Source organism: Grus americana, chromosome 7, assembly GCF_028858705.1.
Source record: "Grus americana isolate bGruAme1 chromosome 7, bGruAme1.mat, whole genome shotgun sequence".
NCBI classification, from domain to species: domain Eukaryota; kingdom Metazoa; phylum Chordata; class Aves; order Gruiformes; family Gruidae; genus Grus; species Grus americana.
In genome coordinates, this window is record NC_072858.1 from 27,289,936 (window position 1) to 27,578,293 (window position 288,358).

General features: G+C 38.8%; 1 long non-coding RNA gene across 1 annotated transcript; it reads left to right on the forward strand.

Annotated features, from left to right (window-relative positions):
* The first annotated feature begins 275 nt into the window (after positions 1 to 275).
* LOC129208738 (uncharacterized) lies at positions 276 to 175,101 on the forward strand. The gene is made up of 3 exons (XR_008577880.1): positions 276 to 401; positions 44,572 to 44,709; positions 174,981 to 175,101. It is a non-coding gene; the product is annotated as an uncharacterized LOC129208738 (long non-coding RNA).
* The last annotated feature ends 113,257 nt before the right edge of the window (positions 175,102 to 288,358 follow it).

The following is a 288,358-nucleotide window of genomic DNA, read 5'->3' on the forward strand; positions in this document are numbered from 1 at the left end:
TATAATTAATGCTGAAGTTCTCCAAGCTAGGCATATACTACTATTTTGATGAGAGTTATTCTGCTTGTAATACTTACGCTGAAGTTGTTTGCTTCTCTGCAGAAAGTTCATGGAAGAACTTTTTAGAAATGTCGAGTATGATTTTTCAAATGTGACAGTCACAATCGTTATACTTCTTTTTAAACCTCCAGTGGTACTGCAGAAGAGGAACAGAACTGTGGAAATGGCACAATGACCATTGAGTGCATTGAGTTTAGGCCCACTGACTCCTGGTCGCTTTGGCTAACAGGGCAGAAGCAATGCAACCACCTTACTCACAATAAAATGGCTGCAGATGATGGAACATTGTATTGTGAAAAGCAGCAAATACAAAAATAATTCTTGAAATAACTCAGCAGAAGGTATGACTTTTCTCTGTACGTTCTCTTCTATGGCCAGTTTTGCTTTCCTGAACACAGTATGGTATACTGTTAATGTTGTTGCTAATTGCCAGTCTGAGCAGGACCTCTTGTTGCAAAATGGGACAAAAGAAATAAAAACAAAGGCAAAGAATGTTTTCTTTAAAGATCATGTAATCAGTTGTAGCACAGGATCTCATCTGAGTCCTTCAGGAGGCTGTCATAAAGGTGGTAGCATTTCTGGAAATGCTAGAATCCCTTTTATGTTTACTTTTCCCTCTTTTTCTTTTTGACTGCTATTCTTTCAAATACATTTTCTGTTAGTTGACATTTCTCCTCTGCATGATTTCAGTTCTTGGTAGTTTACTGTGTGATCTCATAGCTACAGCTGAATAAGCTTTAAAAATGTTACCTTGCCTTTAACTTCTGATTATATCTTTCAAAAGTTCCATTAAGTTCCAATTTAGAAGAAGAAAAACATACGGGGGAGGAGGAATAAGCAAAAGTCTGTATAAAAACACTGCTGGAAGTTCCAGAAGGCAGCCGAGCAAGCTCCTAATTTGAATTGCTAGCATGTAATGTACGTTTTCTGCAGAAAACATAAATAATCAGTTATTGTGCATAGGATTCTGTGAGTTGTAGAAAAGATGGTATTCTACCGTGCATTGCAAGCTGTGGAGCATGCAAAGTCCTCCTGGACTGGGAGATGGAGGAACTATGCTTGGTGGCTCTGAACCTGCTGAGGAGGAGGCAGTGTAACCTGTTAGACTGTCAGTTACTTCTCCTGGATAACAGCTGGCTCCCAAGTCCTTACCTTCAATGCCAGTAGGTATTAATTATATTTAATAGGACCAATAATGCTGCTTTTTCTCCCTAAAATGTTGATAAATGCATTGCCTTAAAACATTGTCCATGAAGCATTCTGCCGTTGTTGTTTGCAGTGCTAGTGAATATTAAGCAGAACACCAATGATTGAATTCAGGCAGGCTGAATTAAAAACAACAATGTTTTGAAGAGTTATTTTTGACCTGTGTAATTGCACTGATTGAATTTGCCACATGGCCCCAAAACAGTTGTACCTTTAGGAATAGGAGTCAGTGACCAAAGTGACAGGGTGACTTGGGAAGCAGGAGAGTTTCTTAAGCTGGATTAATATACTGTGAAACTTTACAGCCTCATTGCTTGTAAAAGTAGCTCCTGTTCATCTGCTTCGTCATACTGATGCTGGTAGTGGAAATTACTGTTTCCAGGATTGGACTTTGGGTTGCGTATTTTTGGTTTTTTTAATGTCAAGTGCTACTGCTCTTACAGACCCTCATCAGGAAAAGTCCTGACAGTCGGTTCTAATAAAACATTTCTGGTTTAACTTGACACATTTGATGTCAGGAAGATTAAGTATGAAATGGCCTGAGAATTAAGAGAGGTTTTCCTGCTTCTCACTGTTTTTTCCCTCTGAGGCCGTGGTGGGAAGCTACCTATTTTCATTCACATCTCTTGATCACAAGGGAAATTACCAATGGCAGAGGTAGTTCAGAGATTTTGAAAATGTGAGTGACAAATCTAGCTAAGACAAGAGTTTATCATTTTTTGTCTTACTCTTAATACTATTCTGTGCTTCAAAAATAGTAAGTTATGGTACTGTTAATGCTCAGTGCCTCACAGAAGCAGGCTTTGCCTTGCGTCTTCACAAATTTTTACAGAGGCACAAAACACACCTAAGCCTTCAGTGCAGCTCTTGACAAAAGAGCAACCATGTATCTCTGTTTTCAATGTATTTTAAAATTATATAACAAAACCATGGAGAAGACAAAAGCACAAATCTTTATGGTAAAGGATAAGACATGGAAATGGGAACTGGGAGACAGAAATAGTTTCTGACTGTGCCATGGATCTCTTGTGTAATCCTGGGCAAATCACCTGGCTCTCTACATAGAGCAGAGATTTAAATTTATGGGTAAATAGTTTTCTAAATCTAGTAAACAATCCCTTTATGCCTCTGTTTGCGTTACTCTGAAGTGGAAATACCGGTATTCGTTTTGCTGATCAGATAGTTGGAATACTGTTGTGATAGGCTGTATGGAAGTCTCTACATGCACTCCTAAAAATGAAGAGTACTCCTGGAAATGCAGAAGAATTGCAAAATCAGTGTGGCTATCCACCTTAAGTTTTATGCCAACTCCTTTCTTCCCTTTCTTCCCCCTCCCCCCCCCCTGCCTGCTTTCAGGGGCTCACTGCTGCAATGAATGGAGCTTTCTAGGGAATGCAGCTGTTCAGTCCTGGAATTAATATGTAAATGTTCTTCTCTTATTGAAGCAGGGGAGGAAGATGGAACATAGCTGTATTTTTCTCTAATCAACATACTCTCTTTTTCATCTGGAACTACAACAAAGCTGACTGTCAACCACACAAATAATAGAATATTTATTTTTGTAGAAATAAACACATCCAGAAGCATACTTTTCTTGAAAGCTTTTACTGACCAACCCAAACAATATTTTAGTTCAATGAAAATATATATATTTAGAACTATTCACACACAAATCTATCATGCTTTTTCAGTAAAACAAATAGAACGAACTGAGTACGTTGACAGAATGCTAACTTCAGCTGCAGAAGTATAGTACAGAACTGCAAATTTAACCACCACTGGCTTTTTGCAAAATGCAAATTCATATATCGGGACCATTCCTATTGTAAAAGTCTAGTTTTGCCTTCAGATTCACTGGTAGGGGTCTTCCAGAATCGGCTCAAGTCTGATTTGTTTGCCTGATTCTCCAGAGGACAAAGTGAGTAAAAATGCTACCCAATAGGAATAATGAGATTTTTTACAGTTTGCTCAGCACAAATGTATTTCGACAAACAAAGTGTGAGATGGTAGAAAATCAGACCTGCTGTCTTTAATTCGCCCATATAAATAGAAAACAATTCAGGGCTCTAGATATCAAAGGTCACTAAATGAGCTACGCAGAGAGCATCAGTGATTCCCTACAGAGTTTTAGTAGAGCAGAGGAAATGGTACAAGTTGTTGTTCTGAAGATTGCTTTTGATATGGAATAATATGCACTTAGATTGAAAAATATATATTCTGAAACTAGTGTGTGACAGGCTTTGTATGCCTTTTTACTGATACTTATTTTAGTTTCTTCCCTTTTAGCCTAGCAGACACATCTTTACATTCATCTGTGATTTCTTTGGACACTTTGAAGCACCAGTAAAATACAACTTGAGCAAAGAACACAGGACAGGGTTAAAGCTAAAAGCAATATCCTAAAGTCAAAACCAAGAACTTGAAGTCAATTAAACAAGCTATTGGAAAACAATGTTAAGGATTGAGGCTGGAATTGCAGGGTGGGCTGACCTAAGTCAACTTAATCGATAGCTTGGCCGCTGAGTTGAGAATAAACAGAACTACTTGTATGTGAAGAAGAAAAATGTGACAATGGAACTTCAACTTTTAACATATGTCTAAGCTATGTAACCTTTGCATTGAAATAGTATGTTAACAGTGCAAACTGGCCAAGTCCTAAATGGCTGAACACATCAGCGAATGTGATCTATAAGCTGTATTTTGAACTTTTTGTAAAATTGAAGGACAAAAGTACTCCTATAATAGTCAAGACAGCCTTCAATTGAAGGAATAAACACACCCAATATATCAATCAGCATGCTGTATATGGCATGAGTCAAATTACATGAGATGTAGCAGACAAATTTTATTAGACTTAAAATTCCTGTCTGATTATGTCCTTCTAGAGGTCTTTTACTAAAAACTTTAGATAGTGGTAACACATTAAGTGATTCCTTCTTTCTCCTTGTAGAAGTGTTGTACAAAGAAATGTGTGAGGGAAAATGAAGACAGATGAAACAAAAAAAATTGAAGATTCTTGTAAGGTAGTAGGATACTAAGATAAAATTCAAAGGAACTTCTTGAACTGCATTCCCTGTATCATCAAGATCATAATATTCCCACTTCAGTTTTTCTCCCTAATTTTAATAAAGTCAAGGAAGTTTTGATTCATTTTTGTGAAGTATAAGTCACCCTTACAAGATGTGGCACTTGTGGCTATTGCTGTCAGGTTTATGGGATATTCAGTTACCTTTAGGTTGTTGTTAAATATGTGCTGAGAAGTTAATCTACAGTTTGATGGCAGATTAATTATATTCCTCTGTAAATCCATGGGATTCTGGCCTATTTACACTTCCTGCAAAGTACTGTCTGCAGTTTGATACTGATCACTGGAATGGAGTAAAAACACAAAAAGTGGATGATATCGTTATCTCTCATAGTGCAGAGGGCTCTTTTTAAAAAAAAACAAAACAAAACAACCCCAAACCCTAGCTGTTTAACTTGTGTGACTGGCTCAAAGTAGACTTTTCTTGACAAGCAGACCCAACCATGAGTGTGAAATCTGTCCACACATTCAGTGGTTAGAGTTCTTTTTCTAGGCGCAAAATCAAACCACTTTACAAAACCTGTTATCTGCAAAACCTTTAGCCAATCAAGATCTTTCTCCAAAGAGTTCCCACCAGGTAGTCTCAGATGCAATCTCTAATTTGTCTTCTAAAATTATAAAACTGCTCCTTTTTAAATTGGATGGCTTTTATATATTTAATCAGACTGGATGTCTCTAACTTACATGAAAATTGGTGACAGTGAGGGTGATGATAAGGCTTCACCAGTTAAATCTTTCATGATACAAGCATGCCACTTGTAATACTATTTAATGTTTTAGATGAAGGGCAGTGAAATCCTTGGGAGAAATCTCTCTCCGGGTCTCATCTCACTCCCCTGCCTGTTCGCAGTCAGCCAGCTCTCTGTGCACATAGCAGCAGTAGTCAGCACTCAAACTGCATTCCCTCACATGTTAGCTCCCAGGGAGTTGAGCCCCCTGTGAATCCAAAACAAGGAACAGTGATCATCTTATTTTTGTGGGAAGAAAGGGGATGTGCATGAAGTCCTGGGGGAGAAAGAGGAGCACTAGCAGACAGGAGGACAAGAGGTGTCCAGCCCTTTCCCCTTCTCTGCCCTTGCTGGAGTGAAGATCTTGTGCATGTTATGCAGGATAGGGCTGTGCCAGGCCAGATTGTTTAGGGGGATACCAAGCCAGACTAGTGTTGGGAGTGCTGTGCTGCTGTCTAAAAGCATTGGCATTGCTGGGTACTGGTATGTTTAGAAACACAGAACTGCTGCGGAGTTTCTGGGTGCCTGTGTGTTTAATATTCTGTAAGCTTCTGCTTTTATGGTGGTTCAAGGTGTTTAGTCATCTTTTGAAGAAGGCAGCACTGGGATAAATCCTGCACTTCGCTTTACCTAATTTCTATTAACCTAAATGAAAATTACGTCTTTGAACATGATGGTGAAATGTGCTCAGAATGTGGATTTTTTTTCTATAGCACGCTGAGCATTCTTGCTCTACACTTTCCTTGTTTCCTCTCCTTCCAATCCATTGCTTTTAAAATATTTTACTATTATATGTGAAGTGCAAACCAGCTAGTATTAGAATTGTAGTTGAACTTTGAAACTATACAATTTTAGTTGGCATGACGTTTAACCAACATATCCTGTATTCAATTCATGGTTGAAGTCTTTCAGAAGGGCAGAAACACTGGATATGGTGTGTTTGAGACAGATTGTCTTTCCTGGAGACAGGAATCATCTTCCATACTGGTTACTTCTACAACTTCAAATCCTTCACATGTCAGTGATGGGTTGTTAGTACCCACTTGGAATATCTGGAACAGATGGTAGTAAATAAGTGCCAAATTAATTTTTCACCAAAACCTCGTATTGAATTTAGAATCTTCAGGAATCTCAACAGGGAATGCAATTTGTCTTTGAGAAGTTCTGCTTGCTTAACAAGCTGTCAGCCTCTTTGTTTTCTGGGTTCACTCTGAATAAATAGCAGAATATCAAAATACCATCAGATTCTCATCTTCACCACAGCTCCCTTACCTCTAGCTTTTGTGTTATCTTTGATGTGACCATAGAAATCCTATATTTATTCACAAATGAGGAGGTTCAGACAAGCATCTGAACTTATGGATTCCTGAAACTCTGAATAAATCTTCATCACTGAAAAGAACTGTCACAATCTTCTCATCAGGTAGCTGTAGTTCCTGCCACTGTGCATTTTTTTTTTCCTTACATCTTTCATTGTAATACCTCGCTGCCTCATACATTGAGGTGAATTTGTCTTGTCAACATCTGTGTCATACAGTGAGGGTTTCTCATCTGTATTTGATAGGTATAGAACTGGAGGGACAGTTTGTCTTGATGTTTTGCAGTCCAAAGTTTTCAAGAGCAAAACTATGTACTTGTAACTCAAAGCCAGAAATTTGATTATTAGAAGTCTATAAAGCATATCACTGTGGGCTCCAGAAGTGACAACCTAATATTGATGGACTTCTTCATCTGAATTTTGCTTAGTACTATTTTCTGGATGAATCCAAGTTTGTCATGTCCACTGGGAAAGGGAGGAGCATTTGTTGGTCCCTGATAGAAACATGATACCATGATGTTTTTCAGCTGTGCAAGGTGTTTCATGGTGGGTATGAACTCACAGTACCAGCTGCTCATTGTACTGAACATCCTTTCCCAAGTCCTGTTTGCAGAATCTGTCTTTTGTTGTTTGTCCTGCTGACTGCTAATAGTGGTTTGTACAGGTTTTATGCAGAAATGTTCTGGGACAGCTTTTTGTATACACATATACATATGTGTGTGTGTAAATATCAATATCTGTAAATCTACACATATATATATGCTTGCATATGTTGATTAATGATGGCCGAATGATACATTGCTCGGGATTTGTTCCTTTGCCTATTTTATTCTTAGAGAAGTGAGATCCCTGTGAAATGAGCTTGTCCTGAGAAACTTCTCTGTGAATAGAAGTCAAATAACTTGTCAGGATGTACGTACAGAAAGCAGCACCTACTTACTGTAACATTTATATATGCTGAACAACAAAAAGAACCTTTGAGTTCTCTGCAAAACTTGTATTTAAAAGATAAATATTCAGCCCTGTTCTCTACAGTACAAGAACTATATAGACAAAACAATAATTAGTCTGTCGGGAAACTATTCTGGCTCAGTTACAGTTGTTATGCAAGTGTAACTGTGTAGTAAGTCAGTGGAATGCAGCAGAAGCAATTACATTGGAAATGGTGCTGTGCAGAAAGAAGTTAATGTTGATATGAATGCTAAATTAGGTCCAAACAAAGAATGTTCAAACTTGTCTTCAAGAACCTCTTGAGCTCTGATCCTCTGGGAAATGAAATGATCTTTCATGGCAGAAACTCAGACATAGCAGCACTCAGAATGCCAGCAGAAAGCAGTGGAAATTGCACTGATGAGGTGCTGTCACTCCTCTGCTCTAGACCCACAGAGACTCTGTAAAGAAAACTAGGCATAGAGCTTCTTGGGCAGTCTTGCTGCTGAATCTGCTCTATCCTTCCCCCCTCTGGAGTTCCCACCTATAATAAACCAGGTGGGACGGCTTTCAATTCTGTAAGCATAGCCAACCAAGTCAGCTTGTGGTTAAATTATTTATGCCAAGAACTGCATGTGAGGTTGCATGAGCAATGTGTTCTCTTCAATAAAACCTGGACTTGGGGATGGGAGAGGGAAAGAACCTTGACTAGTTGAATGGGATTTTTTTTTTTTGAGCGTGATCTGTTATAAATTGAGTCTGAGTGGGGGTAAAGGGGGAGGGGAAGTGAAAAATAAAGCAGATTTAAAAGGGTGTTGGAAAGCCTGTTTTACATATTGTTTGCCAAACCCAGGGCTGCTGGGAGGATGAAGCGGCATTGACTGAAATGCTTACATTGTCCACATAGAAGGAATTTTAAGGATTTTGTAGAGACTTTGGAATTTACATATGAAATGATGCATTATTACTTCTGTCAAGAATTTTTTTTTTTTTAAATCAAAGGCTGGTTTTACTTTTTGCTGAGTGATATGTGGATTTATTTACTATGTCATCCCTTTCCTTGATACACTGTTAAGGAATTTACAGAACTGTGCTTAAACAAAATTTAATAAAAAAATAATATAAACCCCACATCAAAGATCTTGTTAATTGAGAGCTAAGGTTGTTTAATGTGTTTCCTATCAAAGTAGTCAATAATGAGTTAAAACAAACCACCAGAGCTGCTAGCCTGTTAATTTTATTTGAAATATTTTGTCACGCTGGGTAGGACTTGATGCTGTACCTGCACAGAGGAAGATTCCTTTTTATCCTAGACTACCCAGGTGATCAGAGCTGACACTGAAAAAGAGAGGACGAGAGCAGTTAATATGGACCTCTAGGAAGACTTGCTTCTCTTTCATCCTCAGTGTCAATGGCTAATATGATTGAGTTACTTATTCCTTTGACAAACTTATATTCATACTAATGAATATAAGATACGCCCTTAAATATCTCCATCTTGGTCACACTCACATGCATAACTTTAAAGACTTCAAGTAAATAATGCTGTTTTATTAACTGTCTTTTTCACTTCGAATGTCAATATAGCACTTTACCATTGCCAACGGGAAATGTGAGTTCAGAGTTAAGGTTGTATGTTTGTGGGACGTTTGGGTAGGAAGGAGTGCAACCTTCCTCTGTCTGGAGACAAAAACCACTCTAGTTCTCCTTTTTAGACCCCCGGTTGTTAGTTGCAGAAATCCCTCCAAGGGATATAGTAATGGCCCATTATTTTTTTGCAGCACTATAGCCAGCCACCTTGTAGAATCACTTCTTGGGGAAAGAAAGATTTTCTCAGTTTAAATCAACAGGTTCAGAAATCATGTAGAAACTCGTCTTCAACTGAAGTAGTTGTGTGGCTTAAGCATATTATGCACTTTCAGTGGAAACCTAGAAAACATAATTTTTCAGACAGTTTTTTCCTGTCCCTGTCAAAGATATGACTCAATTAAAGATGTTTCTTGAGAGCACACTGTACAGCTGTGGGCAAGTGGAATTAGAGGCTTTTGAGCAGTCTGAAATAAGTTATTTTAGTATAGATTCAGGGCGGACAGCATGCCTGCCTTTTGCTTCTCTAGCCATGCAAATCACAGCGTGAGAAATAGCTTCCATGCTTCTTTCATAATGTGACTTTGTTGCACCTGAAATTACATTGCAGAAATACTATTGTGAACTCTGGTTTCCCAGTGGAAAGCTTAGGTCAGGCAAAGTAGCCTGGAGGGATACATTTGCCTGATTATATTTGATGTATTCTATGTATCTTTCCTTGCTTCTAGCCTTCTACTACATTTATTTCACAAGCTTTAAGTCAGTAATCAACTTCAGCACCCACCTATTAGAGTGATTATTATTTTACAATATATAACGTCGTACATTTGGACCTCGCTGTTCCCTTTATGTAAACATAAGATGGGAAATGATTAAATTTGTACCTTGAGATAAACTGCACCATATGTATGTGGAAAGACAGCTTTAGACTTGTGTTGCTTTGACAAATTAATGCCTGTTACAAAAGAAAAAAATCCTGTCATTGAAGCCACAAAATGTACAATTATGAAACATCAGAGGCAGCCAATTCTTTCATTTTATTCTCTCTAATGAAAGGAACTGTATACTGGAAAAAATCCGTTTGGAAAAAAAGGCAAAACAACAGTTTGGAAAAAAAGAATCCCAAATAGTCTCTTGGGTATTTTAAAAAAGTTTGAAGGTATTTTCGATTGAAAATAAAATGAAAAAATCAGAATTGTCACAGACTAAAAACACATCAGTGAGCCAAAAATAGTCTCTCAAGAAAATCTTAAGACATTTGATGAAAATTATGTTTTGCTGATGTTTGCTGTTATTGTTGAAGCCCGGTTTCCAAAGTATTTGCTTTTTTACCTTTCTCTCGCCTTGCCTGCCTCGCAGTACCTCCATCCCGCATACTGTCTGCAGAGAGCCACCTTCATCACTGCTCTCAAGCCCTCCCAGTTCTCTGCTGGCTGGGTGTCAGCCATCCATGTCTGTAGATCAAAGGGAACGCAGATAATTGTAGAACTCACATGTAGTTGTTCCATTAGTGACAACAATTATTAGGCTGTCTCTTCTATGTCTAAGTTGTCAATTTCCATGGTACTTACAGGAACTTCTCTATGAGATCTCACCTGTTTTAAATCAGATATGGTGGAAACTTGCTAGTGGATTCAAAAGTTATTAAGCTGGAGTGATGGACTTACTGGAGTGTTGTGACCTACTCTGATTAGTCCCTTTTCCATAGAACATCATCTTAAGATTAAGCAAGCAAAATATCTTGTTATTTTCTAGTTTAGAAAAATATGACTATGAATACACTCCACATTTAAAACAGATACATTTCCATATTGTAAAATTTTAGTCTTGTTGAAATATTTCATAATCTAAAGCTCCTTGTTCAATGAAAAACTATAAACCAAAGATCTGGAGGGACAAATATTTTGCAGTAAAATGAGGTATTTGTCATGTGCTTCTCAAATTTAATTAAAATTTAACATTTCTCCATTTAACTATGGAGAAATAGCTTTTGTGGGGCTTTTTTGGTAAGATGAGCAAAATAATCTAATCAAGTTATACATTGAGCACTTTCTATTTTGCCAGCTTTTGAAAATTCACTCTCTATTTTGTGTTAAACTAAATTAAATTTTATTTAAAAGCTCATTGAATCAATAAGCAGATTTTAGCATAAAACAGTTCTCTTGCATTATCCACTGGCCCGTACTGTCCCTTTACTTATTTAAAGGGGGGAAGAAATATCAAATTAGAGAAGAAAAACTTGTGATCTGTTTCACTCATAAGTTGTCTTAACATGGTCTGAAAGAAAAATCTGCAACTTGATTAATGAGGTATGCATTTTAAGTGAGGTGATAGAAAGTAATGCACTGGGAACCAGCTTAAAGAATTCAAAACTTATCACACAGATGTTCAAAGATTATTAGAAGCCTGAAAATGCAAATAAGCATCAGCTAAATTTTTTTTAAGTGCCTAAGTCAGATGCCTAACTCTCACTAATTTCAGTGGGATTTAGCTGTCTAACCTGCCTAAGTGATTTTGAAAAATAACACAAGCTGCCTGTCTGCATCACTAGGTGCCTAAACACTTTTGGAAAATTTGTCCCTGAACGTTCTTAATAAAGAAAAATGACACATCAAAATGCAAGGGTATAGTCTGAAAGTAGGATCAGAACAATGTTTCAAAAAAATCTAACCTCATCGTACAAGGGCTCATGACAGATGACTCTGTTGTTTGCAAAGTTTGTTTTAAGCCACAGTACATGGAAGAATTTTCTGCAAATTCTATTCCAATGCCCCAGATGAATTTTATATCTGTCCTATTATGCTTATTAGGCAAGGTCTTAGCAAAGATAGTAGTCCACCAAATACAACCTGAGTACCATCCCGGGTATTCACACCATTAACACATGATATTCCTTTTGCTGTACGTTGCATCCAGTACTGAAGATGAAACACTTCAATGATCGTAGCAATATTCTTTAATGAAGTGCCTTATTGAAGAAAATATGTTGCATGTTAACTATCCATGTATTGCAAAATAGTGCCTATTGAAGTTTAATTAGTGTAAGTAGCATATCCAGTGGTTCATGTAATTAATTGCAGATTGCATATTAAAAAATCAATGTTTTTGTTGGTGGTATGTGCAAACCTACCATGAATATGTAAGCATCCAGTCGTCGCCTGGCTAGATACAGGAGCGCTAGCAAAGTGGAGTGCCGGTTAATATGTCGAACATCCATTCCTTTTCTAAGTTCTGTACAGGAAATGATATATAAACATGTACAAGTCAAGTGGGAATACAAATGAAATAAAATTCAGTTGCTGAAAGAAGTAAGTCGGGGGGGGGGGGGAACATATCTATGTCATTTCCTTGCCATACCCTTTTCCCAAAAATAGTGTCCAGCACAAAGAAAAGCATAAGGACTTGTAAAGATTATTTCTTTAGAAAATGTATTTTTCTTCACGGTAGATTCAGATTTTATTTTTTGCATGCTTTTGATTTACCATTTTAGGTAATTCAGTCATTTGTGTGTTTTTGCTTGTTTATTGTATAATATTTGAAAAAATGATATTTAATATTGTCTAGTGGGACCTTAGCTCAGAAATGCAAAAAGAGAGGCTAGTCAAGGATTTGGTTAGTTCAAATTTCTGCTTTGTCTCATAACTGCTATTGTGCAGGTTTGGGCAAGCTATACTGCCTTGCACTTCAATTTCCATCTGTAAAGTGGGGATAACACACTGCTTTGTCTCACAGGAATATGGTTGTGAATAAACACATTACAGTTTATATTGCAGTCAAATTCTTTACTTTGGAGATACTGTTAAGATAAGTATCTTATGGATTTGAGTGTAAAACACACTTTGCTCATAATTGAATGCCATTTTTTTATATATCCATATGCACAGCAAGATAGTTTCGGTGCAGCAGAAAGTAGGATAAGCTAAAAATTAATATCCACTTGGGTGTACAGCAGAGTTTCTGACAATTTCCTGCTGTTGATTTTGCATGATGCAATAATGTACTTTGGTGAGACCTTTATAATGCAGATGGTGCGGCTGTGTTCTGTGGAGATGGCACTGATTTACTGCTATGTTCTACAAAGTACGGGAAGTCTTTCATTGTTAGGGTGAATTGACAGCTCCGAACAGGAATAACAAGATTCTAGACTGTCCATCCTTCTAGCTGACTGAATTTCTTTGAAGCTGAAAACCACAGAGAGCCTGAGGTGTAAATAGTCCAAGCCCGTGTTTCTGTTGCATGGCTACTACCAACTCATCAATTTTTTGCTCCTGACAGGTGGCAATTCTTTGTCAGGTAGTTCTGAATGTCAAGGGGTTCAGTATGTAGGTCTGAAAACAGATGGTTCTTTAATCATGATCACAAGAATGTTTAAAGTATGATTTTACCCATTCATTTTGTTCTGTGAGTAGCCAGTTAAAAGCTGTAGATGCTATGTATGGTCTGTAGGTAACCAAGGCACATGAGAAGGCCCTTCACTGTCTGTAAAATGTCAGAAATGCAGCTCGACCTTGACATGCTTGTTGGCACTTTTAAAAAAAGGGTCAGGATAATAGAAAGAAACTAGTTTTTAATTTTGCCAAAAAACTATGAGAACTTTGAATTCTTCCCTTTTTTTCTTCTCCCCTTGCACATTGCCTTTTCCTTCATATTCATGTCAACACACCTGCGTGCATGGCTGACAGTATCCTCCTCCTGCCCCGGGCAGCCTCCCTTTGAGCAGGGACTGCTAGTCACATCAGACACTGCCTGAATGAGTAGCCGTTGTGTGAGGTGCACAAATGCGAGGAAGGACGAGACCACCAAACTAATTTTAACTTGTGACCTAAGCAAGGGTTTGAGCCCAAGTCTTTTGAGATGAAAGGCTATTGCCCTTATTTTTCATCTGAAAAGCCATTTGGACTGCATATAGACAGTTCCCCTTGGGAGATGGTGTCAGATTGATGTACTGCAGCATGAAATGGGAGTGTAAATGTATGTGATGTTCATGGACTAGTGAATAGAGCTAGTTTACTATGAAATGAATTACTAGCAAAATAAACGGGCTACCTCTAAGCTCTCCATCTACTGCTTTCTTACTTGACAATGATGTTAGCGCAGCTCCAAATGAGTGTTGATTCTGACGTGTTCTTAGCAACACTGACATATGAGGGAAAGTTTAAATGCTGAAAACTTATTCTTATTTTTATTATAAATACATTAGAAGAAAGTAGCTTAAAAGAATTAAAAGAATGGAAATTGCTTATTGCTTCATTGTCACAGTGCTAAGGATTCAGTTATTCAGGGGCCCCTTGTCTAATATGGATATGTTTGAAATTATCTAGCCTTTGTATTTAATAGCCAGGGAGACTTAATGAGTCTGTTCCAGCCTTCAGTGAGAGTGCAAACAAACAGCCTGTTATATTGCACTAAATATTTGTAAGACAAAGCAGACTTTGAGACTTTTTTTACTTCATGTTACTTCACAAATGTAAGTAAGAACTTTCAAAGGAACTGGAAAAGTTGAGTACCTACCATTTTCAAATATCTAGGCCACTCAGGAGTGATCAGCAGATGAACCGCACTACTTTGCTGTACAAAGACTACATTTGATGCTTTGTGGTGGAAGACTTGGCAATGCAGTTGAAAGAGATACTGTTCACCTGGCTTATGATCTGAAATGAGTGTACTATAGGTAGTTTGGAGGGCACTGGGGCACTAAAATAAGTAATAATTCTTAGAACCTCCCTAGATTTAGGGAATAATGAGAAATAAGATGATCCTGAAGATCCTTTTAAATTCTTCACATTATCTGAGAGCTAATAGTCAGCTTGGGAGGGAAAAAAAAGTGCCTTGTAAATTCATAATGTTTTAAGACCTCTTACTGTTTTGGAGTTATGGTAGCTCTTACTGTACTCAATATATAATGGTGGTGCCTAAGAATGAAGACAGTTAAGCATGATAAACTTAAAAGCAGTAGCTTTAAAATTAAATTGCTGGGGTCAAGTCAGTAGTCTGTCTATAAGTACAACTTTTTCAATACTTCAGACATTTTTCAGTTGTTCTGAGATAGGAGGGGAAATGCATTTTTAAAATAGCATTAGGTAGTGTTAGTAAATTTGGGATTATTTCCTGTTTCTCTTCCTTTATTGAAATGTAGGTGGTTTTGCCTACTGTAGATCTCAAATGAGTGGATTGTTGTGGGAGGGGTAACAGAAAGAACAGAACATGTTAAGGAGTCCAAACCCAATATTATGCCATTAAAGACTAGTGGCTTTTTATTTCTTATTGATGTTATGGGTAAATGTTTTGTTCACCACTGGGGATCTAAAGTGTTCTGCTCTCTAAGACACTGAAACTTCAAGTTCTGAGACTTAAAAGTCACACAGAAAACTAGACTGAAAGATGTCCGTTGCCTGAGGCAGTGAGAAAAGTCCAGAGAAGATGAGGAACTGGTTGCTTGGCAGGTTGAGTTTTTAAAATAATAATGAAAAGGTATGATCTTATCGAAGTGGGTTACAATAATTTTTCTCTTCTATGTAAAAGTAGATTGAGGTATGGAAAGGTGACATTCCTTGCCCATAAGTTCCTAACAGTTGTATGAAGGGTCAGAAATAGAAACTGGTTGTTATGAAGGTGTCTTGCTTACAGTGTTAGAATGTGATTACGTTTTCAGGAGGAAAAAGTTTTTAGAGATTTCAGAAGATCTTTGATATAAAATCTTGCCTTTCAAATATTCAAGTTTTTATTGATTTCTTAATAGTAAATCTTCATAGTATATATTTTTTTCTTCTGATTAGTTTAAAGAGCTTACATATTTCATAGAAGACAAAGAGAACCAGTAAGTTCTATGCTGAACAGTACCCTATCAACAGTGACTGGTGGGACTGGAAAGCGGAAATATCCTGCATTTTCCCATTCTGGCTTTCTAATCAGAAGCTATACTAGAGCAATGTACTTGACAGAGATGGCAAAGGGTGAAAATGATGGTGAAAATGAAAGGCTTATAAATCCTAGAATCATCCCACATGCTTTTCTTTTCATTCTTGCTTCACCTATTTTGTTTATACTTAACAATACTCTCCTTAAAATTACCTTGCTTCTGTTCCTTCACTCAGAACTCTGAATCATAACAAATAGCTGCTGAATAACAGTTATTAATTTCCATTATTTTATGCTTTTGGATTCTTATAACACCATTGCTCAACTTCAACATGTAGAAGAAAACATTTTGTGTTTCAAGTTGGTATGTGTTCTGTAGAACAGCTTGTACAGCTGTTCTTCTCTAGCAGAATTCTTCTGGAAAGGTGGTGATGCTGTCATACACTCCTTTATCTCTTTTTAGGCTGATTGCAGTGAATATAGCCATCAATGTGACCAAAATCCATGTCTGTTCGGGAGTGAATTTTTAATTCTGATGAATTGGAGGTCTGTTCTCTTCCAATTTTATTTTCTTATTTAATGTACTAGAAGAAAAGGCATATTATTTCAGGACCCATGAGACTGTAATTTTGGAGGGCTGGGGAGTGGTTGGACCAATACTTTGTGATGTGGCTGTGATCAAAATTGTTGATGATAAATTTGATTTTTTGATGTGAATGCAGCACATTCTCTTGGCATGTATTCCTTGTTGACCTAATTTGGGGTGGGGGGGAGGGAGAAAGGCTGGAAAAGCTGCTCTGTTCAATTATTTTTAATCCTGTTTATTGATCTGGTTTCTTAATTTGTTGTTTGTTTTGATAATTTGGCAATCATTTTCTTTACTGGTTAAATTCAAATGTGTTTGTAATGACTGAGTGAAATGTTTAGAGCAGAGTGTGAGATTAGTGCTTTCCCCCCCCCCCCAGAGAGAGAGGTTTTAGGAGACACTACATAGGGGTCTTCTAACTCCTATATTTATTAAGAGCACTTTCAAAAATTAGAACTGAACCATAATATATGTATTTAATCTTTGCCTTGTCTCTTTTTTCCATGCATTTTTTTGTTTGTTCAAGGTTTAATTTTGAGATATTTGACCTAGCAATAATCATGTAAAAATGTGATAGAAAATTCCACGTTCAGTAGCTGCTTCTTCAAGTCAGAATATGTTATGCCAGTCTAAATCGAGAGAAGCAGCCAACCAGAAAGCTCAGTGAAAACATAACCAGTTTCTCTTCTACTGCCAGCTTCAGCAGTCAGATCAGCTTGGCAGAAAAAGCAAGCTGAGCCAGGTGCGAACCTATTGAAGTAATAGATGAGATGAAACCTTTTTCTCATATGGTCATATACACATTACTGTTTGGCATGATCTGACCCTGTGATAGAGAGCTCCCTGTGGCTCTGAAAAGTACCACTTCCAGCAACTAGCAGATTTTGGTATCTATTCTAGTTCATCTGTCCATCAACAAAGTTTGGCAGCAGAGCTATTCTGTGCCAGACCAAGTGTTGCTTGGGTTCTGCAGTGACTCTGAGAGGGGACTAATCTGTGACCACCAACCTCCTTTCAGTTAATAAAATAAAATCAAACTGGCTCCTTATTGTTTTAGTGGTCAAAAGAATAAGTGGTTAACACTGTAAGTAACTCAGCTCTGCAATTTTATGAGGTGTGCGAACAAATGTGAATTACAGCCATGGCCTTTTAAAGAACAAGCCCCAGAGCAGTCTTGACCAGTGTGGTACAGACATTATATTACATATGACCAGAGTACTTCTGGGGATTTCTTCTTGCTCTGCTTTCAGTTATTTTCAGTGCAACATCTGCACAAAACGTCGTCTTAACCTTGAGCTGATTTACCTTCTGAGGGTTCAGGGATCTAGGAAAGTTGTGGGTAGCATTTTTTTCCTAATATGCATTGTTCATTATTCAGTGCTGATGCCATAGAACTGAAATTTTCTATCTGTGTGTCGATTCATCAGGGTTACTGACAGAAGTCAGGTTAGGAGATACACAGACTAACCTGTCACGGTTTCTTGGTTTTCGGCCAGCCACCTTGCCAGCTAGCTGCCTACTAGCTGATGTGCAACCTGACAGGCTTCCTGGCTTTCCAGAGGTCTGTCCTGTAGGTTGCTGGGCAGCTAGGCTCCCCAGCTGCCTGCTTGATTGCTTGCCAGGCTTCCCAAGCTGAGTCTCTGCAGGTGCAAATCCTGCTATTCCATCAAGAAAATAATTTGGTTTTATAAGCAAGGTACTGTACTCCCAGGCAATTAGTAAGGCACTGAGTTTGGCAACAGGGAGTGGAAATCTGACAATATGGGGAGATTCCTAGGGGTCTGTGGTCTAAGTAATTCCTGATAGAAAACCACTTTGGATGACTTGAAAACTGTGTTCTTAGGATAAAAGGGAAACTCTTAGAATATAGAAAAGATTTCCCATTTGGTGAAACAGTTATATGGAAAAGTTCCACTTCAGCTTTGTCTTTAAGTAGAAAATTTAACTTTGCGACTTTGCTTCAATGATTTTTAAAGATACTTTAAGGAGTTTTGGATGTCTTTATGTCGGTATTCTAGAGAGTTCTCAGCTATGCAGATCTAAGTTTACAACAGAGGTCCATTCCAAGCCCAGTCATATTTCACAGGTTTCTGTATTGGAAAGTCAAAACTACACAGTGCATAGGAACCATTAGAAACAAATGTTATATGTTTTCGTTCTTTCCCACCTGCCAAGATGTTTCCTTGATGGCTGCAGCCAGGAAAACCATTACAGATGAAGATTAGATTAAAATAAATTGATTTAAAGTCTACAGGATGCTGCCTTTGGGGAGATTTCTCTCTATAAAAAAGATTTATATATATTTTTATGTATGGGTGTGTATTATACATACACAGGACATACAGTGCAACAGGATGCAGATAGAGATAAATCAAATAGGTCTGGAACTATGTAGGGAGGTCTGGATTTAGAAGGGCGGCTGTAAGAAGGCCTGCACACCTGCAGTGTGTGTAGCTGTTTTATTATTTGTGATGGGCCTGTGTTTTTGTTTTTAATGTGCTTCAGTCTAGTCTTCCTTAATGCATTAGAAATTTGGAAAATGCAGGGAAATGAGCTTGTGTGTTATGGAGGTTAGTATCTGAACACACATGTGCCAGATTCAAGCACGTTACATACATGTACATCTGCAAGACCAGCTTAAGGGGTACAATTTCTGTACTGTTAGAGCAGAATTGTGGATGTACACATAGAAGACAATTCTGGCAAGTTCTTCTTTGTATAATTACTCTTCCTGATAGATACTGTAAATTGTTGTCGAAGAGATTTCAGTCTCTATCTCATAGAAGACCCTGTATCAAACACATTTTACTTGGTGAACTTCCTTGAAACTCATGGCTTTCCTGCATGGATCTTGCCATGTAGTTAGAAGCCTCTTTAAAAAGGTCTCTAATTCAGAGGGCCAGCCCAGGATTTTATGGGTGTCTCCAGTCTCTTGGATTTTCATTTGGGAGCTTGAGACTCTGGTTGCATGTTCTTTGATGCTAGACCTACTCACTGCTGAATTAGTCACGGGAACAAATCTGAGTTCAGCCAGGCAAGTCAGAAGGATTGCATTTCTTTCGAATTAGCCAAAATGTTGGCTAGATGCTGTGTCCAAGTTGAGGGATGAGCTGACAATACAAAGATTCAAAACCTTGAAAACGTGTTGGAACCAGCAGAACAAGTTTGTGTAAGATCAGTGATTAATTCATGTGTTGGATCAACACTTAAGTCCCCTTTACCACCTTACGGAATTGGCTTCAGTTAGTAATCCTTTACAGACATTTTATTGAAGCTAACATGTAGAACTGGTCATATTGATGGACTGCCAAAGTAAGACCTTTCAATGCTGAAGGGTTATGTATTACAGATAATAGTTAATTAAGTGTACTTATTTTGTGCCATAAGCCTCTGAATTTTGTCAGACCACTTGAAACCGTATCCACTGCAATAAACATTTCATCTGTAAACACATATCAGCAAATGAAGAGTCTGAAAGACAGAATAAGAAAGGCAAGTGATAAATACAGAGGTAACATGAATACAAGGCAAATCTCTTGATACTGTTAAAAGGGAGGCAAGAATCAGTACGAAGCTATGAGCTGTTGTTAAAATCTTTAACCAGCTCCTGCCTCTGCTGCCATTTCCAGAATCACAGCTTCTGCCACTAACTTCTTTGTTGTCTATCTTTTAAAACTGTAAAGACACCCTGTGGTAACAGAGGAGGGACACAGAGCAGTTCCTAATTTTCTCTGACTTTTTTAAAGATCTTTTTGCCACGTAGTATATCCAACTCACACCTACCTTGTCTGATAACGTCTGTGAAGAAAAAGAAAATGGAATAGTGATCTCAGTTTTTTTCCTTCCGTTTTCTAAACCATTATGGGAGACAGTAATATGGAAACAGAACCCATGGCATTTTTGTAAATATTTCTGCATATACAGAGGCACCTGCTCTCTCTCTGTGCACTACTTTGTTTTGTCTAATGGACACAGAGCACAAAAAGGCCTCTTTTTTGCCATGACATTAGCATTGTTTTTTCTCTGTGTAAGTGGATGTGCTGTAATGCTTCTTTATAAACTGATTTGCAGTGGCAGTTGAAAAGTATTCTTTAATTAGTATATTTTATTATCAAGTATATATATGTGATATTGGTAAAATTAGGTTATTTTAATAATCTACAGATCAAAATACACAAAAGCACAGATTTTGTTTTAATTCCTCCATTAATATGCAGGCTTCCTGTTGAACTGATCATCTCAGTTCAGTCTGCATTTTCATCCAGTATTCAGATCTTTGCTGACGTGATCTACTGACATGGGCAGCATTCTCCTGGCTGAGACTGTGAACTCACTTCATGTGGGGCACCAAAAAGAAACCGGATAGCACTAGCTTTTTCACAGCTCAGAAGAAACACATTTGAACTGGTGACTTATAGATGAAAGGGTTTATGACTCCATATCCATGTCTGGATCGTGCATCTCCTTCCTAATGCAATTTTTGGTTTATTGATTCGGGTTGAGAAAACACCCTATAATAGTGGCCTCCTGCTTGGCTTCACGACTTTTTTTCTAAATGAAATAGTAGTACATCAGCAGTCGCTTTGCATACCTGGGTAGGGCTGGGACAAACATTCAAATTGTATGCATCTTTGTTCAGTTTAGAGCATTGCTGATCTTAGATCTCTGCCTGCATAAAGCAGGTCGAGACACCTGTAACTGACTGACCTCTAATTATCCTGTACATAAAGAACACTTAGAGGCTAGTTGAGCTGCATCTAATAAGTTGTTTTCAGCCTTTCACTGCAGGGTTAGTACAGGAAAGCCATTTCCTGGATTACAGTGCCTACAAGCAGCTTGTACCAGACAGCCAGACTTCATTTATATTCTATGGACCTTTAAATGCTATCATTTAGAAAAAATGAGAGGCTTTATTCTGTTTTAGACAAACCTTTGAGCTTTCTTGCTTAAATCATTCCTTTTTTTTTTCTATTCAGCTACAAAACCAATATTGCTGAAATGAAGCATGGTTTGCCCTGTCCTAAATAACCAGATGACTGTTAGCCATCGATTCTTCTCATGTGAAATCAGTCAGGTTTAGCATTTAAAAAAAAAAGAAAAGTTTTAGTTTGATTATTTTTAAACTACATGTTGAAGCTTCTTTTCTCTATGCATTTTCTATTCATGTGAAAATATTATTTACTTTGCATTAGGCATATCATAAACATGAGGATACTATTCTGACTATGGAGTTTCTAGAAGGTTTTTGTTTGGGGTTTTTTGTTGGTTGGGTTTTTTGGGTTTGTTTGTTTTTCCCCACAAAACTCAGTCTCCATAAACCCATAAATCATAAAGGAACCTTCTAGAAGTTTTGAGGGGCACTTTGGATATGCATACTCACTTTGGGCATTAAGACTCTGTCAAAGTCCACAGCTGAGCAGAGATAAACTCAAACTCTATAATAAATTAAATTCAGAACAGTATCATTTAGTCCAAACCCTGTAAATTCTCCGCAAGTAAGTTTGTCCCCTTGTAATAAAGGTTTGCTTTTTTGTGTGTTTCTGCTGCAATTTCCTTTTTTTCCCTCCTTGTTATTTTTTTTTTAAACAACCTTGTTAAGGAGCTACAATGTATAAGACAATCTATACATGTGGGATGTTTTGTCACTCTGTATTATATTCTAATCTCATTTAGATGGCAAAACCCCACTTTTCTTTTTCGTCTGAGGAAATATCTCCCATGGATGACTTTCACAAAATAACTATGAAGATACGCTGTATGTATCTGGAACATTTCCTAAATTTGCCTTTGGGGAGATTAACTTATATTTGGATTGGTGACTTTTCTCTAATCTCTTGCCAGAATTAAGTTTCAAAATATGCTGTTTTTTCTTTTACTAACAGATTTATTTAAAAGATGGCATCTTCCTATAGAAGTATGCTGTTCCACATATTTAATTTCTTTGGTTCTGCTGTGTTAAGTGGCACAACTATGCTTTTAATGTTTTTTGCCTCTGCTACTATACTATGGGAGTCTATGTACTACAGTTATATACCAAGAACATGATATTTAACTAAACTCCAATTAGGAACTGCTAGGCACTATCTATCTGTCAAAATGGGGTACATTATGCATATCACAGCATTATTTAAAGATGTTGCACAGAATTTCTTTACCCTGTCTATGGTAAGACAGAAATTTCCTGACATTCTCTGCAGCCAGCAACAACATGAGTGGTAATGAAGAACAGCTGCTGAAATAGCTGTGTTTTGAGGCCCTAATTTGATATTGCAGGACCTTTTATTACCAGCAATGATGTGAGAGCAGGACATATATGAGACAAAGTACCTGCTTAGTTTGTAGATCCCTGGTTGCATTGGTGGCATAGTTACTGAGTGACTAGAGGAGTTTTTGTACACCAGGCATATTGATCTGGAATAGAGCAGGTGAGATTTACACAGTCATTTTCAAAGAAGCAGAATTGCACTATGAAGACTGTTACAACTTCGGTGTCATAGAGCAAACTTCATCCTTTAAAGATCTGTCATCATTTTACTCTGAGAGGCCAAATGCTGATGCCAATTATTGCTAGACATCCTGTAGGTTTGGATTGGTGTAACTCAGGGTGGCACTTGGCCCGCAGACTGCCTGGAGAAGGGGCAATTGCTATGTCCATCCTTAACATGGAAGTGAAAATTACTTTAATAGCATACTTGAGAAATGTACAGAAGAGTCAGATATGCCCATTAACAGATTGTCCTGTAGACTTTTTGTAGTGTTGTGTGTTCCTGTGTTCACTTATTCATTTTTAAATCATTTGCACTATAGTGATATCTTTCCTGGGTTGCTAGCTCTGACCATAAAGGCTTACGTCAATTTTGGCTGAAGCATGTTAACATCTGTTCCTTTTATTTGGATGTATTAAAGACAAAAAGGAGAACAATTAAAAAAAAAAACAACCCCAAACAACAACACAAACCCCCCCTTTTTTAAAAAAAAAAAAAAAAGATTGCTGTTCAGAGATCCGCTTTTGAGAACAATTTCACTTTGTAAGGAAGCTATATTTATGAGTTTTGAATATTTCTCTGGTTGTATAAGATTTTTGTTTGTGTTTCTGTACAAAAAACAAACTCAAGGACTTTATTCTGGAGGAGGATACAGGGAGATTAAATTAATTCCTTGCAATGTCTACTGCTATTTGGTCAAAAAGGTTAACTTTTACTTGCATAGTTTTGGTGAGAGTGTAGGTCCTGCAGCAGGAATATCTCTCCTTTGCTCATTCTCTAATACCAATTATGAATAAATCCCATGTGAAAAAACGATAAAATGTGTGGGATTTCTTTTTTTCAGTATAAAGTTTTGGGATTTTTTTAGTAATGAGGAAGTGCTGTCATGTAGGAAAACTTTGAGAGCTTATAATCAAACACCTGGCAAGCTAATTTTTTTTTTCCTTTTGGGCTCTTGAGTTTGAATAGCTCACTTTAAAGTTTGCTAATGTTACTTTAGAACATATTTGATACAGCTTCACTGGGCTGCAGGCTGCCTCCAGGAGCTCAGGAGTTTCAGTCAGAAATACTGCTGTGCAGTTCTGAAGTCCTTAGGATAAGAGCTATGGTCCCTAGAGAGGAAATAGAAAGTGCAGTGCTTTTCATGTATCAGATGCTATATACATTTTTTTTTTTTTTTTTTTTTTTTTTTAGTATTTGCAACATTAGCAGCAGCACAGTGAAGCCTTTTTAGAAATGCATGTTGGTCTATGGTTCCAGAGCTGTCTGTCAACTGCTACCCTTTAACTCATTCTTCTGTACAGATAGGCATGAATGGTTACTGTTGCTGAAAGCGAGATAGGCAGTACCACACAGAAGAGAATGCTCTAAGAAGCAATAGAGAAATGCTGGCCTCCCCATTTCACTTTCTCCTGAAGAGCTTGAGATAGTAGGTATGCAATCCAGTCACTATGACTGGTATTAAACTTGCAGCTGCATGTTGTTTTCATTGGCTGAAAGAGGCCACCACTGAGGGTCATGATCTCAGTTCTAAAGAATTGTTTTGCTTTGGAGGCTAGGTAGGCCTCCAGGAACCGCAGAGTAGTTCAACAGGTGACCTGAGACTTGACTAGAGAGTTTAACTGAAAAAACTGTTGTTTTGAGCAAAGCCTGTCTATTACAGTTTGTATGTGCACAAACCTGTAGAGATCTGTCTGTTCTACAGAGCTCTAGTACTCCCAGTACACATTTAGGATGTCAGGAATACTTTTTTTGCTATAAAGTTACGGTAGATTGTATTTACCTCTTTTCGTGGCTACCTCACACATTCTTTGGGTTGGAAAAGTGTATTGACTCAGGAAAAAACAGAGTATCAAAGTAATACATTGACCCATTTACAAGGAGGAAGTGAATGGGAAAGACGATCAGCCTCACATCGGGACCTGAAAAGTAGATCTGTCTTTAAAGTAACTTCTCAATGGTAAAAAACATTGAATGGCAGCTGAATTCTCTCCCAGTATAGTTCTAGAGAAATTTATTTTGTTGTGCTTGAACACAACTAAGTTTGTGCTCTCATGCTAGTGAAGTTTGACAGGATGTTGTTAGCACTAACTCTGCAATTTACTTGTTGATATGTAGAACTTCTAGCACTTAATTATCTCTTGCTCACATTGTGATTATGCGTATATCAGTTTATTCTGGGTTGGCTTATTCAGGTCATCAGAGTGATACTGGAAGTGAAACTGTAAGTCCACACACTTGAAAGACCTTGTCTTAGCTGCACCAGTAACACTGCTGGCAGATGTCCTGTTGCACAGGGTGGGACAGTGTATGTCCAGTTGGCAAAGCATGTCTACTTATATTTAATCACAAGTGTCCTTTGACATGTTATGAGCTTGGATCACGTGCACAGTAGTCCTGTTAAAGTCCTAAAACTGGACATTAGTTGCATCTTCTACATATACTTTTATTCAGTAAGAGGTAAAGAGGTAAGGTAGGAGTGAGAAGATACGTTATTGTGGGACCATTTAAAAGAAAATTGTTTTGTTTTGTGTAACAGGAAGTCTTACAAGACTTTTTCAGAAACAAAGCAAATATTCCCTCTCTTAAAGCACTATCTATTCCCCCCCCCCCCAAGTCTATTGAGTTTAGTGCAAAGGCTAGAACATGCTGCCTGGGAAATTTTCCAGCTTTATCTGCAAAATAAAGGCTTTTACAATTAGCTGCTCACAAACCAGTAACTTATGCTATTTACAGTCTGGTCAGAAGCACAACGGTTCAGCAAAGATTAGAGACTGATGACATATCTGAAATGTCTGCTTGCAGATTCTCCTGCAAGTCATCAGAAAGGTTTATTAGGGCAATTAGAGATCCCATGTGACTTATTCTTTTCCTGTGTTTTTCATTATCAAAATTCTAGCAATATAGGTTGTACCTTCCTAGGTGAAAATTGGTAAGGTTTTAATGTTGAAGTGTTTGTGCTAGATTACTAAAGCATGTACTTTCAAAGCAGCTTCAATATCTCAATATTATGGACACCTTCTGTTACATGTGTCTTTGTTTCCTTTCATTATTCTGTAACTGAAGATGCAGACCAGACCAGAATTTGGGCCCCACACACAGGTCAGATATGTGGTATGTTCACTGGGAAGTTCTGCCCAAGACCTAACTACAGGTAAATAGTAGGGGAGAAAGAATATTCCTCCCAAGCCAAACAGCACCTGGGGATTCACCCTGCACCACATTCCATACCCTGCAGGCTGTACGTGTGGTGGTGCATAGAGAAGTCCTGGACCCATTAATTGATGGTGTTTCCCCTGGTGTCCTGTATCCTTTCAGTATTGTGGGTTTAAGCTGGTAACATTCCCCAGTCCCCAGCAGCACTTGTCTTCCTCCCTTGGTGGCCTTTGAAGCTTGGAGAAATAAAACTTTTGCCATAAAAGACTTGAATTGTCTCTCAAGTAGCCAGAACAGGGCACTCAACAGCACACTCAATGCACTAAAAGTAATTTGAAAAAAATTTGAGTCTCCTTATTTTTTCTATTTGAGGCAAAATTAAAGTAGTAATATTGAAGATCACTGTGTTATTTTGATTGTTGTATGCCTTCAGTTGGGTTGTAAGCTTCTCCGTGCAGTGATTGTGCTTTAAAATACAATTGCAAAGACCTGTCTAAGCTCACTTTATAGTATGCTCAAATTAAACACTACTTAGTGGTGCAAAAGGTGCTTCCAGAGCTCGTGCAAGGAGAACCAAATAGTTGTGATAGTTGTGCATGACTTAGTTTTCCAGTCTGCATTGATTTTAACAGGAGCTGGCTAGGACCTGCTTGCAGGTAAAAATTGACTATGAATAATTAAGGAAACAAAATGTTGGGTTTGATTATGGCATCTTGAATAAAGTTTTAGAAGGATTTCTAAGCATCCTTTTGTGCCAGTGTGCAGTAAAATAAAATCACAGATGAGTGACAAAACCTTCTCTGCTGGTGTTTATTAGGACAATGTACCAATAAAGCTTCTGGCTTAGGAATTCCCCATACTACTGAATTCCAGAAACAAAGAAACCTGGTTTATGCATTCTGGCTTTTAAGCATTTTCTTCAAGTTTGTTGTTGACAACTGTTAGAACACTATCTCTAACATGACTATCTCTGAGGTGGGTGGTCTGATACACTATGCAACTGCTTACCAAAGATTATAACATCAAAATCTAAAAAGATAAAAATCAAATAGATCATGTTATTTGATTTAGAATATTTCTAGAAAGCCAGGTCAAACTGTTTTACAACAGGACTAATGGAGATCTCCAAAAGAGAATGTTCTCAAAAACACATATAGCATATTTGGAGAAATACATCTGCAAGGTATGAAACAAATTGATGGAGTTTGCTTTGGTTTATCCAATTTTCTTTTTCAGAAGCCTTGCTTCTTAGCTGTTGCATGAGACCCATGCTGAGCTTTGTAGGCAGAAAGCCTCTTTCTGCAGTTCACAGGAAAATGGTCTGTTTGCACACGGAGGGATAAAGGATTGGAAAAGAGCAGGGGTTTTGATGGAATAGGGTCTGAATTAGATCAGATGATCTTATAAAATCTGAGACAAAGAGGTGAAAAAATGGAGATTTAAGAATAATATGTATAGATTTGCCTGTTCTATTTGTTCTCTGTAAGTTGGGATTTTTAGCAGTGTTTTTTGTTATTTTTGTGACAGAAATTGATTCAATTCAAATAGGTTTTGCATCTGCAGAACAGAGGGTTTCCCAACGTATTCCTGGATAATGGTAGCTTACATGATGTTAATTGTGGAGCACTGAAAGCTCAAAGTATGTAGCCTTTGAATTCACACTTTCAAAAAGCATCCAAACTGATGTGAATTTGCCTTTGCTCTTTCCTTTGAACACTTGTTATTTGGTTTTAATAAGTCCCTGAAAACAGAACAAGAAATAAAACATTAAAAAGCCAGAAGGGTGTAGGTTCTTACAAATTCCTGTTTATGCATGTGTGAGGTAGGGCGGGAATGTTTGGTAGATCTTGTTTCTTGCAGAGAAACAGATTCCTATTGTACCTTTTCCCTTTGTCTGGATGAATATGATATTTTAGTGATATTTTTATTCTGTTACACATTTAACAATGTATGTTTGCTGTTTTAGCAATTCTACCTGGTTTAGGGGAATATACATTCATTCTCTGTGCTCTCTCATACTGTGTTCAGCCTCCCTATTCATGCATCCAGGAAAAAAAATGAATCAAGGTTTGGGGTTTTTTATTTTCTTTTAAAATGGAGATTTTCAAGTGAAGCAGACGAGTTATTCAATTGAACTATAAGAGCAACATCCCATGCCAAAGCCCTGCGATGTGTTTTTCAGGTGACAGGTTATGACAGGAGAACCCTGTAAATCTCTGCAGCTCTGAGGGAGAAGCTTGTGTATTCACAGAATCACAGAATGGTTGAGGCTGGAAGGGACCTCTGGAGGTTGTCTGTTCCACTTTGCCCCTCCCCCCCCCCAAGCAAGGCCACCTAAGACCAGGCCCATGTCCAGATGGCTTTTGAATATGTCCAAGGGTGTAGACTCCATAGCCTCTCAGAGTGACCTGTGCCAGTGCTTGGTCACCCTCATAGTAAAAAAGTATTTCCTCAGGTTCAGAGGGAACCTCCTGTGTTTCAGTTTGTGCCCATTGCTTCGTGGCCTGTCACTGGGCACCACTGAACAGAGCCTGGCTCTGTCTTCTTTGCATCCTCCCTTCAGACATTTATATACCTCTGTGAGATCCCCCTGAGCCTCCTCTTCTCCAGGCTGAACAATCCTGGCGCGCTCAGCCTTTCCTCAGATGTGAGGTGCTCCGGTGCCTTAGTCATCTTCATGGCACCCTCCTCTCTCCAGAAGGTCTGTGTCTCTGTTGTACAGGCAAGCCCAGCACTGGGCATAGCGTTCCAGGTGTCCAGCGTCGCCAGTGCCTCACCTCCTGCCACGTGCTGACAATGTTCTGCCTGGTGCAGTCTGGGGTACTGTTAGCCTTCCTTGCAGCAAGGGCACAATGCCAGCTCATGTTCAACTTGGTATCTGCCAGGACCCCTAGGTCTTTTTCTGCAAGTCTGCTTTCTGGCTGGGTGGCCCCCAGCACGGACTGGTGCCTGGGGTTGCTCCTGCTCATGTGCAGGACTTTACAAATGCACTTGCTGAACTTCATGAGGTTCCTGTCAGCCCATTTCTCCAGCCTCTCCAGGTCCCCCTGGATTGCAGCACCGCCCCTTGGCGTTATCAGCCACTCCAGATATTAGCCATGCCAGGTACAGTTTTGTATCATTTGCAAACTTGCTGAGGGTACGCTCTGCTCCATCATCCAGATTGCTAATGGAGATGTTGAACAAAATTAGAGCCAGTATTGAACCCTGGGGTACACTGCTAGTTATGGGCCTCCACCTGGACTTTGTGCCACTGATTACCACCTTCTGGGCCCAGTTGTTCAGCCAGTATTCAATTCACCTTGCTGTCTGTACTAGATTTTTAAAAAGACTATGGTATACTTGTGTTAAAGCATTTCAGCTGGAATATTTTCTTAAAAAAAAAAAAATTCCGTTCCTGAATAATCCATATGCAACTGTCTCCAGCAAAATCTTGATTTGACAAAATGTTTCTACTTCTGACTGGAAAAATCAAAGCAAGTATTATGCTCAGGCTTGGAATTTTCTTCAGATTTAAAGTATGAGGTGAACTCTGTGTTCTGGTTATTGTGACCTACTCCTTGAGTTAAAATCAGTGTCATAATTCATTTACCTGGAAGTATTATCAGTTCATGGAGAAAGCATGCACTGATTTGGTGTGTTCCCTACATGTTCCTCACTTCTTTTCAGAAAATAAATTTTTTTACTAGAGATGATGAAGAGGAAAAAATGGAAAAAACCCCACCCAAACCAACCCATCTCCAGGAACTCAAAGCACCTCTACATCTTGTTTCCCACATTTTCCACTCTCTGTGTTCACTCTACCTTCAAACCTGAAGGCAGGGAAATAAGCCCCATGGTATGCAGAGAAATATGTTGTAGAGAGTCAATTCCTTTCAGGGGAATGGTCAGATGTGCTGGTGGGAACTAACAGAGAAAGTCGAGTCTGATAGTACTTTGCCATCCATCACATCCTTGATCAAGTTGTTCCGCTTCTCTGAGCACATAAGGTCTGGATAACAAAGCTATAGGACATGACGCTTTCTGTGTCTTAGTTCAGTATTCATATGCTACTTGTTTATAATGAATCATTGCTGACTTGACAGAAGTCAATGCTATCTGTTCGGTTACATGTGCATTTCTACCAGTTGCACAGATGTCATTCACTCACAGTAGCCTAATTTGCATTCTCAGAGCACAGTCCAGGGACTAAATGAATGTGTGAGACTGAAATCCTCCCTTTCTGCTAGAAATTGTTATTCCAAGCCAAGGTTAGACCTACAGCTGAGACACAAAAGATAGATCTCTCTGGTACTAATGCGGTGAAGAGATGTCTAATTATAGGGCTGTTGGTGCAGATCATATTCTCATTCTTAAATTAATTCAAATCAACTGTATTTCTTTGATGCAGATAATTATCAGAAATTCCCTCTGCATTACCTTGTACATCACTTTTTGTGGTAAGTCATAGAAAGAAGCTGGCAGGCAAGATTCAGTGGAAAACCTCAGAGTCTGCCAAAATATGGGTTTGGTGATGTTAATGTGTAGAGTTTTCTGGCATGAAAAAATGAAGTGAAAATTTATTGTGATGAGCAATGAGGAGAAAATGGTAATTGTATCTATTTGTCATCACAGTATGTTGGGAATGAATCTTATAAATCTGTATCCACTGACCTGAGAACATGTGAGTGTTGGTTGAACCTCAGGAGGGTTTGCCAAAATCTCAGCTGGTATATATTCGTACTGTTCCCTTCAAGCCAATGAAGTTGCATTTATTTACATCAGTCAACCATCTGGTCTTGTGTTTTAGGAACTGAATTTGATTTTTCAAGGATCTGGAATTCGATCTCTGTGTTACTTCTGATTTTATATTGAAGGAATTGAAATAATCCTTTGTTCTCGCTTAACGATACCCTCTCAGTTTTCTCACTCATGCCCTCCTTTCCCTTCTCATTCCAGTGGCTACTTTTTTGGTATGCAAGGTTGGTTTCTGCTCCCTGTAGTTCTGATAGGAGGCTGGTGGTCAGGGATGCTCCACACAAAATTACTATGCAAATAGGCACGCAGTATGCCATTAGACGTGATGGAGCATCATCCTCTAGGGATTCAGTAGCAACCTGGCAGTCAGCATTATACCATCTCACTGTCTTATTCCTCTGTCTTGTCTTTCTGACACTTGGCTTGTTTAGAAGTTGGTGAATGTCGTTGAACGTTATCTGTTCCTGGTGTAGCCAGCTGCATTTGTGAGAGAATAGCTATTCCTCTTGCACTGTGTAATCTAAAGCTGCATGTGGATGTGCAGAGTGCATCCTGGCTCACTCTAAAGATGGAAAAAAAAACAACCACCAAAGAATGCCAAACAGTTGTCTGTTTTGTTCAGTTATATTTAGAGGTTTATGAAAGTGGCAACTACCTCCAAGCTAATAAAATTGATTTATGTATGTATGTACCTGTGTACTTATTTCTTTCTTTAATTTGCAAAGATACAAAATTTCATGGTTCTAGATCTTGTTTCTTATAGAAGTATCCCAGAATTCCTTAGAAGCTTGATAAATTGAGCAACAGAGAAAGGTGACAGAAATTACGTTCTTAAGAGTTTGGGCAAGAAACTTTTATGTAATTCTACAAAAGAATAGTGATAATTTTGAATTTTTTCCTTTTCCACTGACATGAAATTAAGACCTTTGGAAGTTTCTCAAGGTAAAACTTGAGAAAAACAGCTCCAAGGCACTGAGGAGTAAGTACATTTCTATTAAAAATAGGATATCTGGAAAACCTAGGTTCATTTCCTTCCTTTCCTTTGTTTGTTTAAGCAAGCTGTCTCCCACATTGCCAATGAGTGCTCCACTATCTGTCAGAGGTATCGCTCTCCCATGAGAAATTCCATGCTGAACACTAGAAGCCAACTTGACAGTCTTTGCAATAGAAAAATTGCTGATCAATTCTCATTACTACTGATCCAGCTTAATTTAGTTGAATATTGTATGGAACTGAAGACTGCTTGAGACCTTTGATTTCCAGACCAACTTGGTTGCCTTTGAGTTGAATGTGAATAGACAACTCAAATTCTCCAGTAAAAACATAGAAGAATTATTCCTCTTTCCATATTAAATCTTCAGCTGCTTGAACCAAGAAATGCCCAGAGGAACAGAAATACTAACAGAATTTTCCCAAGTTGTGGAGAAGTTTAATTGGCTTTGGTTTAAAATCAGAGAATAGGTTCTGAGTTAGTTTTGAGTTTCTCCAAATACACATGCTTAACCTAAATATACGTTAAATGTTTTCAAAGACTGTTTTATTTGATCCTTCTAATTTCTGAATTGTGTCTTTAAATGCACATACCCTTATTATATGCTATTAATTCTAAATTGTTCTGTTTTCTGCTAGATGTTCTGTTTTTAAAACATTTGTTCACCTGCTTTTCATGACTAAGTATGATCTCAGATTACCTATTTTCTTTCTTTGCCTACGTGCTGGTATTTAGAGATGCAATAGTTGGTTGCTTGCTGCTACTTTCATTTTAAATCCAAATTCTGACTGAAAATGATTTTATTTATAATGCAGCAGCGGGGACACCTGCTCTTGACATGTGAGAACATTCTGGTGACATAACCAGCTACCAATAATAGAAACAGCACTCTGGGCCTTCATTATAAGCCATGTGATGCTTCCACCACACTGCCAAGTCAAACATCATAATTCTACCCACTGAGAAATAACTGTTCCCCAGAGAGGGAGCAAGTGAGAGAGAGTGAAAGCTTCGCGTTGGTTTTGAGTACTGAATGACTTCTGAATATCCCTATGTAATATACTTGGCTTTGATGTCGGGTGTTTCTTCTCTATTGATGTTCAGATGCAAGACTAATAGGAAGAGTTTTAGTGTATTCTTCTTCTTTGGTTAAACCAGAGTGGTTTATATCTTGAAAGTTTTAGAGTTGTAAAAATTAAGGGAAAGCATTTACAACAGAAACAGTTTCAGCCTGCTAGTTATTGAAATCCATTGGGCATTGCTTTATTTTTATCTACAATTTAAACCCTATAGTAGTGAGATTGATACAGAGAGACCACCATTGCAATTAATATCCCTGTAAAGGCTTCTGTGCCAAATTGACCCTTGCAGGGCCCTTAGTCATTTCACAATCTGTGCTGAGATATCAGGTGTGCAGAGTATTACATTTCCAACAGAGACAATGCTTTGCTGTCCTGAAATCTGTACTGAGACACCTTAATGTACTGGTTTGTTATCTCTTGCTAACCGGATGCCGTCAATATCTGTGTCACCTCTGTACTTCTATACCCTGTTTGGAGATAGTCCATGATAAAGCTATGAGGCAGATGTTTGGGGTTTTTTTTCTTTTTTGCTTTGGTGTTATTTTTATATCCATTAAGACCTATCTGATTTCTGAAGGTCTTCATTAAGATCAAACATACAGTTTTTCTCCTTGAATAGCAACAGTGAAAGTAATCTTCTTCCAAGCTGCCATCATGGCTTGTCACAAAATTGGTTGTGTCTGAGTTATATTTGGGTTACAAGATGCATAAATCACAATAGAATTTGCCCTGCCGTCTTGTGTATGAGCTCTCGGGCAGATCTGTTTTCTTCATAAAAACATCAGAGTTGCTATGTCGCTTTCTGCAAGAATGATTTTCTCACCCAGATGTTATGGTTTCACAACTAACTGCATTTCCAGTTTTTTGGAAAGTATACAACATCCTGAACGCTCTTGATTTACATACCAGGTGGAAGATATGGAAAATTTCTGCACTACACAGCAGGGGAGAAAGAGAGAAAGGGGCTTACAAATGCATAAAGATGGAAAGAGACTGAGAAGAAGATTCTTTGAAAAGATCCCCTAGTTCTTTTTCTCTCTTCTGCTATTTGTAAATTTGCTAATTTTAAGTAATTTGTTATTCAGAATCACTCAGAAATGTTCCAAGTGAGTAAAAGCCTCTGGACTATACATAAATGATGTTCTTCCTATGTCTTTGCTATTTGTTGTCACTATCACTATATGTTACCATGGCAATATTTTTGTGATGACTGGTTAAGTATGGCTAACAAAGAGGAGGGAGAATATGATCAATTTACTATGCTTTTGACACAGCTTGGTGAACTTAAAAATATCTTGGGGATTTTTTTTCCCCTCTGAAAAGAAGAAATGCGACAGATTTATGTAAGTTTTAGTGTTGTGAAGTAGTCAACTGCTGGCACCAAAACCAAGTTAACTTTCATCAAGGAATGAATACCGGTGTGAGCCTCAAACACGTGGCCTTTGCCATCACTCAAATCAGATGTTCATACAGACATAAATATATGCAGGACAAGTAAACAATGAATCCAAAACAAGTTTCCGACTCACTGATTGTTTTTATATGGTCTTGCCACCTTTCATCTAACTGTAAACATTGCCATTCTCTAAAGTATGCCTTCACTGAGACAAATCGCATAACTCTGAGAAATATTGGAAAGCAGTTAAAAAACGTTTGAGGTTCTCATACCTCTTTTTTTTTTTTTTTTTTTTTTTTTTTTTTTTTTTTTTTTTTTAGCAAAGAAAACTGTCAGAAGGTTTTTAATCTTTCTGGTCTATATCTGCCAGTGGATTTCAGCTGGTACCTTTCTGTTTTCTCTCCATCATCTCCTGCTGTATGTGAGGGTTTATTCTGTGCTTAGCAATTCACCTTTTTTTCAATCTGGTATCTTTCTAAACCCAGTAACAGTAGGAAGCAAAGCTAACTTGTTCTCAAAGATAGAGTTCAATTCTACCTGTCGTTGCTACTCGCATATCATAGAGATACCTGTCATGGGACCCCACTCTGCCAACCTACCACAGGAAGCTCTAGGAAATCCAAACAAAATGTAACAATAGTGTTCCACAGAGAGACACAGCATCCTTGTGCTGTGCATCATTCCTATAGAGGAATCGTATAGAGTTTAAATGATCAGTGCTATATGATCCCAAATGATTGGCAATTTAATACTTCACATAAATGACTTCTAAGAAGAGGGTGTCACTTAGTGAAAGACTTTCAGAAACTGAAAGATTCAAAACCATTTATTAATCCTCCTTTTCTTAATGATGACTTCTTCTGGGGGAAAAAAAAAAGATTTTCCACTTAGCTTCAGATGCTTTCAATGTCAAACATAGTGCTAATTCTGAAAACAGTAATTACTTTAAGGATATTTCATCTGATTTTAAGAGGGCCAGAGCACATGTGCTTCTGATTGAAATTAATGGTAACTGTGAATGCTCAGAACGATCCATGTTAGGAAATAACTAGATTTGTTGGCGTCTAAATGCTATATGTGACATTCTGTTGGCATTGGTATCAATGGGATTTTTGCTTTTGAGTGAAATGGGATCAGGACCGTTTTCCCAAAGCTGGTAAACACAGTTTCAGCAACCTGCATACACGGTGTCTGAATTTGATCTCAAAGGGAAAGGATGGATGATTAATTTGCTCTTCCTGTTAGCAAAACTTAAAAAAAAAAAAAATAAAAAAATGCAGTGCTACACATTGTAGCCTATTGATGCTAATATTCAGCTTTTAAGTGCTTTCAGAACTAGTAGTGTAGCTATAGTAGCAAGTAAAATTTTAGACAAAATCCCTTGAACCGTGACAATGAAATTACTGTAGCAGATTTCTGTTGGAAAGCATTTAGCAACTGCAGCACGGTGTTCTTTTTGTACTCTAATCTAGACCTCTTTCTTGTTCCTTTCTCGACAGATTTTCTTTCCTGGGTAAGCTTTTTGAACGGGACTAGAATATTACTGGTGTTCAAGCTAGATCTCAATGACGTTTGCATATTAAATCAGAACTGGATATACTAACTTCAAAGGAGTTTTTCAATATCAGAGCTAGCATGTCCACTGGTATTGAGAAAAAGTAAAAGTTGCATTTTGGTTAGCGATTCTACCTGCCTAACCAGTTTTTTACTTCTGTATCATTTGTATGAAAAATAACAGGTGTATAAAACATCTGCTTAAAGAAAATTATATGAAATGTGGCTGGCTGAAATAAGTAGGTGTAAATAAGATGAACTTTTAATTACAGCCAATGCCTCACATGGAGACGCCAGTAGTTTCTCTTAATGGACAGGAAAAATCACCTCATCAGAACTTAGCTGCTACAATAGTTTCTAGAAGGATCCAACACAAGATATTTTGGGATCTCTTTGTTACAAGGAAATGGAATGTTGAAGGATGGCAGCTACCCTGGTAAAATATGCAAGAAGCATGCAAAAACATGTGAAGGTCCAAACAGAAGTCATTAGAAAGTAGGAGCGTAGCAAGGGAAGAAAGAGACATTGTTGAGATACAGGTCAAAGAGCTCTGAGGAGAAACGATCTTTGTGAATTAAAACTTCAGCATGATACAGGGATCCTGTTCCTGAATGTTTGCTTTAATATCTCAGAATTACATTACCACCCCATTGTATTATTAGTTCGTTATTGCTAGCTTTTTGTAAGTAGGTAGGTCTTTATGTTAAAATATTCCATGGCACAGAACTGTCGTATTTTTGCTAATAGTGTCATTGAGTGGTAGCTTCTTTTTTGTTCCATTATTATAATGTCACAAAAAGTTCTTTGGTAATATTAAATAGCGTGTCACCAAATTTTTGCATTCTTTGGTATTTTTCTGTTACCTTTTCATTTCATTAAGACTTAACTCTGTCTCACTATGAAACAGAGAGAACTTCGTCAATTTTCTGTAAGAATGTGTGTGTTTTTTGTAAATTATCTGTTCTGATTTGAAAATGGCAGTAGCTTTCAAAGTGAAAATTCATGCCAAACAGATGTAAATGAAGACCATTTACCATTTTGCTAGTGTAATGAAAGAAACTGTAATGTCAATAGTTTGTTATGAAAACTATCTGAATTAAGATTGAGTTGGAATATGCAAGTAGTTTTTAGAGCTGTATGTCTTGAATGATTTCCTTGTAATCAGAGTTAACGTGCTAGTGGAGGATGTCCTGGGCATAGAAGTGTATTCCAGTTATTTAATGCCAGAACAACCCCTCTCAGGACCACTTGTCTAGTTTCTCATGCATAGAGCTGTACCAAAAAGCGAGGGGCAGACCAGGTTTTTCCTAACAGCTGAGCAAGCTTCAACTGCTGGAACAGGCCTTTAAAGCCAGGAACAAGCTACCCTGATAATGCTGCCCTTAAGATGGGGTCTGCTCAGCAACTGGAGAGGTCAAGGTGGGAAACAAGGTTTGAAGCTCCTTTCCTAGTCTTCTGAAGATCCTAGCTTACCTTAAGTAGAGAAATTAGCATGTAGCACATTACAGACAGCAATGATCCCTTTCTACTTGCTACTTATGTTCAGAAGCTGCACTTAACTAGATCTGTGGAGTCTTTCAATTTGTAATAAATAAGTTCAGCTCCCAATTACCCAGCACACTGTTTGTTTTTATTTAACTACATCATTTTTCATTGTGCTACAGGGTATGTTTTGCAAATTATGTCACTTCTAGTTACTCTCTTGAGTCTGACTGATGTTAGAGCACTGACCTGAGATGGAAAGTCAAATACTAAAAAGCAAAATAACATTTGGTTCATCACTGCAAAACTCAGAAAAGATATCTGCAACTGTTCCATTAGTCCTGAGCCCAGAGGGTTTCAGGGAGATGTGGGATTATGCTGAATGTTAGGCAGAACTGCAGAAAGCTTAATGAGTAGTTTTCCTATTTGGTTGTTTTTGTCACAGATCTGCTAGAATTCTTTCAAAAACTTAAATCTTTACTTTGTAAGGGCCTAATGTGATTAAGTATCTCACAGGAATATAAAGAAATCTTGACTTCTCCTTCCCCCCCCCCCTTCCTTTCCTTGGAGGCATGTGTTTTGCAGATTGTAGGGAAGATGAAATACCTGACTAGCTATAGCAAAGCGTGCACCTAGAAATGCATAAGGGCTGCAAATGTGCTTGTTGCTTCACTGGTGATGCAAGAGGAGAGATGTGTCTTGCTGCTCTTACCCCATTCTTTAATACAAAAGAGCAAGACACTGTGGAGCTTAAATTTTATACCTAGGTTGTAATAAGTTGAAAAATATCCTGGCCAAAAGCTACACTGTCACTAGAATTAGTAGGACAACTGTAAGCAGACTTCAGCCGCTGCAGAGATCAGAAAGGAAATTTTGCTTACTGTGTAAAATAGTCGGAAGTGTTTGAAGTATGATGAGGTGTTTGGGCACTGCAGGAGACAAGCTTCTGGACTTGATGGACAAAAGAAAGGACAGTGTGACAGCTGTTGTATGTGTACAGTGTAATGGGCTCCTGTATAAGAAGAAGAATCCATTTGTTTACTGGATAACACGATAGATTATAAATTCCATGAATCTCTGACTTCTTAAAGAAGCAGCTATAGGGGAAGCAGCTAAGTAATAAGGGTCCCCACCAATCAGTCAGAAGTTTTCAGAACAGAAGTTCAATGAGAATCACCACATGTGAATAAAAATCACTCACAAAGAGAGATGGGTCTTTTCACTGAACAGTATTGTCAAATCATTGTGTAATAGGAACAACGTAAAGCTGACGATGCCATAAGGCATGGCATAAATGCATAAGCTACCATTGCAGAGACCGGAGATGAAAAAGCTGTATGTTTTTAATTTGGAGGGTAAGGGCTATGTGGTTTACAAGGGGAAGGGGAGATCAAAGAAGAATATGTCAAATGGCCCCAGAAGGACTTTTAAGTTGTAGCAGGGACTGGAGTAATTTGTGAGATGCTTTTAATTTCCTGTGCTACTAGTAGAAGAGAGTTTTTGGATTTTGCTTGCCAGAATTGTTGGAGAAGTAGCTAATAGTTATTTTGTGAAAAAAGATGCTGGATAAGTGGCTAATTTTTAGAGGATTTCTTTGAGTTGATACATGAAACTATTCTGGTTGACTTTTGTGAAGATGTATTTCGAATGTATGTGCAAAGTGCTTCAGGATTCTTTGAGATGAAAGACTATCTATGTAAATGCAAGATATTAATTGATGCATTTAATTTCTGAGAGTATGTATGAATCCTGACAAATTAGTTAGTCACAGTTTGCCATGTAACCGCTTCTTTCAGATTTTCCCCATGGACTTGAGTGCAGCAGTCGGATTTTATATTTTCATTTTTTTTTTTGAAGGGTAGATAAAAATGAAATCTGTTTTCATCTTCATTGACTTTCTAAACCTATATTTAGTAATTTTTTTAAAAAGTATACATATATAAAAAGAATTTGAAGCTATCATAATCTATATAATGACTATACTTGGTATAAACCATTAAAACTATTTGTCTTTGAAAGTAGTAATAAGTAGCATCGATATTCTGCCAAAGTTTTCCTGGAATTAGTTTGCTGAAGTGTTAAAGTAGCTATTGATAGCGACACTGTCTTCCGTGTGTGTGTGAGTATTGTAGTTTTCTAGCTTTATTTTCAGATAGTTTATAATTAGTTCATTGAAAATTTAAAACCCAGGTGGGAGAACAGAAAAAGCAATAAATTCCCCTTCCCCTTTTCCAGTCTGCATTTAGAAGCTAGATGCTAATTGCATTTGTACTGAAAACTAGTTTATTAATGTTTCAGTTTTCTTATGAACCAGACGTATTTAAGACAACTTTAACAAATAAAATTTCAAAATGTGTTTTGTTTATTTTAAGCAGATTCCAATTTCCATGCTAATATAATTGATACATATCAACTTTTAAAAAAATCATTATAATTGTTTTCTAACATAATAAAACTAAACATTAGAAATGAAGTAAACATAGTCACATATAACCACTAAGTTAAATATATATGTATGCATTCAGTACAGCAGAAGGAAATACCAAATTGTATCACCCCAAAAGAGTTAACCTTTCTTTAGACAAATTACTAAACCGTACAAATAAAAATCAAATTAAATTGTTTATTTAGATCAAAGCTTTTGCTATTAATTTAATTACAGTTAAAACCCAGTGATTTATGTTGCTTCAATTTCAGTCACTGCTGTAAATATAAGTCAAGAGCTGGTTTCGTTTCACAAAGGAAAATTGTCGACATTATGTATCTGATATTAAAGGAAATCACTGAAACTTGTCATATTTCAATATAAACTATTCTGATAGAACAGCAGATACAGAATTATTGGCATGAATTTACTACCTTTAAAAAAACGTGTTTTGAAAGCAGGATCATTAAGAAATCATCTGCATTCTTGGAAATTTACAGCTCTTAGTGTTTATGTAAATACCGTGCAGGAAAAACAGTCAGCTCTCTAGGCCTACCATGAAGAATGCACAACCTATTGCTCTGAAGAGAATAGCTGCTAGGAGAATCAATGCAAATGTAGTTTCTTTTTTCAGTAGAAAGCTCCTGAACAGGGTTCAGCCTAAGTTCAAAGATTTTGCTGTGTGGAAATACAATATGGTTACACTATGCTACACTTCGAGGTTATAGATTCATCACCTTAGGCGGAAGATGCATAACCACTTGGCTGACAGGCATATGAACGTGTTGGCTTGACTCCCTTTATCTGGCTTTTATGATTTTTGTACTTCCTTGTTCAGGGCTGAGCCTGAGCACTCTTAGTTATGGCATCTCCACCTTTTTATTTCAGTTTTATGTCTTTTCTGGAAGCAGGTAAGGAATGGAATCCATTTAAAGAGAATTGGTTGTTTAGATATATATTAAAATGCACCTAGATTAGAATACAAGACCTTTAATTTTTCTGATCCAAACAAATTCTCTTGGACGCAGTAAGACCTTCTTTTTCTCACAATATAATCCACAGCTATTTCCAGTGAAGGTAATGGAGCTAGACCAGCATGAAACTGATGCCAAATTTTAACCAGCAATATCAGATGCACAGATGGATATATAATAAGAGATCCTGACTTGAACCATCGATAAGCTAGCCTTATATTTTAGTTTGCTTTTCTATAGGAAGAAGGTTTGCATATCCATGCTGCCTGTGTCCGGCTGCTTGTGATCCCCTGTTAATTTTTAGTGGCCTTGTCTGCTTTCAAACCCTATCTGAAAGATGAGTGAGGATCTCCAAGATAAATACTGTGCTAGAAGTCCTGAAATGTGGGAGCCAGAGTAAGGAGAGAGAGACCCTAAAAGTGCTTCAAAGGAAGGAAAGGCTGCAGGGTGGGCTCAGAAAAGCTATGGAAGGGAGTAATCTTGTAAAATACCCCAGGAACAGATGCGGAAGCCACAGCTTATACCTCTGCAAGTGTGCAAGTCCATCAACATAATGCTGTGTGCACTACAACATGTTTCATTAGCTTAAATGCTCAAAAAGCCATTCCTCTGGCAACTAAAATGTTCAGGAAGGTGATGTGGTTCCATGAGCAGGGTTTGGAAATTCCTGCTCAGAGGGGATCTTTGCATCATCTTTCTAAGATACTATTTTTCTGTATGCATCAGTCATTGAAGGGGTCATAAAAAATGGTTTGAAAATATGAGCAGGAGGGAAAATTCACTCTGGAAAAACGCTGCACATTTCTGGAACCTGATCTGTAATTTTAATGTTTGATATGATGTTGGATGAAGGGACAACATACTTTTCTGGCCAATATATTTGTATGATTATTGATGAGGTAACAGTACCTGATCTGATTCCCATTACAAGCAAGAAATATAAAGTAAATATGATACTGTGAGGTTCTAAGGGAATCTGGGTGAAGAGATATCTACTCTAATGTTGGAAATATTACTAGCCAGATAAAAAACCCTCCCTAGAGGTAAAATTAAATAAATCAGCTTTTTAAAAATAAATATTTTGTAAATTGTTATTATGGATAAAAGGGAAGAACTTAATCACAGTCACAGGACTGAAATGAAAACAATAACTGAGTTAGGCAGGGCTGAAAAGGGTCATTAGAGCTAAATGCTGCCCTGTTATCACTTGTTTCAATGGAGGTGGGTTTCATATAAACTTCGTGAAGAATTTTCTGACAAGAGTAGTTGCTGTTTAAACATTTAGATATAAAAGCATGCTCTCATAATTTTGGTGAATAAGAGACACAAAAGTATCATATAAGGAAGTTGAAATTATGCTTTAATTTCTTGATTTTTCAATCCAAATATTATTTTTGTTAGAAGCTGATAGCAGGCACAAGTAAGGAAGAAGTAGGCTTGTTTATAAACAAGGCGTATTTTGAAACCTATGGATCCTGACAGATTCCAATTAGTGAAGTAATAGAAGTATAAATGGAAGGAAGTGGCATAGTACATGTTATCATTACATACCAGTCAAATGAAGGGAACGTTTATGCAACAAAACCAACAACAATAATTACTAATAATTGTCTTACATTTTAGAGCAGGCCTAATGGATTGTAGCACTTTAACTTCAGTGAGTTGGGCATGGCATAAAATTGAGGCTTCATCCAAATGAAGTTATTAAAAGATACCTGTAGACTGTTTAGAGGAGGCAGGGGAGACCCTGGATTTATGCATTTTGACAAGTTTGTGCTTTGGATAGTTGTGTCAAGATGTGACTGAAACATTAAAAACTCCGTCTGGAGCTGCGGTAATCGTGGTATTCGATGTCGTATTCTATGCTTGTACTAGAAGTAGTTAATTAATTTGAAAATGTAATTGTATGTATGTTTGTAAAATCAAAATTACATTTTAGTCGGAGCAAAATTACGGCATTTTTATTCAGATTTCTATAGTTACTGGTGCATCTGTTTTCAGTTGTTTGATGAGAAATGCTAAATGTATCTTTCTGTGTTTATTTGCTCTGGACTTGGTTTCAGGTTTTTTAGTAGAAGAGTAAATCGAAACTTTCATAAATCAGGTTATCCAAGTCTGGTTGTGTATCAGGGATCTACAAGGTGTATGCTTTTTTGATAATAATAATAATAATAAACCTTACTATTCATCTGTGACTGTATTGTTGTATTCTGTATGTCATGCACATGGAGCAGCTGAAAAAAATCTCAAAACAAAATTTATGTTTGTTCCAAAGCCACTTTTAAACTTATAGTTTTTTCATTGTTGGAATGTTTAAAAATTAACTGTTAGATATTTATCTGAAAATTAAAGTTGCTGTAAATCTGGATTTCTGAAACATACTCCAGTTTTCCAAGTCCCATGAAGAACTGGAATTTGTAACCTCTCTGATAAACTTGTCGTTATTGTTGAGATCCTTGAAGTTTATTGTTTCAAATCAAGCTGATGACTGGTGAAAACAGTATTTTATGGCCAGAAAAGTTCCCCTTTTCATTCTCTTTAAGTCGTCTCTTAATTATTACATACTTCAGTAGATGCTTAGCCTGACTAGAAATGACCCTTTTACCCAAAATAAATACGAATATTTACCTAGAGGCTCAGCATTTTGCTTGACTGAAAACAACATATTCGTGTAATGTCAGTTCTGGCAAGGAAGCCAGATCAGACATTCCCATCTCTCTCTGCCCCCAGACATTCATTTCGGTGCTGCAGTTCATTGCCTTTTCAATTGCACTGGTACAACAGCTTTTGAGAATAAGCTGCAAACTAGTCAGCTACAAGGTTCCTGGTTTTAGAAAAACAACTAAGCAAAAAATGCAACCCTCTACAAAAATAGAGAGAGTCTGACCTGAAATAAAGATCATTTCAATCCTGCAATGCAACCATACAAACAGCAGTGTTGGCAGAACAGAGGCGGCAGTGACCAGTGATGCAGGGCTTATTAGCTGCAATTGGTAAGATCACAAAGGGCATTTTTCTGAACTTTTGGGGGGGTTTCTCCTCCAAGTTTGTTGCATTGTCAAAATCTGAGACTTTCTAGGTTGACTAGGAAGGGAATTTAAACTTTATTTATGTAAACACAGTGAAGAAGTAGATGTTAAATAAACATGGCGATAAGGACAATGGAAGCAGCTGAAGGCAGCTCCTGGTAGAGAACTAAAGGAAATGAATGGAATTTGAGTACTCCTGGATGAAGTGAAACCTGTACTAAGGGGTGCTTATATAAGTCTAGGACATAAAAAAACCATTTTTCTAAATTGTCTTTCCAAACTGGGACTGATTTTTATTCACCTGAATGTTTAAAACTTCAAAACTATAATGTTTGTTAGGACAAGACCCTAGACTTTTAAAACTGCAAACCTATAGTGTTTGTTAGGACAAAAAAACTGGCATTCTAAAATCATTATGCCAAACATGAGCCTAAAGCCATGTGATAGTAGGTGAGATACAATGCCATCAGAAAAAAAAATAGGGAAAGTATTAGTTAAACAGTAATTAAACCTGGAATTATGTATTTTATTAAATTCACTTTACAGACATCCTTGAGAAAATCCAGGGAGCATTCCTCGATGGTTAACAAAACTGAAATGCAAGGGGTTTTCGTTATTGTTAGTGTGCTTCCTCTCATCTGAATTTGTAGCATTGCTGGTATTTAAAAGTGGGTGCACCTTTATTTTACATGACTCTTCATTACATGTTCATTGCAATTCTGACTAAAATGAATCTAGTTGGCGCAGAAGGGTTTGTTAAATCTGAGTTTCTAGCTCTGGTAGAAGGCAGAGCTCAACTCAGTGAAGGTTAACGTATAGAAGATTTATTTATGAACTCTGTAAACAAAGAATGACTAGATCACTTTTGGTGATTTCTACATAACTTTTTTTGTTTTACTCAGGTGCTGGTACAAAGTCAGCTGAGGCCAATGTAAGAGCAATATGATGGGAGGCACAGAATGGATACCTCACATTGTGATGGTATGGGATGTCATGGGTTCCACTTCTGGCTTAGCTGCACCCGTCCTTTGTGATCTCAAGTAAGTCACTTACCTTCTCCGTGTCTTAGTAGCAGTTACAATTCTCCCTATCTCACAGGACAGTCCTAAGTCAATAGGAAGGTGATGAGAATATGATTTCATACACAGAATTGTCTCTGATAATGACTTAGTAGTGTAGTGTGATTTGCTGACCATGTTGTAATTAATTGTAAAGATGCTGTATTTCACTGTTTTGGGGGTTATTGCCCGTACTGTTTTCCTCAAGTGCCTCTTTCTCTCAGGGATACTTTTAAGAATAGAAAAAGTATTCATTTGGCCACAGCAACCTTGTCTTTGCCATGAAAATAGGGTTCAAGTAGTTCCCAGCTCAGACAGCTGATCTGCTCCCATTCTTGAGAAGCCAAGCTATGTGTGGCACCAGATGTTGCTGGGCAGGGAAGTATCCCTGTGCCCTCACTCATGCCTGCCTTTCCCCTTGCAGTTGCAGTGTTGACCTACCCGTTCCTCCATTTCACTCCTCCTCTGCATGAGACCCAGCTCTGGTCTATCTGCTCCCTCACCCTGCTTATCCAGCAGCCCAGAGCATGTGGAGAGAAAGGGTTACTGCAGTGGGGAAGGTAGGGAAGGGACTTCTTGAACAATAGTAGGAGTCATCAGTTAAAGAGGAAAGTCTTGAGGGCTGGTTCCTGCAGGTGGTGGGGAGTTCTCCAGAACCCAGTGTTTTGGTCAAACTTCACTGAACCTTATTTGTAGTATCCAAAGGCTGTCATCCAACTATGACAACTATTCGATAACCAGAATTGTTTTTTTCCCTAAATGTAGGTTACAACCTCATCAGCAGAGACTTTCTCTGTCCAACTTAATTTGCAATTTGACGCTTACTTTAAAGTTGCGTCCAAACAATTTCATTTCTTTACTAACAGTTAACTAACAGAAAAATAGTGTACAATTAATTCTTATGGAGATGACAGAGAAAAGTTCATTGTTGTGAGTTTTTAAATTCTGGTTACAGATTTCTACTTAGAAGAGAGCTTTTGATGTTTTATTATTACTGTTGTTTTATTCATCTCTATCTTATCTAAATGGCCAGTTAAAAAGCATCCTGGCTATTGTAGTTCATGGCCAAAAGCTGTTATCATTTAACAGCTGCTTTTGTTGGTTTTATAGCCATATGCCACTTAAAGCTTATTTGATCTCCTTAAATGACCTTATCGTGCACTCTTATGCAATACTATTTTAAAGAGATTTAGGTGCCTACAGCTGGAAACAGGCTCGAACTGGGATTTTCAGAACCGTCTAACAGTCTGACTTGCACCAAAATCAGTGGCTGTCAGGCTGCTGGTAAATCCCTCTAGATTCCTTTCTATCCTTTTAGAAAGTTCGGTGACCTTGGGCAGAATCCACAGAGCCCTCATGTTATCCCAGTGAAAGCAAGAACTCCCGCGGGGCTGCCTGTGGTATGATACTGGTGAAGTGAGAATGCCTGGAAAGTTGAAATTCGTAGCTTGATCGAGAGATCAGGTAGAATAGAAAAGTATTCAAATAGCCACCAAATCTCAGAAAAATAGTGGATGTGAAGGTTGTTAGCTATGTTTCTTTTTTGTTTTATTTGCTTACTTGGTCTACCTCAGCTCAGGCCTTAATAATGATGTCATCCTCTGAATAGTTCTCAAGACTAGATATGGTGTGTCCTGGTATAGTTTGTGCCGTGGCAAGCAGGAAGGCTCACAACAGTCTGCTGTGAAACTTAAAAGCTGTATAGGAATGTTACTTATGGTGTGTATTTCCCATACCTGTCACCTTTCTTTTCTTGGAATGTTAAAATGGGGCTATTTCAAACAGAAAACTTGTACACTTAAAGATGCTTTGAGTACAGTGGCAATTAAGGCGTTAATTTAAAGCAAGGAGGCAAGGATGGAGCAGGGAGACAGTAGTTCATGGCTGAAAGGCTGATCACAAGTTAAACTAGCAAGCTCTATAAAAGTACTTCTCTGCTAGTTAAAAGTGAGTCTCTTGTGCAGCAGAATGAAACACCTTGTAACTGAAAAGCAAGCCTGTTACGTAGCTTGAGTTAAAAATGTCTCTGTTTATGTTGTAACGACCTGTGTTCCTTTTGTTTATAGCCTCAAAGCTCTAAACTTGAGGATCAGAGTCATAGGGGAAAACTCTCTTGCTGACAGACTTTTGCTGCTTTGGGGCTGCTTTAAGCTACTTTGGCAAACTGTGGCTTAGTCATGATGTTTTGCTTTGCTGCAGCTTCACACAGCAAGTTATTCCTTTCCCAGCCTTATGCTTCTCACTTTTTTTAACTTTTTTTTTTTTTTTTGGACACTTATTTCACTTTCAAGGTCACTGTTACAGTATTTCACTAATGAAAAATAGCTTTCTCCTATCCTTATGGCACTAATTTGTGGTTTTGCTTTGCACTTCAGGCAAATTTGAAAAGCATAAGACACAAAGGTCCGGATTCAAAAATGGATTCACATACATCAGTTCCACCTGAGCCTGCAGTTCAGGAGTCTAGGACCAAGAGTGATTTGCATACAAACTATGCCTCATTGCCTGTTAATCCATAGGCACCTAGTTTTCTTGCCTGCAAAAGTGCTTTAGTGCAATGCTGTGCAGAACCCCAAGTCTATATGAAGTAATAATAGAGAAACTTGCAGATATTCAAGTATGAGCCCAGAAGCAATCTGCCCGCATTAATGCGGTCCTGAAATGAGCTAGCGCACAGCCATTTGTTCAAAGCTATGGGTTTAGCTGTCATGTCTTTGTTGAATAGAAAGAGATTAGGAGTGGCAAGGAAGGACTGGAATGCAAGTGAAAGATGCCTGGTAGCTAAGAATTGTTTCCTAATGCCTCCTGTTTCTCCACTTTCACTTAAACGAGCTAGTGTCCAAGGCTAGTATACACTTATATATTTGGCTGGGCTCCTCGTGCTGTGCAGAGAGTCCATCAGCAGGATGCCTCCTACGGCAGTTCACTTCTGCTTGCACAGGTATTGACCCTTGGCAACTCTCTCTGAAACAAGGGAGTTCTCCTGAATCCTCGCATAATTATGAAGTAAGAGCCGAGCTTTGCGTCATCTCTAAGTAACATTCAAATACCAGAGGACAAAACTGCTAAGAAGTAGGCATCTATCCTACTACTGTAGTTAGATAGTTGATTGCCTACTAACCATTACTTGACTTCAACAACAGAGACTCTGCACGAGTTTTCTAGGAGATTTAATGGCAGAGAGAGATCAAAACAGTAATACTGAGTTATAGTTAATCAGAGCAATTCATTGAAACAGCAGACAAAAATCTGGTTTTCATGTTCTTAAACTCTTTATGAACAATTAGCAGGAAACAATGCAGAAAAGCTCTTCTTGAGCATGAGGAAATCTTGACGTTTTCAAGTCAAGCTTCTTTTATTAACTAAGGTTACAAATGAGTTAAACACAAGTCTTTTAAACTAGTATGAGTTGATTTTTTCTGTAGCATTGTCATCATCATCTTTCAAAAGCTCACAGAAACAAATTTCCAACTCCATAATATGAGTTTCCTTGAAGTGTATTGTAATGGTCACTGAAAACACAGATGTCAATCAGTGATATATAGATGTTGAGAAGATTACAAATAAACCCCTACAACAATTAATCCACAAATTTGTGTGCTATCTTTAGCAAATTATAGAGATTTTTCAGCCTGAAATCTAAGCCTTCTCAAGGTATAAGGTACTTGTGATCCATGAAAAGAAAGAACTGAGAAAAATAAGTCCATAGTCATAGGCTCATATCTTGTACAGAGCATCCAAAATGGTCTCAACTCTTCCTGACTTTGATGGCTGAACAAACACAAGAGCAATTGGAGCCATTTGGCTGATATGATTTAAATGCTGTCCTAAAGCATCCAACTTTGCTATTTCGAAAGAAAGATGAGTGAGTTAAGGAGGAAGATGAACAAAAAAATGTAGGAAGAGAAAATATTTAGCATCTGGTTAAAATAGAAATAATGAACTGAAGCTGTGTTTAAAAACTATTCTTCCAAAGGGAAGGAGGAGTGGACAGTATCTTTTGCATAGGTATAGCTGGACTTATGATCAACTGAGTAAAGAAATAGGTTTGATGCATTAAAAGATGTCATGCAGTTTGCCTAGTCTATCAAGAATAAGTGAGAAGGAGGAGAGTATAAAGCTTTAATGAAGATGGTTTTATGTCAGTTACAACAATCTCTATGTGCCAAGAGTGTGCTGGTCTTTTTTGCCTATTTAGATGTTGGGGCTTTTTTAATGTTTCATTGAAGTAAACCATCTGGACGTTTGGGTGCTATTCAGCCTGCAGAGATTTTTGCACATGTACTGTATTATAGCTGGTATTAATTTTCAGGAGGGAAATTTATAGGCTTTGTATGGGATGCTTATAAACCTGTACCACATCTGCAGGTGTGGCCGTTGTATCTATTAGCTCAATTCTGTTTTCAAGTTTCTCTGGGGATAGGTGATCCACAAACTGCAATAACATATAACGTTGTATTGAAAGTAATGGTTTCTATAATGTAGTGATTCCCATTTTCAAGTCCCCAAGCTCCGATTCCTCTGCAACCAAAATCTTTCACAGGGATAAGCATCAGTTCATTGACAAACTTAAGAATGTGCTTAATTTTAAACATGTGACTAGTTCCCCAGATATGTCATAAAAAGGGTACCAATAGTAGAACTTTACATTTCATACAGTATTTAGCAAATACAGGCAAATGATACAGGTGTACTGAAAGTCAGAGGTTTTTTTTCCAAAGCATCGTTTCTAGTTCGTGGTGTAATTAAAAGCAGTAGTGTAAGAATGAAAGCACGTACACAATGGGAACAGGATTAGACTTAGTTTATAGCTTTTATAAGGAAAGAAGAGTCACAAGGGCATTTTAAAGGACTGTCTCACTATATTGTAAATTACTATGTTTCATCACTTGATTATCACAGGTATATGTAAAGATAGCTAATGCAGTAGCTGGAAAAATACTTGTGGCAGCAAAAAAAAGACAGATTCACTAAAATATCTGCATTTACACTCTAACTGCATCCAATGCCATGGGTTATAAATGCTCTAGAATTAAGTAATTTACAAGCCATAATTGTTAAATTAGAGGCTGAGCTGAAATTTTCTGTCTACATCAAACTCTGCAATACAACAATGAAAAAAGGTTGGCAAAATCAAATGTCTGCTCAAAAATATCAAGGTATAATAGATTACCTAACTTCAGATTATTTGAATAAAAGTCCTAAAATATACAACCATCGGTTATCCTAACCGTGTTGAACTAAATAGTTACCTCTTGTGATGCTGTTTCTGCCACTGGGAGAAATTTTCAGATGACTGGCCAGTTGTTTATTTGGTAGAAAATTTGCATTCAGTAGAACACCACTGACTTGGTTCTGAAGTTCTGTTTCCCCTTCTGTTTGTACACTTAGCTCCTGGTTGCTAGTACTGTCTTTTTTTTTAAGCTCTTAGCTCGGTCATGAAAAGAAAATAATCTGTTAGCAGTCCCACAGAGAACTGTGTTTTCTACCAAAGTAAAAGTGAAATAAGGATACAAACTTGAAAAGTTCCTTTCCTGTGTTCTTATCTACCATTGTGAGCAGGGAATTAGTACAACACATTTCTAAGAGAAGCTAAAATTGTTTCTAGCTTATGTCACAAATATTTTTTTATCAGATCTGAATATAACCAGCAAATACATTCCACTGAATCCTACATGTCTCAGACCTTTGAACTTTATACCAAATAGGATATGACTATAAAAAATTCATTGCATAATTTTGACTCCTACGTTTTATAGCTGAGATTTGCAGAGATGATGGCACTTTGTTCTGGGAGAGGAAAGCCAATATATGTCTAAAAGACTATGAGATATATACACATGAAAACTAGTAATATATAGATATTCCTGTTGAGAACGATTCTGAACATGAGAAGTTTTCATGAATTCCTTAAGGGTTGGTCAACTTAGTTTATTTGTAGTCAAACACTGGAATAGATCACACTACCAGGACATCTGCTGAATAAACTGAGCCATCTGCTTAAAAGCTGATGGCACAATATAGAACACAATGTTTATAATCTCTACAGTTTCAGCACAACTAGTTTCTCATTTCTAGAAAAATGTAATTAGAGCAAGTGTGTTGTCATTGCAAAGCTGAGTTTCCACCCTTTTGCAGTCTCAGCACTCCTAATGGAGAAGGAAGCAGAGTCCATGTTGCCTCTAACACCTGGCCTGCAGGTCCAAGATCTAAGCAGATGATGGAAAAGAAATATGGCTGGGAAGAACGGTGGTCCTCTCTCGCTGGCACATAGTCCTGCAACAGCCTAAGCTGTGCTGCGTGGAATTTTGAGGAAAAAAATGAACTAAAGCTCACATGCAGTATTACACTTGACTAGGTGTTAATTTTTCCTCTTTCTTCAGCAAACAGTCATGAAGGAGGAATAAATAAATACTGATCTGTTAAGTCCACTATCAGAAAATCGGTCTATGCTAAACTGGCTTTCCCCTGATTAAAGTAACTTCACATTCAAAGGGCATTTATATGATATCAGGTGAAGATGCGTTTCAAGTTCCTGATACTAACCATTGCAGTCTGGACCAGATCATGTTCAACAGCAAAGTGAAGGATGGGTTATTAACGCGTTTCACCTTTTTTAAACTTTTTTTCTGTTTGAAACTGTGATCTATCCATGATGTTCAGGGAAAAATGCATTTATGTCTCAAACTGATTTAGTATGTGGACCCAATTTTAATGTGATGCCAAAACCATTCCACATGAAAAGTGAATCTACATTTATTTTATGCTTACAATAATGGGCTAAGGTTGGAGAGATCTAAGGGGTTTCACTGAGAACAAGTCATCCAAATATTGTCATAATTCAGATGATATGTTTTAAGCATTGTGTGTGGACTGTTGAGTAATGCCTGCCCTTACTGCCTTTGATGGGAATCAATGTTCTTCAGCCCTATCATAAAAAGCCCTTTTCCACCTTCAACCTGTTACTGTACTACTTTTGCGAAAATACAAATTGGCTTGGATTCTGTGCTGTTCCTGAATCGTGTTTGTCCAACGTGGATCATGTGTATCTGCCTGGGTGGTACCCTATAAATTTTGGTCCTGCTTTTCTATTTTTTTACACCTACAGTGTATGCTAGATGGATCCCAGGCTGGTTCTGTAGTAAAACATATAAAAGTCTCCCTTGAGAATGATATCACGGATAGGTGTTGCCAAAGTGTAGATTACTCTTCCAGAGCCTCTCCAGCATATCCTGGCCTTGCCATCAGGGAGAGCATTGTTGGAAATGGTAGATCTCTAGATAGCTAGGGAATTCCTCATGTTTAGGCAATTCCTCTCTGCAACTGTAAGGCACATGACCCAACAGATTCTTGATAGTTGTTTTCAGTTAATTCAGTGGGCAAAATTACTTAAGTAGATAGAGACTTGGGTATCAGCCTTCATAGATGACATTTTGTTAGGGCAACGTGGACAATAGGTAAACTATAACCCATCATTGTGTTAATACTTTTGAACCATGCGTAACATTATTTCAAAACTCTCTTTAATACAATTTCAGTCTACTTTATATCTCTCTAATTAATTTTGATCAGCAGGCTGTATGAGAGGTCATTCCAAAGAATTTAGTATGACTTAGAAGAGAGAGATTTTAATAGGCACAAAATTTAAGCTCTGTGATAAGATCACACATTCTTCTACTATTAATGTAGTTGTTCTCAGATTTTTTTTTTTTGTTAATTAAGAGGGTTTTTTCTTCAAAACAAATTATGTAGTATCCTTTCCAAACCTTCCTGTGTAAGAGGTCTGGTTTTTATACTTTTATATATGTTACCTTATATATCTGCAAATTTCCTTTTCTGTGCATACAATCACTTAAATTAAATAACAGATACCTTTCTACTCAAATTATAAAATCAGTTCAATATTTAAGCATTTACCCATCTTAAAGGTGTAAATAATCCTACTGAATGCAAGAACACTGAGAAAATGCCAATTGTGCTTTTGTGATTTCAACAGAAATTACATTTTAAAATTAGGCTGGAATAATTTGTAATTATGGTTGTGAACATCATGTTTTCCTCACTTCAGAAAATGACAATGTCATCTCAAATTCTTGTATTGTTGGTATTTTTCGCATTATTGTTTTGCACTGAAACAGTGATCATTATCTTTCTTAAATGCAGAGGGAACATCTTTCTGGAGAGTTCTATTTTCTTTCTGTCCACTTGCAAACCATTTTGTGTGCTTAGGACCATTTTTTTTTTTGACCTTGCACAGTACTGATGTTCCAGACTTCAGAATTCCAAAGTTCCGTGAGGGAACACTGGCTTTTAAATAAGTGCCAGTGTGGGTGAGGCTAAAGTATGTCTAATATGGAGCTCAATCCTCAACTGCTAGCCAAGCAGCTGGCATTTAGGCTGACATTGATCAAAAGACACTACTCTTGATTTTGTGAAGTCTGCCAAGATGAAAATATTTCTTTCAATCTGGCTCTGTCATTAAGGCGGTTCTCCACATATTTTAATGCTAGGGTTAAGCCAGATCTCTTTCATGTTACATTCAAGCATGTTTTAGCCGGAGAAAACAGGCTCTCTAAAGCCATCAGAATAATGGGGTGATTTTAAAATCTCCCCTGGGTTTAATAAAAGGTGGTAGTTTTGGTGAAATTTCTCTGATAGGCCTTTCTGTTAATGCTTATCTAGTTAATGCATCTTCCAAATGTTCCGACCAGAGTGTTTGTGATATTAAGAAGACTTTGTCATGTAGCTCCACATATGTTTTTTCTGCACCTTTTTTATTATGAGTTGGGGTTAGAATTTCACAGCTATGTTGAAGGGTATTTTGTATTCTCTATGCATCTAGCTATAGTCATATTGAATTCCCCAGGGGAATGGGGAAGAATAGACTTTTAAAAGACAAGCTTGTTGAAATAAATGCAGTGCTTACTGCCCAATGCCAGCTGAGTTATCATGGGACAACTGCTTCTTATCCTCTTTAATATGGTGTCTCATGAACAACATGGGTTTTGAATGCCTGATGGTCGACGCAATATAGAACAAATTACCATCAAAGGAAACGATGTATCAAAGTGCTCCAGATTTAGATGAAATATGTATTTTCAATTGATTTGCATCTTTGGGAAGCAGAGAAAATATTTTCTGGTGGTGTAACTAAGCATAGCTCAATTGATTTTTTTTTTTTTTTTTTTTGGTGGCAATTTAAAGATTGCAGACATCTGAGGGCCTGGCGTTCTAGTCAAAGGCTAACTACTAAAGCAGACTTACTTCAGTTTAGCTGCAAATTGGAATTTGGCTTGTTGCTTCCAATTTCTAGTTCATCTGGGAAAAGAGGAGGAACATTTTTTATTTTTACTTATTTTTTAAATGTGGCCTGGTATTTAAGCTCCTGTGTGAAACTTTGATTGGCAGAATTAAAAAGAAAAAAAAAAAAAAAGCAGAGGAAAAGGTAGGTAAATCTAGTGAAAGATTTAGGTCGGTATCTGAGTGGACAGTTCTACAGGCTCTTTCATATTAATTTACCTATTTAAAATGCAGTGTAATACTTCTATTGATATATGTGACTATTCTTTAAAAAACAATAAAATAAATAAAATGGTGGCTTTTCCTTCCAAGATGTTTCCAGTGGTGACCCTTAAACGAGACGCCTGACTTAATACACATATTGTTAGTTTGGTTTTATTCAGAAAGCTTTGTGAGTAGAGTTGCAGGAACTACTGTACATTGCTGGTCACAGAGTAATACAGTAGGGCCTGAATGTCCAGAGACTAGGAAACAAATGGCCTTTACTCCTGTCTTAATATACAATACACTCTACAGTTATGCATAGCTAGCCAGTGTGTGGTTGGCCACCTAGCCAGTTCATGTTTCTGGCATACTAATACACAGTCCTTGGTATCCACAGCACATGTTTTTTGTTCTTGTCCTGCCTAGAATTTTCTGGCTTGCAAGTAACTCTTCGAGCTGGGTAGCAGGTACGTAGTGTTCAAACCATGCTTGGTCCTGCTTGCTTACAGTTCGTTTTCATTCCTCTGACAAAATCTGCAATTTCTAGGCCAATATAGGACCCTGACAGCATTTTCATAACTTCCCAGTTCTCACTTATGCTTGTTTACAGTCAAGTAGGGGTAAGCCAAGAATCAGAATCAGTTGGTGTGTTGGATGTTTCATATGACTGTGTTCTGCTATATTGGCTCAGTTAGGGGTTTGGAAACACTTTCAGAGTATTGATTACATTTCAGTAAAGAGTGTGGCAAACAGACCTACCTTCTCATTTGCAATTACAGAAACTGTTACTCTCCCCATTTTTTGAGTACAAAATGAGCTTAAGCAACTATTTCAAGAGAAAAGGAGCACATGTTAGAAAAGCATTTGAAAAGTAGTGTGTGTATATATATATTTATGTGTATGCGCATAAGCTCCCTGTCAACAGGAGTTACAGTAGCGGTTCCAACAAGTAATGATGTTTTAACCAAAACCATTTTTTTTTTTCAAGGTTTATTACCTATATTTGACTTTTGATGATGCTTTCTGTGGCAGGTCAGCCCTAGGATTCACTAACAATGTATGTTGTGCTAGAGCTCTATAGCTAGTAAGTAAAAATTCTTATTTTCTTACTGCGGTGATTTGCTTTATGTTTGCCACAGCTTAAAGAGACATAGTATTCAGAAATATAGTTAAAGCCTTTATGCAGGTGACAATTCTTACAAAAGGACTACAAACAGTTCTGTTGGTAGACCTACACCCAGGTATAGCCTTTTGCAACAGAGCTGGGAAGGTCTGGCTTTTTAATTAAACTCTTAGAAGTTTTGAAGAGCTCTCCAATTTCCACCTGTTTCAACTTGTCAGCAGATGACAAGTTCATTTCCGAGTTGCTTACTCTCTCGGCATCCACAGACGTCACAGCAATCAGCCATCCCTGTAATTCTGTTCGGTATCCTTCTGATTCATCCTCTACACTGGATGCTGCCATCTATGCAGTGGTGTAGTTAGAGGCTACGTAACAAACAGCTCCACTGACTTCACTTTGTGCTACCTGTGGATGAAGACTTAGAAAATATATCAGAGCTATGCATTTGGCCATCTTGGGGTAGCTTCAGTGACTTTATGAAGAAAGTCAGAATTATTTGTGGGTGCATGCAGAAAAAAAACCCCTTTCATGTCCTCTGTAGTTTATAGTTAAGCGAAGGGAATCTGTCACCATATGGATATCTTTTTTTCTCATGTCAAGCTTTGGGCATCTTAGCACAAACTGAGATTCTCTGATGAAATGTGTGACTGTTCAATGTGTGATCGTTCAGTTTGTTCTTGCAAACATCCACAGCAATAAAATGTCCTCCATAGTGAATATTTACATAGTGGTGCTTTCCCTTAAGAAAAAAACCCCAAGACATGGGATCATCAATCTGAAATTGCTTTTCTTAAAAATAGAGAAAAATTGGAAGAAAAACTGGGGAGACCAGCACCCATAATAATTGGACTGTGTATTAAAGATGAACTTAGGTTTTGCAATAGAAGTGTTGCTATTTCACTGTGTTCTGTAAGTGGCTCTTCCAAAGAGCTGGCTTACAACTGCGTCTGTTCCCCCATCTCCTGTTGTCAAAATGATAACATGAAATACAGCTGAATGACCTGATTTCTTAGGACAAGCTGACCTGTTTCATTGTTCAATCTTTAGCCATAAGCTTCAAGTGCCAGTCCTCTGGGGATCTTTTTGGAAATATGTAGAAACCATATTCTCTAGATGCAGTCAATGTAAGGAGAAGAAACATCACTGATTTCCAGTGTTATTAATTTAGTCCTAAAGAATAAAAGGATTCTGAGCCTTGTAGTGTTCTTTGCTGTATTCAGCATGAGAGGAAATCTTTACAGTTATGAAAAAAATTAAACTGGGACAGATCTTCTGCTGACATAGATTGCCTACTATCTTATCATTTTGGCTCTGCAATACTTAAACTAAAAAAATAACGGGGGGGGGGGGGGGAAGCCAAAACATCTTAGTATGGCATGAGCTGGTAGCTCAAAGTGAAGATAATTTCATTTTAAAAAGCCTATGACTAAAAAAAAAAAAAAAAAAAAAAATTATCAGTAAAGTCAGTACATGTCATTAACTTGATGGGAGACTAGGCAATGACCTTTCAAAAGATGAACTTTATACAGGGAAATTTTGGATTTTGTCGATTTTGTCCTTCATTCTAGGGCACTGAAAAGACACCAGAGAAATAATCATGAAAATTTAAATGTTTTCTTGTATTGAATACCCTAAGATTTTTTGTAATTTTGTCCATCTTTCAGTAGTCTAGGTTCTACTGTATCCTGTACTGTATCCGGTTGTACTGTTCCTTTTCCTGTCATCTTTGGTATGCTAATCATGTCTGGAGTTATTACAGATAAACACGCTTGAAAATACTTCCACCATATCATGAAACATCTTTCTAATCAGTGTGAACCCTGTTTGCTGTAACAGTAAATACTGTATTACCTGTTAGCTGCTTGGGATAATTGCACAGATATACAACCAAAACAATCAGGTTTAAATATATAAGATCATGATAACTTTATTTTCAAAATCTTGGCCAAGACTGAAAAAATCTTAAGTGCTGCTACTGTGGCCCCTTGTTTCTGTACTTATATAGAAAACATTCAGGAGCTCTTCAAACAAAAATATGAAAATTTTGAATGTGAGTAGCTGAAAATGTTTTGCTAAAGCTGATTTTAGGCTAAAAGGTGGCTTTCTAAAAACAAATGCCTTTTAAGAGCCAAATATTAGTATCAAACCTTGATTCATGGTTATGTTTTCTACCAAGAATACATTGATTATAATATTCAGCAAGGGCTTTGCATAACAGTGATATGGGAAGCATAACTAACATTTCAAAACAGCAAATGATATTTTGGTTTCATGTGCTTGCTTTATTCAGATTCTTGTTAAATCTGTTGCCTTGTGGAACTCTGCTTACTCCTTCTACAAGATGTCTCTGATTTTATCATCTCAGATTTTTGTTTAAATGAATTTAGATTTTGCTGTCAGATGAAAATGGTGACAATATTGTACTGTACAATCCAATTAAATCATTGCTGTAAGTCAGAAATGCACATAAAAATATTTTGTTTCACTATAGATTCACAATAAGCTACGAAGTTGAACGTCAAGCAAATCCCTTTAATCAATTACCTTTATTAATGTTTGAATCTTTGCTAATGTTAGTATTCGCAGTCTGTTTTGTGCACTTAGATTCACAGGATGCAAAACCATTCCTCACACAAACAGATAGGTTAACTCATTTGGAAGGAGAAAATTCTTTCAACTTTTTGGTCTTGAAAACTGCAGTATGTCCCATCCAAAGCAAATACAAAATATCAGAACTAAGCATATTGTTTAAATTTCTTTGATGGCATAATCATATCACTTCTGCAGTCTGTTTGCTTTAGTCTGTGTTTTGGATCTGGGCCCAGGTGCTAACTCATGCCTTCTGAACACTGCTATGTAGAGAGTACACTGACAGTTACTGCTGCCTCCTTATTCGATAATATTTTTATGATAACTATGTTTGCATGGATTCACTTCCTTAGCAGAGTGAATGCTTTCGCTAGTAGAACAGCAAAACCTCAAAACAACACAGGACTGATTTTCAGTGTCTCTAAATCGAAATTTTAGAAAATTAGGTAATTTTATTCTACATAAAGCAGGGGCAACACTAATAGAATGTTGATTGTTGATACTTTTTTGCCAAAATATTTTGTATTGCTCAGTAAGTTCTAATTCTGGACTTTTGCTGTTCCTGTTGAGGTCAATACGTGCTAGTCGCTTCTGAGTGTGAAAGAGATTGACATTTTTTCCACAGTGAGGTCATAGTCAGCATCACTCTAAGCTGAAAAATAACCCGTGGGCTTGTTCAACTTTCTACTAAGTTATTTGAGTCAAAATTTGAACCATCCTCTGGTATTTATGGTACTTAGCTGTCCTCGTAGTTGTGCTGACTACCTGCTAGCAGTGCAGTAATTGCAATGTAACAAGTCACCAAATTAGAAGTCTGCAGATCATGTTCTTTCACGTCCAGAGAATGATCGAGTGTCACCCTCTGCAGTATTTCAAAAGACTAATTCCCCTCTTACATGTATGTTTTACATGTTTTCCAGTTGGCTGAACAGTGTAAGAGCTTGCACTGGATGCGAATTCATAACTTGGAATGTTGCATCTGTCCAATTAGTTAGTGCCTCGTTGATTTTTTTAATTTTTTTTTTAGTGAAAATTTAAGAAAGCATGGGAAATGTGGGGCACAGGTAATGTATTATCTGGCCAGCAGACCCTAAATCTTTCCTGGATTGGGTGAAGCTATAAAAGTAAAAAACAACTAATGGCACCAATTTCATAGCTTTCAGCGTAATACCTACCTGCTACTAGCACTATTTTCATTCCTCTAAGGCAACTTTAAATATTGATATAATAATGATTTCTGTCCTCCATAGAAAAACAAGAAATGAGCTCAGGGTGGGTTGCCAGTCCAGGAATGGAGAGGAGTGCAGAACATGAAGCAGTGGGAGGGAGGCAGGGGGTAGAGAGATGCAAGATTTCAGTGCAGCTCCTGACCTCTCACTGAACTCAGCCGGCACAAACTACTCACATACTTCCATGTTAAAGCTCTGCCATGTTAGGCATAGCTGAAAGCGAGTGGTAGATGTGTAGGAAAAACAGAAGTCATATTTGTGACAGAGCAGATTGCTAATGCCTTTCTCAATCAGTTCTGAATTTGTTGTGCAGCATATTGGTATCAATATAATATTTTGGAGAAGAGGCGAATTGCAGATCCTGACCCCATAAGGTTTTTGCAAAGTTAAGAATGCTAGCCCCTGTGGAAAAGCTTTACTAAATATGATTTAAAAAAAGAAAAAAAAAAAAAGTGTTCTCAGGAAAGCAGGTATCCTACTTTCAGCATGACTGTTTTGTGGTGTGTATGCAAATATCAAATCTTACTATCTCTCAGAATTAAGATGGTATAATTCACAATATCTAGAGGCTTTCTTTGTTCCCCAGAACACGCTCTCAAAATCTGGAAGTCTTTAATCTGCTATATAGCTAAATCCCTAGATTTTTAATTTTCTATTTGTTTTTAATGCTTGTTTACATCTCTTGAAGTGTATCTTCTTTTGAAGGAACTCTGGATCCACCTATGCATTCCCAAGGTGTTAACCCAGGGCTTTTTTTACTACTACCATACTACTAAATTCAGCAAGTGACTGGGTTTCCTGGCTAGGAGTTATGTCAATCAACTTTAAATGTGCATTACAAATTAGTAAATGAATGCAAATTCATTCACCGTCAGATGATGTTTCTTGTCAGATTAACTTGTGCACCTCCCCAATTTCAGTGATGCATGATAGTTGCATCACACTTTATTCCTTGATTTTGTTATTAGCACTTCTCAGGGTTCTGTAACATGTGTAAGATATCAGTCCCTTGATACCTGAGTTCTGTACCTTGGTAAGCAATGAAGGAAATTTTTAATTCAGTGCATTTTCAAAAACATAACGATGTAAGCACTGAACTGACTACTTCTGTTTTGAAACAGTACTTGACCACAAAAGAGATGGCTCTAATCCTGCTGGGAATGTAACCATATGCTCAGCTTTACACTTCCAAGCAGAAAGTACTTCACCAGACTAAAGGTCACAAGTACTTCATCCATTTAGGCTCATACAGAAAAACTTTCAGCACACACCAAATTTTAATGAAGTTTTATGAAATTCTTAATGAAATCACAATGACAGAAAAAATAATGGCACGACTGTATAATACTATTTTCAAAATGAATTTAGTATAGATTGTTTTGTCTCTTCTTATATACTTCTTTAACTTGCTTCTGAGTGCCATGTTTTATCTTTCCCTTTATCTTTTACTTAGACAAATATTTCATATAAGCGGTAAATTTGTAATCTGTTTTATCATACTTCTAATATATAAGGAAAATGTAATGGAACTGAGATCCACTTTGAGTTGCCTGCTACCGGATGAACCAATTAGGTATTACATCCTTTAAGTAGATGTGAATGTATAGGTCATTCAATATTAATCATCTGTGTTTTAAAGGCAACTTGTAAAATTTTAAAGCAGCCCACTTATCTTGAATTATAAAGTTACTCTTTTCTATGTACTTGCTTGACCTTAGCATATCATGTGATTTCATTTTCTCTTACATAATTGTACATGAAGTTACTAATTACTGAATTGTTATATGAGATTTTGTCGTTTTAAAATTTTCATGTCCTCTGTCCCTTTTCTATGCTGAGGTGGGAGTGAGAGCAAAGATGTGAGGGTGGTAACAGCATTAACCAAGGTGGTAAGTCATTGTATCTGTTAGGGATGGTCACAACTTCACACACTCAAACCATCGATACATGGTGCACTATGTCAAAGAGCCACAAGAATTTTAAAATTTGATGGATGTTTTTGGAGGTTTTGTGTAGCAATTATGACAGGTTTACAACTCAGTACTGAATGCATCTGAATAAATGAATTCTTTGTATAGAAAGGCTTTATTTGGTTTCTTAATGAATGAAGTAGCCATCAGAAAATTTGTACTAATAACGTAGGTCTAAATTGTATCAAACTACCATAGTATTGTGAGGCATTTTCAGCAGAACAATCAGGCTTATATTCTGTGTCACTGTTTTGTATTTAGTATTATGAAAGTATCCTCATAACTCAGATTTGAACTTTTCCTCTTTGCTGGTGTGATGCTTCCCACTATGTCCTCGTTCTCCTCTTAGCCCTTGGTTGTTACTCCTCTACCCCCAGTTTTTCCTGCTGGTTTTTGTTCATTTTTCTCTAATTGTCTCCTCTTATTCTAGCCCATGGCCTTCTCACTCTCCACCAACACAAGCATGGGACTCGGGCATTTGGTCACGTGGAGGGAAAGAGATTGCAAACTGCGTGTTATGGCACCCCGCAAACCGCTGCCTATCAGTCAGCGCTGCCTGCCCCGGCTCGAGCTGCTGATCAGGTAGACTTTCAGTTCAAACTACCAACTTGCAGTGCAACTGGCCAATTCTGGCTGGCTGCAAGCCAGATGTTGCAGGTGTTTTAGACTTCCTGTTTCATGACAATGCGTTCAGGAACTTTGGGCAGTCCCCTAGCAGGAAATGTTTGCAGAAGATTCATTTTCAGCTCAGATTTGAATATCCCTCATAAGGTATCCATTGTCTACAACCCGTGTGAAGTCAGTGAAAATTGTAATTGCATCACAAGAATCCGTATGTGAATTATAATCTGAACACAGAGCTCCTGGGCTTCTGCTTCTGTGCTTCCTTCTCCTGCCTTCCTACTAAAAGGATTTTCTGGTGATATTTTAGCAATTCCTAGGCTGGTCATTTCAAGGAAACATAAGAGTAAAGAGGAAAGAATCATTTGCAGAATTAAGATCCTTTTTAACCCCCTAGAAAAATTTTCACAGAATTTTAGCTCTAAACATAAAAGAACAATTTATTTTGGGCAGATAATGCTTCCACATAAGGAAGCAAGATAGATTTCTAAGAAATGAAAGCCATGTTTTTTACTCATTTCTAACATTTTCTTCATCCTTTTTCTCTTGATGAGCTGACTGCAGCATGTTGTATACATTTGCAGACTATGTTCAACTTGTCAAACACTTCATTATCAAATGGTTATTTCTCAGTAAAAAACAACGCAGCTCTCGTTGTTGTTCCAGAAGAAATAAACATGCCAGAATACTTAAGCACTATTAGAGTAAAAAGAATGGTCTGAACGTGTTTTTACAGATTGATTTTGACCGCATCAGTGAATACTAAGGCCCGCACAATACATTTCCTTCGTACCACTTAGCTTTGAACAAATATAACAACTCTTCTGATAGAAGTGGCTAAAGGGCTAAACCGTCACTGCAAGTCACATCACAATGATCTAGATGTAGTTCACAATACCAAATTGCAGCATTTGGCTTTAGAGCCCAGTTATGCGTAGTTGGTGGATTTGGATTTTTTTTTTCTTCTTTTTCCTCCACTTAACAGTGATTCAAACACAAGAGGTGAATATCCAGAATTTCCTTTTCAGAGGTTGATATTAACATACTGTGTTTCTATCCCTGTGTTAACCTGTTCTATACCCAGGCTATAAATATTTAGGAACTTGACATTTAAATATGAGTCCATTTGTATTTCTTTACAGAAATGTGTGTTTCAGCTGTTTTCATAGGGAATACCTGTCCCCCTATTTGGATGGCCTTTGCAACAATAAAGTTGAAAATGACATTAAAGGAAGTATATCATTATCTTGCCGTGTTGAATTTGCTTCAGCGGTGCACAGAACCACTGCAAAATTACCTTTAGTGTATCTCTGCAGTACTCCCTCACTGGCTGGGAGATAAGAAAAATTTTGCTCTATTGTGGTTAAATCCTCATGATTGTTACTGTTATTTTAACCTGGATTGTTTCACTACAGGCAGCTGTATAAGTACAACCACTGTAGCTGGCTTATTTCATGGAGAAGTATAGAAGAGCAAGTATGAGGGGAAAATGAGGTGGCTGCATCTCTGAGAAAACTTATTGTAGAACTACAGCCTCAGTTTTCCTAATGTCCTGGTTTTCAGCTGGGATAGATTTAATTTTCACAAGAAGCTGAGAGGGGACACAGCTGACCCAAACTAGCCGAAGGAGTATTTCAAAGGGCTATTCCATACCATATGATGTCATGCTCAGTATATAAAGGGGGGAGGTGGCCAGGGAGGAGCTGCTGCTTGGGAATTGAGGTTATTATTTCATTTTTGAATAGCAGAATCCATTTCACTGGCACAGGAACCAGTGGAATCAGGTATGAGGTAGCAAGCAGCCACCTAAGAATATGGTGAGCTCTTTGGTGCAAGGACTGTGTTATTGTTACTGGATTTATTCATCCCCCAATGAGACTGAGTTTTGATCCAAAACTGCTGCCCCGTGAATTTTCTCTGTGCTGGGAAGGAGGACCACACAAACTTGCTGTCTTGAACTTAAATAACTGTGTTGAAGGCAAGTTTGAAGCTGTGAGTTGAGCCTTTTTGATTTTACACTCTGTAAGGTCCTGAGCTGCCATTAGCAGACAGCGCTGCCTGGAGCCACTGTACCCAAAGACAGGTCTGGCCCAATATGCTTGGGGAAGGGGGGAGTGGGAAAGATTTGAATTCTCCAATGGGAAAACATTTTGTTGGAAAAATTCTCATTTTATTGTCATCCACTCCAAGGTTCCTAAACACAGAATATAAAAGGTGCTAGGAACAATAGTTTTTTCTGTGACATGTTAACCTGGATTTTACTGAGCCTGTTATTTGCAGAGAACATTTGTGGATCCAGGTTTGGATTTTAAATTCACCTTTCCCCAAAATTGAAGTCTGACATCTTAGTTCAGGCCTGTCACTGTTGAAAAGTTAGATCCTGCTTTGGGCTCAAAGGCCATTTCTGATATTTGGAAATACAAAGGCGGGTAATAGCTTGATAGAGTAGGAAATAGTCTTATTAAGCACTGTCTTGTTCTAGCAAACCATACTCCAGTTGATCTAACGTTAGGCCAGCTGTTAATAATTTTACAAGCAGAGCGTGAAATAGCAGCTTGATACCTGACTAAAGGGGAGCTACGACATTGCACGAGATCTTTTAAATATACTACCCTTAGTGAGCAGATATTAATGCTATTTCAAGGAGTGTCAGTGAAGAGTCTTTGATATTGTGATTGGGATACTTGCTATTACATCTGTAGTGACAGCTCCAATTGACAGGATTAAAAAGGCAAAATTAAAAAAGGAATTATTTCATGCCCTCAAGTGCAGATAAGAACAGTTACATCTCTGCTATGTGTCTTGGCTTGACAGTGGATTTTTTTTCTTATGGCTTTTCATACCCTGCACAATTCTTAAATTCTCTGTGTCATTTCACTTAGTCTCCTCTTTTATATTCTCTTCTTTCCTGCCACATCGTTTTATTCTCCTTACTGTCCCCCCCAAAAAACCTCCATTTTTTCTAAATGTCTCTTTTTTGTGACTTTTATATATTTTATAGTCTGGAATTATTTTTGTCCTCATTTCTTTCTGCAGTGGCTTTTCTAATTCTTGCCCCATATCTTAAGGTGTTCATCTATGAGATTATAGTGAGAGATGGTGACAAAAATCCCATTCCCAACTCCTCCTCCAAAAAAAAAAAACCCCAAAAAACCCACAGAAAAATCCTGATATGTTTGAACATATGGAGAGACTTATCACAGACTAGAAAAATGTTCATTCCTTTCAATGTAAGTTTTTTTTTAAATGGTACATGTTGTACCTAACCTGGATGCTTTTTAGCACCTTAATGTGAGAATTTTTGAAATAAGATTAAAATATGAGATTAAGAATGAGAAACACCTATTTATAGGAAATAAAACCAGCAAACAATGATATATGGCACTTTCAGTCTAGTATTTTGGACTGCTGTGTAAATGACACTTTCATTTACACCATTTAACAAATAGGTAATCTGAGGTGCAGTAAGGTTGAGTTTTCCAAAGCTGCTCAACAGACTAATGGTATAGTCTGCATCTTCTGAATCCAAATGTCCTAAGGAAGTGTGCTAGCAATCCCTCCCACGCACACAGAAATTACTATGACAAGTGAAAATAGTTGGGATTTATAAGGGTGATGACTACAGGTAGATCACATTTTTCAAGGAAGGTTGTTTAAAATTTGCAGACACGTTTTGATTTTGGGTCTCTAAACAAAAGACAAAGCGGGTATGTAATGTCAGTAGAACCGTGTATTCATGTAGTCAGGATGCGCGTTGACGGAAACTAAGCAAAGAAGGCTGAGGTAACGAGGGGAGGCTGGAGGAAGGGGCTTCAGAAATCCCAAACAGAATAACCTGTGACTGAGAGAGTATAAATTTTTGCTTATTTGTACCACTTAAGGAGCAGATCAAGTTGTTAACTCATAGTAAAGCAAGGGCTCAGACAGTGGGTTTGGTAGGGAGGTACCACTTCAGCTTTTGGCCTTGCTGTCACTGTTCCTGCCACTCACGTCAAGACTGTTGTGGTCCTTCATTGGGCAAGACAAAAACCCCAGCAGAAGACGTTACGGCAAGTTGAACTTTGTGATCTTGAGTCTGCTTCAGGTACTAATAGGTATCAAGGTACTGATACCGCTAATTTTAAAATGATGATTGTAAAATTTAAAAATGCTTCCTAGGTGATGGACCTTACAGGTATCTGGCTGTTTAGCTTGTTTTCTGCGGGCTGATCATTTTAATGGTGCTGATATTTGATTTAATTTAATTGCAGTTGTTGGGTAATTAATTTTTCTGGGATGCTTAGTGGATCCCTGAAGAGACATCTTTATATTTTATATCCAAATAGATTATTTTCTATTCCTTATTATTTATATTTATAATGAAATCAGTTAACATGCATAATTTTTGCTTTTCTATACTGTTTTAAAATAAAAATTACAAGAAACTTGAAAATCACTGCATGACTTCATAGCCTGTAATATGTAATTACCTTTGCAGCTGTTTTTGACTGCATTTTTGTAAAACTTGCAGATTGAAATTGCTGCTGTCTCGGGCAATGACATTAATGATTTTATTCAGATGAGTCAAAACTTTACCAGTGTTTCATGTCATTTAATAAGCATTATGGTGCATATTTTAAAATACTAAACTCTCCTATATTTTTGGCACACAAGCATCAGGTTAAAATGATTCACATGAAAAAATTGTGGAAAAAAAATACATCTGGGAAGCATAACATAATTTGTGGAATATTCCCCTAACAGTAAAAATCTGGTGTAGTAAGAAGCATTCAAATTTTTTACTATTTTTTGCTTAGTTAAGGTAGGAATTCTCTCAGATTACATTAGAAAACAAAGTTGATTTCTGCCTGATCTGTAGATGGAGTAACAGATTTTTTTTTTTCCTGAGTACAGCATCATTTAACCTTACCATGATTGCTTTCAATTGCTATTGGAAGCTTGACCAACAGGTCAGGTCCTATAATATCCCACTTCTGTATTCATAAATAAAGAAAAAGGTAAAATATGTAAAAAGAAGACATCTTTTGTATCATGTGACCTGAAGTGAGATATGAAACTAGTCACAAAATAATTATATCTTGACATAACAGAGTGTAGAATGTTCTGTTTAAAGTTTGACACATTTTCTAACCAAATATGGGTTTATATGGAAGATAATACTTTGCCTAAGACAAAATTATGGGCAGGAAAATGTAACTTAAGATCAAATTTTCATTTAAAAAGTTGAAGAAATTTTCCAAACTATTTCAAAGCTTTAAAATACTTGAAAGCACAGTTAAATATATCTTCAAATTAATCAAATAAGCATTTCAACTGATCCAAACTTAACTTTTTTTTCAAATGTAGTATATTGTGGGGAAAAAAAAATCAGAGTTTTAGGATAGGATTTTTGTTTTGATAGTACTAAATTTTCTTCCCAAATATAGTAAGTAGTATTCTATAAACAGTTTTTCACGGTATATTTTATAAATATAAATTAAGCTTTAAAACATTTCTTGAGGCAGGAAATTCTATGTAATAGATTTTAAATGCCACTGAAAATTCAAGCCATTTGCTCATGGTCAAAGATGATGGTCATGGAACTCTGTGTGAGGAGCATTGGCTTTCTCAGCTCTTGTTCCAGTGTTCAAATCAGCACTGTAAAGGCCAAGAGATGCAAAACAAGAGGAAAATGTATTTCCTCAAAGAAACCATACAATGTCCTGGTGAATTTAGGAGGGCTACCTGTGTGTGAGGAAGTCTGCCTGCACTGAGTTGTGCAAAGCAATGGTTTGGAATTGATGGTGTGTCTTTGCAGCATGTCCTCATCTGTCCACGTGCAATCCACATGGAATCCGGACATCTCTTTGTAGCCTTAGGCTACTGGGGTAGAATTGAGAGAGACCAACTGCCCTTTGCCATCTAATTGCAGTCTCCTACTCGAATACATTTCTGTATTAGTGTGAAGGAACTTGCACTGTTTCAGCTCTTCTGCAACTGCAGAATGATTTCTAGTCCTCAGGGCTGTGGTTCCAGCTCCTTGTGGCAGTTAAGATTTAGCAGGAAATGTGAAACAGTAGAGCTGTCCCTGGGAACCCTTGTGAGCTGAACTAACTGTGTACATACATATTGACTGAATGAAATTAGCTGGATGACAATAGAGAGGATGGGTTGCAAAAAGCTTGAGCTAACAACGTGGACTGCGAGGAAACATGCTAATTTGTTTACAGTAGGTTTACTATGATATATTGGTCTCCACTAGGTTTCAACTTCTTTTCTCTCTTGAAATTTTTCCAAATGCAATTTGAATAGACTTTTCTCTTAATCCTATTTTATTTTATTAAATTATTTTCTCTTCCAATTCCTGGTTTGGTTTGGGGAGGGTTTTGGAGGGATTTTTTTTAGATACCGTATTCTTTGTTATCCTTACTTTGGGAAAATGTTTACGCGTTGCAGACTTGCTCATTTGCAAGCATTAGCTCTGCTGCATGTCTGTGTTTTACTTTATGCATTATTAAAGATTTCAGTTCAAGAGCCTGTGTAATTGGCTTATTTATGCCAAGTCTTCTCTGATTTCTTTAGTTTTATTCATACTCCTTACTTGTTCCCAAACATACCTATTCTCTTCTACGTAAATATCCCCCATTTCAGAAGTAAAGAATACCACTTCTGGGTACAGCAATGTATTTATTAAGTCTATGGGAATTTGGTACATTCTTTAATATGTAAGTAAGACTTTAATCTCCTTTTTTTTCTGTATGGTATGCAGCTTACTCTTCTTGGCTGGAATTCTGGTAATACCTTAGGAATGATGGAGCAGATAAGCCTATTTGTCACCTATTAGTGTATGCATATGAGCAGGACTATGCCTATAAATTAGATAGATGCAAGCACAAATACCAAGTTTGACATGACAAAAGAGTTGGAAGGCTGCATGAATAACAATTACTGTTACTAATGTTTATGTAGGACAGCATTTCCAGGAGTTGAAGGAATGACATTCAGATGACCAAATGATGGTCAAGTAAGAAACTTGAAGTGGCCCTGCCTATAACTTTCCCTTGTGTGAGCATGCCGGATAGACCAAATGGCTTTTAAATTCAAAAAGCCCAGATTTTATTGTATTATGAAAGGGGATACTTAACACTAGGAAAACCTTGAAATGGCTAGGTGAGAGAGAATACAGGGTTCATAAACCAATCTCATCCTGCCTACCGCATGCGTATATGTATCCTTACTTCTAGGCTTGGTTTCAATTGCCTTACGCTATATCCATGTTAACAGATACTGTAGGGCAATAGGAGTGTTTTTGTAGAGCAAATTATCTGGTACTGAGGCAGTGATGTTCACCCATACGTATTTCAGGGAGTTATTTTGGTCTAGCTCTGGTCCAGTCCTATGGACTGAATGCCCATTAGCTCTCAGGGCACATTAGAGGTGCTCTTGGACAATATTTTCCAGTTTAATTTCATCTAAAGGGAATCCAATGTGCATGTTCCAAAACACCTTCATGACGCAAATCAAAGCATGGTAAGCGTGGAAAATCAGGAAATCTGCTTTAAAAATACATTTCTGAGCTATTAATAGGCTCCTGTAGATACATCATGCTTACTTTCTGAATTGCAACAGACTGTTCAATCCCCCCTGAAAATTACTGTTCTCTAATGCATTACTGTCTGCTCCCTGGGACTCCCAGCAAACTCTCTACTTCCACATGTGAGCATCAGGACCCCCTGCTCCTTGTAATGATTCTCTTGTTCTCTTCTCCTGCCATGTCTCACCGGCTGTTTTAGCTTTCCCAGCTTCAGTAGGCTCCGTTCCTTTCCAGGGAGAGGACTGTCTCCTCTCCAGTTTTTCACTTGACCCAATTACTCTTTCTAAAGGACATATATAGTTTGAGAATAAACAAATAAATCAAGTATTGTCTGTGGTAATCTTACAGTATAAAGTTTGATCTGAAGACACAGACTATCTAGCTGTATGGAAATAATTTGGCAAGCAATGTTGTAAATAGCATTAGAATTAGTGTAAGTGCAGCAGAGGCAGGAGGGCCAGTGGTAACTCTCTGAATTTCAAGTTTGTGATGTTGGGCAACAAATCTTAATGAAAGAATTATAAAGACTCCTCTCAGATGTTTATCACTTTTTTTCCTGTTGATAAATTGTCTGTCAACTGGATGTGTTTCAACAAATTTGTTGATTGCAATTACTCAGCAAATGTTTGTTGTTAATATGTTTCAGGCAGTGAATTGCTGACAAACTGTTTTCTGTCAGTGGTCCTTTGAGTATTCCTTGTTTATATGTGCAATTTGAATTGTTTTGACTGCATACACAGGTGACATTTTTTCCCCTGATTGAATATAGTTATTCACAGGGCCAGGTTTCCACATTGACTCATTCAAGCTTTGTTTTCTGTGAAAATGTTGTTAACTTCATTTATGATAGTCATTCTCTCTAAACTGGAGAAACTTGGCTGAAGATCTCAGAGAAGTGAATTCAAAAGCAAACATATTCAAATGCAGCTTAGTCCCTATAGGGGACTCATTTGCTCAGCTCTTCAGTTACGTGAACAAGTAATTCCTATGAAATTTGTGTTGTGTTTTTCTTTTAAGAGGTTGGTATGTTGTATTGCGTTTTTCTTAACCAAAGGGTGTTTACATTACTGTTGATGTATTGTAGAGTTTAATAATTGACTTTTCTGATTTGGACTCTCCAACTTTGATCAGAATAAGACTTTTCATCTGCTTAAAATAGGAATGTAGAAATCATGCTCCAAATACTGAAGTCAGAATGGGTCAAATGCCCACACTATAAATGGCTGTTTAAGTATTCACTGTGTGGATGTACATATTTTATATCAAGTTTATACTTTTTTTTTTTGGCAAATCCTTGAGTTCTCAAGGACTCATAGGTAATGAATTCACAAATGCTTTAAATTCATTGAACTGAGCTGCTTTTTGGAAAATAATTTTAGTTAAAAGCAAGCAAACAGGCTTTCTGATTATTGTAATAAGTAAGCAATTTTTTCTTCTATAGTTCACTTAAAGCAGTTCAGTTTTGGCAAAACCAGGCTTTCAAAGATTATGAATCCTGTGTACCAAAATTTGTGCATGTTTTTTAGATCATCATCATCATCATACAACTCTTAACTTTAAGTATATTTTTTATTTGATTTTACTATTTTGAGCCCTCAAGTTTGAATACTCATTCGACGTTCTTGATGTTTTTCCTTGCAAAGAGAGATAGAAGTGTGCTCATATTTCAGTGGAAAATGAGTTCCCATGTAACTGCTTAGTATCAGATGTTGGGAGCTGCTGGAGCTGAAAACCCTGTGTACCACTTGTGAGGTCCACTTCAAACACATCTCGGAGAGAGCAGGCTCAAAACTTTATACGGGAAACTTTTCACAGCAAGCTCTTTTCACGCTTTTATCAGGGCTTCAATTGATAAATATCTAAAAGCATTCTGTGTTCTTTCCAGTTTCTTCTTTCCTCACTGGATAAATCAACAGTTCTTTCCATCCCATAATTAATAATTAAATGGAACTATAACATTTCCCATTTCCTCAGTTTCCCAGATGTATCTTCTATTTATTTCTGTTTGCAAGTCGTCAAGGACTAACATACTTCACCCAAAATAATGAACCCTGGAAAGCCTCTGGCCTGAATAGAAAATAAGAGGAACTCGGACATAGAGCTAGTGTCAGCCTTAAAGAAAAAGACTTTAGTGGGGTTTTTTCCTGTTGATTTTTTTTTTAACCAAAGTTAATTTTCGTAGTGCTTTATGTTCATTTTTATTTCTTGAAAAATACCATGTGTATTCTTATGCATCATGTCAGTAAATAGCCATATCAACTCATTTATGAAAGACCTGTAATCCTAAATTTAAAAACATATTACTGGAATCTCCCAGCTTTTTGGCTGGCAGATAAACATATTATGTAAACAAAATGCTTTATTGAGTGATATCTTATATTTGGAGAGAATATTAGAAATCAATAGCAATGCAGACTGAAAATTAAGTAATGTAGTTAAGCACCTCTGAAAGATGCCATTTTTAAAAGTTGATTAGAAGTAAATATGCCAATTGCTATGGAGCCTATGTTTGAAATAAAGATGATTATTCAGTTTATGTCTGTGAGAAAGAGACTCTTCAGAGCCATAAGGTATGTTGTGCATGGCTTGTCAAAAGGGAAAAAAGAGTGGACCATTATTGACACAGAAGCTGCAATGAGATGCTGCAGCGAGATACTGCATGCAAACTCTAAGAGAAACAAGTTTAGAAGAGGTGAAGAGGCTCAAGATGCCCGCTATTCAAATCAACTGCGCTAAAGATGAATAAGGAAACACTATGAAGATGTAAAGTGGATGACCAGATAGGATTATTTGGTTCTGCTGAGAGTAAGCTACTTAACCTACTAACTCACAGCAACATTTACAATATTGAACCAGCAGCAAAATTTGACACAGAAAACAATTCCTAACTAGCAAGGATTTGGTATAAAACTAACAGGTCATGGGTGAGGGTTGGTTGTTTTGGTGTTTTGGTTTTTGTTGGTGGTTTTTTTTTTTTTGGGGGGGGGGGGTGTTTGTTTTAAAGGCTTTATTCTCCAAAATTTACCCCCACAACAACCTTTCTTATGCCAGGAGTCCTTCTGAAGTAAGTGGACTTACTTATGATTAGAAATAACATTCAGTGTAGGAAGAAGAATTAATCTGATCTGCCAAGTACTGCTAATAGTTAAAATAAACTCTTTCTCTGACAGTGGTTTCAGATAGCCAGATGTTTATTATTATTAGGATCACCATCTTGCTTAGAGAACCGAACACTCCTTTTCCTTTGGCCTCTCTGCCAGAGGTTTACTTTCAGGGAGTGCATGCCCTCCCTCATTCTTCCCTGCTGGAAGAACGGGGATGTCCGATTAAGCCCTACTGTGATTTACGAATGTGAAATAGGCAAGGGAAGAGATTCTTGCTCTTTTGCAGCCCCTGTTTACAGTTATGCCAATGAACAAGAGAGATAAAATGTCAATATGCCCTTAAGGAAATTTGTTCTGATTTCCATTGTATAATGATTAGTTTAATTCTCTGCATGAGTCTAAATACACTGGAGTTAAATGAAAAGACTGATCCTGGAAATATGCTGAGACACTAATATTACCACAATCATAATAATTTTCCCCTCTTCTTTTTCTAATTTGCCTAGAACTTTACCAGGGCTTTGAAAGACAGAAAATTCTCAACTCTACCTTTTAAGAAAAGTGTCCTGTCTGCATTGAACTTCATAATATTTTTAAGATTCTGAAGTGAGCAAGCTTTTAATTGTACCTTACTTACTCAGATCAAGGTCTTGATGCAAATCAGTACCATAAATATGGAAGGTTTGCCTCACACTCTCAAATTCAGAGCTAATCCAGTACTAAAATGAGTATCTTTACCTCTGTGTGAATTTCCATTGAGTCATGCATTCATTTCTGTAGTTGTTTTCTGTCCATGTCATACCACTGGCACGATAAAATACCTATTTTGAGTCAATCCCTTCATCTGAAATAAACTGATGTACTACTTTATTTTTCCTATGCTTAAAAAATCTGAATACTTACAATCTATGGGTGGCAATAAAACCTTTGAGAAGCATCTCTAATAAAAGAACAGTAGCCTGTGAAATGCGCTGCTGTGGTGTGCAGTAAGTATAGTGGTTCACCTTGAGCACTTCTTTTATTGAATACTTTGGGGCAAGGACATCTGATTGTGTGTAAAAGCTTCTCATGTATGGTATGGACACCTTGTGTGCTCCTTCCTTCATGCCCTTTTCCTCCTCCTCTTTTTATTCAAGGATGCAGCTGCCAGACACAGAGCCGTGCTCCTGTACAGTCTTCCCAGGAGGCCTTGTGAAATCAAGTTGCTCGCTGTGTGCCAGCATGGCTTTTGTTCCTTCGAAGACAGAGCTAGGAGCCTGCTTCCACTGCCAAGAATGCAGCAGACTATGCTGGGGGGGGGGGGGGGGGGGGGGGGGGGAGGGGAAGAAAAGAAGAAAATTCCCTATATTTTATTCACTGCACTGTTTCATCTTTTTAAGTAGCTGGCATCTGCAGCTGGTTGTGGCAGGGAAAACCTGCAAACATCACACTTGATGTTAATAAATGTGTTTGCCATTAAGTGGCTGTTGTAATGCTTTGCTTGTTTGCCTTTCTCTGTGCACTTTCATCCTTCACTGTAACACTACTGCTGCCTTGTAATTTGTCTCAGACGTGTACGTTGCTGGTTGCAGGTATACAAACCTCTTAGATCAAGTAACTGCTCAGACACTTGATAAAAGGATCCGTTTAGGGTCTTTCCTATTCTGTCTGCCAAATTCAAGCACAGCCTTGATGCATGGAATACAAGCTGCCTTGTAGTCATAGACCACATTTCACTTCTCTTTGACTCCCGACTGAATGGTACAAACCATTAAGGAGTTTATGTGAGATCTTTAGTGCAGCCGCTGATTTTACCAGAGTCTAACGATGTCTCCTGTGACAGCTTTCTATCTCTCCAGAACAGCTGGAGCAGCTATTCCTAGAATCCTCTGAGTGAAGTCCATATTTCAAATAACTGAAAGAGGATCATATAACAGCACTCTCGGTGGGATGGCAGCCATTATCTTCTTCGGAGCATGCCTGCTGTAGAGAGAGAAGGCATCTCAAAGCAACACATCTGCAGTTCTTTCAGCTGTTGGGGAGATGTTTTCGTATATACAGAAGGGACAGCTCTCCTCCCCTCTCAAAACTACCCTCTCTTCTTTCTCCTCTGTGCAAACTGTGACAACTTGATAAAGTGAGGCTTGTCTTAGAGACCGACTAATGAAAGTGCTTTGGACCCGATGTGTACATAGAAGAGGATGCAGGCTGCTCTCTGATGCGCTGCTTAAGCAGACTCTTTTCAGCAGAGCATACAAATGTATGCTTAACTCTCAGGGACTGTAGCAGGACTTCAGCATATATTTGATAAGATTAAGTGCTGTACTGAACTGGGATGACTTGAGTGTGCAGGAGCCTGAATACAATGATATGTATGAGACAAGGGGAGGGGGAAGTCCTGCTCGCCTTCTCTCCATTACATCTGGGCAAAGGTTGTACGCCATCAACTAACAAAGGGAGAGATGGGAAGATGTGGGTCCGTTAAAAAAAGTCTTTCATACGGGCTCACAAATTTGGCCCTGCATGTAGCAGAAGGTATCATAGCATGCAAGCATAAGTGGAAGTAATGTTCTTTCTCATAAAAGTGTCCTGCTTTCATTTAATAAAGCAGAAGACAATAAGTTATGGCAGTTCCTTCGGTTGCCATCAGTAACGGTAAGCTTAGTGTTTTGTAACTGTACTCCAGCTTACAGCAGCATGGTTATAGGAAATAAGAGCAGTTTGGTTGCAAAGCAACATAACCAAGGTAACTGAAATTAAATTCCCTGTTTTGGAAACTGAACACTTTCTAGCATTCCAGCCTGTGAACTGTCTAACTTCCAGTGTTATGATAACCTCACTATTCTGGGCTGTATGCTGACCCAGTATGCTATTCTAGGGTGAAAGATGTGCTGTTTGCAAAGGAATAAGCAGGTTTGCATTACCCCATGTGCATTGTGCTCTGGTAGTCTTCAGCTGAAGTCACGTGCTTTTTTGCTAGGCTGGCCTCCAAAAGGGAGAGAGAGGGAGAGACTTTCTGTGCCTTTCAGCAGCAGCAAAGAAGCTTTTCATAGTGGAGCACGTGTAAGTTATATGCTAAAGAGTGAATGAGTAGCTAAAATACCTCCCCAAGAATTACTTAACTTAATGACCTATGGATTAATGCAATGTAGAAATACAAGCAGGAAACTTCTCAGATCCATGCAACACAGGAGTGTAAAAAGAGAGTAGTAACAGGAGAAAATAAGGTAGAGACTACATCGTATTGTAAGGGTCTGGGGGCAGATCTGCAGCCCAGTGGGCAATCAGGAAGCGAGGGAAGGAAATCCAAAGCAAAATGACATGCTATGGATCCAGGCTTGCCTTATATCCAGTGTCTCAGAAAGCACCTGAAGACTAAGACTGATTCCTCAAAACTGCTTGTCTCCCTTTCACCAGAGAACAAACCAACAGCAAGGGACCGCTCTAGCAAGTGTAGAAATGGCTCAGAGACAACTGTGGGTCTCTCCCCACCTTTAGGATTCCTTGTAAAGCCAATCTTTCTGGCATGAGACACAGGAGACAGCTATCTCCAAGCAGCAACAGTGGTAAATGGCCAAGGGGAGCCAACAATTAGGGATGCATAAAGAGTGCAAAAGACCAGCATCCCTGGAAGGAGGAGGTCATTACTTGCTTTTGGTTTGTTTTTTTCACCAAGGCCAATCTGAATTGAGCTCTCTGCTGCCGCTATTTTCACTTGCACTGATTTGTTCTTCTAGATGTTACAGGCAGTTCAGCCTTACTGTCTGTCACCTGTCCTGTCTTGATGGCATGGCGTGAAGATTTACTTGTTCTTCCGGCTTATCCAGAGATCTGTAGATTGCAGCTAAATAACTAGAACCATTCTTGCATATTCTGAGAGAAGGCAAGAAAGAATCTGGAGTCATGTCCTCAGCTCTTCTCTGAGCTTTAACCAGGCTTTCCTATCTGACACTATCTGACTGAGAATTTTCACTGTTCTAATTCAGTGTTTCAAGACATGTGAGTGGTAGGAAGGATATGTTTTGTAAGGTGTAATTATCTCTTTTTAGCAGTGAGCTCCTCAATGCTGCTTTGATTGTGATACCTCCACATCGCCTGATTAAATCAAAGCCAGGTTAGAGCATTAGGATTAAGGACGTAAATTAATTGTAATTACATCAGAGCCAGCCAAATTAGCGAGTCATCAGTAATATAAGCAATGCTAAATGGCATCTAATTCTGTATAATAATTAATTGGGTTCTTTCACTAAATAAGACCCGACACGTTGGTCCTTTATCAATCCACTAAAGGCTGGTTAGCCTTGGGCGCTTCTGACATGAAACAATTACAAAGGTTCTAAAAAAACACAACATGTTTTTCTCCATTTTCATTTTAAGCTCCAACACTCTGCATTTACATGCTTCTCCTGTTTTTTTATTAATTAGGTCCTTTCACTCTTGGATTTCTCTTATTCTCTGTGCCTGTCATTCCAGACAGCTGATTGCTAAAATTATGCTGCCCAGGGAGCTTGGAGAGAAAGAGTCTAACAAGCTGGAAATGGCGACCAGAAAATGACCAGTGCTAGTCATTTGAGCAGAATGACCATTCAGGAGAGGGCTGTTTTCTGAGGTAATATCAAAGCTGGGTAGATAAAGGTAAAAAGAAGACCTTTCTGTAGGGGAGTAAACATCAAGAAAGCAAGAAATTATTTAAAGGGACATCCAATTACATACTAAGAAACTCATAATTCAGGCTGGATATGAAGCAATCCCCCCCTCCTCCACTTGACAGGGAGATATGTGAAAATTGGAATAAAACCTCAAGGGAAGTGATGGGATCATCAATATGTAGTCTTTTGAAACCAGTCTAGAAGAAAAACCGATAGCAGACATCCTGTAGAGTACAGTCTTAAATTTGCAGGTGGCTGGGCTAGCAGATCAATAGGTCTTTATCATTTCTAACAGCAGAAGTTCTGTTCCATATCTATTCTAGAGATGCTGCTGTTGGCTTCTTACCACTGGAAGTGATTTTTTTCTTGTTTGTGTGACAGATGAAATGTGCTAGCTTGTCTCTCAGAACTGCATGGTTGCCCTCCTGCTGCTCCAAAAGCTTTCCAATTACAGAACCTGCACAAAGGAAAACATATTAGCTCTTCTGAGACCTTGGATGTAGTCTGGCTAACCTTTGTTCAGGGCAGGACCTCAAGGGAAGCAAAGCAAACCCAAAACCACCTTTGTGTTCTTCAGGTCCATTGAGTTGCCAGGAAGTAGCTTGGCGTTGCTCCTAACAGTCACAGAGTACTTGAACAGTGTTTACTGTAATTCTAGGTGCTATTGTACTGTAAACAGCAGTAAACATACCATGGATCTCCCTAAATTATTTTCCAGCTATATCACGGGTAAGTTGAATTTATCTGTTGCATTTAATATTACAACATTTAGTATTGGTGCCACATTTAGTATCTGTGTTCTAGAAAAGTGCTTTTGGATATTAAAACCAGCATCTCACCGTTCCTGGGTGGTTTTGCTGTTCAGTTTTTCACTGTATTCAGTCTTAGCCATTTACAAATATAGCAAGAACTGTGCAAACCTGGGTTTGTTTAGTGTTTACTTACAATGCATCATTTTTCTCTCAGAGTGTATCTGGGTTTGGAGGCAGCTGGTGGGGTGGTGTGACCTGGTGAACTCAGAACTCTGGAATGAGCTTCCTGCCCCACTGCTGTCCTGCTGAACGTGGTGAAGCTCACAGTTCCCTCTGCCTGCTTGCAGAAATGCGTATGTCTGATGGAGACGATACTCAAAAGGGAACTAGACTCGTAATGCAGAGATTCAAGGAAAGTAGAAAGAGGAGGATCTGGAATCATATAGCCTGCAGGGAACAGTGCCTGGAGACCACTTTTAGAGTGTGTGAGTACGTACTGAGAGAAGTAGACTGAGCAGATTTGTGAGAAGTGCTGTGGAGTGTAGCATGTTCTTCACCAGCCCTGCAAAGGTGTAAGTGTTAGTCATTTCACAAACCGGAATGGTGGAAATCATTGCCTCCAACCTACAGCTTGCTTTTGTTTATCAGTCATTTAAGGTGAGTTTACCCTTTGTGTCTGACTGCACTGAAGCAGATTAGGGAGCACTCACATGTTCTTTTCTTCCAGCTAAGCAGCAAGAGAAAGGAAAAAAACAAACCTGATTTAAACTGAGAAGTAATCAGGACAGCAAATTCAGCTCCAGAGAAGGACACTTGAATGTGCCCTTATGTGCTTTTTTGAATGAGGTGCTATGTCAATATGTTTAACGCAGTGTGGAAAGTTAACTGTCTGTATGACTTTATGGGTCAGGGACTTTGTGTTTTGCAGATGTAAACCTAAAGGCCAACATGCTTCTGCATGACTCTTTATTGCCATATATGTATCTAAGAGTGCCATCTCTAAAGATAAAAATGGTGCCTCTGACTTTTAATGTGAGTTACACAGCTGACTATCACTATATGTTGTTCTGCTTTTCCACAGAATTTTTTCCTAACCTTTCAAAACTGTTAACTCAGGTTTGATGGAAAAAGTAAATAGTACTGAAAAAATACTTCCTATAATACTGTATCCCTTATCCAGCATCTAACATTTTCTATTCAATGTCTGTATTTAAAGCTACCATTCAACTGGTTTTATTTTAAAATATTTCTGATTTACCTTTTTTTCTTTTAAATTATTTTTAACATAACTCAATGTCATTGTGCTTTTCCTGTAATATTGCCTATGGAGAGGTCGTCTTCATGTTCACTTATGCTATAGCAAGATAGGGTATCTTTGTAACACATGTGCCTAATTGTCAGATACCATGAATTCAGGAAGAATGATAGTTGGGTTGAGATCTGCTCCTATTTGTTCTACACTGTTTGCTCCGAAGATTGCTTGCTCCTGAATTCACCTAAGAGTACCCTACTTTTAAAACCTGCCAGTGCTAGTTCTGCATGAAGTAGAGCCAGTGTTATGGGATTTTTACAAATAAAATCCAGTGGCATTCATAACCCTGTAATCAATTACTTGGCCACTTGGCCAAAGATCTGTTGTACTGTAAATGTTTATACACTCAGAGTGCCTCAAGGCCTGCATAATCATTTGGCATACACCATTTGGTCCACAAGTGTAGCGTGGCCGTGCTTACAAAATGCGTTCATCATGGCAATTGGTAGCAGCACACTGCAATGTTCACGGGGTAATGGAAACCGTAAATTTACTCCTGGGTATGACAGAATAGGTGAGTAATCTGAGAATCTCTTAACCAAAATGTTTTCTACTGAAATATATGTTCCTATGAAAACATATATGAAGGGATAGATATGGAAATATGTGCAGACACAGACACTTCTATACTAGAAAGTACATTTTTATACATTTTATAAAAAACCTAAAAAGGTTGATCATTGAAATTCATACTAATTGAAACACTGAATGCCCTGTGTTAAAATATGAGAGATGTTATATCATACATGTTTGGGAAACACAATATGAAAGGGATAAAAAGCTTCTTTGTTCAGCTGTGCTGCAGAGTACAAGAGTGAGAGGAAAGTAGAAAAAAAAATCATCAATAAAGAAGATACTACCTCTAAGTCAGATTTGTTAGTGTTCTCTTGGCTTGCTAGCTGCCTCCTTCATTTCCAGTGTTTTGCTGCCACAAGAGCTGTCTTACAACTACTTGCAAAATGAAGAAAAAGGTTTTTTATGTTCAAACTATCTCCATGTGGCAAGCTCTCAACATTTTCTGTCACACAGTACAAAGCTCCAAAATCGAAAGCAAAAATCTTTTGCTTTTTAAAACTCATCTCTTGATTTTTTGGCACCTAACTAAATGTTTATTGACATGTGGGGTTACCAATATTGCTCTCGTTAGTCACAAAAGAAGCAAACAAATTAGAGACAGAAAATGAAAAGAAATGCATAAGATAGTTTTTCTTTGCCTGACATAGATGTGGACAGGTGAAAAACTAGATCACTTCTCTGGGGATGAATTAGTAAGATAGCCATAGATAACTTGATCAGAAAAGCTTAAAAACATTCTCACAGTGAGGAACCATTCTTGCTGAAATCAATTGCAAAACTTTCATTAAGGTTTCAGGCTCTGATTTGATAAAGAGGACTAGAGCTGGATCCCTCTATTCCAGATGTTCACTGAGTGGCAATGAAGCTGGGTCTGTAATGTTATTCCTTGTGGCTGGTACAGTGTGCAGTCAAGGGTCAGGGATGCTTAGGAAGGGTTGATTGGGGCAGGATGCCTGTACTAGGAATGATCCCTTACATCTGGGAAACTTCTATGCTTTTTAGGTAAACTCTTACGCTTTTCATAAATTGGTTTAGGAGAGCAGCTCAACAACTTATTGTCCCAAAATCACACAAAAGCAAAGATCTCTTAAAACAATTTGGACTATACAGATGAGAAAGAGAAATTTGAACACATTATTGACTTAACTGTGTCATCTTGGGAATGCTTTGCCCTCAGGTGCATCCTGATGGCTCAAATAAAGTAGATAATTTCAAACAATTGCATAATAATGAAAAGAAATACACAAATTTTGAAATTAGTGTGAACTCAGCTGATTCGAAATATCGTGCTCTCAGGAATTAGTTCCTTTTGAGATATCTGCCTGTTAGGGCCAGGTTGAAATTCAGCTGAGCTGAAGCACAAGACCTGGTTTCACAGACTGGAGGTGGTAGGAAGTACAAAATGTTTGATTGCTCGGTCAGGATTTTTAACAGACGAAATAATCCTGCTAATAGGACATGGGGAAAGAACTATTGGAGACGGAGGAAAAAAAAAAAATTGAAGGTCTGAAAGCCAGATTTTTAAAGGTATGACATTTTTAAAGGCCGGATTTGTAGGAGGGACTTGGATTCAGCACTCTAACTTGCAAATGACTGACATAAAGTCAAAAGCATAGGCCCAGAGCCTCGAGGGACTTAAAATACATGATACTGGACTGTGACAGAATTCATGCTATTCAACCTGTGGGTACAATCCCTTCTGTACCACAGCCCTAGTGTCGTCATCTTCCTAGATGTGCGTAATGAACATGCTGCTTCTACTCACACCTAGAACTTCCTCCATCTTTTAAAGAATCTGTCTTATGGTTAACCCATTCAAGATCCTCAAACTGTGCTTTTTCTCCCTACATTCCCAACAGGTTGGTTGTTAGAAGCACTGAACAAAACAAGGAATTAATTCCAAGCAAAACAGTGAAATTATGCTCCCTTTCACTCAAAATCACACTGAAAGGAAGAGCTGATGGCTGTACCCTTTCATATAGTGCTTAAAAAGTGGTTAAAAACTACTGGGGGAAATGGACAAAGAATTGGTGTCCTTCTGTGTTCTGTGCGGGGTTGTACATGTCCTGAGTAGGTCAGGTGAAACAGATTGAGGAAAACTATCTGATTTGTGGGGTTTTCTGGGGACTTATGTAGAAGATTAGGTAGTTTACCTGACAGTGTCCATGGCTTTTTGACAGTGCCATCAAAAATCAAGTGTTTCTCTGCTTGTCCAAGGTTTACAGGAAACTTTGGTGCTTTTGAAAAGTACTTGTCACCAAGGTTAGATTGGAATTGAGTTATTTTTTTAGTTGATTTTTACATATGCGTCCAAGAGAAGCAAATGACGACCTGCCTTTAAGTGGGGTTTTTATGCACTTCAGGTATTGATTTTTGTAGGTAGCAGGCATATACGAGCTTTACACCCTTTGAAAACCACACCTAGAATCTCTAGAAACCTGTCCTTGAAAGTGCCAAAATCGCTTTGGGAAAGAGGATTGTAGTTCCTGGTGAAATAAATATAATCCCAGGGATTTACAGCATGTAAGCACCTTCTACTTTACCTTTATTAAACGCTTTATTCCTCTATTGGCACTTTCTTTTTGTACCATGCCAAGGAGTATGATTTAATCCTGAATAATTTTGTTGTATGAGGAAAAGAATACTCACTTGTCGTTAGTTGCAGAACCTAAAGAAATCATCTCTAACCTGATAATGATTCTGCAAATAATGTAGAACCACTTTATGTTGGTAAAAAGTGAAGAAATGACAGTGTATCTGGCAAAATGCCTAGATAAAGTACAGTCTATGTCCAAGTTTCTTGGTAATTCCAATATAAAGAAGTAGAGCATCAAAGCTTGAGTTTACTGTGGTACAGTATATTTTATTCCAGTGTTAAATACCTGTCCTCCTGGCAGTAGAAGCCTGTTTCTTGACATCAAACGGTGCCTAGACTAGCACAAACAACTGGTACTGCGAGGAATAACAGTAGTGTCTTCTGATTCAACCTTAGGAGGCCTGGGCAAATTGCCACAGATTACGTTTTAGCAAGCCAGGTAATAAAAAAAATGGCTTTTTCAGGTCTGCTGTATCTGAACTTTAGCAGTTCTTGTCCTGCTCTTAACAATGAAATGGAAAAGGCTTGTTATTCTAACACTTTCATTTCAGGTGCCTGTCTTTTCATTACCATGGAAATTATAGCTATGAGCAGTACCATTAAAAAAAGGGAAATGCATATTTCTGAGTTTTAAAGGGCTCCTTAAATTACACCACTTTCTCTCTCTGGTTCAACGGAAATGTATTTTATATATAAGCAAAGAGAGATACTACATTAATGTAAATAATTAACTGTGCATGCTTACTACTTTACAACGATCTTCGCTTTGAATCATCATCCATCTGGTTATCTTAAAATGTTTTGTAACCCTAAGTACATTTCACATCACCTGACACATTTAGGACATACTTTACAGAAGCTCAGGTGAAGTGACTTGCTGAGTTCATATAGGAGGTCAGTAGCAAAATAAAAAATAAAATCCTCCTGTCCTTGCTCCTAGATCTCTTCTCTAGCCATTAAAATCCTATTACTTTGCAGCAATTTTGTTTCACAAGACAGTATATATGTGAAAACTTGAAATCCTAAGTTTTCCAAATAAATAAATGAAATTATACTTAATAGTTGTGGTATTGGAAGAGATGAATCATGGTTCGCAGGCACTGTATTGCTGAGGTTTTTTTCCTCATTACTAACATTCTCTTGGGAAAGGCTTGCCTCATACATATTCAGATGTGCCACATCCCACATGGTCCTTCAATTTAAACCACATTTTTCTTCTCTTCTGTCTGCACCATGCTTGTTTTCTACATAATTGTGTACAATAACAACTTTTAGAATTGTCCCTGGCAAATTTAGATTAGAAACAGAAGTGAAAGTTGCAGGGACATGTCTTGTATATTGCTCCAATCTTTCACTTTCTAGATAGGATATCCCTCCTAAAAGGTAGTAGAACCTGGTCCAGTGGGAATCTTTTATTCCCTGCTGGAAAAGGAATTTGAAATGTTTGTTAATATGTGCTATATGACTGTAACAAGATGAAATGTAAGAAAGAGGGAATCCCACAAAAAATCCTGTTGGATGCATTTTAGTTTCATGAACTGTTGAAGTGAATGGGATGAGAGGGGAAGCTTTCAGACTGGGGGAAAGACGTTCATGTAGTGAAAAAGCTGGGATAGATCTTGGAAAATTTGCTGCCTATTCCTGTTTCCTGTTGTTGTAAACTTGGGCAAGTGACTTCATCTGTGTATGCCTCTGCTGTTAGCGTGTAAAATGGAGATAACCATGTCTTTTGTCTGCCTTGCCTGTTTTGCGTTTAAGCTTACCGGGGAAGAAACACTTATGCTACGCATTTTCTGAGGAGAGACTCTTCAGTAAGGTCCTAATCTCATCCAGGTTCTCTGCGTACTTCTAGTTGTGACAAAAATAATAAAAATTCTCCAAATTTCTGTGGGGGTTACACAGTGTGTTTCATAGCTATCCATGTTATACTGTTGTAAGGCCAGGAACAGACCGTGTAGTTACATTTGGAGGCTGTATGAGAATCCTGACATATTTAGTGCTTAATTTCTGTCCTTCATGCTAAGAATACTTTACACTGTTTATGAAAACAAGGTGGAATCAGAGGGCTGCATCCTAGGCTCATGCACACAGCATCATTGCACTCCCCAGCTAGATTTCCCCAGGTGTTAGGTGCTTTTAGGAATCTTCCTGCTCCTCCTTGTGATAAGGTGTATAGCCACCATGAACGCTAATGAGAACTGCATGCACACTTGGAGGAGAGAATACCTGCCTCTGGGCATATTTAATTGCTATCAGACCAAGACTTCTTCTGTATAAGATAGGATATGCTCAGACCATGGCAATAAAGCTGAGAGGCAAAGGACTTGTTTAGGAAGGCATGTACATTGCTCTGTGGGGATGCTCTGCAGAACTTGGAAACCTCTGCCAACACGGAGAGAAACACAGACGGCAGGCAGGAGGAAATGCCATATTTGAAGAGCATATAGGCTATGGTACGTCTGTAACTGATAGTTTGGATTTCCTTTGTAGTATACAATCAAGACGTGCTGCTGAGAACGATTACCTGTAGAAGCAAGATGATAACTTTTTTCTTTAAATCTCTTTTTCTTCTTGCATGAGGCTTGGAGATGCTGTACTGCCTCTTACTCCGACTTTCCGGTGACCTTGCATTATGTTGTAGCGAAGAGGAATGAACTGAATGAAGGCAAAATTAAAAGGCGTATCATTATATTTGAGGGAGTGGAAATTGAGCGCTAGGAAAGTTGGGGCTGTTTTTTCCCGACCCAGAAAAAAATGGCTTTAAACTGAAGGAGGGTCGATTTAGTTTTGATATTAGGAAGAAATTCTTTACTGTCAGAGTGGTGAGGCACTTGAACAGGTTGCCCAGAGAGGTTGTGGAGGCCCCATCCCTGGAAGCGTTCAAGGCCAGGTTGGATGTGGCTTTGGGCAACGTGGTCTAGTGGAGGGTGTCCCTGCCCGTAGCAGGGGGGGTTGGAACTAGATGATCTTTAAGGTACGTTCCAACCCAAACCATTCTGTGATTCTATGATAAAATGCAGAAAGGTCTAGTGTGCCTGTGCTCCAGTCCTAACTCTGACTTCCTCTGTAACTAGTTTGATTCACATTAGATTCCACTCTTCAGAATAAAGCAAATTTTTTTATTTTTCTTTTTAATTTTTCTATCCCACAAAGTGCTGAGTAACTTTTCCCAAACAAGAACTGAATGTAAGCATATGATAAGCAGCTCATTGACTTCAGGTACCGAGGGAGATGGCTTCTTTGGGAATACTCGTTTGCTAAAATATTTTTTTGGATAAAAGGCAGAATATTGAACTGAAGAGTTAGGGACAGTCCTTATGGATGGTTACAGCATGGGCCCTGTGTTCTGAGGGATGAGCATACCCTGAGCTATTGTGCCATACCAAGTTTCCTCTGAAGCCATCTGGAGTTAAGGACTTCACTAGATCAAAGTATTGAATCTTATGCAATGAAGTCGAATACCGAGAAATGAATATAACTTGATCTAAAGCACATTAAAGACTTCTCTCTCTGTCATTAGAAAGGTTGGTTCACCTCTTACATCACAGGTTCAAAGCCATCCTCACAGTGACATATTTCCTTATAAAGAAAACCCAGGGACTTTTCAGCCATACCAAGTGTTTCAGTCCCAGTATAAAGGCCCAAGGTCTCTGTACAAGTAGGGAGAGGAAGACACAACTGTGGCCTCTTCGCACGATTATGACTTGCAGCCACTCTGAAAGCTGCAGGGCCAATGACCATTGATACAAGTTAGAGAAACCTGTTGGAAGCTGTAATTTATACCATTTATGTTCAATGCACTGTTAATCTATGAAGTGAAGGAAAACGCAGGCAATTTAGATCCATCCGTCCATAAAATAGGTCACCAAAGATCTGGTTTAATATGGCACTAGTAAGAGCATAGTCGTGATGAGATAGTGCTGGAATGTGATCAAACGAATGGATATAATTTCATGTAAACAATGGAAGCGGCTTTTAGTGGAATTTCGTAAAGAATGACATCGGATCAACAATGAGCCAGTTTCTAGACCATTTAATGAATACACTGTGTTTAATATTGGGAATGGAAGCCTGCATATGCCTGTAGCTGATTCCTAATTAAAGAATAGAAGGCTCAGCTGAAGAGCAGAACTAAGAAACGTGCATTCAAAGCATTAGGAATAGCCTACTCATTTAGTGATGCATTATTATACTTCTTTCTCTTGGATATCTCTTCAGTTTTCTGAAGTTAAATATGATACATATGGGAAATAGAATGAAGTACATTAATTGCCTTATTCATCACATCATTAAAATTATAGGTCTTGCTGCAGACTAGCTGCAATGTCTTATTGTGTTTCTGGTACACATCATTAATAAAAGCCCTCCTGCTAGTGGTATGCAAAATGTACTTTCTAAATAACTGTACAGTGATTTGGGGCTCACTTATGCAACGTATTGCTACAAACTATTGTAATACCCCTGGCACTTGCTTAAACTCATTGGGCTAGTGATGGAATTAATGAGGCTGGTGCTGCTGCAGTATGCTGGGCACGCTCAGCTCCTTCGCTGCTCTTTGTCTGCAGCGAGGCTCTTGTCTTTCAGAGCTGGCTGCCGCTCTGTCTCCAGGGCTGAGCCTAGGATCAGATAATGAACAGCGTATCAGTGCAGCGGAGGGGGTAGGGGGTGATGGGAGAAGACTTATTATTCCTTCACTCTCAAACAAAACAAAATCATTGAACTGTCAGGGTCATTAAGGACCCTGGGGTTGTCATGGAAACGACCTTTGGGGGTTTATGGCTGTTAATGCATGAGTGACTGTCAGTATTATATGTGTGTGGAAGGGGTCACCGTTTTCTTGGTGGCTTCTAAAAAAAGCTGGATTGGATGGCTAACGTTCAGAAAGGAATCTCTGTGCTCCGTGGTGTGACTAACTATTTTGAATGTAGCAGACTTTGAAGGGGGAGGCAGGAATGAAAAGCTTTACTGACAAATATTTAGACAGAAACATAATTGCTCTTGAATTTTGTTTCAGTAGCAATGCAACTTTATTTCCAAGTTTCAGGAAATAAAGTCAGATTCCCTCATCTTTTTAGGACATTTTAAAAAAAAAACCCTGAAAGCAAATAATTTTGCTTCAGATTATTTCAGGATAGCAATACCGAGCACTACCTAGGAACCGGCAATAAATTTTAGAGCTGTCACAGCCAGAGAGAAAAAATGTTAATCTACACAGCTAATAAAATCTTCTTTGTCCTCATACAGACTTCCCGTACAACCTTGGGCAAGTCATTTAACTGTTGGTCCTGTTAAAGTCAGTGTAAGCCATCAATTGACTTCCATTTTATAATAACAATGCTTGTTGAAAACAAAGGATATTTGATTTTAAGAATATGGTTTTAAGGCTCTAAGTACCCAGAAAGAGAAGTTACGGTAAAAGTTCACCAAACATTGATTTTGCCTGATTTTTTTACACTCCAAACTGGAAGTCATGCTGGCATAACCATCTAATTGTTAATCAGCCACTCTCTACTGGCTGATTAACTGTTGGACGGCTACACTTCAGTTTTCAGTAAACACTACAGCACATGTCTCTATATGAAGAGGTAAAAGAAGGGGGAGGGGGAGACAAAGAGGCAGCAAAGCAAGGATAATATTAATGATTCCCTTTACAGGCAGTGAGGAAATACCAACCACCCAGAAGCCAGAAATATTAAGGATGAGGAACATTGGTAGCAATTTTTTAGTCACTTTTTTTAATTGTATGGCACTTAATATCTATACAGTTTGGCTCTCCAGATCTTTATTCCTGCAGAAAGTTCTGTGTTTACGGTATATTGACAAAGGAGCTGGATTCTTCTTCCCCCCGCCACTAGTTAAATAAATGAGTGAGATTGCCAGGTTAAAACTCAAGGTAGACTTTTACTTAACCTGTGTTGTAGAGGAGGAAGCCTGAGCATTTGGCCATGCTGAATTCAGTACCCTTGATTTCACAGAATTTTTTTTTTTTTTTTTTTGTCTCAGGAAAATCACATCATCTTTCCTGACTCTCACCTACCTTCTGTAAAGTAGAAGTATTCACAGTTTTGTATTTCATACATACCATCTATTAAAGATTGTGAGTTACTCGGGTAATACATCAGAAGGCCTGCATAAATATCCCTGACAGCGTGGTCAATAGCAGGATGCTAAACACAGGCACTTCATGGCCTTATAACCCATCTTCCCTCCTATTTGTTCAGCCTCAGAAGTTTCTTAGAGTGGTTGGGCACAGGAAATGGAATGACAAAGTTGCTGCAGATCATAATCTTATTAGTTGTACTGGTGTGCTCGGTGTATTTCAGAAATTCTGCATTCTTGTAAGTGCTCTGGTTGCAGCTCATCTTTATTAAATAGATTAAGAAGATAAAAGAATATCATTGAATCAGAGCTACGGTTGAACTGGATTAGTTAAAGAGACTTTTTATTTATGTTGATGGTTGTGTTGAAAATATTTAATTAAACTAAGGGAAAACATGTTTGAAGAGAATTTTACTAGACTCTTTAGGGATCTCTATATGTCAACTGCTAGTGTGGGATTTGAGGCTTTCTGGCCAAAATTCTCTCCAGTGTTGTGTCTTGCATTCTTATATCTTCTTGTACTGAAGAAAAAGTAAATTGTGAAAGCTCAAGACTGAATTTAGTCAAACTCAGTGTCAAATTTGTTTAAATGCAAAGCTTTGCATTAGGGCAAATTCCCTTGAGCTGGGGCAAATGCACACTGAAAGCCTGCAGCCTTTAAGAACTGTTGATTTGACATGCCAGCCACCTGTGATATTGGTTGTAATCTGTTCTTGATATCTTGTCTCCCCTCCTTGTTTTTTGTCTTCTCTATTTCTGCTGCTCATCCTGCTCCTCTGAGCATTCCTTGTCTCTGCTTCTTCAGGATTTCTTCTACCCTCGCATCGCACCTCACCACTAGCTGCAGATTTGGAAAGGTAGAGAACTGGTACAGGTTACTTTGCTCCTCCCTAAACTGAAAATAGTACATTAGCTAAGAAATGAATATGGAAGTTCATTTTGAGCACCTATCATGGTTAGTTTGTTCTTTCTCATCTTGCACTTAGTCAAAATTCCTACTGATCACCTTGATATGAAGGCTAACAGAATGTTGTTTGTTTGTTGTTGGTTTTGTTTTTGTTTTTTTAAATCTGGATAGTATAGTAAATGTCTGGGTTTTGGTTGATCAAATATATTCCCAGCCTAAGACCAGTCTCTAGAATCAATTTGTGCATGCTCTGTAGACTGAAAAGAGGGTGATGTACATTATTCTTATGAGATAACTAATTTTTTTCCATTTATTGAGAGACTCTTCTTATTCAGAGATCATCAGAAATCACTTAGAATCTAGACTCCCTCCTAAGATATTTATTATCTCTTATAAACATGGTTATAGAAATAAACACAGACATAAAGAGTTAGAGAAATATTCCTTTGTCCACTGTTCTACAAGTTGCCGTATATTTGAATGCACTAATTTTCTGCAGCCTCCTCCTGTTACTGTTATTTTTGGGTAAATGTGATGTCTTTCAACAGTTGAATAATTCAGAGCATAGTATATTGCAGGACTTGTTTTGCTTTTGTCAGTATTATTTTCCACTTGGATTTTAGTTCAGTAAGAGAGGTTCAGTAAAGGACTCACCAAGGATAAAATCTGAATCAGGAGAATTTGGTTAGAGCCACAGCTGCTGATGATGTAAACTGGGCTCCATCGATTTTTCCTGAACTGCGCTTATTTACACCAGTTTAGGATCTTCATTGCTACTGCACTTTCACGGCAGCCCAAGGGGAACTTAGCACAGGAGTATCATACAAACCAACCAGGATCAAAAAAGTAGACGATATTCATTTTCTTGCTCAGTCTACAGGGATTACTTTTGTAATTACACCAGGTTCTGAAACACCCTTAGATTTGTTCAGTGCCAGGGAATCTGAATTTACATTAAATGCTGCATAATTCATATGGCATGGACAGCAATTGTGAGTTAATTGAGGGGTGTAATGTTTAAAAAAAGACACATTATGAAGAACATCAGGAATGTCGGAATGAAAAAAAGGCTCTTCATTGGGGCACATTTCTTTTAATATTGTTTTCTTTAAAATGGTACTGATTGTCTTTTGAAGGACACGAGAGAACCCTAAGTTCCCTGCTTCTGTACCATTTCTTGGTCAGGCAGCATCTGAGGTATTAGTCTTTCCGGGAGAAGTAACTCCAATGTCAGGTATGAAATTATTCCTTTCCATTTTATCCACTGTTTTAAAATGTGCTTGATTATCTCTCAGCAGCAGCCATAATCTTAAAATCAGATATATTTCAATTAATACGATCCTCTTGATCCTTTCTCACCTTTCAGATTATAGGGATTAAGTACTCTATCTATACTGTCATTGCTTTTGTTCCTGCAGTCAATGGAGTTGTCTGTACCTTCTCACATGTTATAATATCTACTTTTGTACAGCTGGCTCGAATGGTTCACTGGTAATCTGAACAGAGTTTCTGGCCTGTTTCCATTCTTTTGAATAATGAGAACGTTTAGTACTGTTAAGAAAATGTTTGTGTTTTGCATTTCGAGTGTTACTGTGCCGACATGCGCTGTAGGGAAAATCTACCTCACCCACACAAAGACAATGTCATCAGGCTTTCAGACAGACTCTTAGTGGAGGCAGGGAGATGAAATTCAAACATCTCAGTCTATAGGCAGGTCACAACGGGGCTACAACAAAGGATTTTGACATCTGTTATTTCATTCTTGAGACTGAAAAAAAAAAGGTTGGGGCCACTCTGGGCTACTGGGCTGGTCCCTAGGATTCCTTCCTTAAGTTGCCTCCCTACTGCCTCTGCCATGCCAATTTACTCAGGTCTGAAATGAAGTTCCCACTTGTAGCACGCAGGATGTGTGAATTTACATAGCTTGCCAGATCATATTATCCTATGCTGCTCTGTTGTCTGCGCAAGCTGATAGGAAGGGCCTTTGTTTTCATGTGAACCCTCTGAACCTACCATTTGAAAAAATGCCACTCTTAACAGCTGAAAACAAGTGCACGTTTCTTTTCAAAATTTGAATATGTGGCAGAGAGTCAGTTTTTGTCCAGAAGGAACAGAATTAGATGGACTGAGTCCATTTCAAAAACTGCCTATCACTTTTTTAAGAGAATTTTGATTTTTTTTAAAATTTTAATTTCATTGAAAATGTTCTCTGAAGAGAATATGGACCAAAAGTGTACTTTTGACTTCAAATATCATTTGGTTTTTTTTGGTTTTTTTTCTAAAAGTCCATTTAAAAATGTGATTTACCAAAAGCCTGTGAAATAATAGTTGAAATATGATGTCATATTCAACAGAGAAACTCTCTATTCAGCAATGGAATATACAGTTGCAAGTATTTTCTATGATAATTTTGAATGACTTTTAATCTAAAATATATCGGATCAACAAATACACACTGAAAACCAAGGGTAATTTCTTCATCTATGTGAGAATAAATCAGTAACAGGGAAAACAAAGTGGCTAAATTGCCCGTGAGTTATCTGGTATGAACCATTCCCTCTGCTGCAGCTAGGCACTGTGCACGTGAACGGTATAGCATGTGAGGCAGCAAAAGATGAAGTATCTGTTTCTGTCAGAAGAATTTTTGGATACACTTGGAAGACTCAGGACCTGAGGAGCAAAGGAGAGAGGAGCCACTTCATTTAGCTCAATTTAGTAGTATAACCATATCACACAAATAGATAATTATTTCATCACTGTTAGTGATCCATGCACTGGCCAGTGCTAGCTGCCTGAAACACAAGCGGGTTATCATCAGACTCTGCAGCGTAATGGCCTAGGACTGTTCACAGGGAGTTTCCTTTTCACCTTATTTCTGTACTTCTCAAAATCCTCTTCTATTATCCTGAAAAAAAAATTCAGGAGCCAATGTTTTTACTGTACTCTTCCTTTCAAAATCATTCATAGAAATTCTAAATGCTGCCTATTTTAGTTCAGAGGCCCGAGGCATCATGATGCTTACCTTTTTTCTCCCTAACATGAGTGTTTTCTTTCCCATTACTCCCTCCAGTACAGTACTTATTTCTTACCAAGATTTTTATCTAAACTCAACCTTGGTTCCCAGATCTCTCTAATAGCTTGTGTGAAGGCAAGGGAAATGTGGTAGTTCTAATCTTTCTGGCCTTCAGTACAGGATTTGATATGGTGCCACATGGGAAATTACTGGCGAAGGCAGGCAAGGTGGGGATTACTGCAACAACTGTAAAGTGGATAAGGCACTGGCAGAGGGCTGTGCTGAAAGGGGAAGTAAGGCTACAGGCAGGGAGGTCCTCAAGGACCACTCTTAGTCCTAATCTTAATATTTTCATTAATGACCCGGGCACAGAAAATAGACATGAGCCAATGACAGTTGATGAGGAGTGGATAAGGGAGACATCGCCTGCAAGCGGGAGGAGAAGAAGGTCGCAAAAGAACTGGATGCTGGTCTATATTAGTAGAGATGGGATTTAACTTAATGTTCAAATTGTAAAGCAAGAATTCATACTATAATCTAAAAGCTGTACAAATGGAAACAAGGGGGGAAGAAAAAAATCTGGGCCTTTTAGTTGATCACAGTAGAACTATGAGTCACCAGTGCAACACAGTTGCGGAAAAGGTGTGATCTGAGGATGTGTCTGGTAAAATAATTCATACGGGCAAGCACTGATAGCATTGCAGTAAGTTCGAGTAAGATCTCTTCCAGAATCTAAGCACATTGGTCTCTTAAGCAAGAAAGATGATTTCAAGTTGTAACAAAAAAATTTTAATGGGATGAACAGGGAAATGTATATCTTGCTCTATAAAAGAAGCAAGAAAGATGATTTGCTTAGCCTAATAAAATGATTGTTCTTTCTGCTATGACGAAAGGCCAAAAAAAAAGAAAAAAGACTATTTGTCTTTAAGGATAATACTGATACAAACACAACTGGGCATCATATGTTTTAGAAATTAGAAGGATTGCTCTGAAACAGTTGTCCTAAATAGTGAAGGGGTTAAGAAACTTTGGTGGCTTTGAAATAAGGCTGGATAGCTAGATTGCTTTATGATTGCTTATAGACTCATCTTTGAAACAAAGTCCCTTCCTGTTTAAAATCAGCACCATAACATCATCCTACATATGAAGTCATCAGGAGGGTTAGCAAAATAAAACTTTGAATTTCTGTGTAGTTATAGTTTCCTTTACTAGATGGGACTTCAGTTTGATGGGAGTAAGAGACACAATTTACAGCTATAGTTAAGGTGTGGCTCAAATAGATAGTCTGTCTTATATGCCCTATCATAATGATAAGAAAGCAAAGGGGAATGAGAGAAGGAATGAAGGTTAGATTCTGAGAAGTCATTTAGAATAAATATTTTAATTAGTATGACAATTTTTTTTAGAATGCCAGTGAAAAGATCATGCAGATGTCCAGAATAAAAAAAAATCATGGAAAGTATTCAGTAAATATGAGAAAGTGGGAATTCTTTTCTTGTAATAAATCTAGTAGAGAAGTAATGGAATCTGTAAAACAGTACCTATTTTGTTCTAAATAGTGGTTTGTTTATTGTACTTACAGCTTCCAACCCTTGTCAGGTCCTCTCTGGGCAGTTGTTCTCTGGAGCTGATATGTTGATGCTTTCAGTCTTGTCTAGTACTGGAGGCCTGATAAACCTGACTAGCCTGACTTGTTTAATAACCATATTTTTTCAGCACTAGACCATGGCTGTTGCATCATAGATATTTTCCTTTTTCAGTTATTTTCAGTGAGGAAAATTGAAACATGAATATTTCTCTTTAATTTGCCATTCACAGGCTCTAATGAAGACTGAAAATGGTGCCAAACTGTTAGGACAAACATAGGATTAGTGACAAAAAGTAGCTAATCATGTATCCTAACTCAGTGGCTATGATAATGGTTTGTAAGACCTTGAGTGGCAAGAATGGATAAGAGCCTTGAATATCTTTAGCAAGGAAGGACTGGTGCACGAAGCAATGATTTCAATGGACACTGATTTGGAGCTGTTACGGCAGCATTTTTTTAAGGAGTTTTGTATGTTGTTTGGTCTTATGCTTAGCCAGTATATCTTCCTGACACTTTTTCTTTCCTTCTAAAATCATAGCGTCTTTCAACTTTGGCCTCACAAAGCCATCAAGCAAATACGTGGGGGAATTCCAATAAGATATATTTGAATCGGTATCATTATCTAGAAATCTGCTTGCATTGAGTCCTACTCTGTATTCTGTTGTGAAGATCACAAAGGGGATTGTCCATGAGAATAGGGAGTAAAGGCTGAGTCCCACGGATTAAAACCCTTCCTGTTCCCCATGAGGATAACAGATGGACTCTTTTCTTTGGACTCACTTGCTGTTTTGAATCCAGGCAGGAGGGTTATCCCTCTGGCGGCAGTCCAGTCGGTAGCAGCAGGTCGGCTGCGAGGGGAAGCAGGGCACACTCCCTTACTGCACGCAGACAGCCGCGCCTGTTCAGAGCGAGAGACCAAGAGCAGCCCTGCTGTGTACGACAAAGCATGTAACCCCCTGAAGTCCAGGTCTTGGGAGGAGAACAAAAATGAGATCGCTGTCTTTAAGAGTACCTTGGCGGAGTGCAAGTAGTGCAAGAGGACTGAAAATGCAGAAACAGTATGAAAGGAAAGGAAGAGGCTGGAGAAAGAACCTCTTCAGCAGGAAGATAAATGTGGAATCTCATCAGCATTCCTGAGCTCAGTCCTCTCCCTAGGGCCTGTGCTGGACTGCTCAGGAGAAAGGAAGCTGGTCAACTAACCTATTTAATACCTTCTTCTGGGTAGTTCAGAGAAAACTGTGTGGCCCAGGTGAGAAATAATAGAGTTTTGTAAGGGTTTCTCTAGTCTTGGTGCCTTATGTGACCAATCCCTGAAGCTGAGTGCATGGTGCGGGATGGACCGGAGACATTGCTGTTTATAAAAACCTGCATTGATGGTATTTTTCACGTTGTATTTGCTTTCAAGGACTCAGACGGGATACCCACATACCTGCTATGTTTAAATGATTGGGTTTAACTTGTCTAATATAAGCAGTAGTAATTTGATTAGAGTAACTTTCCAAGAAAATTATTTCAGCTGATATATTAGCTTAGAAAAAAGGTAGATCAGGAGATTCTGCATTATTGGACCAGCATGCTAATATGGCCATATTCTTTCTGGTATCCAGGCTAACTCACTCACAGCCAGCTCAGATTATTTGGCACAGCACTGCGAGATAATATACTGTAGCATCTTAAGGATAAGACCAGGCTTGAACTATATAGATGGTAACTTTAGGGTGCATAAAATTCAATAATAAATTCCTATTCATATGACTTTATTAGTTGAATCATGTGAAAGATATGCCTTTGAGCCAGGGCAGGTGTCTGTTTTAGTTCTGCAGCACCATGCCATCAAGACAAAACACAGTATGATGAAGTCAAAATTTCTCTGAGCATCAGTGGTTCATTAACTCAGGCCTCATGCTGGATGGGAACAGATTAATACAGTAAGAACAGAGGTGCCAGATGTGTAGTTTCTTGGCCAAGTTTTAAAGTCTATACATTAAAGGCCAGAGTTGAAGGCAAAGTTTGACCTTAATTCCGTAAGTCCCAGGAAAAGACTTCTGGCTAGTTTCCTTTATGTATGGCACTGTTAAAAAAGACTTATGTAATTAAAAGCATTTTACATTAAAAACTTATCTAATTACTTTATAAGGACTGAATGTTGTTCTCTTGGGGCAAATAAAATAGGTTTCAAGCCTTGAAGAGACTAGGCACGTGCTTACCTTTACATGCAAGCAAACATTAAGAACAATCAGAAATATCAAACTCCTCTGGTGAATACATTTCTTCAGGGCAGAAGCTGAGACCTGGTCATCCTCAATGAAAGAGTAAAGTTCCTCTTCTGAGAGCAAAGGCCAAACTTTCAATTAGGTGTGGAGCCACGGCTTGTGGCCTCACCTTATTAATGTAGTTTCTAAAGAAAATAATTTGAGTTGGTGGCAAGTTTGTATGCAGAGCAAATTCTGTCATGCTCTGTCTGTTTAGCTAGAGAATGTAACTCTGTTATCAAGACTCTTCACTGAGAACATGATTTCCTATTTTGTGTACTTCAAAATAATGTAAGATTCAAATAACTAGGAAATAGAGTTTGTGAGTAGGAATAAATAGCTTGATATAGACATTGCTTTAATTCAAAATGCAGTAAATAAGTAACTAAAGTGTGATAATGTTTATTTCTTTTGGCTTTGAAATGTATTTTAAAAGATACTGGCTTTTCTGTACCTGCACAGGCTGGTTGTATTGAAATCTGGTGCTTTAATGTGTGCCACCGTTAGTAGAGCCATAATGAAAGAGCAGTTCTGGGTATACGCATCAAGACGACTGTGGGCTGGAAGATTAGTGAAATGAGGATGCTGAAAGGTACATTGCTTCGCGCTTCTGCAGTGCTCCTGAGCGCAGGCATGGTTTGAAACGGTACAACAGTGCAATGCCCTTTATGGGGTCATGAGGCTCACGAGAATGTTAAAATAATCCAGTAACAGGCAGACTGTTAAAGACCACAGTGCCAGCAAACAGGTGACAGGTTCATGTGTGATTTACATAGAGTATTAATTGATTAACCTCAAGAGCCCTGCGGGTGATTACTGTGCTGATGAGTAATTTCTCATGCTGATATGTAGGCCCTTCCTTTCCTCTGGCTCGCTCCCCAGTGCCTTGAGCACTGTTCCTTTGATATTCTTCCTACAGCCTAAAGACATCTCGGTCCACTCTTGGCTTTGCGCTGCTAGTGATCTCTGTGGTCCAGGCTGACTGCAGGCTTGCTCCATGAGAGGGCAGTCAGGATGAAGCCAGAGATGTTGTGGCCAAACCGTGAAGTGGCCTGGCCACAGGTCCTCCCACCACGGACTCTCCTACCTGTGTGCGTGAAGATTTATGGAACAGGCGGGGAGTAGATCTGGTTTTCTTTTCATGGCAAAGAGCAGACCACTCTGAAGACAGTACAAAAACACAACAGCCTGTTCACATGAGCAGTGCTGAGCGCCTGAAGACTTTTATGAACAGATGCTATTTTATTGCACCAGCTACTTTTAGGCTGGCTCTGGTACCTGTCTCTTTTTTCTCTTTTAAAACGCTAATTGAAAGTTAGGCTTTTCCACAAGATTCAAATGGAGAAACATTACAAGTGACTTGTTTTTCCAGTTCCTGGAAAAACAAAAAGTTGATTGAGAGATTTGCCACTTAGTATTTCTTATTTCACAGCTTGATTTTAAAATGTCTTATGTGACAAAATGAGAAAAGATTTGAAAAATGAAGGTATTATAATAGAAATAAACAGTGGTTATTTTTCTTTGGATAATGTTTCCTTTAATTTCCTAAGGTATGCTGGATTGCATGTTAATGTAACCAGATATTCAATATATTCCAGATCTTGTTATTATAACTCTAATGATTTGCCCTGATAATTTGCTCCCAGTATGTAATAGTGCTTATATATGTATGGGTGGGTTAGAGCTAATTGCCACCTAGTTCTTTTTATTAGGGCTACACAGATTAGTAGCCCACACAAGTTTATGAAAAAAAATACACTTTACAAGCATGTTGATCTGACTAAGTCTGAGAACAGTCATTCTGAACATAAATACACTTAAATCTGTAAATAAATACACGTAAAAAAAAGAAAAGGGTGACTTTTTAAGGAATGTCTTCCATTGGTTTCCTTTGTGAAAAGGCAAATGTTTCTCAGTTGATAGTTTTATACAGACCTATTTGTATATTAATTTTTTTATGGAGTAATATTCATCCCAAGAAGATTCAAGGTCACCAGATTTGACGATCAGTTGTTTGTGTGTGTGTTGTTTGCAGGTTGCGCATGGATTGCACAGGTATAATGCATTCTGCAGACTGTGGTATCGTACCTGTAAATGTACCTGGGAAGGCCTTAATAAGATAGTTGCATTCTTTATTATTTTACAAAATGAAGGTTATTATATACACCCTTGGTGAGTTGCTAGCTTGCCAGCTGAAGGCCACTCAGAAGTAGATCCTCTAAATTTCTGATAGATTTATTTTGCAGGACTTTTTTTACTGTCTTTAAGAACTCAGTTCAAATAAAAACTACTTAAATATACATGTGAATTCTATGTACGTTAAGAAAAAAAGGCTTAAAATCAAGCATATTTTAATATATTATTATTGGAGATGTACAGTTTTAGTTTTTTATATTAAAAGAAGACCTGTTAATGATATTTGGAATAATAATACATGGAAGTGTATGACAAAAAAGTTATTATATGACGAGGGTTTCTCATATGCCTTTTATGCTTTGTTCTTTTTAAAGAAAAGATTATAATTGTATATATATTTTAATTTTTGTATGAGGGATCTGAAAGAGAAAAAACCCAATAGACATCAGGACTTGAATGTACTTTTTTATATACCACATTTAACTGGGATTAGGTGCAGCATTGTATCGCATATTTACAACAATATTGTGCTGATATATGTTGCATGCTCTTGCACTCATAAGTTTTGCACAGTGATAGACTAATAAGTTTCAAAATAGTAAAAATAAGCCCTGAGGTAAAAGATTACAATATGAGGTGAACGATTACAGTAGTTATTATTATAATGATTATTTCTTTATACTGTAATCCTTTTTCCTTGTCTCAAATTTTAACTTATTCAACCCATTTGGATGTCATTTGTGGAGCAGAATTCACTCCAGTGTTTTTCTCTTTGTAGTTTGTGCTTCTTCCTGTGTATTGCTTTTGTTTGTTTCAGACTTTATTCTGGCAAAGGCATACGTGTGTACATTTTATGTACAGAGAGCTTTCCTTTCCAAAATCCTGTTAAACTCACTGTCTTCACAGACTTCACTGTCTGTCTGTGAACCTGGACTCTCCCTTTGGTCGTTCTGAGGAAGTTAGTTTCAATCAGACAAAAGGACCAGCAGGTTTGAAATAATTTCCACATACTTTATGGGTGGTGTTCTTGTTCCTTTCCAGCCTCTGCAGGCTGGATAAGAGGGCCGAACATCCGTGCCTGGGAAATAGGGTGAGTGCCCTGGTCAGAGCTGCGGGGCTCAGCTCAGTGCTGCCTCACGGGCTGGTTGGTCAGCAGGGATCAGGACTGCCTGTATCACACCTGGGGACGATCCAGCTGGCACAGTGGCCCATCGATGTGAAGGTGGTACTAAAGCTTAGATCCACCTCAGTTATATTCTCCCAGGCATAACAAGCTGTGAGTTTTCCACCGCTCCTCTCCATCATGTATTTAACACCGTTAATAAGTAAAGCAAGGGTACCAAACTGGAGAAGGCATGTTGTGTTCCCTTCCTATCTCTCCTTTGGTAATTTCAGCCTAATCTTGGAGAAGCAGTTAGCTTTAGATTTTAAGTTCCTGAGGAAAATACATTACTGTCCTCGTAATGCTGCACAGCATATCTTCAGTTTTGGTTCTTAAAGTGTTCTGTGCCTCTGAATCTCAATTTACTTTTTAAACCTGTTTTGGGTGCTTCTGTACAGAGTAAAAAACATTTCTTGGCTGGAAATTTGTACATCAGCCCTTCATTCATTTTCGAACATTTGGAGCCTTTATTAATTTCTATGGGTGTTGGACTGGGACCTATGTTAGGTCTGCCTTAGAGGATGCAAGCTAGTGACAAGACGCTAAAGTCAGTTTTGTCAAAAAAATGTTAAGGGCTACAACACATGCAAAATTTGGCTGAACAGTAAGCAGTAGTAACATCCAGAAGGTCTGCTGTGTCAGCTGTAGGAGGGAAGCTCTGTCAAACCCATCTCGGTACTACCCAGTGCTATTTCTCGTTCTTAAGGATTTAGTCAGCTTTGGGGACTGGAAGTTTCTTGTCTAGCTTCAGAAGCTACAGCAATTCTCTCTGCTGAGACTGTCTGAGAATTCAGACAAATGCTACCCTGTGACAAACTGCTCATGTTGTCAAGCCGCTGTTCTCACTGAAACCCAGAACAAGAGGAGCCTGTGAAAGTAGCTGAGATTCCCACATCCTCAAGTGTACTGGAGACCTGACTACTCAGCACTTATTTGTTGATTTATATGAGATTATAACTGTGAGAATATGTCTGAGGGAAAAAGAAACCAGAAAATACTGCTGAGATACAGTGGGGCAGGACGTATAACTGTTAGGCAGGAGAGGAAAGATGGCTTTAGCAAAAGGGCCGGCCGTGTTTCTTACATCACAGCATGTAACTGTCCCTACAGTCATGAGGAACTGAGTATGCATACCTGAGGCACTGCATAGTTACAAGTAGTTTCTGTTATTTTAAATACCTAGATTGAATTGTATAATTATTTGATTTATCTGCACATGTTCTCTCTGGAGAAAGTACCCAAACAATTGCTGTTGCTATTAATATTATTAGGATACATCCTCAGGAATACTGAACATCTGCATCTTTCTTGGGGGAACACCTGAGTCTGCAGGTGTTCAGCATAGTAAAGGCTTCTGGGTAACTTAGACTGCATCCTGAACTTAACCCTTTTATATTGTCAGGATTCAAAGATGTAGTTCTCCCTCGAGTCCCATCTCACATTTGGAGACAACAATTTTGTAACAGCAGATATATTGGCACTTCAGTTCCCAGGAAAATATTCTGCACATATTTAAACCACCTACTGGTTACAGCATCACCAGGTATCTCTCATCTCTCTAAGTCACCAGGTAAGGACTGGATCCTGAGGAACTCTTCATGCTCAGAAGCATTTTTTTTCTCAGGAGGAAATTTAAGATGGTCAGAAGAGGAAGAAGCACAGTGGCATTGAACAGAACTGCTTGATTAGTCATATTAGGTATTTAACGTTAAATAGAGGCAGCCTATGGTTATTATTGTTTTGAAGAGCTGCACTCTGGGAGGTACTAGCCATTAATTGGGCATGTGTGCAAACAAAACATATATCCAACTTGAGTTATTTGTATGACAGCAGTAGAAAGATTATCATCATAACATCCTTCACAGAATATTTCCTATCAGGCAGCCTTCCACAGCTGTAGTTCTCAATCTTTATTAGTTCTATTATGCAAACACAGAAAGCTTCTTGAGTCAGCAGAAACTCAGCAAGCCGATATGTGTTGTTCGTGCTGTCTTGCAAATCACTTGCCCTAATCACCTAAGAGTTGATTAAAGTGGAGGTTGATTGGTTAATTTGCTCTCAACCTTGGAGAACCCATGAAATTGATTATTATAGTAGTTATTTAAAACATGTGGTATGTCATTCTTTCTTAGACTTTAGCTGTATTCTAAAGACAAACAAGAATTTATGGATTGTTATTAAAAAAAAAAGAAAAAAAGAGAACAAGAACTTCCCTGCTAGGCATTTGTCTATGTTGCTTTTAAATCAAACAAATTTTCGTTAATATCCCTATTCGTACACTGCATGACAGGGTTCCGCAGACTGACTCACAGAAGTCATGGAAAGTGTGGACATGAAGAGAATAAAGAACAAAAAAATATTATATCTATCTCTCTCTGTCATGTGTACTTCAGTTTACCTTTCTAATATTTTCTTTTCTGTAAAGAGTTAAAAGCAATGAAGACTACTGGGAAAACCTCCCTCCTCCCCCACATACAGTAATAGCAAAGATAATCTAGAAAATACCTGATGTTCTGAGGAAAATGATGGGAAAGCTATTAATGGGGTGGAGTACTGCTATCCTGGTTCCAACTTTCTAGAAAAATTTTACAGTTCCCAGCCCTGCCCTGGTGACGAAAAGGGAGAAAGGGAGCTGAGTAGTTTCCCAGCACTGCGCTGAAAATGTCTGTGAATGATGACAAGGCTTCACGATCTCACACAATATACCATATGTTTCTCCTAGCCAAAGATGGGAGTAGCTGTAATGAGAAGAGGGTAATAATGCTTGAAAGATCAAGCATTTGGTAAAGGAAAAAATATTTATAGTCTTGCGTGTTGTTTTATCCTTTTGCTCTAAGTGCTTTGGCTGAATGAATAAATAATGCTTTGTTTATAAAGCAGCTCTTTTTGAATTATTTTAACAAAGTATTGACACTCTCCCAGAGGAAAAAAAACTTTACAGGTAGTAACACAGATAAGCTTATGAGACAGAGATGCAGTACAAAGGTCTACTCCTGGAGTGACTGGTCAAGGCAGCAGCACCTCTCAGGAGAAGGGTCAGGGTACAGCTAACGTGGATAAGGAGAGCGTTGAAAGCACAGGTTGCCCTGTACATCTGTTTCTTCCTCGCCTTCTTTGCAGAAAAGAAAACATATAGGTATTTGGTCTCCACATGTAAAATTACTCTGTTCTCTTCTTGGCCAAGACATCTTAGTAGAACTTTGCAGAATTTACATTCTGCTTTCACAGGCAGGAATAGTCAGATCTCAGTATTTATGTGGAGTAGGCCTCATGTATGGTGTGGACAGCTAGCTTTCTCCTTTGTGTTTCATCAGTTCCTCACCGACTTGCACACGAGTGGGGCCAGAAGGTAGGGGCCTGCCCCACAGTTCCCCAAAACACTACCTCACATCTGAATGAAAGTCATTGACTGGGTCTTTGTCCCCTTTCTCCTTTGCTTTTTCACCAGCGTAGCTGGTGTGGTCTAATCACAGCTGATGGGCTTTGATTTGGGTTGGGGTTTAGGTTTTTTTAACTATCAACTATATTAGTGCAAAACCTCATCTTCTGACTGCAAGCTGTTCCCTGCTGGCTGCTGTAGTGTCTTATGCACGGTTTCACTTACCTTCTTCACTGGTTTCCTGAGAGCATTTACTGAGGCGACCTCTGTTACCTGGCAGCATTCGTTGCAGTTGCTAAAAGCTATAAAAATGTAAGAATCGCACATGAGTGCCTTCTTTTTATAGTTGCTGTCTGCATCTTTCTGCATACAGTTGATTAATTCTTCTGTACAAAGCCTTGAGGAATTAGTGTGTGAAGTATCCGTCTGATAGATCTGCTAAGTGCTTTTATGAAGACGTCTTCAGGCAACTGTATTGTCATACACTACAGTTATAGAGGGTATGTCTTGGGTCCTGTCCTTATGGTAAACAATCATGTCTGTGTATATCCTAGTGACTCATTTCTGCCTGAGAAGAGATGTTTATGGGAGACTGCCAACAACTGTTGTGCTAAAATTATACACACAAAAAAATATGTTTGCATGCTTTGCATCTTCTGCTCATTTCTTTGTTGGGTAAATAGGGTGCCATTCAGAAATGTATATTTTTTCTTTTCATTAATTATTCAAAAGAACAGAAGGGAGGAAAAAGGACTGTTGCATGCAAATCCTTGGTCATTATAGTCAACTTCTTGCAAACGTTGACACCTTCCAAGAGCTGCAAATTCTCAGAACCCCAGTTTTCTAAACATCAGATCCAAGCTGACTAACCTGCAAGCAGTGGTGATTTGCTACCTGTAGCTTTAAGCAAGCATAGCAGTACATTTTCATTCTGAACAGGTACCGTCTTCACTACTGTATACAGCATTTTCCAGCTGGGGTCTGCACTACCAGTTGATTAGAGGCTTTTCATGCTGCTAAAGGACAGTGAATTGCTGTAGATCAAATGCTAGCAATAAAGGCAGATGACCTCCTCTACTTACTGGAGGAATTTGGAAGAGGAAAAGCATATATATTCCATAAACTGCCACATTCGACTGCCAGAGAAAAAATACAAATGTGTAATCATCTTTCAAATGGATATTTCTAAGCAGATATTTTTAATCACCTATTTTTGCAGATGGCTGCTTTTTTGTGCAATAGAACAAACTAGCACAATCCAGATTTTTTGTTCATTCTCTGGCACCTGAATCTCCATTAATACAGCTAACAGAGTGGGAGGAGAATAGACAGGACTTGAAAACACCTATATCCTGGCACAGACAGAGTCTTGTGCTTTCCGTACATGAATTTACTTTCTGTTGTCCCTGGACAAATATGGAAGCAAAAACTAATATAGCAAAGTTTTTTGGTAACTTCCAGTTTGCAGGGGTTTCCCAATGTAGGTATGACTGGTGTGCTGGGGATTGAATCTTGACAAAACACATTTTCTTTACATATCTTTAGCAGATTCCCTGAAATAATGTGTAGTCCACAGGTTGAAACTGCTCGAGTCCCCAGTTTTGCCCATATTTGGGCTCTGGAAGCAGTGCTTCTTTAAAACCCCTTTAGCATTTTTGATGCTATGCAGAGGTGGCAGGATAAGGGCTCCTCATAGAAGGTGTATTTTCAGGGAATGGTTTACGTCTACTTTAAGACCATTCATGCTGTCAAAGCATTATTAGCATAACTGAGAAGCAGACCCATAGTCTATCTCAGTGCACAGTAAGTTAGCTAAAAAACAGAAAAAAGTGAATACCAAAGTGATAGCACTTTGCTGTGTTTATTCTCTTAACACACAGCAGCAGCTTTGCCTTCCAAACATTCATTAAAAGGTTTTTGTGGTTGCCAATAAAGCGTGGGGCCTGATGGTGCTAGGCGCTGCATAGAGAGAAGCAGACAGACCCAGCACTCCTTTGTAAAATAAATAGATAAAAAGATACAGAAGGAAGATACATAACCAGCAAGCAGTGCACAGGTTAGTGCAAGCAAATCTCAGGTGAGACCCATGGCCTAGGGCTCAGTTTGGTTTTTGAGAAGTAGTTAGACAAAACGGAAAGGAAAGTGAATAGAGAGTTTGAAAGGAGAGGAGATTGCTCTAGGTCTTCAGTCATTGTGCATGACCGAGAGCGTGAAAGAGAAATGCATGGAAAGTAATTCAGTTATGTTTCATTCTTTCCTGTGTTCAGGGTGACTGTTTCAGCTTCAGAACAGAGTGTGTGAACACTCCTCATCTGCCTCAGTACAAACTCCAGCAACTATGGGCAATACTAACTAGCCCTATGCGAGCTGTATATAAATATTAATTAGTGAACATACGCCACTTTTAATCATTGTTTTATAAAAGGTGTAGGTTAAATTATCAAAGAGTAGCTATCACAAGAAAGTCCATCATTCTGTTTTATTTTTATTCAGATATGAAACAGAAGGATATTTATCTAGTTTAGAATTATGGAATCAGTGATGTTTGTATCATGCTTTGAGGATACAAGATGAATGAATTCTGCCAACAATGTTTTAATACTCTATTACTGTATGGAACCACAAAGCATGATTAGCAGAGATGAGTTCATCTTACAACCCCAGATCAGAATTTCCCGAACACCCAGATTCAGAAGCTCTTACCTTGGAACTGTCATTGCTGATGGAGCAGAATGGCATGCAGAGACCCTTCCGGTGCCACCAGCTTTCTGCTTCATACAGAGAGCACTGTCCACTTGCAGGTCTTGGAGAAACATTCAGGCCCTACTGTTACAGCATTTATTGAGATTTTTGAACTATCAGTAATCAGAATGAAAACAAATATTCTTAACATTTTCTAAGAAAAAGAGATACAGAACAAGGGCTTTAGAAAAAAAGTCTATTTCTTTCATCACTTCCATGCATTTTTAATTACATTTTTATTCACATTATTTAATGACACCTTGTGTTCTGAGATATTTTGAACTCTGGGAAAAAAGAAAGTTTTTTCAGAACAGTATACAGTGAGGAACTGTTTCAGTGACATTTTCCATTTTTTGTACACTGATCATTTGTAGCATATTATCACATTATTTAATAACTGGCCAGCTTGTACTGTCTCTAAACTCCCTAATCTGTTTATGTGAAATACAGTCCTATCTCAGTTGGAGATACTATCCTTCACAGTTTACAGAGCCAGCCCCTCATGGTTACCAACCTTTGAGGATTTTCTTAATGCATAATATTTTCTCAAATAAATATCCAGGACAAAATTATCTTTGATATCACATTGAGAGTAGGTGGTCAAAAATTATTTGACATAATATATTTTTAATAGGAAAATGTCAGCTCATTTAAACATTTTGCTGAAGTACATAAATTTTGAGGGCATTTCTTTAAAAGATTGTAAACACATTGCTAAAAGTATTTCCATTAGACTTTTTCAAAAGCATGTTTCATTTCAAAATGAGTATTTCAATTATTTACATATAGACTATGATATATATAATTTTGTCAAGTTAAAATGGGAATGAAGTGTATTGAATTTATCAATGCAAGCTTTTTTCTTGTTTGTCATGTTTCTAAAGTCTAAATACGATGATATTTCCTATGAAATGAAACACTAATAAATTATTGTAGGAAAACTAAGCAAAAATTCACATAAATGGGAAAATCCAGATTTCACAGAGCGCTACTGGTGAACTTCATAGGCAACTCAGGGTGAGACCAGGTGCTTAGGCAGCAATAATCAGCTTCACGGATATGCACTGGAGAACAATTTGTTGTGTGACAGTTTTGTGGAAAAGGATCCGTGCCTTCTAATAGATCTCAAGTGAATATGAATCATCATCATATCCATGTCTTACATGAGAAAAATGCAGATCTTGTGTAAAAGGGGTGTCTTTTGTAAAATAGATTACGTGATCCTTGCATTTCACACTGTGTCAATAAAGGCTGGGCACTGCACCTCTAGGAAGATGTGGAGTACTTAGAGTAGCTCCAGACGTAAACAAGGAGAAAACTCTAGACTGAAGGATTAGGTTGTGATGTCTGTAAAAGACTGAATGAAGGCATGGATATAGTGTTCTGATGTGTAAATGTTATTTTAAAACAGAAAGGGAATAATTTTTTTTCAGATAATAATTCATTTTACTGTCTAGAATGAAAAGTAATGGGCCTAAATTAAAGCAAAAGGGTTTTAGACTATAACTACGTTAGCAGGTAATTAGGCACAATAGGGGCTTGGCAGTACATCTAAACAGTTGGTACTAAAGCCTTTATGTCTACACTAACGCACTTGGGTGTTTTCCTCTAGACTAAATTCAGTCTGGTTCCCTAGAGTGAACATCCTGACCATCCATGAAGTTTGACACTGCATGAAGAATGAATCAGTGGCTCAAACCCATATTTTCCCAATAGGTGTTGGTGCACATTTGATGTGCACCTGTAGCAGATCTTTCAGATTAGCTTTCTCCAAATGAATTCTAATTTATGAGCACCAAAAATGCTCTGAGAACTGAAATAACACATGATATTGACTTGAAAACTGTGCTACTGCTCTGAACCAAACCGCTAACGTAAACAGTGTGCGTGATGTTATATACATAATGGAGATGTCTTGCTAGTGCTAAGGGCTTTGAATCAATGAATGAGATTGATGCCTTATAAGAAGTTAGATGCATTTGTCAGATATTACTTAAGTACAGTCCTTTTTCGCAAGGTCCTTTGCACTATTGTTTTCTGTCCTTCCGTTGTATAGAAAACATGTTTTCTACCCAGAAAGGGGGGGAACTGGGATAGATAAACACTATAATCAAAATGTGTAAGGGGTCAGTGGCCTGAGTGCAGAATGAGATATATTTAGCTCTTGGAGATATGAATAAATTAAACCTAGTGTAAATTATACAGCACTGGTATACTGTTAGTATTTCTAAGCCAGTTTCATAACTTTCTTTTTTCAGAAATTGACATTTTAAAAGTTTGGTTTATATGTTTTTTGGTTTTTTTTTTATTCCTAGCATCAAGATGGAAAATAGATTTCTTAGAGTTTAAAAAAAAAAAGTTTAAGCTAAAAATTGCAAAAAAAAATTCAGCCTACAGCAAGAATTTATGATAGCTTTATAAACCTATAAAAATGGTCTACTGATTTCTAAACTCACTCTTTAATTGAGTGACATGAACTTTAATTAATTAAATAGTTGCTTTTATTTTTAGCTGAATTAGGAGATGAAATCTGTGTTTCCTTTTTCAAGAAATTGAAACCAAATGGTGCACCAGAAAATGCTAAAATCAATATATTATTATACTCATCTTGCTTTTGCTTTTTTGAAAGTTTCCAATTACTATTAAATGCTCAAAGAGTAGCTACTTCCAAACAGCCTGTGATAACAGGTACGCTACAACCAAGATGACACATAGCTTGCACAATATCCTGTGTTTATAGTAGCTGGTCCCAAAATAATATGATTCTCACCCAGAGGCTGGAAATGTCTTGGATTTACATGATGTAATGTTCCCATTTTAAAACATTAAGTCCCCCAAATTTTAGTTGCATTTACTTCTCAGACTTTAGTGGCTTCCTTCAACACATTGCAATGTTTTAATTTCACTTTCCTCTCCTAACCTTTCCCCATTCCCCACCCATACATAGCTACACCAAGTTCCTTTTCAAATGAAGGGACAATTCTGCAAATCTTTCTACGTATATTTTAATCAACTAGACATGATTAATTTAATTCTATTAACTATTAGTTAATCTAATTTAATGATACTATGACTGAATAATCATTTTCACTGGAATTAGTTGAATCTTTCCCAGTGGCACCAGGATATCATTTTGAAATTTAGGAAATTACTGGATTTGAATTTCTGATGGTGATTGTATGGTGTACAGTCAAAGAAGGAAAATGTCATTAAATTTAGTGGCTGGCTTTATCTGTCTTTCCAGAAGGACGATGCTAGACTCGGCATCTCTGTGTTGACGTTGCTTTTAGTGGTTCTGTGTTTCTGACCCAGTTGCTATCTGTTCCTCTTGGATGGGGAGCTATAGTTCTGTGCACCACTTCCTTGCATTCTGCTTTCCAGCTGTATGAAGCATAGGCACATTCTAATCTCCAGTGGGTTACAGCCATCTGATTTCAAGTAAATGTCTACTTATAATACAGAAGTCAGTAATATATGCATATATGCTGACCTAACATGACCTCACTACAGTAAGAACAGTTTTTAATGGCCAATGGGACCTTCCAGGTTATGTTTCTGGCTGCACTGGTATGTAAAAGAAAGTCCTATCATGATTTTTCATTGCTCTGCAGCTGATTACATTTTTCTCCAATAAGTGTCATTTGGGGAAAGTATTATCAATTATATGCCCTGAGGCATACGAGAAAGACTTGTTTCTCAGGTAGCTGTGGATTTTTTTGAGATTGATTTTTTTGTAGAGGCCTCTAGAAGTATGAAAGGAGTATTACTGATCACATTTCTAGGATACAGGAGTAATGATCAGATGTGATCGAGTTACAGTGTTACAAGATCTTAGCAGTGGCAAGTCAGTTTGTGTCAAATACCACCTTCTCCTTTCGGTATGTTGGGAGTGAAACTGAGCCCAGGTACCTTTGTTTATCTATGCAACTCTCAGTTTAGAGAGGCATGTGTCAAATTGGTAGAAAGTTGGGTTATGTGTCCTTTTACACCACTCGTCTTCCCTAATCTTCCCCAAGATGTTCACACAATCACCATAACCCTGATGTTAAAACAGCTTTTGATTTGTGGCTGGATTTAGTTATGGGTTTTTATTTATTACTAGAGTTTCTCCCCAAAGTAAAGGAAAAAAAAATTGTTCATTACAAGGTTTGAAAACTTTTTCTCTGAATGAAATAGCTATATGTAAGCTTAGATATGAAGAGAAAATTTCACTTTTTTCGTTATATTTGAAACTTTTGAGGCTACTTACTGTTGCATATTTTAAGTGTCTAATTCAGATACTATGAATTGTCATTTAGAAGTGCAGATATATTGCATGGGTAATTTAGGGCACAAATTTTAGATTATTAAAATCATCTAAATAATCAAAAGTAGACACTGTGTGTGTCCCCATTGTCACCATCTATGAGAACAAGGATCAGACAGGAACTACTGTGAAGTGAAAAAGAGATTAATTACTGTGGACTGGAAAACATTTATGAAGATAGTGAAAATACATTTTTTTACATTAAATTTTTCATTTGCAAGTTATATTTTTAGTGTAAATGATTGCCATTTTCAAAATATGATATGCATTAAATAAAAGTTTGAATACACAGCTGCAGAATTAACATAAAAATCTGAAACAGATTTAACACTGCTTCAGAAATCACCACATTTTTGAATATGTTTGTTTATAGCTATATAAGGCATTAAGAAGCATATTTTGCTAAACATTCACTGTAACCATGTTGACCATGCTGTTGAAATTCTGTCACTTTTTTAATTTTACATTAAATTTAAGTTTATAAATGGTTTCTAAAGTGTTAGCAAAATTCTTATAGAAGTTTTGATAAATCATTACTTAATTATTATAGATTTTTATGGAGTCCAACAGTTCAATAGAGGGTGCAAGACAAACTCATAGATATGCCTTACTTCGATGTTACTTAAATATGATCGTAAAGTTAACCTAGTTATTTAAATACTGTGCTGAGTTGAAGACTCATTGAAAAGCTGCACAAGACTCATGTAACGAAGACCACAGGAAAAAAAAAAACCACAAACATTTAAAAATTATTTTTTTCAAAATAGTTCTCCTAAACTGATAGATTGCTACTCCCAACCAAAGCATGATTTATTCTCATTGCTTTACACCTGTATCCCAGATGACTGACAGGCAGCTTCTACAGGACAAGCATAAAGAACATCAGCTGAGCTAGATTTTTCATAATGGAGGGCATCAAACTGGGGCTATCTATACAACTAATGATCTGGAGCCAGAAAACAGCGTCGTCGTCTTCTTACAGTCCTAAATAAAGACCACTGCTGAAGCAGTATCTAACAAAAATAAATGTGGCTTTATTTTTGTCACATTGCTAAAAACACGTGTACTCTACTTAAAAAGATGCTGAAAAAAATCAACTATTCCTTTGATCCAATACTTAAGCCTCACAGTATTTTTAATCATCTATTTCCAGCCTATATACCTGGTTAGCAACCAGCTCCCCTTCACTTTGTCACATCCAATAACATTCGCTTCTTTTCAGCTGCCATGGGCAACTTTGGAGGCTTCTTTTGTCACTGCTTCGTGTCAGAAGTGTAATGGTTTATGCTCAGAGAATGCTTTTCTCCTAGGATATGCTGCCTGAGAGTATTAGCACCCAAAATAGTCCTTGAAGGTTTTGAGAAGACATATTCCTGTTCCTGAGATTCCTAAGCTTATTTTTGGGTTACTGGTTCAGGTGAAGAGTTGCTTGCATATACTGTCCCATAGAGATTAATCACTTCCAGAGAAACAGCAATAACCAAAAGGCATTTGCTCCATGCGCTCTCTTTTCATAATGGATAAGGTTAAGGGGAAAAAAAAAAAACCCCAAAGATTTATTCCAGCAAACCATTATTTTGATTTTAGGAAATTTTATTACAAAAAAAGCTACAGAAAAGCAAAATTAGTTTAAGAGCAAATCTGACCCCAAATTCTAGCTGTCACTTAATATGTCTGACACATATCACAACAATACAGGCTGACAGCACAGAGAGCTTTTACCAAAAGTTAGTGGATATGATGTTAAAAGCACATCATGACAGCTCACCTATGATACAGCAACTTTAACTGGCTCTTTTGAGACCATGAGAAATGAATGGAATTTTCTTCAGGCTTGTATAAGACGACAGTGTTACTTTTGTAGTATAATACTTTTTTTTTTTCTTCTTCCCCACTCATGTTTACTTTTTGATCAGGAAAATCAGTGTGGTGCATCTCTACTCTTCCACTAAGAAACTCCTGGGACTCGCATTTTGCAAATCACATAACAAAATTGTTTTTGTAAAGACCACATATGACCCATTACTAAAACAGATGTTGGGATTGAGGCACAGATGCAGTTCTCCTCCTACACATAAACAGACAAGCCCAAGCACACAGGCACAGCCCCATACTGCAAGCTTTCGGTGTTCTCATGTCACTGCACGTTGTCCCTGTCTTTCTGTACTCAAATTCTGCAGCTCTTACTTGTACTTCAGCTGCTTCGTGGAAACGCACTGTGGCATATCAGGAAGACTCTTGTTTATTATCCCATCAAAACAGTAGTAAGTCTCTTCCAGTACTCCCCAAACATTGGGTTGACGGTGAGGGTCAGCAGAGGTAAGCAGACTCAGCAAGGCAATCTTCCACCCTGGGACAGAAATTTGGCTCTTGGTATTTCTTTGGGACTTTTCCCTGTTCCCTCTCTTTCCTCTGGAGAGACTTTATTTCTATGGAGACAGATCAGGAAGACTCACAATGCTCAGCAGCTCTCAGAGGGGACAGCTTGCGACTTCTTTAACATTCCCTCCTTTTAAGGATGGAAAGGGATCCAGCTGCCCCCTATGAAAGCTGGATTTGGCATTGGGCAGAGGCCAATGCAGAAAGCGGTGTTTCATGTCACATCTTTCACATCCTGAGCAGCAAACTGCCCCTTTCAGCAAAGCAGTTAAACACATGCTTATATCCTATTGACTTTCTAGCACTTAAACATATGCTTAACAGCTTGGCTGAATTGGGGTAGACTTAAGCAAATGATTAAGTGCTTTTCTGTATCAGGTGTCAATGGAAAGGGGAATATTTGCCTGCTCTGCTTTTAATCTTCAGTCTTACTGTTCAGGAGTTTACATAGACAATTCAGGGTCAAGCAACCTCTCTCTGAAATACCGTAACCTCTTACCAGGTGTATGCATGTTTTTGTCTGGTTAACCAGCATGAGGTGTAGTGCACGACGAGGCAGACTGCCTCTCACTTTCCTCCTCCTAGCACATTTCTCAGGTTGCTTCCATTGAGTTACTTTTTTATATATTGATTCTGGAAGAACGTATTGACTGCTTGTTTCAGTACTGCCCAGCATAGCTAGATGTAGCAATTTAGCTCTCTTAAGGCAGAAATGAGCAAACTCCTGCTGAGACAGCCATCCATTGATTAACATCAAATACTCACAGCCTTTAATGTCATTCTGTACCTAGACTCCTATATTATTAGCCAGTGTCTGGTTCAGAAAACACAGGAATATAAATCCAATTCCTTTTTTAGCCCCTCCCAAGAGAAGGAGATTCAGAGATATAACACAATCCACCTGAAGCATAAATCTGCAACTGCAGCTTAGATGCACAGTATCTGACAACAATTTTCTAGTGCAAGCTGTCGAATTGCTTTCCACGGATGTGTGTCTCATTTTCTCCATCATCATGCAAATGGCTGACTATTGGCTAATACAGCCTTCTTTTTATATCTGAATAAAAGCTTCATACTCTGTGCTTTGTCTCCTGGAGAGTACAGCAATCGTAAGAGCATTTCTTTTCATGAGCTTACGCACCAACGTAACTGGAGGGCCTTTAGGAAGGGGCTAACCTTTGATATTTTTTAGAACAGTATGAGACAGTTTGGCTATTCTGATTTGATCTGCACCAATTTTCCACTATTAATCAGCAGGGAAAGCCTCTAATGAACTAGTGGCAGATTCCCTAGCTCTAAAGCAGGTACTGCATAGCAGGGTTTCTGCTGTCTGTTAGTGAAATACCACTGCATGTTTCTAAATAACAAAGATTTCCGCTAAGGCTGTGAGTTGATTTACTTTTTTCCTTATGAAATATTCAATTAATTGGACCTTTCCTGAAAAAAGTCTTGCTGCTGCCTTTACCAATGTAAGATCAACTTTTCCAGAAAGAACCTATAAACCTGGCATTATTTTTACCATGAAGGTCTTGGCAGCTTCAAATTTCACATGGTTTGTACATAGACAAGGAGCTACAGCTGGTAGCCCGTGAGGCTGAGCTGTATTAGCCTTAAAAACTGTGGGAACTGTTTGTGTGTCTGTTTTATTAAAGGCCAAGAGTCAAAACAATTAATAAGAATATAGCTTTGAACGCTTTTTGAAAGGGTTGGTTATAGTCCATTTTCCCTCCTTGGGGGTGACATGATTGCACTCTATAGGTACTTCATAGGAGTAAACATTGTGGAGACAAAAGGGCTAACTAAATTAAACTTGCCATGAATTAAAATAGGTTGGAAATTTGAGAAGGCTTATACTACCTAAGGGAGAGGTTTTGGAATAGCCTTGTAGATGGAATAAAACTGATTAGACGTCTAATAAACCTTGTCAGAGCTTGATACCTTTAAGAAAAGGGCACTACAAAATGGGTGCTAGTATTCCAGAGAAACAGGATTTGATGACCCAGAAAGCCATTTTCATGAGTTTCATGTCCAGCATCTATGGTACTGAAGTGATGCTCAGGCAGCGTAGCTTGCAATCATTATTGGTTACAGAGGCAGTTAAAATATCTATAATTTGATTAATAGGTGCTGAGTTGTCATACACCGTATTTAAATTATGTATGTAATATGTATATATAAAAAATACCCGTTGCATTCCTATACTGTTGTATCCCAGTCTCATACCTCACTGCATCCAGGCACAGAAGTTTTGCCTGGATGCAGTAAATGGCAACATCTAGACCCACAGCTTCATACTCATAACTGATAGCAGGTTCTGTAACTGCCAGTTGGAGCAAGGGGAGAGCCAGTGGGAGGAGTGGGCCAAGCAGCCTGGTACGATTCCTGCAGCGTGGGTGACGATGTGCGTAATGGGTAAAGACCACTATGTCTGCACACCTCTGGCTAGTTCTACAGCCTCCTCCTGACGGTCATGGGAGTCTGTCAGAGCGAATACATACAGGGGGTCCCGTGGACCAGCATTGTGGAAAGTATGTGCAATATGCAGTGCATGGTGGAAAAATGTTCTTGGGGTGGTTGGAGCTAGCCTAGGCACGTACAAAGATGTGAGGAGGGTGAGACATTCCTCCTGCTGCTCTTGTGCCGTGACCAAATGAGTAAATGAAAGGGATCTGCATTGTACATCTCGTCTCTGCCACTGGTTTCCCAATCCAATTCTGCTTTTTGTAAGACTAAATAGGCTGGACTGCTTAATTGACGTGTAACCCCACGCAGTGATAGAGTTTAATGGAGCAATGGATCTAGGCAAATTTAGCCCCTAGGTTGCTAATTTGATTCAATATCACTTTGTCGTTAACTCCTCTGAGTTTTATGGATTTAAATAGTTTCTTTTCTTCTACAAATGTGAGCTGTACAGAGACTTTAGTATAACATATTTGACTAATTTATTAATCAGCATGGCTGTATTTCGGCTGAGTATCGGCTGAGAGCAAAAAAGTATAAACCAATCTCTCAGAAAATCCGTTTACTTTGTAGGGGACAAAATGTGACAGATCTTCTGTGAGGAAGATTGCCAGTGACGTAGATTGAAGAAATACTTTCCTAACGGAGTATTTGCAGACAACTCTAGCATTTAGACATGTGCAGGGTATGATCTCACTTTACGAGCAGATACCGTGCGTGGATTCTTGCCGGAGACGGGTCTGGAAGGAGTTAACACTCCCCCTGACTGGGGGGAAGTCCACAGCTGCATTCCCTAAGCATAGGGATTTCCAGCCTCTGGGTTGACCCAGCTGTCAAGAATTAAGTAGTTCCTCAGCACTCTGTAAAAGGGAGGTGCTCCAAGGGGTTGGTTTGGCTCGTATTAGGGGTTAGATGCTTTGTGAGGGAGAGCAGAGGAAAACATGAGCTAAAAAGAAAAACACCCTCCTTTTCTTGCCTTTTTTTGTCCTTTATTAGATTCAAGCTTTGAACAAAGTTCTTTCAGATTTTCCTTTTAAGCTTCTATATATGGGCAGATAGGGTGTATGTTTGAGTTAGCCTGTTAGCAGTATTAAGGAAAGAGCTTTTTTCTCAGCTCTTACTTCTGTTAGGGAGTAAAGGGTTCCGAGCCAATTGTCATCTTAAAAGCTGGGGAAGTTAGTCTCAGGTTTACCTTCAGTGACCGTGACTTGTCATGAAACTTTGTGCTAGGGTGGTATAAAATTGAGTGCTCTTTCTATCAAGTAAAGTTACTCTTCTTTAGATCTAAATGGTGTCAGGCATAATTTTCTAAAACTTGATTGGAGAGAAAGCTGCTGCTCTATTAGGCAATGTTCCATTAGAGGCAGTAAAGTTATCTAAGAAACTATGAGAAAGGCTGAGGAGGGGGAGAACTTGGCAGGCATTTGAAAGATTAAATCTGTCTGATGAATTAAAAGCAGCTCTCAGGTTCCATACAGAGGTTACATAGTCTGTAACAAAGTCTAGTAGTACAGAAGCTTTATCATGATTTGATCAAGGGTATTTTGAAAAACAGCATTAGAAAGTAGTCCTGCTAGTTCCTTTTGTGCTCTAGTATTATTTGGCTGTGGTGTTTGTATCATGCTACCTGAACAAATAGCTTCAGCTGTGCTGAGTCTGGATCTTCCCAAATGGGCGATCACATAACTCGGTAGTTATGAAAGTAAGAATCTATTTGTTGAGGGTAACAGATTTATATCAACTATGTGAGCTTAATTATTTTATAAGAAATAGTGGGCAACCATATGCTAGGAATAGTAAGGATACCCTCAAGCAACTCTGTTTACACAAGTCTGTTGTTCCCCAAACTGTTGTTTTGTCAGGGTTTTTTTCATTGCAGTAAGTGCATCTCTTATGCTTGTTTTGAGACAAGACTTATTTTGGGGCAAAAGAGAATGTCTACCCCCACTCCCTGTCTTCATATATCCTGATGTTTTACTGCTTGATGTCTATATTCACTTTGCTATTTTATGTCTGTAGATGAATATGGAAAGTTTTTTGTGGATTCAGTGTATTTTCTACTTTATCCTGTGCAGCACAGACTTCATAATCCTGCAACTATAGCCTCACTTTCTTTTGCTGGGTGAATGTCTGATACCAGAAGTCCACTTTGATTGTACAGCAGATTCAGGAGGAAAACAACATCTGACAGAATACTTTTTACAAACGTCTTGAATGAGTAGCCAAAAGGGGCAAGGGAAGCGGTGCAAACCACAGAAGTTACTAAGCCACTGATGTACAGAAAGTGGCTCCTCCCTGCATAGCCCACGTGCAAGCCGTTGGTTGACTAGGAAGGCCTTGCAGTTGCCTGCAGCTTGCTAGCTGGTCCTTGTTCATATCAATATCCCTTTATTGAACTTGGTAAAACAGCAAAGGTATGATAATATTCCCAGAGGACAGAATCTACTCCTGAAAGTCAGGCAGTACTTGACAGCATTTTGTCTCTTTTGCTTATGATGATTTAATTATTATTTTTTTTCTTATGCTTTAGAGACTTATCCTTCCACGCTTCAAGGATACAATAAAACAGGTCTTTAATTTTTTTTTTTTCAAGTTTCTTTATAAGGTATGAAGAGGTCTTTGATTGAAAAGAACCTCAGAGGACCCCACAAAGCGACCAGACCTAGTCTTAGAAGGCCAGACTAAGACTGTATCTTGTGTTAGTAGGCTGTAAGTTGTAAGGGGCACCAATGTCTCAGACCCATATGAGGTGGAAGGACCAGCAGGCTTTACTGGACTACTAATGTTAAATGTTAGGTCTACTGTAGTTATTGCTTACCAGTGTGAACTGCCACCTTTTGTATTTTTAATTAGCAAAGAATGACAATTCTTTTCTTCACCACAGGACAATGAAATATATTTTATAAGGCAAACAGCAGCTGCAGGGCGTGGGCATGGTTGTTATAAAATAATCATGCCCGCAGGCATCACGGAGGCATTTGGTTCTGCCTCGTGCCTCATAAGAACCGTAGGGTGCAATTGCTGTGTGATGGTAGCCTCCCTGTCATTTTATATTATTTAACGAATTCCTCTACATAGTCTTCAAGCACTGCCTTGCGGTTATTGTAAAGAAACTCAAATATCTGCCATACTGACTGCATCAGCAGTTCATCTCCTATTTGAGTTTACTGCTGCCATCAAAATAGCACGGAACTGTTGTCCATGATGCAGGAGGGGAAAAAATAATATAGTTGTGCAATTTAATGCCCAAATCCTGTTAGGAGGGCAGTCCTACATTTCAAGAGGCACATAAGTTGAGTAGATCATAGGCTAATTAATTAGCACCTTAATCTGAAGGACTGTCAGTTGTCTGATTCACGCAATACATATCTTACACAGGAAGTCATTACAGTGCTCCCTTCTAGTATTACATTATAATCTCACCTCCTGTATTTCACAGTGCTTTACATGGTTAAGTGTAGTTAGTTCAGTAATTTATTTTAACTTGTACTTGAGCAGTATGTCTATTCAAGAAAGGCTTCCTGTCTTCATTTGAACATATCAAGTGTATCTTTTTGGGCCATGGTAGTTTGTTCCAATGGTAAGTCTTCACCAGTGGTCAAGGGGTTTGACTTTTAGCCACATAAATATTGGCATCTCCATCTTCTAGCTCTGTAAAGCCTTTTCTTTGCCTTTACAAAGCCTTTGCAATGAGTCCACTCTTCAGTTATCTTTTGAAAACTCTAATTAGATGAAGCCTGCTGCTTGTGCTGTTCCCCGCTCCCCCACCTTGAATCACTTTGCTGTTCTTTTCATGTCTTTGTCCTTAGACCTATTATTCTCATCTCAAGTTAATTATTTCATTTTGATTTTATAGCATCTGTCAAACACTCTAGGCATTTTCATAAATTAAATCTGCAAGCTTCAACTGAAAGCTTAACATAAACAATGTAGAACAATCTCATCAAATAATCATCACGCTCAAAACTGCGTATCACTATTTCTTGCCTCAATATATCAGCTAGCATATTGGAGCTTATGTTAATGGCTATTTTCCTCTACATGTGGGGGGAAAAAAAAAAAAAAGGAAAGGAAAAATAACATGAATAAAAGCTCTTCCTTGTATTGTGCCGATTCTTCTGAAGTTTGGGAGTCTTCCTATTGACTTCAGTCATTTTTATATTAGATAATATCCTTGCCAAACATATTTGAGGGTAAAAATTCAACTATTAGTGTAGTGAAGTTGGGTTTTTTGTGGAACAATAAGAATGAGCGTCCTAGAAGTTGTATTATATATCTGTATATAAAGGTGATGAAGTACTGACAATGCAACCTTCTATGTCACAAATTTACCTTACCCTATTAAATAATAATTTAGGAAAATACTTATGCTGCCATAATGAATTTAGTGAATTTCTGTGTGTTGGTAGATGATTCAGAACTAGAAAATCTGCCTGAATGAAATAAAGAAGTGCCCAATAAGTAGTCTGAGCACTTTGTGTACCTTAGTATTGCTGAGTTATTGCAAATCTGATTTATGGTTTAATGAGGTAGGGTATGATTATGTATAACCTTTAGTATGGTTAGTATGACAACAAACAGTACAGGATCTGAACACCTCTCAGATGACAGTGACTGTTTTACTCAAAGAGAAAACAGCAGAACATTATCCTGGTTTCATAGGACTTGAGGTGATTTACAGAGAAACTGCAGCATTGGCAGGAACAGAACTTCTGGGTCATCAGGTCCACTCTGCTGCTATTACACCAGCAGCATAAACTCCTCCTTTAAACCAACTCTTTTGCTGCATTAGAAAACTTCATTTCTTTAGTGACTGAAGCATCGAAGTTTCTGCCAGAGCTTTTCTGTTCAGTTTACTACCACTTGTTCTTATACCAGCTTTGTACTGCAAAATATTGAAAGCTCTGCTGTTGACTAATTTGACTCCTTTCATATGTTTATAGACCACAATCATACCTGTTAAATTAAAATAAATAAATAAATAAATAAAAATTAGCCGAGCTCTCTTCAACTTCCTTGGGAGACAGGATCTTCCAAGGCATTTCCTAGTCATACTAAAACATTTCTGCATACCTTTTGCACGTGAATTAATCTTTGTTGACCATGCATGATGCAGCAAAGCAGAGCAAGTTGTACCTATGCTTTCTGCTTTGCACAATGCAATTTATACTTCCCCACTTCTGCTGGAAACACTAAGACTAATATATCCCAGACACATTTACCTTTTTTCATAAAAATATAGTATTAAGTGGTTCCCAGTCACTGTGAGACCTATTTAAAATATACAATATCTACTCTTCATGTTCCAGTTTGGAAAACTTCAGCTTATAATGGTAATTAATATCAGTCCTTAAATGTGTGAGTTTGTGACATTTTTATTTTCACATGTGAATAGTACAATATAGCTCGGAAGAAGACCTTGAGCTCCATAACTTCCGTCTTGTTCTATGACTGCAGGACTCATCTTCCACTTGCTGCAATCTATAAATGAGACATTTTGCCTGAGGTCAAGAAAATCTTACATCTGAAATGATAGCCAGCTAGGAGGACTCCATTTCTTAAATAGTAAAAGTCATTCTACATTATCATTCTCTGATTGCAAATATACATTATGTAAACTTATTAAGGAATGGATTTTGCCCCAAAAGAAATGTTCACTACACAGAAATGACAACAAACTAAAATAAACCCCAAAGCTAAGCAAGGAAGTAGGTTTTAATTTTCAGAAGATTTATTTGTGTGCTGTTTGCACTAGCATTTAGTCCAGTTGCACTTGATTCATTAAGTACTTTGTAGTCGCTTCCTGTCACATTTTAATCTATGTTTTACACATTAAAGTAATGAACTTTCAGTGGTACATAATAATAGATCATAGCTATGATCTGAGACTCATTTGTGGTACAGAGACTGCCATTAAAATACAGATCTAAGCATAGAGCTTTTATTTACTTTCCCCAAGCTAAAGTAGTCTTTTTTTTTTTTTTTTTAAGGGGGGGAATAAATTGCTGAAGATACTAATTTGCAAAACAAGAGGTTCTTTGGAAAAAATGCATTAAATTATTTTATGTCCTCTTTTGGCGGGGGGGGGGAGAGAAAAAATGAGGAGAAAACTGCATTCCAGGCTTGATCTCAGGTCTACAATACAGATATACTGACTACATATTTCTAATATCTGTAACCATAACTCATTGCCTAAATTGAGATAGTTGAGGTCCTATTTCTTCCACTGCTGATTTGTTACATTGCCTTGAACAAATCCTTTAACTCTCAAGATCTATTTACCTATTATTTGTCTTTCTTTACAAAAGGACCTGTGCAGAGATCAGCATAAGAGGGCCTTGATCTGTATTTAATGCTCCAGCATCTACTAAAAAGTAAAAAATATGTTGTGAGAAAGGAATGAAAACTTTGCTTTCTGAAGGAAAGCAACACTCCAGAAATACGAGGTGAGAAAAGACTTCAGAATAAAACTGCTGCAAAAGGGTCTGCAGAATCATGCATTTGTTTTGTTTTAAAGAAAAGAATACATTTAAATAATTGTTTCCATCTCCAAGGATTGTGTGTTACTGCCGACCTTTCAGGGGAAGTCACCTGTCTCTGAAGTGCAGCCATCTGTTTAAGATTGCGTTGCAACATTAAGCTATCAAGTAGGAAAGGAAATCAAGTAAAACAGCAACTGCAGCTGGAACAGCAGAAAAATATAAGTAAGCAGAATTAACTAAGGACTTGGAATTTTAGTCTGTTTACCATGGTAGACAGTCTAAGTTCTTATTAAAAAGAACAGTTAAAATGTGAAGAAAGATCTCAGCTTTCATGCTGTATCTGAGAGTCGTCAGATGGTCCAATTACTACCCTATTGCGAATACGCTCTAGACGTTGCTGTAGTCCTATTTAATTTTATTCCTTTAAGTGTCTTAGCAGTTTCTCTGAACATCACACCCTGCCTCATGAAGGAGCATAGTACAGAAACCTTCTACTTTTTTCCCCTCCCCTGTTTTTGGCTTACACTGTAAGAAACTCTGTGTGACTTCTTAACTCAAACACAACAGCACACCAGGTAAATCTCCTGTTTCACTACAAAGGGAAATGGAAGATCTTGTAATTAGGGCATTGAATGAGACTCGGGAGAGTTACTTAAATTGGTGTATGACCTTGGCAAGTCCTTTAGTCTCTCTATGCCTTGCTTTCTAAGCCGTAGGACCTAGTAGTACCTATCTACTCACTGGAGAATTTGAAGTATAGGTGCAGTGCATGGCTATCACAGAAGAGTAAAATGTCATGGTCCAAAGCATGGACTGATACCGTTTAACATGTACCACTGCACCCTGAACTCTGAAGATGATAAAAATGTAATCTTTCACTCTGTCAGTTTTGCTCTCATGTTAATAAAGTGATTTGTTTGCTAGTAGTAAGGCAAATCTTTCTCCCCTTTGTCTTTTCCAAGGCAGAACTTCCGTTTCCTTGGGCTGGTCTGCAGTAAAAAGAATTGCTATTGATCTGACAAGTTGTTTCCAACTGCTGCAAGCATGTCATTAAAAGGATCTTCCTAACTCACACATCAGTCTTCTTGACATCTGTCATACAGCTTAGATCATATATATCTTTTTCTGCCCTATGAGAAAGAGTCATACTGTAAACATTCTTTCATTACTTTTAGTCTCATGTCAGAAAGAATCATATACTTATTTTCAGCATGTCCAGTTTCCCCTACTAATGGTAACCACAGATCTACAAACACACTCCCAGATTATCCTTTCTTTGCATCCCTTTCCTGGTTACTGACAAGCTTCAGAAAGACAGATGTAGACATTGCATGAAGTCAGCTGTACATATTGCTAACAGATTGCTGGGCAATCCAATAATGAAGCCAGTTAGCTCTTACCACTCTATTTCTATTCTTTGCTCACACTGATAGATGGGACTCTCTTAAACTGTCCCCTGCTAGGCTCTTCAAACTGCTGCTGCTATTTATTCTTACTCCTTTTTCTCTTCTGGTCTTTTTCTTGCAAACCCTCTACTTATGCAATTAATTGCACTATTCCCTCCTTTTGGTTGCCCTCACCTTTGATGCTGTTTCTATATTGCAAATAGCTATTTCTGTTTTCCACTTTTACGTGTGCGCTTTCATGTTAACAACTAAAATCTGGCATCACACTTGACTGTAATTCAGATGTCAGTTTGGATCGAAGCCATTCCTTGGAGGATGTGCATTTGAAGTGGCAGGGAATAAGTGACTGATAATGAAAATAAGCATTTATTTTGTCAGAACCTCAGCAGATCATTTATTGGAGAGCATATTCTAATGAGTGCCACCCACACCTACCAGATGTGTCATTGGGGATCAGGTCAGATCCCTAACAAATATATTGTATGACACGCAAAGCAACTTGAAGGAGGGAAAGAAGGGGAAGACTGCAGAGCTTTAATCAATAAGATAGTGGGTTGCAGATTTGCAAAATGGGTCAGAAACCTATGGCACCCATATTAAAATGTCAGAGTTAGTTTGTGCTCCCAGTTGTGTAAGTCACCAGTAGCTATTTAGCTAGAGTGCATTTTCCGCTTCACTTTTTGGCTGTTTGTCTTTATATGCATAATGTAATTGGTAGAATGTCATGATCCGATTGAGAGATGTGGGCTGCATGTTGTCATATCCTAAGAAATCCTTGGCCCTCAGGATTACTGCTGACTTGTAATTTCTATATTCCTCAGCAACATAAACATATATTTTCCTAAAGCTCCAAATGTGGAGGCAGCCTTGTCTTCAGTTCATATGTGTATCTGGGGTTTGCACAGGTTTTCTATCAAAATTATTTTAATATCCATAGGCAGACACTAAACAATAAAGTGTTGTTATCATTTTTCTTGCCTCAACTGGGTTTTAATATCATTTGGACAAATGTTAGACCCTTTTGAGGAATTCAAGATTTTCCCCTCTCTACTTTCTCACTTCAGAATGTGGAATTTCTTCCTGCTACCATTTTTCATGGTCTCTTCTTCTCCTCACTGCAATAACTCCAAAGTGATATTGCTTCTCCCCTCGGGCAGGGGCTTACTGATCATCTTTTGTAAGTGTGAAAATTCCCCGTCTGATGACCAGCTGAACATCCTTGTTCATCCTAACGCTGTCCCGCTACAGAAAGGACTTGATCTTAGATGTTTTTTCTGCCTTATATGGTATTATCAAGTTATAATAATTCTCCACTGTTGGCCTTCTCCCTCTACCTCTCAGAAACAAAGCCTGACTTGGAATTAAAAGGAAAAAAAAAATATTCTGAATGAATTTAGAATTTAAAGATAAATAGTATGAGTGCACTGTTGCCAAGTGGAATTTGGAATCAATACATAAAATATTTCTTGTTAAACATGAAACAGAAACAGCAATGAAACTTCACTTAGACCATAATAAAATGTAGGAATCACAATTCTTTAGGGTTTACTAAAAAGTTTTTATTTTCTTTTTTTCTTCATATTTTTGGTTTTTACTGTGAATTGTGAATTTCAGGTAACTAATGAGAAGAAGGTCGTAATTTTCATTATATTCCATGTGGAATACATGCAAAATTAACTCTACATGAGTTTGAGTCAATTGATGCTGTCGTAACTGGTTGCCCAAAAGCTCAGTTGTATTCTTAAATTTTCTGGTGTTTCATAAAGATTAGTAAAGCTTTCAGTGAAATCAGTGAGAAATTCAAGCCAGGATTGAAACTTTGGAAGCACGTTACATTTTTTTTTTTATTTTGTATTTCAGTAATAGCATAAGATGCAAATTAGATCATATTCTCTACACTGGGGCAATCAAATGTTCTCTGGAATCCTGTCAGAGTTCCCACTTGTGGGATTCTTAAGCTCGTCATCCATGGCAACAAAAGCATCCTGTTCCCTGGTTTTGCTCAAATGTACAGCATGCCACAGCAAGGTGGCATGTCGTGACTTTTCCAACAACAATGAAGGAAAGAAAACTAAAACTGAGGATAACGTTAACCTTGATGATTATGAGGGATTAATGCCTTTAGGAGTCAAAGATGTGAGAATGTCTAGAAGAACTGAATTTTAAAAGTTACAATATTGCCAAATGTCCTCTAATGAAAAATGTCAACCACACCAGACTGATCATTTTGTCTTTATATTGGATCCACCCTCCAACCTCTTAATCAAATTTGCGTGTTTAGACTGGAAGCATTTTGGGACAGACTCCGATCTCTTTACTTGCCTGTGAGGCACCTAATGCACTTCAGGCACCCAGTAAAAACAATAACACCAAGATTCAGTATCCTTCTCTTTATATTTCCAGAAACACATGAGCCAGAATTAGAAATCTGAGCCTATCAAAATTTATAGGGTAATGTTTGGATAAGGATTTTTGAACACTTACTAAATAATTCCATTAAGTAACACTCTATTCTGACTGAAATCTCATTTTGTCAATATTGTCATTAATAACACCTGATAGAAAAAGTAGAAAGATCTGTTCCTAAGTTGATTGTGCTTGGGTTTACATATTTTGATGAATAATATACAGCTATTTTCATTTATACATTTATTGTAATTGTTTCAGGTATAGTGTTACTGACACCTTTTGTCAATGTCCTTACCAAATGCTGTGCATCCATAAAACATTCTATATTTTACATGCAATCTTAAAAAAAAAAGCTGAGAAAGAAAAACAGAAACATTATTTTGCTGAGATTAAAATGTGTGAACAGTATACTGTCTGCAGTTACAGTTTCTCTGTTTTTGAAAAAGTTTTAGGAGAACTAGAGAAGCAGAGGTGTGTGAAAGGATGATCAAAGGTCTGGGAGAGCTTTCAAAAAAAAGATTAAATAGGCTAGGATTCTTCAGTTTGGAAAAGAAACCAGTGAGGGGGGATATAACAGTGGTCTATTAAATCCCAACCAGTGTGGAGAAGTGACTGGAAAATTATCCTTTGCTGTCTCTTCTAATACAAGAACTAACTGGCCTCAAGTAATGGCAGGGTCAAAACAGCAAAAGACGATGTTTCTTACTGTAAGAGATATGACAGAGAGGCTTCACTGTAGGATCCTTTGGACGTTAAAAGTTTACATCATTTTAAAAAGTCATACAGACACATGACTGGAAGAAAACTCTGTTTTGTATTATTTAAACACAGAAATATTTCCTCTAGCTCAGAAAGTCCCTAAACAGCAAAAAGTACTGAATGCCAAGAGATTATATCAGAGGTATCACTGCATGTTTACCCTGCAAAGACATTTGCCTTTGGCCACCATGGCAGGCAGGACAGTGGGCTCAGAGGATGGTACGGTGCGGAATGTCTCAGTGACTGATGGAGTGACAGGGAGACATGAACTCCTAACCCTCTCACTTAAACTAGTGTAATGCAACTGCGTAAGTGAAAGCGTGAAGAGGTAGTCTGTGTGAGAGGAAGCATGAGCCTCATAACAGATTAACTCTGCAAAACAGTAGATCTCCACCATGTCGTCCATGTAAGTTAATGATTTCCATCATTACAGGCGACGTGAAAAGTATGGTAGGGAAAGGCTCTGCTTATGAGAAGTATTGGATTTTATATATAAGATAAATGTATGTGTGTCAGTTTATTATAATCTGTCTAAATAAAACTCTGCATTGACCAATATTTTTATTTTCTGCAGTGATCCTCTTCACTGGTGCATATGTAAAAAAATTGGATTAGATGATCCTTGCTTCACATTTATCTTCCTGTGCATTTTATGGTTATAACAGTCAAGGGCAATAGCACCAGAGATTGTGTAATATTTTGAGGAAACGGGGAGAAAAGTAGAAAATATATTAGGATTTGGACTGGAGTTCCTGCATCCTTAGATGACTAAGATCCCATAAATATTTCCTGTTGGTCCAGCAGCTGCAGAAATTAGTAAGGTTTTCCCCACCCATTTATTTTAAGCCTTCACAGTGCCATCCCTTCCCCATGAACTGTATTTAAAATGTAAATAAAAAGAAGGCTTTTAGGAGATTTAACTATTTCCCTTGGTATTTAAATTATTCAATTATAACTAAAGCTATTAAAATACAGTTAATTAAAATGGTTAGATTGTTTTCCTTTGCACTGATCACAGCATTGCCCTACTTCTCCCTCTAGCTGTTTAATTCCTATTAAAAATGATAATGCTTTGCTTTATTCATAAATGCAGTAACCTTACGTACATTCTTCAAGTGATCTCTATGGTACAAACAGTGCTGGTTTTCTTCTTTTCTAGCAGTGAAGCGGAAATTCTGCTGTAGTCTTTGGGGGTTTAATCAGCAGTAAGAGGACTCAGAATTTAAACATTAGCATTACCAAGTCACGAGAAATAGCACAGCTCCCAGTAAAAAGCATTGGTTTTATTTTGATGCAATATAACGTCATTAGGGACAGTAGGAGAACCCTGGAGGTTAATAAAAGGTAGAACATAAATAAAGGTTTCATAACTCGCAATATAAAATCACTCGATCTACACTTTTAAATATTTTATCTGAATAGTTTCACAACACGCTGTTGGGAATAGCAATCCAGCTGAAGTGCGGAGGGGTAAGTGCTTTAAAAATATAAAAGATGCCAAGGCAAGTTCATCTCATCTCATCTTTATCTTCACAGATAAGGAGGAGACAAATCTACCCCTCTGGTTTTTTGCATTACGGTTAGAACATTACAACCCTTCTTTCTTCCCCAAGGTCATAGGGACCTTTCTTGTAAGGTGCTTGTTGTCTCCTTTGGGAGGCAAAGTTAAGTTATAGTGAAGTGAGGAGATTGCGATAACCTCGCACTCTCACTGAATAACAGGGTTTTCTAAGGTAAAACCCTAAAGAAGCTCCTTGCAGCAGTTTACATAGCTTTGCATGGAGTTGTGTAGTTCAAGACAAATGTCTGTGGAGGCACAAAAGATGTTATGCAGCTACCATAACAGTAGTGACATCAAGCAAAGATGAGTGTGGTGGGCCAGGAAGGTCAGACCTTGATGCATCTTTGATCACCAAAGCACCAAGGAGCTATACACATAAGGCCACGTTCCCAAAGTTGATTTTTTTTTTCCCCTGCCTTGTTGGGCAAGGGTCACAGGGAGGGGTGTGGATATGTTTGTTAAAGAAGGAAGAGCCCTAAGTAATTTAGCATTGTTTCATCTCTACTGTGAGTGTCTGCACAGAGGGAGGGCATACAGCCTGTGAATATAACCATTTATATGATTTACAGTTGTAGGCCATTGCTGAAATCCCAGCTCCGCTGGAGCAGATAGCAGAACTCCTTTGGATTTCAAATTGGCCGCTCTTGTTTATTTTCATGTAATATCAATTTCACAAGAAGACACTTTCTCTTCTGTGTTTCTCAAGGGCATTGAAGGCTTTAGATATTGCTACAAACCACAAACCTAATAAACATCATTTGCCATACACAGGACTGACGGAAATAACAATGTTATTGGGAAACTATGCAATGATTCAGTCTGTCTCCTGCTGTATGACAGAGAATAGGTAATGCATGGGGCAATGGCAATGAGAGCGCTACAGGCTGCTCAGCATACGTATGAACTGGATGGGAGGGCTAAAAGGCTAATTTGAGACTTCCTGATGTAGCACATTTGTAGGAAAAGAGTGCAAACAATATAGTCAGTTTAGTTTCCGCCCGGAACAAACTTAGGACGAGTTCAGTTTGTTAGGGTTGATGGAAGGTTGATGAAAATTCAGGCGTTCTTGCTGATTTTAGTTCTGTTATCTACAGGAGAGGTATTGCTTGATTATAAACCATCATTGACCATAACAGGAGTGGAAATGGAGGAACATGGTCAATAACCTAGAGAACAAACAGGAGGCTTGGCTAGAATTCAAAAACTTCTGGTATTTCAGCCCGTGCTAAACTTTTAACCTAAGAAAGAAATGTTTGTTTCCTACAATCCTACCTGTTTTTCTGTTGTATGACTTCTTTTCAAACTAAGAGAGCCATCTCAGTGGAATTTAGCAAGGATGGGGTCATTTACTTAGCCTAACTCTGTATTTTTCTTTCCATATTACTTAGATTTTCACACAGTAAAATTATTCAACTGCCTCTTGTATGAGGGCTTCAGACATTTTTCCTAGGTACCCTTGCATGTGTCTGAGTCTTTGAGGAGTCTTAAAAAACAATTGTCAGTGGTACTGCTTCCAAGACTTAACTCCAAGCCCAGGTCCAGTATTCAAGACTTAGAAATACTGGGATTTCCTACATCTCAAAAGTAAAACTTTGTTGAGAGCTTTAAGGAAATTTTTTTCTTAGTTGAAAATCAAATTTTCAGTAAAAGATAGTAGAGACTTTTATGCTCTGTAATGTTACATTATACTAAATAGTTTAACTAGGTACCTCCAATTCTGTTTCCATTTTGTCCTCTTTGTAATTGAAGTTCCCATCGAGGACTCTAAATTTGTCTAAGGGTTCAGTGAGTACTATCAAACAAACCAGTGATTCAGAAATATTCCACAGAATATGGCTATTCACTTATTTATTCAGTGGAGCCTCCTACAGACACATATGCTTATTGATTTCTGATAAGGTGTGTAGATGGAAAAATAGATACTGCTTCTAAAGTGTTTTTTTATTCACGCAGTCCTTTTCTGAGAGACTTCATAAGGGATTCCCTCTCTTTCCTTAGCTAGACCATTACAGTTACAGTTATTACCAGCTCTCAAGTCTTCTGTCCACTGATTTAGTTAGCATGACTGATTCAGCTGGACCTGTGCGTGTGGAAATCCTTTGTCGTACAAATATGCTTAGCGCTTTGTGGTATTAAATATTCCATAGCACATCTCCTTTACTGAAAGGAATAGCAGAAGTAATTTAAATGTATTTTTCTAGACAAGAAATTATAATTGTTATGCTGAGGGTTTATCACAGAATTTTGGTTATGGACTTTTTATGTGACTGTGATCTCATTTGTTGAGTAGATGGTTGTGTTGATACAGTTCTTGAGATATCAGTTTTGCACTGCATAAATCCGTATATTTAAAATGGTGGATTCCTGTTTTATACTAAGATTGGGGTCCTCATAGTCCTCCATTTGTTCTATTACTATTATTCTGTGTCCATTACTAGACATGGGAAAGAGTCTATATAGAATTCAGAGGAAGAACTTTTAGTTCCTGCTGTAGTTTGTGAGCAGTTTAAATGGCATGAGTATATCAAGTCTAACTTTTCTTACAAAGCTAAAAAGTCCACAACGCTTCATTTGTAAAATGCAACGTTAAAAAAGACAGAGGGTGACTGATAGACATGCAATAGTAAAAGTATTAGACCAAACCAAGTTTTAAACTTCATACTGCATTCACATCTTCTGCATTCTTTTAAGTACTCCTACTACAAGCAGCCAGTCCTTTGCTGCTCTGTTGCACACTGTCTCTTCTTATTCATTCCTGTTATGAATGAGTAAAATTTGCTGCACAAAGAATTCTGGGTCGAAGTGCACGTTAAATCATTGACCAATACAAAAGACCGGCCAGTTAATTTTGAAGTTATTGTTCCTTGATCAATTCGCTATTGATGGGGTAAAAGCCAGATAGAGCTTCAAATACTATCATCTTGAAATTGAGTCAATATTAATTATAATTTCATCCACAAATCTTATATTTGGGGCGGGTTTAGGAAATACTGTAATTTTGCATGAGCTATAAAACAATCCTAATTTGTAAAAGATTTTCAAGCATTTCTCATGATATAGGACATAATTCCTAGGATTTTGTCTATATCATTACTTTTTATAGTCCCAAGTTCATTAGTTGGGGTTTTTTTTATTATTAGTTTTAGAATGCTAATGGGTGTCTTTGCAGGTGCAGAATAACTGCTTCTTGGAGATAGCAATGTTTTATTGCAGGTGACTGATTCCCTATTACATTGTTGTTTTGTGATAAAAACAAAGTCAATTACTCAAAAAAGTTCTTGAAATCTGGAATGGAGAACAATTTTCCTCCAGTTGAAAGTACACAAAGTAAGAGCTCAGGTGTTAAGTTGCATGACAGAAGATCATAAAGCCCATTCAAACGTACGCCACAATGAATGAGCACACCCCCACCTCGGCTTGTTTAATCCTGAGAAGCATAAGGACTGCACATCAGTTATAACTGCAGCTTATCCTGACTCTTAGGATGCATTCATCCCATGTATACTCTTTGACATCTGTCATTAGGTTATGTAAAAGTTTCCGATGACATGCCTGACTGCTAATCTTGGATCAGGGTCAATTCCAGTCATCGTTCCATGCAGTGAGAGTAAGGTTGTTGTGCCCTTTGTGTACCATCAAGCCCAGTATCATTCATGTATGCAGTGCCACCATTCTCTTCTTGAATACTGCTCTGTCATATATATATTATTTTTTTTTTGGTTTTGTGTGGCATACATATTTATTTAACATCATTCTGTGACCTCATTATTTGTATGACAAATCAAAGTCTATGAGTCATTAGAAAGTCTTTACAAGTAAAAAATCATCAAAATCTTAAAAACTACCACTTAGTAATCAAATCAATTTTTTCAAAATTCAGCTTGGCATATATAAGTTTGTGACACCCCATTTAGCACTTGTCACATTTCACATATTTTTCATGAGTCCAAATAATATTCATTTTTCTCCTAAATCTTATTTTATATAGGAAAACCTGTTCAGAATCTGATATTATTTGTATGTAGCAAAAGTTAACAGAATTCTGAACTCTAGACAAATACTGATATCATAGAGTCAGCACAAGAGCAGTCTGAACATAGTGTTGTAGGAATACTTCATTTTTTTTTCCTTGGCTATTTATTTGTTTGAATATTAGAAACTGACTTTTAAGGATACCCCAATATTCTTTTTCAAGAACAAACGCCTGTATCGTTCCTACAGTTTTAAAAGAAGTATCACAGAAGAGTCATGGAGGGCGAATTTCTAATTTAGAATCATGTTTATTCCAAGTAGCTGATACTAAGTGACATGGTTACTTAATCAAGGATGCTTGTGACCCATATGTCCAGTCAAAATGAACAATGACTGAGATATCAAGAACTGTTCACAGAAATTATGTCATGAATAATTAATACAGTCTAGAATATGGAAATCTGTACAAAAGCAATTCGCTGATAGAAATAGCAGAGAAAAAAGCCTGACCTGCACATGATACCATATTTCTAGAGAGCCTTGATGGCGCCACATTAAAAAAAGCTAGCAGTAACAGATGTTCACTCTCATTCCAAATCCAAGTTAGAAAGAAGCCTGGAGCAGGTGTCATTTTTCTCCTCCCTTGCTACAAGTCTAGGTCTAACCACTGGCATTTGACATGAATTCAAACTAGGGACTTGCAAAGTTAAAATTATGAACATATACGTGGGCTGAGTTGAAACAGCCGGCACTCTTTGCATGGAGTTGTACAAAACTTATATTCATGTGGACAGTCAGTGACTGTACCATTCAGTGACTGTGTCATTCTTTGAGAAATGGAAGTGTAAAGCTGACCAAAGCATCAGGTTTTTATTTTAAAAGAAATATCACCATTTAAAGTTTCAATTTAGATATAAAATAGAAATTTTCAGAAAAATGTAATTTGACAATTAATACTTTCATGTTAAATTTTACAGTATAAATTAAACTGATTATTAAGAAAATGTCAAACTAATTAAACAAAACCAAACCAAAAATCAAAAAACCTTGAGTCTAGAAAAAAGATAATTGTTTCACTCAGTATGAAATAGCAATTTCCCAACTCTTCTTTCATTATAAAGACAATAATAAAACAATGACAGTAATAAAACATTTTGTGACATTACTATATTGTGAAATGACATAAAAATAATAACAAGTATATAGAAGGTAAAAATGCATGACTACTAATGTTTTGCACACAGGAATTAAAAATTAACATCATCTCACCATATGTTTATGCAAGTGGCGTTCAAGAAAATTCTTAGTGGTGCTGTGAGGAGCAGCAGAAACTGGTTAATGGTAGACATTTGGGTACAGTACTGATCAGGCCACTGAACACTGCAAAAGAAAGTCTAATTCGTAGATCTGAGGGGTTTTTATTGTGGGGCTTTTTTTGGTTGAAAATATTTATTCAACAAAGAGAAGAGCTTTTCTACACAAAATAGAAATTCTCTGTGGTATTGCTTTAAAAAAAAAAAAGCAAAAATGCATGGTTTTTTTTTTTTTTAATTCACTTGAACCTGACATATGTACAACTGTACCCGCTTCTACACAGGTGTGTCCAAAGAGGATAGTGAGGCACAGGACCAAAACCTCCTCATAGGCATGCACCAGTCCAGTCAGAGTTAATATCCCACCGCGCTGTTCCGAGCCAGAGTGAACAGCTATGTCAGAGTCCCAAAAACGCCTGGGGAGAGAGGGAGGCACACCATGTCCTTATATCTGACAGCCTGCAGTGTCAAGCAGTGACATATTACAAGCATATTCTCCAAGGATGTTGTGAGCTGCTGCTAGACATGCTGTTCGAGTGATCCGGGAGGTGTTTTACTTGAGCCCACACAGCTACCGCTGGGCTGGCCTAGTGAATTGCTACCCCCTAATTTTCTCTCCTTAGTACCACTAAACGACCACAGGTTAGTCCCCACGTGACTTGGAAATTTTCTATTATCTTTCCACTCCACTACTGTGCAATAAAAGCTTTTGTTTAACTTGTAGCTGCACTGGGTTTGCCTCCGTAGTAGTAAGCTATTTTCAAGTCTCTCTCCCTTTCTCTTCCCTTTGGGCCAGTATGCAAATTCACCTGGTGTAACTGCTCTGTGACTCATTCTCCCACTTGCAAGGTCTTTGTGGTGGGCCCTGCTGGCTCTCAGTTAACTGTCTCTGCTACGCTGGCACGTTCTTATGCTCTTCTTTGGATAGCCTTTGTGTTCACAGGCATGACTTTTTTCCAGTGAACAAGTGTCACATTTAATTATAACACCCATTTCGTTTTTCAAGACCTATAGCACAAACACCATGCAATGTACTGTCTGCGATTGTATCCTGTTTTAGTAAATCTGGTTATTCCACAGCCTCAATAGCAAAACCAGATCTCTTAATATTTACATTTCTTTACTTAAACAGCATTTATATGTCAAAACTGTAAAATGACAGACAAAGAAAACAAAAGACTTGTTATGTTGATTTCACTAATGGAATGCATGTCTCGTGTAAGGCTGAGAGAATGTGCTCCTTTTCTGTCAATTACTAATGTTTTGTTACATGTGTTTATTTAAATCATGCTATTTTATTTCAAGAGAGAAACCCAGTAATTGCACAGTAATCATATTGCTTGTGATTGATTAGTGCTTGCCCTCTGCCTCATGATTATCGTTATAAGTGGAATGAAAACACTAGAAACCTCGCTTATTCACCATGCAAGAGGTAGAGCCCTTGAGGAAAGTTGTATAAATCAAGTGGACATTAAAGCCACAGCGTGTTTGAACGTTGCTGCCTGCAATTAATCTGGGTATGCAACAACTATTCCTTTTTGAAAATACTACTTGTCACAGATTTTTTTAAATAAAAGCTTTGAAAAAGAAGTCCAAGTCTAAGAGACATTAGAGTGCTATGGAGTATTTAGGGGAAAAAGCTGAGCAGTTCTCTATTCAGTCCTCAGCGTGTGATCCAAATACGCTGTTCGTGATTATTCAGGAAAAGGGCTTATTATCAAGGGGTAGAGAAATAGAAAGGGAAAACATTTGTACATTTGTGCTTCATGAATTCAGCTACGGACGTCTTTGTGGCTATGTCATCCGTGGACTTTCTAAAAGACAGGTTTCATAAATAACTGTATCAGGCCAGCACCCAAAATTACCTTTAGGAAGGAAATAAAATTTATTTGTGGCAAACAAATTTGTGCTTTTCTGAGTGAAAGCAGAAAGTAGGGGCCATTCAATCAAGGAACAGAAAATATGTCCCAGTTCTGAATCTCATATAGAATCTATGAAGAGTTTGCAAACAAATGATTAAGTATTCATTAAATGATCTTAAATAATAATCTCTGAAAATTATGCTTTATCCAGAGACAATAGAGACATCATCATCAATTTAGATAAATCTGTTCTTCAGATTCCTTGGAAAAGAGCACTTGGCGCTGCTGGGAGGAGGGTAGAAAATATGCCTGTCAATCATACATGTAATTTCTGGTATTCAAGCTGTTCCAGGGCCACTTTGGACCCCAAAGTACTTTAGATGAGCATCAGAACTGCTCTAGCTCATGTCTTGCCATAAGACTTCATTTCAGCCCCCGGGGGCGGGGGTCTTTGTAACTTTTCTGTCACATTACTTTTTCCAGGGCCATCTATACAAACCACAAACTTCCCACATTCTGAAAAACTCTCCAGAAGACCAAATCCACCCGTCATCAAAACAAAAAGCAACTGCAAAATGATCAAGAAATTTGCATTCTAAACAAAATAACTAAGAGCTAAAGCATTTCCAAGTAATGGACCCATCAGTCCCAGAGAAGACACTGCCATCTTTTGTAAAGCATTCAAATCCTTGAACTAAGGCAGAAAACTAGTGAAGAACGGAGGTTTGAGATCAATATATAGGAGATAACTTTCATGATTAATAAGACATGAAAATCAATTATAAACAATTAAAATATGTTAAAAGCTATGAATCAAGTTAATCAGGGCTGAGCAATGTGATTACTGGGAACAAATGATGGAAAATGAGACAGTACAAATTGACTAGAAAATGCAATAGTCTCCAAAAAGTAGATTTTTTTAAATTTTATATGAACAATAATGACATTTCAAAGAGGAATATGGTCATTCACAATTCATGATGGTATTTGAAGGAAATCAGGAAGTACTAAAATATATTCTTGACAACTGACTAAGTAGAACAAATTTTTAGAGTATGAGAAATTTTGGATATTGTGAATCTCTCAGCAATGAGAGGGAGAGATTTGCTCTGAGGAAGTAAAAAGTAGAATAAAGGACTAAGAGGATGAGATTTTTAAAGGTATGCAAGAGCTTTAGTCATCTAACTTAAACTGTGGAAAATATTGGTGATTAGCGAATACTCAGTATGGGACTTCAGCATTGATAAAGGCAAATGATGTTTCAGTGTACCTGTTTAATCCATTTTCCAGGCACAGGTGCCTGGACCAACAGAATTAATCATGAAATTTTCTTCCTGCATTGGGCTGACCTCAGCTGACTATGATTAAAGTTTTATTCTTTCTGTTGGGCTGGAAACTGTCTCTGAAACCTAATGATCTAGAGTAACGTGTTGATACAAATTACTAACAATTCCTTTATGTTGATCCAAGTATGTAAATAAGGATCACTCTTAACAAAGGGTTGGTTTACTTCATTACTGTATGGGGTTTTTTGCTACAACAGTACATTCTTTTAAATTCTTTGCCTCAGTGAGTTTTGACTTAACTAGGGGATTGTACTGAAGAAGCAGTTTCAGTTTCCTCGTTCCTCTGCTTTTAATGAAAGCCAAAAAGCTAACCTCAATGACTAATACATGCCACTGCCCCTCTCCTCTCTAATGCTATCCTGGCACATTGCCTTGTATTCGTATTTTTTTCTTTAGTATTAATAAATACATGGGATTTAGTCAGTGAATGTTATAACAGATAGGTTGCTCCACAGCACTGCCTTTTTTTTCCTTTCTGATCCTAAAGGTTCACTATGGGGATATACATAGTTAGCTTTTGCGTGGTAAGAAGTACTGACTTATAAAGGTGATAAACATAAATGGCATTTGAAGACCTTTCCTACAGTTTGATTTGGCATTATTTTCATTACCAATGTAGCAGCAAGGTAAAAATTGCTAACTGGCAGCACTAATACCAATATTAGTAATGTAATATTGGTAGTAATTAGGCTGGGGAATGGCATTGGAGAACCAGCGTGAATTGGCAGCCACCATTTCAGCAGGAAATTTTCTTCCATGTCTTTAGAATGTGGAAGAACTTTACAAATTCTTTATTTTCCTTTTGTTGTATTATGTAATAAAAGCTTTTCTCCCTGACCGGGTCAGGGATTAAAGAGCCATCAAAGGGTGTGGTGAGCTTTGTAAATGACGGATAAGATTTCTGGAAATGGCTGCTTAAAGTTACACACATAGGTCTGTGTGGGTGAAAATGAAATCATTTCAGAATGTAAACATCTAGCCCTTAACCAGCTTTCACTAAAAGTCAGTTCACATAGTTTTTTGATAACCTTGTCTGTATAATATAAATTTTAGCTATATAGTATGACTATAAATGCATTATAATTATCCATCTGCGTTTTAAAAAGTTAGTAGTGGTTTTGAGAAACATCCTTTTTGTGAATACTAAGACTCTCAAACCCACTTGTCACCTCTTAAAATATGAGCTACTTTTAATGGCTGACTATGCAATTACAGTTATTAATATGTCCATGACTTACACAATTATCATAGCTGCTGTATCAGGAACCTCTCCAGATTCGAGGACTGTTCGCATAACACCAAAAAGAAATGGATATAAGGTTTTGAATCTGTTTTACATTTACCGTTTGAATTACTTATGATTAAGGTGTTTTATTTCAATTTTTTTCCTCCTTATTGAGACCCTAGAATGAATCATTATAACAGTCTATGAAATTTGGTTATTAAGATGTTTGAAATCAGAGTTATTACTACCATCCTTTATGTGATCTTCAATTGAAAAGTCCTGTGCCAACACTGGAAATTTTCTTTCCACAGCCATATATTCTAGTAAGAACTAGGGTATCATACATTGAGATTAAAGTTCAACAAGAAATAGAAATTAATTTCATCAGCAGTTCTCCAGTTTTGCCTGTAATAATTACTCCTATTTTGACACAATACTGCAAAGATTAAACCATCACTAAGTTTTTAAGTTAGAATTGTTTTCTGTTTATATGATCATTATCTCTCAATTTTACTACAAATTAGCCTTCAGGGAGCTAGAACAGATTACGTTTGAATCTATTCCAACTTGAAAAATTGGTTAGGCACATGGTTAAATTCGTCCCTCTTCAGCAAAGTGTTTCAGTACATGCTTAGGGCACGGTGAGGACAGAGAGATATTAGTTATGTGCTAACAAGTACATTTGAAAGCTATATTTGTGCCTGAGCACCTTGCAGAGTAGAGGTGGATTTCCAAAGTGAATGAAGTAGAATGAAATGCCTCTATCATTCCCCTGCGTTAAAAACTGCCTTTCCAGTTTGTGCAAGTTCCACATAAAGGAAAAGGAAGCCACGGAATAGAATCCTGTTCTCAGTAACCCATACAAACAAAACAGAAGCCCTCTAGTTTCATGCTGGAGTACACTAGATCTTTGAAATTACATTTCCCTCTCAGCCCAATCTTCTTGCTAATTTCCATGTACAGTTTATGTTCAGTAACTGAAATCAAAAGATATACTTTATACTTAATGCTCTTTTAAGTTGATATTTAAAACAACAACAAGAATTGCAACAACACAAGCTCTGTTTTTAAATTGAACAAAATAACTTACAAAAGGACAACTTTGTTTTGACTGGAGAGTTTCTCTGCATGATTTAATCCTTGCAGATACTTATTTTTCTTGTTTTAAGATAATGTCTTGTTCTTTTTATCTACTAGGCAAGCTTCTCTTTTTCTTGTGGAAGTATGTCTCATCTGTGTTGCAATGGAGTTGTACAAGAATACATTTGCATTAAAAATACAATTTTTGCTGACAAGTTTTTTAACTGAAACAAACAAGAAGGTGCAGACCATTATATGTGCCCTTTTTTCCCAGGTTAATTGTAATAAGTGACCTACTAAAATCCTCACAGAGCAGAACAGAATTTCATATAGCTTGAAATGACAAAAAAATGCAAACTTCAAACTCAGTCACAAATTCATACTGAAAAATCCATTCTTTTGTATTCTGTGACTGAATGTTACTGCATAACAGTGACTTTCATGGGTGGTTTTGCTAATTCAAAGCAAGGAAAATGGAAATTTCAAAATGCTTCTTCCATCAGCGTGCCTTATTTTGGGTACAGGGCAGACATTTGAGTAGTTCAGATACTGTCCCTGGCTCTTCTACAGACTTGCTGGCCATTTCATTCTGTCTCGTTATCCGAGTGTCTTTTTTTATCCATGCACTAAGTTTAAAACTGCTACTATCAAACTACTACTATTATACTCTGAGAATGAGACATATTAACATCATGTTCATTTCTTTGCTCTGCAGTAGTGTCAAGGCTTAGAAAGCCCCTATGAAACTTGCATCAGTAATTTATGTTGACGATGTTTTAAAGCCAAACTCATTACTAGTAAAATGTCATGCAACTCCTTTTTCTTCGGTGGTTTTCATTCATAGGAACAGCGATTATGTCCATGACTTTCTTGAAACATGCTAAAATGGCATTTCATGGATATCTGAAAACCAGTTTCTTGACCTGAAAATCCAGGATTACTCTTCTGCCCTGGAGACTGCCAACTCATTATTGTCCTAATCAGAGCGTATGTAACTCAAAACTTGACTTAGATCGACACAGCTTTTGTTTCGAACCTCCCACACCACTAACATCTGTTCCGTTCAGTAAGCTTTTTCCATTTGGATCCTGAGCAGCTCAGCCATCAGCTGTCCCTGGATCTTCTCCAGACCGACGCTGCCAGTAGCATGCGGTGTCCACCTCTCTGCACCTGTCTGCTCCTCCAGCCCAGAGCGGGCAGAGCAGCGAGGCAGCGCCTGTTAGTGCAGAGCAGGGCATGGCCACGGGCCTGACTGAGGTTCCCGTCGTTGGAGGTCCCCAGGAGGGAGATGCAGCTCCTCTGAAGCCGGTCATTGCGAACAGTCCCAGCTGGTGATAAATCCCTGGGCAAGTTGTGGTCCAGTTTCTCTCCTGATCTGTATTATTGTGCTGATAACCTCCCTACCTTAAAGTACACTAATATGATTATTTTGCCAGTGGTATCTACACAGCCTATTTGGGAAACGGGGAGTAAAGCAAGATAAGATAAAGCCATCTTGGAGGGAAAAAACCCACACTTGCTTCAGACAGTGGAATTGGAAAGCTCTGAAACAGCAGCTAACTAACTGAGAGCAAGTAGTTCATAAAAAATATTGTAAATAAAATCTGGTAATTGCTGTCAGTTGGACCAATGACCTAAAAGTTTGCACAATCTGACCCAGTTTCCCTTGTACTAGTGCACCTGCACTATCATCTTTCCTGAATGATTATTCCCTTGCACGATGGTAGTGTTCAAAAGCCCAGCTCATGACTGTGTCCCTGTTGTGCTGGCAACTGTACGAACACAATGAAGGGAGAAAATTTGCTTTTGGAGTGACCACTAACATCAATATTTTCAATACAGAGAATATGGATAACTTTCTAAAACTATTTTACTAAGTGAATCTGTTGCAAGTTCTTTAAGCATCAAGTAACTAGTCACTAAATTTGCGGCAACAATTTGATGTTAATTCTTTAGCTTTAGAGTTCCTAATCCTTTTTTGCCATGTGTCTTTTAATTTCTCTTTGCAACAGCTCATCTCTCATTTTAAAAGTCTCCTTTAAGAGCTAACATTAAAAACACTCGTGAACTGATGAATAGTTCTACATAATGCTGCTAATGATTACTTTTATATTATGCTTATTATTCATTTGTCAACGGCCTGATATCATAGCCCAGATAAGAATATCAACCATCCCAAGTGTAGATATATTTTGTCACTCATTGGTTGTTATAAACTACTGTCCAGTTCTCAGAAGTGAGGAGTGTTGGTGCCAATATGCATTGGAAACACGCTGAAATTCCTTACCTCAGTATACATTTCCTTAGTGTAGATGCACTTTTTTCTTTGTAAATAACAAGTTATGTTAGTGCAGAAACATCCAAGGTAAAACAAAAAATTTCAAAAGCATACAGAGGACATATAGGCCTGAATCTCTGTGACCTTTATGAAAATGAGAGAATATAACATAGATGTGAGGGGTTCCAATTCTAATCTATTATCATTTGCCTTGGTTTAAAGGATTCATCAAAGTCCATGGCAACAGTGAGTTGTTTCTACTGTATCAGTTTAGAAACTTGTTTGGGAACAAAACAATATGTGTTGTGAGGTTTTGAGGGTTAGGAAAGAGAAATTCTAAATTGTGCTCTAAGCCCCTGAGTGCAAGGTGATTCAAAGTTTGATTAATCTATTTAGTTGTTTTGGTTTGGGTTTTTTTTTTTTAAATTAATGCCACTGTTCCAACTCTTGGCAGAAATCTTTTGGAGTAGACAAAGACACTCCTTATAGACGTGTCCTAAATTTTAGGTTTTTTCAAGTTACTTGAACATATGAGTTGTGTTCAGTCCTGTTTTCATGTCCTCTCTTTTTAAACGATAAATGGCAGAATAGTCTGGAAAATATGTATTACTACTAGCCTGCAGTAGCCTCTAGTGGCCTGAGGCAACTGGTTGTATGCAATATACAAATGCTGCTAGCACCCATGGCTTTTCTTTTGTAGCTACACATAGGTTAAATACATATTTATATCTGCTGTATTTGAGATAATACTTGGTCTGGGGCCAGTGTAATGCAAGAGAAAAGAAAGTTTCAGGTACATTTTCAGCAGAGCAGGAAAACAAGTCTGAATTTGTATTTCTGTTTATCAGGCTTGAGCATTAGCTACGAGGCCTATCCTGAAGATGTAGTCAACATAACAGAAAGGGTGTTAATTCTGTATGAGGGTCCATGCTTGGTCATGGCTTTCAGGTCAACCAAATGTAAATTGAGGGTGACTGAGCATTTTTGTGCTGAAATCAAACTACTATCTTATTTTTGAACCACTGAATCAGAGCCAAATAGAAAGCTTCCACTCTTGAATTTATATCATGATGGCTAACCCTTTCCTTCATTTTCCTCTTGGTAGAGATATTACACTATGGATTTTAAAAAAACACTGATTAGTGGAAATACAATAGCTGACAGCTTTATATTTTTTAGAAATGTTAAACCCAGAATACAGGGCCCATTTTACTGAGTATTTTTATGAGATTGTTTCAAGAATACTTAAACATTTGTCTGATGTCTTCCTTGTATAGATGTTATAGGATCATTCAGACACACGTACATACAACACACTTTCACACTCTATAATCAAAGGATAAAAGCCTCGTCCATCTCTCAGCTAATAAAAAACACAGAGGAAAAATAGTAAAAAGAAGAAAGATACAAAGCATAAGCAGGTGTTGGCCAACTTTCAAGAGCATAATCTCAGGATTCCTGATGACCTTGAACAATATTCAAGAAGCCACAAAGTGCTGGTACAATGCTTTTAGCTAGTGGCCTTCTTTCAGTAGAGGGGGACACTGGTTAAAGGCTAGGGAAGAATCTTTCTCAATAAAATGATTACTTTTTTCCAAGGCAATTTGGTCTTGGATTTCTGGAAATTCTGTTTTCCTTCATATAGCTTGTTGAATTGAAAAGCAAAGCTTCTCCTCCTTATCCCTAATTCCTATGATTTATGAGTATCACTCTCTGTCCTGCTTTCAGCTGGGATAAAGTTAATTTTCTTTCTAGTAGCTGATATAGTGCTGTGTTTTGGATTTAGGCTGAGAATAATGTTGATGTTTTAGTTGTTGCTAGGTAGTTGTAGTGTTTACACTGTCAAGGAGTTTTCAGCTTCTCATGCCCTGCCAGGTGCACAATAAGCTTGGAGAGCTGAGCTAGGACAGCTGACCTAGACTGGCCAAAGGGATGTTCCCTGCCATAGAATGTCATGCTCGGTACGTAACCGAGGAAGCTAGCTGGGAGCTGGGATTGCTGCTCAGAACCAGACTGGGCATCGAGTTGTTTTTTCCACAGGTGGTGAGTGATTGCATTTGTGCATCACTTTATTAGTATTAGTATCTTCCTTTGTTATCCTATTAAACAGTCTTTATCTCAACCCACGAGGTTTTTTTCCATTCTCCTCTCCATCCCACTGGGGTTGGGGGGTGGTGCAAGCGGCTCTGTGGTGCTTGCTTACCGGCTGGCGTTAAACCACGACAATTTCTGTCTTACTGCGTTTCCATCCAGTCGCCTCAAACAAATCAAGTGTGAAACCTGGGACTATTCAACTCATTCCACTAAGGTCTAAGATGCATTGTTCGTTATTTTTGTTAACACGATAAAGTCAAGGTTGAAATTTTTTTCCTTTAAGTCAAGTCTTTCTCTGTTACATCACAAGCAAAAGTGAGAGATTGCTTTGGTCATTTGCAGTACCCTCATTAAGCACCTACTTTGACTTGAATTCTAGAGAAGCTTCTCTCCCTCTACTGATTCTATAGGGATCTAGAAAGTCATTTCTCACTTCATCACCTAAGTTAGGAGCCTAAATTACAGTGTTATGAATGCTCCCTGTCTGTCACAATTTTACAGAAATGCAACCTCAAGTTGTATTAAAACAACTGACTAAGATGACCTGACACCAGCCAGTCTCTTAGTAGGTGTCCACCGGTAAATTAAAACAAAGTATTAGTATTATGTAACCCAGCTGTCATCATTTGTCTTGCAAACAATAACATTAGATAATCTATATTTTGGAACTAACGCATAAATCAAAGCTTTGCATTTTATAAGAATTCATCTTGGTAGCAAAAAGTTGCTACCCGTGGGGAAAAAAAAGAAAAAGTCACTTGAATTCTATGATTCTATACAACTTGCTCTTGCTTGTTTTATAATTATGAATTATGGTATAATTTTAAAAGAAAAGCAGATCTCAAGGGAAGAAGGAAAGGAAAATTATGCCGGGGTGCACTTTCAAGATTACTTTCAAGGAATATAAATTCACATAGATACTAAATGGGATATCCCCATTTTCAGGGGATATCAGGTATTGATCCTGATGAAAACTACCCCTTTTTCATTTCTCGGAATTATTTTCATTCTTTCTTTTGGATCACTGGGCAATCATAAAAACGCAAGGGTTTACAGAAGAAAATTAGCAGATTTATGCAACCGAAGGACAAGAAGGGACTGTCCCTTTTGACAGAAGCATGGACTTGCGTCAATTTTAATTGAGAATTAAAATATTCCTTTGGTTAAGAGAAGTATAAATAGGATTTAATCATCTGATGAAAATCTATCAATGTCCATGTTTACGTGAGGAAACATACTAGTAACTGCAGAATAAACTGTTCTGGAAGAGTTAGCTAAGTGGCCTTCCTATTCCAAAGTAGAAATGACTGTCATCTTAGAAGAGTTACTCCAGAATATTGTAAAGTTTAAATATAACATCTCCATGGAAAATTATTCCAGAACAACTGTGTTAGCCACTTTCCTCAGAAGACAAGAGATAAAAATATTGTTTGGCTCATAAGCAGTACTAAGAACATACTCAGTATTGATTGCCTTCTTGTATGGTTTGCAAAAATCAGGCTGTTTACACAGTGTAGATAGAGTATACAGGCATTTCCTTGCTCAACACTTGATAATTTGCCTTTGCTCTTTTGTGTTCTGCTGAATTGTAGATGCTCAGTCTAATTGTTTGAGAGGGGAATCAAATGTAGTCCGATACTTAAGAATCCCAGGAAGGGGTCTAGTGCTTTAGTATTGCATATAAAGCCATTAATGCAGCTCCACACCTCAGTAGAGCTGTAGTTCCCAATTCGTAATCCTTCTTAAGACTGGGATAGACTAACCCAAACACGTGCACACCTCAGTGCTCAGATTTTGAAGTTGCTCTGTTACTCATTAGCATTATGTGAAGGAAAGGGCAAAGCAGTCTGGATAGTATAAAACATACACTTCACCACTGGAACATTGCCCAGTGCTTCAATCAAATTCAGTCAAGTCGATTTGTGTTAAAAATAGTTCAGCCTGTTTTCTTTTCTCTTTCTTTTTGTATACTAGTTGGATCTTCTTAGAACCAAAACCAAAAGTGATGAAGATGCTAGGAAGGATCTTTGTCTGATGACATACAGGAATTTGTAGAAATTACCTTAACTTTTTTTGACTCAGGAAAGCTTGGAATGTGTGGTCCCTGGATTCCCTTGGAGTTGGGTATAACTCAGATTTATCTGCAAGATAGCATGTCTGGTTTAATTAGGAGGAAAATTGTATGTTCAGAAACACTAAACAATACAGTACTTCCTTTGATTTTCTAGCAAGTCTTGAGGCAGCTGCTGTTTTTTCAGAAGTAACTTAGCTTTCATTTGAAAGCTTACAAAGCGAGGTTCTAACTCCTACACTTGAAAGATGTGACTGGAAAGCTTGGAAAATGTGATTACCCATAGATAAAAACTATAGGTTTTTAAGATAATTCAAAAAGAACAACTGAAGGAAAAAAACACTATTTTGAGGCCTGGGTCACATTTTTATTACTTTTTATATTTGGGACTGGCAGAAGTAGGAAGAGAAATCTACAAAGAGGATGGGATTGAATATGTCCCAGGTGTCCTCAGCCCCAAATGGTTGATGACTTTATCTAAATACGTACCTGATATTCACAAGGAGTGACAGGATGATCCTGTTGTGAAAGTAGGACTATGTCCCATAGCACTGGGGAACTGGAGCACTGGATTTTGTTCTGCTTTCCATCTTTTAAAAATCAAGCCAGGTATTTTCTACAGTGGTGTACACGCTGCAGGTGAAGACAAGGATCTCTCAAGAAAACTTAGTCCTTCATCTCTGTGTGTCTTAGTTCCTTATACATAAAAGAGAGAGAATGATAATCCTTTCCATTTCTGGGCTGGTACTGCCTGTCTATTTTTAATGCATAATATATAAGTTGTGTGGGTATTTTATAACCAAATATGACAGTGTCTCTAATCAGGATTGCGAATTTATTTCACAAAACCTAAGTATCATGGAACTCTTCTGTGACAAATAAATGTGAATGATTGTTGTAAGGGTGGAAGGAATCGTGACAGTGACTGAACTGTGTAACTCAAGTTGACTTGTGTAACTCACGCCACAGAACCTTAACTTTAGGTAGTATTTTCATGAGGCCCATGACTTCCGATTTTATTTGTTTTATAATTATGGAAGTTGAATGCTCTGAGAAATAACAGTGAGTCAGCCGTGGAACCAAGAGTTCCATTTATAGTGTATGAAAAGTTAATAAATGATTAGCGGGTTTTAATAAATAATTATAGGTTGTTTATAGAAGGGTCAAATGTGACTTATAACCATCTTTATCACTTACTACTGATGTACATGGAACCATCTGCAACCGTTTATAATCACCACAAAAGCTACAAGGGCTTGCAATATGTGTTAAAGGATCTATTAACCACATGTTAACCCTTTATGAACCATTTCAAATGGATTCTTAACATGAATCGTGACTAACATAAGCTCCAGGTTCTGATTTTAATCTCTGGACTGTGGACTGTCTTATGTTGACAGTGTGTCTTTAAGACCAATATGTCACCCCAGCTGTGACTCTGTGATTTTCTGCCTTAACATCGTTATTTGTGTACTGCCTGTCTTCCCCTCTTCCAGCTATATGGGAAGTGATACTTCAACAAATAACGGACAACATGCACAGCAGGAGGCTTCATGGTTTTATTACAAGCCTTTGGTTACATCTGTAAAATGTCAAGAGCAGTGGTTAACCACCAGCTCCACCATTATTTCTTCAAAACAGCTGAAATGCACTAAAATGAACTATTCAACATATTGCCCACATTTTTACTTTTGTTACTGACAGTTCATTACATATAAGCATATGCTGGTCAGATATTTTGCGTTAAATGCCTGCTATCTCTCCATTTCTGCTCTTTAGAGTTTCTTCCTTACTGGTGTGTTTGCAGCCCAGCAAGTGCAGTGGTACTCACGGCAGCCTGGAGCTCAGCGCCAGCCGAGTGCTTCAGTGTGAAATGTGTGTATGGGAGCGGAGGGAGTGGTGAGAAATCCCTGGACCAGCACGTTGTGTGCCAAATTCATCCTGGGAGGAGAAGCTTGTGAATGAATGATGAGTTCGAATACAGGGTTGACACGTCGTGTGCCAAATTCATCCTGGGAGGAGAAGCTTGTGAATGAATGATGAGTTCGAATACAGGGTTGAGCAACTGTGCTCTAACTCCTTAACAGAGACATTTGAATCTCAAGCTGTTTGTCTCAGTTTGAAATGAACACACAGAAATATTCAAACATTTAAGGAATGCAGAGCTGGCTCAGGACTCGGCACTGTTACTGTTGGTATTACACTGGTGGTTAGTAGTAATTCAGGACAACTTACGGGTTATTGTACCTCTCCAGTGATCACTCCCAGGCAATCCAATTTCAAACCAACTGTGCCTGCAAGCACGGCCTCGTGGGACCACTGCTGTAACTAAACAAAACCTCTCTTACCCTGCGCGGTGGTGTGTGTTAGTAGTTTTCACTTCGGAGCTATCTGAGGGAGGCATTCTTTGTGGGAACTGTATTTCACCGGTGCTGTTCATCAGTGTTGACTTCTCCGAGATGCACTGGTTCAAGTGTCAATACTGTATTCCCTGGTCTCCTTTCTTGCTGGGGCAGGCACTATAAATTAGACAATAGTGGGTTTCCCAGTGTGGTACTTGTTTAATCCCACAGATTGTTCTTTTACTTCACTACCTGTAGACTGAGGATACTATTTGAGTTATTTTAAATTCTCTCATTTGTACTGTATTTCAGTAGCAGCTGGAGGAGGGAAAATGAAGTTATTTTAAAATCTCTAGTATAGTTAGGGTTATCGTGACTGAAACAGCTTCTGTGTATTTACATATGTGAACTGAGTTGATATGTTGAGTGAATTCCTGCTATACAGATATCAACATTACAAAAATTGTGATGGTGACTGACAGCAGCTAATGTGCTTTTGATTGTCAGTTGTTGGAAGAAAGTGGTTGGTAATCAAATGGATGGGAAAATTTTATACTTAACTCTTTGCATTTTCTTCTTAGTTCAGATTTGCAGTATGCAAGAGTACAGAATTTCATAGGACTATTTGTCCCATGCACAGGACTTACTGAAACATTGGGACCGGGGTAGATAGATGGCTGGTGTTTGAGAGACTGCACAACCCTAAATTTCTTTCACCAACAGGAAAATGAGCTCCTATGTATTAATGTGCTTTTTTTCCCCCCCGTTGCCTATAGAACCGATGCCAAGTGGTGAAATCTACCAGCTGTGTTGGTATCATTGCTGGTTTTCTTATTCCACTACTGTCATGTCTTATTTTTATATTCTGCTTCTACTACGCAAATGACAAAGTCAGTGTTGACTGACTGTCGTACGTTAATACTAGCAGCTTACAGCTTCAGTGTTGTTATATTGCTATAATACCATCACTAAAGCCACTTGAGCTTACAATTACTAATTATACTAGTAAAATATGTCTGCTGCTGCTTACGGCTGGGTGCAAATTTCAAAAGATTGTGTGAATTTGAGAAGATCTTGCAAACTTAGAGCTAAAATTTCTTCAAGACAGAATTATAACTAACTAGACTTGTGCCTCAGTAGCTTTAAAGATTTTTCCAAATTTGAAGCTTTTGATTTTAAACTGGAGAATTCTTTCATCACTGTGCAAAATACCGAGCCTAGCCACTTGGAAACAGTGAACTCCCACCACAGAAGAATCTGCCTGCTTTTCTGACATGCTGAGCACCTTCCTCTCTCACTCTCTTTTAGGAACCAAGTAGAGACAAGATTCACAGAACCTGAGTGGGACTTCAATGACACATTGGTCTGTGCAGTCTGTCTGCACAGGTGTGAATTTTGACCAAAGTGCTGAGAATTTTCTCAAATTCCTTTGCAGTTAGGGCAGTCAGTCATGTGGAATCTACTAAAAGAGAAGGAAAATTGTATGCACAGCTAGTACATTGAGATAATTTTACTTTTAAAATGATAGTCACAGCTTACATATTTGAGATAACAGATGCAGCACTGCCCTGCAGCAAAGCCTTATTCTGCATATCATGTGATTGCTATATTAGGAATATATCCTGCTTAAAAATAAAAATGCCTGCTGCACCAGTTTTGGTAGTAAAGAAGTAAAAGTTGTTATTAATATGAATGTTTATCATACAATTTTCAGTTGATTACGTTTCACTAATCAAATCCACATGACTTGAACCCACATACCACACCCCTTTAAGCAGTGAGTATTAGCATATTTGAAGAACCAAAAATCCCGATGAGTGTTTGCACTGCATTTGCTCAGGAATGTAATGGAAACTGGGTGAAAGAGCAAGAGAGAGAAAGACCGCTCGAAAGGATGGCTGTGTTTTGGCAGATGCTAATATGTAGCTGTCTTTAAAATTCCCATGGAACTTCAGAGAAAGGAAAGGTGCTAGTCTCACTATCCTGGCAAAACTGCGGTTGGGTGAATCATGTCCTGCCTGTTTAAATTTCTCTTGAAATGGGTCTCAGGAGTGAATGTACGCTTAGTGATATCATTTTTATGAAAACAAGACTGACGCTAGGAAATGTCCAAAATTTTTCATAAAATAAGTAATTTTCATTCTGAATAATGTTTGCTCAGATATTTGTCTGTTCCAGAGGCAAGCCTACTGTAGGATGAACTGGCATTAAAACAGAAATGACAGTGTACTATGAGACATACAAGGCACTGCTCTGTTTTCAAAGCTGCCTCTCTGCCACTGGTTGCACTATGGGTTGCACTACTTCAGCACTGCGCCTGCTCTGCGAGTATTGACGTGCTTTCACATCTCTGAAGCAACATAAAGATGTGTTGTGGAAATTGTGATTTTCCTGTTCTGGTCCTTCTTGACTGTTACAACTAAATGAAATATCTTCTTACACCTAGATAATTTTATTCCCCATTTGATTTCACTGCTAGTGCCTGAAAGTCAACAGAAAGCCCTTAGGTGAATTGTAGGTAGATCCTGGATAGTGGAATACAGAATTATGTCCAAATTGAGAGGGGAAAAAAAACCCAACAAACCCACACACCATACAACAACAACAACAAATCCCACTTCTTAAAGAGTAGAAACAAAATAGGAGAATGTATCGATTTCCATTATTTTTCAGTCTAATAATTGTTCTAAAACATACTTATGAATTTGCACCAGGACCGAGACATCTATGCAGCTCAGCAAAAGGTACCACTACTATTGCTAGAGAAAATTTTAAATTCTGGGAATTGATTTTAAGTAAAAAAGCAGAAAAAATATTTATTGCCCTTATCACATTTTTCTAAACTTAGTTTCTTGTTAATAATCTGCAAATGTTTCGGTGCTGTAATTGAGCAGAGTGCAAAGGTTTCTATGTGAGAGAAACTGAAGCTAAGTAAAAGGCCACAGCAAAACACTTGTAACTGGTGTGATTGCAATTCATGTGGAATCTGAACAGCTTTGCTCTGTACTCATATGCAGCAGGACAGAGAGGCTAACAGGGAATGTCTTCTTTCTGAGCTTCCTTAGCAGCCCTCTACCTCCCAAACAGGTCATTAAAAACTAAGCGAAGCCAGGTCATTAATGCACAATTGTGGGCAATACTCCCTCTTCTTTCCATGCCCTTTGCTGATATAAATTCAATTTATTTAGTGAGCTGATACCGTAACATGCTATCAAAAGCTACGCTGAATGACAGCTTCTGGAAGTTATCAGTCACCTGATAAAAGAAAACAAGGAATCCAAGAGTCTCAAAAAATAGATTTCTACCACCAAGAGAACATTGTTTTCTTTCTTTTGCTGTCTTCCTTTTTACCCTGGTACCTCCCTCATCCTAGTGTAGCTGTGACTGAGAAAATGATAACTGTTTGAAAAGATACACACTGTAGGATTAGATTTCCAGCTTCTGACCGTGGAGCAGGCAGACTTTGGACAGGAGCATTGCTCCTGAAACCCCAGGCTACTGCAGGTGGGCAGCAGGTGGTCAAAATGACCAGTGACAGGATGGAGAAGCCAGAGAAAGGCAGATGGGACAAAACTTAACTAAGAACTCCGGTCAACCCTAACATCCCTTTCAGTTTAGCATCTGATCCAAAATCCACCTGAGACACAGAGGTATTCCAGTTATATGGGGATTTGAATCAGGTTCAGGAGAATAAGTACGACTGAGGTCCAGCAGTTTTTGGGAGAAGGTATAGCCAGGTGCTCTGGTAGAGCTGCTGACGTACAGTCTGTCTAGCAATAATGAATTTAGGTGCAAGATGAATGGACCTAATTTCAGAGTGAGGGACAAGCTGCACTCAGCCCCAGCTTGGCCAAAGGGTGTGCTTTTTAAACTAGATCAAACAGCTCTTCCGTTCCAGGGAAACAAATAAATTAAAGGGAACCTGCGTCATTTGGGTGAGATGGACGTAGAAAGAATTTACAGAGAGAAAGGGAACTGGAGGGCGATATTTCCAAGGAAGATATTATCACTTTCCAAATGTGGTTCAGTGCCTGACAATAGTGCGTTTTCAAGCAGCCATTCCATAAATTCCAACTTTTTCCCCTATGAAACTAAAGCTTTATAACAAACATTGCAAATGGTTGAAATAAGAAATAATTATTTTTAATATAATCTTTACTTCCAGCTGATTCACTGGTGTAATGGCACATACAAAGTAGGTAGACTCACCTGTTGGTGTTCCAGATTGGGACTTAGAATAGGTGAAATCTATGTTACCTGAATTTGAAGTGATGAAAGATTATCACATTACTGAGCTGAACGTTCAGCCTAGACTGAACTTTTTAAAGTTTGAACCAGTTTTTTCTCCATTAAATTCATGCAGCACTGTCCTCTTGCTTTAGGCCAGAGTAGACATGAGAGAAATAATCACCAGGGAATGACTTTTCAGCATGGGTGGAGGTACAGAAACTACCCCAAAACTTCTCTTGTAAACTTGCTTCTCAGATTTCCAGATTTAATTTCAGGCTCTAATTTTCCAGCTCTTTTCTGTTAAGTAGCTGAAAATGGAAGTTGCAGCTCTGGAGTTGTGCATTGAAAATTTCCTGCTTGGCTTTTCAAAGTCAAGCACAAATCTTCTTAAGGCAGCAGGAAAGCAAATAGATTTATTTGTTTACAAACTTCACTTCTCCAGCAAACAGTGGCTACAGCAAATTGTTCAATCCAGGATATAATAAAACCTGGTAATTTTTTAAGCAAAAGCCTTTCCTTTTTTCCAGCAGTTAAAGTCCTGGCATGCAGTGCTCATTGTTTAACAAAGGAAAATATCCAGCTCTTCTTTCCTGCTTCTGTGTGGTCTGTCAGATACTTATCTGAAGAAAAGTGAATTGCAACTTGCCGCTCAGCCACAACATGGACATACTGCACCCCTTGGGAGGGATTATATATATTCAAACCAGAGAGAATCTCCTGCATTGCTTTTTCCTCTCCCATGTGACAACTCTACTTTCTAAATACAAGAAACTGTTCGAAGCAGGCTAGCTGGGGAGGCTGCTTTGATGTCCTGCCATCACACTGAGCTGTGGAAAGCCTTCTTGTTGTCTTATGTAGGGAGCAGTTGAGGATATCAAAGGGAAGATGGGATGTTAAATTTTTATTGATGAATGTTTAATAGTCTGGGTTGTAAGCTGTCATGAGTAATGCAGTAAAAGGATTCATTCTGAATCTCACTGTTTGCCATACAGTGCCTGAAAGTGATTAGTCTTTAAAGAGTACAAATCTTTATTTTATTTTTTTTTTTTTGCTCCAGCAATTTATTTTCTGCAGCAGATTAAAAGAAATCTATCATGATACTTAGGAGAGAGTCAAGTGGGCACTTTAGGTTAATACACCAGCCTCTCAGCTTGAGACCTGAGTTCGAATCAGGTTTACAGCAAAAAAAAAAAAAAAAGCAATGAATTTAGCCCTGTTTTCTGAAAGCCCACTAATGTGACAAGTTTGGCCACATCCCACTGGGCTTAGGGTCATGCATCTCATGAGGTGCAACTTTATACCTCGTAAAACGTGAAGTACGTTAATTGAGCAATGTGCAGAAACACTGGGCGCAGTCCCAAGGATACAGCCAGAAGATAGCTGAGGAGTGGTCTGTTCCCCTTCCCCCCCAAAAACACCCCACCAAATAACCCTATTTTCCTAGCTCCTGGAACACCAAAGTTTTAAAATAATTGTAAACACAAATTTTAAGACCACTGCTGTCTTGTTCCCTACTCCCCATTGAAAAAATGCACTCAATATAACATCTAACACACACTTTGAAAATAAACCTGTGCCAATGTAAGGGAAATTCTGGGGAACAGGGTGGAATTCAGATTGTTATAGGTTCTAAATGCTTCCAGAGACACAGAGCAATCCAGGCATGTTCCTGAAGGAACAGAGAGTGCATGAGGGTCAAGAGAAAGAGGATAGAGGGAGAAGGCAAGATGAAATCATTGCAGGAGATTGCATGGCTGGCACATGTTTCGTTCCCCTGCCAGGTAATTATGAACAGATAGTATGGGCCTGATAGATCTGAGTGATGCTTGATAAAGCTTCAGGAAAGAAAAAGTTTTCTTCTCTTATACTAAATGTGATTCAGGAACAAGGTTTAGTTAAACATGAGCTCTAACCAGCTATGCTTTAAAACACTAATTTATAAAGTTTTAGTGAAGTAGAAATGCAATTGTGAGAAAGATGCCAGATAAAACAACCTTAGCTTCAGGCCAGTAGTGTATTTTGTTGAACTCTATTGAACACATAAAAAAGCTAGCATCATTCTTTAACTGCTGCCCTGTTCTGTAGAGAGCAGTTTTTTGGATGAGGAAAAAAGATTATTTTCCTTTATGATTTCTAATCAACCCTTGATCACAGCTAATTTAGTGACTTTTGACAGCATGAGAAGCATTTGCATGCTGTGAATCCATATTTATCCACTAAGAAATGGATTGAGATACTCTGCTCATACCCTCCTAGATTTCTGCACAACTATCACATAGATAATGATTTTTGTTTGCTACCATCTGATCTGGTGATGGAAAGCTTTTTCAGTTTGAGGTCATGTTAGCAAGAGGTTAACCTCCTAACTACTGTCACGATGTTTTTTTAAAAGATCTTTTTTTTCTCTCAGTCACCCTAAAAAAAAAAGAAGAACATGAAACAATTAGTTTTTTTATGAGATACACCAGAAAAACTCTGGCTTAAACAAAAAACAACAAAAAAAAATCTAATGGCCGTGAAAACCTGTGGACACAAACTGATGAGGAAGGAGAATTCCACGTGTCCATCATTTATGAGGTGCATGGGGATAAACTTATGCCCAAGGATACATATATGCTTGTGTCTTACGCACAATCTCTGGTTTACACATCTGTGCAAAAGCCCGTGACTGAAATTCTGCACTGTCTCTGTTGTCTGTGTACTGATTAAAGGCAGATGGAGTTTCCCTTACTTGGAATAAATAGTTCTGGTTTCTGTTTTATTTTCACTTTTTAAGAGAGACTTTGTTTGCATAAAGAAATATTCAGTAGAGCATGATTTATCAGTCTACTATTCAAAAACCGGTGAGCTTTACATAGGCACCTTGAAAGGCAGACTTAGAAGGGTGACAAATACTTAGGTGGACCCAAAGATTAACTGAATACAGTTCTTAGTCTCAATTACAGAAGGCTCTAGTGGGAGGAGATGACAGGATTTTCCCAAAATATTGTTTGGGATTAGAAAACCCACGGGGATTTTCCCTTGGATGACAGGCTGTTAAAGTCTACTTAGAAAGTGCAAAATTTTCATTACTTTCCAAAATGCATGCTTCACTTCTGATTTTTTTCATTCTCTGCAGATCCGTGACAAAGTGTCTCACAGTTCAGTGGTGAATCAAGGGGAAACAAAGAGCTAATTAAATTATCATGAATTATTTTCTGTAAATTATATATGTTGTAACAGTTTTTTGGTGTAGGCAGAAAATTTTATTTTAATATATGTTTATTTAAAGACAATCTACATAAACAATGGGCATATTATTATTACTAATTAAAAAATAATGTTTTCATAAAAATGTTTTCCAACACCCTCTCTCAATAACAAGGGCAAGCACTGCCAAGTGGCTCTCTGATCTTTGAGAAGACAACTGGAAATTAGAAAAAGGCCTGAAGAACATTATCTCATTGGGATCTTTCTCAGGCAGAGCAAGTAAGCTTCAGACAGAATACTTTTTGATAGAATAATCAAGCTTTTCCAATGCATGTCAGACAAAGATGATGAAAATTTTCATTTCAAAAATTATTTTGGATTGGAAATTATTTTAGACTGGAAAATATTTAAGCAAATGTTCCAGAAAAAAAGAAGTCTTATTTCACAAAAATCTATCCATCCTTCCAAACAAATCGTTTTTTGATATTTCTAGCTTGATTACCTTATTTTGCTATTCTCCTCTCTGGGTTGGATTCTGTGTCTGAAATGTATCACCCATGAATGCCCAAGTCAGCCCAAGACTGACTAAGGTAATGTAGCACCGGGGCTGAGCAAGAGAGGAACCTGTCAGCATCATGGCAGCTTCTGTCACAGAAGCAAGACTTTTCTTTTGCAATGCCTCATTTCTGTGATTCTTAAATTTGCTTTGATTTAGTGCTTGTCTTTTAAATTTCTGGTGTACAGAACTTAAAAAAATGCTCAGAACTTTCTAGCTGCTTTCCCAATTATTGGGAAATAACGTCCACTGCATCTTCTTGAATGAAAGCTAGGCTGTTGGGGTATCTTTACCATTCAGGCTTTGTCTAAAGCTATGGTGTTATTATATGCTAATCAGTGTATTCCAGTATACTCACACCATCTAGCGTGGAGCAGTCAGTGACTATTTTATCAGACACTCAGTTGCCTTAGGCCTTTAAAACATTTTTAGAACATATTTGCTAACACGTCAACCACATTCCTTTTCTCAGCTTTTAAGCAATGCCATACATGGCCATGGTGGGTAGGTGCTGAACTCATCTCAGGGTCTGATCTCAGATGTTTTTATATGCTGCAGATTATCTACAAGTTTCTTCACAATTTGTATTGACTTTATTATGCTTCACTGCAATCTGTTTTAAAAATACAAACATTCCTTATTTCTTAAGAAGTTTTAAGTGACACACTGAAAAGTAAATGGTTGGATCTAGGTCTGTCAATTATTATATGCTGCTTAGACTTTTATTTCCAATAGCTATATATTAAACATCATGCAAGATCATATAAAGTAAGCCTGTAGCTAACCTTGATGGCCAAGAATGGTGCCCTTGCAAGCACATCCCAAGAATGATCAGTTGCCTCTGGCACTGCTCTTGTTTTAATGGTAGTGGGTTTTTCACTCACAAGAACTCCATATGTTGATGGTGTCAACGATAAAGTCTTCATGAAAGAACTGCAGCAACTTCAAAGTGCAACTCCTTGGCCCCTGCCTTCCTTTCTTCATTTTAACTCTGACCTGGAGTTTAAATTCTTGGTTACAAGAGTCCACTGAACAACGTTGCCCCTTTAGACCTGATTGCCAGTGCCTTTATTAGTGAGTGTTCTTGATGCCTATGGATCTCCGTGGGAGTAACTGAAAATATTCAACTGCTTAGGAACTAAACAAGCCGAAGTCTGGCCCATGGTCTCCATCCAATTCTGTCACGAGAGAACATTTCTCTCATTCCGGAGAGATCGCTTCCCATTTCACAGAACTACAGTTATGGCACAACAGCAGAGAAATATTTTTCTGGGCACAAGTGGAAGAGAGTATAATTCTGCTGTTTTCTGCTTTTTGTATATTCATTTGCAGACACCAAGGCTCCTCTTCAGGGTGGTCATTTAAATCTCTGTTCGTCTTTAAGGAAAGATGTAAACTTAGTCAGCAAAACTCAAAGATTTCTGCTGAACAGGACTAAATGGTTTATATCAAAGCCCTTGTTGTTCAGTCTCACTCTCATGCCTAGTGGCACTACTCCTGTACAGAAATTAGCACAAAAATAAATATTTTTTTAGGATTAGGACCTACATACATAGTCCTCTCACTAGGACTCTTCACCCACTGGAAAAAAATAGAAACAGGTGTCATAGAAGATAATAATTAGAGAAAAAAGAGTGGTTTTCCATCCATTTGCCTGGTTTGCTAATGAAAGGCTGTATTTAAAGACATCAGTGTGCTTCAGTTAGGTATGAGCATTGTTTAAAGCTATTTTTTTTGCTCTCTCTGTGTGTGCCAAGCAAATTTTAACTGCATGTATAGGAGTGCTTTTAAGCAGTTTCTAAAGTTAATAAAATAATTGATTTGAGTCATTAGAGCAAAATCTGATAACATTTTAGATGTGCGGGTGAGCCTCAATATTGACTAGAAAAATTATTTCAGATTTGTAAAAAGGAAACCAAAAAGGTGGCAGGTTTTAGGTACTGCAGGAGGTTTCATTGCCTTGTCCAAGTCTATGTCTACCAGTGCAGCATGTGAAGATGACTCACATCGAGAGCTGCAGAGGGAGTAATGTCTTTGATGCAGCTCATCTTTAAATTGTAGTAGTACGCCTGAAGTACCATCGATGGGAAGCACAGGAGCTGGTGTGGGGATGTTCCATTGGTTTCAATGAAGATATAGATGGTTTTGCCAAGCTCAGATTTTCCAGGACAGCTTAGAGGGTGACAGCTAAGATCTAAGGGCCTCTTCAGTCAGCATCACCAGGTCTCATAATACTTATGCAGCCTCCCTTGCACACATCCGCAGCACAGCAGACTCTGGCCTTAGATTTATAACAGGTGACAATGTGGTCTAGGCCTCCTAACTACTCACAATCTTTACTAATTGCACATATAAAAGGAAAATTTAAGGAAGAGAAATGTCTGTGTTTTGAAGTAAGGAATTCTGCTGACACTACAGATTCTGAAAGCACAATGTGCTCAGTGAAAGTACTTGAACCTTGAAATAGAAATACAGACCTCTTAATTAATCTCTCTGTTATTCTATAAAGTGCAAAGAAAACTAATACAGAGAATTTTCCTGTTAATTACAAGTGGAATCTGTGTGTGTTTGAGTGTGTGACGGGGAGGAGAATGTTGGACCAGGGCAACACAATATTACACTTCCTACATAATTATGTAGGAGGGGTAGGTTTATTAGGCTGCAGTAAGCCATTATTTATGCGGATGGAATCTTTATTAGAAAACTACCTTTTAACATTGCTCTTGTTCAAGTTGCAGCAGAATCTCTCATCTAAATCTATTCTTTCATGAATGTATATATAGGCTTATTATTTTACTTAAGAAGAAATTGGCCATACAAAAAAAAGTGGCATGCACTTTCTTTAATTTTTGCTGTTATGGATTTAGTTGTGCTGGATCATTTTTCAGTTGCTCGAAACATTGAAATTGCTTCCTTTTAAGGTGCTACTGTTAGGGCTGGGAAACATAATTAAGGGCATCTCCTTTGTTTTCTTATCAACATATGGAGGCATTGTTCATTTTCTTACTTTTCATGTTGCCTAGCTGAGTCGTGCAGCACAAAAGGAGGATTTTCTTGCCCTCAAGCCACCTCTCACCTTCTCCAAGGTAAAAGTGGCAGGGCAGTGAAAGAGGTCCACTGGCTATCTCTGGTTTGTGGTTCATCATTTAGTCCTAAAGGTCTCGCTGACACTGACTAGCAGTCTCTACTAGTGATTGTTCCATGAGCTGCAGCACCCTTGCAAATTCACACTTCCAACTTTTAGGACAACTGCCTACCCAAAGTGAATCCCATCTACATATCACATGGGTAGCCAAACCTCTCAATGGCTAAGTTCTTTAAGCTCCCTCAGCAAGGCCCTTCTAGTATTCACCTCTACTTCACTCATCCATCTAATACATGCTTTGTGACACCTAAAAGTCCCTGCCCACTTCTATCCTTCATTTTTCTACACTGATTTACCCTCCCAAAAAGGGCACTCAAGCAGATGTTTTTCAGGAACATATGGGTGCCCTGTGCCACTGTCACAATCTATTCTCTCCCTGCATGATGACTTCCATGACCCTGCTGCAGTCAACCCAGACCTTCTTGGCAGTTTCTGAAAAGATGTGATTTACTGAAAAGCTGTGACAATATAGTCATCAATTACCATGACAAAGGCTGCATCAAGTGAAAATGTTTTGCCCTGTGCCAAGAGTCTGAATGACGGATAATGCTGCAGTTTGGACCCAAACACAGAGGTCTCTTACGGTACCCACTTTTCTATAACCAATATTTGGTTCAAAACCAAATCCCATTTCTAATCTTTCTCTTTTTGAGAGCAGAATAACCCAGAAAATTCAGTGGCATCCTGCATTACTCCTTATTTGTTACTAAGGTTTTTCCAAGAAGATAGAAGGGAATTTCCCCTAGGAAGATACTAATCAGAAAAGATACAGCAAAGGAGCCTTAATCAAGACTTCCAGCTTACAGCAGCCAGCTGTCACTCAGACACAAGGAAGCATTGGCATGCCTTCTACAGGGGATGACCTACTTCCACCTGACGGAGTCCCGGTCATTAAATGGACTAGAGACTGACTGATGAAGTGCCCTATTGGCCAAATACATAGTGCTAAATAGCAATTCTTACTGGAGTGAGGTCTGTGGTCATCATTGGAGGACAGACATACGACAGAGGCTACTTAAACTGGGCATGGGCCAGGCTATCAAAAGCTTTCTTTGGGCTGGTGGCCATTCTTTGGTTGGAGGATGGCCACAGCCATATCAGTATGTGAGGTATTTCAGTATTCTCTTCCTTGGAAATATCAGGGTCAAAATACAGGATACCTGTCCTCCTTTTTTGGGATCACATACTGTCATAAGCTCTACAGCAACTTCCTTGATAAGGATCTACAGTGGTTGTTTATTCCTGAGGCAGGAATGCATTCAAATCTAAGTAGGAGTGACCATTTATAGCCTTATTGTCAATTTTATTCTGTTTATAACTCTGATAAAAAACTACTTTTCATCTAAGACTCTAAACCTTTAGTCCATGAATGAAAGTGGCTATTTCAGAAAAGCTTGCCAAAATATGTTCTTAGGCGTAATATACATTGTTGAAGAGAAGTACCTACACCACCTCCTGCCTCAAAACTGCCTCCTGTCCCCATCCCTTGGACAAGATGCTGACAGTGACAATCAGGTTTGTGAAAAGGATGCATTTTCTGCCTGTGCCCTAGAGCCACTGAAAAGACACTGTATGATTTGGAGTGGCAGGACATTTTGTGAAGACCTAGTGGTGAGGGCCATGCCACAAAGCCCTGTGGAACATGGATTCCCTGTGGATGGATTCAGGCAACCCCCACCAGGGACACTCTGGGATATGGTTCATCCAACCCCTGGAGCATTGTTTAAAGGCCTTGAGTTATATTTCCTGCATTTCCAGCTAGGAAGCACACAAAAATGCTGAAGATCATTCCAGAGACTAGGTATGGTTAGGGCATTTGGCCTTGAGGATATGCCATCACAGATGCTGTAAAGGGGCGGTTGGACACAGCCAGAGTCTACGTTCCCATCTCATTTAGAGGGCTGAAGCTGGGCAGTGTCAGTACTCCAAAGTGACCACCCAAAGATCACAAAGGAAGATCACTGGATAGAAGATCACTGGATGGAAGATCACTGGATGCATCTGTGACCAGGATAGGCGAAGCTGTAAGAGCTATACAGCTGCATCAATAGTATATACCCTGGACAGGGCAGTAGTAATAGAGGGGGAGCTCAGCCCCTTTTTGTCTTCTAGCAAATTTGTGCCTGCACTTCTTCCCCGTCCTCTCAGCAGTGCTCTGTTCCAAATTATGTTGCATGATTTTGCAGTACATCTGATTTCTCGTCTTATCAGAATGCGTCACAGTCACAATTTCTATGATCTGTGTACATTCCTCAGGATATATATATATAAAAAACAATCAAGGAGAAAAAAATTGGGTAAATGTAATGTGCCTTGTGAATGAAATATTGGCAGAATGGGATGTGTTGAATCTTGCTTTTCTTCTGCCCCACAGGGGAGAAACTGAATTAATTCATCATTTTGCTTAAGCATGGAAGAGGGCACCATTAAAGAAAGCTTAGAGGAAAGAGAATTAAAATGATAGGGCACAATCATTTTAATCACTTGGGCTCGGCTTCATAAAAAGAGGTGAAATTCCTTTTCATTGGTCTTCAGAGTACATGGATTTCATGCATGATTCCTCATCGACTTGTCTGCTGTACATAATTAAAAACTTTGTGATTTTTTTTTTAATATGCCCTATATAACTCAGTGAATACTGTACTGAGAAAGATTTGCACCGTTTTGGTATTTTTCATCTATTATTTGTTCACTGTTACCCTCCAAGAAAGTAACAATTATTTAAACACACACACACATACCAGAGTAAGACAACCTCCTGTGCAGCAATACCAGCTGTACCTGACCTGGCAAACAGATCTTCCAGAATCAAGAAACACATCCCTATGAAATAGAAAGGGGGTGAGAAGTGGAAGGGATAAAAAAGCAACACTTGAATTCTATTAAAAAAAAACCAACCCAAACCAAACAAACGAAAACCCAAACCCGTGGGTTGTTTGTAACTAATGAACAGTAGTGGAAGGAGCAGAGACAGATTTCTTTAGAGGCAATCTCTGAGTCCTGTCAGAGGAGGTGGACCTTGTCCCTGCAGTAGACCTCAGCTATTTCTAGTCCTCTGGCCTTCTCCGGAAACGAAGTGGCAACTACTACTTTGTGATGTTGCTTTGCCAGCCACTGAACTGGGACATGGAACTAAAAGGAATAGTTATGCAGATGACATAGTTACACAGAAGCTGGCACAGCGGATGCTTCTTATGTAGGATACAATGTCAGAATCAATATGTGAGCATCAGACCCCCAACCTGGGTTAGTGCTGGCCTTTGTCTTTTGTTCTTTGCCATCATGAATCTTCTTCAAGCACTGCACTCTCCTAAGCAAGTCTCTGAAAAGGGATTCTCAATAAGAGGGCTGGACTGTACACAGTAACCACAACTGGAAAAAGAAAGACTGTCTTGATGCCCTTCCAAAACAGGGGTGGGGAACAGCAAGCCTTCAAACTCATCATTAGCTTCACTTGCCTTCCTACAAGTCAAAAATGAGCCAGTAACTGCTATGTGCATAAACCATACCTGTATAAAGCATTAAGTACGATTAGCAAGTAGATAAGTTTATGTGAAATCTAAGCGCTATTACGTTATAAACAAAAAAACCTACTCTGGGATTTGAAAACCGACTGAGAAGAGGGCCTGCTTAATCATGAAGGACCAAAAATCTGTTTAGGGCTTAGTGAAGCACCCAGCAATCATTAGGTGACTCCTTTTGCTACCTTGGCAAGACTTCACATCTAAGTGGCATAGGCAGAGTCAAACTAGGCAGGGACAATGACTGCGAGGAGGATTAAAATTCCTTCCCAGCTGAGGTAAGGTGGGTCTGCGGGGTAAGGGAAGCCTTGGATCTGGATGGGGCCCCATGCCGGCTGCAGTCAGGCTCCACACATCTGCTCACCCAATGTCTTGTCATTGCACCCTGAAGCATAGGGAGCCAGTCCTGAAAACACAATTTGGGTAAGAATGTGAGATACAACAGTTGACAGAAAGGTCTTTAGGATTTCATCTCAGTGTAGGGGGTTTTTTTGCTTTTCTGTAATGTCTGTTGTCAACTACGTAAATGTTGCAATTATTGTAGGGAAAATAAAGCTTGTCTTTCCTTTTACCCTAGTCTGATTCATAGCACTGCAAACTCAGGGTAAGAGGCAAAAAACCAAGGCACTAAGGTCTTGATCCCCAAATCCATCATTGTCAATAGGAGTCTTCCCATTCACGTAGAACGATTTCAGAATCAGGCCCTAAGCTGTTTTGTCTCTGTATACAAACACATTTCTGTATCTGCGTGAATATGTGCTGATGTGTGGATGTGTATAATGCTTTGTGTATGTGTGCATATACGTGTGTATTTACATACACATTCTCACAAACACAAATATATATTTAAGATTTACAGTTCTGGAAAACCTAGTGAATAATGTAAATGATTAAAGCAGATGCCTCGCAGAAAATATTGTTCAGACCTCCTCATTTAAATTCAGCCTCTTATTCACACTTGGTAATACACTCTGCCGTATGAATTATGGATTCCTGTTTTTATCTCTCACACTACACATGAATGTTTGATAAAGATTGTTTCCAATATTATATTTTGTCAAAATGCTGATCTAAAATTCAGTCAGAAATGCTTTCCAGTAATTATGCATTGACTTAGCACTAAAAAAAAAAAAAAAAAGAAAAAAAAAGCCAAATTATATTATCATTGTTTTTCCTGAATATTTGTGCTAAATAAGACTAAGAGACTGACGGGATTTGCAGCCAAAATTCCTTATTTATACTCCATCCAAATGGAGCCAAGGCAGCTACAGTATGTTTTTCACACTGCTCTACAAATGCTTCAGCCTCAGCGCTTTGTTTTGTGAGGAAAAAGGCTGCTTTTATGCTAAATTATTCGTAATGACTTTGTGAAGTGGATTAATATCCAGAAGGGGTCTGGATTCACACTGGAGAAATATCAAATTTACCTCCTTAGGGAATCAGGATAGTCTTATTATAAGGTTCCTAGAAAAGAAAAGGAAGAAAGAAAAAAAAAGTGTTAGTGTCCACAATAATTTTTGCATTTCTTTTCTTTTGCTGTGTGTGAAATTGCAGCTCCTCAGGAAAGATCCAACTAGAGAAAAACAAAATGTATTTTCCCATTTTAGCTGGAAACCTATGTCATGACTTATAATGCTACTCAATCTTCCCCTTCTTTTGTGCAGTGTTCTCTTCAATTTTAGCAGGCTGTGCAGGGGTCAGGTGTCCAGAAGGGAATCTCTTTGGCTATATCTGCATTCACAAGGAGGGCAGCACAATAGGCGCATATCTGCAACTTGAAACAGTGGCTGCTAAGGACCTGGTACCTACAGGGTCTGTGTTTGGGAAAGGAGGGTTACTTTAGATTAGCTCTACCCTAGTTTCATGGACTGACCTCCTATCACGAACTGGCTTGCATAGGTACTAAACGCTTCCCATGTAGTTTCATTTGAAAGGAATCCGGTGCTCTCCAAGAGCAAACCAACGCCCAGTAAATGGGGGAAACTAGAAGATTATTTTTTTTAAATGTCTTATCTCATTTGAAATGTTAACATAAATGCACACATTGAATTCAGCAGGCTTTGGAGGCCATCAGTCATCCTTTTTCTTTCAAGAGAATTGAGTCAGGAGGGACTGAGGCACCAAGCAAGTGTGGTTACTGGTGTAAACTCTCTGTGGGTCAAGCATTATAATCACGTTTACGGTAACTGATCTTCTTGATTGCACGTTACTCTTGGTTGGGGGAAAGCTCCTGGAAAATTGTCCATACTTGCAACATAGTTATTTTAATTCTCTCAGTCTGTGGTGCAACAAGTCCAAAAACACTATCTTTTAAAGGACTAGAGGAACTGTGGACCACTACAAGGAAGGTTGCGTTTCCCATCTAAAAAAATTAGCAGTAATAGTGGATTCATTTTTGCCCTTCTATCTGCCACTCCCTGCTGCATTTTTCATCTGGGGAATAGCCTGCACTCCTCAGCATATGGTCAGCTGTGAGGAGATAAAAGCCAGTTTTCTTTACAGAAAGACCTCACTTCCTTTTCCAAGTGCAATTCCCATCCCTTCATTTCTGTTCACCTGCATATTCTCATAGTGTTATTTGAAATCCTTTCATGACTGTGTTGAAAGCCCAAAATGCAATGATAAGTAAAAGATTGATCCATAATGGAGTGGTCCAATGTTGACAAATTTCAAACATGTTTTATATAATATATCATATAAAACATGTCATTATTAATCTGTCTTAGATACATATGTGCTCCATATTACCAGAGATACCAGCCATTTTTCCAATCTTTCTTCACAATCAGTCCTCACATGTTAGTGCTGTAAATGTTTTTACTCTTACATAGCCGGTGGGAAAATGCCATACAAGGAGTGGCTTGTCCAAGTTCGCGCACGTAGACCACCCCCAAAAAAGTGCTCGTACAGTGGAATGAAGTAATGAATAACTGAAAACATTTACAGCTTAATATCACACATATAACTTCTTCTGAAGACAAAGTAAGAAAGAGCACAAGTGCTCTGGTTCTTCAGCGATACTTTGCAGCATGCTGCATGCATGCATGCCTGTGAAACAATACAGAAGATTAAATTTGTATCAGGCTGTGCAAAGTGTTCTCTCCTGAAGTCCAGGGTAGTGAGCTTGCTGTGTGCCCTCCTTGCTGCCCTGAGGATCTTGAACTCCACCATTTCATGGTCACTGAAATGGTAGACTACATTTCATCTGTTCACATCTGCCACAGTCGAAAAGGAAGAGTCTTTTACATTGTGATGAAGTATGAATGATTATCCAAAAATGTAAGAGGCATACATTTTGTACCTGATATAAGGCCTGCTTTCTTAAGAAGAGAGGACAACAACTTCTAGCTGTAGATTTCTCAACTGGGCTATCTCTATCCTATCCACCAATACTTCCACCACTCCTTTCTAGGGCACTTACAAATCTCAGTCGAATCCGGCTGCTTAGGCAGACTTTCCCTCTTGCTTCCCTTGACTTTACACCTGGGAAGCTCCTGCTGCAAAGCTCCTTTGGGACCAGCAGGGTTGCAACGATAGTCCAATCGCTCTTCCTTCAGCAGCTGCTGCAACGGGAAGCTCGGAGATTTCTAAAACGAGAACGAGTGCCTAAGTGGTGCAGGAGCCCTGTTGACTTTCTGAACACAAATGCTATATTATGTGCTTAACTCTTTTTGTACAGCATTTTATTAGAAACTCCATTATGGAAGCCATTAGCACCTTTCTACATTACAATATAATGACAGGATTTCTGCCTGTGGTTTCCAGAGGCATGTCCTTCAGGGAGTGCCACAACTAACATAATGTTAGCAGATCTGTGTGAAGTGTACACGTGTCTATCCATCTGTTTAATAAATGCTACACATCAGTTACTCCAGCTAAGGGAATTATTCTGCCCCATATGGCCATCACTATGACATATTTCAAGACAAAATACTACATATTTGAAGTGTCAAGTCCTTTAAAAAAGACACACTTTGTACTAGTTTTGGATATCCATGGATACAAGCACAGATGCCATCAGCATCTCTTAGGAAATAATTAAAGCCTGAAAATACTTACTCAAGTCAGTACTTTCACCTTGCAACCAAGAGAAATCATCACCTCTACTTCTTAGGCCGGATCTACTCTCGTGATCTTATGGCAAAGCTTCACATTAAATGGCTGTTATGTTTGCTGAAGGCATTATTGGCATTAATCAGATGTATGCCATCAAAGCAAAGCATCCCAGGGCATGACACATAATGCCTAGCATGACAACATTTTAAGGTCAATAAATACTTCAGTGACAATGTAGTTGTTTGTGGATCTTATGTATCTGAATGGATGACCTGAATATATTCCAAAACAGAGTTCACTGATGGGAAAAAAAGGTCAGAACATTCTGTCTCTTGCATCTTTTCTTTGTTGCATCACTCCATGTTTTCCTCTTTTGCTCTGGGAATGAGTAAAATATTTCTGGTACCAGGCCAGATCCTCAGCTGGAATCCATCCACACCACTCCAGATATTAGTAAAATAGAAATATGGAATATTGCACCAAAAAAATCTTGCCCTGCACACCAGTAATTTATCCGCTATATTTTTTGCATCAGTAACCATAAGAAATCATTATTGGTTCCTCTTCTACTGCATATTTGTACTGTGGTTAAAGATGAGTTACTGCACAGTTTGGGTTAATGGAGGCATATTCCCCTGAGACAGAAGTACAGACTAGCTTTAAGATGGGGATGGGTACTTTATTATGGTCTATGACTGATTTCAATGCTGCTTTATCATCTGCCAGCATGCACACACAAACTAATAAGCTATTCACTGCTTTTTGCCCCTGAGGGCACCTTTCAATAAGGCAAGTCATTGATTTTTACCATCAGACACACAGACCATAAGCCATTCCCTGTATCATTCTATCCCCAGTGGTGCATTCTGCAGGGGAAACCAGTCATTTTAGTCACACGCGTACACGTGCACACACACCAGCCGGCAATAATCTAGCTCAGATGCCCAGATATTTACTTTGCCTCCATTAGAAGAACTATTGACATTAACCTCTTCTGCAGTCCTGTCAGCATAATTTTTATTAAAAATACTTTGATGTAATGCTGAGGCCTTATACAAAGAGCAGAATGTACTTTTTTTTTGTCCCCGACAGCATGCTTCTAGTACATAAATCAGCAACTGACCATCACTGCCACTCTTTCAAGCATTCATAGCAGGGAGCCCGAAGACTGAATTGCAGTAATGTATATAATCATAGCCAGCGCCTTTTAGGTTACTTGTATTTCTCCTAGGTCTGAGAGGGTCTCCTTATGGCATTCTACGGTGCTGCCTTAAAACTTTTTTCTGTTTTATAGACCAAGAGTACTTAAATTTTATGTCCTAGCTCACCCTATTTAAAAGGCACAATGTAGATCATTATGGTTTTAATCACTGCCACTGTCTTGTATTCTTGCTCTGATAATGTGCTTTAAATCTACCAATTTAGCTTCCTAAAGCTGACCAGACCAAAAGAACGCAGCTGCTTAGCTTGCATCATGGAGGATAATTCAAATTTCAGTGGGAGCGTACTGATATCCTGCAGCTGAGGACCTGGCCATCTTGTAGATATTTCCCACTTCATTTACCCCCCTCTTCTGCAAGCTGTCCTTGGGAAAATAGCTGACATACCAGTTAGTGTCTCCTCCTCAGCTACAAAGATGTAAGGGAGACGGTGCAGCAGCTCCTCTTTACCCCTCATCCCTTCTTCAGCCATCTGGGCGAAGCAGCAAAGGGAAGGCTTAGTTCAGTACCTGGTACCCTGTGATGCTTGAGATGCTGAAAGCATCCTGGCCTGTCTAGAAAAGTGACCTGTAATGGCCTTAAGCTATCTTAACTCCATCTGAAATCCTAGCGACAATTTCCTCTGGGCCACTTGGGCACAGCACACGTGCTATCCCAGCGGCTTCACTTCCAGTGAAGTAAAACAGTTTTTAACAGTTTTAATGGTTCATGAAAAAAAGGCCTTAAAGCCATATGATGTGGGTTATACGTTTATATCTGCTCTATGTATAATACTTCACAGTATCTGTAGCATATCTAAACTTTAAATAATCAGAAGTATCGCAGTTTAAAATATTTTAAGCAGGAAAGTTTTCCCAGCAGCAATAAGGATTCCCTAAAAGAAAGTTTTCCATAAGAAAAAGTCTACTATATTTATGATGAAAATACTGAACCTAAATATCGCAATGAGGTACTGCAAAACTTCTCATTCGGCGCTTTCTGGAATTTTCTTAAGATATTTCTTAACAGCCTTTCAGATTATACCTTTGCATTGAAAGGCCCACAGCAGACAATAATTCTGAATGTCAACACTACTGCAGGAAGTAAGCTAGCGTTTATTTTTCAGCTATCTCTAAGCATTAATTAACTGGCTGATGAATTAGGTTACCATAGTATACACAGCCTTGTTTAAAACTCAAAATATACATGTAGGCTGTATTGAAATGTACAATATTCAATTGATAACTGTACTGTCAACTCTTCCATGATAACACTATATGCATTGAAACAAAGCGACTTCATCCAGTCTGTGGATATATCGTGAACTTTGATCCCTATCCTCCCACAGAGGAAGGGCTTTACTTGTTACAATGATGGGTTCAAAATATAAAGATTTTTACATAATGAAAATTGTTTTCTACAATAGAGGAAAAGGTGCCTTAAAGTGCATCAGGTACATACATCTTTCAAAATGTGTTTGGAAATCTAGGCAGGAAAATGCATGTGCAGTTAATTGGCATGTGCAGTTGATCATAAGCATCTACGCAGCTAACTGCACGTCCTGGTGCTGTGAGGTTATAAAATACCGTTCTGGTTATTGCAATGTAAGTTTACTACCTAATTTTTATATACAGACCTGACTGTGAATGTCTCCTACAGTCTCTGACCTCAAGAATTTACGAATTTTGTTGTTTTAGTAAGGAAAATTTCCTTATCTAAGGTTGGAAAGAAAGAATACTTGTTTGGAGGATAACTAGAAAAAGGAGATATTATGGTGATTATGATTGTGGTGTTGAGAAAGAAAAAAAAATAATCAGAACTATCCCAGCTCATAAAACATCAGTAGACATCTGCTTCTCCAAACTTAATATCAAAGGATCACTATTTCTTCTGACAGTGTGTCTGAGCAAAGCAGCTAAGCCTCTGATTGCTAATTAAACCATTGCAAAAAGCCCTTAAACAAAGCACCCCCATGCCTGACTAACAACTCAAATCTCAAAGGCTTTCATAATTGAAAGTGGAAGAGATTGAATTAAGAAAATATTAGAGAGTTAATGAATGACAAAATTTTTTGTTTGGTCTGTTTATAATAGAACAAAAATCAAGAGGTTGTTTCCCCTAGCCGTGGGAGGGCATACATTTAAATACCTATCGGAACGTACGTTGTAAAAGAATACCTGCATGACCTCAGACCCACTGTCCAACCAGGCAAGTATCCTGTATCCTGCGAGGACCAGTCTTACCTTATTTTCTTCTTATTTTGTCTGGATTTATGAAAGAGGTGTTTAGTTCCATGCCAAGCTGTCCCTGAAGATCTATCTCAAGGGCTGTAGGAAAAGCAGCATTTGAAATTCATACATTTGGTCCTTCCGTTAGGACATGTGTTCCAGCTCCCCTTTCTGCCTGTCACGTAGGCAGCAGGTGAAAAGGCCTCCCGCGTTCCTCAGTTCCACGCAGGCGTGCCGTGCACAGCTCCCGACTGACAGCAGCTCCACAGAGCTCGGTGCTGGGGAAAGTGAAGATTCATACCTCTCTTCCAAGGAAAACCTTTAATCAGCTGCCACAATGCAGGTGCAAATCCTTTAGGAATATTTCTAGTTGAGGTGGTAAATGAGTGGCAATTAAAATGAACGTATCTTATTGCACATGTCCTGCTGTTAGCAAAGTACAATGCAAAGACCACAGATGTCAGTCTCCTGTCTTCCACAGTCGAGTGGAAACATAGTGGTGGAAAAACAATTTACCCAAATACATAAATATATTGTTATTCCCAAACAGAAGGTGATCCCTCTCTTGTTCTGCAATATCACATAATCTAACCATCATCATCTCTTTTTACCTTGTCTTCCTTCACTGTCACTTTTGCCTCCTAAGTTAGGTCTTGCTAATGGGAAACATTTGTGTGGACTTAGAAAGGCCTTTGCTGCTATGGCAGCGTGCTTCTCAATGAACCTTTGTCAACACACTGCTATTATTTCCTAAGCTCTGTGGATGTTTGTGTGTGTGTGTGTGTGTGTGTGTTTGGAGTTGTGGGAGACGTGGAAGCTTTGATGAAATGCTGTGGGTGAAACGCCTGGCTGAACTATCAACGTGCCCAAGCAGGGGAATGGTGAGAGTTCCAGTCTCATTTCTCACTTCTCACAGACTGGGTGAAGCGAGGGTTTCACATGGTGGATCCTGCCCTTGCTAATATCAGACTGCAACATACTACTACCTTCCATTCTGGAGCAAACCAAGTGACAGAGAGAAGTGAGCCTCTCACTTGGATTTAATCCTCCTGGGGTGCATTTTGTACACAATCCCTTGGTTAGGATGCTTTGTGAGGAAAAGGTGGCCCCCGCTAGATAAGCTCTTTTGACTGAAATAGCAATCAGTTTCCAAGGTCTACAGAAAAGGCATTTGGATTGAGCTGGAGAAAGGTTGCATTTTATTCTTTTTTTCTTTCTTCCCTTCCCCTTCAAACAGCAACTGAGTACTCAGTGCAGTGGGTTTAACTTCAGTGAGGATAAAACTGCTGGAGAAAACGGTCTCACCTGAACCGTTTACCATCAGTGAGCTTTTGGATCTCAGAGAAGCCCTTTCCCTGCAGGTTGCAAAAGATGAAGGCAAACTCTTTAAGGATTACTCACTTATCAGACCTCTGATGTCTGAGCCTGGAAAATGTGATCTATGACCAGTGGAAAAGTGGCAGAAGATTTTCATGGAAGTTCCAGAACTGCCTTTGCTGTAGACTGTAATTGCCCTGTAATGAGTATCCTAATATCAACCCCTTTTGCACAGAGCTGTCTTTTCTCTTAAAAGGAAAGGAATTCAGCTCACAGGTAAAATACTTTGAAATGGGAGACAACCTTGTTTCTGAAATCTGCTTTCAATTTAAGAAAAGGAATGTTACAACATGATTTTAAACATCCCTCCTCCTCCTAACTCCATTAAGGACCAGATTGTGTTCTGCCCTCCACTACTGACATGGAGTTTTCACAGGCGTCAGGTATCTTGCACTGTCATAGAGATGTCTAGTAGGAAATAATCACTTATTCCTACGGTGCATTTGAGTTTTCTATTACTATTTTGGAAATTTTCATGTCACACAATTGCAGAGTCAAAATCCCTATGAGACTTCAGTGGAGGTGCTTTGTAGGTAGACATTAAGCCTCACGGAAATTCAGTGTCAAGCTGTCAGATGTAAGGTAGGATTGTTCTCCTGATTTCAGAGAAGAAATGCTGATATACAGCTGATAAGGAGCTGGCCCCAGATCTGGAAAAGAGCTGGTTTGTCCTATCCACCTGCCAGTGCAGAACTGTTTCAAAAAGTATACATCGGAATGATGCGTCAAATTATTCTTCCATTTTTCATGTGACAAAACTTCATCTGTTCTCCTGTATGATTATTACGCAGTTGAACGAGTCTCACCAGTCCTAATGACACTGATGAGAGTATCACAATATTAGACTGAAATTTCCCCTTTATCAATTCCATCAATTTCTGGTGATATCTCCCTCAGCTGCTCAAAGAATTCTTCACTTGTCTTGCTGAACATCACCCTTCAAGAACCACAGCCTTTCTCTGGCAGTTCGGCCCAGTCAGGCAGGCTTGGCCGGTTCAGAAGCACCCGGCATCTTTGCCTGTGTCCACGAAGTGCTTGGACAGCACGCTGCGCCTGCACACGCCAGCGGCAGGTCACGTACCTGCGGCGTGGCATGGCTATGCCTGTTGCAGTTTCTCCATGTGTAGTGTTTCCTGCGTGCAAAATCTACCTGCAGGTAATCTCTGGAAAAGGAACACGTGAAACAATAGAAAACGATAAAGAGAAATCAGTTTAAAGGCACTTCTAGCCTTTGCTTCAAACACATGATTTCACCCAAACACTGTAAGCGTGGGCTGTCTGCTCACAGAAATGGAGTTAAAAGAGGTCAAAAATGCTTGAAAATGAACGAATCCAGGCTTTGCTGGGTGGGTGACAGAAGGGTGTGTGCCTGACTGAAAACTGAAAAAAGCTGCTTTGAGCAAACCAACTTTTTCTGTTTCAGATTTAACAGCAGCAGTAAATATTTCAGCCTGTGAAATGGCACGTTCAGAGAAAGTTGCATGTCACACCCAAGCTGTGTTTTCAGAGCAACGATGTACATTTCTGCTAGAAATTTTGTGTCAACACCATAGTATACCTGCAATACTTTGGGTCAATGTGACATGAAGAGCAGTGCCTGCTCTCGCTAAAGGGCCCTACGTATAATGTAAAAGGACGAGGTCCATGCCTCAGCAACAGGACTTTGTGATACATTGATTCTGAGGTGGCCAGAATGATCCACCTTATATATAGTTCTGTGTAATTGTACTGACCCTCCCCCCTATAGTCCATGAAGAAGAGTTTTGCTCTGCTCTGGCCAAAAATTTCCAACTAGTTTTCAAGTGTAGCATCAATTAGACAGCCCAGGAGCAAGAAGGAATCCAAAAGCCTTCCCTGAAGTGGGACACTGGAAAGAAACTTGAAGTGTTTTCAAGAAAAGGAAAAAGTCCATCTCCTAACAACTGATTGTGCTGATTATTCTGATTTATTTTTTTCTTTTCTGGTTTGTAATGTCTGTAGTGACTTTAATTGGACTTTTAACATGGTGCACTCACTGGGCTCTATTTTTCTTTTTAAAAATTGGACTGTTCAGGTGACAGGAAAACCTGTGACAGGTTTTCCCAAAGACTTGCAGCTCTACTTAGCTATCAGTCACCCTCAGATGAATATTTTTAATTATGAATATCTGGCTAAATCACAGGCTTATGGAAAAGACTTATTAGGTCATCTTGTGCAACTCACTGGTAATGCAAGATTGATTGTTACAGGACATCTTCTAGTGCTTTGTCCTATCCATTCTAAATTAATAAATCATGGTGGATTCCTCCACTTCTCTTAAGGGATTGTCTCATAGGCTAGCAAATCCTGTAGCTGGGAAAGTTTTTGAATAGTCATGGTCCTAAACAATAGCGTAAGTCATTAGCAAATGTTGAAAATTGTTTTCCTATTACACATCACAAAGGAAAAGAGTTTATTTTTCTCATTTACTTATAATTTTGCATTTTTCTGTCAACAGAGAGAAAGGAAGAGTTCAAAATAGTTCTAGGCTTGCTAGAAATACTGATAATTTTAATCAAAACCAAAGGATGAACAAGTTGTTTGTGAATGATGCAACCCATTTCAGAGTAACTTTTAAAGTTAGTGACTCTAGCTGCTATTGGTTCCAAGTGTTCACTTCATGAACATTAAATTTTCAGTCTAACCGTACTGGCAGGAAAAAAAAATCCATCTAAAATGAAGAACCCATTTCTGAGCAACTTGGGCTTTTGGGAAGGTGAAGCCTGACCCAGAAGGAAGGTATGCTCTTTGAAGGAAGGTGTGCTCTTTTTCCTATCCTAAATTCCTCAGTCTAATTTTTACATATTTACTGGATTAGTTTTACTTTCCCTGATAATTTCTCTGTTTTTTCACTCCTACTTTTTATTTCCTTTTTTTTTTTCATCTTTATGGATTGCATAAAAATTGATGCACTTGTTTTAGCTGAGCTCTTGAACTATAAAGCCCAAATGAGTTTGGCATGACACAAAAAAGTTAAACAGTTTCTAATCAAGAGAAGGGAATAAATTATAGGTGCATGTAAATATGTGTACCTTCAGGAAATGAAATGAGGTTGTTGTGCTTACTACTTTCAAGAATCTTTATTCTAATTTGAGGCTAGGTAGCAATGTTAACCCTGAATTCATTCTTGAATTAAATTCTATGGATTTATACTAAAGGCAGATTTCAGTCTGTATGGCTTTAGAGTAGATTAGTTTATCACTTTACTCATGAGGAATGCTATGTATTTCCTCCTTTATTTTACCTGCTTTAAATTCTCGTGGAACAGTTCACTTGCCATCACAAGGAGCGTTTGACAGAGCAAAATAAGGTTGTGCCAAATTATTGACAATATAGCACTGTACCAGATCATACATTGTTTCTACCACTGGCCACATCTGGTGGTTTCCCTTGCTGGTTCTGCTGGTAGACTCAACAGCTCTGATTCATTTTCTGTTATTATCTTGAGGTCAGGATACATCTTTTCCTGCTCCCTCTTGAAAGCTTCATGCCTGAAAATAATTGCAAAAAGACTTTAAATTAGAGGTTCCTAAATAGGAGCTGATTTTCCAATAGCTTGAACTTTGATTGATTTTCTCTTTGAACTTATTAGATAGCCAGATCAAGGATTGTTCAGCCTTCATTTTTGACTTAATAGCTATATCACAGCTAGAGTCAGGTCCCAGCTGGAAAAAACTTGTCTAGCACCATTGAACATTGTACCAAAGCTTGGCAGTTTGCTCCGTGATACAAATCTATGGGTAAAAGTTTCAGTCTTTCCAATCAACAACAAGCCTGTGCTCTTTCTTCGGAAACTCAATAACTGAACTTCTGCAGGTCTCTCACTGGTGAGAGTACATGAAATATATCCAGTGTGTTCAGAAAATATAGTTTGGTTTGTGTTTTTTTAATTGGAGGAACTGAGCTTGTAAAATGTAGTCAGGATGGGGTCACTGGTAGGCTGACAAACAAGCATTTGACTTTATCTTCAAATTTCTTCTCTTTTCCTTTTCTTCCTCTCTGGAGCTTAATGATTACCTCTGCAGTTTGGCTTAGAGAACTTCTATGGCTTCTTAACCTGCCCATTTCCTGAAAAGATTTATTCATTAGTTTCATGCTGAATTCAGCCCTGAAATTAAAGAGTCGATGCATCGTCACAAAATTAAGGAAGTCATTGCAGTGAAAGATCAAATAGATGTTAAAAAATGCAAGTAATTTTTATATATTAATACGGATAAGAGGCACTATTATTAAAAAGGAGTAGCTTTCACATAACTTAAAAAGGTATGAATATTGTGTAGGTCTGAACCTCACATTAGTCTTTCATAGCTGAATAACTGCGTATAAATTGTGGTCCGTTTCTTTGTGCAGTATCTGTAAGAATGGGGTCTGGTATCATAGGGTTGCCTGGGAATACAATTATGTACGTGTCTGCCATTTGCAGCCATTGGTATAAACGTATTGATATAAGTGACTACAAAAGGTGCAAGACAATGGAGAATGACATGCTACATGTCACAAACTATTCCAATCTTCTTGTGCTATTTAATTTCAGTCTGGTTGTGTCTCTTGTGACTTGGAGCCACATCTTTCTCCTGGACTAACTCTGCTGACTTTAAAAAAAAAAAAAAAAGAAAAAAAAGAAAAACAAACCAGCAGCTTCTCTAAAAAAGGACTATGGTATGTGAATGCAGAATTTGATGTATAATGTTTGGAGTGTTTCAGTATAATGTAAAATATTAATAGCTTAATAATTTGCATTGATTTATAGTCAGGTTATTTTGAAGAAGGTCTTCTGAATTATGTCTGTCCTGGATTGATTAAAATAATACACAAAAGGGTGAATACAATAAGTGCCAATAATATTAAGTAACCTCCTTGCTGCTCCTCTCAAGTAGAAGTATGAAAATAATCTTAGCGGCATAGCTTCTTGATAAATTTCTTACAGAATATGGACCAGACAGACTAACCCCAGATACTGCAAAAGCTCATTTACAGTCTGTGGCAGCACTGGATAGCCTTATTCTAGAAATCATGAGAAAGTGTTAATTTAAAATAAATCTAAGCTTTCAAAATAATTTAAGTATAATCAGGAGCCCATAATGTAGAATTCATTGAGGTTCATCTATCATTATGTTAATGGGCGACTAGGCAGAGATCAGAAGCACTAGTTGTCCCAGTGCCCTCCCTTTCACCCCTAGCAGCAAGCTCTATTGCACGTTAAGCTTCTCACAAGTCTTCCGTATTTTTCAGCTGTTGGTTCTGCTACAAATATATCTCTGCTTTGTAACGTCACAGCCAACTCCTCTCTACGCTGAAAGCCTGTCAGGCCTTCTCAGCATTTGTTCTGTGCTCTGTACTTACAGACGTAGGGAAGAACGAGGAAAAGATCTAGTTAACAGCTGTGTGTGAAACACTGACTGCAAGCACATCAATAGTAATTACTAGTACTCTCATTGTCTTTACATACAAATAGGTTTAGGAAATCCCCTGTAAATTTGAGTATCTTGGACACCTTGCTCACCAGTTAAAGAATATTTTTACTGTATAGTTAGTGTATGAAATGATTGCTAGCATGAAAGTTTTGTGAATAGAATGAAAAAAGTTAGATGGCCTAAGATGGAATAGACCTTTTAAATTGCTCAGTCATTCCTGCCACTGAAAAACATCTGCGGCATCCCTCAAGTAGCTTGGTGTAGATTGGATATTAGGAAAAATTTCTTCACCCAAAGGGTTGTTAAGCATTGGAACAGGCTGCCAAGGGAAGTGGTTGAGTCACCATCCCTGGAGGTGTTTAAAAGATGTGTAGATGTGGTGCTTGGGGACATGGTTTAGTAGTGGACTTGGACTTAGGTTAACGATTGGACTTGATGATCTTAAAGGTCCTTTCCAACCTAAACAATTCTGTGATTCTAGGGGGAATTGGAGCAGTGGTCACGAGCAATCCAGATTCACGTTTCTCTATATCCAGCCATGGAAAGCTAAACAATATGAATCTTTAGACACCTGCTTTTGTAAGAATGTTAAATGTAGATATTTGTGAAGAATTCACTATTAACTAAAGTGCCAGCAGATGGCATTGAAGAATACAAGTCATCATTCCTGTTTCTTGTGGAAGTAATAAAGCTTCATGTCACCATGCACCGAAAATTGCTTCCTCCATGCATCTCCTGAGCAATGTCTGTAGTCCACTAAAGCAGCCTGTTTACAGCAGCTGGGGACCTGGTCTTCAGATGTAAGAACAGCTAAAAGGCTCTAAAATCTCTTTATATGCTAAAGTTCTTCTTTATCAGGTACTTCTGGACACAGACATCAGATGGAAAAATCCTGGCCGGATTGCCACCAATATCTGAGAACCATCACAGTGGCACAGGTCTCCTCTTATTTCTTGGTGTCTGCTGTGGTTGTGTGCTGTTGGTCCTGCTGCCAGTGAATTAGTTAATAGCTCTTAAGTCCCTTTTAATGATGCTTACTCCAGATTATGTTTTTGCCATTTCTACTTTATGTTTGCAGGATGAGCGTGAAGGGGAAAGCAGGGGTAAAAAGGGATATATAAGAAAGGCACAAGGTAGGCAGTGAGGAAAAAGAAATAGGGAAACAAAAGGCTGAAAGATAAATATCAGAGCAAAAGATACTGAGATCTTGAGGATTTTATCAGAGATATCACTTTGATTATGAAAAGTGGCTGAGTTTTAATGTGGATTGGTCTTAGTTAGTAAGTCTTAGCAAAGCCTGATCTATGTTGATTCACTTTTGCAATCAGTTCCAGTCCAGAGATGATGGGTGGAAGAGACTACACAATAAAATGGAAAATACAGAAAATAATATGGTGACTTATTAAGATGGTTGGATAGTTGGGAAACATAGTAGCTTCAAGAAAATAGCATTAAAGATATTTCCTTTTGATTTGTCTTTCTAATTCCCAAAATGTAACTGTTTACTGTCTTGATTCTTTCAGTTTCCACCTTTCCTTTTTTTTAATTTTTTCCCCATGGTTTGCGTATTTCTCTTTTTTTCTTTGAAGGATCTGTATTTTCTGTTAGGTATGTTTCTCCAGATCAAAAGCTTTGTACAGGTCCACTTTGAAATCAATAGTAAGAGCTCCAAATATTCCTCTCTCAGTAAGTGGAGAAGGTCTTAACAGAACACTGCAGATGAATCAAAGGCTACTGGTTGTGTTTACTGGCTGTAATAAAATGAAAATATCTGCTGCTTAGTCTCCATATTTAATGGTGATGGGTGATTTCTTCCTCCTTGTCTCTTGAATCAGAACAGTTTTCAAATGCCAAATCAAACACCCATCCAGTGAACATGCAAAGGTGTATGTAGCAGAAGCAGCCAATTGCAGATGGCTTTACTTAAAGTGCTTTGAGAGGTGGCATTGCCCAATGGAGAAAAAGGCTACAGACTAATTAGGAATTGGCATGTTTGTTCTTCCTTAACTTAAAATTCTCCATTGAATTTTTTCGTTATTAAGCATTTCATAAGATCCCAAGTCTGCTGAACTTTGAAAACTTGCAAAAAGCTTTCTTCTGGAAGTTATAATTAGAATGCTTCCCATTCCAGCTAATGACAGTAGGAGTATATGACCTATGATTGGTCTTCATAATCATCTACCTAGCTCCAAGATATAAAATTAAAGTTGTGGGGTTTGTTTTAAATCTGTACAGGGAGGTTCTACTTCTTTTTTCTTTTCTTGTTTCATTTAGGGTATTTATAATAAAGTGAAGGAAATCCCAGTAGTTATACAGCACAGCATCATTCAGCAAGCAAAGGTGTGAATTGTTGGATTTATTGTGGCTTTTCATACTCACAAAAACCAAGCTGGCATCTTTAATGCAGACACAGATGTCAGACATCTTGTGAAGAGAACCAACATGCTGTAGTATGATTTACTTGGCAACACAGTGCAGCAAAAAAAGGGAAAATGGTTTGGCTGTAGGATAGACAGTTGATTTGAATGTACCTCCTAGCCAAACAGTCGCACTGAACTGATTATGTTATCACGAGTTCATCTTTCTCCTAGAGAGCACGATGTCCCCCTTTCCATTTCACACTGACTCCTTGTTTTCAGCATTGTCACCCCACGACTTTTCTGTCCAATCTTGCAGTGCCAACAGGGGTGAAATTTTAAACCATATTTTCAGTGATTAAGCAAAAGGTTAATTAGAACACACACAATATGTTTTTGACCACATATGGAGGGGTGTGGAGGATTAAAGAAAAAAGGACCAAGAAAGCTTAAATAACATTAGCTACATCTTTACATGTGGAAATATTAAGGAATATATATGTTTACTCATTTCCAAGTCTCTCAATAAGGAGAGGAACAGAGCATAATCATCTATCATGATCATCATCTTTTATGCATTTTAATAAAATGTTTTCTATACAGACACTTGGGTCTGCAGCTTCATTGCTCATCCTTCTGGCCCAAAACGCCACTTCTGCACATGGCCAGCATTTTTGTCAAATCTCAGAGCTTCTGTTTCAGTTTCATGTCTGACTGCTCTTGTGTTCCTCTGGTGCCACATTCACATCTCGGGGCATTTGCCAGGCAGTTTGTAGCATCTCTCCCTTCAAGGGTTCATGTATTAGATGCCGCTCGGCATCCTGACACCAGGCAAGTGGAATGGAGACCACTGTAAGGACGGGCCACAGCACTGAACTGCAACTGAAAGCAGGACTTGGCACGTGTGCCAAAGGCTTCCTCTCACATCAGCAACAAATATAGCCTGAGCCAGGATACTAGGCAGGACTGGAGAGGATTTTCAGTAGTCACTCACAATACCATTAGCACCCACAGAAGTTCATAAGAACAGAGCAAGCAAACACTCTCCACATACTCTCCAGCCGTCAGCAATTTGCAGTTCAGTCTTTCTGAGATGAAATGTATTGCTTTCCTGTTCAATAGCTCTTTATGAATTTTTCTTCTATGAGTTTATCATTTGTTGAACAAATGTAAATTTTAGCACCTATAGTGCCCTGTTGTTAGGGCTTCCACAACTTAACTATGTTGCATGAAAAAGTAGTATCTTTTCTTTCTTCTAAACCTTCTACCCACTAGTTTCATTTGATGCACTGTAGCCCTTGTGTTGGAAAAAACAATGAATACTGATTCTCTATTTACTGTCTCCATTCCACTCATGTTTTAAATATCTCTATCTTACACCTACTCAGCTGTCTGTCTGCCAGGTTGAAGAGCTGTAGTCATTACTTGTATGAAAACCATTCCATCCCTTAAATCATCTTTCTCCCTTTTTCAGTTCTACTCTGTGTCTGGTTTTGAGATGAGGGCATGAGAATTTGAAAGGCTAGAAAGGGTGCCTTGTTTTACATCCACAGACATATTACATGCAAACTGTAACAACCATAATACAAAATCAGGCATGAAGGTTCCAGTAGGCATGAGTAATCTAGTGTTATGACTTCTGGGATAAACCCACAGACCATTACATCTTGGCCTTGTTAATTTGGTTTTTTATGCTATGTTGTGTTTTTTATGTAATTTTATGCTGTTTAAACTAAGCCTTTGTCTATGCCTCTAATAGCTCATATCTCATTTTAATTGCTCTAGTACCTATTTTTTTATTTTCATGTATATTTTGCACTGCATTTTACCCTACAAGCACAGCTCCAGAGTGCCTCCAGCACTGACAGCTTTGTCTCCTTTCTTCTTATCAGAAGTAGTAAAAATTCCATCAGCCCATAAAGGCCCTACCACCCCCAGAGCATCTCACTGTTTTTTCCTCCCCTTACTGTCTTCTCTACAAAGAAACCTGTACAGTTCAATTGGCTGGAATCAGACAGTTGCGACTGACGGATGTCCTGTTAGGAAATACTGTGAGATAATTCCGATCTCGCAGAAGATGGACTAGAAGCAATCTTTCTTCCATATATTCTGAAAAGAGTTAAAAATATAAACCAAATGGCTTTTTTCAAAGTATCTAGGGAATTTGGGAGCAGAAATCCCACTAAGACATCAAAGAGGTTTGTCCTTAAATCCCTTGGATGCTTCTGAAACTCCCACCCTCAAAGCTCGTCCTAGCTTCCTGCCCTCTGAGCAAGGATTATAAGTACACTCCAGCAGTGGGTTTAGTGCCCTTGCAGGAGAGAACCATACTTAAACTCTATGGGAACAGCCTCCCTTAAAGCACTGCCTGCACCGAAAGGTTGGCTCAAGCTCTTCCCTCCCAAACTGGCCATGGCACAAGGGAAAACTGATGCTGGATCCTGTGAGGAAGGACAGAGCTGAGGAAGGTTTTCACCACCTGCTTCACATGCATAAAAGCAACTGTAATTATTTTACATTATGTAGTTAAGCATTGTGACTGTACCTTCCCCACAAAAGAATCAAACCTGGTGAGACATAGTCTACAATCTAAGAGGTTTTTTTCCCAGACAGGAAATTGAAACACAGTGTGATTTAAGTGGCTCACCCAAGGACAGAAAAAAGGAACAGTGGCTAGGGCTTTAGCTTGAGCCTCACCAGTTTAATTCAGTGCCTTGTCAGATGCTTCTGAAAGTCCCTCTGTGCTTTAAATAGACAATTATGTTTTTTCACAGTAGTATGAGGTAATTACATACAAAGTTTTGAACTGCTCTAGACTGTTGTTCTGGGCACGTAGCTAGGTGGAGAACAAGAGAAGTCAGACCTGGAAGTTCCTGACTCGTGGATGATTACCTTAGCCACTTAGTTATCCCGCTTCCCTTCCCTCACTATAATTACTGTTTGTGACCTGTCACATATGGTGTAATGACTGTTTTATTGACACAGGGGCTTAAGCTCAGGCACTTTCTGAGGGTGAACTTGAATGTTTGCAAAGGCTTTTCTGTTGTCTTACCCTTTTTGATAGGAAAATGAGAGTATTGGTGTGTTGGGTTTGCATGGCAAGGTTTTGGTAGCAGGGGGGGCTACAGGGGTGGCTTCTGTGAGAAGCTGCTAGAAGCTTCCCCTGTGTCTGACAGAGCCAATGCCAGCCGGCTCTAAGACGGGCCCGCCGCTGGCCAAGGCCAAGCCAATCAGCGCCTCTGTGATAACATATTTAAGAAGGAAAAAAAAAAACCAAACCAGTTAGAGAGAGCTTTTGCAGCCGGAGAGAGGAGTGAGAAGATGTAAGAAACTCTGCAGACACCAAGGTCAGTGCAGAAGGAGGGGGAGGAGGCGCTCCAGGCGCCGGAGCAGAGATCCCCCTGCAGCCCCTGGTGAAGGCCATGGTGAAGCAGGCTGTCCCCCTGCAGCCCATGGAGGAAGGATGAGGGGGTGTAGAGATTCCACCTGCAGCCCGTGGAGGACCCCACGCCGGAGCAGGTGGAGGCACCTGAAGGAGGCTGTGGCCCGTGGGAAGCCCACGCTGGAGCAAGCTCCTGGCAGGACCTGTGGACCCGTGCAGAGGGGAGCCCACGCCAGGGCAGGTTTGCTGGCAGGACTTGTGACCCCGTGGGGGACCCCATGCTGGAGCAGTTTGCTCCTGAAGGTCTGCACCCCATGGGAGAGACTCACATTGGAGCAGTTTGTGAAGGACTGTAGCCCGTGGGATTAATTCCCTCTCTAAGTTCAGTCTGTTTTGCTCGTGACGATCATTAGTGCGTGATCTCTCCCTGTCCTTATCTCGATCCACAAGCTTTTTGTTACACCTTTTCTCCCCTGTTTAGTGAAGGAGGGGAGTGAGAGAGCGGCTCTGGTGGGCACCTGGCCCCCAGCCAGGGTCAACCCACCACAACTGGGAATGGAAACACTGAGCTCCCATGCAGTGGGACTTGCATTGCCTGAAAAAAGACTGTCTTTATCAGCTGATAAAAAGACTTCAATAAGGAAAACCGTACAAAGGATCTAACAGTTCTTGGCTATTTGGAGGAAGAGAAAGGGGTGGAGGCAAAGGAAAAATAATAATAATGCAACCTTCCATTTTCTAACATAGACAGTTGGCAACACTGTGTTTTTCCAATTAAGATGATAGCATCTGGACTACTGTAATCCTTAAGGTTATAAACTGTGTCATGTTGCCCTCTCCAGAGTGGATTCATCAGTCAGCTGGCAATAATTTATCTGATTAAAAAGAAAGGCACTGTCTATAATTTTACTGTAGGGTGGCTTTTTTTTTTTTTCTCATCTCACATGCACTGTGGGAAATAATTTTTCTGAAGCACTGGACTGGAAGAAGAAGAACTGCAACAAAATTCAGGAAATCACTTCCTTTATCCTCCCTTCCCTGTTCAAAAATACCTAATATAAATGAGTTAAACTGAGGGTTTAACAATTTTAAGCTGAATTTTGTCACCCACTAGATTAGATTATGTATTACACACTGGCGTTTATTCTTGCATTGGTGCCCAGGCTAGCTGCAGAGTGGAGAGAGACGCGTGCAGCTTTGGAAGGGAAGAGCAGTGTGGCAGATGGAGCTGTGTGACAGCTGCCACCGAGGCAGGTAGGGCAGGGGATAGCAGAGGGGAAAGAGAAACAGCAGCACAGAGGGGCTGGGAGATCCTCAGCAGCAGTGAGAAGGGATTAGGAAGGGGCAACTTGAAAGAAAGAAAGAGGAACTGAAATGAGTTTCACTGAGCCGATTGCTTTAGTCCTTTCTCTGGCATCCAGCTCAACCTTTGGATGAGAAACCTCCCAGTAATGCTGTTATCCTGCAAGAGCACAATAGTGGCTGCAAAACAAGAACTATGCTTTTAGAAGGAGATAGTTTGATAGTGGTTGTTTGCACCCTGTCTGTTTGAAACACTTGCAGAATTCCTTATTTGAAAAATTAGAAGGAATCTATGAATAATTTTGGCACCTCTGTGAGATTATGAAATTTCTTCTAAGTCATTTGTGTCAGGAGTCTAGAGCTAGGGTTCTAGTTTGGACAACTTGCCTGCTGAGTCATATTCTGAGATACATCTGAACTACTTAAATCCAAAGAAAGACTGTCTCTAGAAAGAAATGGAGGGCTCTTCTGAAACTAGCAAACCTTTCCTCACACCAGCTTGAGCCTTGTGTAATTATTCACACCTGTGCTAAAATGGGACCACTTGACACCTGCTCTGAGCAGGTGCGAGAGGTAATAAAAACAACGAGAAGGAACAAGCTCTCCTTTCTTTTCCTCAGGATTCAGGTAAGCAGGGGCTCCTGAAATAATGAGGGGGAAAGATAGCTAAACTCTTTCTAAATCTTTGGGATTTTTTTTTATAATGTGGGATAAAATTCTAAAGAGCTTTCATTTTTTTCTCCCAAGCAGCTGGCTGGTACCAATTTCAAATCATTCTTTGCTTTCCTTAGTAAGCCCTGGTATTTCTTCTTGGTTTGTGTAGTTCTCTCCTTATGTGGCTGGAAACAGGAGTAATTGCACATGGTGCTGCTGTAATTTAACATATTCCAAGAGGCTTGAGCCATGGACATAGGTAGAATATCAACAAATATCAGATCATAAGCAAGAATTTTGAATGGCAGCTAAGCTCTAATGCTTTGGAGAAGAAGGAAAGCTTTGCTAGGAGGAAATATAATGTTTTTCATGATAGGCTGTGTCAGTTGGTGTATTGGCCAGAACTGCTCAGGCAATTTCTGTTTGGCCTGTTCCTACACATCACAGAAATGGCAATTTGAACCACACTTTTTTTTTTTCTTCCCCCCCTACTAGATGCAGTACTGCTGGCAAACTGGTTGCATGTTATTCTTGACAATTTTTTAGAAAGATACTTTATATATGCTTGTAAAGCAAGAGTGATGTGAAGGCACAAAATCGTTCTTAATCCTGACAAACAGTCTTTAGACCCCTGGAGCTGTGAGTGCATAACTTTGCTATAGCAGCAGCAAGAGGGAGAGCTGGATTTCTCAGGCATGTGAGGATCTGGGAAGAGAGTTTTGTATCTTTAACTGTGAAAACCACAATTGTATCTGGACTTTGGCTTGGTTTGCAGAGGTATGCCAAGATCCTGAACCCAGAATGCAGAATAAAACATCTTCCTATCAAGACAATTTTCTTGAAGCTTCCCAGGGAGTGGCAAAATTCGCTTAACCCAATGATTTTGAAAAATGCAGTAAACTGTTCACTTCATCCTCAAAAGCAGCCTGAGAAAGTTAAATAAGACTGTGATTTAACATGCTCTTATGCAATGGACAAATCTTATGAAATGGCATAGCCAGCCTGCTCTCCAGTAAGGCAATACTAGATTCAGTGAATCAACCCTAGCCTTTATAACCATGTTTTTCCAATGGCAGAGGCCAATATTCCCCTAATCATGTTATAAAGGCACAGTAGACTTGCTGTGAGCTTTATGTGGTGGCACTGCTGCTTCACTAGTATGTAGGTGAAGCTCATCTTTCAGTTTGTAATTCCCACCTAGAAAAGCCACCACAGGGACCGGTGCAGCATCCAGAAGCTTTTGTGTTTTGGATGAGTGAACTGCAAGTGGCTCTAAGCCCCTGGTTCCATCATGGCTGTTTAAAAAGATGTGAATTGACAGCATCAAACTGACTTACATTAATCTTTGTTATGCATTGGTACTCCAGCTTCATTGCTAATCTTGGTATGTTGGCTATCTGAATTAGTTTATTATTAAAAGATGAGCCAAGGCTGGGGCAAACCCCTATTAATCTCTCCTCCTCCATTTCCTGCCACTGATAGCAACCCATTTGCCTTTTTTAGGTGATTTTTAGCTAACAACCTGCTTAGTTTCATTTTGGTGTAGCTGGGAGTGCATAAATAGATGGGGATTACGTGAAAATGCTGCTAATGAATTAGTATATGTAACACTCAAAAAAAGCTTAGACAATCAAAGAGTTCTGTAAAGGAAAAAAAACACAGGTTGGTTAAGGGCAAGGAGCAATCTATGTTTATGAAATCATAATGTGCAGACTTATTGGCAGGAATATTGACCTTGCCAGTAGTAAACCTGCAGTTGCGCAGGCAAGGCTTATCTAGCAGCCCAGGTGTGGGGCAGAGTCCTGCTGTGGGAAGTGTCTTCTGGGCACAAATAGTAGTAACTCATAGGTCCCTGAAGGACTGCGTTGCTCTGTGGAGCTAAGCCAGTGTGTTACACATGCATGGTCTTGCAAGTCACCCCCTTAATCTCAGAGAAGAGAAACTGATGCCTGAACGGAGAAAATACAGAGCCTTGTTGCCCCACTGCTAAGTTATAGGGAAATAGAGGAAAGGAGCTTGTGGTAATGTTTCGTTGATGTGGGAGACATCAAAGTGCTTTTTCCAGCTGGAATAAATGGCCCCAACTACAATAACTTAGGTGTTGGATGGAGAGTCTGTCACTTCTGAACATGGGTGAGAGGTGGAAGCTGTAGAAAACTGCTGGCTAGCCTCCGCTTTGGAAGGCAGACCCATAAACGGCAGGGCAGTTTAGACAGGAGAATAATGCCTTACATTGAGTCATGATTCTTGTTATTAATCAGTGATTAAATAACAGTTTAGCATATAAATTCCTACCACTTCCAAGGCACAAAAGAGCTGTGCTCATTTACCCCAGCCAAGAGTTTAATGTAATAATTTTGGGAAGCTTCCTGTTTCTTTCATGTACACAAGAGTTCTGTATTATGTAAAGAGACTGTGGCATGAATGTTACCTGGCCCAATTTCTGTATGTAATTAATTGACTTAGCTTTTTTCTCTCTGTAATTCCACACAAAAAAGGATGCTTCAAATCACAGCCAATTGTTGAGAGCACCTTCCAAGGAATCTTTCATTTAAACAAAGAAAAAAAAGCTTCTATTTTCATTTATTTCCACAGTATACGATTGTCAAGTTTTTAAGCAAGCAATGTGGTGTCTTTGCACTGAGCCTTGAAATCACAAACTTTCTGTTTATTGCAGAAATGTCAGAGATCCTACATCATTTGTTCTATAAGAATCTGACCCCATATACTTGACTAAAATTGCTACTTGGGATACTTTTGTCCAATAACTCCACCCCAAAGGCATCTACATAGGGATTGTTCATAAAAAAGAAAGAACACTTGGGGATGAAAGGTACTTTTATAGAGTACATAAAGCATTATGACTAGGGCTTCAAATGTTGCTTGTCTGGGGCTTTGATACAATACCTAGAAATACCATTTTCCTGGAATGACGGTGTCACGAAGTCGTTTGAGTAGTAATTTGTTTGGAGCAATACCTGCGATTTCTGGCATGTGCTGGAAATTTTAATTCAAGCTTACATCTGTTGAGAATAAACACTTAAAATCACTAGGCTGGTAAAATATATAAGCTACTTTTTATGACCTTGAGTTGAGTGAAGTTGTAGTATCAGCGGGAGCATATTTTGAGTTGCAATAAAAAATGGTCTCTTTAAAGAAAGTCTCAGTTTGTACAGAGAGGAAATTTGCTGGGGTTTCTTTTTTAAATGCTGATTGATAGAACAAGAAGGCTCTTCATCAAAGAGGAAAACTTGAAGAGAAAGGAAAAATAAAAGGGTGGGGAGAAAAGAAGTGAAGTTTGAAGGCTAGATACTGGATCCAGGAGGAAAGAGAAGGATAGAGGGAGGATACAAAAGTGATGCAAATTGTGAGGGGGAAAATTATATATAAAAGAGCAGTTAAAAAATGGAGAATAAGATTAAGAAAAAGAGCAGAGCAAGCAAGAGAGAAAGTATAAGAAGCAGTGCTGGAATTAGGCCAGTGCTGAGCTGTGGCAGTTCACAAAAGAGCCCTGATAGCTCTTGTAATGAGGGTCAGACTAATTGAAATTTGTTCCTCTCCAATTCCGATGGTTAAATTCCAATACTGATGAGGGAAACACCCAGAGAAGTGTAGAATGAGAAAAAGGTCTCCAGTATGACTAGGAAAACATTTATTTAAATATCAAACATACAAGGAGGAGAATATAATTTTTCCAATTATTCTTTGTTTCCAGCACACGGTGAATTATCACTGAATTATCACTGACACTGAACATAAATGGAATTCATCAAGTTCCAACTTTAAACAGCAGGCCTGAGGAGGCTTCTTAAATGTAAGTCATTTGGGTATGAATATACATTATTAAAAAATTCTTTCTGCATTCAGAAAAATAAATGTTATGATTTGGGGAGAAATAAACTGAATTAATTGTATGCAACTAAATAGCTGAATGTACATTTTAAATACAAAGCTTAGTACAGGCTGAATCACAGGATCATGGCTGATACTTCTTTAAGAAGTAACTTCTTAGAGGGTCTCCTGTAATTAACATTAAGAATAATATAAAAGAGGATGATATTTATGATGCAAGGTCTGCAGCTAACAATTTATACCAGGAGAAGATCTGATCTTTCTTGCCTATTTTATTCATCATTAAATCATTGCAGGAAGTAGATGAGAAAGGATCCTTGACTTTTTCCAAAGTGGACTCTCCTTTTGTGTAAATTAAGTTAATAAATTTTTAAGAGCAAAATACAGTTTTAAATATTAGGCTAGAAAAAATTGTTTAAATAACCATTTTTCACCACGAATACCTAGTATTATGGAAAAGTAATTACACAGAGTAAAAGACATGCCCAGTATTTTTCATTTAAGGTGGGAAAGACCTGTCAATACACCTAAAATTTATGGAGCATAATTCTTGCTTTTTACTTGTACTAATTTAAAGGAGAGGCAACTCTGCTGAGGTAATGCTGATATAAAATACACTGAAGATCTGCCCAAGTGACGAGGGGCCTGATTCAGCCAAGTGTATAAACACACACTTAAATTCATTCCCACTCATAGCATATGCTTACATGTTCTGTTGCCTTACTACTACCCACAGTTTACGTCAGCTATAGCGCAGTCCAAAAACTATAACGTAAGTAATATCAGAATGTATGCAGAGCAGTAGGCTGTGTAAGTAAACGTGTTCCCGTCAGCTTCTGGGCCCTGCAAATGTCGTGCAAGTGTCACTTGCATCTAGGCTCTGCCCCAGAGCGCTCCTCAGGGTGGTTGAGAAGCCTTTCCCAGCACCAGGAAGGGCTTTTCGTGGCTGGGTAAGAAGGTGTTTTGATGTTGAATTCTTTTGGAATCTCTCTTTATATTTAGTAAAAGCCAGCTACTCTGTTAATGCATTTAGATAATATAGTGATTGGCACCTTAGAAATACTTAAGACAGACAGATAAAAGGATTCCAAATGCATCCTTTGTGAATTTTTTAATACAGAGATTTTACATTGTCCAGTGATGAAAACAAATCATCTGTGCAAAGACAAAACTGTTTTTCCATTAGTATCACTCGCTGAGGATGTTTGTGTATGTTCAGTGTCTGATAACATCTTAAACTTAATCACTTTGCCATTTGTATCAACAAGATATGTCACCTGACAAGCACTTTTATTTTTGTATCTTCCTCCTTTCTTCTTCCCTTTTTTTTTTTTTTAGCAAGCTGCAAAGCACATCTATTGGAAATCATCATGCTGTGTTTTTCACGCAGTCTTAGAAATCCACACCTGAGGGCACTGGCTAAAATTTAATGTCCTTTAAGCTAGTCTAATGGGGAGAGAGAACTGATGATCAGGTGAAGCTTTCTGATGCAAAATTGTTTATTTATAAACAATATATAAGTTCTGGATTTATTTTAAATACCAGATAAGTCAAAGAAATTGGGAAACAATGTTCTTGCTTCAAATAATCAGGTTTTTCAACTAGTGCTGAACCAAAAAACTCTGTATCACAGCTCTTTTGGGGATCCAATACCACGAATCACTCTGACTGTGCTTGACCTTGTTTTTATTTTCTGTTTGCTGCACTGAAATGCCTCCTCTCCACAACTCTTCCCAAAATTATGTATAACCGAACTATTCTATCTGGATAATTTTAATGACTGGGCAGTTTCCTATTTGTCCCAGCTTTGGGACAGTGATTTAAGTTGTAATATCTTTGGTGAGAGAGAATGGTCAAAGATATTAGCTTCAACGAGGCGTGATCTGGCCTGTAACACCGTGTTGCTAATGTTTCCTGATGAAACAAACCAACTCTCAATTTCTTATGGTCACTACATAAAGAAAGAATAATTTAGCAAAAGCTAAGAAATTCAAACTCTATCGTCCCCCACTATCATAAATCACCCAGTCGGTTCTTGGGTACAGAGCAGTATTCTTACATGTCACTTAGTTGTTTCAACATATCCAAATTGCAGTTAAAATTCTTTCTGTATATGTTTCCCTTATCATTTAATTGGCTAAGTTATCCTTTACTGCATGTTCTCAAACTCTTTTAAAGTCCAGACTTTAATCAGCTTTAAACTAGAATCTGTGTTGCACAAATCTTAGTAATGAAAAGGGATTCAGGTGTTTTCCACAATCGATGATATTGTGTTACTTCTTGAAATGAACCTACTATAGTTTTTAAAGGAAAAGTTGCGAAATAAATGATCACTAATCTCTCTTACTCAATTTCCCAAATGTATTTATGAAATTTTAAGTCTGTAGCCACTGTATTTTTTTATGCAAGTTATTCTAATACTAATGACGATGAGGAATTTTATAAATGTTCAGTGTGTGGTGACAAATAGTGTATTTTATAAATTAATTTCAAGTTAATGCTAAATTATTATGGAATTACATATTACATACACTTTACTACCAAAAGAGTTCATCATGATTAATGTTATTACAGTGAACACCAAAGGAATTAATAATGATTTGCACTTATTATAGAGTGGTACCAACGTAGAGAAAAGAAGGTTAGCCTAATTAAATTCTAGAAACCACTTTAGGGCTCTGCTGCATTGTGGAGGCTGGTTTTTATGTTAATTAATTCTGTATGAAAGGTTGCTGAAGTGTTTTAATATTGTTCAAAGAGGCACCAGGAAGTATTTCAGAATCATTCTTATTTTTGTCCAGGATATCTTGACCAAGCAAGATGTGGTCCTTTCCAGGATGAGCTCCTGCATGCTGTATAAATGATAGTAAATAATAAACTGATGATTCTAGTCTTTTATTGAGGGATAGAGCTGAAGTTAAGTGGGGATGTTGCTGTGTTCTGAGAGGACACAACCGAATGGGGATCAAACCGCAGGCCTAGAAATCCAGTTCATTTTCTTGCAGGAAGCAGAATTGTTGGGCAATACGTTATGGACTTAACTCCCCTTTTGAACTACTGACTGCCCTCATGCCAAGTCTTCCACACAAATGAATGCTAGACCAGATTTGGCTTAGATTTTAGTGTTCAAACATCTGATTTCATGATGATTTGGTGTTGTAGTTCGAGGTGAAAGGGTATGGTTTTGCATGTTATTTGCTTTTTAGTTCTTTTTAATCTGTGATAGAGAGGTAGAAGGCATTTACTGGTAGCATTTTGGTGACCTGCCTAGTTCATTTGTGGCTTCCCTTAACTGTTGTTGAGTAATACAAATATTTCAGGCTGGGATTCACACCAACAAAAATAGCTATGAAAAAACAAATGCAGAAATTTACTTTGCTTCTGCTTCTACTGAAATTCTTGGAAGTGTTTTTGCTTTTACGCTTCTAATAGACCTGTTTGGAAATCCTATTCAAGCTGGATTTTTCAAACCCCAATTCCCTTAAGCACATGCTTCATATGTTAGGCATGTGTTTAAATTCTCTTGATTTAGAGGCATGTACTTAAGGGCATTGCTGAATAAAGAAGAGCATGAGCGTGTACTTAAATGCTTTGCTGATCAAAGGAACAAACCTTTTGATTTGATCTGCATTTAATGCAAGTTAGATCACCTTTACCTGTTATCTAGTAGTCAAGAATTTACCAAATGTCTCTACTATAAAGACACAGTTCTTGATTAAGCTGCATTCTTCTGGCTATGGAAATAGGAACAGCTGCATAATACACCACATTTCTTTCTTTATTTTTTTATGGCTTTGGTTGTAAATTACATTTTCAAGCACTATGGTCTCACTGCAAATAAAAGAGGGGATCGAGACAGTAAAAACGAAAAGAGAGGAGAGGGGTTTGGTTGTTAAATTCATATATTCAGTGTAACACCAGAATGATTCAATATGTTTTATGTTCTTAATATTTTTCTTTCTATATACAGTGCAGTATGTAATACATCTCTTCCTCCTTACACTAACAATTTATATTCAGGATACTCTAATGAAGTACATCTTGAGTCTCCTTTTCATGGCTAATGAGGAGACAACAAGAATTTGACTAATACTAGTACAATTACTGGAGCAGTGAAGCGTGCATCTCTGATTAGACGTGATAATTTGCAAGGCTGGGCTCTTCACATTGAGTTTGCAAACAGTTTAAAAAATCACTTCCTCTATTTATCCAGCTAATCTCTGTTTAATGACTCCAGACCTGATAAAAGAAAGAGAAAATGTCTCTTAAAATCCTATACTTCACTTATGAAGCTTGTATATAGAGCAGAGGTGTAATTTATACTAAATTTTTTCCAGAAGACTTTTTGATGAAGCCATGCAGCTGACTTTTTACAATGCAGTGGTATTTTTATTCATACTGTAATACTCGGTTTTCTTTCTATAGAGGTTTGTTGTCTTTGTCCACATTTCTAGTTCACCTTTTGAATTCAATACTTGATTATCCATACATGGTAAATATTTTTCTCTGATTAGCTTATTTTTTTGTAGAAAAGGTTGGTAGAGTGACTGTTGATGGCAGTGCTAGGGAATTCTTCATCAGTCAGCAGCATCATGGGCAGGCAGGTTTTAATGATTATCTGGCATGTACCATTCCAGATTTTTGACATGTTCCTTTTTGAGGCCTATTTTCACCGTTTGGACTTGAAGCAAAGGTGCTTGAAACAAAAGCAACTCAGGTTAGAATTCTTGATGAATTTAATTAAGCAAATAAAACCAACTCTGCTGTCAGTAGGTGGCACTCATCCTGAATGAGGAGCGAGATCTTGCTTTAAAAAGGACAGCCAGTGCTTTCAGATGGGCCTAAAAATGCATGTCTTCATGTAAAACTCTGTCCCAGAACACACCACTGATAGAAATAATGTGTCCTAGGTGTGACTGCAAAGAAAGAACTTGTGTTAGAGGGTTTAGCCGAGTTCACCAAGTTTACAAAGGAATTGCCAGTTGTTATGCTCGTGCCTGGGCCAAGTGCCACAGTGTTGACTCCATATTGCGCAGTGACACCCTAAGATGGTAATTTCTTTTAGGATCCTCTAAAGCAGAGTAAAAACAGATTAAAATCAGGATACTGTCCTAGGAAGGTAGAAAAGATTCGACACTGTGACTCACGTAGATCTTTTCTGGAGTTTTCCCTAAGATGTGTAAAAGCAGATGCACAGAGTGAGGATCAAATGCTCAGCCTGTTGTTCTGCATAGATTTACTTGCTTATATAGCTTTCAGAGAGCATGATTAACTGTGTCTAATGTATCTTGTTAAAGATTGGCTCTGGGATTTCCCTGTCTATTTTACTTAGAGATACCTAATAGCTTTTTGTTTCCACTGAAAAACAGCAGCTGTTGCAGGGATTGTGTGGAACAGACAGAAAATGTGCATCAGCTTCTTTCTGTACCTATGGAAGTTATTTGTGTCAGGGAGGAGTGGGTCCCTAGAGAAGTTTTGACAGACTGCATGGAAAAGACATCTTTAAATATAGAGGGCATCTGAATCTTCTTCCTCTTCCATACACAAAGGAGATAAAAATACCAACTTTGGGGGGTTAGCTCTTGGGGATGGCAGGTTTCTAAAACTGATCTGTAAATTCCCAGTAGCAGAGCATCTTCCCTGAAGACTGAGATAGAAGGGTGGAGGCGGTGAAAAATGACATCACTCTTTGCTGTTACTAATGTGATGGAAGCTGGCCAATGCAGCTTCAAAAATGGAAAAAGCAGATAAAGGATTTTCTTCATTTCCGCTCTGTAGTCTCCACTGGTGGTCCTAATAGGGCCAACTATCTGATTTCACTCTTCCCAATTACGAAGGAGCAGAAGTTACCATTTGAATATCTATTATCTCTTCATACAATTCTTAATAATTTTTTTTTAATTGTGATCTTTCTGCATAAAACTGTAGGAACTAAGGAAGCCTTTTCTCACTGGAGAACCAGTGAGAAGAAAGTACGCTATATTCAGCACTAGGAATAAGTGTGGCTTCCTTGCATGTTCGTTGTTCCCTATGCTGTGAGAGCTATCATTCTTAAAATTCTGCCTGTGCCCTATATAATTGATATTACCTTGTAATAATAAGTTTCCTGCTTCTAATCACAACCACCATACCGGGAAAGAGAGGACTGCTTTTGCACTCGTTCGGTACCCTGGGAAGCAGCTTTTCATCCCCATGGGTGAAGATGAGGGCACTGCACTGGTGATTTCATGCCATTTGGATTGTGCTTGTGATTACAGGGAAGTTTCCTCACTGCCACCCAGTGAGCAATCCCAAACTAATGTCCAGTCCTGTCTGTAATCCCCAAAGCTGCCCATGAAGCTTTGAAGAGGAATACTGAGTTGCCTTTCCCTCTTGCCTGTGCCTTGTGGCAGGATGCAGAGCATTGGAAGGGTGGAGCTACTCCATCTCCAGTTAATGCAATTAAGTGATAAAAAGACAGAAGCAACAAAATAAGTCATTAACCTTAAATTTAGAGTCCCCACTAACTGATTGTTGGTTCCAGCTTATGGGGCTGGGTAATTAACTACTGTAGTTTTTTCTAGGGCTCATACCTTGGAAAATTCCTAGGGCTACGTAATTCCCACTCCTTTTGAAGCAGATAATTAGCAGAGCCACCCTGAGTTAATTCTGCTTTTTTCCATTCAGAATGAAATAGCACTTCCCTTTTACTCTTCCGTTTACCCATCTCTCTGACTGTATAAAAGGCAGGACACAAAACTTCTCATTCTTTTCTACTGGCTAGTCATTTTTAATTTGTATTCTCTGGTGTAAAGAGCAAAGTACATTTTTCCTGGTAGTCAAATAGGGTCTGATTTGGATCCCTTTGAAATCAATGGAAGTCTTTCTAGTAGACTATAGTTTCATAGTAGATTTATCACTTCTGCTCATTTTAAAAGAAACAAAACCACTTGTGAGATGGAAAAAAAAAAAACCACCACCCAAGTTCAGTGGAAATATTATGTGGCCAGAAATCTATACTAAGGAGGGGTTTTACTTGAAGAGAGTGGCAGCATTTAGAAGGCATGCTCTCACTTTATCTCAAAGCTGAGTCATTCTCTAAAATACATCACAGTAGTTGTCACAGATGTTTAAAAAAAAAAAAGGCACATTGTTACTCTTCCGAATATGCCCATAATAAAACCTTAAGTTTATTCTGTTGACAGTCACTTAAATTAAAAAGTGAATATAGCAAAATTTTCCTCCCAATAGTTTTTCATTGTCGCTATCAATGTAGTGGAGCACTGTTTCAAGCGTGCAAAGCGTGACTCTGCCTTTATCTTTCACCCAATATTCCTGCATCTTTGTTTAGTCTCTCTATCTCGTTGCAGTCCACAATGAGAAAAATATTGAACCTAATCAGGTAGCCTAAATTCTCTTTTATAAATGACATCCAGAATGGCCAGTGCTGGGTTTGCTGGCGGTCTGCCAGATACTGTGTTCCACTGCACGGATGTATCACCTTTCCCTGCTGAGATTACTCGCGTGGAAGAGTTCACGTATCCCTGAGTATGTCCAGGAGGAAAAACGGTTCTGTGCTTGTGGGCATTAGCATGGAGATCTGGAAATCTGAGCTCGGAGATTAAGCCACATGTCCCCAAACATGCAGATAAATCTGTGTCAGAATTGCCTGTTTGTAAAATAGAAATAATACTTCCTCCTTTCCTTGTTTGCATGGATCACAGACTCCTTAAGGAATAGGTGGTGGTGTGGTAATCACAGAAATAATATTTGGATTTTCCCAGGACAATCGTTCTTCCACCATGAGGAATGTTGAAATAAGATTCAGTAATCAACTGGGAAACCACTGTGAATTCCAAGTTTACTCAGTCCCTCAGGTTATTTCCACCTCTCTGCACATCTGAATTATTTGAATCCTGATTTCCTAAGAAAATAAGGTTTATCTAAGCATCTTTACCTATCTTCATTTTTTGAACCAGATATGTTTGTGAGTAGAGTTCTTAATTATATTAAATTCCTAATAAGTAATGAAAAAAGCTCTCCTGGAAAGTAAATATTCTATTAGTATACCCACTGGAGGGAGTGAAAAAATAAGTAACACTTAAATTCTTACTAAAGTAAAAAAAATCTATACAGGATAGCAATTTATGAATGCTTAACTGCTTGGAAAAAAAGAAAAGAAGCATCTTGTGGAGTTCTTGCTGTTTCAGACATTAGAGAATCCCTTCCTCAACTAAAACTTCTCTCCTGTGTGAATTATCTATTTTCAAACAAGGAGGAACAGAAGAAGATTTTTTCCAACTAACACCTACTGGATGTTTAATTAGGGTGAGTTCACACATTCAGCTCAAAGTCAACCAGCCAGAAGATATAAGTCCAGTGGAAAGCAGATGTAGTTAGCTCCAGGGCTCATGGAACAACTTGTTCTCTGCAGATTCCTTGTCATTTTTTCCCCAGATGTCAACTGTGTCCTCAGACTCTTGTGCTATTTGAAACAACTTGTTCACAGGCTCCACAGCAACTCTTGTACAAAGCCAAACACTCACAAGTTTGGAATAAATAGGGATTGAGCTATTTCATAGATAACTATTTTGGAAAGAGCCTTAAATTGTAGCATCCCTTTCCATTTATTTGTTGTTAGTCTGAACTGGTACGATCTGTTGGAAGAGTCTTCCCATGAAATGTCTTTCAGTGCCTTCATTTTTGCACCTTTGTGGGAAATGTGTGCTATTTCACCACAAATGAGACTCTGCCCCCAGGATATCTTGCAGTGGATTTTATCGTGCTTTTGTTGCATCAGAGAGCCTTTTACCTGTGTAGGTACTTAGAAACCAATTTAGTCACCTTTTCAGTTTTCTGAACTCCGTGCCTAAAGCTGGAATTTCAGGCACGTTGGAATATCCACCTAGAAACTCTTTACGAGTTGAAGCTTTAGTTCGTCTTCACAAAGATTTCTGGTACCATCCATAAAATAGACAATATAGGTGTTACAAGACAATATTAATAATGTTTCTCTAGCTAATTATCGGGCTTGTTCCTCTTCATAAGCTCTTCACATGTGGACATGGTATACACAGAACAGGAATTTCACTGCACCACCAGTGAGCTGTTACTCTAGGTGATTCATACCCAAAAGTAGATTTTGTGCCTGGGGAGCTGCTTGCGAGCTGCAAAGCCCCAGGTCGTAGCTGTTGGCATTTGGATAGGAACTACTGTGGAAAAAGTGTAAAATGGCACTGTCAGAATGTGAAGTCCAGCTACAACAAACACTGGTTTCACGAGGGGGCACGTATATGCAACAACACACCTAGTATCCCTAGAAGGCTCTTTTTGGAATCTGCTGTCCTGATGTGCAGAGGGGAACTTCTTTTTGTGTGTATTTTCCATTAACCCTGAAATAAGAGTTCCTTGCCGTAGAACTCTTACGGCACAGGTTGGGTTTGTTGGTCATGAAAGTTAAAACAATTAACTCATTCATGAGGCAGGAATGTTAATTGAGATCACCAAGGTTGAAAAACAAGTGAGTTATTCATGAGTAGAATTATACCTTTTCCCACTCCTTTCCTCTAAATATTTGGTCATAGAAGGGCTTGTTTTAGACCAACTGCAGCAGAAGAAAACATTACACTTGGATTCGATATTCTGTGAGTCAGTGGAAGCTGGTAACACACAGCTATATTTATCTTGTCCTGTCGTTCCAAATGTACCTTACCCACTCTATGGAATCATTTCTTATAGATGCTAGCAGCAGTCCTTGCCATCTCAAACCTGATTTTTTTCTAAGCCAGACTTGTTTATTTTAGACAGGTTGCTTCATACCCCGTTCAGAAATGAAATGTTTTCTTTGTATATGGACTTTGACAGAAATGAAGAAAAATCTCATCCATTTTCCTCGGTTGTCCTTACCTCATATGAAGGAAAACATTCACAGCTGTCTCTGGTGTCCTGCAATGCAATAATTTTTCTCAGAGGTAGACTAATACCCAAAAACCTGCTGACATGGCCACTTGCCTTCTGTGGTACTGTAATGTCTGGACACTGGGAGTACAAGTACGATCTCTGTAAATTTCCATTAAGCCCGGTACCCCTTTAAACAAACTCATAGCTTGCTATTTAGGCTAACAGAAAATGTACAAAGATTTTTATTGGCACCGAAATGAATAATTTTCAGAACACCCCAGGGAGCTATACACATAGATCTTACTGAAAATCAACAAGATTTGTACTCAGTAGAAAATGCTCTCCTTAGACAATTATTGCAGACAGATATTAGCACTTACTCTAAAAGAGATCTTCAGCATTGGATGCGTTATTTTCTTTCTCCTTTGCCATTGGGCTTGTCTTTCAGTCACATGGAGTATACTGGACTGTGCCATGCTGTTCAGGTATGTGTTCAGCATAAAGTTGACTTGAATTGGTTTGAACCTCAATTGCTGCTTTAATAACCATTTTTAAGGAGGCAGCATGAAATGAATATGCTACAGTCTGTGCAAAATAAAGATAAAACAAATGTAAACTTAGATCAGATAATTAACACATCTTTGTAAAGTACTTGTAACAAATCCCAAGAAACTATTCCACCGTTCTTTAAAGCAGGGAGGTTAAGCTTTGTAAACTTAATGAGGTTCCTCTTTCTCTCTTTGAAGGGATCTAAACTGGAAGCGTGGGGGTTTCTTTGTTCAGGGTCAAGAAAATGTAAATTACAATGGATTGGAAACATTTCAACCTCAAACCAATTCATTCTAACTTCACAAACTGAAGGAAAAAAAAAAACCCACCAAAATACAGATCTTTCCTGTGATATATAAACAGAAAGGTTTAGACACTTCTTTGAGTGATGCTAAGCAGTACAACAATGAATTGTAACATTGCTGGTGAGGAATAAGATCTTGATGAACAGAAAGGAGGATAATGTATTTTCTGGAGGATATCCAGGGTGTTTTTTTTCTTTTTGGAAGGAGACTTCCCAAGTTTTACCTTTGAATCAGATAACTGAGCTGAATATCAATCACTGCATGAATAGAAGAAAATGCCTGGCATAAGTAAGAGAGAAAATTCTGACTAACCTGCAGCAGAGAAAATGAGGATCCCAGTGCAGTTCCATAATCCATGCCGAACACTATAGTAGCACCTGCAGTATGTCACCGCAAACTCGGGCAGTGCATGTACATACACACAGAAAAACCAGGTGTGTATAAAGGAAAAAAGTATTTTACAAGCCAAATACTATGGGTTGAAGTCAATAGTGGCTACACCCTAAGAAGGTCAGAATTAGACCTTAAGCATTCATTGTATTTTGTTAAATTGAAGTGTGTAACTGTTATCCTGATGGTAAAAATTTTATTCTTTCCTGTGTACCTAGAGTTTTATCCCATTACATGCTGACCTCACTTATATAATTGGCAAAAGGCTATTCCATTAAAAGTAAAAGCTTTTTTATTTCATTTTGTCTATATGGTTCAATTTTTAATGTCCATCCTCTTAGTGACCAAGCATTTACCAGGTTCACTAACTTTCTGTAGATGACTGACTTCAGAGTGATGGAGCCATGAAATACAATCTACTGTTTTTTCTATTTATTTACTTAAAGAAATGATCAGACCTTTCTTGTCTGGACTGGCCATCTTCTAAGATAGTACATATGTCAGAATAAGCCACAGCTTTCAGGTGCCGGGACAAATGTTGCGTATTGGATGTAAGTATGCAATTCTCAAACTGAAGCACATCTGAACTTTTCATCTTCAGGCTCTTCTCTGACTTTTTTTGTAATTAGGTAGAAACTGATGAGTGCATGATAGCCTATGAGACAAAGCTGGATTTTAATCCAATTTTCTGTGGACAGCTGTGTACACTATGAAAACCTTTGTCAGTTCATTAACCCAGATTCTCTGGGTTCTTTATACTAAAAAAAAAAAAAAAAGAAAAAAAAAGAGGTTGAATCTTGTCTGAGATATCCATTACTATAAACAAATCCTCATCTGTATACTGTTAGGAGGCAGGCAGTAGTTTGAAGTCTTTCAATCAGTGGTGTTAAAGCAGCTTGTAAACTACTCAGAACTATGTCATAGTCAGTCAGCCTCAGTGCTGGGTTATTTCATGTATATTCTCTGTGCTCTCCTCCCAGGTGCACAGAGCAAGAGAAGTAGCCATGACTATATTATGGATTTTATGCAATTCTGAAAAAAGAAATAGTAATGAGCAGAAAAGAATTGTTTGAAAATAAATCAAAAGGAATAGGTGTGTTGTAGCTTTGCATTCTTCTAACTTTTAAAAGAATTAAAAACATTTATTTTAAAAATAAACTAAGAATCTTGAGGAAAAACTCAGGCTTTTTGAGTGACAAATGAAGCTTGTAGCCACATAGTATCTATTAGCATCATTGAAAGTTGTAGAAATTTTGCAGTGTACTTTGGAAAATCTCAGTTCTACGATGGTGCAGTGCCTTGGTCACTTCGGTAGACCAGTGCTGCTTCAAAGGCTTCTAGTATTTTTCATCGATGTTTTCAGCTTTGTTTAGTTAGAGAATAATCTCAGTGTGTATGTCTGCAAAACAAACATACTAACCTTACAATAGCTTCATTAAAGCTTTTACAGCCTATAGGAATTTTATACTTGAGTTTATTCTAGCAATGGACTACTATAATGAGACAGAACTTAAGGATTCACCCATTGTAAAACTCATAATAGTTTTTGGTGTAAACTGAAAATATGGAACAAGCACCAGAGCCAGAGAAATTTCAAGAAACTGAACACAATTCTACACTTCCAAATAATTATTTACAGTACATATCACATGTTTTGCACCAGACCAAATCTTTTTTCAGAAGAGATAATTAAACATTCCACAAGAAATTTTTTTCCTCTAAGTCTTTTCTTATTACTGAAAACTCTCCTTCTGACTCTGTTTTCTTATCTATTCCTGGTAAAGCACTTCATTCATGTTTAAACTTTTCTATGCTCTGCTTTTATGGCTTTGCTACTAATACACGAGGGTACTGTCATATACCTATATGTGTAAAGTGGAGATAGGATCTAGTGACATATTTATTAACTGAGTTTCAGACACCACAGTGGTACCTGTTAGAATGCATTTTGGTACAAAGAGGCATTTATATTTATAACTAGTTTGCTGGTCAGTAGTTATATTTGTGTGGAAGGTGCAACCTGCTATCTGATTGGGTCTTAATTAAATCTTGGGAGCAAAGCATAGCCATTCGCTAGATGTCTTATGAATTCATTTCATGAACTGAAATAAAGTTAATATAAATGCAGTATAAGACATACCTAAGAGACAAAACAATTGTACTAGAACTGATGGAATAGATCTTAAATTAGATGCCTGTGGTTTTTGCTTGTGATCCATCAGCTGACAAGGATGATAGGTAAAGCTTTAGCTTATTTATACCTGGTTCATGGAGGAAAGTAAGAGATAAAGCTAGAGGTATTTCAGGCAAAAGGAGTTTTCTTACACATACAAATGCCAAAAGATAGTTTGTGGAAACCAAAATACTTCTTATGTTTACAAAGGTTGCTCAGTTGATTGCGAGGCTGATGAAACCTTTCTGAAGCTAGGACCGCAGAAGCCAGGGGCATCCCATCCAGGTTACCCCAGAACCAGCAATCTTGAAAGGACTTGATAGTTACCTTTGGAAAACTAGCTGTCCTAAGATTTTGCCCCAAAAGTGAAGTCTTCAGGTTCTAGGCAGATTGCTCCGAGGCTGGGCATAGGCCTGCAACATTTGTCTCTGAGGTTGCCTTGGCAGAAACTCCAAGCTCTGTCCTGAGTGGGAAGCCCCCACGGCAGCCCCAGCACGTTCAGCTCTGTGGCACGGTGTCTAGCAGCCAGCACACCTAGCCTGGTGTCCTGGCTTCCCATCGCAAAACACGGGTAAAGACTTGAAAACATGGGAATAGTTGTCCAGCGCTTGTGACTTCAGGGCTGACCTCCCGGCAGGTCTGTCGAGAATCCATCCATTTGAGAATCGCAAAGCTTAGAGAAAATGAGTTAGTCAGTGCAGCTGCAGGGTCCTCAGAACTTATTTTCTATGGAAACAACGTATTTTTGAAAATGTCTTGCTGTCAACTCAAATTTGTCCAAAGCCAAACTCTAGAACAGCCATATTTCCTGGGAATTGGAAACTACTTTTTGAGTAGTTCCCCTTAAAGCTATAACCATGACTTTTTTTTCCTCTAATTTTTGCTGTCCTCCTTCACTTGTCTGGCTCAGCATGTTGTTATTTTTCTAGACCTGAAGTTTCTTTAGAACAGAGCCTCTTTGACCATGTATAGAGAGGAATAGTTCTAGGAGACACAAAACCAGAAAGAGAGGAAAATACCTTTAAGAGCTTCTTAACATACAGAGAAGAAAATCCATATCTCTCTATGAGGACCAAGGTACTTCTTTTTTCCTTCTGGAGTAGGAGGTCAGAAGATGGGGAAAAAGCCATTCACCTACTCTATTATAGACTTGCCTTCTACATGGGGCCTCTCTTTTTTTTTTTAGCCAGCTGAAGGCTTTGCACACATTTCTGTGTTAGAAGATCTATAACTTGAACATACACAGATGGCGTATGCCTAAATCCTGTGATACAGAAGTCACCGCTTGAGCACGAGGGGCTTAGTCCAATGCCTGTTGATGGAATCTTTCCCACTGATTTTAAAGAGTTTTAGATCAATCTTTAGGTAAGCACAACCACCAGCTTTAATATTTTTAAGAATGTACTAGCTCAGTTATGAAGAAAAAAGGGCAATATGACTTGATACATACAATGCTTTCCAATTTGCTGAGTTACTGGCCAGCTTCTGAAATCTCTAACTCTTAATCTAACAAGCGTGCCTGAGCAAAGGAAGCTGTAAGCATTGAGAAAGGGGGGAAAGTCAAGACTTAAACACAGACAAGCTGCTTTGGAGTTACTAACGCATTTACCCTATTAAAATGATGTAGCTGCCAGCATTTTGTGTTTTTCTTGCATAAGCTCTACCAAACGGGGAGATGCAGAGATGTCCATGTACCTTCAGATAAACTGTGCACATTTGGAAGTAATTGAAATGAAGAGAAGGCAGGATTTCTATTGGCATTTACTGATATGGTCTGGTTTATATTAGGATGGAATTTCTGAGATTGGGAATGTATTACTCTAACAAACAGTGGTTGCTATAGGAAATATATGACCATCTGTATTATTCTACATGTACAAAAAAGGCCTGCATACTGACAATTTCCTGGGATTTGAGTGTGGTGGGGGAAGTTAATGGACTCTAGGAGTGTTGTACTTGTAATTTCATATCTTGCATTTGTCATCTTTACCCTTGTCATTGTAATAGTTATGTATAGTCCTCAGGAATCTGTGTGGGCTGTAGTCTGTCACCAGTATACCATTTTGTATTTTCCATCTTCACTTCCATCTAGGACAAGATGATGATAGGAAACAGCCAGAATAGATTTACCAAGGGCAAACTCTGCCTGACCAATCTGGTAGCCTACCTACTACGATGAAGTAACTGGCTCTGTGCAGCAGGAGAGAAGTGGATATTTTTTTATCATGACTCTAACAAGGATATAAGGGGGGAAAAAAATTCTGCAAAGAGGTCAAATGAGCATACTGGATATTTGAAGTCTACAGTTTGTTCAGAAAATAATAGGGCAAACATCTGCAATGTAAATTTGTAGTCCCTATTACTGTCTGTGGTACCTGTTAATAGTCAAGCTTTCCTCAGCTTTTACCTGGATGTCAGGCGGCGGAAGAGACTGACTGGTGGAAGGCAATACCACGTAGCTTCCAGTTCTGTCCATGCCATGAAGATTCCACATAATTGTACGTGTGGTAGTTGCAGACTCCTGGCAACATTGCAGGCAACAGTCACCATCCTGTTTCCCAAAGACCAGCAGATTTGAGGGTTTTGGCTCCAGCATCGGGTACATTCAGGCCCCACTTCAAGTGCCCCATCTCAACAGCTTCTGCTGCATGCCAAGTGCATTCACAAAGTGCTGTAATATATTTGATAATATTGTCTCTTGAAGGAATCTGTGTCACCGAGCCAGCATATAGTGACTGCATACACTGAAATCATCTGTATTTTCCTAGCTCTCTGATATAGATGACAGAAGAAAGAAAGAAAGAAAAGCCAGACATAGCAGTATAAAGAAACAGGAGAGGCTAGACTCAGGATACTTGCTACTGATACTGTACAGAAAACCTGAAAATATAATAGTACAGATAGAGCCTGAGAGTATACAGCATTTGAATTTTGATCGTCTTTTCAGACATGCAGCTCTCAGTCGCAAGCATATTTATGAGGTTCAGATTGGATTTACTGTCACAGACGTTGTTTCATGGACACACTCTATCCTTTCCCTACCACTGTGCAAAATCAGCTTATTCTAAGAAGACTTGAAACAGGGCTCAGAGTATCTCAGGCCAGTTTTTCCATGCACCCAAAGGCAACTGAAACCGTGACAAAAAGGTGTGGGGTGTGTGAAGTGGAGGTGGTGATGCTGAGCTTCCGCTAACATCTGGTCATTAATTTCAGCTTTGGGGACTTCCAAAATGCTGGCAAACACAGCTCCAGCTGGCCTGGGGACTGTTGCTTCTCCAAGAGCAGGTAAATAGGACAGATGGTCTCTAATTTTACTACTGTTCCTAGTATGGATGATGAGTCTTGGTCCCTACAGAGCAATACACCTTCCAAAAGCCGAACGTTTTTATTCACCTTTTGACCACACAGAAACAATGTAATGATTAGAAGAGTAGTAAAATGATTAGAGCAGTGGCTAAAAGGAAAATCTGGGTGTGAGAAGCAAAGAAAAGGCAGCAACGATCACCTTGCTTTCCTCTTTCCATTTCAGAATGGTAAAGTCTAGAAATCCGTTTTGAACAGCTGCACTTCCATTTGTGTTTGCTATAAACCAAAATTGTTTCACTTGCAGGAAGAAACTGGGGAAAACTGTTTTGTCTTTGCCATTTCTTCCTTTCAGCAAACAACAAAAAAAAACCCCAAACAAAACCGACCACACAACCAAATGAGAAAAGCACTCTCTAGAGGTCTAGTGCGAAGTGCATTAGAAAGCTGGGAGAATCCAAATTTAAATGCTTTGTCTTCAGAACTTATTGGAGGAAAATTTTTTCATAGCTGCATGCAGCATGAAAACTTGTAACAGGGTGGGAGTATGAGATTTGGAGACTCTGGAGCTGGAACCTAAGGCAATATTCAGGCAGTGATTATGCAATTGTTGCATAATATAGAGAGTGCTTGCATGAATAATCCTATTAACATCAGAGTTTCACAATCAGGCAATTGAACACTGCAGTGTTCAAAATCATCTGTATTTATGGTGGAAAAAATCAGCAAAATCACCATTAAAAAAATAGCGGTCTCATAAATATAGACTTTCTCAGCGGGGGATAAATGTAAGAATGTGAGAGGAAAGAAGAGAGGAAAACATTTTCTTGGCTTAGATATAGTAGGAACAATTGATTTTAATGGTTTCCCTTGAGAAAGGGAAAAGTTGGGGAAAAGGTATAGATGACTATTATGGGTTGTCGCTAATTTGCTTGTTGTGCCTGAAAAGGGCTGTGAACACTGGGATAGACAAAACTGAAAGGAAAGGGGGGGGGGGGGGGGAATGCACTAGTCACCTGAATAATTTGCAGACTTTTATTTGTATTTAGAAAGTGCTGGAGCCAGCACAGGCAGAAGGATTCATTCCCAACCATTTGACAATTCTTTGTGCTAATGAAGCAGTAACTGGAGCAGCAGGTGCAGCCTCCTCTCCCTCCCAATTTCTAAGGCCCCTGTGACAGAGAAGGCACCTACTCCTGGGGTCTCGCAGCCCACGCAGGGTGAGGAGCCCAGGCTGCCGAGGGGGCTGCTCTCCCTCCCGCTGAAGACGAAGGCCACAAGCTTCTTGCACGAAACGGCGGGCAGTGGCGGCACGCACGGGCAAACTGCAGCGTCTGTGCCGAGCTGGAAAAGCCGCAGCAACTCTCTGAGCTGTTTCTGGGCTCCCAGTGGGAGAACACACACGCCGAGCCCGTGCTCGTGCCAAGGGCAGCCCCAGGGTGGGATTTGCGTTCCCTCTAAGATTCACATGCCACCTCCTGCAACTTTGCCAGCTACAAAGCAGCCGCGCATTTCTAAGGAACCTCTGCACAAACACAGAGGCGGCAGCAGCAAGGCTGGTGCCAGCAATGCTGTGGAAAACAAGTCATTAAATATCTGATATATGAAGTTTAAGCTACATGCCAAAGCAGAAATAAACCTCTGTTGGGCTTCCTTCCCCCACCCTTCCCCAGAAGGTTTAAGGCTATGGAAAATGAGTGGGCCTGTAAAGACGCAGGGCATCAGGGACAAGACAGAGTGACCGCTGAAATTTCACCTGAGTTAATGTTGCCGGAAAGAAGTTGAATGTTTAGGTGCTGATAACTAAAGAATTTTTACGGTCATCTGTGTAAAAAGACTGAGAAAATCTATAGCTGGTTGAGGAAAGTCATCTGCTTTTATCTCATGCCACAGTATTTGAAAAAGCGAATCCGGTGCCCTAAACACCAATAGCTGCAGAACACTGGAGCCTTTCAAAGCTGGTTTGCTTCTAGCTGGATTTATTCATTAGCTTTGTAAATCTTCTGACATGCCAGAACTTATGACCGTTTCCAGACCAAATAGAACTGGTATAAGACAAAGAGAAATATTATTTTTACGGTTGTCCCTATGTGACAATCTGCAATGAATTCTAGTCTGGAGGATAACTGTAAGGCAGTCTTCCCTATTCTGGCTTCTCTTATCCTGTATAAAAGAATAGTTGTCTAGTAGTCTTCCATGCTTGTTGATTTCTTGGATATGTGTAATAGATTTAGCTGTGGCAATAGTCTTGAAGTTTTATTTCTATGGGAAGATATATCTGGAGAATGTACTGAAGGCACAGTTCGTTTCTTCTTTGTTAGCAGCATGCTTTCTTTGTGCTTTCTAGAGTGCAAATGGAGTTCTCAATGTGTTCTAGGAAATGAATTGGAAAGACCTACTAAAGGCATATCCCTTTGCTTTAAAAAAAAAATGTATTTTAGGGTATGGCAGTTTGCATTTTTGTTTGGGGGGAGATAATACATAATTGGTAAGAACAGGCAAGTCTCCACTAACATCAGTGCAGCTGCATTCATTTAAATCAGTTGAGGATCTGATTCACTGTATGACAAAATGTCTCGACTAATATAATTAGCTAAAGCTGCAATCAAAGCCCAGCAGGGATGTGGGTTGTTGCAGCAATGTAAAATAGAAAAAATAAAAAAAAGCAAAGCTGAAAGTTTCCAATATATGTGAATATGTTCAGCTACATCTACTGTTCCATTTTTCTGTATTTCTTGATGTGATAAGTGGGGTACTGTGCCAGGATGAGATGAGGCAGCTAGCTGAGTGGGAGAGTCTGCCTCATAATTATGAAAATTACTTTTTCCTTTGCCTTCATTCAAGTAACAGACATGTAAATGTAGACCTGTGGCTGCTGGATGAGCAGCAGAGTGAGCTGCTATCAGAGCTTACGTTATCCATTTTCTCACCGTTTGCAAGGCTCTGTGTTTGGTTCACCTTAGGCAAATTGCTGTCTCTCTACTTCTGCAGCCTCCTTCCCCGACCTGTCTGGCTAGATCTTCGAGGCAGAGCTTGCTCTTGCTCTGTGCCTGCTATCGTGCCTTCTGCAATGAAACTAGTCCTCGCCTAACTCCTGCTGCTTTCTGCCCCTGTCCAGCAGCACCAATTTGAATGAATGCAGTAATCACCAGGAATAAATACTTACCAGTATAACCTAAATCCCCTAACTGTTAAGAAGTACAAGCTTGACAAGGACAAAAATTTCCGACCCAGCTTTTGACTCAGTTTATTAAAGTGAACCTCTGCCTCCTACGGTCATTTTTTCCGGACTATCACAATAACCAGGAGCTTCAGCTTTTCTCTTGGCCGCTGGTTTAAGCGGGAAGGCAGGAGACAAGAACATACTATGCTTTATCACTGCCATTGTGAACAGCTTCTGTATTTGCTGTGGAAATGTATTTCTATGAGGGATCAGACTGTAATACCTTGTACCTTGTCAGCAGAAACAAGCTTCATTGCATCCTGCTCCCCCCAGCAGGGCTCTTTTGCATCCAGTCCTGGGTAAGAGAGTAGAGTTCTTCTAGTTCTCAGTAGTATGGTGGGTACAAAGAGAAAGCTTCCCCTGGTAATATTTGTGCATAAAACACAAACCACCATTCAAAACAATGCATTGCATCTTGGTGTTGGCGAACTGTCACCAAAACCTTTCAAACAAAGATCATATTATAATGATGCCGTAAGGGACAGATGAATAATGAATGAATGTTTATTATCAGTGTTATTCATTCCTGCTCTAGCAACAGAAGGAAATTATGCCAAAAGAGAGACTCCAGAACGGAGGAGTGTGAAAGCAGAACCCCCAGTGCCACGGGGCAGGAGACAGCTCCTTCTGCCAGAGCAGAGGTCCTCCGCTTTCCTCCAGGGTCCAGGTTTGGTTCTACCAGGGTTCAGGTTTCCTGGTAATGGATAGAAGTATGTGGCTAATGAAAATAACGGTACGCAGGAAAGGCTGCCCTTCTTAGTTGAACTCCAGTAACTAGGAGACTGAAAATAAAAATATTAAAGCTATGAATTTCAAGAGCAAAAGAGTATAACTTGAAATACCATCATAAAAATTTCCTGTTTGGAGGAAATTTCTGTCCTAGGAATTCTAGTTGTGGTGACTGAGAGAAATGTCTTAATTTCCCTGACAGTCTATAAGAAGACTACAATATTGGTCTCAAATTTTCTAACCCTAGCATTTCTCACTTGACTCACTCTCAGGTTATCTTTGTTCAAAATACCTTAGTTCCTTAATGCCTGACCTTTTTATGAAGTACAATTTGTGAATTTCACCTCATTTTCACATGTAGTATTATTATTATTTTGGAGCATGGTTAATGATTTTTCAGATATCACACAGTTTAGGTAAGAATATTAATGGCTAATAGATCTACAAAATCACCAGAATAAACTGCACTTAACTGATGTCACAGTACATTAGAGTCTAATAAAAATTAATTCTTTATGGTGAAGTTTATTAAATGTGGATTGCTTCTAATTTACAGAAAGATATCAGATACTTTTAATTCTTTGCAGTGTCCCACTCCATAAAAGCCATTCTTTTTTCCTCCAAACTGCAGATACAGGCATTTAAACACCTTCATAACAATAGTTCTATTATTTAAAAGCCTGAAAGATAAAGTCAGAGAACAAACTTCTACACATGTATGTCAGATTTTCTGGTTTATTTTAAAGCATTTTGTTAAACAAATACTTCAGTTCCTGTCTTTGTGCTCCTTAGAGCACTCTCTTGAGCATGCATGTGGAGTCTAGAATCCAGAAAAACAGGACTGCTTGCATTAGAGACAAAACAAACACAGGCGTTTTTCTACCAAATATCTAGAGACATTATCTAGGGCACTTGAAAATATTTTTCTTCATTTCCAAATTAAAGGAAAAAAGGGTTATGAATTATTTAAATGTGTATATGGATTGAACATCAACTATCTGTTGGTCTGTCTAGAATTTTATCTTTGCACCTGTTTACTTGGATTTGAGAAAAGGCTAAATTTTATTTTATGTCTGCATGTTGAAACTTTCTTGAGGTGTTAGCTGACCAAGAGCAAAAAAAGACAAATGGTAATAAAAACAAAAGCTGGCAAACCAAGCAAAAGTTTCCCAAATACAATCTAACTTGTATTGCTGAAGTAACTGAAATTCCGGCTTCAAAGAAAAGTAAATAGAGCCTCCAGTTGTATCCTTGTAGGATGGAATCCACTGTTGAGAATTTTTCACATTCCAGACATAATTTCTGGTTCTAAGTCTAAAAATATCTGCAAAGAGATGTCTTTAGGTGACAATACCCATCTTGGGGGGAGGGGTGTTAAGAACCTTTTGAAAGAAAAATAATTGTCTTGAGATGCTCATATGCTCTTCAGTGAATATATGTGTCTTGGAAGTCCCAGTGGATTTTGGCTTACCAACAAGTTGAGTATAGGACTGACAAGTGCTACAGTGTGACTCACCAAATAACAGGGATTTTAGTTGGCTTTTGTCCTCATCAAATTAAAAAGATGAGGTCTTTCTGTGGGTTGGTCACTGCTTCCCTGGTTTATCCTTGCACAGTATCTAAGCATAGGAACCGGGATCACAGGTTGAGCTTGGCAGGGACCTTTTGACATCATTGGTCCTCCTGTCTTTCAGTTTCTGCTCATTGCCTCTTGTTGTGTCTGTGAGCACCACCAACTATTGACTATCAGTCAATAGTTTTTTGCTAACATTATGCAAAAACAATAGTTAGCCTCACTGGAAGTTTATTTCCCATTGCAACTCCAATAGCTTTGAACTGGCTCAAGCAAGACAGGCAACAAGGTTCAGCTCTCCTGGGTAGCCCTGCTGACATTTTGTGAACCAGACACTGCAAAAAAGTACATAAATCTAAAACAGAAAATCTGTCATTTCAAGACTAACTGTTTTTGTCCAGAACTCAAAGTGTTTTCCAGATGAAATGAGGTCATGCAAAGCTGTGGTCATGCCCAAAGCCAAGGAGCAGCTGACTGGAGCTGAGAACAGCTTTTGCGTTAGACCTCCAACCCAAACAAGCCTAGGGTCAAGGATGTGTTTGTGTAGCTTCAGCTATCCTGTTGGAAACGCTGCAGATGTGAGCCTGTGCTTGTATACTTTAGCTAGTCTTTTCTGCCCTTTCCCTTTCACAGGTTAGGAACTATTTTCCTCCGTGGATGTAAATCTGTCTGAGCCTATGAGGTCTCTGCGTGTGTTTTAATCAGATCCCACACTCCACTGTGAATATTCAGCTCTTTGTTCTCTGGTTTTACCTCTGTGATGAAATACTAAAGGCCAGAGGGAGAAAACTCATGACGTTGAGTTGATGACTACCCCTGAAATCAGATCAAGTCAAAGAATAGGCAAACTCTTACCTTGGAAAACAGATTTATATGGGAAGACATCACCTATCAACAAGGTTGTGCACTAAGGTCTGTGCTTGCTTTGAGATGCTGAGCAAGCCCGTGTGATGGCAGACTGGAACATGACAAAAGGGCAAGAGCCTCCCATTTCTGGAGGCCAATTTTACTGCTTTATGTTGGAGATATTCCAGGAGCCTCATAAACCAGGGTGTACCCCTGTCTTTTTGAACACAGTCAGGCTCACGGGATTTCTAGGGGAAAGATAAGTGAGAGAGAGAACTATTGCATTCAAACCGCTTTTCTAAAGAATTGCTATTTTGGGGCGTCTTCCTCTTTATTTAAAAAGCAAGCTGTCTGGTCAGAATCCTGTGAAAAACATGCATGTGAGGTGAGCTGTGACTATAATATGCTGACAAGTACCTAAAGTCGGCGGTGCTGATCCGAGTCCTTTGCGAAGGGCAATGCAGCACCCCCAGGCGAGACACTGCTTGGAGACAGCCGGGCTGCTGAGAGCCGCCCCAGGCTTGGTCACAGCAGGGTGGGCAGTCCTCGCTTGGTCGCTGTACGGGAAAGGCAGGCTTCCCAATGCAGGACCTCTGTCTGCATGCAAAGCCTTTAGGACACGTGTACTGGAAAGCTCAGTTGGCAGATAGATGCAGGGTATAGTTGTATTAGAAAATTAAGATTTGACATGATCAAACTACCAAACAAAAATTGAACTGTGGGTAAATAATAAAGTATATAACATTGTGAAACACATCAAGAAGAAAAGAGCCAAGTGCCTACATGAGCTCTGAGATGAATTTCCACCAGAATAATAATTTTTGAAGGCATCTATTTTCCTTGCAATCATAAGTTAATCACATAATATGCTTCTGACAGGTATTATGAACGTGGCAAAAAGCTCTAGTTTTTCAGACTGTCAAACAAACTGATAAGCCATGCCAGTAAGTTCACCAAACCTGTCTGTCTTAAAATGCTGTTTCACTGACATACACTACTTACTGTTACATGTACCTATATTGCTAAATAAAATCAATTATGTATGTATAATTAGATATTATTTATTAAGCACTGCAACTGCTTGCATATTCTGGTAGGCACACTGAGAATCTATTTACTGTAGCATGTATTTGTGAACAATAGCTGGGGAACTGCTACTGTAGCTATTTATTAGGACAGCATTAAATGTGAAAATTCTGAGACCAGAAGGAAGGATAATATTTATGTTTGTTTAGGTTCGTTACCATGGTACTTAGAATAGTTACTATGGGAATGGAAACAAATTGGTAAGTTACCATTACCCACTAGTATCAGTACTACAGGGGGTTTTGTTTTTAAAAGCCACTAACCTCAACTTCATTGATTTGCCCAGAACACTTTTTTCTTGTTTAACTTCTTTCTCTACATTGAAAAGGAGAAAGGGAAAAAGTCCCTGGTGGAAACCATTATTTGAAGTTATATCTGTATGAAAGCACGGAAGGTGACTATAAGATAAAGGGAAAAATGCTTGCAATGATTGATCCAGGTAAAAGAAAATAGAAATTTAGACCCAATAGCATTCACCATCTAGGTTATTTGGGCTGAGGGGTATGACTGATGTATTCCTTAAGGACAGGGTCTTTCTGCTGTTTCATTGCCTTGGAGTGTGCATGTGCACACAAACATGTTCTACAGAGTATATTTCTGTGGTGGGTTGACCCTGGCTGGGGGCCAGGTGCCCACCAGAGCCGCGCTCTCACTCCCCTCATTCACTAGACAGGGGAGAAAAGGTGTAACAAAAAGCTTGTGGGTCGAGATAAGGACAAGGAGAGATCACTCACTAATGATCGTTACGAGCAAAACAGACTGAACTTAGAGAGGGAATTCATCTCATTTATTACCAAGCAAAACAGAGTAGAGGAATGAGAAATAAAATCAAATCTTAAAACACCTCCCCCCACCCCTCCCATCTTCCTGGGCTCAACTTCACTCCTGGCTTCAACCTTCCCCCCCTCAGCGGCACAGGGGGACGGGGAATGGGGGTTACGGTCAGTCCATCTCACGGTGTTTCTGCCACTTCTTCATCCTCAGGGGGAGGACTCCTCTCATCGTTCCCCTCCTCCAGCATGGAGTCCCTCTCACAGGAGACAGTCCTTCATGAACTGCTCCAACGTGAGTCTCTCCCATGGGGTGCAGACCTTCAGGAGCAAACTGCTCCAGCATGGGGTCCCCCACGGGGTCACAAGTCCTGCCAGCAAACCTGCCCTGGCATGGGCTCCTCTCTCCACGGGTCCACCGGTCCTGCCAGGAGCTTGCTCCAGCGTGGGCTTCCCATGGGCCACAGCCTCCTTGAGGTGCCTCCACCTGCTCCGGCGTGGGGTCCTCCATGGGCTGCAGGTGGAATCTCTACACCCCCTCATCCTTCCTCCATGGGCTGCAGGGGGACAGCCTGCCTCACCATGGCCTTCACCAGGGGCTGCAGGGGGATCTCTGCTCTGGCGCCTGGAGCTCCTCCTGCCCCTCCATCTGCACTGACCTTGGTGTCTGCAGAGTTTCTTACATCTTCTCACTCCTCTCTCTGGCTGCAAAAGCTCTCTCTAACTGTGGGGTTTTTTTTTTCCCTTCTTAAATATGTTATCACAGAGGCGCTGATTGGCTTGGCCTTGGCCAGCGGCGGGCCCGTCTTGGAGCCGGCTGGCATTGGCTCTGTCAGACACAGGGGGAGCTTCTAGCAGCTTCTCACAGAAGCCACCCCTGTAGCCCCCCCACTACCAAAACCTTGCCATGCAAACCCAACTCAATTTCATACAAGACTAAGACTGTTGTAAGTTGGTTTTCCATACGCAGAATGCCTATCTTGCACTTAATGCAGAATTGCAGTGTGATTATGAAAATTCAGCTTTCAGGGAAGGGATGTTTCTTTAACACCACAGCACAAGTAATTCTGGGAGTGAATGTCTTCCAACAAGCTCAAAGGAACTGAGAATTTTGTATTTACATTATAGATTATTTTTAAGGTAGTTGTGAATGTATATGATTGTTCTTTATAAAACTCTGATTAAGTGCCTCCTGTGTGGCATTTTTTGCCTTTAAAACAAATAAACAAGCAACCCAAAATCTTCTTCACAAGATTGAGCAAGTATTAAGTGCCAAAGAAAAAGTCTATGGCTGTCCTCCCACAGCATCATCCAAACACCTCTCCTGGTCTGCATTAACTTGCTGCTTTTCTTCCTCAGTCAGTGATCTGAAGCACACCATGAGAAATGCTGAGGAGAAATCAAGCATTGGGGGGAATCCCTGGCAATTCAGCTCTTCTAACTACCCCACTTTTAAGAAATAACATTCATGCTAGACAGCATGCAATGAAACTGCAGAACCCTGTTTATATATATATATAAAACGCGTGGTATAAGTACTCTGTGATGTTCATGTGCACATTTTAAACAGTAGTTGTTTTTCTGTATCAGCAGTGTAAAATGTGTGTGTATCCACTTGCATTATATATATCTCTTTCTCCAAATACACGTATCTAGTTGATCTTCCTCTTTTATTAGACCTTCTTTCATCTCAAATTTTCAGGAAGAATTGCTAACATTGATTAACTTTTAGAGGCAGCCTCAGCTGATTTCCAACACTGCTTCTAAAATTACATATAAGGTACCTTTGGTACATTTTAAAAGCAGGACTGGTGAACTTCTCCTTTCCAAATGAGCTCTTCTTTGAGCTTTTGAAGTCATTTAAATCCATACAGACTGGAATTAAAGCAAATATTCACAGTATCTACATAATGAAGGTAGTGGGAAAGGGAGAGTTGAATTTTACATAACTGGGTTTCTCTTCTGAGTTTTACCGCAGTCCAGATCCACAACCTGTTCAGATGTCTTTAGTAATTGGTATATTTTTCCTGGATATTTTGTGACACTTAGGTATATACTTCAAACCTTTTCTGGTTAGCGGTCCATGTAGGTTTGCAGAGGTGCCAGCTTCAGAAATCTTTACCGAAAGCCAGTGGTACTTGGACTAGAGCAGTGCCTTCCAGAAGGGCTCCTCCAGCTCCCAGCTCTGCCAGCACCAGAAAGCCTTGCTTTGCAGTAGGACCTCACTTTTCGGACAGAGCTGGCTGCTAATTACACACGTACATGCATGTCTAATCCTGGGGACGGGAGGCAAATTGTGTGCTGAGAATCAGGCCTGTGTTCTTAGCTGCCTCAACCGGAGAGAGAAAAACTCAAAAACATCATGTAATTTAAGCCTAAAGTCTCTAAACTCATAGCAAAGAAAGAGTTTCAAATTCATTATTTGAGAATGAATGTGATTGATTTTTTTTTCTTTTTTAAGTCTCTCGATATTTGGCATCTGACTTTGGATTTTTGGCTGCGTGGGATCAACCATACACTGAAATTTTATTAATAAACCATTATGTTTTTCCCCAGCCACACTCAGCAATAAAACAGTTAATTTTCTTCTGCTTAAAATGTTTTTATTGAAGAAAGTTAATTGCCACTTCACAGGTTTTATCTTTTCAAAGTAGAATTATGATTCTGCCTGACACTAAAAAAAATTGGAACAAACATCTGAGCTTGTGCTGCAATGCAAATAGTCCCGGGGAAAACACCATTTTTTGACCCTCACGCTTGGTTCCAATGGTCTCCAGCAGTGTTTGGGAGGGTTACCTGGCGACCAGCTGCACAAACACTGTACCTGGCCCCTCCAACCAGCAAATCCCTGTCTTTGCAAACCTAAAAGCCTTCTGTGTAAACAAACATCACAAATACCAGAGTGGGGACTGTCCCAATTAAACAGCTGTAAAAATAAAAAATAAAAATTAAAAAGGTTTGCCTTATGACCAAGCTGTGAAACCACAAAGAAAGCATCTGCAAGCAGCAGTTAGAACAAATAATACTTTCCATTCAGCTATACAGGCGAAGTCACTTGCAGGCAAGTGTCTAGGATGCTGGTTGTTACGTTTAATAGTTACTTGCAAAACGTACCATCAACCTCTCTTCCAGGCTCACTTTCCAACAACAGGCCACCTTAGTCTGAAACAACATTGAAAATATACTTTTGGGGGGCTAAGAAGCCTGATTAGTTTAGAAGCATAACAAAGTGAAAGGTTTCATATTTAAGCAAGGTCTGCTTGCTTAGAATATATAAAAAGCACATAAATTCAGTGTCGTTCATTCTGCAAAGAAGAAAACTGCATTCAAAAGTACTCGTAAAGTAGTTAGAGTGTCTTGCTTCTGATAGGAGATATGGACTTTGTACATAAGAAACAGTACTTGCTATACAGGGCATGATATCATTACGCAATAAAGAAGTGTAAATTTGCAGGATACTGATTGTATCTTCTAAGTGTAATCCTAGGAATTATTGCAGGTTTTTTTCTTAAAAATTATTGATAGTTTGTATTGGAAGAGTGTTGGAAGTTTAGGGTTGGTGTAAGGATGTCAGTTGGATGTTAGTTTGTTGTGAGAATACTAGATGATATCAGCATGTAATTTTTCTGACAGTAAAACACATTTTCAATTTTATTATTTTTAATATTCCTTTATCAAACTACTCATAATTACACTAATTTTCCATGTTATAAATAGATATCATCAGAGACATTTATTCTGAGCATTGCATCCTACTAGAGGTAGGGCTGTCTTTTTAAGTAATGGCATCCGTGTACAAATAACACACTAGAGGTGATTTTTAGGTAGCTCTATGACTTGTTGCCATCTGACTAGCTTTAGCTCTGGCAATAAGCTTTCTGAGATCTTGCCAATGAATTTTAAGCCATACTGACCTCAGTTACACAGTCTGCCTCTCTACCTGACACTGTTTGCATCATCTCAGGCCAATTCACCTGCAGCCTGCGCCAGCCTCTGCAGTCCAGCCCAATGACAGGGCTGTGCGATCAGACAGACCCACAGGTGCTCAGTTAGGGACCAGGACGCTGCAAAAGATAAACCCAGAGATGTGTCCTACACAGGGGGGGAAAATGGCCCCATAAAACTATCCAAATCTCATTAAGGTTTAAAAAGAGATTAGAATGCAAGCGCACTAACCTGTTAGAAACTTGATTCTGAGAGACTGTTCAGGAGGTTTAAACTTGGATGCTTTAAAAACAACTAAAAATTCCCAGACATTTCAGCAGATTATACTCTAGGTAACAAACACACTTTGAAGTAATTTTCTCTGTAAAGATTGCAGTTGGGAACATTTACTATAAAAGGAAATTACAGTTTAAGAAGGTGTGAGTAGAGCAAATGACTGGGAAATACCCTTTAGGACATCAACCTTTCTCCTCTCTTGCAATCTCCATTTAAGACCTTCAATGCCCTTTTCAAACACGGATGAAATAATTTCTATGAAATGAGGAAGCATTGTGACCACTGGAAGAAATTCAGACACGCAGCTGATGCATTTTTCCCATTTCTCCACATGCTGTGAGTCCTGTGTTCAGACCATCTTACCTTTTCTATGCCATAGGACCGCACTTAGCAAAACCATTTGATAAACTGCAGTTGCTCTTTGATTCTAGCTCTCATTAAAAAAAAAAAAAAATCATTATTTAATTGCAGTATTAGGATTTTTTTTCTAATTTAAACATTGATGTTACCAGTTTGGGTAGAGAATTTATGATGATGCTAGTAATTCCAAATGCATAACAATAATTGAAATTCTTGGGGTGTTTTTTTTCTCCTTACTGTGACTACATAAATTGATCTAGCTTCTTAAAACCACTTCTGAAATCCAGGCTACAGGCTCCTGCCTGCTGCTTGACTGAACGCTACATCTGCTTTAAGGATACACACAACTATTTGTTTGAAGCCTAATGTGGGCATTACAAAAACACAAAACTGCCAGCCTCCAGAAAGAAAATTTATTTCAATTTCCCTGGCCCTGCGTGACCCTGGCAAAAGTATCTGATGGTGGATCCTGCTGCGAGGTGCCCCGCTGAGGCCCGCAGCCCCCCCGGGAAGCGGCGCAGCCCCAGGCAGGATGCAAGGGCAGATCCTGCCCCCCCCCCCGTTTTTGAGCCAGCGTGCTCCAGAAAGGCAGCGAGAGCAGCAGCAGGCAGCATTTGGATACTCCGGCCATCCAGGTTTATATTTGTGGTAACAAAAATATGTGTCAAAATGCACAGGTTTTCCCCCAGAGTAGGAGTAGAGTGATGTTGCTTATCTGTCTTACTCGGTAAGACCGTCTTTTAAAAAATTGGAGTCTTTGTTGAGAGGTATGGAAAAATCCAAACCATTTCCTATTGAAATTAAAGGAAAGACAAAGATTTTGGTTTATGTTAGCTTTGGGCTTATTCCTGTGTATAAAGAATGGTCCATGAAAATTAATTGTAGTACTTTGAATGAAACATTTTCCATTAAAAGTAGTTTCATGTTCAAAGCTGAATATCTTTGCTAAAAAGTATCATCAACAAAAGAAGTTTCTATAGGCATTCTTTTGCCATCTTAGTTGAAATCATATGCAAATGCTAGCAAAACAATTACAGAAGTCCTTATTTTACTGAAAACACAGATCTTTGGATGCAGCAAAGTATTGTAATTTCCATAATATCTTTAAAATGTTAAAACAGTTGCTGTAACTGAATTGCAAAAATGTTAAAAAAGGAAATTTAAAAATGCATTGGTTTTGAACCTTTGATTGGAAGTGTCTACATTTTAAACTAAGCGTATATTCTTTTTTTATCACATTACCTATTGCATCATTTTTATACTTTTAAAATCTTGTAGAAATATGAGGATAGGCTACAAGATCATACTCGGGAAAACTGGGGCTTTGCTTATTCCAGCCCTGCCCAGTTCCAGGAACAGCTCCCAAAATCTTCGAACATATTCCATAAATTTTTCTGAAGAAATTCCTCTAGAATCCATCTGGGAATCATGTTGGTGAACAGTTCAATAACAGCTGGTCATATCTGGCAATACCATCCTAAAAATGAGGAGGTCCTCCTGTTAGTGGCATAAAGTACCACTGTTCAGAAATGGGGGGGGATCCACACTAAATGAAACAAGTTTGGACAAAAATATTTATTTTCATAAGAAAACATTGATTTGGAAAAAGTGTTTCAACAAGTCATTCCATATTAAATGTTTTCTTTTGAAACTAATAAATAAGTAAATAGTGATTTACCCAGCAAAGACCTGCATGCTTCTTTTACAAAGAAAGCTGGATATCTTCCTTGCCCAGATCTGGAGCTAATGTAGAAGATAAGATATCAAGAAAGGGCCAGAAACTCCTTTTAATGAGGGGAAGAAAAATCAGATTAACAACTAATACATTTGAGTAACCATTTATTGGGGATAGCATCAAGATCACACAAGCCAAGTGCTATTAGGAGCTTTGCATAGCAATATAGATTGAAGCTGGTACAGCCAAATACTTGAAGAGTAGCCTCAGAACTGCTTTGGGAATCGGTTATGGGAGTGCCAGTCTGTGGTGCTTTGACTATCATTCATTGTGTTCTACAGGAATATTCAGCTTTTTATTTGTTTTTCCCTATGTTTTTCTAAAGGCTGGCAACAGAAAATTGAAGATCACCAGATTTGATTAGGTTTTCTTTGTGACAGTTATTAGCTTTTTAACAGATTTTAAAATAAACTGCATTCTGTCATTTTTGCTATACCATTTTATATCTATTCTAACTCCTGAAAATGACATCAAACATCTTATTTAATGAGCAGGTGAGTTTAAAATTTAAGTTCTATGAAGAGTCATGTGGTAAGGTAGTATTTTCACAGACGTTGTCCCATGTTATTTGCAACTAATTAACCAGGTGCAGTATAAATTAACAGCCATAAAACCAGTTTGAAGAGCAAAGCCACATTACTCCTGATTTATGCTAGGATTGTATATGAAATTCTTGGACCTCTTAGAAATAGAGAGAAGGCTTGATTAATCTGGTATGAAAGGCAGACAACAAATATCAGACTTTATCCTAATACAGATACTGGTATTCCAAGATAGATGGCACTTGCGTATGAGAATGTGCTACAGAAGCTTTTGGATTCCCTCAATATCTCTTTATTAGCAGGTATCCTAAAATTGCATATGTAGTAGGGTTATAAATATTGTACACAGCCTTGCTTAACCAAAATAAGTTGTCTTATTACCGGTGAAAGTTGATGTGTTGTCTAATAAACAAGCTGTTGGGAATAACTTGCTTTTTTTTCCTTATATATCTAATGCCTGGTAGTGCAATGACACATCTCAAGAAAATCAAGTTATGTTGATGGAGCAATAAAACAATAACAGTAAAAAATTGTGACTAGGCTTGAAGTTTCACTTGTGACAGTAGACAATTCTACAAGAATAAATATTCCAACTTCTGTTTAATAATTAACAATGAATTGTTTTCTGTACTACCAACCCTGGACTGCTCATGAATTTACATTATAAGCTAATTGTACAGATTAGGCTCTGTAACTTAAACATATACATCAGTCATGTATCACAGAAACTTGTCAGCATTTGGAAACTTTTGTCTCAATCCATTATAAGACTTGCATCTGCTACTAGTCAGGCTTTTTTGTATGTCCTGAGTGCTGGCTGGGAGAATAACAACATTGGTTTACGCCCTTTGAACTGAAAGAGATTGTGTTAGAATATAAGCAGTTCGGGAAAAAGTTATTAGATATTGGCCTGACATTAGCACCGTGGGAATGTCTGGAAAACAATTTTAAGAAATCTGGGAAGGCAGCAGAAACCAAGACTGCCTCTAATCCAAGAAAAAAGTAATGGAAATCTGTCCCTTTTTCCTTAAGGATTCCAGTCAGCTATTTCCGAAAGAAATATTTCTTTACACAGAACTTACTCTTAGACATCATTAGAAGAGCAGGGGGAAATCTCTCATTTCCTGTGCTCTGGTGTACTAATACACATGGTCTTCGTTAAGCACTATCAGTTGTTGCTTGGCACATGTGCCTCTGTCCTATCAGCTATTTTACACAGGAGTCTTGTTGTATGAGTCTGGTCGCAGCAACGGTGTTGTGGTAGCTTTACTCCTCTGAGCAGGTCCATTGCATTCACTGGGATTGCTCTCTTGAGTAAAAATTCCCATGAGTTCCTCCTGGCAAGACTGAGTCCTTTATCTTTGTTTGCCTAGTAGACCTTAAACCCATATGTCTATATCTTTATTTCACAGCATCAGTCAATACCCAGGCAACAGACCCATAGTTTCAAGCATATGAAATAGAACAGAGAGCTTTGTTAATACCTGTCTGTGGCACACTTGTCTCCATCTTTCCTCCTTCTCATACTGAGCACAGTGTTCCTGCCCACTCCCCAAAAGCCCATAAATATAGTAAGAAATAAAGACCTTTTCAGAGCTGGAAGCAACTTTAGACTACAAATTCGATCCAAAACCGATGTCTTTGTTACATTCCTCAATTGCTCAGTAAGAGGCTCTGATTCGAAGGAGATGCAGAGTGAAATAAAGAACAACTTTGGCTCAAGCTCTAGGCAGTGAGACTATTACTGATCCCTATGGATGCAGACTACTTGCAACAACTATGAAAGATTTCCCAACTCTTTCTCTTGCTACCGTTGTATGAAAAATATACATAAACATATGTTCTACCGCTGAGCATTTCAGGATGTGTCAGCTTTTTTTTTTTAATGACAGTTGGTCAAGTTTTAAGGAATAGTCCCAATGTCTATGCACAGAACATCTTGATAAGAACATGGTGAACAGATATTTTTTTCTCTCTGTTTTTCTATCTCTGTCTCCAGTTTCCAGCTTGCTTAATTTAACCATACCTTTGGCCACCATTTATATTCTAAGTGCTGTAGAGCCAGACAAGAGATTCCATAGAAATTAAATTGGGAGGATTTTCCTTCTCAGGTAGTTTTAATATGGAAACAAAAGGATTGCTTTTTTCTCCACTCTAGCTAACACCTCAGAACAGTATTCTTGTGTTTTGCACCACAGCTATTAAAAATGATAGTGCAGACAAATCATCATTGGACAGGTAGTGGGTGGTGCAATAAAGGGTAAAAGCAGGGCCACCTTTCATCACCACTGCAGTTCAGCTGCCAGACCTCGACAGCATTTTCCATTCTACTGACAAATCAATGGCAGCAGAGACTGGAAGATATAAAATAAAAATCTTTGTTGTTTTCCAAATAAATACAGTTACTGAAAAAATGGGAATCATACAACCTCCGACTGACTTCAGTCAACTGTATAAACAGCGATGGCCACAGGCTATGCGCAGGAGGAAGCCTTGGGCTCGTATATGGGTGGTGTGAGATAGAGCAGTTGGAACCTGCGGTGGGGGGGGGGGGGAAAGCTGGGTTTAAAAAATATGAACATTTAATAATAAGTATAACAAAACTATAAATTATTTAAAAATCTTGGACATTTTCTAGAATTAAGAGTTTTTCGAAGAGCAATCTTTGTTCTTAGCTGTATTGTAAAGACAACTGGCTGGCAGGGGACAAGTTCTGTAGGCTGGCAAGAGCAATCTCCACTGAACTCAGTAGGAACCGCATTGGTTTTGCACTGAAGACTACAGAGCACAGCTCACTGAGATATTCCTAATTCATCTATTTTTAGTATTAACTAGTTTGACAACAGAAGTGGTTTTGAGATGTAAACAAAAAGAATAAAATATAAAAATACAAAATTTTAATTGGAATAAAGAAGGTAAATGTCTGAATACCTATTTGAAAATGATGCTGAGTACAGATCAGTAAAGATCCCTCTATGTTTTTAGTGTTTCCATGCAAAACATTGAATCTGCTGATTCACCAATTAATAAGCAAGGTCACAAATCTGCCAGAGAAGATCAGGACAATGTTGATGCAATGAAAGGCACAGGTTCTACAGTGGCCACGCCACAAGTAAAAGGAAATGAGTAGGAAGCCAGAGGGGAGTCCTCACCCTTGCTGGGAGCTGGGGCCATAGGCACACCGGGGCTGGGGAAGCACCGTGCCTCCTCCTGCCCGCTCCCTGTGCAGCCCGGAGACCTCCTCGTGCCCAGCCACGGTGTGCAAACTCTCCCTGGGCTGGGGAGCAGGGAAGGAGGGTGCTGCTGCTGCGCTGGGCTGTCCCAGCCCCCTCGATGGCATTTCAAATGAATGGCAAGGCTGGGCAGGTCTGGCCAGCCTTTGGAGTGGAGCTGGGGTCTACCCAAGCCTGCGAGATCCGTTGGGTCACTGTTGGCTAAGGAGGTTATTTTAAGTTGTGCTCTAGCGGAACTTCAGTCTAAAAAAATAATTGGAGCAGCATAAGGGTATGGGAACAGCTTAATGATGTTCTTCGTTTGAATTAAAGGATACCGGAATTGATCCGAGGTAAGAGGAATATGTGGGCTGGAAATAGTAAAGTGTGATCTTGCTGTGATCAGGAAATGTTTAGTAGCTTCCCTTGTACTTTTCCTTGTTCTTTTTAAAATAACCTGTTTTCCACTGTAAAATATTCTAATTTCAGAATTGAATATTCATCTCAGTGGGTCTCATGCTAAAATATCAAAGAAAAATAGTATTTTTCTTATTTTGTTTAACTTCCATAATTTTAGATGTTTGATTGGTTGTATTGCTCTGGCAGTGTGGTAGCTACAGTGACTACCTGTATGAAATCTATTTGGTTTTTACTTGCTGTTTTAAAAAGCTGTTACTAACTCTCTCTCAATTTATCAGACTTTCCTGGGTTAATGAAAAAAAAATGTTTATTGTCAGCATTCTTTACATTTGTTTGAACTATTGCTTACAAATAAATAATTATATTAAACTAGTTCTCTCCACTTTTAACAAATATCTTAGGTTCTATATGTTTATTATTTATATCTATTAAGCAGCTCAAAACTTATTTCTAACTCTGGGCTATTTATAAATTTCTCTCTTTGGTTGGTCTTGTAAGTCAAACAGTTTTGTGTTTCTAGTTTCTGATTTGATCACTCAAACATTTTAAACGCTGTATTACTGATTAAGGAAAGATGAAGTAGCTCTTACGACATTTTTAGGACTAATTTTTGAATGATTACTTACTTAGAATAAATTAAATTATATTCTGTAGGTTTACCAAGATAATCTTAAATAAACCAGTAGTTAACTGAATGTCTCTCAAATGACAAGTAATGAGATAGATAGATAGATATATATATATAAAAGTAGAAAATTATCTGTTTTGATTTTTTGACTGGCTCCATTCAACACACAACATGTGAAACAGTTCCTATAAAGGAGAATACTCCATACCCAAAAAAGGAACTAGCTTATTTTGTTTCAGGTTTTTTGGCTCTACTGCGATAAGAAAGCAGCATTTCTCAGATGTTTCTCATTAGTCCCAGTGCTAACTACTTTCCAGATAAATGTGAACTCTCTTCTGAAAATGAGAAAAGCAATATCATGACACAGAGACTGCAGAAATAGATCTCCTATTGGGGAAAAGAAAGAAAAAAAAGTCCAAAAAGCAGCATTCATATTTGCCTAAAAAGGTAAGGATTCAGCAAAATATTTCAGTATCTACTAATATTTCAGTATACTTCAAGGTGAAACATGGTCCTTACTCAAGGAATGGCAAAACTCATACTGGCTTCAAGACAAGGAGATGTTTCACCTGAATGTACACTTCTGTGCTTAATTGCTGCAATGAACATAGGGCTGAAGTGCCTGGGGTGAGGGGTAATCAGTTATTTTAGGTCCCACTTGGATGCTTTTGGATATCTGGACTCCCATGTCACTGACCAGTTGTCCCCAGCCAGAACAGCACTTTGTGGAGCATATATAATATCCTGTTGCATTTTGGAAGACCCTGGCTTGTTGCACTCTTTAATGGAGAGGTGACACTGCTTATGGTCACTTCTTTGGGTGAGAGGCTCCTTGTCCAAGCAATTTCAGAAAGAAGGACTATATCTGAAAAAATAGGCTTATTTCTAAATCACACCGACATCTCAATAAAATGCTCATGTAAGAAGACTAACTACTCATAGTGCCTTATATGCAGGATAATTGTTCGTGCCCTGTTTTGAGACAATCAATGTATAGACAAAGTAATACATATCTAAAATGCATAAAGAAACATCACTCCATTGAATTTTTCTACTTTCCATTTCCTCATTTCTTTGCATGGAAATGTTTACTAACCTACTGGTAGATAGATTGTGCTATCTTTTCACCTTAAAACAGGCACGGGCTAATGACCATCTGTTGTTATAAAATTTACTATTCACACAGTTTGCTATAAAAAAACGCTGTAGAGCTAACTGAAAAATAATTCAAAAAAAATAAGCTCCATTTACTATTTTGCTTTAGGAGAGGGGAGACCTTTTTAATCATATTTCTTTTCAGGTATTTTTGGAGGACATCAACTCTTTCAATAAGATGGGTTTGATTTCTATGGTATTAGATTGAATGTACGGAAAGGGAGGCAGCAGTGAAATAAATCTAACTAAATGAGGCTACAAAGTGGTTTCGTATCTAAACTCGAAAGCATTATGTGTGCTTTTTGCTCAAGATATGATATCTTCACTGCACACAAAATACTTTCCTATCCATATCAAAGCACATGCAGAAACACCTGGATTTCAGTGCCATTCAGCTTGAGAATGCTGAGAATGGTTTTAGTCTGGATCCTCATGTGGAGTAAATTAGCGTAGCTTTGTCAGCTTCAGTAAAGCTTCAGTAAAGCAATAGCTATTTACACCAGGTGAAGATTTTATGTGTATTCCTTTCCCTCCCCTTTTTTGGATAGTCTCTTGCTTGAAATCAGTATGCATTACAACATGGATAAACAGTACAGAAGCACTTTTTAATAAAGGTAGTTGCATGTTTAAGATCGTGGATACTGGGAGTAAAGTTGAGAGAAACAATACGTGCAAATCACTGAAGGGTTTCTAACCTCTTCCAAGTCTCTTTCAGTCTAAAAGCATTTCAGTGTTAGCCCTTACACATGCTGCAGGGAATAAATACCTGTTGCAAGCTAGGCTGCAGCTAAACATTGAAGTCTTGACTTTGACCTCTAAGAGCCTGTGAAAAGGTACGGCTAGCCAGATGAGGACAGCAAAAAAGAAATGCATACATTTATTTGTACGTTAGTTTTGAGTCAAAACCAGATGAAAGTAGAGAGATTGGATATGCTGGAAAATGCAGGGATAGGGTGTGTTTTAAGGTAGCTGTATGTTAAGATGTTTATGAAAAATAATAAATACGTACCTTTCCACATTTTTCCTTTTTGTCTCCTCCTAGAAAATAGCATGAGAAGAATCCATGGTTGTAAAACTGAAGGTGTTCTTTATTGAAGAAACCAACTGCATCTATCTTTTTAGCCCTTTGCACATGTTCTGATTTCTTGGCAGAGACTCTCAAGAGTCCTTTTCCTTGCAAGGTGTGTTCCTCCTTCATATTCCATATAGGATGTTACTACATTTCCCTTGCTTTTTACCTTTTATCCCACCAACTTTGTAAGGGATGTAGATCTCTTATTCTTTCACAGAGTAAGTGAACAAATAAAACCACTTTGCAGAGCTGGGTATGGTAAAGCTCAACTTTGCACAAGTAGAGAAACATCTCAAAACAATCCTTGAGCCAAGGACAAGGAAAGAAAACTAACTTTTCAAAGAGCAAAAAGTGCAAGCAAGCAGGATTTTTGCAAGCTATTTTGAAAGGAAAGATGAATAGGGTCAGTCAGTCATTGGTTGAAGCAAACAGGAAAGTTTTACATGAGAACTAGCTCAGTGGTCTGGATTAGGAAGGTGAGGTGTTTCGCAGATAAGTGAAAAAAGCAGGATGACAGCAAGTGATAACCACTAACCATGGGAGTTGTATAAAGGCAAAGAAATTCTACGTCAACATTAACATGTGGTCTTGGAGTGATACAAAGCTTAAAAGGAGACGTAGAGATAGTTCAAGCTGAGTTTTGAAAACCACAGACAATTCTAATGTGTTTTAGGATATCAGCAAACTGTGGATAAACTGGCGATACCTTGAAGTTCATTAGCTATTCCAGAGTAAACCTCCATGTGAATGTTCTCACAGGGTATTTATTACCCACCCCTTAGAGGGGGAGCTGGGAAGCTCAGGCCAGCTCACTAAGCCTTTGGGTTAGAGGAGCAGGAGCAGTGCAGGTTTCCTGCAGGGCTGTGTCTGGGGAATTTGCACATTCCCTGTCTGCTCTGTGCCTTGCTCAACTCGTTATTAGTCTATCTCTTTCAGGAGCAATGCCTTCATACAGAGTACAGATGGTGTAAGAAAAAACCGTCAAGCCTTATCTGGGATCGAAAGCACGCATATTTTTGCTAAGGCTCCTCTCTACGTGCCCCTCGAATTTTTTAACTACGTTAGCAATCTAAGTCCATACCCATTGCAGATAGCAATTTAAATGAGTTTCAACACTACCTGATGTTCCTTTCTTTTAGACTCCCCCCCACCCACCCCGTCTGCAGGGATACATTCAAACAAAGAAGGCACAAGAGATTAAACTGAACTTAAACCAGACACCTTCTGCACTCAGATAGCTGTGTCCTTTGTTCACAATTCACTTACAGCCCTCCCCCTACACTAAGCTGTATTTTTCATTCTCAGCAAATCACAGGACCAGATGCTCCTTTTGACATGTGGAGACAAGTCACAGATTTGGAGGCTTTCTCAATTTGTGTTGGCTAATGTAACCGTTATTATAGTTACATTCTCAATATTGGACAAACATGCTTCCCTGACTTGCTTTGATTTCTTGTCAAAGTAGCTTACAGAAAACACAAGTAGCTATTACTTGTTTTACTCTCTCTTCTGATAAGTTTATTTTAAAAGTGGCATGAAATTAATTTTTCCACTTTGAGTTATTTCTTTTTTATTAGTTTTCACTGTGGAATGGTTGAATCTGACTTCTTTATCTGAAAACGAGAATCTGACAGTAGTGAACATACTGCTGGGATGGAACGTTGATGCACTCACAGTTCTGGAGGCCAATGGTTATTATTAGTACCGTAGTGCAGGGACGGTTTCTGCAGTACATTGTAGCCTCAGTCATGGAGAAGGGCCCCATTGTACCCTGGGTACTGTACAGAAAAGAAGCAAGAGTAGACAGTGGCAAGGTAACCTGCAATAATAAGAGACTTGTTTGGGCTCCATCTTTGGCCGGAGTGCAGCTCACCTTGACACAGAGGGTCAGCGCAGAGCTGACGAACAAATGCTGTTTGGGTGTTTCCAGTCAAGCTATTCTCTCTGAACATAGCAGTTCATAAAAACCTAAATTTGTGGGTTTGGATGAACTTCAGATAAAACTCCACGTTACCACGTTAGCTTCAGCTGAACCTCTATGATGGCCATTGTGGCACAGACCTTGTTGTAGGTTAATTTATTCTGATATTGGACTTGAACGTTATACTGTTACTCTGAGTACTAGTAAAGGAGCAAGAGACGGAATCTCATGTGTGTATCAGGGCAGGGATGAATTGTCAGTGGTCAAAAAAATCTATTCACACACAGTGTAGAGAACTAATGTTTAGCACTGGTATTAACAGTCTCATTTTTCAGTGCAAAGCACGTGCTCATTCATATTGTAACATATATATTACAGAGTTATCTGTAATATATATCTGTATATATTTTATCTGTAATATATTTCATCAGCTGGATGTAGGTAAATACACAGATCTGTGTTGTGCAGGTTGCTACATAAGACTGGAGGGTGTGAAAATGCGAGCAGGTACCTCAGATTCTTTCAAATCCATGTAGAACAAATAGGCCTTCATTTTTTAAAGGCCTCAGTCAAAGGACCAGATGTGGTAACTGCATGGCACTTAATTTTTCTTCCTTGGAAGGATGAAGGGCTCAGATGACCTTGGAGTTTCAAGGAGTCTACAGCAGTGATTTCAAACCTGACACTTAGATCAATCACTAAATCATTCCCTTTAGCTGAACTGACTCATTGCCTATTTGCCCACCATGAAAAAAAGAAAAAAGCAAGGTCCTTTAATGCCCCTCTTGTACTTCAAAGCCACTCCTGTGTAAAGCCTTTCCTACACAACATGCTATCCAGGCATATAGCAGCCAAACTTTCTAGTATAGAAGCTGCATGTAATTTAATAAATTATTCCAGAAGCAGCAGGATTAATTAACCTACATCTCCTCCACTCAGTAAGCCAGCCCGTGACAGCTCTGCCTACAATATCTGCAGGTCTCCCCCATAAACCCAGTGCACCATTTCCTCCCCCTCTCCTCAAGATGCTTACATTTTACCCCCTATTTCCTGAACCCCTGTCCATACGCCCGCATCTCATCTTCCTAAAATCACCCCCTGTTGCAATGCCACACGTTCTTCCTTTGCTCGCTGCAGTTCTGCGACCCCTCTCGCCTTCTCCCTGTCCTCCCTCTATGCACGTTTTGGCTTTCTGCTGCGACGAGTCCGGAGTGCGTGTATTTGGGCTGACGGGCAAGCTGTGCTGATCAGGCAGTCCACACACACGTGCAGCTACCCAGCTCGCCGCTGCCAAGTGAATGAAGAAAGCCTCCTTTCTCCATGTCTTCTCCTCAGAGAAAGGATTAATACGGTCATTTTTTCTCCTCTACCAACTCCTGATTTTGATTAAACTCCTAGGAGAGGAAGATTTTTGAGACCTCTATCCTGAAGGCATTGTCAGATGTGGTTCAAATTGGCTGGCAGGTTCAAGATCATTAGGGTCAGGACTGATAGACAGGCTGGTAGCATGACTGCATTGTTTTTTTCCTTAGAAACTAGGCTAAAAACAGTGGGTTTGACAGTGTAATTGATATGGGGGGTTGTGAGCAAAATAAGCAATACTGACAAAAGTGCCTTTAATTTGATACTGGATTGTATGCAGTAAGACTTTTGCCAGTATTTCTTAAATCTCTTAAAGGATCATGTCCTCAGTACCGGCAAAAATGCACTCCTGGCCTAATTTTGATTAGCGGATAAAATGGCTTCCTAGCAGCAACAGACCACGCTGTAGAGAACAAATTAGGGCAATGGCTTAATTAGAAATTCTGTGACAGTAAACTTAGTTGTATTATTTCCAATCCAGTCCAGCACACAAAGCACTCAGTGTTCCTTGAAATTTCCTGTTTCCATAACACTCGTCAGGAAATGCTGGATATATGGTGTATATATATAGACTTCTGTGCCGAGCATACTCTGTGGAATTCCTCTGCTCATCGTGGATGGTGCACCCGCCATGAGGTGGACATGGGCAGGAGAGGGGCATAGGAAAGAGTAGTGAAGAACTCAGGTTCATCATGTAGGGAAAAAAAAGGAGAATTGCATATGGTTAAAACCTTTAACTGCAGAAATGCAGTGCCATGTGAGAAACCGCGTAGACAGCCCAAAATGACTTCCTGAGTAACTTTAATCCCGGGTCTGGCAACAATTTACAGTTTTCCCTTGGAAGCACTTTTCAACTCAGTATACCTCGGTTATCCTTTCATGAAGCATTCATAGTCTTTACCTGCGTCACATGGGTGTTGTGAAGTTTCATTAATTAATACTTGAAGATTCTAAAGTAAGAAAGTGCCACGTAACTGCAATGTATTCTTTTTATTAATTCCACATAAGCTATTTTGATCAGACTCTTCAGCTGCAGAGCCATCAGGAGATCTCACAGCAGGCAACCGTGGAGGTAATTTTTCCTTTACTGAATTGAGCCCCTAGGAGTTAATGATTGACTGCTAATAGGTTTATTCCATTAAATAAGGGGAGAAGGAAGGTTTTGCCTGATATGCAACAGACAAAGGAGGAAAATATCCAAAGCAAAGTGAGCTCTGTTGAATGTAAGTGACGATGTGTTGGAACTAGATCCCAGGAATGGGAGAAGGCTTATTCTATTTCATACAGTCTGAAGGTTTGCAGTGAATTTTGGGCTACACATTGCCTACTTTCAGGTCACTACTTAAGAAAGAAACCTCTATAAGAACAAGCAATGAAATCTATCCTATTGCTAGTAGAGAAGTTTTGCAAAGTAAATGTTTATAAACCTTTCATATGAAGTTAATGATGCTTATTAAAATGTTAAAAGCAGTCATTCACAACGACTCCCATTTTTAAGAGCAGTTTTATTATCACACTCTGCTCTCTGAATTAATGGGCAGCTTAGTTACTTATTTGGTTTACAGTAGATGTTGGCCAGATTATACAATTTAGTTCATGAAATATTTAGAGGTTTTTGAAGTTGTAATCATTTATAAAGCCTGCAGTGTCTACAATATCTGTGATCCTGTGACTTTAGCCCTCAAAATAATTCCTAACATTGATATCCCTTTCTGTAGTCCCAAGATCCCAACTTTCTTTACAGAATTACACTTATATTACTTTTTTTTCTCTGAAATATAGCCACTTCTAGGTTTGTGAAACTTGCCATTTTATGGCCAATCACACAGGAGTTCAGGGCTGGAAGCGGGGACATGCCATTCATAACTTCAGGGAATATGTGGCGAGACACACTTTATGCTTACACAGACTTGATTTGGGCTAGGACAACAAGCTATTATATGACTGGAATTGCCATTTGAGTAGATGAGGAATTAGACCTTTAAACTTTGCGTATTTGTGGCCGTGGAAAATGCTAACAGTTAATGCTAAATGCTAACAGTTTCTGGTGACTTTGAAAAAGCGTCCCTAATTAAAAACCTCTAGAAAAAAATATTGTGTGTGTAGTATGACTACAATTTCGCAAAAAGCATAAGCTCATTGATATCACTAGGCCTTACATATGGGCCTAAATTTAAACATATGTTGTTTACTGTATAAGAGGAGACTGTTGAATTAGATATGTAAAAAGTGAACAGATAATTTTTGGGAAAAGTACTAAAAAACTGCTAGCAAACACTTGTGGCAGTGTTTCTTTGTCTCTGATTTTATTTTTAGTTTGGGGAGGTTTTGAGAGGAAGGAGGCGGCAGTTTTCTTTCCTTTCATTCTGCGTGGCACAGAGAGTGTCAGTCCATCCTCTTATTGTCCCTACCTTTACTCTTCCTTCCCCTCCACTTTCTTGAAATCTCTTTGTACAAAATAGTCCACTCATTACGTATGTACACTTGTACTCTACTCATCAGGCAGAGGCACTCTCGGACTTCGGCTGTCTTTAAATAAAGGGACATTGTAACACTTAGAAATACTTTAAGATTTGGACTAAACTTTCCGTTATCAAGGGTATATTTCCAGGAGAAAAAACATGAGGCATGAAAATAATTTTCCTTTAACTAGAAGCCCAGAAATTTCCATGGGAGTTTATGGAAGTGGGAATGGTACCAGGAATCCTGTTCTTCCAGTTTTTAATGAAGTTTCTAGTTTGCTGTTAAAAAAAGAGATTCCTTACAATTAGTGCATGACACATCTTCTCCCCTTTTTTTCCTCCATGTTCAGTCAGTTAGTATACTGCCCGTGGTCCAAGGTGAGGAGAGGGAGGCATGGAGGACAAAATTGTTTTTAAATAGAGAACAAAGATAAGGTTGCAGACCAAAACCATATCAAGGGATTCTAGGGCAGATGCATCAACTAAAACTATTTTTCCTACTAGTAAATAATTAACTGGACTTAAAACTAATAATGTTTTAAAATTTCAATTGCACTCTTACTTGCAAAAGCAAGAACAGTCTATGCTTTTTTTGTTCTGCACTGTCTGTCATCCTGACTTCTAGTTTACCTTTCTTTTAACTGTCTCTTATTCCCAGACAAGTGCTGTTCTATCACTACAGTAGTAATTGAAGAATAATTTGTTTCCCAAGTTCCTACATCACTTCACACAAGCCATTAATGTAAATATATGTAATTATATATATGTATTGAACAATTTGCCATTTCGTATTTATTTACACTGTGATTTTCTACAGAACCAGAGAGGGCAAGACACGTGTGTTAAAACTGAAAACAAAAAGATGCTCTTAAATTCACTAGCTTGCAAACTAAATGGCTTCAAGACAGATGCTACGTATTACACAGTGTGTGTAAAACCACCAATGCTTACAGTACTGCAACTGCGCGATGCAGAGCTGAGAGCAAGGACCCACGAGCTACGCAAGAGCACAAACATTAGCCAGGCTTCTTTGGTTTAGTCAGTTAAATCACACCACCAGAAACTGAGATCTTATCAAATGCCTTGATATGAACTGTAGAAGGAGGAATCGTTCAAAGCCAGACAAGGGGAAAGTAAGATTAGCATTAAGAGAAGTTCTCCAGTGCACCCAGAAGATAGCAAATGCTTTTTATGAAGAACTGCCTTTGTTATTCATTAACTTGTTAGCATGAATGTAAATTTTAAGAGATCTAAAAGGTAAAAAGAAAGTGGCCTAAAAAGTATTAGGTAAAAAAGAGAACTGCAACAGAAAGGAAAGATACATCTTTAACAGAACAAGAAAGCAAATAGCTAATGGCATAGGCAGAGAAAAACCTTGAATGGCATCTTTTCCATCTTCTCTGAGATCTATTCCGACGAGATTTTTAAGAAAATCATTTTAAAATGAGAAACAGGAGAGCAAGCACTTTAAAGAATATTTTAGCACTTTTTAAGAATATTCAAGTTGACTGGGGATGTTCATTCTAGAGTACTTAAGGAAACTAACCAAAATAACCTCTGAGTAATTTCACAAACTTGTGGAAGACTGGTAAAGAATGAACACAGAACAGAATCACAGAATGCTATGGGTTGGAAGGGACCTCTGGAAATCCTCTAGTCCAACAGAACCTCCTTTTCAAAAATAAAAAGTGGAAAAATGAAGATACAAGGAATTACAGACCCTTCAATCTCCACAAATATTCTAAAATGATCTATTTATAAGGAACTATTTTCTTCATATAGATGGATACGTTCATGGGAAAGAAGTTGTATCAAACCGATCTGATTCCCTTCTTTGTCACGCTGTGGTGTTTCAGAGGAAAGTGATAGATGGGATAGATCTTTCGTAAAGAATCTGGTATTTTCTAGCACCGCTTTCTCAAAGGGTATTGGAAAAGTGTAGTCCTGATATGGTGACTATAATGGGCATGCACAGCTTGTTAAAAGATTCTCTCAAATACTAGGGAATTTCAAGTGGATCTCCACAGGGACCTGTTCTACACTCAGCTCTTTTATTATTTTCACTAGTATCTCGGACAATGAAATATAGAATATAGTTACATCACTTGCGGATGACACCAAAACAAAAGGGTTTGGCTGCAAGCACTTTGAGAGGCAGAATTGTAATTCAAACCCATCTTGACAAATCGGAGAAATGGCTTGATGTCAACAAGACTAAAATCAATAGGTGCAGCCAAAACCAGAAGCAGTTATAAAGTTCAGAATACATGATAGGAGTTGTAATGGATTACAGTCTAAGTTATAAGCAAGGAATGTGATACTGTTGAAAACAAAGACAGCTCTTGTTTTGGGGTATCCTAGCAGAAGTGTCACATTAGACATAAGAGGTACCTGTATTGCTCTGATAAGCATGCCCGAGGCTTTAGCTGGTACATAATTCTGGACACCACACTCTGCAAAGGATGTATACATTTAGAAAAATTTGTGAGGGAAGCAGCAACAATGATAAGAGGTTTAGGAAGCACAGTATATGAGGAAAGTTTGAATAAACACTGGGTAATAATCACAGAAAGTAGAAAACTTACAGGAATTACAGATCTTTCAAATATTACCCAGATATTTTTAAGTTGAGAATAATTATGCTCAATGGCCCAGAATGCTGGCAAAAATAAATTTCTGGGTGTTCAGAAATTGCAGTGGTTTACATAGCAACCTTCTGGTAAAGTCCTTAACCAGTAATTTTAAGAACAGTTTGGGATATGTTAGGGATGATTTAAGTATTCTTGATTCTTCCTTCATGCAAGGAGTTTGAGTAAGTGCTCTCTTGAGATCCCTTCTAGTACTGTGTTTCTGTGATTTTAATTTACATGGAACTCTCAAAAAATCTGGGTCATTCTATTAATTTTTTATACATCAAATGAAAATCTTAGAGACATGAATAACTCCATAAGCTAGGATACAAAAACTTTTTTAAAACTGTCTTGCCATAATCACAAAGTGAAAGAAATAGCGTTTGCAAGATACACTATATACTTAAATTAAAAAGAAACAAGGAAGATATCAAAATGCTTACTGTTATTTCTTAAAGTCCAGGAGCTAAGAATTGTATTTCATTTGGATGCTGGGAAATAAGAAGTTATTTCTTCCTCTTAATCAAAATTTCTGGCAGTTGTGAGTTCTTTTTGCAAATAATGTTTTGTCTAATAATGATTTTTGAGCCTGAGTAGTTTGCTCTAGGTTCGCTAGATCATATTTGCTCCAAATAAGAAGGTAAGACAATGGTGATTCCATCTTCAGACTTAGCAGGAAAAGAAAATTCTACTTTCTCATTATACCTCTTACACGTCAGAGTGAGTCTCTTGAGTCCTTACAGGAGGCTGGCTTGACCTGGTTTTTGAGGGTTTCCTGTCGTCAGAAACACTTTTCTCGTTTTCTTCTTGTCATCCACGTGAGTAGGACTCAGGCCTGTGGCCTTCTAGATAAGTACTGACACTGGAGTTGTTTCTCTTGTTTGTACAAAACAACAGTGTCGTAAGGACGTTGAATTTAGTCTTTAGATTGCGGACAGGAAGTTACACACGCAGGTTGTGATTACCCAGTTTGGGAGGGCTTTCTTGGGAACTGCACGCACAAATGCACCTGCTCGTTGGCCCATGCATCTTTTCAAAATTATAGACAAGACTGTACTGTTTGATACTTGCATCCAGACTTTCTGCTGGTAAAAATCAGCATGGATTTCACAAGATGAAAGACAATCTATACTTAATTGAACCCAGGATCCTTAGGAATATGTTGTTTGCTTTTATAGGCATGTAAATCAGAGGAAAAAAACTGAATTTGAATCTTTAAAACCATGCAGTGAAACAGTTAAATCTGCATGTAGCCTTAGACTTCAGTTCAGAAATTACTACTTGGGCTGATTAAAACATGCTAAAAAGCAGCCGCTACCAGGCTTTTTCAAGTCTGTATGCTTATTAAAACCAGAGAGCATGTGAAACAATGATATAGTCCCTTAACTAACAGTTTATCTTGCATGAAGGAAAACACCATTATATCAGTCTTGATGAAACCTAATTGCTATTTGACTGTGATCACATTAACTGCTTTGTGCTCCTAGAGTTACACTTTAAAGGTGAATTCCTGGGTGCATTAATAAGCTTAGTTTATATCAGAGTCTTGTTGAGAGGAAGTATTTTGTAAGTCGTGTTGATCAAACATCATTTTGATCACTTATACTTGGTATTAGACTTGATTAAATTCTACAGAAGTCATCTTCCTGACAGCAACCCTTTTTTCTGCTCACACTCACAAAAAAGAAATCCCTGGATCCCAACTGTGCCCGTAATGAAGGTGAATTGTGTTTAATGACTTAAAGAGTGCCATTTTGTGCTTAACAGTTTACGTATTGCAAATTACCCTGTAAATACTCTGTTTCTAGATCAAATTAATTGTATAACAAGTTGTGCTGAGAGGCAGTGAATTTTCTTTGCTATGTTAGCTCCTAGAGTCTGGCAGGTTTAAATGTTTTGTTTGGTTTTTTTTAAATCCTAGTCATAAGTTTTATCTTACTAACGTATGAGCACTTGAACACAGACATGGAATCCATGATGGATGCAGATGTTGCCACTTGATATTTAAAACAATAAGCTGTTATGACATTTAGTGGATTTTGACTTGCCTGCCTTTGTTAATAAACCAATGCACTGGAAATTGCATGACTTCACATTTTATGCCCGTAACTCATTAAATTAAAGGTAACTGGCCGAGTTAAGCTCACCTGTAATTACTGTGGGCTTACATGGAGTTATCCCTGATTATACCTTGCCTAAATGCAGTTTACTCTTCAAGCGCTGGATCCAAAACATTTTCAACTGCATCAGTTGACTTTGAAATGAACATTCAGACTCTGGGACTGGGACAAACGAGATGTGAAGGGAAGCAGCAGGGTAGGGGGAGTGATATGCCCATAGTTGGGAAGTGAGTGGCAAGACAGACTTTTTGCTTCCCAAGCCCACGTCCTGTGCTTCATCTACCCACCATTCCTTCTGCTTTAGTAATGTGCTTGTGCATTATACTTCTCATGGCTCAGCTGCTTCATTTAAAAATAAATAAATAAAATGTATCATAATCAAGGTGGTGCCTAGATAAGCAAGCAAGGTCAAAAGAAAAAAACACCTTTTGGTTCCAAAGTATTGGATAAGCTACTTTATTTATCATTAACTTTGAAACTGAACCAATTTTATGAGGTTCAACAAGGCTCAGTGCCAGGTCCTGCAGTTGGGTCACAACCACCCCAGGCAACGCTACAGGGTTGGGGAAGAGTGTCTGGAAAGCTGCCCAGTGGAGAAGGACCTGGGGGTGATGGTCAATGGCCAGCTGAATATGAGCCAGCAGTGTGCCCAGGTGGCCAAGAAGGCCACCAGCATCCTGGCTTGTATCAGAAATAGTGTGGCCAGCAGGACTAGGGGAGTGATCATCCCCCTGTGTGCGGCACTGGGGAGGCCGCACCTCGAGTACTGTGTTCAGTTTTGGGCCCCTCGCTACAAGCCAGACATTGAGGTGCTGGAGTGTGTCCAGAGAAGGGCAACAAAGCTGGTGAAGGCTCTAGAGCACAAGTCTTATGAGGAGCGGCTGAGGGAACTGGGGTTGTTTAGCCTGGAGAAGAGGAGGCTGAGGGGAGACCTTGTCACTCTCTTCAACTACCTGACAGGAGGTTGTAGCGAGGTGGGTGTTTGGTCTCTTCTCCCGAGTAACAAGTGATAGGACAAGAGGAAATGGCCTCAAACTGTGCTGGGGAGGTTTAGATTGGGTATTAGGGGAAATTTCTTCACCGAAAGGATTATCAAGCACTGGAACAGGCTGCCTAGGGAAGTGGTTGAGTCACGGTCCCTGCAGGGATTTAAAAGATGTGTAGATGTGGTGCTTAGGGACATGGTTTAGTGGTGGACTTGGCAGTGCTAGGTTAACAGTTGGACTTGATGATCTTAAAGGTCTTTTCCAACCTCAATGATTCTATGATTCTGTCCCTAATAACAGAGGCTATTTCCTCTTTTTCCCATTGCCCAAAGGACATTTTCCTGAAAGCTGTTACTGTCTGTCTGAGAAGAACCAAGACTGAAGGCAGAGATGAAAACATTGTTGTGGTACTTAAATGATCTTTAAGAAAAACCTCCAGACCACTGATTCTGGATCAATATAAAATCACATAACTCACTGATGTCTAAAGCCAGTCTTCATGTTCAGTGATAGGGAGTCGAGTCCGATTCATAGAGGACATGAAAATATTTCATTTAGAAAATATCCCCAGAAACCTCCACCATCACCTACCTTACTAGCAATTTTTGTGTTCAGCCAGTGCTCTGATTTTCACTGCGCTGTTTCTAGCAGCCACCCATCTATCAAGGGCTGTGTCAAATGCAAGTCTTAAACAGTTTGGCTGAACTGAAGTGTACTAATCTGCAGGTGTGTAACGCAATGCTGACCTGAGCTTCTGATCCCATGAGACTGGAGCTTCCAGCAACATCTACTCCAAAAGCTCTTGGAACAGGAACACAGCGATTGATATATTGGCAACAGTCTCATATCAGAAACCGGCTTTAAGAAGAGAATAAAGAAACTACAGGCTCAGGTGGATTTGAATAAGGTAGTAATGATCAAAGCTAGAAGTGGAAGAGCTTGCTTTGAGTACTTTGTGGGAACCTAGTAACTGATCTAAGTGGAGACTTCTGAAAGTAAATTGTCTTGCAGGGGGTACACAAAGTCAAAATCTAGCTCAATTATGCAATATTTTTTTTAAATGTACTTTGATTATGGAAATCCTTACAGCAATTTGAACTTTTCTTATTGTGGTCTGAAATAAAAGCTGAGGTGTGAATGCCAAAAAACATTACATTGGCTGTTGCAGAAGTGATAAAAATAGTGAGGCCACTTTACCGCTGTGGTGATGTCCACATAGGAGTCTGCACTAGTTTACCTAAATTGGCATTTAACCTTGATTTCTCAGTTCACAAAATATGAGTGATGCAACAGGAACATTTGGCTCATCTGAAACTTCGCTTTCAGATGGTTAGACTTCTGTGCCTACCACCTTCTGCTTTAATCTGTGTGAACAGTGCCTGTGAACTAAGAGTCATCAAGAGAAGGGAATGAAAAAAATCAGAATATGCACACCTTGAACCAGACACCAAAAAGTATGGGGTATTTTGTACTTTACCAATTCTTGTCCCACTTTTGCACCTGCAATCTAGCTCATTCATTCTCCTATCAGGGGCATGTTGTTAAATTAAAATCCTCTTTGCCAGGGGAATACATGGATGCCAGTGTAATAAGCAATATACAACAGGCAAGGAGAAAATGAATAATTCTGTTCTTACAACAGGGCTATACTATTCTGCTCTCTGTAAGGCATGGGCCAGATATTGAGTAATGTAGAAAAAACAAAGGATTGAATAGCTTCTTGTTAAGTGAACATTGTCTATTTTATGCTGTGAAAGGGACAGAGATCCAGGAGAAACAATTGTATGCAATTAAAGACTTTATCATACCATTTATCCACAAGAGGACCCCAGAAAAAGTTGCATAAGCAAATTTAATTTTCATATGTTCTAACTTTTAAAGTACTTGGCTTTACAACCTTGAAGATGCTTTTCTAATGTATGCTTTGATATGTAATTCCAATTTTCAGTGTCTGTGCTCATTTCACATGTTTCTGTTGTTATCTGAAACTGATCCAACCCTTCTCAAAAAATAGCTGTACTCATCGACTATAAGATGCGTATTTACATTGTATAAATAAGAGCCGTACAAAGAACACAAACAAGACAGGGTTGTAACAGTGGGGCTGAGCTACAGCAGTACTGGGGTAAAACAGATTGGCTTAATTGCAAGAGCTTTGCATGATGAGGTTCTGGTGGGAGAATATCTTATTGCTTAGCCAGATGTTGTGAGTTTACCCTGCATGTGAGAGAGATGACACAGCTCATTTGCTCTTCAGAGCCCTGTAGTGTGAGGCAGAGAGTTGGAATACTTTAATTACCACAACCTTGAAGGTAAGGGTTAATCCTAAACAGATTTCTGTGTTGGGTTGGTGGGGGTTTGGGGTTGGTGGTTTTTTTGTGCTCTTTTTTTTTTTAACATAAACAACAAACTTTACTAAAATATATAGCTGTAAGTGGAAACTACTCTGCTGTAGAGGAAGATGGAAAGCTGCTGGGGCTGTAAGTAATCTGATTTCTGTCTCTCTCATCAAAACTTCTGTATCACTTGTTTTATTTGGTGTCCTTCCAGTAGGACTGGTGATATATTTGGCTGTGATACTTATTGTGGAATACTTTGTGTTTTCATATGCCTACTTTGCTCAAGCATGAGAGAAATCAAGCTGAATAAACTGGAAGGTGGTAGAAAATCTTTACTTTCTCATTTTAAACTGTTGCTTAGACTTGAAGAGTTGCTTGTTGAACAGTTGCTGTTTGCCCTCTATGAGATGGATGCATTTCAGTGGGAATAGATGTGAACTCTTCCTGTGAGAGGCAAATGTCTGCTGTGTAGACTCTTAGTGCATATGTTCTTGTCCACCATTGAGATTCTTACTGACATCAGCAGAAGCACCATGTGCTCTATCAGTGTAGGATGTGTAAAACAAGTGATAGCGCAAGTAGGTGAAAAAAAAACCATGTTGACTATAGAGTTACCTAAAACTGACTAAACTCTTAGTTATAAATAAATCAAGCTTCTTTGTTCTTTTATCGATGATTTCATACGTTTAATCATAATGTTAGAAGTTGAAATGTAGATATGAAAAAGCATTTGCTGGTATATTGCTGAGTCACACAGTACTAATTCTGATGGGAGCTAGTCTTGGGTCACTTCTTTGGGATATGTCTGTAAGAGTGCGCACTGGGATGATACAGCTGTCCAGACCTTGCACTATAAGTACTGATGGTGCAAAAGAGAGTCCAGAACTCACAGAATGAGGTGTGTGTTACTGCTATTGCATCTTCAGCTGATGTTCAGCCTTACGGTTGTCATAATTCAGATACACAGAGCTTTTCCAGAGCTAGAAAAACTCAGTGTTAGCCTCAACTTTTGCGGACGCCAGCCTGCAGTGCTCACGGAGCTGTAGTTCTGCTGCACCTGTGTACATCCGTGCACGTGTCGAACTGGTGGGCACAGACTCCAGGTTAAACCACTCTGCTATGATACACGATGGATTTCACTTGTGTGAACTGTAATTTATAGAGACTTCAGTGTTGCATACAAGAGTAAAATTAATCTTGTGTGCCTGTAGGGTTTCAATTATATTAGTGTCCCTTCACTTCTCCTTTCTAAGCTTGTAAAGCCAGTGTGTTTAGCAATTGATATTCTTATGGGTTGGGAGCTGTGGAAGGTCAGACTTCTGACTTGGAGCCGTCTATTTAGGGAGCAGAGCGCTCTCTGCTTTCTGTGTTGCCTGGATGCTTGTCAGTTGCCTTAGTACTTTCTGCTCTGTGTGTAGGATTTGTCATGTGGGTTAATACATCTATTTTGGAATCAATACAAACTTTCTTAATGACTGACAGCATCTATCTGCATAGTCAGGTAAATGAACGGTTGGCTATACGCTCTGTAATTTGTGCAAAGAGACAATCCAAACGTAACTGCCAGTCACGTTTAATGCAAACATGGGCTGCTGTTCAGCCAATGCACTGGGCTAAGATCAGGTACAAATAGTAGAGAAACAGGAATTTAAGGTACTTCTCCCACAATATTTTACTGAGCGTAGTATCTCTGATTAAATAAAGCTCTCCAAAAGAAATTTAATTACACTCTGAAAAGTCCATGTAAGAAATAATGTTTTCCTACCATAAGCTGACAAGGAAAGAGTTAACGTGGTCTCTGTGAGCCTCCAAAGGACTAACTGGCATGTGCTTCCTGACTGTGAGGGGGGCTGGGTCAGCTGCTGTGACTTACCTGACTCCTCTGCCCTCATCACAGGGCAGCTGGACAGGACTGGGACCTAGAGTGCCTCTGGGGTGAAAGGCATGTTGCCAAGGCTCACCTCTGGTGGGGGTTTTCCTTCTCTTTTTTTTTCTTTTTCTTCTTTTTTCTTTTCTACGCTGAAGTTTGGTGGCACACAATTCTTTTAGTCTTTCACTTTAAGTCCTGAGGACATTTATTTTTACTGGTGCTAGATGCCTAGAAGAAGGGAGTCTTCTGGCTGAGCGAGATGTGAGATCTGAAAAGCCAGACGTACGTGCTTTGGCTTAGATTTGAGAGTCTGACCACTGCCTTGGAACCTGATACTGGCCCGTGTGCCTTTCTCCAAATCTGATCAGCTTTCATCTGAGGGTCAGCAGTGTGCCCCATTGTTTAAGGGAGTAAGGTGATCCGTCAAGTCCTTCTGTTAGTTTATTACTGCTGGCTGATGCAAATGTTCTTTGCAAAAGAATTTGGTTCCTTCTTAAAAGGAAAACAAAGTCAGTCATGCTGCATCCTGTGCTCACTGTGTGTGGCTGCACAATTTCATAATACAGGTCTCCCGTCCTATTCTGTAGCCGAGCCTCACCTTCCGCTCCTTATCCTGCGTGATAACGAAGCGTTGTTTCGTTATTGCCCTTGCCACTCGAGTGAGGAAATGGAAGTGCGGGGCTAGGTGAGGCCACGAAGCCGCTGATCTTTTCCAGGAGCTTGCAATTCTGGGCGCTCGGGTTGAGGTTAACTTGCTTGAGATCTGGCAGACCTGAACGCTTTTATTTCCTCGTGGCTCCGCTGCCCAGTAATAGCGGATAATGGAAAATCAGCTGCATCCTCTCTCTGCCAGTACTAAATTTCTGCTTCTGAACAATCCAGACTATCTCCAGGAGCAAATAAAACATTCGCCTCCAAGCTCTTCTGGGTCTGAACTGCCAGATCTTTTGACTGTGTCCAGAATTCTCTGATCATGAAAACATTTGGTTCTTTCTTTTTCTCTCCTCCCCAAAGACTCTGAGTGTCTTCTATGCACTTTATAAAACAGAAAAGAAACTGTAATCAAAAGTTAAGGGCTGTATTTCTAATTATAGAACTTGACTCTATTTTACAGGATCATGCTAAAATAGGGGGTTTTTGGGGGGGAGGTTGCTGGGTGTGGGGGTTTGGGGAGTGTTTTGTTGTTGTTTGGTGGTTTTTTTAAAGCAGCCTTTGCTACTGTTAGTAAACTTACACACAAAACCAGACTGACAATTGGAGAAATTCAATTTTTGTTTCAACTGATGTGAAAACATCTTCAGAGACTAGTAATTAACTATAGGTTTACTGGACATCAATGCTTTAGTAATTCATGTTCTTTCACTCTTTGTCCCATTTACAATTTTAATCTTTTCCGTCTTCACTGATTGTGTAACAATTTACATTAGATTTATATTTTCCTTGTTTTGTGTGATTATGTTCTGCAACTGTGAGATTGCTGCCTCATTGCAGCTTACACTTACAATTTTTAAAATGTATCCATCTCCAGCAATGCCTGCTATGATTGTCCCTGAGCAAGACAAAATAAGAGAAAGCAAACAAATAATCAGTGAGTTTCCTATTTCTGTATCTTATCTTCTTCCTCCTGTGTAACTATTATGTCTGGGAGAAAGGCTAATGTCCCAACTTCACTCTTACTCTGCAGCCTCTAAATTTCACTTTCATGTTAGCTGTGCCTCAAAAGAAAATAGGAATTCTTCTACATGGAACCTGCTTTTAATTTAAAAAAAAAAAAAAAAATTACAGTTCCCATACCTTTACTGTAGTAAAAATGGCATACTGTTGCAGGTGTTAGTCTTAAAGTGTGTTCAGTTTGTTCTAGCTATTACAACTTTGTTCAGATGTGAGATGCATTGTGCTTCTCCCTCTGAAGTGATTCAGTAGTATGTAAAAATCTGATATTTCTCAGGTTTTAGATTTCAATGTTGCAAAGAGGAGGGAATATTACTAAGTCTGCAAAGCAAAAGACCTTGTGAACATAATATTTAACAGGTTGTGGAGTTTTCTCAGACCATAAGACATTAATACTTTTTTTTTTCTGAAGAATACACAGAGTACATGTTGAATACTAATACAAGTCAGGCTCTGTACTGACTAGTCCTAACTATTCACTCAACTGCCTTTTTCATTGTTCCCCTGGTTTCAAATGCACATTTTGGTCCCTTCAACTCTTCAGTCTTGCTCTTTTTTCATAGCTTCTCTGAACAGATGGTGACTCATTGTATGCACAACAATACTGGACCCTGGCTCAGAAGGCACAAATGAAGGTTTTCTTGCATTGCTTGTTTGTTTGGTAAGGGCAGAGTGAAGTGATAAAGCTTGCTGTGAAAACCAAAAAGCCATGGAGTTTTCATTATCAAGTCGTGTGTTGGCACAAGACCGTACAAGAGAGAGGCTCCAGAAAATGTTCCTGATTTACAAGGGAGGGGAAAGAATAAGTGAAATAGTATGTAGGCTGGAAACATCTGAGGGGATAGGACAACTTGTGGAGAGCAGTTACATGAATGAAAACCAGGAATGTAAGTCTCCAGAGTACATAAAGAAGTATAATTGACTCCTAGCTCTTGAGGAAACTAAGGATAGTAGGAGTGGAGAATAGCTTAAGGGTATAAACTGGAGGAATGGTTGTTGCTCTTCATGATGACAGCCACAAAATGTTAGGAAAGTCTAGCACAAAACTGGCATCATTAGGATGCTTGAGCTGTCATCAAATATAAGAATTGCTAAAAGCTTAAGATTGCGACAGTGTCGGATGCTCTGGTAGAGTCTCCAGCACACGCCTACTTGTGATGGCTATGATTTGCTCCGATAGATCTCTGCTGGCCTCTGTCATGGTGCAATTCCAACAACTAGACAGGCCTTGAGTCAGTTGGTTTCTACATTCCTGAGGAATACTCTCATTAATCCCAGTCACCAATTACTACTCGGTTACTGGTAGGCACTGACTAACAAGTGAAGCAAGGTTTCTGGCAACACCAGCTTTCACCTAAAACCAATGAATGAAAATATCGTTGTATACAGAGGTGCAGAGAGTGGTGGGGCACCTTGAAATTTTGGCCAGAGTGGTAATATCAATAGGGAAAGGCTTAGCTTATCATTTAGAGGTCCTGTGGCAACAACACATAGTTAAGTGAAGAAAGGCTTGTGAGTCTCATATCCTGGCATGAGAAGAGATTTTTAAAAAGCAGCAGCCCTACATATATGATGTGCCTATGGGAATGGTCTTGTGAGCACTGCAGCCATTCATCCCTGGCCGTGTTTCTTGAAGCCTTTCACGTTTATGTTTGGAACTGCAAAAACACAGCATGTGGGGAAAATCTTTGTTTTCTGAGACTTTAGATTTGCACTTGATTAAGCACTATCAAAAGCCTGTTGATTGTGACTTAATGTTCTCCAGGCATGGACTGAGAGCATCTTTGGATCTGGAGCTCACAGTGAGCCGAGAGCAGCAGAGACCTCCCACAGCAGGAGACAGTAGGTCTTGGAGAAAACTAGATGGAGGTGCTCTGTGCATTGGGATGGTGTAGACTGATGTGTCCAAAGCAGGGAGAAAGAATGATGAGTCATTCTGCCTTCTTGCCACCCCACTCCAGACTTGCTGCCCAAGAGGAGCAGAATTAAGGAAATGACTAAAATTCTCAGAGAGGCGAGCACAGTCTTCAGCTGTCTGTGGGCAGTGGCATGAAAAAGGAGTTTCTTGCTTAGTCATCCAACCTTGGCAGCCCATGCCAGGCTATCTCCCTCAATGGCAGAAGGCTGACATACGCGCCCACCAGGATGGATGCCATTAGCTTTACTGGTGAGAAGATTCAGCTTGGGAACACCAGTTACACTTGCTGAGTAAGCCTCAGTGGTTTTGTTTCAGGGCTTAATTAAAGTAAATTGAAGACTTACAAGAGGGGAGGGAAATAAGTGTTCACCAAAAGAAAGATGTTGAAGATGCATTATGTCCCTGGCCTCTTTCCACTAGTGGATTTGAATCCGTAATGAAAACAATATCACTCAAGAGAAGATGGATCAGGAGGAGAGTACGTGCAGCCCAGCATTAAGGGGTCAGCTGGCCCACACAACACCCTCTTGCCATGGTGCAAAGGGCAACAGCAATTGTAAGAACAAAGCAAGGGCAAATACTGGAAGTTACTATCAAATGCTACCAGAGACCTGTCATCACGGTGAGGGGCAACAAGTAGGAGCTGATTCGGAATAAAATGGATAAGGACCATATACCCAAACATACTGGGAGTTTGGGTGAGGGAACTTGAGATCCAGATCTGAAATGAGCTGCTGGCGACTGACTCTTAAAGTGGTCTCAATCCAAAACCAGCAAATCAACAACACCCTGAATACCAAGAGATCTGAAATCCAGGCCAGAATCTTTTGATGCGTCATCTCATTTTTCAGCTCCAGTTGTAATAAAGAGTAGCAGAAGAAAAGCAGGCAGGCCTTTGCTGGCTGCTCATACAGCTGCAGAGGATCAGCTGCCAGTGAAATAGTGGGTGCTAAGCTGAGGCTGAAACTGGAAGGGATAAGATTATAAAAGTGCTTCCAATAGGAATGGCAACTTTAAAAGGGAGCTTTCCACACACAGAGCGAAGAAAGTCCTGAGGACGTACTAGAGTAAGTCCGATTTTGTGGAGCACGCAAGTCCTTTAAGGATTCCTCACCTTGTGAGCTGACCTGAATAAATGTTGCAAACAAAACCAGTTCCTGGGACTCTGTGTCCTTCTGGCTTCTGACTTTCCATTCAGTTCAGTGTTTTTCCCTTACACAGATGATGGTGGCTCAGCTCCCGGGAGAAAGAGCCGATACTAGTTTCCATTTTATCATTGAACACAGCTGCTCTGAATTTTAATAGGTAAGTCTTCTGCATCTGCAAGTAACATATGGCTAGCACAGAGCCGCAGCTTCAAGAGTCTCTTCCTGCTCACATCTCTATCAGGTAGCCATGGAATGGAAACCTGCCACTTCAGCAAAGGCATTTAAAGCAGGCAAGCTGTGGGAAGATGTACTGTGTAAACATGCTGTAGTTAATGTCAGGTATCCTAATGTGTGCTTAATATAATCTTTCTGACTTTGCATTTGTGTACAGTAATATCCTGTAACGCTCTGCTGTTAATAGATGAAGTGCTTCCAGGGTGGTGCAATTGATAACACGTCTGTAGATCCTTAGTTAGCAGGAAAGGTCTTCAGTCAAGCGGGAAAGCTCATCTAAGCCTGCAGCTTCCCCAGAAGGGAAGCGTCGTAAGTAGAGGGTGCATTTTAGCTGCAGTGACTAGAGCTGTAGCAACTTCATCATCTCAGTGGCAGCTGAAAATAATACACCTGAAAATGTTATTTATGTGGTCTTGCCACTCAGAGCCCTACCCCCCGGGGCTGCTGCCCGCACACTCGTGCACCCTGCCCTCCTAGGAAGTGGCTGTTCTTTTTAGTGTATTTGCCATTTCAATCACATCTCTCTGCTATTGCATAAAAACAGGTATTGAATTTTCTTGCTGTCTGGGAACAGGAGATCACAACATCCTATGCAGCTGAAAGCAGTAGCTCTGATATTTGAAAAAAACTACCCATTGCCTTTAGCAGCGTGCGTACAGCTCTGGCTCCAAGAGTCAGTCATGGGAGATGTGGGCATGGTGGGAAAGATGATGATTGCTGTTTGGGAGAGGGAGCGAGGGGTTATTCTTCTAAATTTTGACCAGTTACAGTAAATGCTCCTTACCCCATTTATTACAAATTGCAAATAGGAGACTTGTCTAGGTAAGCAAAATCTGCATGGATGTACTCCACGTAGGTAACATAAGATAATACTCGGGCTGACACACTGCATTGCACTGGCATAATGACATATGGTTATAGCTAGCGTGTATGTCTCTCGGCTATATGTGCTCTGAGGCGTAAAGAGGATAAGTGACTTGTACAAGGCCATTCAGTAGATCAGTCATGGAGCAAAAAACGCAGAGGCCTTAAAAGCTAATTATCAGTCAGGACACCAAATTGTTACTCTGAGAACTCTCTCTTCTTTTTTTTATTTTTTATTTGTTGTGTTTTCATTCTAATTTGGAATGATAAGCTCTGTCTTTCAAAGACATGATGATAACCTCTTTTCCCACCTGCCCTCCCAAGATAGTTTATACTATGGAATAACTTTAGGTTTTATAATGTCAGACTTGAATAATTTCTGAATGACTCAAAATCTATCAAGATAAACCCTTTTTAGAATGTGGGTGAAAATGAAAAATTCTTTGGTTTTTTTGCTTTTTTTTTTTTAATTGCCACCCCCCACCTTGAGTAAATATTTACTGTCCTTGGGGAAAAAACCTTTCCATTTCAGTTAAAGAACAGTTCCACATAGTAACTCTGTGCTACAGAACATTTCAACCAGTCCTACTAACTAGACAATTGCCAAAATGGATTTTTAAAATCCAGGTAAATAGGATAGTAGCACTTAGTGGCAAACTACTTGCTGAAGAAACTAGCTTTTCAAAGTGTTACGTTTACCATGACTGCCTGACAGCGTGTCACTGTGTTTCCCCACAACAGCATGGCACCACATTACCTGGTGGTGTAGGTCCACAAACTCCTTGCACAGTGTAGCAATGTTAAGTGCTATTTGCCAGCTATAAATATGACCTTTTCTGAACCGGAACTGAATGTCATGGTTTTGCAGTTAATGTTCTGAACTTTTTTTTTTTAAACTGGATTATTTGACACCCACTATTTCTCAATTTTTTTTGATGTGCTTTGGTGCCTAACAACTGAGCAGTAGGAGTGGCATGTAGTAGGCGTTCTGAAAGGCAAACTGTAATTTCTAGAATACTGGAAAAGAAACCTACACAGCTGTCAACTGTGAGCTGCAGCATATTTAAACCAAGGACTGCATCTATAAGAGAGAGAGGGGAAAATAAAAACAAACAAGTTTTTGCTGTCCTGAACCAGTTAGAAATCCCAATATAACTATATTGAGTAAAATGATAACAACTAACTGTGGCCTTCCGGATTCTGTGGAAAAAGCTGCACCAACCAAATGAATACAAAATGAAATTCAAATGCAGGCAAGAATGATAGAGTATGTTATAGTCCTACTGATATTTGCAGTAATGTGATAGCTGATCCAAGAAAGGATTCTTAGGGTGCAATAAGCACACACGGTTAATATCAGCTGAACAATGGAAATAAGTATATTGTTTCCCGGAGATTTTATGTCATGTGCCACATGGCATCTGTACAGACTGCAGCATATGTGTTTTGGGAAGGGGGGAGATGGAGCTGATCACGAGGTGTGCCTTCCAAAGGGAAGGGGCAGCAGACGGCTGATGAGAGGAGGGTCTACTTCCATGTATTCCTTTCCTCCCGCAGGGGAAAATGCGCTGCACCTCTTCAGTAGATGTAGAAATCTGCAGTCGCTCCACCCTGCACTGCTCACTCTACCAGTACTAATGAGCTCCAGAAGGCATTTTGCTGTCTGAGGAGCTATGCCTTTGCTGCTGTTCCTGGGCGTGCATTTTTATACTCCCTCCGTGAAGCAATCAAATGCTACCCTGGCCTGCGTGACTCTTCTCCTGAAAAATTATTAGGACTAGTGTATTGGCGTAACTAGTGACTTCTTTCCAACGTATCTTTCAAGTCCAGTGTTTTGGGTTTTTTCTCTGTATGCTTGGAAATGTCTGTGGTTTTCCCTCCCTCTCCCTCCAAGCCCCCAGTTAAATGCTCCTTCATCCCTTGCCTGTAAGCTGAATGAGGTTCCTTACTGATACAAGCTGTGCCTTTAAACAGGATGAATCTAGACCCATAGCTGGCATAAATCACCACTGCTCTCTTTACTTTGGTGAAGCTATGCTGATTTGCTGTGGCTCAGTTTCTGCCCTAATGTCTCGTCAGGACGCAAACAGCAGTGACCTCATCAGTTAGGAGTGGCTAGTTTTCAAGAATACAAAAAGCTAGTGTAATTCACACACACAAAAATTGTCAGGATGGAAAAGAGAGGCCTTACAGGCAGGGGATTTTCCTCACACACACTGGGTTGGGTTTTTTCCTTCTTTCTTTCATGGAGAGAAAGAGAAGCTCTGTTTTAGTACCGCAACCATGCAAGAATTCAAAGATTAACACGGTGTTTTGGCAAAAGCTATATTTGTGTCCATGTCATTTGCAGGGACTAGCACAAGATAACATGATACCACTCAGAAAAAGGACAACACAAGTTACTAACCAGTCCTACTGATCACACTTTCCATTTGAAATAATGGCAGCTCGTTAGCACAAGCTGCTTGCATCCAAAACGATGAAATGAGAGCCTTAACTTGCCTTGGATGGCAAGCGGAGGAAGCAGCGGTTCAGTGACCCTCTGCTGCAGCGTGACACCCTCTTCTTGAAAGGTCAGGTTTTGCCTGTGGAATCTGTGCAGGTTACAGCCTGGGGAATGTGCAGGGTTATAAGGAACGGGGACAGTCTCCCCGACACCACTGTTGCCATTCCAGGCTGAGGCAACTAGCCCAGAGATGGCCCCTGACCTGAGCATGCCTGTTAAATGGAGAAGGGGAGGGTTCTGCGTGCACACCGAGCGTGTATTGCGTGTAGCTCTGTTTATTGAGCAAAACTAAGGACAGTGTCTTGTGTCCCAAATGGGGGTAGTCTTGTGCTCTTAGCTTCTGTGTTCACTTTCTCAGCCAGTTTCATGCTGCATTCTCCCTGCCCTTCCCTGGGGTCACACCCGTAGCTATTGCTTTCTCCACATCTGTGTTTTCTCCTGTTTCTCTCAAACGTCCACAGGGGCACCAATACAATTGTAAAAATTCCACATTTGAAAGCTTTCCAAAATGGCCTTGCCATAGCATCTGTTGCCTTGTATAAGTGCCTCCTCTATTTCTAACCCTCTCACTTATTAAAGGGCCTTGTTTTTCCCTCCTGCTTAGAAAGAGCGCACAGACCTCATCTGCCGGCTTTAACCACCTCTACAGGTGAAAGTCTTGTCAGGGCAGCTTTCTGTGGGAAGCCTTGCTCAAGAGCACCACTCAATGTTGGCCAAAGCTATGTTTGTCCGCCCCCTCGTTAGGGCTACGGCAGGCTATGAAGAATGTCAGAGTCTCATCAGGATGCGGTTTGACACTTTAACCAAGCTGATCCAGTGCCGAGCGCTATCAAAATGTGACTGAACTAATGACTAGTGTGTTGCTCTCCTTGCCCCTTGGCCAGCCGCCACAGCACCAGCACTGGGCTGAAGCGGCGGAGGGAGGGAACCTGGCAGAAACCTGATCGAGTTTTTGTTTGTTCATTTGGTAGGGCGAGTTTTCTGCCAGTGCAGCGCTCCGAGCAGGTTCACTCTGGGGTTAGAGAAGTGCAAGGTTTGGCTCGAGCCGAAACGACAGAAATACGTGCCAAGGGTGGGGAGCAGGGTGAGGCACATCGTTAGTCTGGCTTAATTGCGCGCCGGCACACTAGGCTGCCCCGGGCCGCGGCAGCGGTTGCGATCATCCCCGGCGCCGAGGCCGCGCAGCGCCAGCCCCTCCCGGCGCGGCCCGGGCGGGAAGGGCCGGTGGGACCGCGGCCGCCCGGTGCCCGCTCGCACCCGCCCGGGCTGCGCGGCCGGCTGGGCTTGCTCGGGCTTGGGACGCACAGCAGCCTGGAATCCGGTCCCAGGTCTCGCGGCTGTGTTTTAACAATGCACGGTGCTAATGAGGAATCTTTTATGTCAATAGGAAAGCGTTTTCTTCCGAACAGGCAGGGTTTAAGGGAGTCCCACCCAGCAGGGAATTCCTGTTTCATCAGGTGCTGGAAGGTTACTAGCGGAAGCGCAGGCATGCCTGTCTCTGGTGTGGGACCACAGCGCTCGCTACAACCAGTATACAAATACACCCAAGGTAAATACACTGGAAAGTCAGTGTCTGACTCACTATGCGCGGTGCCTTTGAACTCAATCGCTTTGTAATTTCTGGCAAATGGAGGAAAGATGACCGGACAAAACAAGTCAAGGGAAGAATATATCTTTGCTTTCCACTAACCCATTTCTCCCTCATCATCTGCCAAGAGTAAACTTTAATTTATAATAGAAAAATAAATCTAGCTAGACTTTACATACAGAGAATTGGTTTTAAAATGAATTTTAGTTGAAGGAAAACATTGCCTTATTACAGTCATGTTTTTAAGCTATATTAGCAGGAGAAATTAGATCTTTAGAGTAGAGGCAAGAGATGAAACACAGGCAAAGAGCAGAAAGGGCTTATTCAGCTATTGAAGCCCTCCTGCACCCTGTCTCCCAAAGATGAGGATGGATACACAGCTAACTGTAGCAGATTGCTTTAGCTAATGCTCTCTTAGTGGGTTAGCAACGCTAGCGTTTGAATTAGGCATTTTATCATCTTTCACTGCCTAGCTGGCCCTTCTTAGACTTGAAAAATCTTGTGCAGGCAGATGAAGTTAGAACCAATCTAGGATAAATCTTGCCCTTCCCTTATACTGAGTCAGATCCAGAACTGGTACAAATGAAGATACCCCATCGCATTCTCCATGCTGCGGTGCCACCAACTCCACTGGGGCTGTGGTCTGTTCCTCTGAGGTGTGGGGGCTGTCACCAGTCAGGTTGTAACCGGTGTGATAACAATTACCCCTTCAGATGGGCTTGCACCCTTTGAAGGGAGGAGCGCCGCAGGAGCCAGTGACTGCAAGATGACTGTTACTTTGAATTTTCCCTGTGGGAGAATACTAGAAATACTAGAAAGGCCTTTCCATTTTCAGTCAGGCAGAATTTAGGCATTCAGCAGCACAGCACTTTTTTTTTTTTGTTCTTCTCCCCTCTTCTTTGCATATGCAGAGTGAACGAGTTCAGGAAACTGGTTCATCCAAAAAAAATTTTTTCTTCTGTTAACTTTCAGCCAGATTGCACAGTAAAGTGAACTGAGAAAATGAGCTGCACAAATGATTGTGCTGGCATGAGAGAGGGATAACACAGGGGCAGAAATGAACAGCTAAGGGCAGCAATTATATAAAGTAGTCCAGCTATCAAAAACATTACTGACTGAATAAAACCCAATAGTACAAATGGAGCAGGGTGGAAAACTGACCAAAGAAGATACCCTAAAAGTAAGGCGCACTCAGTTTAGCTTTATGCTTTTGGCATAGCTAATGTGGATTGAACTATTAGAAATTAATCCCCATCATCTTCTCTCCAGTTTACTGCATCAGGCCACCAACCCTTCTGCTGCCCTCAAAATGAAAACAAACAAACAATCAGTTGATGCTCTGTAATTCAGGGAGTTGGTGTGACCAGCCCAAAGGAGAGTTGCTGGTAGCAGTTGCTGGCTGCCTCTCGCTTAGCACCACTGTCCTAGTCAGAGCATGAGATGTGGCTTCGTCTCCGGTGAGCAGATGTGTTCCTTTGGGAATCATCTGCAACACTTGGCTAGTAGGGAGGCTGATCACAGCAGCATGAGCCTATGGTACAGTTATGGAATAAATACACTGGAAAGGAGAAAGGCTGTGCTGGGGGTTATCTAATAAGAGAAAGTTATACTGAGGATAAAAGAGAGTAATTGTTTTTAAACCATCTTCACTCTAATAGATGATGTATAACATAGCGTTTTATTTCTTTATGTTAAAGATTTAACTATACATCATGATGATGCTGTGTCTCTTCTTTTTTTCAAAGCTGACTTTCTCTGCTTATATCCTTTATTGCTATTCAAGGAGTTAATCATCCCTTACTGTTCAGTATAATATTTTCCTCACTTCAGCCAGACGAGCAGCCTTTATTGTTTTACATCTAATTACCTGCTAAGGAGTTGCATGTTTCTGAATAAAATGCATGTGAATGATAGGCAGTTTGGGGTTTTTGTTAGTTTGGGGTTTTGTTGGGGGGGGGGGGGGTGTTAATCTGAAAGACAGAAGCTGCTGAGAAAACAAATATAGTCTTTGAAGTATCTTAAAAAATTTCAGAGTAAAAACCAAACTAGTGACTGTAATGATATCCGCTTCACTGTGATAGGTAAAGTAAATATAGGTAACAAAATTTGGCCCCAAATTACTTGAAGAGAAAGACTGTGCTGCACTCAAAGTAGAATGTCTTTTCTGTCTGCTTGACGGGAGATTAACCGTCTGTGTAAAATAATGTGACTAACTTATGCAGACAGTGGTGTATCTGTTTTCTCTTGAACACTCTGTTCGTGGTTTTGTTGCTAAAATGTTCAAGCTTGCATCGAGGACTCATACTAAAAGCTTAACCTAGTTTTGAGGGGCAGACTCAAATATGAATATCTTGAAGAGCACAACTTCATTGTGCATAAGAATGCTACGCTGTAATGCTCTGCAACTTTTAGCTATTCAACAGTGTTTTCTGGTATTTTGTAGACATTTCCAGCCCAGCAGTTCTACAAAGAAATAAAACTATTGCGGAAAAGAAGGCCTGTCGTTACAAGAGTTTCAGGCTGAGTTTTTTAAACATAAGAAAACACAGATAAGGGAATTAATTTGATGGTGAGGGAGGGTTTTTTGTTTGTTTTAATGCTGCTTGAAGAGGACTCAGTTTTGAAAATCCTTTGAAATACTGGGCATCTGTAAGTTTCTTTGCCTTTTCTGATACTTCTTTATTAATCTTAATTTGTGTATCAACTGCAAAACTTCAGACATTGTTTTGTTGCTTTATCTCTTGAAATCTGCTTTTGGTTGCAACACTTTGCACCAAAAGTAACAATTTTGTATGCCCATCCTAGAAATGCTGGGATCTTGCCCACATTATGAATTTCTACATCCCTCACACCTTTTCCCATTCTATTTAAACCAGCTAGTCTCATTTTCAGAACTGCGCAGGGTAGGTGTAAAGGAAGAATGCCACTTGTATCAATTGTAACACAGAGCTGTGAGAAAGAAACAGAGTTGGGCTTCAAGCTTCTCTTGTGGATTAAAAGGCTTGACCATGAATCTTCTAACAATTTCATTAAGATATTCATATTAGGAATGTTATTTCTGAGTCAAGGTCTGATAGAAATGATTATAAAGGGTCTGAATAAGTCCATTTTGACTAAAGGCTTTTCTTATGCACTGAATCAGGTTTCCTCTTTTGAAAGATGTAGTAACATTTACAAATTATAGAATATTACAACGGCAAGATTTCTTCAAGTACGTCCTACAGATGGGTAGAAGCATGCAGAATATGAGAGGGTCATTCTTCTGCTTGAGCAAATGAGTTTGGCTATATTCTGTATGTTACCTATATCACTGAGGACTGAAGAGCACTGTGGTTGATTATATTGAGTTGTAGATGAAAATTTTGTTTGGCAGTTCATATCTGTAAAGGAAATGCGAGATCTGAATTTAAAAACTTTTTTTTTTTTTTAACCATACTAATAGAATTGAATAGTGGATTGTATCTAATTACTTTACCTGGAACACACACCAAAATCTGAATAAAAATACTCTAGCTCCAACTTTCCCAAAGCAAAAGAAATACACTGGGTTTTGCAGGTCAGATGACCACCTAAGCAACCAAGCATAATGACTAATTCTTTTCCAGTAATGTTACATTATTAACTCATTTTCTGTTCAGAATCTCCTCTAACATGTACATACCTTTCCAAAGAACTCCCTCTAACTAACTGTTCCTCAGCCTATACAGGTGAGAGACAGCAGACAAAAGAGAACTAAGAAATCCTTTGGCAGACTGTCTAGAGGTTGTGAACTGAAAGGTTTTAGTGGCTCAGAGGAAATCTCTGTTCTTTGACAAACCTTTTCCTGGATAAGCAAAACTTCAGTGGTCCCTTCTCATCAAATTTCCTTCACATCTTGAAAATCTTGAATCTGATGTACAAGGTCTAGACCGCTTCATGTTTTTTATTAGGCACTATTGATTCTAACAGAGACAAATTATCCTTAGCCCTGACCTGCAGCACTCTGTCTGTTAGCAGTGCTTTGCCTCCCCTATGCAAAGAACTTGTTAATTCAATTAAAACATGTCACACTTGTGCAACATGTGTACCAGGCAAGGTATTAATTTTAAGGCTGCTAAGCCTGTTCGATTTTGTGAAGCCATTTCTGAACTTATCTCTCTTCGGAGGAAATGTTAGTTGATAATTTTAAATTTTATTTAATGAAAATATCTACTAGGGCAATGTTAATTGAGCTGCTTGGCTTGACCTGGCCATGAAGGGAAAAGCAAAGCTGTTATAGTTGTAACATTGGTAAACAAATACAGCAACGTGTCTGGGATACTGGGAAACTACTGAGACTAACCTAGGTCATGGTAATAATACTTCCCAACCTCAAAATGTGTGAATGCCTAGAACTACATTCCTCTTACAGACCAGTAGCTCTGACTAGCATGAGACCAGGAGGCCAGTGATAAGGGGTTAAAACTGGTTTGCACCTTAGCAAAACTGAATTGAGTTGCTTGACCTTGCTTTAACTTATTTGCGCTTCGGTACGTCCACTTCCCCATTAGCAACATGAAGGAAATATTTCCTTTTCCCATAGTTTTGCCTGACTGCCCTACTTAGACTGTAAAGTCTTTGGAACAACTGCTGTCTGATCTAATGTGCATGTACAGAGCAGAGCACAATGAAGTCCTGGTCTCAGCAGGAGCCCCATCTGCTACTGCTGAGATAAATGATCTTTTCAGTACTGGTTGTTTTTTAATCTCTTTAAATTACCATAAATACATTTTTAAAGCCATATGCTTTCATTCTATATCCCACTCCAGTGAAGAAATCTGGGCTTCTGTGGAAATATAATTATGTAACCGTATAATTAAAGACTGCATCATACCCTGTACATGCAAGGGGGCTGAGTTGAGGTCAAGTGCCAAATTGATCTTTGTATGTTTCAAATACTTAAACTTTCTAAAGAAAAGGTTATTTTAAATATATATCTGTGTATGTAATTTTATACTCTTTCAAGGAAAGAATATTCTATTGAATTGCAATTAGTTCAATTAAACTGAAATTGGTTTGCAGCAGAAGAAACTGTGTGGGTCCGAACAGACCCATTAGTTTCCGGGATTGACTGTCCAGCATTGGACGCTCATCATGGAAATCCAAAGGAGGCTTTTCACTTTGAGAGGGGGTGACAGAGAGAGAACTTGTGCTATAGCAGGAGTATAGTCCGCAGGATCAGATGTGTTAGAGTGGACAAGGTCAGCAGAAGCTTTGGGGGTGAGGGGACATTTTTCATTTCTCTGTCTCTCTCTGCTGCATCAGTGTCCAGGTGTTCCCAGTTTAGCACGTGGCACCGCTGCTGCTCTGGCACTGGCATGAGCCTAACATTACAATTTTTGTTAGGGTTTTGGCTGAATACCCAAAACTTCTATAGCATTGCAAATGCTTAAAAGGAAGTGGTAAAGATCAAAAGTTATTAACTTATCCAAACTGGAAGAGGAATATGTAAGCTGAGCAAAGAGCATATTTCTAATCATAGATGTTTTGTGACTGTCAACGTTTAGCATTTGGCCTTAAGTGGTGGAAGTGTTGTAGCCTTTCAAAAAAGACCATAAGTTTCTTCAACAACAGAAATTATTATTCAGCCTGGATATCGTGACTACTGCCGTTTCCTGTGTAACAGCATCTGGGGATAAGGGTCATTATCTCTTGACAGACCTTTCACTTGCATGCTTTGAAGAACGAGGGTAACTCTTGTATTACCTGAGCACTGCAACTTGTTATGAAGTGCTGCAGGGGGCATATGCACAGAAAAGTGGGTGGAGGAAGATTTCTTGAACCAGTTCCTTGCAGTACATGTTTGCATAAACCAGAGACTCAGAATACTTATTTTGGTATTCCTTCCCCCCCCCCCCCCCCTTTCTGAACAGAGAAGCTGTCTACACCTACAGCTCTAGAGCTCCTCTTCTTTCATGCAATTTAAGTTAGCTCAGGATTTGTTTTGTCATGGTGGTGTTTTAAGAGTCAGTTGTGGTTTCTTGTAGTTCTTTTGCTTGATTGTTTTTTTTTGTTGTTGTTGCTGTTGGTGCTTTAGTTTTTTTAACTTCAGGAGGGATTAGAGATTTACATACAGAAAATCTTTCCTTCCTCAAGAAATCCAACTAACAAACAATCCTTGTAAGCACCAGGTGCAAGAAAGCCAAGGTAATTGTCTGTAATTGTGAGATTCTTGCTAACACAATACTTCGCTCAGTTGGATATGTACACAGCATCCATTTCTGCGGATGGAAGTTGCATATACAAATTGAGGGTACAATAGGGCCGTTTGTGTTTAGCTTCCTTTACATAAAATGTATTGATTTTTCTTCTTTGGTAGGAGACTGGTTTTTAAACAAAATCAAACATTTATATGTATAAAACGTAACTTTCAGAATTTTTCACAACTTGTTGAAGTCCAATTAGATTTCTGCAATCTGTACTTACTGGGTAGTAAGATAATTTGCTGTTATTGAAAGAAAATACATTTGATGTATTTCATATGTAAATTAATTTATTTTGTTGAGGAAGGAAAAAAGCTTTGGAAGTTGATGCTTTTGCTAACATCAGCCTTTGCTTATCTTTGAATGGCTCTTCGTAACAACGGAATCTTCGACAGTCCCTTTTGGCCTTCCACCCAGTCTCCAGGTACCTCACAAATATAAAATTGCACAGTTTGATGTCATCCCCATATTACAGATGGAGCATAGATAGATCTCCGCCTGTGATCTGATTTAAATTGGGTGTTGGCTTCAGTTTCCAGTGATGGTGGCCAGCTGACTTTGTTTGAGACTGCCCAAGAAGCTGTCCCTTGCACTTGCTGAGCTGGTCCTGCTTTCCAGCAAAAGGCAGGTTCTGCCAGCACATGAAGGGTGCTCCCCTGCTTCTGCTGAGGCTTCCCATCTGGTGGGTGCCTCGGTTGCTGACTGTTCAACCCTCACGTGAAGCTTAACTGCTTAGGCAAACAAGATGCCCAGTGTTGTGAAGAGTGGAGGCTAGAGCATCCTTCAGCTGAGCAGGATGTCTTATGCCTTGAACAGTCAGATAGGCCAAATCGGACTACCTGGTCCTCTTTGAAAACTGGTTATTCTTTCATGCTCTTCAGTAGTTCCTCTTTGGATGACAAAAATCCAGATTTTTTTATTTTCAAGTACCTATTAAGAACAGAAATAATAAGATTTTCATGATGGGGGATGAACCCTTTAAATCTGATTTCATTACTTTTTGAATAGTGTCTCAAATGGGTTTAAAATTAGCCTACTAAAAGCAGGTATGACACTTAACAAAGAAAGAATGAACTGGATTTAGAACTGCTTTTTATTCTGAACCGGGTTCCTCTCCAAATACTTCTTCTAAATTATAAATATTGGACTGTTTTGTTGATGTGTTTTATCTTGCAAAAGGCCAAATTACTTTATTTGATGTGACTAAAATCTCACGCAATTTTATAGCTATAACTGTGGAATATGAATGTGCATTTCTTTTATATGATCTTCTCTAGATGATATACAGAACAGGAACATGGGCTGGAGTTATTGAGCTGACAAACTATATCAAAACACTGAAGCTTAAAAGAAACAAAATATTCTTTTTTTTTGTTGTTGTTTCAAAGAACAAGTCACCACAGTGTTTGTCAAAATTAGCACACAATCATAACATCTTCTAATTAAAATTCAGTTACATGCTTTCGGATAGTTTTAATAATAGTCCTGTTGGCACCTCCTGGTTATTGAGGATTAACAAATCAAGGAAGGGATAAGAATATGTGTCTCCAATTCATCTGCCCTAGAAATTTCCAGAAGTTGTCTTACTGACCATATAATATTAGTATTGTAAAGTGGTTCTTTTAAAGCTTTTTGAAGAATAACTAAAACTTAGCCTGTTTGTTTTAGCCAGTGACCAACTTGCATTATCCTTCACTGGCAACTGCTGTGTCTCGGTTTCTTTAATTTGGTTCTTTGGTATGGTCACTTCATTTCGACGTATTCTAGGAGAAAGAGAGAAAAGCTTATCCCTATTCTGATGTACGGAAGAGTTGCTGGAAGTTACCCAGAGAAGTCTTCCAGATTTGAGGGGTGGGAGTGGGGAGCAAGAAGCTATACCCCATATACACCGTAAGGGGTGTCCTGTCCTGCCTGGGAGAAGGCTGAAGGGAAGTCAGAGCAGAAACTGTAACAGGTGATTTCTGTGCGCTGTCAGTTTGTGTACCTGTCTTGAAAGCAAGTATTCACAGCGTGAAGGGAAGGTGGAGGCGAGAAACAGAACAATCGCAGAAAAAATGCCTGTGGCCATATTACCTCAGGCTGTGATCTTGTGAGGCTCCGTGTCTTCGTCAGGTTGGGAGATCAGTAGCTGGACTGGAGAACTTCAGTGGCCGCCTGGAAGCTGGTGGGCGTGCTGGAGCACGCAGCAGTTCTCTTCCTCTGCATCTGTGTTGAATCCATGTCATAATGTATTTCTGCGTGCGTGGGGTGCGGCTTTCACGTTATGTGAACGTTTGTGGGTTTGTATGCGCTTGGGTAGCGTGTTGTCCTCTGAATACCACAAAGAGTACACATGCGAGACACTGAGGGAAAGGAGGGGAAGTCACAGAGAACTTGTGCATTATCTCTTAATAACCTCATGAGGTACTGCGAGTGCAGAAAGTATAATGGGAAATACTAGTTACTGAGCCTAGGCTAAGGCTTCTTTTCTGATTACTAATGGCTGTTTCGCATTGCAAAAATGCTAGAGGCGGTGGGTATGCACTACCAGCGATTGAATACAGGGCTTCATTGAATAGGGCAGCCAGTTTTAGTTATGGTATTGTTTTAAGAAGAGGATAAAACATCTGGAAATGGCCAGAATAGTAATTTTTATTCCTCTCATGAAAAAAGAAATTACCAACTGATTTAAATCATCCTGGTACAAATTCATCTCTGGGTTGTGAACTGACTAAGCAAGTTAAAGTCTGAAGCATTGGTTTGATTCACCTTTCACGTACAGCTGAAGAAACGCTGGCGCCTCCATAGATGCCCCAGGTAGCATCCTTGCCATGCTGTACCAATGAATAAACCCCCACGTTCACTTCTTCCGTGCACTTGAATATATTCAAGATGTCATCTGTGCAGATGTCCACACTAGACTTTCCTGATAAACTGGCCAGAGGAAATACTGGAAAGGAGTAGAGAGTAATGGAGGAGAAAACACAGACAGATTGTAATTGTACAGATTTCTTAATTAGGCCGATTGCTGTGGCTGTGCAGACTTCCATGAAGCCAGAGCCCACAGTGTAGATGGGCAGAGCATTCATCTGGCCCGGGTTGTGTGTGCCTGGCGACAGGACAGAGGCAATGGGGACAAACTGACACACGTGAAACTCCATCTGAACACAAAAAAAGTACTCATTTACTGTGAGGGTGGTCAAACACTGGAACAAGTTGAACAGAAAGATTGTGAGGTTTCCAGCAATGGAGATATTTAAAACCTGACAACAATGTACTAGGCAACCAGTTCTAGTTGACTCTGCTTGAGCAGGGGGATTGGACTAGATGATCTCCTGAGGTTCCTGCCAACCCCAACAGTGCTGTGTTTCTGTGTGTTCTTGAAGATCATTTTCCAAAGGCTTGGGTTTCTTTCATTTTGCGTACGTGCAAAACAGCACACAACACCAAAAACACAAGTCCAGCTCCCACCACTCATGCCATTTCCTTTATGCTGCATGTTCTAGCAGCAGCAGCCTTTGTTTTTGCTGGCTTTTACTGGCATCGCCACCCATGCCAAGGCAGACAAAGGATGCAGAAGGGCCTTGTCACACAGCGGTCTGTCAAGAACACCATTAGAAACTCTGAGCTGAACTGTTGGTAGGAACTGACCCCAAGCCATGGGGCCGCGCTGTAGAGCGGGCTGGCGCCGTGGCAGACACGGCCCTGCACCTGGGTGTCCAGCACGGGAGGGGGCAGGCCATCTGCTTGGGGGGACACCCTGGCTTGGGAGCTCTCGCTGCTGGTGGCTCACTCCTGTTTTCTTGGGGCAGTGGGGATCGAGAGGCTGCTTGTCTTCTAAAATGGTGATCGTTGCGGTGCTCTGGCTCGTATGAATTGATTGCGCTGGCGTAAGGGATGTATGGCAAATTGCAGTGCACAGCAGACGTGACTGTCCGGAGGTGGGAGGAGTGGCCCTGTGGTATTTTAAAAAAAAAAAAAAAGTATCACTGAACAACATCTGCCATGTCACAGCCACCGTTTCTTCAGTTGAGAGCAGAAACCTCAGCGCAGTGCCCTTGTTTGTTGAAGCCTCTTCCCAAACAGACAAAGCTTGGCATGCTTTCTGTTTTCCCTCTGGCAGAGTGCTCCACCTCGCCGGCTTTCTCAGCACACGGCTGCATAAGGATTATTTTCTCTGGGAGGTGGTTGTGTGTGGGTATGTACATGTACACACACACGCTTGCACTGAAGGATGTGTGCTCCTAAAGAAGAAAAAACTTTGTCAGCAAATTATCTCATCTTATTTTGGCTATCATAATCCCCTTCAAGCCTCAACAAAACACCCATACGTGTTTGATCAAGTCACTATTAAAGAGAAATATTGTGCTATTCTTGCCAACTGGACCACCTACACCTTTGTATCACTATAATTATTGTCAAATATTATTGTTACAAGGGGGCACAAAGTGTGTAGATCTTTCTTTAATATGACAGTGGCCAATTTAATGGAACATTACTGATTAACACAGCCGGCACAGAATATGCTTGCGTACCTTTAACAAAACTTTATGTTACAGTTGAATGGATTACAGAACACCTCTTGAATGCCTAGTGGCTGGCGTTGTGCCAGAGCCTTTAAAAAAAATTGAAAATGCAGCTTGCTTTCTCCTTTTTCATAAAGAAATCTGAAAGCAGAAGCACTGACCTTGGCAAGCTTCTCGCACTAAGTTTTCCAGTAGGCAAAAGCACTATAAATCAAACCAGAATAATCCTGTGTATGTTTTTGTTTTCACGCAGGCTGCTAGGATTGCACTTAAGGACTTGATTTTTATTACTAAAGGAATGTTTTTAAATCATCAAGACCTAGAGCATGTTGTGAGCTTAGTCCAAATTTCATCATCATCTTTTGCAATTTGCTTAACGCCCTGGCTCCGTGCTCCCATGGAAATACAATTTATTTCTCTTGCAAAAGTCATTACAATCTATGAGCACAAAGAAAGAAACCTGCAGAACTGAAAATGAGCAATAAAATCATGACAAAATCTGCTACCTAGATTCTTTCCCCTAAAGCAGAAAAATAAGATAAACAGTGCTTCTCTTTCTCTCTGAGTTGTTATTAGTTCAGTATTATTTATCACACAGCTTGGAAATCTTAAAAGGTTGCAGTTTATTCCTCATACATGGCTTTGGGGAGCCTTTTGACTCTGCTGAGAATTGTAACGTGACATTGTTTTGGAAATGAAAACTCTGAACGGATTATTTTCCACATTATCTAGATAATAGAGGTGATAGATGGGACTGAGTCTAGCTGGTCTAAGCAGTTGTAACTCATTTGAATTATGGAAATTTGCACCAGCAAAGAACCTGCCCCTAAGGAGGGAAGTCTGGAGGAAATGTTCAAATTCATGTTCCTTTTTTCTTTTTTTTTTACTATGGACGTAGCTTGCATTTAGGCTCATAGTAAAGAATATTAAAACTGAACAGAAATTTAATTCCATCTGCATGTGTTCTTATATGCTGAACCATTAATAGATATGTTCCCTAAGCCTGTTTGCAAGCTTCATCTTTCTCTACATCCAGGTCAGCTAAGTCAGTGGGACTTACCTTGTGTTACAGTAAGCTTTGCTAAATATTGATCATTATAAAAGCGTATTTAATCTTAAAAGCTATAGTGCTTTTCTGACTGTGGACTTCAAAGCCATCCTAAAATGTTGTATCTTCTTCGACTAAGTGTATCTCTCTCCATGTACCATGTACTTATTTATGTGGTTTTGTTGTTTGGTTGTTTGGTTGGTTTTTTAATTAACAGCATTTAATAGAATTACTAAGTTGTATGTGTGAGCAAGAAGTATAGGGTATGGTTAGCATTTTCCTTTCTCTTCCTCCTTTTGCTGCAGATTTTCAATCCATATTTTTGACATGTTATTTCTGAGTTCCAGCACCAGTTGGCAAGGGCAAGTCCTCAAACCCACCCACAGCTATTTCTGTCAGGGTATCGGATCTGTAGGGCTCTGGAGCGCGCAGCTGAACCATGAGACACAAGTCTGTAGGGAATGCTCTTTTTCCCTACTAATTTTCTGAATGTGCTGCTAGAGCACTTGCAAAGTTAATTAATAATTACAAGTGTATCGAGTGGGCCTAGTTTACAATGGGCATAGTTTACAATTAGCATTTTTCTTTCTTTTCATGCTGTAAGTAAAACTTCCTTGTTTCTACAAGTTCCCAGATGACAAACAAACATATGTGTAAATGTACTGGCGGCAGCCACACAACTTAATCCTTAGCCCAAGATTTTTCCTGAAATTCTCTTCTCTTCTTGTGAATCTTCTTTAGCTGGCTTTCCTTTTGTTTCCCACCATCAGAATAAAAGCTTCTGCGTCCACATGTACTCTGGGGCAAGAGTTACACTGTCAGAAACCACCTGAACCAACACTGGCAGACATGAAAATAACTGCACTAAGGACTCTTGTCTACTGCTTCATCGGCTGCGTTTTACGTTTTTCTGTGGAATTGGTTCAACAGATGTAAATCCCCTAGATTGTACTGTAGGAGTAGCATATTTTACCTTAGCCAAAACCAATTCCTAAGGTATTTGGCTTAAAATAAAAGTATCCATATGGGTTTTGCTGATTTAACTCTTCTGGTTTCAAAATGTAGTTTTACTTACATCTCTAGAGAAACAAGTTATACTAATTTAAGACCTAGCATCTAATTTAAGAGTGCGTCTAATGGGGAGGAAAAAAGGAAGGGGGAATAGTCCTACCCTGAAATTGTCATATATCAAAATGAAATAATATTAAAAGCCAAGAACATCATCTTAGCCAGCTATACTTTCCAGTTTTTATTCACAAACATAACAGTAGAGGGGGACCTGTTCAGGGGGAGTGGGGAGGGAAGAATATTCTGATACATGTGATAATAGCAAAGGCAGATTAAGTCTAGCTAATTTTGGCCAGTTGAAAGCTGACAGGCATCCTGTACCTTCCAAAGATAGATGGTGGTGTAGTTGGGGGCAGGGGTATTGCTCTCTGGTTATACAGCTTCCCGCATCTCTTGGGGAATTTATGTTGCTGGATATAAATGTGCATTTTCCTGTAAGTGTTCTTGCATGGTCAGGAAAATTCTCATATAGAGAATATCTGTGAAGTGTCTTGCCCAAATGCATGTGTTCAGCAAATACACTTCTGTAGCTCCTGTAAATAACACTGGTACACAAACGTCTCACTGGCTCACAACTGCCCAAGCGCTGCTTGCGCACCAAGGTGATAGATGCCTTATAAATACTTAAGCTGGATAGAAATGGCACTGGCTAGGTCGCTGCCTCCCATGTGCAGATTTGTTATGGTTTTTAGCACCCCTTTCCACACCCCTTCCTAATAACTAGATGGATACTGTCTACATGTATGGTAGGAGCATCAACACACACAGTCTTTATTGGTAAAACACTGCTTAAGGGCTTTATTTAGTACTACTTACTGGAGACTGGAACAGCAGCATCAAATGTCTGTCTATGAATACCTGCATGTGGTTATCATCTCGCAGGAAACAGGTGGTCTGGTTCAGTGTACAACAGCAGCTCAGCTGACAGCGCTCTTGTATCTTAATTAAAGGAGCCCAGTTCGGTTCCTACTCCCAGCACACCTGTTGAAATACCATTGATGGTGTTAGAGTGGCAGCAGTGAAACATTGAGTAGGTCTCCTCCACTCTAATTTTTCTACTATGTTTATATCTGTCCAGGGCAATTCACGAAATGAATGCTAATGATCCTGAAGGTGTGGGTGGTTGGGAGTTTTGGCTGGTTGGGTTGGTTGGGGTTTTTTTTAATAAATACACAAACTCGGCGCAGGAGTTCTTAGTAGAGGACCTGTTTATTAAAGAGCACTTGATGCGTGATATGATCGCATGTCGTGTCTCACCAGTATACCAATGATACCGTCTGCCTTACAGCGTAGATATTTTGGAATGTGGGGTATGAAAGGTCTTGTAACTAAAGCCTAATCTTTTCTACAAAGAATTGCGCGCTTGCTGTCAGTCTCATTCAAACATATACATTTCAGTCATCTTCCATAAGTCGGGAACCCCAAATTTGTTACAACTCTGTGGTGTAATTTCCTCATTCAATCCACTGCACTGGTAATAATTTAAAGACAATATAAATAATCTGAATGATTTGTCAGGTTGCTAGCCTAACAAAGTAGTGCAGTTTATAATCTCAACAACGAGAGACAGGTATAAGTGAAGGGGGGGAGAGGAGGAGGAACAACAGGACAACACATGACCCAACCTGCCAAGTCATTAAAGTTTTAACACTAACACTGTACCATTGGATGTAAAACATTAAATGAACAATATTCAACATGCAGCTTTTAAACCTGTGCTTGCATTTTTTTCTTGCTGAGTTTGTATTCATTGGAATTATTCAGCTTTTTGTTTCAGACCTTCAGTGAATATGGCCTAGTACAAATAGGTAGCGACCCCACTTCTCAGCAGTCACTTAGATGAGAATCATCTGGTTTCTGTAATCTGCCCAGGTTGTAATTTTATGATAATATCCTTGAAGCTTTCTGTTTCTGTATTCCTTCATCTGGAATCCACTTCCTTTCAATATTTATAATAGTTATATTAAATCTTAAATATGTTCTTCTAAGTCGTGTTTAACCACATTGGAAGTGTTCTTCTGGAAACACTTCTTTTGAAAGGAAGAAAAGAACTACTTAGATTGAGTAAAGGCTATCAAAATGGACCAATAAGACAAGGCAAAAATAGACCATTAACATCCAGAAGGTCAGTCTGGAGCTATATCTGCATGGCATTGGTATGCTTACTGTAATAAAATGATGATGGGGAACAGTCTTGCAAAACTGAGCAAGATGAGCTCCTATTTTCACCAGAGAGGTTGTGCATGGGTCTTCTGAGAAATGCCTTTTTTTAAATCTACAGTGATACCATCTTTAAATCTGTAGAGATAACTGTAAGGTATCTAAAATTATTTGACTAATTGTCAAATCTTTTTGCTGTTTTTTTTAATAAGCACTGTAAAAAGCAAAATATGAAGAAGGTCATCCTCTACGATTACATGCAGCCAAATATGAAAATAAGTGAGCCGGGATCCACGCAGATAATCCTGTACACTTCAGCTAGTTCTCTAAAACATATGTGAAGTTCTTAACATTGCTAATGCTTTAAAATCAAGCTGAGATTATCACCAAAAATTCAAGAAGGATTTGGCTACAGATTGCTTCTAAAATTGGCTAAGGCTTCACAGTAATACTGATTTCTTTCTACATTGTAGTCTAAAACAGTCATCACTTCATGAGCCAATCATGCATGCCAGAGTGCACAAAACCAGAAATTAATAGTATCTGCTAAGTATCCTGCACTCTGATGGCAACATGGAAGAGGATGATGTCTCTGAAACTTTCAAACTGACTTAACAACCAATAACTTGATTAATCCTGATGCTGGTTGAATGCTGAACAATTCTTTGCCGGCTGTATCACCTTTTTCTTCAAGTCATTCTGTTCTTGACAAATTACGTGAAAAATTCTTACTTACCCATCTGTGTAAAGCCCTATGAAAGCAAAATTGAATTAACTTTATGGAGAACCAAAAAAACCCAAAGGAACCAAAAACTCAGTGAGAGGACTGCATCTGATTCTCCATCCCTAACATGCTGTGATGTGTCTAGAGATTACAGCACATATGGTCTGTAACATCACCCACCATTTCAATATGTCTGACATATATACTAGTACATGTAGCGTCACAAGTTACAAATGGGGTAGAAGAATGGATGTTAGTGTTAAACCTACAGAAGTGCAGAATTATACAGTTCAGACTAAATATCTGTTTTGACATTGTGCCCTTCGTTCCTCTGTTGGATGGAACTGGAAGGGTTCTCCAGGCAGTGGGTGCCTTATGCACCGGGGCAGGGGCATGGACAATGTGTCTGTTGGAGGAAAACTTCAGCAAGGAGACTCTGAAACGAGTCATACCAACGGCACTAACTCTCTCAAATTCTTGCTATTCTTAAAAGCTTCTGTAATCTGTACCGTGCAGATCGCTTTAGGTAGTTATCTGCGTGAGTAGTTTTGCAATACGTTCAAGAAACGTGATATGCTATTATAACAGTTTAAAACAGTCATCAATATTTTAAGTAGAGAAATATAAGGAGCTGCTCAAAACAGGTATTATTTACTGTATCTACTCAAATAGATGCCCTTTAATGGGAATTACAGAAGCACAGCAGTATAAAAACACTATCCTGATAATAATACAGATCACAATCACACTGATGCAAATCTGAGGACACCTCCACAGTCTTGTTTCCTGCACTGCATATTTGACAAAATAGAAGACATTTAATTCCCAGTCAGAGGGAGCTAGAAGAGCCAGGTTTTGTGTCTCAACAGTTCAGCAATACTGCTCAAATTGTCTTTACCAACTTGTCTTTAACGGCTCCTCAATTGTTCTTTAACGTAAGTGGGAAAGGAATCCTGTTATTGATTGAGCTCCTTGCTTTTATCCAGCCTACCTTAAGCTTGAAATAGATTTCTCGTCATAGAAATAATAATACAGCTTGCTTATAGTAGAGAAGAGGGTCCTAGGTGCTGTGAGAGTTTTTGTTGCTCACAAAGTCAGTCAAATCTGCTTGGATAAGCAATGGCACCAATGCCAGCTTCCACACAGTGACAACTAGCGCTGCACAAATTGATGTGCCACCTTAATGCTACAGGACTGATAGAACATTTCCCTGCTGTGGCTTTGTTTTGTGGGGGGTTTTTTTCCTGTTGTCTTTCCTCAAGAGAACAGTGTTCCTAGCATGACCCATTTTTCGTTGCACATCAAGTGAAGGAAAATCACCCTTTGCTGTACTTGTGGGGACAGATATTGATCTCGGACACAGTGATGCAAACCAAAAGTAACTCCTCAGGAGCTGAAGGAATTGCGCCAAACATTGGCCTGTGAAACCGGGGTCAGACTCCAACCACTGGCCTCCAAGCTTTATTTCTTGCTGTCGTGGTTTATGAAGTGGTGAATGAATTCCTTGTTTTGCTTTGCTTGTGTGCATGGCTTTTGCTTTCCCTATTAAACTGTCTTTATCTCAACCCATGAGTTTTCTCACTTTCACTCTTCCAATTCTCTCCTGCCGGAGAGGAGTGAGCGAGCGGCTGCGTGGTGCTCAGCTGCCGGCTGGGGTTAAACCACGACACTTGCCTAATGAGAAGCAGTATATCTACTGCACCAGTGCTGCAGAGAGTGCTGAGCCATTTGGCAGAAGTGAAAATTTATTATTATTTATTATTGATGCTTATAACACAAAGCATTGATGTATGTCACAGTCTCAATACATTTTCTTAATGGTGATATCTATGCCAAATGTATTGATATTTCAGCAAGACATTATGAGCAGTAATACCAACGTTTAATTTTCATAAAAGCTTTTTTTGTTTTAAGGAAATCACATAAAGCCTCATCCCATAACTCAGCTACTGCTGTGCAACAGATGTTTTATGCTTAGTTTGTGTCACTTCAACTCTTTTTAGAAAGTGCCAGATATGGACACAGCTAAACTCAGGACAGATCCCTTCAGCCCTGCCTGTAAATCTTTGTTTGGGTTGTATAATATACCCAAAGTGAAAAGGTGGATTAAACTTGAGCTGAGAGAAACATCAAAAAGTTTGTGCATTTAAAAAAAGAAAAAAATGGGGAGATAGAGAAGAGACATAAGAAAATCTTATCAATTAATATGATGATCTATAGACGACAGATGATGTTGTACAAAATATTATGAGCTATTTTCTCTAGAATTCAAATAAAAAATGCAAGTTCTCATAGCAGTCACTGGTGGCTGCCTTGTTCATGAAAAATTAGAAAGTGCAGCTTTCTTATTGAAATGCCACAGCAGCTAGGAGCCACTGCACTGAATTAGACTAGGACTACACTTGGTGAAGAAGGCTTGAAAAGAATTGCAAAAGGTGTAACCAGACTTTTCAGATTTTTAAAGGTTCCACATAAACATTGTGCTGACGTCTGCTGTCCAGTTAAGTGCTTTTCTCCCATGAATACTTCATACACGTAGGAAGATTTTTCTCTGTAGAAAAGCTACAGAAATACAGTCATTACTACCATCAATTGTCATTAATCCTTTGTAGGCATTCAAGTCATAATAAAACCACACAAACTAAAGAAAAATAAATATTTATTATTACTTAGATCTGTTTTCTGCAGATTCTTGCCCTCAGTGGAGGTTTAATGTTCATAGGAAGCTTTGTAGGAATGCTTTTGTGGCAGAGAAGTGGGTTTCATTATTGCAATGAAGACAAAATAGTACTTGTTAACGTGGAGCTGGTTTTTTGTTGGGTGGGGTTTTTTTTCATTTTTTTTCTTTCAAATCTAGCTCCTTTTGATTTTAAATTATCTTGGTGGTAAGCAGGTTTTACAGCTTATCAATTGTGGTACACCATTGATCAACTAAGTTAGGTGGTACTTTTCCTTCTTCCTGAGTAGGAGACAGTTATTGCATATTTTTAACAGAAAAGTGATGACTGGGGATGGGTGGAAATGAGGAATAAATGGTGATCAGCCAGTGTCCATGGTCATAAAAAATGAATATATAGTTTTGTGGCCAAGTGAGAGCATACAGAGAGCTGACAGCAATTCCAGACAAGAGTTGTACAAATACAATGCTATTTGTGAATATAAATTTAGAGAGGGACAGAAGGCTATACAAAGCGAACAACCATTCACTGTTCAAACATTATTTTTTTTCTCAAACAGTTAGTACATTTAACTAGCTTTGCACTTAAAAATAATTCAGCACTGATGCTTTGCCTCTCAGAGGATGGAAGATATTTTTGCTGTCATTTGCCTGAGATGGTACTATTTCCTGGTGCTTTAAAGTAAATAACTTATTGTAGCTTGGGGCTTTCACTCTAAGACTTTTCATATATGATACACTACTTACCTTAGCATTCCTGTTTATATATTTACATTGCTCTCATCTCAGTGGTACTCAGGTTCCTATGTACCAACATGTCTTCCACTCCCTGCAGAGGAAGAGTATAAGTCATTAATGTTTTCATATCCCTGATGATTTTATTAAATGAAGTTTAATTACTTCCATTGCTTTTGTATAACATAATCTAGTGCTCATTTACTCTATTATTAACATTCAGAGGAATTAAAATAGGGTGCATTTGCATCAGTACACATTGAGCATGATGTAAGGCCAGGCATAATTAATTTCTCTTTCTTACAGCTATGGAGATTGTTAATTTTTTTTTTTTTTAAAAAAAGCCAATATGTAGGACTTTATTTTTATTTGCATTAAGGCTACTTTCTACCACTCAGGAGTTGTAATTCAGCATTTTGGTTAGAAGTGTTCTCATTTTTACTTTTTGAGCACTCTTTACCAGAGTGCTGTCAAATGGTAAAATGTAGCAGTGTAGCTAATTTTTAATTTCTTTTTAAAGCAGGGGAAAAGAAAATGAAACTATGCATTCAAAGTTAAATAACTGAACTATAGATCTATCTCCTCTTATGAATGGTAAAATTTTCGTTAGCTCCAAGAAGAGAAGGTGTGAGTCCCTCAGTCAGTGATTCCTGACTTTCTGGAGAAGATAAGTAGTTCTATGTCGGCACCCAGCCAGGTTCAGTGCTCCCCCCCACCCCTGCCCCATGGTGTTTACCCCATCTGCAGCTCCTATCCTTGTCAGCCCCAAGTCTGTCCTCTCCCGGCACTGGACGGGAGGTCTGGGAGCTCAACACCTCTCCTGGAACGTGATCGCGCCTCGCTCATTGGGAGCCACTGCCCCAAATGCCGTCATTTCCAGTTTTAAGCTCTGTTTCGCTGCTCCCAGTCTGACAGAAAGCCAGTGGCCTATTCTTTTTACAGAAAGTGCTGAAAAAATAGTTCTTCTAAAAAAATTAGTTTCTTTAAAAGCTTGCTAAAATGGGAACTGCAAAACTGAGGAATACCCAAGTCCTTGAGCACTTTTTAAAAATATGTTGCTTGTGTAAGAGGATTTGCTAATAGAAATTAGACTGGATCCTTTAAACACACCATCCGCTTTTGAAATATAGCACCCCAGTAGCTTTCCCTGACCCTTTGCAAAGGATCATCTGCATGTGTTTGCTAAAGAATTTTTTGGTGGAGAATTGTTGTTGCCCTTCTTATTTAATTCTTTGCGGTTTCCACATGGTAGGATGTTAAGAGATTGCTTTTTCTGTCCCCTGTCAATAAGTGACCTGCCTTACCCAGGCACTCAGAAATGAATCATAACACTTGTCAGCATGTGCACCAACGATTGCTAAGGAGCTAACCACTCCGAGGCCATCTGTAGCAGCGCTTGCTGTTCATTTCACAGTACAAGGGTTAGTGCGGTTATGTCTTTGGAAGTGAATGTTATTCATGAAAAGTCAGAGGCGGGGGAAGTGAAAGAGAAATACTCCATCAGCTGTATCCATTTTGTTATCGCTTTCTGCTCATGAAATCAGAATGGGTATAGCAGTGCAGAACAGGGATGTAGCAGCCGAGATGCAGGTGGTCCTGTGGGGGTGGTGGGACGGAATTGGGTAATTGTTTGAAAAGAGACTTTAGCAAGTCTTTTGGGAGTATTCTGTCAGCACTTGACAAAATCAAAAGTAAAGACTGAGTAAAGGTAGTCAAAAGACTGCAGGAACTTCACTTCTCATGTAAAATGTTGCCATGGGCTTTATTGCTAAGGGATTCAGATCCCAAAGTTGTAGATATCATACGTCGGTCTCAAAACTAGAGAAATTCTTCTCCAGTTAAGCTAGTTTTCAAACCCAAAGAAAAAGGTGATGGGGGGAGTAAGAGATCTCTTCCCTTTCATGCCGAGGAGTTCCAAGGAGAAGAGGAGGAAAGAAAAAGGCTCTGTGGGAAAACTTACCCCGGACCAGTAAAACTACTTCTCGTGTTCCTCGTGAAGGTCTAGTAAGCAAAGTACAAGACAGCCACTAAGATCTCTGCTGAAGGGGTACAGGTTTACTGTGTTAAAATTCTTAATTGTCAATCTTGGTTAACTCCGGAACTCCTGGCACACTGGAATTCCTTGGTTTATGCATTTAATTCAGATTTTGGAAGGAAAAAATAGTCAACATGTTTTAAACATTTTGCTTGCTGTACTAGAAACGCAGAGTTTGGTCTCCTTGCTCTTCGGTTTTGGAAAATTGTGATACAATCCTAGGGCTTTTCATGTAAAGGGAAAAAAATTCAGGGGATGTTTGTGAAATGTGATTGATTCAGATCTGGTTTGTTAACAAAATTTAGTCCATGGGCCTCTTAAACATCCTTCAGAACTGGATTAGAGCAGTGGTATAAGTAACAGTGTGCTGGGAGACAGCATGTGAGAGCTTTTGAAATGGACTGGTTTTGAAGATATGGATAACTGAACAAAATGAAAAGTTCTACTTGAAAGAATCAGCAGTCTTGTTGTTTCTGTCAAAGAAATATATTTTAAATACCAAAGGATTAGTTACCCTCAAAAATAACTTGGGAAACAAGTTAAACGGTTTAAAAATTGTTCTTAAGAAAAATCAGTAATAAATTATTTCAGTAGTACCCATTTTCTTTATGCTCCCAAACTTTGCTAAATGTCTTCTTTGGACCAATAAGGAGTCTGTATAGAGTTAAAATTGGATTAATATTGGATTAATAAAGCATTAATAGGGGAACATTTGAAGTTATTGATGGTGAGTTTTAATTTGAAGAAATTCAAAAGACCGAAACAGAAATTAATTGTCCCTTGCCATGTGTTCAACAGATTCGATTATACCCACGTACCATAAAACATAGAGAAATAGAGCACGCTCAAAGGTAGCCTATTCAAAGTGAATGGAATACGGTGCATCTAGAGTCTCAGTTAAAGGCCGCTGAAAGTTAAGGAAAAATTATTGGAGTTAATAATTCTTAGGTCATCTTTTCTCTCTCTGGCATATTTATGTATGTTCATGAGCATATGTTTCCAAAGAGGATTGGTAACTTACTCCTCTCAAATCTGATGTGGGAAGTTGCAGAAAAAAATATTGGTATCACAAAGGAAAATTATAAATGTTTCTATCTTTTCATCATCTAAACTTTTATTAAAATCAAACATTATTCAGGGTATGCACTCGTTGAAAACAAATGAGTGTTTATTGGAAAAGCATAGTAGAAAGATGTTAAATAAGACTATGAGAACATAAGAAAAATTATTTAAAGCAAGAAAGTCATAAACACCTCTCGAAAAGGTATCAGTAAAAGGATGATGTTTGGATGTGTTCTGTTCTATTAAAAAATATTTTTATCATTAATAACAAAAGTTTCGTGTTCAAATTCCAAGATACTGTGTAAATTGAGGGGAAAAAATATTTCTGTAACTTCTGCTATCTACAGAGCTTTCCCTGAGAGACTGTGAAGTTATATGAACTATCCTGTCTGCGTTTTTTTTTTTTCTCGCTGAAAATCATCAGTGGCTTTCATCAAGTCAGAAGGCTTCTTGTGAGCAATACAGTAGTGTCTTTCTGTCCATCTTTGATAGGCCACAGAGTTTGCAATTTCTTGGGTCAAGTAAGTGTCACGATTGCAATCTTAACTCTTTTTTTCATAATAAATTTAATATTCTTAAAAATAAGGAAGCCATAGCTCCAGTTTTTAGTTATGAAATTATACCACCGTACATACAGAGTAGCAGAATAATCTAGATAATCATCTTTTATGTTAAAAAATCCATCTCCATTCAAGAAATTAATCTGGTTTTCGTCTGGAACATTTCACAACAAATCAAGTAAGCTTTGCGAAGCACCGAAATGAAATGATACAGTCCTTAAACCCCACAGAATTTCCAACAATTAGTGATTGATTAGAACAGAGTTCCTAAGTACCTTATACAAAGCAATTACACTGTCCCATGAATATCCTTGGCCTGGAGCAGTACATCACAATGGACCATATTTCTCATCTCATCTGTATTAACAGAACAAAACAGCATGAGCAAACTGCAGTAGAGATTTCTCCAGTACCTAACTGCAGATGTACTGAGGAAACTGCACCAGTTTGCAGCTACAACGGATTTGATACTGTATTCTTCTGTGTGTTAAATGTTAATCATCTGTGTTTACCCTACTTCCATTTAAAAATTTAAGCTTCTAAAAAGAATGTGTTTTCTAGGAATGCAAGAGCCTGAGCAATATTCCTCTGTATTTTTGTTATATAAAATTATTGTTATTCACACTAATACAGAAACTATCAGGCAACAGACACATGAATTTTAACACTTTGTAATGTAGTCATTTCTAACACCGAGTAATTATTAGTTCATTCCTTCTATCTTGTGTGTCAGGAAAGGGAGGTGTTACATCATCACTTCAGAGCACTGTGTCAAGAGGTACCCCTGTAGGGGTAGGAACTGTCCCTAAGCAGTGGTCCCAGAAGTGTCACGGAGAGGAGGAACTACATGTGTCTACTGCCCAGACAGTACTACTACTACACGGGCGGTTACAAAGGAGTATCGGTTACCATATAGATGACGTGCATGCAGGAAGATTTTACTCAGGCCTTACCTAAAGGGAACAGGTCCCCATTGTATGAACTTTTAGGTCCTTTAGCTGAACATCTTCACCTTCTGCCTTCCTATTTTGTAATGCCTTCAAAATTCAGGGCGTGATTCTCTGAGAAACACAAGCAGAATACAAGGTCCGTGTACTGCCCTTGCATGGCTAGATGCACCCCTTGCAGGAGGCGTAATACAGACCCTCAGACTTCGGTGTGGCAGCTTGATGCTATCCTAGTCTTTTCTGAAAGGTCTGATAGTCTTTTCTTTCGGTAACTGAGAAGGACAATACAGGATCTGTTGCTTGACTCTGCTTGTTGGCCTCCTGCTACTGTCTAGACTAGATCTCCAGGGCAGCAGGTCAGCATTGTGCGCTGTTTTTATAAAAGATATCTTAGCTGGTGTTGGGGCAGTTGGTTAAGTTGCTGGATTAATTATACCAGATCCTTGGTACAAGTAAAAACTGCTGGATTTTTTTTTTTTTGTGAAAAATGAAGAAGTTGGTATTTTTCTTTTGACTCCATACTGCTGAGCAAATACAATACAGATTTCAACCTCAGTGGCACCTCTGTCTAGCACCATCAATATCTTACAACTCGAATAAGCCAAGATTAGTGTGTTCATAGACTTTGACACATAATTCTAGAAAGTATCTTGACTAGCTATTTGGTTTTGTTTCATTTGATTATGACGGGCCATAACTTTAATTATACTAACATTGTTTTTTCTTCTTGATAATTTTACGCACATTTGCATCACCTGCAAATTTTCTCATTTTGAGATAAAGCATGTTTTGATAAATGCATCTTCTTTGCGCTGTCAGAAATAAATCAGTCGTGACAGGGCTTGAGGTGTGAGGGATTTGGGGGAGAGGGTGTCATGCGCAGGCTAGTTAGAAAGCACCTGGAACTGTTTTCTGGTTTTGCGAAGCTATAGTATATTTCCAGAAGCTATAGTTCTCATCTTCTCTGGCCTTCATAGTTAATTGTCTCTCTGCAAAGATCCAGTTGGTTTTTCAAGCCCCTTAACTGTCTCTTTACAATGAGAAATCTGGCACTCTCCTAGCTGTGTGACCCAAAGTAAATCCCGAATTCTGGCTTTACTCTGGGAATGACCCACAGTCGTACATCAGATGGGATAAGTAAAACCAGCAGTGGATCCTCATTTTTCCTGACTCTTGGTAGAATTCAGGAGCCGCTACAGAGCACCCCTGACAGACCCCTTCCTCTTGGGATGGGAGTATCACATCAGTTCCTCCCATTCTTCCTGCATTTTGCCTTTGAGCACCATGCCACACAAATCCAGCTAAGTGACCTCATCAAAGCCATTTTTTCTTAATGGGCTTCTAAAAACATTAATACAGCTGGCTCAGTCTCTGCTTTGCCCAGACTTGTCCTCTTTCTTCTGTAGCAATTCAAAGGAACACATTGGCTGTCAGGATATTCGTGTTTATCCAGACATACCTCTCTGACACCTTTCCCTGTAGCCTCCAACCTGTATTACCACCATGTTAAATAAAGCTACTGAGTGTTGTTAGGAGCTAACGTAAACTAGAACAGTCAAGAGCTGCTAAATGGATCCTATGGATTCTGCACTTCAGGGTCCAAATAGACATTCTGCTATCTGGCTTCCATGAAGAGGCAGTTTGACATTTTGCTATGGTCAAGGGGCAGGGGGAGGAAGACATGGCGGGTATGTGAGCTCAAGCAATTTCATACACACATTGGAGCAGCTGCTTGGATGTGTATAGTTGTCTTTTAAAGACTGTAGCCCTATCTCACAGCTTCAGCATCTCATCAGAGTACAGACTATTTCCCCAGGTCTTGGGGGCCTCAGGTTACTGCTGGCTCTACTTTTTTGCAAAAGCTCCTTCGCAATCGTGACCAATAACAGAAGTTTTTGCAAGCATTTCACAGACATAAACCTATTAGGAGGACACGTACACATCTTGGAATGGTGAGCAATACAAAGACTCAAAGCAGAAGCTATGCTAGCTGTGAAATCAGAAGCAGTTTAGCTATCGATTTTGAGAGTAAGCTAATGGGTTTTACTTACAGTGGTTTATTGTGCTGGGAAGATACGTTAGTCTGCACGTCTTTATTATTGTGCAAGCTAAGTACGTTGCGCACACACACGCTAGGTCAGGATCACCCGAAACATCTTATTTCTCTGCCAGTTGGTGAGGTAAAGGGAACATGCAACAGATCGTTAGGAAGCCACTGAAAGCAGAGCTGACTACCTACCTATCACCTTTATCGCAGAGCCAAGCCCAGCAGAGAAATGCCATCAGCCTGCAGAGGCTCCGCCTGTTCTCCCAACCCCAGGTCATAGAGAACCCAAGTAAATTGTCATTTCTCTTTCCTTGTAGTCTGCTTAGAGTCCCTGTGCTTGAGATTTGGATTTGAGACGTTGATTTTTGCATTAGGACACAAAAATGAAAGGCTTCTAGAGGCATTAGAGAGCATGCTTCATCTCTAACTCCTCTGCGTTGCAGTGTAAGACCTTGTCCTTTCCCTTCTTCTCCAGGTTCTGGAGGAGAGAAAAATCAAATCTCATTCTCTGAAAGAAAGAAGCAGAAGACAAATTAACTGATTGTAATGTTAATGAGATTAAAAAAATCTTTGCATTCAAAGATGGTATTTATTCAGAATCACCTGAAAGACAGAGAACAGCCTATAACACCTGATGGGGCAAAAAGGAGGTAACAGCTTACTAAGAGAATAATCTAACAATGCACAGAAAAAAGTTACTCTGAGAGCAAGAACTGCTGGGAGGATTCCTACAAGTTATAAAGCAGGTAATAGTCTAAGAGAGATATTTTGTATTAGTGATTTATAAGTAGACTGTGGGTTTAAGACAGGCATTATTTTTAGCTGTACCTTTTTGTTTTAAAATTAAATAGTTTATTTTACTAGTAAGAAATATTCAAGACACAACTGCTGTGGTTTATAAAATTAAAAAAAAAAAAAAAAGAACAAACTATTAGAGCAGTCAAGATAAAAGCCTTTGACTTACTATAATCCCCTTTTCCACAATCTCAGAGAAGTGATTTTCTCTCTATAGTTAGTTTGAAGAAAGACTGTATTTCTTATATCTAACATTCATATACTTAAAGATTTCTAAAGAGACAGTGGATGCAGAAAGGGTTTGGAGGTCTTGGATTCAGTTTGAAACTGCTACCAAGTCTGCATGGCTGATGTGACAAATGAACCTGGATCTGGTCTCCAGTTTGCAGTAAGAGGGAAATGGTAATGGTATATTGATTCTAAGAAGAATAGATAGGACTACTCAGAAAAGCCTCTATGTATTTCAGTTCCATCTTCGTTATTTACTTGGACTGTCTGTTTCAGTCTCTACATCTGAATAAGGTTTGTGCTTGTCCATCTTTTAAAATGAATGAGGTTTTTTTTCAATGAAAGGAGTGCATAAAATATTTAGAGTCCTATGTTTCCCCACCTGCTACAAATAGCACCATGGGGAAAATATTCTGGGACACAATTTATTTTGTTTGTAACACTAAAATTGTCATTAGCTCATAGTTCATAGCTCATAGCGTCATTCTTTGGCTCAATCATTAGTATTTATTGCAAAGAGAGGGGAGCCTTTCTTAAATCCTGTGTTAGCCTCTCTTCGCGTTTCTGTCAAGAAAGATGCTGCTAAATACAGCTCCCTACCCAACAGGCAGGTTTGTACCTCATCTAATGTCTCACCACCAAAGCCAGTAATCTCTGATCTGAACTGAATATCAGATATTTCTTGAAAATCAAAATGTATGGTGACCAGTATCTGTTCCATGTTTACTGTAGCAGTCATCACTGGAAAGAAAACCTTCCTCTATATTAGTTAAGCATGTCCTTCCACAGACGATAAACCAATTGTGGTTGGTAGGTAGGCGATGGCTTTCAAGGCATTCTTGTATTCAGTCTTGTAAAATTGTCCCCAGTAATTCTCCTATTCTGCTCTGCTTGCTTGTCTGTAACGGAGTTGATGTGCTCTTTGTTTTTCTTTCCTTTTTGAGTAGGTGTTATGTGTTTGCCACTTAAGAGTTCTCTAGGGTCTGTTCTGAAATTATCAAAGTTTATAGCACACATTTTCAAATTAACATTCTTAAATATGCCCACAAAATCTGTTGCTGCTTCCCAAATGCATCTTTCTACATTAAACTGCACATTAACACATGTAAATACCCATTTGCATTCACAGAGAATGTACAAATAGATGCTCAACAAATTTTGCAAAGATGTTCCATGAGAAGTTTGACAATTATTTAAGACAAATGTTTTCTAATCTAATAGCATATGTGTGACCAAAGCCAACAGGATCTTGGTGTACTTTCTGGATTGCTGTGATGCAGGTGACTCTCAAAGTTACCCGCTCAGAGCCGACCCTCTAAATTTAAATCTCCCTCTAACTTGAAATCTGGGTGTGGATTTCAGCACTCCAGCAGCACACTTTTTTTTTTTTTTTTCCTCCAACTACCTTTAGATTTCAAGATCTGTATACATGCAGGGACTAAAACCACAGGAAGAGCAAGCAGGAAGATTTCTCAAACAACCCTTAAATTAATAGGTATAAAGGATCTTTTTAATGCATGCTTATATTCAAGTGGCTTGTCAGATCCCACATTCTATCCCAAAATCCAAGGATTATGGTTTTTTCCGTACATTCTGGATCCTCAGACTGCACGAAGTATCTGAAAACCAATCTGCTTTCTTTCTGTATTGGAAACTTTTACCAAAAATATTTATCACTTCCGATCTCCATTGATAACTCTTTTGATGTGAAAAGCAGGACAGATTGCAGTTTGCAAGTCTGTACTTGTGATTCTTACATAGGACTATGTGTTATCATCCTCAGACTTCACTCTTAAGCTATTTGATTGAAGAGACTGCATGTAACAAATGTATCATTTTTGCATTGTCACTTGTCCTGGTTTTAGGCTAAGACAGAGTTAATTTTCACAAGAAGCTGGGAGGGGACACAGCCAGGACAGCTGAGCCAAACTAGCCAAAGGGGCATTCCATACCGTATGATGTCATGCTTAGCATATAAAGGGGGCTGGTCTGGGATGGGCCGTGTGTCCGATAAGGTGAGCAAATTGCATTGTGTATCACTCGCTTGGTATATTCTGTTATAAGTACTGTTGTTGTTATTTTCCTCTTCCTTTGCTGTCCTAGTAAACTGCCCTTGGCCCAACCCATGAGATTTCTCTTTTTCTCCCCATTCTCCTCCCCATCCCACCAGGGCAGGAGTGAGCGAGCAGCTGTGTGGTGCTTAGCTGCCGGCTGGGGCTAAACCACGACGTCACTTTTCGACTATTTTTCAATTTCATGTTATTTGACATTCCACATATTTTTCTTAACCAAAAATAATCTGTAATAGTAGTTTTTTAATACTAAATATCATTGGTGATGTTATGAAAGGGAAAGAAGTTGTTGATCGATACGTTCTTCAGACATTCTCAACTTTTTCACCTTCTGACTATTCCAGAGTCATTGCCAGCAGCATTGATTTCCCCCTGAAGTAACAAGTACTGTATTTCAAAGCTGAGACTGTTGATCACTTTGATAACAACCTTTTCAAACATTCAAAAAAAAAAAAAAAAATCCTGCACAGTAGAAACCTCCATCCTGTATCACTATTCCATACTAAGAAAAATAAGTATGTACACAGAGTGAGAAGGATTATTACACAACAGTTCTGGGCTTCTTTCTGAATGCCTCCCTTTTTCCATGTTGCACCTGTATTATAATATGAAGTTTATTTGCAAAATCTCAAAGGTTGCCAGGAATCTCTTTCAAACAAACATTTATGCTTACATAGAATTTAGTGACTTTTATGAACTCCCCCCTCTCTCTCCCCTCCACCTTTCTTTAGTTCCGTCACCTTCCTTATCTTTTAGCTTCTGGGTCCCTTAGGACAAAAAAGTGAGATGAACACAGTCTATCTTTGTCAGATAGACAGCCTACACCTTTTTGAATGTCTGCCTCGTATTTCAAAGTGTACCCACAAAAGAGCGATAAAAAGTGCATAGCTGAATTTCTGACTTCAATTTTGAATCAGAAATAGGCCTGAATTCCACAATCTGAATGCATTTCTGGAGTGCTGAGTTTAACTGTTTCATTTCAGCCCATTACAGAGAGAACGAGCTGTGGAGTTCAAATCCCAAACTGTGATCTGGCTCTGAGCACCTGGAAAGTTCAGAGAAGAGTTTGGAGCAGACGCTTCTGCTGTAGTCACACGTTGCATGAGCCCAAACCTTGAAGCAGGACTCAATCAAGCAGACCAGATTGACTGAACATACCTTGTGATGGCACAAAGGTTATTTAAGCTGGCTTCCCCCCCCCCCTTTTTTTTTTTTACTTCCCCTCCCCTCTCTCCCCCAGGTTCTCAAAACTTAGCGTGAACCTTCATAAAGACAGAGTCTGAGTTTCTGGTTTGTCACAAAGCTTTGCAACCAGGCAAATTTCCCAGGGTTTGTGGTTTCATTCCAAACATTTCATAGAGCTTTAAATCATACCCAGGAGCTCTCTTCTATGTCTTACAGAGAACAAAAATCACAAATCTGGCTACTTATTGAAATTGTAACTGTTTCATTCACCTATTGAGTACAGTATATTCATCATTTGCAGGCAGCAAACGAATACCTTAACAGATGGGAATTTATATTGTTTCCATGGTTACAATAATAAATACAACGCTGATCTGCCCAGAGTAGCTCTTGTTTTTCAAAAGGGTCTTTAAATTACTTGCGTTTTCCAGTGGATTTTAATCTTCTTTTTTATGATGATAATCTAGAAGCTATTTTTTATTACAACAGTTTACACTAGACACTACAGTTGTTGCAAGACAATGTGATTCCTTATTTCTTTGAAGCATGTAATTAGTAGGATGAGTTAAAATAATGCTTACTGTAACCATCAGTGTCCTGAAATATAGAAAAAATTTAAAACCAGCAGTAGATGTATAGCAGCAGTCTTGAATTTCACCTTTTTTATTCTTATTTATGGGAATTGCAGAAGTGGATTAGCCCCAAGAATTGGTTAGATGCTGAGAATAGAACTGATGAAAAAATCAGTTTATTTGGAGAAACAAAACCCCAAAGGTTTATTTGCAGGCTCTTTGAGACAATGACTGTGTTGTTGCATGGATTTTGAACAGTACCTCAAATAATAGGCCATGTAATAGGTTAATCCACGAAGAAATATTGTCTGAAGCAGTCAAGTCATGTTTACACACAAACCCATTATTTCAAAATTGATAGAAAAAGTTATCTCAATAAATTGTACATCCACATTATCCATTCTTCAGGCCGTTCCAGGTGTCAGCACTAAAGTCTTTGCAATACATTGTGTTACCTAGTTGACCTAAAGGTAAACTTCTCTTGAATCTGCCTGTATTGTGATCAAACTCTTTGCAATGGCCATCTTAATGGAAATTATTTATTTTGGTATTTCTCTTACTAAAGAGTTTAAAGACTCTCTCTTTCTGAAGCAAGCAGAATTTCTTCATATGTATTTCTTCCCCTTGGAATTAAATGGAGATGCTGTTAACATACACTGCAACAGTCAATTTGAGCAGGAATTTTGCTTCCTAAAGTAAATAAATACTGTATCCAGCTGAAATGAGAACAGACAGCTTTGGAAGGGAGAATTTCATGAGCTGCACTGAAATATGGCAGATTAGGAAAGGCACCAATACTCCTGGGAACCAGTGCTCTTAATGACCAGAAGCAGTCAGCGAGTACGCCGAGCAAAGCTCATACATCCCAGCCGGTTTTTACTGTAACAAACTGAATCCCAGTTTTGGTTTGTAAATTCTGGGGTTTAATCCTCTGTTTGGTTGTCTGTGAAAAGCCATTTGGGCATCTCTTTATTGAAAAACTAGCTAGCTTTGGAGGCTGGGGGAAGGAGGGGCAGAGACTAGGAGCTGATGCTAGACGCTAATTTTACTGAGACTGCCTGGCCTGATGCATCACTTATGAAAGACTCGGTAATTATTCTATTGGGTTGCTTCCCCAGGCTCAGGATTCAAATTATGCAGGCTGAATATGTGGCAAAACAGGATTAAAAAATGCATTTAAGGCAAGATGCTGTCTGGGCTGAATACAGACCCACTGCAACTTGCCAGAAAAACAGCCAGCCAGAGCAGAGAGCTCAAGAGGGAGTCTGTCTGGATCCAAGTGTTGACCAGGCTTTGGGCTCACCTATCTGCTGAAGGGCTGCAGAGAGTAGCAGCGCATCGCAGGGATCCTTTTTGTTTTGTAAAGATTAGTAACTCCCTAGTGTTCTCGTCAGTGTAAAGATAACCGTGCTTAAGAAATTGCTTGGCTACACTTGTTTTCCTAACCTGTCTTCCCCATTGATTTTGAGTAATCTTTTCAAACAAGATACGAAATTCAGAGGGAATAAATATATCTTAAGCAGCTGGGTGCTTGAAGGAATAAAGTGCTCGCTGATGACCTGAGGCAGTGACAAGGCAGAGCAGCGCTCCCGGAGAGAGCCAGGGCGCTGCGGCCCCCCCTTGGCATGCTCCTGCCCAGAGCCGCGTCCCAGCCCTGCCCAGGTTTGGCTGGGCGTAGGAGCACCGGGGTCCCCGCGCAGGGATTTACTCACAGCGATTGGTGTCTCCCTGGAATAGGCTTGCACCAAGTTTTGCCACCTGCTGTGTGTGAACAATGCCCAAAAGGACGATGGAAAACTCGCGGTAGCAGGCTGTGATCATGTGAATCAACTACAACTCACAATCTCAAATTACAAAACCAAAAATTGCCGTGAAGGACTTGGTAATACCGCGTGTGAAAGCAGGTAAAAATCTTAGTTCTTTACACGCATAAACAGTGTGAAAGGTATTGATACTAACACCATAACTAGTGTTGTTTTCAAGCAGAGTTCAAGGGAGAATGAGAATTGTTGGATGCACAAGGCTCAAGTGCTGTAACGGAAAAGATAACTGCAGTTGCTCTCTTGGCAACATTTTACTAAGTCTTTGTGACTTAATAAAGGCCAGGGCAAAGATTCTTACTCATCCTTCTGAAAGTCTGTTGCTTCACACAGTGTTATGATGGTTCCTCAAAACCGGGTGCATTTCTGAATCTTATTCTTTAAAACGCACCGTTCATCATCCTTGAGAGGCCATAACCTTCGAGGTAGCTTGCAGCATCGGTCTGCCTCGCTCTACTCTGGTAGTGCAGGCAGAAGTAACCAAATTTGAGTGACTGTACTTCTGGTAAACAGCGGTGTACTTCCTTCGGTTTGGTTTTAATTCAAAGATATAATCAAAAAAGAAGCCCTAAGGACCTCAGGAATTACTGAAGAAACCAAAAAGTTGCTTATTAGTGGAAGAATTAACCCTGCATTACAAGTTCTTTTAGGAAATCTATAACGAGATATTACTTCTGAATGAATGTGTTCTTGATTAGCAGAATACCATATAATCACAGGAAAGTTAGTAGGGCATGTGGTTTTAGCCTTTCTCCTCTCTTTTTTAAGCACATGATAGTATTCTCCGAAAGCATGTAAGATAAGAAATAATCCAAAAAATTACATGGCAACTGTTAAAAATCTTTCTCAGGAACACTGCTAACTTGTTTTTATATTGATCCAAGAAATGTCATTGTAATTTGGGGATGGGGGAGTGGAGAGGCAGGGACTGGGTAGGTATTTTTATTAGAAAACCAGCTGTGTTGTGCTGTTTAGCATTAAAATATGTGTAAAACACGTTAACGTCTTGATGGCAAGGCAATTTTCAAAGGTAGCCAGTGCCAGTTAGCTGAGAAAGCACTTGATCTTTTTAATAGTAGTATTCTGAAATATAAGCGTAAACAGTTCTTCTCAGGACTTCATAAATTTGAAAGTCTTTTTTGTTGGCACATAGTTTTATGTCCTTGATTATTAGAATTAATAAGGTTCAGGATTTCAGACTTGGTCTCATACACTTTGGAGCATACAGTCTGGAATACATAAATTTAAGTCTTCCATGTTTACACATTTATGTCTTATTTTCATGCTATTGAGAAGATAATTACTTTTGTTCTGTCCCTCTTTTTATTATTATTATTAGTTTTATTATTATTATTATTTATTATTTATATGTATCCTATTTAAACTGTGTTTTCCTAATGGTGAATTTGCAGCTCATAAGAAAAGGAGTCAGGAGAACTGGAAAACTTTGCTAAAACAGGTTTTGACGTAGCTCAGTAAAAATCAATTTTCAGTAGGGCTCAAGGTTTGCAGTAGGCTCAGAGCCCAGGCGTCACATGGGCTCAACAATCAATATTTTGTACTGCTAGTCTCTTTAGAGGCTTTGAGGGGCAAAAATCAAGTCTTATGTGACTAATCTTTGTGCTACGGAGGGAAAACCACTGAAAATGCATAAACATTAACCTAGCTTTACCATGTGATGGGCTCATGTCCTTTTTTCCACTGAACATGGTCCAAGCATAAGTTACATGGCTCTCAATTTCATTTTCTCTCTAGCTTTTCTAATGTCTCTTTGGCTGACTAAAATACTTTAAAAAAAGTAAATCTTTTTGACCTGTTACATACACTGGTGAAGGGAGATGAAGCGGACAGTAGACTTCTGTGCTATGGAACATGAAGGATACTGTTCCTTCACTCAGTGGTCTTTCCTGAACTGTTGCTGTCTTCCACAATACAGTGTCAACATCTGTAAAATCTTGCAAGCTGATAATTGATGGGTGGGACAAGTGCTGATGAGCCTTTCCCAAGCTGCAAATCCAAACCCTGTTTCCTATAGCAAGTATCCATTAGGGTAAAACTGCTGCATTCAGCTTTGACATTAATGCTTTCATTCTCAGCACCATCCAAATAACATCCTTACTTGGTAAACTGGGTAAGCTCTAAGTCCAGAAAAACACAAAGTAGTTCTCACTTTTCCATTAAACAATAATATATACTTTGATGACTTGGAAGAAAAGTAAAACATTCTTTTTCTCTAAGCTATTTATGTCTAAGAGAAATGATAATTTCTCTCCAGTGGATGTTTTCACCCTATGGTAGACTTTGCTCCTTTGGCACTTCTTTTTTCTTTTTTATGTAGAGTCTAGATCAGGGATAGATAGGCGTAGTTGAAATGTGTTTCACAAGATAGGACATATCTAGGCTCAGATACCTCAATCCGCATTTGGGAAAAAAAAATCAGAGAGAAGCAGCAAAACCCACTTGGAACTCATGCTTTGATGGCAGGTTCTTCTCCTTTCCTTTCTCTGTGGATGTGGGTATGTCATTCTTAGTAGGACACAGGGACTGTGTGATTTAACTAGTTGTTTGTGTTTAACGCTGTGCAGCAAGCTGCAGTTTCAAACTAGGTGATGTTTGGTGCTTCCCTCAAAAGGAACATGACAATAGGGATGCAGAGGAGTTTGACGCACTGTGCGCAGAGATTAGATGCTGCTCAGCAGGGATGGTGGAGTCAACACTTCCTAGACAGACTTGTGCATTTTACATTTGCAAAGTGAGAGCAATTGAAATGGAGGAAGCTTTTTGTTTTGAATAAAAGCAGTCATCTGAGTATAGTCCTGTGCATCTTTCTGTGGGCACAGTGGGATGACTCATAGAAAGAGCCATATCTACTGTTCCTTATCATAAACATTCCTCGTTACCTAAATCACCATCTATTCGATCTCACTGGTGGAATGAAATAACACAAGTCCCATGTCATGACTCCTAAGATGATTTTTTTTTTTTCTCAATGACAAAGGCAGCTTGAAGTTCACCTAACAGGAATGTGCTGTAAGGTTTTATCAGTCTCTACTGTCACCACTGATGAGTTAGCCCCTCGACTAATTCATCAAGGCAGAAGACTTAGTTCTCACGCAACTGTTTCTTTAAGGTACCAAAATATACCTAATATTAGGAAAAAAGTATATAATTTTTCAGTGTATCAGTGTTTTAATTTTGATAAATAAATGTGATGGCTGCTGAAGCAGCAGAAAGTAGTAATTCCCATTTCATTTAGGTGGGGCAAGGATGGGGGTTACTCTAGTAAGCAATCTGAGGTTCCCAGTTGGGAAGTACAGCTTTTTGTTCAAACCTGTGATGTTTAACTGTACACCTGTCACCTTTCCTTTAAAACACTCCAATTGTGCCATTTTGGTTGCAGTCCTGAAAGTGAGTGGTTGTGACTCTCCCCGTTCTGAGCAGAGCCCAGAGCAGTCATATCAGCATTAGGTAATGACACCCTAGAGCTGACAGGCTTCCAAAATCTTTTTTTGTCTCACAACTGGTACAAATCTTCCTAATTGATTTGAATTGTGGGGCTGGTAATATAGCACTGAGTAGCAATTAATGCTAACATTTTAGTTTCATTTCATTCTGTCAAATACACTTGACACTCTTTTTATGCGCGAGATTGTCAGGTATAAAGCCATGTGTCTCATTATATGCCTATTTGTCACCTCCCTTCAGATCACTGCCACAAGTGATGCAGGTAAAGCCTCCCCTACTCTTAATTCTTTTAACTCACTGTTTTCACAAGAAAAATTTATAAAAGATGTGCCTATAGATTCCTGTAAATCACCTCAATTGCCACTACTGCCTCCTCAGAAGTAAAAGCATGGGAAAAAAAATTTTGCTTTCATTTTAAAAGCAATTTTCAAAAAAGGTCTAAATAAAGACATTTCCTTTGTTGTGGTGCCATTTGGAAACAGGAATATATTTAATTGTGAATTATGTATGCTTCTGCTGTTTTAAAACCCAACCAAGGTATGTCTGTGCAAACCAAGGCTGGCATTGGTACCTGGGATGTCAGCGAAGTCCAGCGAGCCAAGCCTCCCGTACCAGCAGCGCCAGCAGATCTGCCACAGCGCAGCTTACGTTTTCCTCGGCTCTTTTTAAGTTAGGCTGAGATTCTTTTGACGTCACATTAAACATATTCACAGAGCATCAATTTAATAAAAAAATCGTCGTAGAAATTTCTCATCTTTCAGCTGTTTCTTTAGTGAACGTATATTCTATTTGATGAAGATTTGGTCTTGGTGGCCTGGGACGTGCGATAAGGGTTCGGTTTTAGGGCCGCTGGATAGATGCTGTAATCATTTGATCACTGTGAAACTACTGGTTGTTTACTTACAGTGAAACTACTGATTCTCTAGCAAGTGTTTCCAATTTGCGGAAAAAAAAATTTCACGGCCTGTTCAGTGTGTTAATACATGCGTTGTCTTTGCTCTTTTCGCCAGTGCTGGGAATTTTTATGCATGCGGTAAAAAATACTGCTCTTGCTATCTGCTCATCTTATACACATCGACTTGGGGATATATCAGTGTCAAATAGGACATGACAGTTTCAAAGAGTACTTAAAAGGTAAACCTGTGACATGACAAGTGATGTAAGAATGCCTGATCCAAAAGGGATCACGCAAAGCCTCTAACAAGCGTACGAATCCCTGCCATCCAGATTTCTGT